The sequence below is a fragment of the Nycticebus coucang genome, chromosome 5 (genome assembly GCF_027406575.1).
Source record: "Nycticebus coucang isolate mNycCou1 chromosome 5, mNycCou1.pri, whole genome shotgun sequence".
Lineage (NCBI taxonomy): Eukaryota > Metazoa > Chordata > Mammalia > Primates > Lorisidae > Nycticebus > Nycticebus coucang.
This window is the reverse complement of record NC_069784.1, coordinates 55,450,199-55,693,039: the sequence shown is the minus strand read 5'-3', so window position 1 is coordinate 55,693,039 and position 242,841 is coordinate 55,450,199. Positions and strand designations below refer to the sequence as shown.

General features: G+C 44.9%; 3 protein-coding genes and 1 pseudogene across 9 annotated transcripts; 1 reads left to right on the top strand and 3 right to left on the bottom strand.

Annotated features, from left to right (window-relative positions):
- Nucleotides 1-4,845: 4,845 nt before the first annotated feature.
- On the bottom strand, nt 4,846-119,290 carry SNX27 (sorting nexin 27). The gene is made up of 12 exons (XM_053591559.1): nt 118,786-119,290; nt 80,495-80,726; nt 42,041-42,233; nt 40,375-40,439; nt 38,789-38,893; nt 36,169-36,247; nt 33,428-33,591; nt 26,016-26,105; nt 10,988-11,137; nt 10,539-10,667; nt 9,887-9,946; nt 4,846-9,032 (listed from the first exon to the last, which is right to left on the bottom strand). The coding sequence occupies exons 1-12, from the start codon at nt 119,100-119,102 to the stop codon at nt 8,985-8,987; spliced, it is 1,632 nt and encodes a 543-aa protein (XP_053447534.1). The 5' UTR covers nt 119,103-119,290; the 3' UTR covers nt 4,846-8,984.
- A 41,645-nt stretch (nt 119,291-160,935) lies between these two features.
- TUFT1 (tuftelin 1) lies at nt 160,936-203,923 on the bottom strand. Of its 6 annotated transcripts, none has more exons than XM_053591810.1 (13): nt 203,768-203,923; nt 184,650-184,724; nt 184,175-184,276; nt 182,889-182,975; nt 182,084-182,173; nt 179,356-179,421; nt 177,136-177,246; nt 172,676-172,804; nt 172,091-172,185; nt 166,979-167,084; nt 165,930-166,013; nt 163,929-164,059; nt 160,938-163,391 (listed from the first exon to the last, which is right to left on the bottom strand). In XM_053591810.1, exons 1-13 carry the CDS (start codon nt 203,825-203,827, stop codon nt 163,325-163,327), a joined length of 1,203 nt encoding a protein of 400 aa, XP_053447785.1. In that variant the 5' UTR covers nt 203,828-203,923; the 3' UTR covers nt 160,938-163,324. The 6 variants fall into 6 exon arrangements, with proteins under 6 accessions (XP_053447786.1, XP_053447789.1, XP_053447785.1 ...); XM_053591815.1 differs by lacking the exon at nt 203,768-203,923 and adding an exon at nt 190,118-190,135; XM_053591811.1 differs by lacking the exon at nt 163,929-164,059 and having other exon boundaries at nt 160,936-163,391.
- A 2,191-nt stretch (nt 203,924-206,114) lies between these two features.
- On the bottom strand, nt 206,115-235,273 carry CGN (cingulin). 2 transcript variants are annotated; one of them, XM_053591973.1, is made up of 21 exons: nt 235,190-235,273; nt 226,673-227,544; nt 225,323-225,423; nt 225,106-225,175; nt 224,905-225,000; nt 222,960-223,087; nt 221,780-221,912; nt 221,222-221,434; nt 220,463-220,611; nt 220,079-220,211; nt 215,573-215,782; nt 215,075-215,281; nt 214,451-214,708; nt 212,754-212,924; nt 212,023-212,184; nt 210,877-210,966; nt 210,168-210,251; nt 209,954-210,072; nt 209,518-209,626; nt 208,999-209,162; nt 206,115-207,686 (listed from the first exon to the last, which is right to left on the bottom strand). In XM_053591973.1, exons 2-21 carry the CDS (start codon nt 227,510-227,512, stop codon nt 207,545-207,547), a joined length of 3,579 nt encoding a protein of 1,192 aa, XP_053447948.1. In that variant the 5' UTR covers nt 227,513-227,544; nt 235,190-235,273; the 3' UTR covers nt 206,115-207,544. The 2 variants fall into 2 exon arrangements, with proteins under 2 accessions (XP_053447948.1, XP_053447947.1); XM_053591972.1 differs by lacking the exon at nt 235,190-235,273 and adding an exon at nt 231,716-231,782.
- On the top strand, nt 230,045-230,218 carry LOC128586839 (uncharacterized; annotated as a pseudogene).
- Nucleotides 235,274-242,841: the final 7,568 nt, after the last annotated feature.

Sequence of the window (242,841 nt, the reverse complement as noted above, 5' to 3'; positions counted from 1 at the left end):
GAGCTGCATCATGAGTGCAGGGCTGCACTCCATGGCAGGCAAGCCATTTGCTTCTGGGCTGCCACCCCACCCTCATTATGTCCTTCTAATACGTTGGCTCAGCTTTCAGTTCACATATGGCTTCCAGACAGAGTTCTGTGTAAATACCCACAATTCATCTCTCACCTCTTGCCCCATACTCCTGCCTTTTCTTAAATGGTCTCAAATTAAGAATAGTTATAAAAAAAAGCAAAAAGCAAAATGTGAAGTACTTTGGAGGCATATCCATGGACATCACTTCGGGGAAAAAAAAAATGTCTCTTGGATTAATAGAGATCAGGAATGGGACCTTATCCAGAAGAACCAGTCAGGACTCTGAGCCAAGTAGACGGCATCTGAAATCTCACTAAAGCAGAGCTGTGGGTGTAGGGGTGTGCTCAGAGACGGAAGAAGGGTGTGCTGGAAGGGGAGCAGCAGCCGTCACATTTCCCTCAAACTGTCCTAACTGCAGAACAGTTCTCAGTCAGGAAAGAAAGATGGAAGGTGGCTTTTAAACCAAAGGGCATCTCCCAGAGTGATTCATGAGCTTGTAGGTTCTCTTCTGGGAAGCCTCCCCTCCCCGGTATCTTCCCAAATCTCAGGAAGCACCTCTGTGTGGCAGCCCCCCCCCCCGCACCATCAAAGCCTGCTTTCATTGTCTGTTTCTTCTAAAATAATCAAGTTATGTTCAAAACTTAATGGCAGCATAAAAAGAAGAGAAGGAAATAACTTTTTTTTTTTTTGAGGCAGAGTCTCACTATGTTGCTCTCAGTAGAGTGCGGTGATGTCACAGCTCACAGCAACTTCAAACTCTTGGGCTTAAGTAATTCTCTTGCCTCAGCCTCCCAAGCAGCTGGGATTACAGGTGCCTGCCACAGTGCCCGGCTAGTGTTGTTTAGCTGGCCGGGGCTGGGTTTGAACCCGCCATCCTCAGTTTATGTGGTCGGCGCCGTAACCACTGTGCTACAGGTGCTGAGCCAGAAAATAACTTCTTAAGGCAGAAGAACAAAGCTGACATGTTAACAGCAGGGATTGGGGGCAGCCTTTCTGTTGTAGAAACAAAAACAGACATTTAGGAAAATGTCATCAATTAGGAGAGAGTTTAGGGAGACTAAGGTGATGAGAACATGGTAGGGAAAAAAACATCCAGAATAATTGCTTCAACATGTTCCCACCCCCCCACCCCCTTTCTATATATATATGTGTGTGTGGGGGGGGGGGATGTATACACACACACATATATAAATGTGTATGTCTATATATGCGTGTATATATATGTATGGGTTTTTTTGAGACAGAATCTCACTCTGTCACCCTGGGTAGAGTGCCATGGCATCACAGCTCACAGCAACCTTAAACTCTTGGGCTCAAGTGATTCTCTTGCCTCAGCCTCCCGAGTAGCTGGAGATTGGAATAGAGATTGGCTCCATTGGCTCAGGCAGGTCTCAAACTCATGAGCTCAAGCAATCCATGCGGCTTGGCCTCCCAGAGTGCTAGAATTATAGGTATGACCCACTGCACCTGGCCTAGTTTTTCTATTTTTAGTAGAGACAAGGGTCTCACTCTTGCTGAGGCTGGTCTCCAACTTCTAAGCTCAAGCAATCCACCCTCCTTGGCCTCCCAGAGTGCTGGGATTACAGGTGTGAGCCACTGTGCCCTGCCCCCTTTCTATATTTTTCAAACTTTGAAATGTACCTTTTCTTTTGGAGTTGGACCCTGCTGGCTTGAAAGCCCCTCTGACATTCAGGGTTTCCTTTGTCTTTTAATTATTCTGCTAAAATTTCAGTCTTTCACAGCCTTGATTTCTAGCATTTGTTACTACTTATAACCACTTATAACCAAACTCCTGGTTCTTATGAGATCCATATCCTCTGGTCCATCTATTTATTTTATTTTATTTATTTTATTTATCAGCTTTCTCTCATCCCCACAGACGGGGTTCAAAACAATACATTGCATCCTCTCACTCAATGAAAACAAGTCCCAGTTGGGCTGGACGAGGTGGCTAATGCCTGGGATCTCAGCACTCTGGGAGGCCAAGGCGGGTGGATTGCTTGAGCTCAGGAGTTCAACACCAGCTTGAGCAAGAACAGGACCCCATCTCTACTAAAAATAGAAAAATCAGGTATTGCCTTTCCACCCTCAGTCTTCATCATTAGTGCCCACTCAAGCCAAAACTGTGACTACACCTCTCAAGTCTCCTACCCCCCTGCAAAGCCCTACCGGGTGCACCCTAATGTGTGGCTGACCTACCAACTCCTCCCTCTCCACTGCTGTCCACCTTTCCCACGTCACAGCAAGCTCGAGGCCTGCGGTGTCCTCCTCCTGTCTCCACATTTCTCCTGCTGTTCTCTAGAGAAGCCCATTATCTTTTAAAAGTTAGTTCACTGATACTCATTGAATATCTACTCTGCCTCTTCCAATGCCATATCCCCATCACCCTAAACAGTGCCCAGAGTATTGGAAGCTTCTTAGAGAATAATAAATGGAAAAAAAAAAAAAAAGAGAGAGAATAATAAATGGCTGCTAATATTTTACTGGATTTCCTACCCACATATAAGGCATAATAGGTCCAAAGCTAAAACATTTTCTCTCCGAAAGTCTTCTTATATATTTCTATAAGATATATAGAACACATCACACAGACATGAAACCTCTGGAGTCTTTTACTCCTTTCATGTTATTAAATCATGAAAGATTTTACTTCCATATCTTCTCATAACCATTCCCCTCTCCTTTTGTTTTTTTTTTTTTTTTTTGGAGACAGCCTCACTTTGTTGCCCTGGGTAGAGTGCCGTAGTGTCACAGCTCACAGCAACCTCAAACTCTTGGGTTTAAGAGATTCTCTTGTCTCAGCCTCCCGAGTAGCTGGGACTACAGGTGTCTGCCACAATACCCAGCTATTTTTAGAGCTGGGGGTCTCACTCTTGCTCAGGCTGGTCTCAAACCCATGAGCTCAGGCGATCCACCCATGTCAGCCTCCCAGAGTGCTGGGATTATAGGATGAGCCACCACACCCAACCTATCCCCCCTTCTTTTAGATTATCATTGCCTTCACTTCTTAACTGAATAATCGTAGCAGTTTCCTAATTGATTCTTCTATATTCTGAAACTTTAATATTTCTAAACTGCAGGTAATAAAAAACAACAAAATTTCTCTGCTGTTGCTGCTGCTTTTTTTAGGCAGAGCACCTCAGCCTGGCACTTAAGGCTCTTCTTGGCCTTACTTTCCACTTCCTGCAGATGCCCAACGAGGGCTGTTCACTGTGCTCAGGACAAGTTGCGTCCTTTTTCTTCTCATGTCTTCTCACTGCCAATCACTACAGTGTCTGGCTCATGAATGGCTCAGTAAACGTTTACGAATGGCCTTCTTGTTGAAGTCCTGCTCATGCTGACCAGTGTACCTTAAACACTATTTTTTCTTCATGAAGATTTCAACTGATCTCATCCACAAGTCTTTCTCCCTCCTTTTTTGGTCCTTATATGACAATTAAACCTTCCACTGCTGTATGTTACTTGTAAATGTTTCATTCCTCAGTGAGAGATGTTTCTTTCTTTGCTTTTATATCTATTATAGTTATCTGATACAATGACCCTCCCTTACAGTAGATATCTAATAAATGTTGATTGACTTCAATCTCTGTAATTATAATTCTAGAATTCCACTTTTTACTTCTGTAAAAAGATTCTTATTAAAGATAACTTTAACCATTAACATAGTAATGCTTACCAGATTCCAAGTACACGGTGGTAATTGGATAGGAAAACACTCTAAATATTAATGTCTCTCCCTAAATCAACCAAAGTGTTAAAATGGTCCTTGCTCTTCTGAATGATCACCAATTAAGGAAGAAAAGCAAGGGGTGAAGGGTTACAAAAATAATACAAAAAGAAGGTTTATAAAAATAATAAAAATGTCTCACCCACTACAAATGATGAGCTTTTCAAAGCAGATTTAGCCCACAAACTACTGCACAGAAACAAGTACCGTTCAGATGAGGCCATTAGGCCTTAGTACTTGCAAAAGCTTCATAGAACTACCCTGATGCTTGGAGGTGTAGGTGGAGGAGGAAATACAACTTCCCAGAGTGCCTCGTATTGTGCTGGGAACTCCCTAGGGGTAATATGTCCTTTTAGTTCATATCCCAAAAGAGAAAAGTATCCTGAGTTACTTGAAAATGAAAAAATGGGGCAGCACCTATGGCTTAGTGAGTAGGGCGCCGGCCCCGTATACTGAGGGTGGTGGGTTCGAACCTGGCCCCGGCTAAATTGCAACAAAAAAATAGCCGGGTGGTCCCAGCTGCTCGGAAGGCTGAGGCAAGAGAATCGCCTAAGCCCAAGAGTTGCAAGTTGGCTGTGAGCTGTGACGCCATGGCACTCTACCGAGGGCAATACAATAAGACTCTGTTTCTAAAAAAAAATGAAAATGAAAAAGTGTGTTCACATTGCTGAGGGTGAGGAGGGGATTTCACAAAGATCTGTCCCCAGGGCTCTGCCAGGCTGTGTCTGCATAAGGCTGGGAGAGAAGTCCTGTGAATCTAACAGGATCTGTGCAGGCAGGAGAGGTAAGCGCTATTGATTCTGGGATAATGGGAGGGAGAAGATGGAATTTTCAAAGGAGCCACTGGGAACAGCAGCCTGGCTTCTTTTCCCACCCTTCCTTATCACATGCCCTCAAAAAATTGCCACGTTAATGACTGGGGAAAGCTGGTTAGATGTCCCCCTCATTTCAGACTGCTCATTCTAACTGAAATCTCAGAGGTCCCTCCTCACTTCTTCCCACACCACTCAAAGGATTTGTAGTCTAAGAAACCAAAGAAGTGTTTCATCAATAAATCAATTTATTTAAAATAATATGTTACAATTAATTACACTAAGTGACATTACCAAACAATTTTAGAGTGGTTAGCTCTGGAACAAGTAATGAAGGAAACGCTGTCAGCCATTATGTGTCTGTGTATTTTCTCTTCACATTTCTTAATCACAAATAAAAAATACAAGATACTGCAGTGAAAATACAATTAGAGTTTCTCTCAAATAAATTAAATGTGTGCATGGCCTGGGAAAAACTGAAGCCCAGCTCACCGGCTTACAAGAAGGACACAATATAAAACGTATCCAAGTTTAGCCCCCACCCCATACATGTATCACTCCCCGCTTTGATTCTGTGCCTTCCTGGAGCCCTAAGCTCTCCACACACCCTCCATGATTGCTGAGGAGCGAGCAAATGCTGCCCTGGTATGAGCAAGGCCTGGCCCGACGTGCTCAGGGTTAGGGGAAGAGGAAGACAAGAGGCAGGCTTGGAAGATGGGCAGCTAAGAAGCACACCCACCGCCTCTACTCTCCTTCCCTATCTGAGTATTGGACCGTATCCCCTCCCTCCAAAAGGAAGCTAATGTAACACAATGAAGCTGGTGAAGAGACAGCACAGTTGCTTCTGCTCAATCCAGCCAGCCAGGCAGCATGACGGAGAGAAGAGAGGACACAACAGTCCCTCCAGGCCAACGGGGACACAATCCCCTTTAGGGACGCTGCCTCCTGTGAGCCCAGACTATACAGTGGCAAATTCTGAGATGAGAGAGAGGTGTTGCCTCCTGTCAGTGCCCAGTTTTGCAGCTCCCAAGTATTGGTTTTGGAGCCATAAGAGGAGATAACTGAAAGCTACTGGCCTGGGTAACTAGATGAAACTAAATGGGCCAGGCTAGAAAAGTTGTCTTTGTCCTCCCTGAGAGCTCCGTCTAGGCCGAGGAGCTGCCCTGAGCACAGACACGTCTGTGCCTGTGCTGAGACCCGGGATGATGGGGGCAGAACAGTGAAGAGTAGAATAAAAGTACACACAAAGCAGAGAGCCCAGAGTGTGGCTGCAGGGAACTTGCTGCAGGGGCAGGTCTCTCAACCTGTATTTTCTCCTGATCCATAAAAACCTCAGAGCTTTTGCCTCAGAGGATAGAAACCGAATGTGGGAGATCAGGATAGTTCTACTGGCTCTGCTGGGGTGAAGGTGATGGCAGGGGCAAACCCCCTTTTCCAGAGACAAAATGCAAAAGAAGACTGGTTTTAAAAGCCTCCCTGGGCAGACATCAGGACTAAGGAGTAAAAAGGATTAGAGAGACGAAGTACACAGGAAGGGGGTGGGGGTGGGGTCACACCAAACACTGCTTCATGCAAAGAAAGGTTTGATCCTATGGGCCTCCACAGCCACAGTGACTTCCGCCTCCATAGCTGCAGGCCCGCTGTAGGTGGCAGAGGAGAAGGCACTGTCCTTCAGGGTCACCCTCCTCCCTGTCTCCTGCTGCAGCTGGGTGCTTTGTTGGTGGGACGGCCAAGAAGGGCCCAAATACAGGCCCTATGGGGCCCCTCACCTGACCTCCAAGCGCCAAGTGAACGCCATATGGCAGGAAAAGGCCCCAGCACCATCCACCCACTCCAAGTCCACCTGCTCCACATCCCCGTGTCTTGTACCCGAAGGTCGACCTTGGGGTTGTCTCAGGAATTCCCACATTTGCTCATTCCTCTCCCATTATGAGGGAGAAGGGCAAATTGCTATTTTTACAGTTTGAACAAAGCTGGTTCCAAAATCTTCTTTAGCATCTTAGAGTGGGAAATCAACACTTCTTCTCAGGGTCCTTGGGCTCATTATTAAATTCATTTATCACCTCCCCCCCCCCCCCCAATAAAGGAGCTAATTCCTGTGTCAAAGCCTCAAATGTGGCACCACTCTCTGGCTCTGAACTCATCATGCTCACACCGTACACTCTGCAACACTACCTGGGTAGGGACGGGGAGGGAGGCTATCTCGCTTGACTCCACACCTCCCAGGGCAAGTGGCTGCCAGGATAACAGAGCCAGAGAGAAAGAAGAGCGGCTTCACAATGATCTGCAAAAACAAGTTACAAAAACAAAACTTCAAACCACCCCATACTCAGTGGGGCTGACTGCTGCCTGTCATGGCTGCCTCCCAGTCAGGCAGAGCAAAGATGTTACCCTACAAGGTTTGTGTTTAGCAGGTAGAGAAGGGAAAAAGAAAAGGCTCCCACATGTGTCTCAGCTGCGCAGAGCCTGACGTGGTGCTCTTCATACATTCTCCACAGAGCCGGGGCTGAGAACACACCCCTGCCCAACCAGCCCTGCCTCTGCTCCTGGCACGTCTCAGCGCTTAGATCTCACAGGGTCTGACTACAAGGTCAAGGGAGGAGCTCTTGGAGGGACAAAAAGGTTTTCCTTCAGTCTCCTTTTCATTAAAAGTTGGAGATTGGGTGGGGCCCGTGGCTCAAAGGAATAGGGCACGGGCCCCATATACCGAAGGTGGTGGGTTCAAACCAGGCCCCGGCCCAAAAAAAACTGCAAAAAAAGAAAAGAAAGTTGGAGATTGACCTAAATCAATCACATTCCTGCTATGCCTTCCTGGGTCCTCAGCTGGCAGATTGCTAATACACTCCCGGTTTCCCCGAGGCCCTGAAAACATCATCAGAGTCCTCCCCAGGCGGCTGTGTGAGGACGCCACAGAGAATGTAATGGTTGCAGGTGGTCATCAGTCAGAGCAGAGCAGCAAACCCTGGGTACACAGGACACTGCTCTCTCCCTCTCCCTTACGTAAGTGCAACCTTTGTTGCCTAAGGGAGCAGTTTTAACTCTGGTCCCTAGGTTTATCCCTGCTGCAGAAAAAGCAGGAAGTGTGAATCACTACCATTAAGTGTTTCAAGTTCCTGCAGCATCAGCCTCCTGAGCCCTCCCTCAACCCCACCAGGGTCAGGTGAGGGAAAGCACACAAGGGCCCTTGGGAAGCAGGACGGAGATGCTGAATGTGGTAGGAAAGCCATGAGGGGGACAGAGGTGGATCAGAAAAATTTCCTGGAATCAAGAGACCACACCAAGTCTTTAGGGTCTTCCTGCAGAACCGCAGCCGGGCTACCCTTAAGAAACCCACAGCTCGGCTTGGTGCCTGTGGCTCAAGCGGCTAAGGTGCCAGCCACATACACCTGAGCTGGCGGGTTCAAATCCAGCCCAGGCCTGCCAAGCAACAATGACGGCTGCAACCAAAAGAACAAAAATAGCTGGGTGTTGTGGCAGGCGCCTGTAGTACTAGTTACTTGGGAGGCAGAGGCAGGAGAATCGCTTGAGCCCAGGAGTTGGAGGTTGCTGTGAGCTGTGATGCCATAGCACTCTACCCAGGGCGACAGCTTGAAGTTCTGTCTCAAAAAAACAAAACAAAAAAAACCCACACAGCTCTTTCTCCTCCCCAGCATCCTCTCAGATGATAAAGAAACTATACTTCTTGCTCCTCAGACTCTGTGGGAACCCAAGAGCTGGAATCTGTACTCAGTACAAAAAGGGGGGGAGGGGGAACCCAAGCAGGTTGTAAACTTTTTGAGTCCTTCATGAGGAGAGGTATTTTCCCTATAAAACGTTTTTTTTTTCTTTTTAAAGTTTGTTTCAAAATAAAGAGAGCAAGAGAGAGAAGTCATGAATTCTAGTGAAAGGTGTGTAAAAACACAAGCTAAAAAAGGTACTGCCATCATTATGAAATTTAAAAAGAAATATATATATGTATATAATACGTGCAGCTAATTTGTGTATATATAATTTTTTACATACATACATATATATGTCTGAACAATGCAAATGGATGAAGTTCATAGTTCCAGTTTTAAAAATATAGTACAAGGAGAAAGAGTCTGTTGTATGAGGCCTAGTGAAAGGACAAAAGACACCTTTGGCAAGTCGGTGGGCTCGTTTCTTTCCTGTCTCAACTCAGCTGACTTCTGGGGCTGACCATTTTATTCTTGCCCAGCTGAATTCCAGAGATGTGAAATGCAGAGGGGCTATTAATAAGATTTAGTTTAGGGCTTTTGAATATAATGACTTTTTTTTTTCTCTTTTTTCGTGTTAATAATTACTCTGTCTGACATGGGAGATGAAAGGGGTAAAGGGATGAGGGTGAAGAGAAGGGAAGGGGACAGGGAAAGCTAGGTGGCCACATCTCTCTGCTGTGACCTCGCCATCTGGAAAATGTTCTGAAATGAAGAAAAGAAAAGAGTTACTGGGAAGCCACATCTCCTCCCATCTGGAGACAACTCCTCAAACAAAAACTAAAAAGGAACAACTGGATGGCTCCCTCTGCCAGGCCTTGTCCCCTGACATAACTTCTCATTAGAATCATGGCCTTATAGAGCCGCAAGGACTTTGCATATTAATTATCTGGCTCAGCCTCCCTGTTTTACAGGAGAGAAGACTGAGACCCAGGGAGGTTGCTTTACCCAGAGTTGCACAGAGGAAAAACCAGGAGAAAACTAGGTAAAATTCCCAGAACAAATATTCTTTCTACTAAATTTTCATGTTTCTGACTTGACCGCCTGATCTTTTGAAAGAGTTTGAGGATAAATAGCTAATTATTCAAAATCTCCCAAACATGCTCCAGCACGGCACACACAGACAGCAAGATGAAGCAGCAGAAAGACTTTCCTCCTGCACACATTCTCAGTTAGCCTAGAAAGACTCTGTCATGTCTCATCCAGTCAGACGACTAAACTGAGGGCAGCTGCCCTTGTGGGTCGGGAACATGGAAGGTGATTTGATTTTAAAAACTGGCAGAGGAGGGTCCATGGAACCATGGGAGATGGAGGAGCCTGTAGCAGCGTCCACCCTCTAGATAAGGGAAGAAGCAGGGCTTTTTTGCACAGCCTGTTCACCATCCAGAGGCCAACCTCGCTGGAAGAATGTCCTGGCTCACATGAGATAATCAGTCTCTAACTAATATTCCTAGAAAGACAGAGATGAAGGTGAGGGTCCCAGGTATTTGGCCACAGGCCTATACATTTTCAACAAACAGAAAAATGAAAAAGTCTGCTTAAGACTTGTTTACAATTACCTCTTTTCTCCACTTGAGCTCGCAGAACACTCTCTCGAAGCACTCGTGCATGTAATTGAACTGAAAAAGAAACAGCAACACTCAGGGACTAACTCCCCAAGGCTGGGCACCACAGGTGCCCCCAGCACCTGCCATCTCCTAAACTCACTCAAGGTAAAGAAAAACCCTGACGGGCGGTGCCTGTGGCTCAGTCGGTATGCCCCATATGTCAAGGGTGACGGGTTCAAACCCGGCCCTGGCCAAACTGCAACCAAAAAATAGCCGGGCGTTGTGGCGGGCGCCTGTAGTCCCAGCTACTCGGGAGGCTGAGGCAAGAGAATCGCTTAAGCCCAGGAGTTGGAGGTTGCTGTGAGCTGTGTGAGGCCATGGCACTCTACCAAGGGCCATAAAGTGAGACTCTGTCTCTACAAAAAAAAAAAAAAAATCCAGGCAGGGCTCGTCTCCTAGTCTCTAGCTCCTTCTAGTGGTAACCATGAGTCAAGCTGGCTGTGAAACTGCCAATCCTAGTCAGTCCCAAAGGAAAGATGGGCCCAAAGGACGGACCTGGGTTATAGGATTCACACAGGTTCAGATCCATCTGCGTCTCTCTCCATTTACGCATTTAGCTTAAAGAAAGCTTTAAGCTCAGTCTGCTTCCCCATCTCCCACTCACGTATGGTGTGAAGATTTTAACCCATCGGGGTTTCTTCTCTCCTCGTGCATATTCGAAACAGAAGGCCATCCCTTCTTCATCTGTGTCCCATCGCTGCATCTCATCCCATTCAAATGCTATCACCTGGTTCTGGACAACCAAGAACGAGAGAGTGAGGTCTATAGCCCGAGTTTGAGAGTGTTGGGGAGCTGAGGTCACATACTGTGAACCAGGCAACAGAAGAGAATAGAGATGTCTTTGTCACCTCAGGGAAAGGTGAACAGACAAAAGAGTAAAAGTCAGAGGGAGTGGCCAGAGAAGTAAAGATCATATAGATTCAGTGCCCATTTATCTGCCCCAATTAAAACACAATTTTGATTGCATTTCCCCCCAGAAAGGAATTATAACAAAGCAAGCTAGTATCAAAGTGTCCCCAGTACATAGCCCAAGCCCCTGTGCAGGATCCTCACCTCTAGCAGGCCCTCCTCGGTGCAGGCGTGCAGTTTAAAGTGCGTGATGCTGATGGCTGTGATAACGTGGCCCTTCCTCCTGGAGTCACAGGCACAGTGGGGGAAGATGATTTCATTGTATCCTTCACAAGTCCTTAGCATGTTGAGGTACTAGGGAAAAAGGAAGGAGAAACAGCATCACTGTGAGACCAAACACAGTGAAGAGCTGCTGAGCCGGCACCAGAGGAGGGAGAACGTTCTCACCCGGCACCCTGAAGGCCTGGCGGGACGGTGCGAGAGGAGGAGCAGGGAGAACGTTCTCACCGGGCACCCTGAAGGCCTGGCTCCTAGTCTCACCCCGCCCTATGTTGAGTCCTGACTTGGAGACAATCCTTTATCCCACTTCCAACTTCTACCTTCACACCCAGAACTCCTCTTTTTCTAAAAGATGCACAGGCCAGGTGTGCTGTAATCCTAGCACTCTGGGAGGCCAATGTGGGTGGATCACCTGAGCTCAGGAGCTCAAGTCTAGCCTGAGCAAAAGAGAGACTCCATCTCTACTAAAAATAGAAAAACTAGTTGGGCATGGTGGTAGCAGGTGCCTGTAGTCCCAGCTACTCAGGAGGCTAAGGCAAAGGAATCACCTGAGCCCAAGAGTTTGAGGTTCCTGTGAGTATGATGCCACAACATTCTACCCAGGGCAACAGAGTGAGACTCTGTTGCAAACAAACAAACAAACAAACAAAAAAGCAAAAACACAAATTAAAAGCAGAAGAAACACTATAACAAGGACTCACAGGGCTAGAAAAAAACTCACAATGCTATTTAGTCCATCTTCTATTTTCTTTGTACCTAAGGGATGGGAATCTAAGCTATCCTTATCATTATAATTAAGAGAATTAATATTTCTATCTCTTCTTCAATCAAAAGTTACAATAACCTCAGTGATAAAGAGTAAGCTATCCCAAATCTCATAATCATAAAATATTAAAAGTGAAACAGAATTTGAGACCTAGTTATTTTACAGGAACTCAGAATAAGATGAGACTAAAGGCACAGGCAGTAAGTGGCCCAACAAGGATCAGAACCCAGGTTTAATTTCTAGGCCTCTGCTCCTTCTATTATCACCAACTAGCCCCCAGATCAGCCCCCCTGACTCCCATGTATGTGCCTCCTTAAAAAGCACCTGGACCAAAATCAAGTGGCACATGTGACTCTCACAGGTACAGTGTCATAGACCAATTCAGATGTCTCTGAAATACTACAGAGGACTCAGCTCCCTACTTTGAGTTGAGAGGAGAAAGGGTGGAAGAAGATAAGTGGAAAGAGAGTAAAAGAGAAACATGGAAAGGCAGATAGAGCAGGGCAGGGTGATGAAGAACCACAGACTGTGCCCTCGTTTCCTCTCAGGGTTTGCCTGGAAACAAGCAAAGAGCCTGAGCGTCCAATTCTAAGTCACACAGATGACGTGCACAGAGTATTAGAGGGAAAACAAAAGCACAGCACCCTCATGTCTCAGTGTCCTAGAATATTAGTGGTCCCCACTGCCTCACCAACAGAGAAAAGAAAGACAGGCAAAGGCACAAATAGGTCACAGGCCACTTACAGCTCTGGTACTGCACCACGGTGTTTAAGACCACCCTACTGCCACTAGGACTGTCCGTGAAGACAAATCACACTACACACTCCCTTCCCTACTTTGTGTTTCCACTTAGGTAAAATAATAGCACCTTTGAAGGTGAAAAATTATAAAAGTGTAACAAGAATACAGTGACAAGGTAAATTTAGAAGTGCCGCAATACTTCCATCACACCACTTTTCATCTCTCATTTCTCCCTCCTATCATCCTACTCCACATCCCCACACTCCCCTCTTATTTTGTTGTTGTCGTTGGTTTGATTTTGGAGACAGAGTCTTGCTCTATTACCCAGGCTAGAGTGCTGTGGCAAATCATTACAGCTGACTGCAGGTTCAAACTCCTGAGCTCAAGAGATCCTCCTGCCTCAGCCTCCTAAGTAGCTGGGATAACAGGAGTCCACCTCAACGCCAGCTAGTTTTTCTGTTTTTTTTTTTTGTAGAGATGAGGTTTTGCTCTTGCTCAGGATGGTCTTCAGCTCCTGACTTCATCCAATCCTGCCTACCGCAGCCCCATTTTTACTATCCTCCCAATACCAACAAGAAACATGGATAATGCTTGATCCTGCTGCTGGCATTATAAACAAAGAAATTCCTGACTGCTGTGCTGTGGTAAACATGGCGGGGCTGGGTGATTGGAATAGGAGAAAACTCTTCTGAGGTTGCACACAGATGTGTGAGTAAGAGGCCCAGACTACCCTGGGCGGGATCCCGGCCACACTGCTTCCTAACTGTGTGACCTGCAGCCAGTCACTTAAACTCAGGCAAACCACTTAATTCTAGAAGCTTTAGCTGCTTCTTCTGCAAGTGAGAAATAATAGCACCTACATTACATGCTATTTGTGAGCATTAAATAGAAAGTATTTGACATAGTACTTGGTACATAGTTAGGCACTTAACCTTTCTTAAGGCTCCATTATCCTTAGCTAGACAATAAGCTATTTTCTCTTTCAAGAATCCTCTGTTTTATATTATCTTTTTTTATTAATATTAAATCATAGCTGTGTACATTAATGTGATCATGGGGCACCATACACTGGTTTTATAAATAGTTTGACACATTTTCATCACACTGGTTAACATAGCCTTCCTGGCATTTTCTTAGTTATTGTATTAAGACAATTATATTCTACATTTACTAAGTTTCACATGTACCCTTATTATCTTCTATTTTTATTTATAAATATTGGTAGCCTATTTTTTGAGACTTTGGAAAAAAAATAAGAAGTTAACTGATGACTCCATAATGAACCTCAGAGTCAAAGCATTCTATGATAGACATACAATCTGAATGTTACTTTTTTCATTATTATTATTGCTCAATATTTCATTGCAGCAATCATCTGATTTCTTTTCTGAATGTATTTATCTTTGTTCGTTCCTTGAGGTTTTAGTTTCTAGTCCTTATCTTAAACATTGTTATTAATAAACTTTAAGCCTTTTTAATTTTTTGAAGGCAAAATGTGGAAACCAAATAAACACATGTATATGTATAGAGAAAAAAAAAGAATCCTCTGTGAAGGCCTCCTGGCTTTTTCTTTGTTGTGACAATGGGGGCTGCTGGCTGCCGATGGTGAACATATCTTGTTCTGAAAGCCTGTACCTTGTCAAGCCTGGTAAGCCTGTACCTCACCGAGCCCTGTAGGCCAAACCTTTCTTTTCCTTGAGAAACTATTTCATAGTTGTCTACTTTGGGGTGTCTGGTCATTTTTCAACTAAGAATGTTCTACGAACTGAGGGCTCAGGCTGCTGCCTGAAACCCCAACATTTTAGAATTCCAAGAAGCAACTGGTACCCCTCAAAGTTGTGTATAGTTAATAAACCTTCCTTTCTTTTCTTGCTAATAAAAAAAAAAGAGAGAGAGAGAGAGAGACAATACTTTGTGAAATGATGTAGCTGGAAATTACTTTTAAAAACTCCTGAGGGAGGGTGGTGCCTGTGGCTCAGCGGGTAGGGCATGGGCCCCATATATCGAGTATGGCAGGTTCAAACCTGGCCCCGACCAAACTACAACAAAAAAATAGCCGGGCGTTGTGGCGGGTGCCTGTAGACCCAGGCTACTCGGGAGGCTGAGGCAAGAGAATCGCCTAAGCCCAGGAGTTGGAGGTTGCTGTGAGCTGTGATGTTGTGGCTCTCTACCAAGGGTGTCAAAGTGAGACTCTGTCTCTACAAAAAAAAAAAAAAAAAAACTCCTGAGGGAAAAAGCACATAAGGTAAATAGGACATGGATGGCAGGCTTGAAGGATGCTGGAGTGGGTAAAGGGAGCGCTGACTGTGCTGCTCTTTCAACTTTTTTATGGACAAGTTACAAACATCTGACCTATGTACAACTCGCTCATGGATGGAGGTTGTTGCAGAAAGTCCCCAAGGTAACATCCGGCTGATATATAACTAACACTTATGAACAGAGCTATTACAAGTAATAGGTAAATGTACCCATTCCAACTCACATACAAATCTAACTTAAAAACAAACCTATAGAACCTATCTCATTCAAAACCCAGGGACTGACTGTATTTGAAAATTTCTTTTTTTGAATCCACCACCTCTGGCATATGGGGTCAGTGCCCTATCCCTTTGAGCCACAGGTACCACCCAACTGTATTTGAAAATTTCTACAAGAAAACGTTAAAAGAAAAACAGTGCCCTGCAGGCCTCAATCCGTGTCATTCTATCATGGTCACAGAAACCTCCACGTGTTCAGTGCACAGCAGCTCTGCTCAGATAGGCTTAAAATCTCTGCAAGCACCAGTGGGTGTCAGAGCCTGAAGAGGAGTTTTATCCCCGGCCTTCGACAAAAAAGGCACATATAACACATTTGTTGAGAGTTCTCTTCTTTGAGAGGTACCACTATTGTTTTGATAAATATTTAATATTTCTGCCAAATTCCCTAATTAGGAGTTTTATTATGCAGACTTTCTTGTTGAGAGTGAAGTGCAGACAAAGCAGGGACTAGAAAAAGAGATGCAAGAAATATGGAGCTCTGCTCATTTGAACTCTGTGACCTGGGGTCAGGCACTCTACTGGGCTCTTCCCTTCTGCCACCTGGAAATGAAGGACATTGCTGCCCCCTCTCTTCCCTGAAGTAGGGGAAAACTTATGTATGGGAGCCTAAAAGAAATAGGTTCAAATTCCATTTTTAAATCCTAGTTCCACTTCTCACAAGCTATATGATCTTGGGTCAGACTCTTAACCCCATGGATTCTGTTTTTTCTCTTAAGTGGGGAGATTACCTGCAAGGTTGTTAAAGTCATATAAAGTACCTAGAACAGAATCAGGGACGTAACACATGCTTCTCTGTCTACTCTCTGAACCAAAAGGCTGATTTATCTCTCCATATTCAAGAGTGTGGTCCTTGAAAGCAAAAGACCTTCAGTGGAGGTCTTCACTTAATAGCACAAATTCTAAAAAATAACTTGAATGAAAACTAAAGGCACCTGTGTCTTTGGTAAGAAGACAGAGGTAAAGTCTCATTGGGAGACAAAGTTTTCAGAGATACCTGGGTAGTATTTATCAGCTTTAAGTGGGCAATCCCAACATTAATAATGGGTTTGTACAAAGGCTAAGAAATATTAGAAATTTTACATAAGTCCAAAACTTGGAGAGGTGATTTTTTCTCGTTGAGACACAGTCTCACTATGTCACCCTCAGTAGAGTACTGTGGTGTTATAGCTCATAGCAACCTCAAACTCTTATGCTCAAGCGATTCTCTTGCCTTAGCCTCCCAAGTACCTGGGACTACAGGCACCCGCCACAACACCTGGCGATTTTTTTTGTTGTAGTTGTCATTATTGTTTATCAGGCCCGGGCCGGGTTCAGACCCACCAGCCCTGGTGTATATGACTGGCACCCTAAGCACTGACCTACAGGCGCTGAGCCTGAGAGGTGAATTTATGCTTTCAAATACACTTATATAAGGATATTGATGTATATTTAAACCCCAAATTATCCTGTCTAATCCCCTTTCATATTAAGTTTTGAATAGCTAAATCTGTACCCTGAATTATCTTCAGGTGAATTCATATAACACATAGATGGCAGCCCATTTAGGCCAGAGAAGAGGAAAGGTATAGTATGGGGCATTTTATAAATATTTGGTATTCAGCAAGACAGTAAATACAGAAAGAGGATCACTTTAATGCAGAAACTTAGAACTACCAGAGCAGAACATGTCAAGTGAAGGGGTCAAGGTCTACTCTGAAGAACTCTGTTCTCCCCAACAACCTAAGAAAGGTCAAACCAGATCTAAACTAGAAATACAGGGCTCGAGAGGAACCTCAGAGTCCATTCTCTCAAAACCCCAGAGCAGTGATTCTGAAGCGCCTAAAGTTTTAGAATCACAGTGTGCTTTTTAAAAACAAAGATCCCTAGGTCCTACTCCCAGAGTTTTTGGCTTAGAAATCTGCTTTTTAAGCAGCTTCAAAAGTTTTCTTCCTGTCAGTAGACTAGGAACCAAGGACTTTCACACATCCTGCCTGTTGTGAAATCACCGTAAATTACATTGAGAAACCCTAACATAGAAACTATCAGTTCAACAGTGGCAAAATCGGGCCATTTCAACATAAGAAAAGTGTAATTTATACATGTCTATTGTTTGTGTAAGGAGAGAGAAAACGACCAGGGGTGTGGGGGTGGGGTGGGGAAGTGGAAAAAAGGAGAATGAGGGGAGGAAGGGAGGAAAGAAAACAGATTCTTTCTTATATATTCTAACCATCCAAATTTGAGATTCAATCTTACTTTGTAAATCAATAGAAAACAAAAATGTTTTTGATCGCACTGGGTATTACAAACTATGGCAAGGATATCAGCTGTCCTCATATTTGGAGATTTGGAAGATAGGGAACTTACATAAAGTTTATTTACCTGCCACAAACCCTGGAGTATTTTGTCAAGATTCTACTTGATAGGTGACAATCTGAATTTCCCCATCTTACAGAAAAGGAACTAAAACTGAGAAGTTTATTGAACTGCTGAAATTCTCATGGTGATTTGGCAACTACTAATTGTGGTGACTGGCTTAATTGTAGCGTATCCAGCAAACTAAGATGCCATGGTTGGTGGCATCAGGGCCTATGGGCTATGACGAGGCCATCTGAGTTGGAAGTCTTCGAATGCTGACACCTGACTACATACTACACTTGAATAAAATTCAAATTTTCCAAGATTTTCTTCAAAATATGGCTGGAATATTACATGGTAAATAACAGTCACATGTTGGCACTAGGTTTTCAAGCAATAGAATTCCATAAATGTTTAACCATATATATATATATTTTTTTTTTTTGTAGAGACAGAGTCTCACTGTACCGCCCTCGGGTAGAGTGCAGTGGCGTCACACGGCTCACAGCAACCTCTAACTCTTGGGCTTACACGATTCTCTTGCCTCAGCCTCCTGAGCAGCTGGGACTACAGGCGCCTGCCACAACGCCCGGCTATTTTTCTGTTAGTTTGGCCGGGGCTGGGTCCGAACCCGCCACCCTCGGCATATGAGGCCGGTGCCCTACTCACTGAGCCACAGGCGCCGCCGTGTTTAACCATATTTTTATACTTGATGCCAATGACCCAAGGGGAAACATAGCTGTGTATCAACTGCATTCAAGTTCTTTTTTTTTTTTTGAGACAGAGTCTCACTTTGTCACCATTGGTAGAGTGCCATGGCATCACGGCCCACAGCAACCTCAAACTCCTGGGCTCATGTGATCCTCTTGTAGTTGGGACTACAGGCATCCACCTAGTTATTTTTAGAGATGGGGTCTTTTTCACGTTGTTGCCCTCGGTAGAGTGCCTTGACGTCATAGCTCACAGCAACCTCAAACTCTTGGGCTGAAGCGATTCTCTTGCCTCAGCCTCCCAAGTAGTTGCCACAATGGCGCCTGCCACAATGCCCAGCTATTTTTTTTTCTTAATTACTTTTTATTAAATCATAACTTTGTACATTGATGCATTTATGGAGTTCAGGGTACTGCTTCGATATACAATGTGAAATGTTTACATTGAACTAAGTAACACATCCATCACAATTATACTCATTTCTTAATAGTTTTGAAATGTACCATTGCATCACGCACATTAGGTGAGGTTCCCCCCCAAATGCCCTCCCTCCTCCTATATCCCCTCACCCTTCTCCTCTCTCTCCTCTTCCCTTCTACTTTCTGGACTATAGTTATGTTTTGCCATTTGTATAAGTGTGTAGGTAGTTATATATTGATTTCATAGTAGTATTGAGTACACTGGATACTTTTTTCCCATTCTTAAGACACTTTACTAAGAAGAATATGTTCCAGCTCCATCCAGGTAAACATAAAAGATGTGAAATCTCCATCTTTTTAAGGCTGCATAGTATTCCATGGTGTACATATACCACAATTTGTTAATCCATTCATGGTTTGATGGGCACTTGGGCTGTTTCCATGTCTTGGCTATTATGAATTGGGCTGCAATAAACATTCTGGTGCAACTGTATTTGTTGTAAAATAATTTTTGATCATCTGCGTATATACCTAGTAGAGGAATTGCAGGATCGAAAGGTAGGTCTACTTTTAGTTCCTTGAGTATTCTCCAAACTTCTTTCCAAAAAGGTTGTATTAGCTTGCATTCCCACCAGCAGTGTAGAAGCATTCCCTTCTCTCCACATCCACGCCAACATCTGTATTTTGGGGATTTTGTGATGTGGGTTAATCTCACTGGAGTTAGATGGTGTCTTAAAGTGGTTTTGATTTGCATTTCTCTGATGATTAAGGATGATGAGCATTTTTTCATGTGTTTGTAGGCCATGCGCCTGTCTTCATCTGTTCAAGTCTCTTGCCCACATACAAATGGGGTTATTTGTTCTTTTCTTATTGATTAGTTTGAGTTCTCTATAGATTCTAGTTATCAGACCTTTGTTGGAAGCATAACCTGCAAAAATTTTCTCCCACTCTGAAGGTTGTCTGTCTGCTTTACTTACTGTGCTCTTGGCTGTGCAAAAGCTTTTTAGTTTGATCAGATCCCAGTAATGGATTTTTGGTGTTGCTTCAATTGCCTCGGGGTGGCGGGGTCTTCCTCATAAAATATTCTCCCAGGCCAATTTCTTCAAGTGTTTTCCCTGCACTCTCTTCTAGTATTTTTATAGTTTCATGTCTTATGTTTAAATCTTTTATCCAGTGAGAATCAGTTTTTGTTAATGGTGAAAGATGGGGGTCCAGTTTCAGTCTTCTACAGGTCGCCAGCCAGTTCACCCAGCACCATTCGTTAAATACGGAGTCTTTCCCCCACTGAATATTTTTGATAGGCTTGTCAAAGATCAAATGACGATAAGTAGCTGGGTTGATCTCTTGGTTCTCTATGCTGTTCCATAAATCTACCACTCTGTTTTTGTGCCAGTACCATGCTGTTTTGATCACTATAGATTTATAGTATAGCCTGAAGTCTGGTAATGTGATACGTCCTGATTTGTTCTTATTTCTGAGTAATGTATTTGCTATTTGAGTTTTTTTCTGATTCCATATAAAACGAAGTACTATTTTTTCAAGTTCTTTAAAGTATGACAATGGTGCTTTAATAGGGATTGCATTAAATCTGTAGATTGCTTTGGGTAGTATGGACATTTTAACCATGTTGATTCTTCCCAGCCATGAGCATGGTATGTTTTTCCCTTTGTTAACATCTTCAGCGATTTCTTTTCTGAGTGTCATAGTTCTCCTTATAGAGATCTTTCACGTCCTTTGTTTGGTAAATTCTCAGATATTTCATCTTCTTTGGCACTATTGTAAAAGGAATAGAGTCCTTGATTCTTTTTTTAGCTTGACTACTGTTAGCGTATATAAAAGCTACTGACTTGTAAGTATTGATTTTGTATCCTGAGACGCTGCTGTATTCCTTGATCACTTCTAAGTTGAGTCTAGTCCCTGGGATTTTCCAGGTACAGGATCCTATCAGTGAAGAGTGAGAATCTGATCTCTTTTGACCCTATTTGGATACCCTTGATGACCTTCTCTTGCCTGACTGCTATGGCTAAGACTTCCATTACTATGTGGAATAGCAATGGAGACAATGGGCATCCTTGCCTAGTTCCTGATCTGAGTGAAAATGTTTTCAATTTTACATCATTCAATATGATATTGGCTGTGGGTTTGCTGCAGCTGGCCTCTATTAGTTTAAGAAATGTCCCTTCTATGCCTATTTTATTTTTATTTTTATTTGGCCAGGGCTGGGTTTGAACCTGCCACCTCCGGCATATTGGACCGGCGCCTTACTCCTTGAGCCACAGGTGCTGCCGATATGCCTATTTTCTTAAGAATTCTGATCATGAAAGGATGCTGGATATTATCAAAGGCTTTTTCTGCATTAATTGAGAGAATCATATGGTCTTTGTTTTTTATTTTATTGATGTGATATAATATATTTATAGATTTGCGTATGTTGAACCAACCCTGTAACCCTGGAATAAAACCAAATTGATCATGGTGTATAATTTTTTTGATGTGTTGTTGAATTCTATTTGCTAAGATCTTATTGAATATTTTTGCATTGATATTCATTAATGATATTGGTCTATAATTTTCTTTCTTTGTTGGATCCTTTCCTGGTTTGGGTATCAGGGTGATATTTGCTTCATGGAATGTGTTGGGAAGTATTCCTTCTTTTTCTATGCTTTGGAAAACGTTGTTTAATATAGGTACTAGTTCCTCTTGAAAGGTTTGACAGAATTCGGATGTGAAGCCATCTGGTCCTGAACTTTTCCTTTTAGGTAGATTTCGTACTGTTGATGGTATTTCAGTGGTTGATATAAGTCTATTCAAGATTTCTAATTCTTTCTGGTTGAGACTAGGAAGGTGGTGTGCTTCCAGGTATTTGTCCATTTCCTTCAGATTTTCATATTTCTGGAAATAGAGATTTTTGTAGTAATCATTGAGGATTTTTTTAATTTCTTAAGTGTCTGTTGTTATTTCCCCTTTATCATCTGTAATAGACAATATTAGAGATTTTACTTTTCTATTTCTGGTTAGGTTGACCAAAGGTTTATCAATTTTGTTAGTCTTTTCAAAAACCCAACTGTTTGTTTTGTTGATCTTCTGAATGATTCTTTTGTTTTCAATTTCATTTAATTCTGCCCTAATTTTGGTTATTTCTTTCTTTCTTTTTTTTGTAGAGACAGAGTCTCACTTCATGGCCCTGGGTAGAGTGCCGTGGCATCATTGGAGCTCACAGCAACCTCCAACTCCTGGGCTTAAGTGATTCTCTTGCCTCAGTCTCCCGAGCAGCTGGGACCACAGGCACCTGCCACAACGCCCGGCTATTTTTTGGTTGCAATTCAGCCGGGGCCAGGTTTGAACCTGCCACCCTCGGTATATGGGGCCGGCGCCTTACCGACTGAGCCACAGGCGCCGCTCGGTTATTTCTTTTCTTCTGCTGGGTTTGGGGTTGCAATCTTCTTCCTTTTTCAGTTGTTTGAGATGATCCATTAAGTTGTTGGCTTCCTCTCTTTCTGTTTTCTTGATAAAAGCTTCCAAAGCTATAAATTTCCCTCTTATGAAAGCCTTTGCAGTATCCCACAGGTTTTGATAATTTGTGTCTTTGTTATCATTTTGTTCCAAAAATTTGGTGATTTCCTTCTTAATCTCGTCTTTGACCCAGCTATCATTCAGCCTAAGATTATTTAGTTTCCATGACTTTGAGTATGAAGATTCCTGTGGAGTTCAACTTTTATTCCATGGTGGTCCAAGAAGATACAAGGAATAATTTCTACACTTTAAATTTGCTGAGGTTAGACTTGTGTCCTAGGACATGATCTATTTTGGAGGATGACCCATGGGTTGATGAGAAGAATGTATATTCAGTTTTATCGGGGTGAAATGTTCTATAGAGGTCTGTAAAGTCCATTTGTTCTAGGGTCAAGTTTAAGTCTAAGATTTCTTCGTTTAGTTTCTTCTTGGAGGATCTATCCAAAACTGTCAAAGGGGTGTTAAAATCTCCAACTATTACAGTGCAGGAAAATATCAAGTTGTTCATATCCATTAGGGTCTACTTTATGAATTGAGGAGCATTCTGGTAGGGTGCATAAATGTTAACTATCGAAATCTCTTCGTGTTAGGTATTTCCCTTGACAAATATGTAGTGACCTTCCTTATCTTTCTTTTTTTTTTTTTTGTAGAGACAGAGTCTCATCCCATGGCCCTCGGTAGAGTGCCGTAGGCGATTCTCTTGCCTCAGCCTCCCGAGCAGCTGGGATTACAGGCGCCCGCCACAACGCCCGGCTATTTTTTGGTTGCAGTTTGGCCGGGGCCAGGTTTGAACCCGCCACCCTCGGTATATGGGGGCCGGCGCCCTACCGACTGAGCCACAGGCGCCGCCCCTTCCTTATCTTTCTTTATCTTTGTTGGTTTAAAGCCAATTGTATCTGCTACTAAAACTGCAACCCCTGCTTTTTTCCAACTGGTCTGGCAAGCAGACTTACTACTTTTCACCATATAAATAATAAAATAACTATCCTAGCTAGAGATAAGATTAGGTGCTTCAAGAGTTTGAGGCATTCCAGGCATTCTTGTAGAGTGCACCATGGCACTCTACCACGGGCAACAGAGTAAGAATCATTCTTCAAAAAAAAAAAAAAAAAGATTATAGGCTAAGTTCAATATCTAACTTTTGCATTCTTATTCCAATCCAATTAATTTTAGATGGATAAACATTCCCTCATGAAAAGTACACAAAAGGTACCAAAGAATTCAAATGACCTATTAGAATCATTACCAATGCAATTATTATCTTTAGACCCTGAAAAGTTATACAATCATAACTGTGGTTAAACTTAATGATTTTTCAACTTTACAAGAGCACAAAAGTGATATATCCACTCACTCAGTTAAAACTGTACTTTGAATTTTGAAATTTAGGTCAAAATTTTTTATTATAAAATAGGCTTTGTATTAGATGATTTTGCTCAACTGTAGGCCAATGTAAGTGTTCTGAGCATGTTTAAGGTAGGCTAGGCTAAGCTATGATGTTTGGCAGAAGGTGTATTAAATGCATTTTTCACTTATGATATTTTCCACTTAAAATCAGTGTTAGGATGTAATTCCATCATTAGTTGAGAACCATCTGTAATTGGGAAAATTTCAACTATGTGTGAATCTGCCAAGAGAGAAATCTTTAAATGATGAAGTAGAAATTGTTTTTATAAGTGTTCTTTATTAATTTATTTTTGTTCTTTATTAATTTTATTTTCTATCCCGGTATTTATGGCAAATACAAAGTGAAAACTAATTTAAGGAATATTCTAGGCAGCCCTGTCCAAAAGAACTTTCTGTGATAAAGAAAATGTTCCATAGGGCAGCGCCTGTGGCTCAAAGGAGTGGGGTGCCGGTCTCATATGCTGGAGGTGGCAGGTTCAAACCCAGCCCTGGCCAAAAATTGCAAAAAAAGAAAATGTTCCATACCTACACTGTTTAGTATGGTTAACTACCAGCCATATGTAGATAGCTACTCAGGACTTGAAATGTGGTTTGGGCAACTAAAGAAATGAATTTTAAATTTTATGTAAGTTAAATGAATTTAAATTTAGATTTAAATAGCCACATGAATGATTGAGCCGGGTGGTGCCTGTGGCTCAGTGAGTAGGGCGCTGGCCCCATATACTGAGAGTGGCGGGTTCAAACCCAGGCCCAGCCAAACTGCAACAACAACAAAAATAGCCAGGCGTTGTGGTGGGCGCCTGTAGTCCCAGCTACTTGGGAGGCTGAGGCAAGAGAATAATCGCCTAAGCCCAAGAGCTGGAGGTTGCTGTGAGCTGTGATGTCACAGCACTCTACCGAGGGCAATAAAGTAAGACTCTGTCTCTAAAAAAAAAAAAGAAAGAAAGAAAGAAAGATTGAGCCCAGAAGTTCCAGGCTGCAGTGCTATGACAGTGCTACTGTACTCCAGCCTGGGTAACAAAGTGAGACCCTGTCTCTATATAAATAATTGCACACGTTGGCCAGACATGGTCGCTCACACCTATAATCCCAGCCCTCTGAGAGGCTGAGGTGGGTGGATGGCTTGAGCTTAGGAGTTCAAGACCAGTCCAAGCAAATCGAGATCCCATCTCTACTAAAAATAGAAAAACTGTCCAGGTGTGGTGGGCACCTATAGTCCCAGGAGGATTGCTTGCGTCCGGGAATTGAGGCCACTGTACTTCAGCCCCGGTCATAGACCAAGACTCTGTCTAAAAATAAATAAATGGCTTTACTCTTGCTAAATCACAATTAAAATGATATTTTTACAGGGGAGATAGTCTCACTCAATTGCCCTGGGTAGAGTGCCATGCCTCACAGCAACATCAAACTCTTGGGCTCAAGTGATCCTCTGGTGAGTAGCTGGGACTACAGACACCTGGTATGATGCCCAGCTGAAAATAATTTCTAATGTAAAAAATTTAAAAATCAGGGGGTGGCGCCTGTGGCTCAAAGGAGTAGGGTGCCAGCCCTGTATGCCAGAGGTGGTGGGTTCAAACCCAGCCCTGGCCATAAAACTGCAACAACAACAACAACAACAACAACAACAAAAATATATATATATAAATCAGGGCGATGCCCATAGCTCAGTATGTAGGGCACTGGCCACATACACCGAAGCTGGTGGGTTCAAACCCAGCCTACGCCAGCTAAAACAATAAGGATAACTGCAACAACAACAAAAAATAGCTGGGCACTGTGGTGGGTGCTTATAGTTCCAGCTACTTGGGAGGCTGAGGCAGGAGAATTGCTTAAGCCCAAGAGTGTGAGGTTGCTGTGAGCTGTGATGCCATGGCACTCTACCCAGGGTGACAGCTTGAGACTCTGTCTCAAAAATAAAAGAAAAAAAAAGAAAGAAAGAAAGAAATAGAAAAATCAGTTCTTACTTAATTGTATCTATATTATATTGTAATGTTTTACACATCTTTTTTTGTAGTACTTTTTATCAAAAAGAATACTATTTATCACTTCTTGGCCTTTTGGCTAAGATCAAGTGAAGAATACTACTTAGTTATTAATAATAAAATTATATTCCAGGGTGGCGCCTGTAGCTCAAAGGAGTAAGGTGCCAGTCCCATATGTTGAAGGTGGCGGGTTCAAGTCCAGCCCTGGAGCAAAACTGGGGAAAAAAAAAATATGGGTGGCACCTGTGGCTCAAGGAGTAGGATGCTGAACCCATACATCAGGGGTGGCAGGTTCAAGCCTGGCCCTGGCCAAAACTGCCCAAAAAAAAAAATAAAATTCTATTCCAATGTCCAGTGACACCAGCTCTTTGTGTGTTCAGTGGAGGAAGACATCGTCTTCAGCATTAAGGTCTACATTCCTCTCCTTTTTTTTACTAGTTAAGCAATTGACCAAGTTGCAAGCCTTTAAAAAATGACTGGAGCAACCGGTTTAAGAAATAAGAGGGGGCATTTTATAAAGGAATTATGAGGACATAAACTTACCATGACCATTTTCCTTTGTTCATACAGCTTCTGCAATTGGTAAGACTTTTCCTCTGCTTTGATGTAACCTTTCTTCACATCATCGACAGCCTGTCAACAAAACAAGTAGGGAAGAGGTGAACATAAAACTCCCTATCAAGTATATTCTTGAAAAAAAGAGACACAGATGTATTTTTAGACAAATGTCTCCACTTGGACCACCATCACCACCAGCAGTGAATTCTGCCACATGGGTACATTTATTGGAATAACTAGCATGTGCTAAGTACATGTGAGGGACCTGGTTTCTTGGGTCAAGACACTTAAATTCCAGTTAATTTATATATAATTAGGGAACCCTGGAAGACAGTGTAGGATAGTTAAAGGTAACAGTGAAGTAGCAGAAATGTTCCATGCCCATAGTGATACACGCAGTCAGAACAGGAGCACTTACTCCCAATTACGATTATCAAGGAAGCCTTGGGTACACCCCCAAAGGACAGGATGATGAGAGAAAGTACAAGCTGAAGTCTGGAAATAGGAATAGGTAGGTTTGAGCTTCAATACATTCAGTAAAATAGATGTGCCTGATTTGAATAAAGGGCACGTGCTGAGAGACAATGAAAGATAAAGCTGGATAGGTAACCTAACAGATTATGAAAGATCCAAAAAGCAGGCACAGGAATTTGGACTTAAGGAAATACACAGTAGGAAGCTAAAATAAATAGTAACAAAATTGTTTCTTTTGCACAGGAAAGGCTGGTTTGTGTCTGAGAATCTAGTGAGTTAAACTGAGGCAGAATTGGGCAGCGCCTGTGGCTCAGTGAGTAGGGCGCTGGACCCATATACCGAGGGTGGCGGGTTCAAAGCCGGCCCCAGCCAAACTGCAACAAAAAAATAGCCAGGCGTTGTGGCGGGCACCTGTGGTCCCAGCTACTCGGGAGGCTGAGGCAGGAGAATCGCCTGGGCCCTGGAGTTGGGAGGTTGCTGTGAGCTGTGTGACGCCATGGCACTCTACCAAGGGCGATAAGGTGAGACTCTGTCTCTACAAAAAAAAAAAAAACAAACAAAACTGAGGCAGAATGAGTAAGGGAGGTGAAAGATGTTGTGACGCTTAAAATAGAAATCATTTCCCAGAGTCCTTTCTTATTTTTTGTTGGACACAGAGTCTTATTTTGTAACCTTCGGTAGAGTGCCACGGCTTTACAGCTCATAGCAACCTCAAACCCGTGGGCTCAAGAGATCCTCCTGCCTTAGCCTCCTGAGTATCAGACTGCAGGTACCTGGCACAACACTGCCTAATTCTTATTTTTCGTAGAGATGGGGTCTTGCTCTTGTTCAGTCATGCTGGTCTCAAACTCCTGAGCTTAAGCAATCTGCCTGCCTTGGCCTCCCAGAGTGCTGGGATTACAGGTGTGAGCCACTGAGCCCAGCCATACCCAGAGTCTTTTGAGGGAAAGTAGTCGGCTAACAGAATGAGTTCAGGATTAAAGTCAAGAGGCTAATTCAACTTTGAACTCTGTCACCTAGCAATGTGAACTTGGGTTAAGTCCTTTAAACCCTCTCAGTCGGGCAGTGCCTGTGGCTCAGCGAGTGGGGCACTGGCCCCATATACCAAGAGTGGTGGGTTTGAACCCAGCCCCGGCCGAACTGCAACAAAAAAATAGCTGGGCGTTGTGGCAGGCACCTGTAGTCCCAGCTACTCAGGAGGCTGAGGCAAGAGAATCAACTAAGCCCAGGAGTTGGAGGGTATTGTGAGCTGAGACGCCACGGCACTCTGCCAAGGGTGATAAAGTGAGACTCTGTCTCTAAAAAAACCCTCTCAGTCTATAAAACTGGAATAATACTCAGCTCATAGATGGACAATAAAATAACAGATATCAAGAGTTTTATAAAACTATTATTATCACTGATATGAGTACATTTAGCTGTTAAATCCTTCTAAGAACCATGCAAGGATCTTAATACCCTACCAGGAACTTTCTCAGTCCTGGCCATACGAGTGAGGGTTCACTTAGACACAGAGGATTACATTCAAGAACTGCCACAAAATGTCAAGGTTCTGAGGAACCTGAACACTTCACTGTCACCAAGAAAAATTCTGCTCCCAGCCAAACTTAAACTCATTATGTCTTAACACAATAACTAAGAAAATGCCAGGAAGGCTATATTAACCAGTGTGATGAAAATGTGTCTAACTATTTATAAAACCAATGTATGGTGCCCCATGATCGCATTAATGTACACAGCTATGATTTAATATTAATAAAAAAAAGGAAAGAAAGAAAGAAAAGTGATGGGAGACATAGAGACAAAAACAAAGAAATACTGGTCTATCCAGTTTCCCACGTAAATTCCGAGTGTTATTCAAGCTAACAGAAAAGGCTTTACAATTCTTTTTCTGATGACCAAACAAAAATACCATATTACAGGTGGCGCCTATAGCTCAGTGGGTAGGGTGCCGGCCACATACACTGAGGCTAGCAGGTTCGAACCCAGCCCAGGCCTTGCTAAACAGCAACAACGGCAATAAAAAAAAAATTGCTGGGTGTTGTTGCAGGCACTTGTGGTCCCAGCTACTCAGGAGGCTGAGGCAAGAGAATCGCTTAAGCCCAAGAGTTTGAGGTTGCTGTGAGCTGTGACGCAACAGCACTCTACCCAGGGCAACAGCACTCTACCCAGGGCAACAGCTTGAGACTCTGTTTCAAAAACAAAACAAACCAAACCAAAACAAACCATATTACTGTTTTGTGTTTATCCCAAATACCTAGAACAGTGTTTGACTCATAATAGTATTTCAATTATTTGATGAACACTTCCCCAGGACAGAGGTGGGTCACAGTGATTATCCGCTCCAGCAATTCTAAATGAACTCTTTTTCATAGGAGGCAGTAAAAATGTTCATTCCTCTTTCATGTCTGCTTGACTAGCCCTGAGTGGAAAACATAAATATCACCATGCTGGGTTTCCTTTTTTCCCTTAATTAAAAAATTTTTTTAAAGTAACAGATGGCTGGGCATAGTGGCTCACTCCAGTAATCCTAGCACTCTGGGAGGCTGAGGCAGGAGGAACCCTTGAGCTCAGGAGTTTGAGGCTACTATGAGCTAGGCTGAGGCCATGGCAATCTAGCCAGGTCAAGAGTCAGACTGTCTCTCACAAACACACACATGCACAGGTAAGAGATGTACATAGTTTAAAAAACAAGTAGTTTTTAATAAAAGTGCCTAATAGGGCGGTGCCTGTGGCTCAAAGGGGTAGGGCGCTGGTCCCATATGCTGGAAGTGGCAGGTTCAAACCTAGCCCCGGCCAAAAACCACACACACACAAAAAAGTGCCTAATAAAACATAACAGCCTCCTGATTCCAGAGCACATTCCACAAAGATAATTACCTTTAAGCACTTTAAACAGTTCTGTGGATACTGCTTCCATAATTCCAAATGTCATGCTTATGCTGAGAAGGCCTGACTTACCAAGTTTAGACAGTGCTGACTTTCTATGTTAAAAATATTTGGTTTTAACTTTCATGTACCACCCGAACACTCCCACCTTCTCTACCCCCACCTACTCATTAAAAAATATTAATCAATACTCAGTAATTACATTGTTATAAGTATATAAACATTACTGTAAATATATTGCTTACAAATAAGCCATATACAGTACTATGACTTCCTTTCTTGTATATAATTTTTCTTTTCTTCTTTTGAGACAGAGCTTCACTATGTCACCCTCAATAGAGTGCTTTGGCGTCACAGCTCACAGCAACCTCAAACTCTTGGGCTTAAGCGATTCTCTTGCTTCAGCCTCCAAAGTAGCTGGGACTACTGGTCCCTGGCCCAACGCCTGGCTACTCTTTGGTTGTAGTTGTCATTGTTATTTGGCAGGCGCAGGCTGGATTCAAACCTGCCAGCTCCCGTGTATGTGGCTGGTGCCCTAGCTGCTGAGCTACAGGTGCCAAGCCTATGATTTTTATTTTCTCTGAGGCTAATTACCTCATTTTTGTTTGTAAGTTTCTATATACCTATCACCAATTCTTCTTCCACAATAACCAAATACCAAAACTTTCCATTTGTTTAAAGATTCATTTTCTAAAGATGCTGACAATTGTCATTGGTGTGGGATCCTCTCCTATTCTCTTTGTCCTTATAGGACAAATTTTCCTTTTAAAACTTCATTAACAAATAGCCGGGCGTTGTGGCGGGCGCCTGTACTCCCAGCTGCTCGGGAGGCTGAGGCAAGAGAATTGCGTAAGCCCAAGAGTTAGAGGTTGCTGTGAGCTGTGTGATGCCACGGCATTCTACCTGAGGGCAGTACAGTGAGACTCTGTCTCTACAAAAAAAAAAAAAAAACTTCATTACCTTGGCTCAGTGCTCGTGGCTTAGTGGTTAGGGTGCTGGCCACATACACTGAGGCTGGTGGGATAGAACCCAGCCTGGGCCTGCTAAAAACAACAATGACAACTACAACAAAAAAACAGCTGGGCGTTGTAGTGGGCGCCTGTAGTCCCAGGTGCTTGGCAGGCTGAGGCAAGAGAATCGCTTAAGCCCAAAAGTTTGAGGTTGCTATAAGCAGTGATGCCACTGCACTCTATCAAGGGATGACATAGTGAGACTGTCTCAAAAAAATTTTTTTCTCATTACCCTTATTTTAGTGAGCTTTCAAGAAAGAGCAGCTTAAGTATATACAATCTGCCAGGGTTAGCCAGAATTTAAATATAAACTATGACAAATTTCTACCTTACTTCTTTTTGAGGAAAAGACTCATTATCATCATTAGTATCTAATATTTCATCAATTCTAATATATACATTATTTCACATTTTCTACATCTTTCAAATCTGAAGGCATCTTACAATCAATAATGTATAAATTTAATTGTCTCTTTCTCAGTAATACATAAAATTATGGTGCATCTAATAATCAACAGTACCTTAGAATTGATGAAAATGCATCAATTCTCACTGATGCATATTCCCACTGTCAAAATATGATCTCAATAAAGCCGAAATTAAGTAAGGAAAAATTTAACATTACTTTCCAAAAGATATACTTATTTACCTAGTCAATCAAAACATCATTTGAGGCTTGGCGCCTGTGACTCAAGAGGCTAACATGCCAGCCACATACACCTGAGCTAGCGGGTTCGAACCCGGCCCCAGCCCGCCAAACAACAATGACGGCTGCAACCAAAAAAATAGCCGGGCATTGTGGCAGGTGTCTGTGGTCCCAGCTACTTGGGAAGCATAGGCAAGAGAACTGCTTGAGCCCAGGAGCTGGAGGTTGCTGTGAGCTGTGATGTCACAGCACTCTACCCAGGGTGACAGCTTGAGGCTCTGTCTCAAAAAAAAAAAAAAAATCATTTGAGTCCTATAAACTGTTGGTGGAAGTATAAAATGGTGTGGTCACTATCAAAAACAGTATTAACATAGAAAAACTCAGCCAGGTATTGTGGTGGGCACCTGTAGTCCCGGCTACTGGGGAGAGTGAGGCAAGAGGATCGATTGAGCCCAAGAAATGGAGGTTGCTGTGAGCTATGACACTACAGCACTTTACCCAGGGGGCAGAGTGAGACTCTGTCTTGAAAACAAACAAAAAACAGTATTAATAGTTCCTCCCAAAATTGAAAATATAATTACCATATGATTTAATAATCAAACTTCCAGCTGAATATACCAGAAAAAGAATCTAGAAAAGATATTTGCATGCCTGTGTTCACGGCAGCATTATCCATAACAACCAAGAGATGGAAGCAACCTGTATTTCCACTCTGGGAGGCCAAGGTAGGCAGGCCACCTGAGCTCACGAGTTCAAGAACAGCCTGCACTAGAGTGAGACCCTGTCTCTAAAAATAGTCAGGCATTGGAGCGGGTGTCTGTCTACTAGGGAGGCTGAGGCATAAGAATCACTTGAGCCCAAATGTTTGAGGTTGCTGTGAGCTGTGATGCCACAGCACTCTACTGAGGGCGACAAGTAAGACTCTGTCTCAAACAAAAGGAAAAGAAAAAGAAAAGAAAGGCTCCACAAGAGACTTCTCCAGAAGGCAGAGATTCATCAAATGCCTGATGGGTCTGAACTGAATGTCTCTAGAAGAGATTTAGACAACTGGTAAAGACTATGGAGCTAAACTATAAGTACACAGAAAATTAAAGTTAATGTAAAAAGAGGGCAATAGTTAGCTGAAGAAGAACAAAATGTTATAAAAGAAGTGAAAAGTAAAGATAGTATTTATCACACATGACTCTTGCTGTCAGTTTTATTTTTTATAGTCATAATAATGTAAACACTGAATGCTGACCTAACAAATAGTATAATTTAATTATGTGAAGAGGATGGAAGAGATGGAAAAACAGTATGAGTGTGTAGTGAGAGTGGGGAAGGAAAGACAGCTAGTATCTCATCTTAAATAGTGGGAAATTAATCTGAATAATGAAAGTAAACACCAAGGGCCAGGGGTGGTGGCTCATGCCTATAATCCTAGTACTCTAGGAGGCCGAGGCAGGTGGACTGCCTGAGCTCAGGCGTTCAAGACCAGCCAGAGCAAAAGCAAGACCCTGTTCTCTAAAAATAGCCAGACGTTGTGATGGGCACCTGTAGTCCCAGTTAACAGGGAGGCTGAGGCAAAAGAATCTCTTGACCCCAAGAGTTTGAGGTTGCTGTGAACTGTGACGCCACAGCAAGAGAAACAAAGTGAGACTCTGTGTCAAAAAAAAAATAAAGAAAAGAAAGAAAAGTGAGCACCAAACCAAACAAAATACAACAAAAAATAAAGTTAAAAGAGCTGAAAGTTGGTGCGTATGAGGGAGATGACAGTAAATAAGGCAATTACATAATCAATTGTGTTGAACTATTTGATGCTTTTAAAGTTTAAACTATGTTTGTAAGGCCAGATACAGCAGCTTGCACTTGTAATCCCAGCACCCTGGGAGGCCAAGGCAGAAGTCTACTTGAGGCCAGGAGCTCAACACCAGCCTGAGCAACATAAGGAGACCCTATCTCTACAAAAAAATTTAAAAATTAGCCAGGTGTGGTGGTGAGGACCTATAATCCCAGCTGAATTCTAGAGGTTGAGGCAGCAGAATTGGTTGAGCCCAGGAGTTGAGGGCTGCACAGGTGACAAAAGGGATACTCTGTCATCAAATTTAAATTTAAATTAAATAAGCATGTATAGTAGTGATATAAAGTTTTGAGCAGGCACATAGTCACAATGCTTATTTTCTATTATTTAAAAACATTAGACTATTTTTAAAACTCCAAGATATCTTTACTTCTAAAGCTTATTTATCTTTTGTGAAATGAGACAGAACAATTTTACAAACGTAACTCACTCCTGGGAACAAAGCTGTTTATCTAAGAATTAACACTGAATTGGCAATTATCCACTATATTCAAACAGAAAAAGAAATCAGGTCTTTCATGGAGATGGATTCACCCACCTGATGAAAGAAGTAGGTAACAGCAAGGTCATTGTCGTTTAAGAGAATTTCTTCTTCTGTTGTAAAAAGCCACTTTCGAATGGTCAAGCAGGTGCCTGGCACAGCGGACGTATAGTTCTGGACGTAGAGTTTATGAGGAAATTCATTAGGAGCCAGCTTACGTACTGAAAAAAAGACAAAACAAAGAAAACTGAAGTAAAAGGATACATAGGAACTTTTCCTAGTATAAACTATGTAAGACAGACGGAGAACCATAGGTTGTCATTAACCAGAGCATCAGGCTCCAGTATACCTACGACCTTGGCCCTGGAAGCATGAAACAGCCACCTGTCTAGCTAGACCTAACCCTTCTATCTACGACTATGGCAAATCAAGTTTCTAGGGGACAGAAACCTCTCACTTGAATGGCAGGTTGCTATGCTTTGGATATTTGTCCCCTCCAAGTCTCATGATGAAATCTGATCCCCCCCAAGTTGTAGGTGGGGCCTAATTGGAGGTATTTGGTCGAGTAGGAAAACCCCTCCTAACTAGATTAATGCCCTCCCGGGGAGGGGGTGAGTAAGCTCTCACTCTATTAGTTCTTAGGAGAGCTGGCTATTAAAGAGCCTGGGACCTTTGTACATGCCACAAATGTAAGCAGCCTCAGGCCCCCCCTAAGATGCCCAATCTTGCACCTTCCGGACAGCAGAATCATGAGCCAAATAAATCTTTTTTCTTTAGAAATCACTCAGCCTCAGGAATTCCTTTGTAGCCCTACAAAACAGACTAAGACACAGATTCTTTAGTTATGATGACTATGCAGACAGTACTAACTCCAAACTCAGTTAAAATATCTGACCCTTAGGTAGTAAGTTACAGACAATGTCCACTGAACATCTTTAAAGCAAGCCTCTCCCCTCTTAACCCAGCTACTGCCATTCAGAGTCTCTCAAGAGGCCATTTTCAATGAAGTGCTTTGATTGTTAAGAGCTGAAAGGCTCTTCCCACCACATCCCCAAAATCTTGAGGCATTCCTCAAAGTGAAAACTGTCTTCTGAACAACACTTCCTCTTCCTAACAGTTGCACAAGCAGAATAAAACACCATCATGTTTAATTTCTATATTGCCTTTCTTTGGAAAAATTGAGTTTTACTTTCTTTCTTTCTTTTTTTTTTTTTGGCTGGGGCTGGGTTTGAACCCACCACCTCTGGCATATGGGACCGGCACCCTACTCCTTGAGCCACAGGCGCCACCCGAGTTTTACTTTCTTAATGTTCACTTAGGTTCCTTCCTTCCTTCCTCCCTCCCTCCCTTTTTTTTGAGGCAGAATCTCACTCTGTGACCCTGGGTAGAGTGTGGTGGCATCATAGCTCACAGCTAACTCTTGGGCTTGAGCAATCCTCTTGCCTCAGCCTCCTGCATGGCTGGAACTATGGGCATGTACCACAACGCCCAACTAGTTTTTCTATTTTTAGTAAAGACAGGGTCTCGCTCTTGTTCGGGCCAGTATCAACCTCCTAAACTCAAGCAATCCACCTACCTTGCCTCCAAAGTGCTAGGATTACAGGCTGAGTCACCACGCCTGGCTTTCCACTTAGCTTTCTTTTTTTTTTTGTAGAGACAGAGTCTCACTTTATGGCCCTCGGTAGAGTGCCGTGGCCTCACACAGCTCACAGCAACCTCCAACTCCTGGGCTTAAGCAATTCTCTTGCCTCAGCCTCCCAAGTAGCTGGGACTACAGGCACCCGCCACAACGCCCGGCTATTTTTTGGTTGCAGTTTGGCCGGGGCAGGGTTTGAACCCGCCACCCTCGGTATATGGGGCCAGCGCCTTACCGACTGAGCCACAGGCACCGCCCTCCACTTAGCTTTCTAACCCTTCAAAGACATTTAATATTTCTCTTCTTACAGAAAACCTAACTAATGCTTAGAAAAGGATCAGAATCCAAGTGTCTTGGTATCTTACCAATCCAATTTGGTTTTTGTTTATTAATCAAGCTTTTGAGAGTTGGGAAGAAAAAGAATAATGAGGTGGCTGCTTTGGGGTAATCAAAGTATTTTCTACCTTGACCCCAAATCTACCAAATCCTTCCCCTTTCTGGGATGAAGAAGGTCTGAACAATCAATATCATATCTATGTTGTTTCTGGGCTTCACCTTGTATAAAAATACATGATGTGGAAGAGACCTATCAACTGTAGGAAACTGACGTCATTCAGAGCAAGCCTCAGTCACCCCCCTTCTGGTCTCAATGCAGCCAATGTGACCATTATCCCTAGGCTTTTATAGATATATGGTGACAAGAGAACTTCTTATCACCATGTAATAAAATTTCCTAGGAAGAGGATATCTGTTTACACAGAAAATTACAACGATTTTTAAGCAGTATATATGTTTAGCTTCTGAAAACAAAAAGCTATTCTAAAAATCTTCCAAAAAGCATAAAGTACACTGAAAGAACATGTGACTCAATAAAATATCTCTCTTTTTCAGGATGTTCATTGGTATAATTAAAAAGAGTCTCTAATTAAAAGAACCTCATGAAAATACCTGATTCAGTACAGGGTGTAACCTGTACCCACAGTGGCCAGACAGCTTCATGACCTGGGCTCACTGGTGCTTGGCTGGTCTGCTGTAGACTCAGACCCAGTGAGGGGGGATCTCCCTTTGTCTTCAAGGACTTTGACAGACAAATAGTTTTAGACTGACAGCGTAAGAATAAAACATCTCTAAACAAAACTGAGTATTAGCCACTGGCACTTACCAAAGGAATGATTGATCACTTCAAATAAGGCAAAGTAATTCACCGTCGTGCTGTCCATGCCGACCTTTGCTGCAATGGCCTAAAGTGTAAACAGGATACACTGGTTTCAAGAAAACTAAATCCGACAATGCTATGAGGAAAGGCAGATGTGTGTACGTGGAGTGAGGAGATATATAAAAATTAAATTCATGTTCCATAACTACCCTTCTTTGTATATATGTGTATATGCAAACACAAGTATGAGAGAAAAGGGGAAAAAAACTCATATTTGACCCAAACAGCTATGATCTGTAAATATGAGTTTCTCCTTTCCAATACAAGCTGATAATGGTCTCTGCTCACATACTGGCTTTACTCTCTGACATACAACTTCATTCCACAAAGATCCTTTTTTAAACAATACTTATAAGAAATATGCTTGATAGGGTAGAAGACAAATTCTTAAATATCCAATTTCACACATTCAGCCTACGTTTAATATAGGCATTAACACACGATATGTGTATCTTTGATTCTTGGGCTTAAAATACTCTTGTCAATTTTATTCAGGCCTCACAAATCATTTTTGTTTATTTTTCACAGGATTCAATGCCCCAAGCTGGATCCTAAGAACTACCATCAACAATATCCACATGAAAATAGCAAATGTGGGGGCAACAGAGGCACAGTAAATAAAGATCAGTCATTCTCTCTAGGAACTAAGATCCTAACATAACATGACAAATAATAAAGAAATTGAAAGACTTCAAGTGCGAATAAGTGAAAATTGAAATTATATACAAACAACAGAGCACAAAGCAAAAACACAAACTGTAACAAAATTCCTTTCCAAAATTAAAAAAAAAAAATTTTTTTTTTTTTTAAGAGACAAGAGTCTCACTATGTCATCGCTCTCAGTAGAGTTGCCATAGCATCTCAGCTCACAGTAACCTCCAGCTCTTGGGACTAGAAGATTCTCTTGCCTCAGCCTCCTGAGTAGATGGGACTACAGGCGCCCGCCACAACACCTGGCTATCTTTTTGTTGCAGTTTGGCCGGGCTGGATTCAAACCCACCATCCTTGGTATATGGGGCTGGTGCCCCACGCACTGAGCCACAGGCGCCACCCAACCTCTCCTTTTTTTTTTTTTGTAGAGACAGAGTCTCACTTTATGGCCCTCTGTAAAGTGCCGTGGCCTCACACAGCTCACAGCAACCTCCAACTCCTGGGCTTAAGCGATTCTCTTGCCTCAGTCTCCCGAGTAGCTGGGACTACAGGCGCCCGCCACAACGCCCAGCTATTTTTTGGTTGCAGTTAGGCCAGGGCCGGGTTTGAACCCGCCACCCTCAGTATATGGGGCTGGCGCCCTACTGACTGAGCCACAGGTGCCGCCCTAACCTCTCCTTTTTTAATTGTAAAATCTTTATAACGTATAGGAAGACAGAATAGTGCAAAGATTTTCCATATATTAAATCACCAGGATTTTGCCATACCAGCACTTGGGCATAGCCAAATCTCTTGCCTCAGCCTCCCTGGTAGCTGGGACTACAGGCACCTGCCACAATGCCCGGCTATTTTTTTGTTGCAGTTTGGCCAGGGCCAGATTCAAACCCGCCACCCTTGGTATTTGAGGCCGGTGAACTATTCACTGAGCCACAGGCACGGCCCGAAAAGAGATTTTTTTTTTTTTTGGTAGTTTTGGCCAGGGCTGGCCAGTATATGGGGCCGGCGCCCTACATCTTGAGCCACAGATGCCACCCAAGAGGTTTTTCTTTATTCAAAAATTGTGCAAAGGTAAAGCAAAGTTCTAGTTTATGCAAGCATGTTGTAGGCATTAGCAGTACAGCTCACACCATATACTCTTCAGATAGTAACACAACCCCAAGAAAAGGATACTTTGTATCCTTGCTTTTTGGTGTAATGAGATGGCCTGGGTCATCTTTATATATTTCCTAGCCTAGAACAAGAGTATTGTCAAGGAATCATGTCCTTTTAGTGAGAAATTGTATTTAAAAATTAGAATGTGGACATTAGAGATAATCATTCCTTTTAGGCCTTTTCATTGGCCTTTAATACTAACTTGATCAGAATTATTAGGGAGACAAGAAGTTTCTGGACAGTAGCACAACCCTGCTGATGCTTATTTCTCCTTTGCAGCAAACAATGAAAAATCTGTCTTCTGGCTCAGCGCCTATGACTCAAGTGGCTAAGGTGCCAGCCACATACACCTGAGCTGGTGGGTTCGAATCCAGTCCGGGCCCGCCAAACAATAATGATTGGCTGCAACCAAAAAATAGCTGGGGGTTGTGGCGGGTGCCTGTAGTCCCAGCTACTTGGGAGGCGGAGACAGGAGACTCGCTTGAGCCCAGGAATTGGAGGTTGCTGTGAGCTGTGATGCCACGGCACTCTACCCAGGGCGACAGCTTGAGGCTGTCTCAAAAAATAAAAAAAATAAAAAAATAAAAAAAAGGAAAAATCTGTCTTCTATCTGCTGATTCATCTGTGCTGTACTATGGCAAAGGGTAAGTGCTAGGATCATAGGCATGAGCCACCACTCCTGGCCTAAAACACTTTATATGTATTAATATTAACTTGTTGAATCTATCTTAGCTTCACACCATCCAATGTCAAGTCTACTTACCTGATATACTTGGTCTGTAGTACTATTCTTTTTAACTCTGACTGTAACGGTTGTTCCATCTGGCATTGCTACTCTCAGCTCTACATCGGACACACCATTGTAGTTCTGGGGAAAAAGACACAGAAAGAATTTATAACACAATATATCCTCACTTTCCCTAAACGTGTCATACTGGGGAAGTGAGTTACAAAGAAAAAGGGCGAAAAGTCAGTATATTTACAGGTCATGAAGCTGACTGCAGACTGCAGCAGAAGTTAACCTTTAAGATGAACAAGGAGAAAACAAACATGTTGAAGCCAAAGTGATCACATTTCAAAACAGAAAATTGGTGTGGAGCAATCTAGGTGAAACACAGGTTAAGATTCTTCACTTATGTCTCTCTCCTCATTCAAAACTCACAAATGAGAAGAGAAAACAACTTATAGCAGTAGTTTCTGATATTAGTAGTAAGGCATACGGATTGGCTCTAGGGTATCCTATGTTCCTTTCTGAACCTTGAAATAATCAGGACATCTTGAAATGAAAAATAGATGAGATAGATCTGAGTAGTCCGATGCCCAATTTTCTTCTAGTAAACAGTAAAAAAATTTTGGCCAGGTGCGGTGGCTCATGCCTGCAACACTAGCACTCTGGGAGGCCAAGGCAGGTGGATTGCTTGAGCTCAGGAGTTTGAGACCAGCCTGAGCAACAGCAAAACCCCATCTCTACTAAAAACAGAAAAACTAGCCATGCATTATGGTGGTTGCCTATAGTCCCAGCTACTTGAGAGGCTGCTGAGGCAAAAGAATCACTTCAGTCCAGGAATTTGAGATTACTGTGAGCTATAATACAGGGCAACAGAGGGAGACACTGTCTCAAAAAAAAAAAAAAAAAGGTAACATATTCTTACTCTTCTTGATTCAAAAGGAATCCTTTTGATGATTAACACATTCCTTTAACAGATTTTTGACCTTGTAACTTTTATTAAGGAGAAACAACTATTTAGGAACAAGTCCATCTTAATTACCACTTTAAAAAAAGTAGTATTCATTGCCTAAAACCATTCGAAGCATTGCTTACTTATAAGCCCTTGTCTGTGAGAAACTTATAATCTAGCTGGAAAAATAAGACATAAACATACCAAATAATTAGTAACTTATTAGCATTAAATGTTAATTCTTTTATCCAATTAGTATTTCTTAAGCACTGATAACATGCTTGACACTGTGGTACTGCAGTAAGGCAGCAAGATTATAAAGATGATCAAGATTAGCTCTCACCTAGTTAGCTCACAATCTCATCTGATTATATGCATAAAAATCAGAGAATGAGACAGCAACAGGTGATAAGTGAATGGTACTGATTGTAAAAGTTCTTGGTGGAATAAAAATTCAATAAGCTGAGTCATGAGAGATGGCTTTGCAGAGAAGTCAGACCTGGCGCCAGGACTGACAGGACAGACGAGCCGGATGCAGAGGGAAAGAAGAGAGAAAAAAAATGTAGTCATCTGGAAAGTCTGGTGGTTCAACCTATGATGAGAACCTTTCATTTACTTTCCTCAACAAGGAGCAAAAAGAAAATACTCACTACAGGGGATTTACACCCACCTCATCAGACTCTGACAGGAATTCCTGCATGATGTCACTCTCACCAATGACTCGTATTGAACACACTGCAGAAAACAAAAATAGAATCTGGGATAAGGCCCTAAAATTAATAATATTAAGTCAAAAATATATCAAGGTTTAAGTTTAAATCATTAGCAGGAGGCATGATGAGATAGCATGCCATGCCAGGCATATAATGTAATTTTAAGGCATGACAAACATTTGTCTAAATATGATAATAGCAAAAAAGTAATAGCAAAAACAAAGATAGAGCTAAAAATAAATGTAGTGGCACGCACCTTTCGTCCCAGCTAAGGTGAGATGACCACTTGAAACTAGGAGCTATAGACTAGCCAAGAGAACACAGTTAAGACTGTCTCTTTAAAAAAAAGTTCAGGAAATTTAACTTTGCAGTCTTGTATGACCTATTAACAAGCTAGAACAACAGAACATGGGGGAAAGAGGCAGTGGTAAGGAAATCTCAATGTGGAATAAACAAAACATAAAATTGAAATACAAAAGGAAAATAGCAATTAGGCTATGAACATTCCATTTGGGGAATCATAAACGTAAAGCCACTTTGGAAAAAAATGGATAAGTAATTAAGTATTAAGCTGAGCATGTCATTTCACCTCACTGACTACCTTCAAACAACAACCAAAAGTAAAGAAGAAAAGCACAGGCAGATAGGACAGCTACTGCCTAAATCTAAGAAAATTAATTTCTTCACACACTCATGAGGAGGATGTGAAATTACACTGATGACTTTACTTTTTTTTATTAAAAAAAAAATTGTACCCTTCCTCATTTCCCAAGGGCTATGTTCAGAAAAAGCTAAAAACAGATGAGGAAGTTCCTCTAATTTCTAGGTGGAGAAATGGGTTTTCTTCAGGGATAAGGTTCCCTACTGAAGTTTTTTTTTTTTTTTTAAACCAACTAGGTCAATTAGTTCTTACACAAGGACACAGAAGGACTTAATATGACATAAGACCATTATTCCATTAAACCAGTAAAGAAAAACCTATTCCACAGCTAGTGAATTTCATAGTTCTGTAACTTAGTATAAAAAGGTCACTCCTTGGAGCGGACCATCTCACTGAGGAGACCTGTGTCATTTCTGCTCTTTTCCAGCTCAGTGTCCACATCCACAGGCTCCTAGTGTATCATCTAGAAGCTCACAAACAAGTCAGTACTTGTGCTTTTCCCCTGCAGAACAATGGCATTTTAGATTACTACAGTTCTGCAAACGCATCTGTGGATACCTAGCAAGGAATAAAGAGTTTTCATGTACGATACACCACTAATCCAAGAATCACTTTCATGAAGTATTGTAAATATTACCTACTTAGTTCCCAATACTCAGTATGTTGATGAGTCTGTCTGTACAAGTTTGCTGCCAAATAATATAACCCTATAAAGGTCTAGAAAGGACCATAAAATGCACCAAAAACCAAATATGCATTTTTCTGTTGTTAAGTACTCCACAAACCAACAAAACAAACTGCTGATTTCTCTCAGGACCTCCCTTCAAAGCTCATTCTGCACTACAGTCAGAAACTTGACTGACTTTCACTATCGAGTTTCAGGAAACAGCCATACAGTTTAGAAGTCACATGTCTAAACCCTATGTCTACTCAGGATGATAGAGTTTAATGGGTTGGCTTACCCTTTTCTAGGTATTCTTCCAAACCCCGACGTCGGGCATCTAATTGTTGTTCTGATAATGAGAATGGCCACTTTCCTGGAAGTCGGGGAAATGTAAAGTTGGCAAACTCTCTCTTCAGGTTCTGGTGTAGGATAGCAAACTCCCGGTACCGCTTAGAACACAGCTGCCTCCCTGCCATGTAAACATTATATACCTGGTGAGGAAGAAGAACAAAGAGGCCAAGAGTTTGAGGTTGCTATGAGCTATGACACCAGGGCACTCTACCAGTAAGACTCTGTCTCAGGAAAAAGAAAAGACTTTTAACAAACATGCCAAAAGTTATAGGCACAAAAACGGGCTGCCTGGGGCCGGGTGCGTTGGCTCACCACTATAATCCTAGCTCTGGGCGGCCCAGGCAGATGGAATGCCTGAGCTTACCAGTTCGAGACCAGCCTGAGCCAGAGGAACACCCCTGTCTCTAAAAATAGCTGGGCATTGTGCCAGGTGCCTGTAGTCCCAGCTACTTGGGAAGTTGAGGCTAGAGAATCACTTGAGCCCAAGAGTTTAAGGTTGCTGTGAGCTGTGATGCCAGAGCACTCTACCCAGAGCAGCAAAGTGAGACTCTGTCTCAAAAAACAAACAAACAAACAAAAACAAGGGCTGCCCTTCAAGGGGAGCATGACCTTATTTTTGCGATTAAATTGACCTCTGACACACTTTGAAAAATCTTCAAAGGCGATAACTAGTTTTCAAGGATAAATTTCATTTTCTGAAATTTAAAAGTCATTTCAAGACAATGTGCTGAATACAGCAATGAACAATCAAGCAAATTTGGAGGGAGATGAAAACCTAGGATTGATTATAAACCAATGTGACTGATACTTGTGTGCGACTCAAACTAGCTCTAAAATTTATTCTAAAGAAAAGAACTAAAAATGGTTTTAGCAATAGTGACATCCTTGTAGCAAACGGGAAAAATAAAAGCCAAGATCTTGATAATAACTTAATTCAAACCACATAGTCTCTGGCTTCTCCATCCATCTCTTTGTTGCCCTAACCCAGAAGGTTATCATACCCAACCGTGTATATCATTCCTCTGCTTTTATCTTGATATATACAGAAGTGGCCAAAAAAAAAAGTATACACATTTTAAGAAAGTAAAAAAACTGTACTAAAGTTGTAATATTTGACTTCTGCATTGATAAGAAGTGTTCAATAAGACTTGGATTCATCTTTTATTATTGGTATATATTGAATATTACAATTTTAACACAATTTATTCCTTTCTTAAAATGTGTATACATTTTTTGGTACCCTCTGCATTTTTGCATTTATATGTAATCCTTAGACTTTTTGTGCTTTAATTTTTTAATATATTTTTAATTAAATCATAAAGAGGTAAATCATGTATGTACACATTAATGCATTTATGGGATACAATGTGCTGATTTCATATAGAATTAGGAATGCTTACATAGTATTGGGTACTATATCCCTCACCTCATTTACTTTTTTTTTTTTTTTTTTGTAGAGACAGAGTCTCACTTTATGGCCCTCGGTAGAGTGCCGTGGCATCACACAGCTCACAGCAACCTCCAACTCCTGGGCTTAAGCGATTCTCTTGCCTCAGCCTCCCGAATAGCTGGGACTACAGGCGCCCGCCACAACGCCCGGCTATTTTTTTTTTTTTTTTTTTTTTTGGTTGCAGTTTGGCCGGGGCTGGGTTTGAACCCACCACCCTCGGTATATGGGGCCGGCACCTTACCGACTGAGCCACAGGCGCCGCCCACCTCATTTACTTAATTATGGTGTTAAGACATTTATACTCTATACTTAAAAGATCCGACATGTACCCTTGCAATATGCACCTTAGTTGTGATCCCACCATTCACCCTCCCTCCATCTGACCTCCCCTCTTCCTTCCCATCCCATCCCCCTTCATCCTGGGCCACAGTTGTGACCTTATTCTTCATATGAAAGTGTGAATGATTGTAAATTGGTTTCATAATAGTACTGAGTACATTGGATGCTATTTCCTCCATTCTTGAGATACTTTACTAAGTAGGGTATGTTCCAGTTCCACCTGTATATGGACTTTATTAAGGATATTTTAAATTTATAAAAATAGGGTATCATGCTGAATGAGACTTTTTAGAACTTCTTCATTTAATATTATATTATTCAGTTTTATCCACAACATTGTATCTTTTTGTGGTTTCTTCTGCTGCATTTAGCTCTTTGTTGTGTGACTGTGACACAGTTGTTTGTTTTAAATCTGTTCTCCTGATGGGTATTGGGTTATTTCTGGGTTTCAGCCATTGTGAACAGCGCCACTATCAACATCTGTCTACATGCCACCTGCCTGTCGTTCAAGCAAAAGAGATTCTTCTGAGTATATGCGCAGAGTGGGCCTGCACGGTTATGAGATACGTGTACATTCAATTTCAGGAGACAACGCTACCATGTAAGCTAAGTGATTACACTAATTTATTCTCCTGTCAGCAATATATAAAAAGATTTTCTTAATTTTTACCAATGGAATGGGTCTGAGAAGATTCTCAAGAACGTATAAAGAATGCGACAAGGCTCAGTGTCTGTAGCTCAGCGGCTAGGGCACCAGCCATTACACCAGGGCTGGTGGTTGGAATCTGGCCCGGAGCCTGCCAAACAAAAATAACAGCTACAACAAAAAAATAGCTGGGATATGGTGCTTGTAGTCCCAGCTACTTGGAAGGCTGAGGCAAGAGAATCACCTGAGCCCAGGAGTTGGAGGTTGCTGTGAGCTCTGACACCATGGCACTCTACCATGGGTGACACAGCAAGACTCTGTCTCAAAAAAAAAAAAAAAAAAAGAAAGAAAGGGCAGCGCCTGTGGCTCAGTGTGTAGGGCACCAGCCCCATATACTGAAGGTGGCAGGTTCACACCCGGCCCTGGCCAAACTGCAATAAAAAAATAGCCGGGCATTGTGGCAGGTGCCTGTAGTCCCAGCTACTTGGGAGGCTGAGACAAGAGAATCGCCTAAGCCCAAGAGTTGGAGGTTGCTGTGAGCTGTGATGCCACAGCACTCTACCGAGGGTGACAAACTAAGACTCTGTCTCTTAAAAAAAAAAAGAAAGAAAAATGCTACAAATCAATGAGAAAAGCATAGTAACTCAATATAAGAGTACGCAAAACACATAAATAGGTGTTTTACAAAAAAGGACACTCACGTCGCCAAAAAGAATATAAAGGTATGTTCAACATCATCAGTAATTAGGGAAATATAAATTAGAACCACAGGAGCTGGAGATCTAGCCAGAGCAAGAGTGAGACACTGTCTCTACTAAAAATAGAAAATTTAGCTGGGTATGATGGTGTGCACCTGTAATCTAAGCTACTTGGGAGGCTGAGTAGGAGGATCACTTGAGCCCAGGGGTTTCAGGCTATAGTGAACAATGATGATGCTGCTATACTCTAGGCCCAGGGATAAAGCAAGACTCTGTCTCAAAAAATAAAAAATAAGGCCGGGCACAATGGCTCACTCCTGGAATACTGGCACTTTGGGAGGCTGAGGCAGGTGAATCACTTGAACTCAGGAGTTCAAGACCAGCCTGAGCAAGAGTGAGACCCCAACTCTACTAAAAACAGAAAAAACTAGCCAGGCATCATGGTGGGTGCCTATGGTCCCACCCACTCAGGAGGCGGAGGCAAGAAGATTACTCAAGCCCAAAAGTTTGAGGTTGCTGTGAGTGATGACACCACATCACTCAACTCAGGGCAACAGAGTGAGACTCTGTCTCCAAAATAAAAATTAAAATTAAAATTAAAAATTAAAAACGAGGGCGGCGCCTGTGGCTCAAGGAGTAGGGCGCTGGTCCCATATGCTGGAGGTGGCAGGTTCAAACCCAGCCCCGGCCAAAAACCACAAAAATAAATAAATAAATAAATAAATAAAAAATAAAAGTATTTAAAAAAAAAAACAAAACAGGCTAAGTCAAAAAAAAAAAAAATTAAAAACGAGGGTGGCACCTTGTGGTTCAGTGGGTAGGGAACTGACCCCATATACCAAGGGTTGGGGTACAAATCCGGCCACGGCCAAACTACAACAACAAAAAAAAAGCCAGGTGTTGTGGTGGGCGCCTGTGGTCCCAACTACTCGGGAGGCTGAGGCAAGAGAATCGCCTATGCCTAGGAACTGGAGGTTGCTGTGAGCTGTGTGACACCACGGCACTCTACTGAGGGCGACAGAGTGAGACTCTGTCTCTACAAAAATAAATAAAATAAAAAACTAAAATAAAGAGCACCTCTACCCCAGACACAAGAAGACTCATGCTAACTTGCAAATCTCCATAGGCCTGTACTATATTCAGAAGAGAGCCCAGGGGCAGAGCAAGAGACTATAGATATTCTCCCTTGGTGGCCTAGGAACAGAAGAGGTGTTTAGCAATTGTTAGGGGACAGATATAATGAATACAGTGCTCACTTACTCTCCCATACCTTCTCTTCTTTCCTTTTTGAGACAGAGTCTCACTTTGTTGCCCTGGGTAAATAGAGTGCCATGGTGTCACAGCTCACAGCAACCTCAAACTCCTGGGCTCAAGTGATTCTCTTGCCTCAGTCTCTCATGTAGCTGGGACTATAGGCACCCGCCAAACACCAGGCTATTTTTAGAGACAAGGTCTCGCTCTGGCTCAAGCTGGTCTCAAACCTGTAAGCTCAGGCAATCAACCCACGATGGCCTTCCAAATGCTAGGATTACAGGCGTGATCCACCACAACTGGCCATAACTTCTCTTCTAAGCAAAACTTTAGGCTGTTTGGGCATAGACAGTGCTATAGTTTGAATGTTCCCTGCAACCCTCAAGTTGAAATTTATTTGCCATTGTGAGGGTATTAAGAGGGACCTTTAGGAGGTGGAGCAAGATGGCCGCCCAGTAACAGCTTCTCTGCAACTGGGCACGGTGACTCTGGGGAGATAAGACTCCAGGCATCTCTGGCTGGTGGGATCTGCCTATAATCATCCCTTTGCGGATACAGGGAGTCAGCAAGGGACTTCTGGACCCCAAGACGAGGACAAAAACAGTGGAAAACTGGCAAGTGGTTGCGTGTGTTCCATTGACCTAATCCCGCCAGCAGCCGTAAGTACAAACAACAGTGAGACTACAAACCAGAAAGGCCTTACCTGTGAACTGTTTCGATGTTTTTGAATTTGGCACACAGTTGAAGTGCCTTGGGGAGAGCTTGAGCAGGAGTGTGGAGAACGTTGGGCATTGTCTAGGGCCCCAAACTGAGCCGCTGAACTGGAGGGAGCTAATAGTGTTTGGCTGTGGGCCACAGGGAGCCATTGTGAGAGAACTGTGCCGGCAAGCTCCGCCCTCAGGGTCGCAGAGCAAGGATGGGGCGGAAGCTAATAACATAGTGACTGAGCAGCCTAAAGGGGGACTGAGCTGCCTTACAGCCTTAACCATCAGGGGCAGAGTGAGACCAGTTTTGGCACACTAGAGCCTCAGGCTGTTGCCCTGGGTAGAGTGCCGTGGCATCACAGCTCATAGCAACCTCAAACTCCTGGGCTTGGCAGCGCCCGGAGCTCCATAAGAGCGGCACTGCGACCCCTGACCCGAAACCCGCACCCGCTGGGCCTCCACATGCCCTGACCAGGAACTGCTGGAGCCACACAACCCTGCATCCGCCCTCCTATAACCTCCCTGCTTCCACACGAGCCCGCTCATCAGGCCAGGGACTCTGGTAGCCACATGCCCTCCGGAACTCTGCCTGCCTCTGCGCAGAGCCTTTCTCCTGGCCAGAGACTGCTGGAGCCTTAGGCTCTCTGTGCCAAAGTCACTGGACGCTAGGAACTCCCAGAACCATGCGCACTACCTCCCGCCCTGTTGCTGGATCCAGGTGTGTCACACTCCAGAGCTGCTTCCACAACCAGAACTCTCCAGCTGGGGCAGCCCCAGAGGAACTACACAGGGTCACTCCCTACAAACATCCAGCAACAATAGAGTGATCCTGCTGAGGTCTAATCCCAGAGAGACACCTCCCCAACTCTGAGGACAGCCAGAGGCAATGGTGAAAAACAATCATGAGGTGAAATCAACAGAAAAACTCGGGCAATATGAATAATCAGAGTAGATCAACTCCCCCAAGGATCAATGGGGCAGACACAGCACAAGATTCCATGCACAAACAAATAGCTGAGATGTCAGAAATCGAATTCGGAATCTGAATAGCAACTAAGATTGAATTAGAATTCCAAGCAGTAACCCAAAAGATATCTCAAGAATTCAATGAATTCAAAGACCAAACGACCAAAGATTTTGACACATTGAGACAGGAAGTTGCATCCCTCAAAGATCTCAGAAACACAGTAGAATCCCTCAGTAACACAATGGAGCAAGCAGAAGAAAGGATTTCTGACACTGAAGACAAAGCTTTCGAACACTCCCAAACTCTCAAAGAGGAAGAGAAATGGAGGGCAAAAACAGATCACTCTCTCAGAGAACTCTGGGATAATTCGAAGAAAACCAATATTCGTCTCATAGGGATCCCAAAAAGCGACAGAGTCTCTTTCCCATAAGATTATGTAGGAGAACTTTCCAGACATGCCAAGAGATTCTGAAATTCAGATAGCAGACAGTTTCAGACCTCCAGCACGACTCAACCCAAATAAGACATCCCCCAGACACAACATAATCAATTTCACTAAAGTTAATATGAAGGACAAAATTCTGAAAGCACCCAGACGAAAGAAAACCATCACTTACAAGGGCAAGAATATTAGGATAACTGCAGATCTCTCTGCTGAAACCTTTCAAGCTAGAAGAGGATGGTCATCGACTTTTAATCTCCTAAAACAAAATAACTTTCAACCCAGGATCCTGTACCCAGCTAAAGTGAGTTTCATGTATGACGGAGAAATTAAATACTTCAATGACATTCACATGGTGAAGAAATTTGCCATAACTAAACCAATGCTCCAGGATATTCTCAAACCTACCCTCCATAAAGACCAGCATAATCCTCCACCCAGAAAATTTTGATCAAACTCCAACTTCCACAGTCACAAAAGGATTAAAAATGTCCACCGGACTCTCGAAAGTCTTATCAATATTCTCAATTAATGTGAATGGTTTAAATTGTCCTCTAAAGAGACACGAGTGGGCTGACTGGATACAAAAACTAAAGCCAGATATCTGATGCACGCCAGATATCTGATGCACACAAGAATCGCATCTTACATTAAAAGACAGATACAGACTCAAGGTGAAGGGATGGTCATCTATATTCCAGCCAAATGGAAGCAGAAAAAAGCAGGCGTCGCAATCCTGTTCGCAGACGCAATAGGCTTTAAACCAACCAAAATAATTAAGGATAAGGATGGTCACTTCATATTTGTTAAATGTAATACTCAATATGATGAGATCTCTATTATTAATATTTATGCACCCTACCACAACACACCTCAACTTATAAGAGCAACTCTAACAGACGTGAGCAACTTGATTTCCTCCACTTCCATAGTAGTTGGAGATTTTAACACCCCCTTAGCAGTGCTTGATAGATCCTCCAAAAAGAAGCTAAGCAAAGAAATCTTAGATTTAAACTCAACCATTCAACATCTGGACTTAACAGACATCTACAGAACATTTCATCCCAACAGAACCGAATACACATTCTTCTCATCAGCCCGCAGAACATACTCCAAAATCGACCACATCCTCGGCTGCAAATCTAACCTCAGCAAATTAAAAAAAATAGAAATTATTCCTTGCATCTTCTCAGACCATTATGGAATAAAAGTTGAACTCAATAACAACAGGAACCTGCATACCCATACAAAAACATGGAAGCTAAACAACCTTATGCTGAAGGATAGATGGATTATAGATGAGATTAAGAAGGAAATCACCAAATTTTTGGAACAAAACAATAATCAAGACACGAATTACCAGAACCTCTGGGATACTGCAGAGGCAGTCCTAAGAGGGAAATTTATTGCACTGCAAGCCTTCCTCAAGAAAACGGAAAGAGAGGAAGTTAATAACTTAATGGGACATTTCAAGCAACTGGAGAAGGAAGAACACTCCAACCCCAAACCCAGCAGAAGAAAAGAAATAACCAAAATCACAGAATTAAATGAAATTGAAAACAAAAGAATTATACAACAGATCAATAAATCCAAAAGTTAGTTTTTTGAAAAGACCAATAAAATAGATAAACCTTTGGCCAACCTAACCAGGAAAAAAAGAGTAAAATCTCTAATTTCATCAATCAGAAATGGTAACGATGAAATAACAACAGACCCCCTCAGAAATTAAAAAAATCCTTAACGAATACTGCGAGAAACTCTACTCTCAGAAATATGAAAATCTGAAAGAAATCGACCAATACCTGGAAGTATGCCACCTACCAAGACTTAGCCAGAATGAAGTGGAAATGTTGAACAGGCCTATATCAAGTCCTGAAATAGCATCCGAACTATGCAAAATCTCCCTAAAAAGAAAAGCCCAGGACCAGATGGCTTTACGTCAGAATTCTACAAAACCTTTAAAGAAGAACTAGTACCTATATTACTAAACATCTTCCAAAATATAGAAAAAGAAGGAATATTACCCAACACATTCTACGAAGCAAACATCACCTGGATCTCCAAACCAGGGAAAGACCCAACAAGAAAAGAAAATTATAGACCAATATCACTAATGAATATGATGCTAAAATACTCAACAAGATCCTAACAAACAGAATCCAACAACACATCAAAAAAATTATACACCACGACCAAGTGGGATTTATCCCAGGGTCTCAAGGCTGGCTCAATATACGTAAATCTATAAATGTAATTCAGCACATAAACAAACTAAAAAATAAGGACCATATGATTCTTTCAATGGATGCAGAAAAAGCTTTTGATAATATCCAGTATACCTTCATGATCAGCACACTTAAGAAAATCGGTATAGAAGGGACATTTCTCTTTTTTTTTTTTTTTATTTGCACCAGAATGTTTATTGCAGCTCAGTTTATAATGGACAAGTCATGGAAGCAGCCCAAGTGCCCAAGGACCCATGAATGGATTAGCAAATTGTGGAATACGTACACCATGGAATACTATGCAGGTACAAAAAAAAAAAAAAGATAGAGACTTTACCTCTTTTATGTTTACATGGATGGAGCTGTATCATATTCTTCCTCATAAAGTAGCTCAAGAAAGGAAAACAAATATGCAATGTACTCAATAAGAAGGCACATTAATTAAACTAACAGAGGCCATCTACAGCAAACCCACAGCCAATATCGTATTCAATGGCGTTAAATTGAAATCATTTCCACGTAGATCAGGAACCAGGCAAGGTTGCCCATTGTCTCCATTGCTCTTTAACATTGTAATGGAAGTTTTAGCCATTGCAATTAGGGAAGAAAAGGCGCTCAAGGGTATCCACATAGGGTCAGAAAAGATCAAACTTTCACTCTTCACAGATGATGTGATCGTACATCTGGAAAACACTCGGGATTATACTACAAAACTTTTAGAAGTGATCAAGGAATACAGCAATGTCTCAGGCTACAAAATCAACACCCATAAATCTGTAGCCTTTATACATAGCAACAATAACCAAGCCGAAAAAACAGTCAAGGACTCTATTCCTTTCACAGTAGTGCCAAAGAAGATGAAATATTTGGGAGTATACCTAACAAAGGACGTGAAAGATCTTGACGAAGAGAACTATGAAACTTTAAGAAAAGAAATAGTGGAAGATGTTAACTAATGGAAAAACATACCATGCTCATGGCTGGGAATAATCAACCTTGTAAAAATGTCTATACCACCCAAAGCAATATATAATTTTAATGCAATTCCTATTAAAGTTCCATTGTCATATTTTAAAGATCTTGAAAAAATAATACTTCGTTTTATATGCAATCAGAAAAAACCACGAACAGCCGAAACATTACTCAGCAATAAAAACACAGCAGGAGGAATCATGCTACTAGACCTGAGACTGTACTATAAATCGATAGTGATCAAAACAGCATGGTATTGGCACAAAAACAGAAGTAGATGTCTGGAACAGAATAGAGAACCAAGAGATGAATCCGGCTACTTACGATCTTTTGATCATTGACAAGCCAATTAAAAACATTCAGTGGGGAAAAGATTCCCTATTTACCAAATGGTGCTGGACGAACTGGCTGGCGACCTGTAGAAGTTTGAAACTGGACCCACACCTTTCACCATTAACTAAGATAGACTCTAACTGGATTAAAGATTTACACTTAAGACATGAAAATATAAAAATACTTGAAGAGAGCGCAGGAAAACTCTTGAAGGAATCGGCCTGGGTGAATAATTTATGAGGAAGCCTCCCCAGGCAATTGAAGTAGCATCAAAAATACACTACTGGGACCTGATCAAACTAAAAAGCTTCTGCACAGCCAAGAACATAGTAAGTAAAGCAAGCAGACAGCCCTCAGAATGGGAGAAAATATTTTCAGGTTATACCTCCGATAAAGGTCTAATAACCAGAATCCACAGAGAACTCAAACGTATTAGCAAGAAAAGAACACGTGATCCCATCTGAGGGTGGGCAAGGGACTTGAAGAGAAAATTCTCTAAAGAAGACAAGACGCAAAGGAGGAAACAAGATGGCTGACTGAAGCCAGCTTTCCACAGAGGCTCCCGTCCAGAAGGAGAGTTAAAGGACAAAAATTTAGCAAATAACCTGGTGGATTTGAGCCACACTAAGAGGGAAGGTTGAAGAACGCATGTCAACCCTGCTGAGGCAAGCTGCAACCACAAGGATACAAACAAAAGGTACAAAATCCATCAGCAAGTGGACGGGAGTCCCACTCCCCCATGAGAACGCCTTGGAGTGCCCCACAAACAATCGGGCAGAGTTCAAAGGTCCTCCCACTACACTCCATGGGAGAGACCCTCTAAAAACTGGACCTACCTCCCCTACTAGGGTGCCACGGTGTCCTCCTGCCAGGCATAAAACTGTATATATTCTCTACCTGGAATACTGAGCTCCCGGCGCTCCCCTCCACTCACCCTGAGGTCTGGAGGCCAGTCTCCTAGGAGTTCAGAGTCTTGGGTGATTTCTCGAGGGGTGTGGACGGTGCCTGGACTGCAGCTGGTTGGCGCAGACTCTGGGGCATGGGAGCGAGGAGAGGACAGTTGGTTGAGAGGAGACCAAACCGGATCAGCAGTTCTCTGAGGCACAGTGTGACAGCCATCTTTTGGCGACAATACGGGCAGGCATAAAACTGTGTGGAACTGTGTGCGTTCTCTGCCCGCAGCCCTGAGTTCCCAGCGTTCCCCTCCGCTCTCGCTCTGAGATCTGGAGGCCTGTTCCCCAGGAGTCCAGACTCTTGGGCGATTGCTTGAGGGGTGTGGACAGCCGGGACTACAGCCGGTGGGTGCAGACTCTGGGGCGCGGGAGCGGAGAGAGGACAGTTGGCTGGAAGGGAGCAGCGGCTCCCTGAGGCATGAAACAGCAGCCCTCTTTTGGTAGCAATACAGCTCACTACCGAATATTCTGAAGGCACACCCCCTGTCTCCCTGGGCAACCAGAGACTGTGAGTATAGAATTTGCCTGAGGCAACACTGACTTGCAAAGTGGGGAACCTCCCAGGGCGGGGCTGACCCAGAGGTCCGCTTTACTGAGCCTAAGACGCACCCAGCCCTCAGGGGATTGTCAGCAATCCAAGAGCAATAAAAGAGCAAAGGCAAGCTGATTTGGAACTCAATTCAGCTTCTCTTCTGCAGGGGAACCGCAAAGTTGTTCTGTTCTGTTCTGTCAGTAACATTGATCAGGGGCGAGACTGGACCTGAGTGAAAACCCCCCAACCTTCATCAAGCACCAGAGGTTGTCAGGCCTCACCTCCTCCGCTAGAGAGAGAAAGAGCGCAGTGGCCTGGCAGACATCCTTGTGATTCAGGCACGTGCAAACTCCTGGAGTATTGGTTCACTACAGGCAACTGGGTCAGCCAACTGCAGGGTTATCAGTGACTGGGTGTGACAGTGGTGCAAGGTAAAGAAGGAGGCACCAGACTGATCTATTGGCTGGGTGGTTCCTCCTGACTCCACGCACCACTGGACCAAGCCACACCAGAGTAGCCACCAGACCCCTGTGATCCAGTTCCCAGAGACCTCTTAAACTCTCTCACCAGAGACAGGTGCAGACTGAGACTTGATTTGGACATTTTTAACTGAAACAATCGCCTGAGGACAAATCAGGTGGTGCCCTGGGTGCACGGTGGTAGGAAGGTTTGATTTTCCTTTTCCAATTGTTTGCCTGTGGGGGGCGTGGTGACTTAATTGTTGATATTTCTCCATAGCTGAGACTTCAATCCATGATATCTGTCTCACTAGGGTGGAATAGAAACCAGCTGAAAACAAGACAGAACCACTCAGCCCCACCACACCAGACAGGGCCCCAGTTTCTCAGGCCACAACACTGTACAGGCCCTCTACAAAGCCCCAGGGGAAAAAAATCAAAGGGAGTAAAACAACCATGGGGTGGAATCAGCGGAAAAACTCTGGTAACATGAATAACGAGAATAGATCAATGCCCCCAAGGAAAGATATGGCAGATGTAATTGAAGATCCCATTCATAAACAACTGGCTGAGATGTCAGAAATCGAATTCAGAATTTGAATTGCAGACAAGATTAATAAAGTGCAATTAGGAATTCGAGGAGAAATTCAAAAGTTATCTCAAGAATTTAACGAATTTACTATGGTACATCTTAGAATGGGTACAGGCGAAACTTACTAAACGCAGAATACAAATGCCTACATACAGTAACTAAGAAAATGCTATGAAGGCTACGACGAACAGTTTGATGAGAATATTTCAGATTGTATATGAAACCCACACATTGTACCCCTTGATTGCACTAATGTACACATCTACGATTTAACAATAAAATAAATAAATTAAAAAAAAAGAATTTAACGAATTTAAAGACAAAACCACCAAAGACTTGACACACTGAAGCAAGAACTTGCAGCCCTCAAAGATATGAAAAATACAGTAGAATCCCTCAGCAACAGAACGGAGCAAGCAGAAGAAAGGTTTCTGACATTGAAGACAAAGCTTTTGAACATTCCCAAACTCTCAAAGAAGAAGAGAAATGGAGAGCAAAAACGAATCATTCTCTCAGAGAGCTCTGGGATAATTCGAAGAAGGTCCATATTCGAATCACTGGAGTACCTGAAACAGATGAAGTGGCCTCGCTGGGCACAGAGGCCCTTCTGCATGAAATTATGAAAGAGGATTTTCCAGACATGCCTAGAGATTCTGAAATTCAGATAGCGGACAGCTTCAGAACCCCAGCACGACTCAACCCCAATAAGACATCCCCCAGGCATATCATAATTAACTTCACTAAAGTTAATATGAAGGAGAAAATTCTCAAAGCTGCCAGGAGAAAGAAAACCATTACCTTCAAAGGGAAGAATATTAGAATGACTGCAGATCTCTCTGCTGAAACTTTTAGTCTCCTAAAGCAAAATAACTTTCAACCCCAGATCTTGTATCCAGCTAAATTCAGTTTCATTTACGATGGAGAAATTAAATACTTTAATGAAATTCAGATGTTGAAGAAATTTGCCATAACCAAACCAGCTCTTCAGGATATTCTCAGACCTATCCTCCATAATGACCAACCCAATCCTATACCACAAAAGTAAACTCACTCAGAAACTGCGGATCACACTCCAATTTCCACACTGGTGAAAGGATTAAAAATGCCCACTGGACTTTTGAAAAACTCGATACCCAAAATTTCACCAGACTTATCAATAATCTCCATTAATGTGAACGGCTTAAACTGTCCTCTAAAGAGGCATAGGTTAGCTGACTGGATACAAAAACTCAGGCCAGATATTTGTTGCACACAAGAGTCACATCTTAACTTAAAAGACAAATACAGGGCACTGCCTGTGGCTCACTGATCAGGGTGGCGGGTTCAAACCCAGGTTGGCGGGTTCATACACCGAGGGTGGTGGGTTCAAACCCAGCCCAAGCCAAACTGCAACAAAAAAATAGCCGGGCGTTGTGGCGGGCGCCTGTAGTCCCAGCTACTCGGGAGGGTGAGGCAAGAGAATTGCCTAAGCCCAGGAGTTGGAGGTTGCTGTGAGCTGTGTGACGCCACAGCACTCTACTGAGGGCCATAAAGTGAAACTCTGTCTCTACAAAAAAAAAAAAAAAAAGACAAATACAGACTCAGGGTAAAAGGATGGTCGTCCATATTTCAGACAAATGGTAATCAGAAAAAAGCAGGTGTTGCAATTTTATTTGCAGATACAACAGGCTTTAAACCAACAAAAGTAAGGAAGGACAAGAATGGTCACTTCATATTTGTTAAGGGTAATACTCAATATGATGAGATTTCAATTATTAATATCTATGCTCCCAACCAGAATGCACCTCAATTTATAAAAGAAACTATAACAGACATGAGCAACTTGATTTCCACCAGCTCCGTAATAATCGGAGATTTTAACACTCCTTTGGCAACGCTGGATCGATCCTCCAAGAAGCTGAGCAAAGAAATTTTAGATTTAAACCTAACCATCCAACATTTGGATTTAGCAGACATCTACAGAACATTTCTTCCCAACAAAACTGAATACACATACTTCTCATCAGCCCATGGAACTTACTCCAAAATCGATCACATCTTAGGTCACAAGTCTAACCTCAGTAAATTTAAAGGAATAGAAATTATTCCATGCATCTTCTCAGACCACCATGGAATAAAACTTGAGCTGAGTAACAACAGGAATCTGCATACTCATACAAAAACACGGAAGTTAAATAACCTCATGCTGAATGATAGCTGGGTCAGAGATGAGATTAAAAAAGAAATCGCTGGAGAGGCGGAGCAAGATGGCAGCCGAGTAACAGCTTTCTTGCATCTGGGCACCATGAGTCTGGGGAGATAGAACTCCAGGCATCTCTGGCTGGTGGGATCTGCCTATCATCACCCCTGCGCGGATACAGGGAGTCAGCGAGAGACTTCTGAACCCCAAGAGGAGGACTAAAACAGTGGAAAACCGGCAAGTGGTCGCGTGTGTTCAATCGGTCTAAACCCGCCCGCAACTGTAAGTTCAGTAGCAGTGAGACGGCAAACCAGAAAGGCCTTAACTGTGAACTGTTTTGGTGTCTTTAGACTTGGCACTGAGTTGAACCGCCTTGGGGAGAGCCTGAACGGGAGTGTGGAGAACTTTGGCCATTGTCTAGGGCCCCAGTCTGAGCCGCTGAGCCAGACGGAGCTAATGGTGTTTGGCGTTCAGTCACAGGGAGCCATTGTGAGCAATCTGCCCCGGCAAGCTCCGCCCTCAGGGTCGCAGAGCTAGAATTGGGTGGGAGCTGGTAACCGAGCAACCAAGTAGCTTAAGGGCGGGGTCTGAGTCGCCTTGCAGCCCTAACCCTCAGGGACAGAATGAGACCAGTTTTGGCACACTGGGTAAGTAGATAGCCACTTCAGCAGTGATTCCAGCGACAAGCACTTTCCTGGGAAAGCTTCTGCTCAGCAAGTCAACAAGTTAAAAGTGCCTTCTAAGTGGGCTGAAGAGAGATTTAGGGTTTCTACCTGCTGGGGTTTGAGAAATCAGAACCCTCCAGTCGTATCAGAACTGTGATTAACATCTCATACCCCAGAAGACCACGTGCTGCCCAGACAATATTCAATAACATATACATACTGCTTTGTTGTTGGTTGTGTTTTTTTCTCTTGGATTGGTTGTTTTTTTTGTTTGTTTATTTTGATGTTGTCGATGTTGTTTTGTTTTATAAGTTCAACGTTTTCCATACAGACCCTTTTTCTTTCTCAATTATTCTAGTTTAATTATAATTTCCCATTGCTGTCTTTTTCAATAATTAGAACTTCATTTTTGCTAGTGTTTCTACTGCTATTATTTGGTTTTTCACCCAATTTTATCCCGTAAAGTTTTCTGTTTGCTTGTTTTGGTTTGATTTATAGCATTTTTGTCTTTCCTCTCTATTTGGTGGAGGTGGGGTACTGTGTCTGATCAGGTTAGCAAAGAGCTGCTGACCTCAAGGGAACCACCCAACTGGGCACCCCCAGAAAGTGGGTTTTTTTTAAGGTTGTGTCAAAGTACCCTACTGTACATCTATATTGTTCTGTCTCCCTCTTTCTGTGCCTCTCTTCTTTTTGTCAATATTCCTTTTACCCACCCCCTCTCCTTTCTCTATTTTTCTTTTTTTTCTTATCACTCGGTCCTCCTTTCTATCATCCCTTTTTTGCTCTTCAACCTTCTCACCCCTCTGGTACTGTAACCCTTAGTCCACAGGCACGAGAACTTAAAGAGCAAGAGGAAGTAAAAGGAAAATTAGGGCAAGGAAATAGATAAAAGAAACCACTCATGAGGAAGAATCAGCAGAAAACTCCAGGCAACATGAAGAACCAGTCCAGAACAACCCCGCAAAGGGACCATGAGGTAGCTACTGCAGAGGATTCCACCTATGAAGAAATGCTAGGAATGACAGAAAGGGAATTTAGAATACACATGTTGAAAACAATGAAAGAAATGATGGAAACAATGAAGGAAACTGCTAATAAAGTGGAAAATAACCAAAAGGAAATCCAAAAACAGAATCAAATAAGAGATGAACGATATGAAGAATATAAAAAGGATATGGCAGAGCTGAAGGAAATGAAACAGTCAATCAGGGAACTTAAAGATGCAATAGAAAGTATCAGACACAGGTTAGACCATGCAGAAGAAAGAATTTCAGAGGTAGAAGACAAAGTTCTTGAGATAACTCAGATAGTAAAAGAGGCAGAAAAGAAGAGAGAGAAAGCAGAACGTTCACTGTCAGAATTATGGGACTTTATGAAGCATTCCAACATACGAGTTATAGGAATTCCAGAAGGGGAAGAAGAATGCCCCAGAGGAATGGAAGCCATACTAGAGAATACTATAAAAGAAAATTTCCCAAATATCACCAAAGATTCTGACACACTGCTTTCAGAGGGATATCGGACCCCAGGTCGCCTCAACTCTAACCGAGCTTCTCCAAGACACATTGTGATGAACCTGTCCAAAGTCAAGACAAAAGAAAAGATTCTGCAAGCTGCCAGGAGTAAGCGCCAGTTGATCTACAGGGGCAAATCCATCAGAGTGACCGCAGACTTCTCTAATAAAACTTTCCAAGCAAGAAGACAATGGTCATCTACCTTTAATCTACTTAAACAGAACAATTTCCAGCCCAGAATTCTGTACCCTGCTAAGTTAAACTTCACAACTGACGGAGAAATCAAATCATTTATGGATATACAAACATTGAGGAAATTCGCCACAACAAGAACAGCTCTACAGTAAATACTTCAACCTGTTCTGCACACTGACCACCACAATGGATCAGCATCAAAGTAAGAACTCAGAAATTAAAGGACAGAACCTAACCTCCACACTGATGCAAAAGATAAAACTAAGCAATGGACTCTCACCAAATAAGACGAATAGAATACTACCACATTTATCAATTATCTCAATAAATGTTAATGGCTTGAATTCCCAACTGAAGAGACATAGATTGGTTGACTGGATTAAAAAACACAAGCCATCTATTTGCTATCTGCAAGAAACACACCTGGCTTCAAAAGACAAATTAAAGCTCTGAGTCAAGGGTTGGAAGACAATTTTTCAGGCAAATGGAATTCAGAAGAAAAGAGGAGTTGCAATCTTATTTTCAGATACATGTGGATTTAAAGCAACTAAAGTCAAAAAAGACAAAGATGGTCACTTTATATTGGTCAAGGGAAAAATACAACAAGAAGACATTTCAATTCTAAATATCTATGCACCCAATTTGAATGCTCCCAGATTCTTGAAACAGACCTTACTCAGTCTGAGCAATATGATATCTGATAATACCATCATAACAGGGGACTTTAACACTCCTCTTACAGAGCTGGACAGATCCTCTAAACAGAAATTAAACAAAGATATAAGAGATTTAAATGAGACCCTAGAACAACTCTGCTTGACAGATGCATATAGAACACTCCATCCCAAAGATAAAGAATATACATTCTTCTCATCACCCCATGGAACATTCTCCAAAATTGATCATATCCTGGGACACAAAACAAATATCAACAGAATCAAAAGAATTGAAATTTTACCTTGTATCTTCTCAGACCATAAGGCACTAAAGGTGGAACTCAACTCTAACAAAAATGCTCGACCCCACCCAAAGGCATGGAAATTAAACAATCTTCTGTTGAATAACAGATGGGTGCAGGAAGAAATAAAACAGGAAATCATTAACTTCCTTGAGCATAACAACAATGAAGACACAAGCTACCAAAACCTGTGGGACACTGCAAAAGCAGTTTTGAGAGGAAAATTCATCGCTTTAGATGCCTACATTCGAAAAACAGAAAGAGAGCACATCAACAATCTCACAAGAGATCTTATGGAATTGGAAAAAGAAGAACAATCTAAGCCTAAACTCAGTAGAAGAAAAGAAATATCCAAAATCAAATCAGAGATCAATGAAACTGAAAACAAAAGAACCATTCAGAAAATTAATGCAACAAAGAGTTGGTTTTTTGAAAAAATAAATAAAATAGATAAACCATTGGCCAGACTAACGAGGAATAGAAAAGTAAAATCTCTAGTAACCTCAATCAGAAATGATAAAGGGGAAATAACAACTGATCCCACAGAGATACAAGAGATCATCTCTGAATACTACCACAAACTCTATGCCCAGAAATTTGACAATGTGAAGGAAATGGATCAATATTTGGAATCACACCCTCTCCCTAGACTTAGCCAGGAAGAAATAGAGCTCCTGAACAGACCAATTTCAAGCACTGAGATCAAAGAAACAATAAAAAATCTTCCAACCAAAAAATGCCCTGGTTCAGATGGCTTCACACCAGAATTCTATCAAACTTTCAAGGAAGAGCTTATTCCTGTACTGCAGAAATTATTCCCAAAAATTGAGGAAGAAGGAATCTTCCCCAACACATTCTATAAAGCAAACATCACCCTGATACCAAAACCAGGAAAAGACCCAAACAAAAAGAATTTCAGACCAATCTCACTCATGAATATAGATGCAAAAATTCTCAATAAAATCCTAGCCAATAGATTACAGCTTATCATAAAAAAAGTCATTCATCATGATCAAGTAGGCTTCATCCCAGGGACGCAAGGCTGGTTTAACATACGCAAGTCCATAAACGTTATCCACCATATTAACAGAGGCAAAAATAAAGATCACATGATCCTCTCAATAGATGCAGAAAAAGCATTTGATAAAATCCAGCATCCTTTTCTAATTAGAACACTGAAGAGTATAGGCATAGGTGGCACATTTCTAAAACTGACTGAAGCTATCTATGACAAACCCACAGCCAATATTTTACCGAAAGGAGTAAAACTGAAAGCTTTTCCTCTTAGAACTGGAACCAGACAAGGTTGTCCTCTCTCACCTTTACTATTCAACGTAGTGCTGGAAGTTCTAGCCAATACAATTAGGCAAGACAAGGAAATAAAGGGAATCCAAATGGGAGCAGAGGAGGTCAAACTCTCCCTCTTTGCTGACGACATGATCTTATACTTAGAGAACCCCAAAGACTCAACCACAAGACTCCTAGAAGTCATCAAAAAATACAGTAATGTTTCAGGATATAAAATCAATGTCCACAAGTCAGTAGCCTTTGTATACACCAATAACAGTCAAGATGAGAAGCTAATTAAGGACACAACTCCCTTCACCATAGTCTCAAAGAAAATGAAATACCTAGGAATATACCTAACGAAGGAGGTGAAGGACCTCTATAAAGAAAACTATGAAATCCTCAGAAAGGAAATAGCAGAGGATATTAACAAATGGAAGAACATACCATGCTCATGGATGGGAAGAATCAACATTGTTAAAATGTCTATACTTCCCAAAGCAATCTACCTATTCAATGCCATTCCTATCAAAATACCAACATCGTACTTTCAAGATTTTGAAAAAATGATTCTGTGTTTTGTATGGAACCGGAAAAAACCCCGTATAGCTAAGGCAGTTCTCAGTAACAAAAATAAAGCTGGGGGCATCAGCATACCTGATTTTAGTCTGTACTACAAAGCCATAGTGCTCAAGACAGCATGGTACTGGCACAAAAAACAGAGACATAGACACTTGGAATCGAATTGAAAACCAAGAAATGAAACTAACATCTTACAACCACCTAATCTTCGATAAACCAAACAAGAACATACCTTGGGGGAAAGACTCCCTATTCAATAAATGGTGTTGGGAGAACTGGATGTCTACATATAAAAGACTGAAACTGGACCTACACCTTTCCCCACTCACAAAAATTGATTCAAGATGGATAAAGGACTTAAATTTAAGGCATGAAACAATAAAAATCCTCCAAGAAAGCATAGGAAAAACACTGGAAGATATTGGCCTGGGGAAAGACTTCATGAAGAAGACTGCCATGGCAATTGCAACAACAACAAAAATAAACAAATGGGACTTCGTTAAACTGAAAAGCTTCTGTACAGCTAAGGAGACAATAACCAAAGCAAAGAGACAACCTACACAATGGGAAAGGATATTTGCATATTTTCAATCAGACAAAAGCTTCATAACTAGGATCTATAGAGAACTCAAATTAATCCACATGAAAAAAGCCAACAATCCCATATATCAATGTGCAAGAGACATGAATAGAACTTTGTCTAAAGACGACAGACGAATGGCTAACAAACACATGAAAAAATGTTCATCATCTCTATATATTAGAGAAATGCAAATCAAAACAACCCTGAGATATCATCTAACCCCAGTGAGAATGGCCCACATCTCAAAATCTCAAAACTGCAGATGCTGGCGTGGATGTGGAGAGAAGGGAACACTTTTACACTGCTGGTGGGACTGCAAACTAGTACAGCCTTTTTGGAAGGAAGTATGGAGAAACCTCAAAGCACTCAACCTAGACCTCCCATTTGATCCTGCAATCCCATTACTGGGCATCTACCCAGAAGGAAAAAAATCCTTTTATCATAAGAACACTTGTACTAGACTGTTTACTGCAGCTCAATTTACAATCGCCAAAATGTGGAAACAGCCTAAATGCCCACCAACCCAGGAATGGATTAACAAGCTGTGGTATATGTATACCATGGAATACTATTCAGCCATTAAAAAAAATGGAGACTTTACATCCTTCGTATTAACCTGGATGGAAGTGGAAGACATTATTCTTAGTAAAGCATCACAAGAATGGAGAAGCATGAATCCTATGTACTCAATTTTGATATGAGGACAATTAATGACAATTAAGGTTATGGGGGGGAAAGCAGAAAGAGGGACGTAGGGAGGGGGGTGAGACCTTGGTGTGTGTCACACTTTATGGGGGCAAGACATGATTGCAAGAGGGACTTTGCCTAACAATTGCAATCAGTGTAACCTGGCTTATTGTACCCTCAATGAATCCCCAACAATAAAGAAAAAAGAAATCGCCAATTTTTTGGAACAAAACGACAGTGAAGGCACGAACTATCAGAACCTCTGGGATACTGCAGAGGCAGTCCTAAGAGGGAAATTTATAGCACTGCAAGCCTTCCTCAAGAGAACGGAAAGAGAGGAAGTTAACAACTTAATGGGACATCTCAAGCAACTGGAAAAAGAAGAACATCCCAACCCCAAACCCAGTAGAAGAAAAGAAATAACCAAAATTAGAGCAGAATTAAATGAAACTGAAAACAAAAGAATAATACAGCAGATCAATAAATCAAAAAGCTGGCTTTTTGAAAAGATCAATAAAATAGGTAAGCCTTTGGCCAACCTAATCAGGAAAAAAAGAGTAAAATCTCTAATCTCATCAATCAGAAATGACAAAGACGAAATAACAACAGACTCCTCAGAAATCCAAAAAATCCTTAATGAATATTACAAAAAACTTTATTCTCAGAAATATGAAAATCTGAAGGAAACTGACCGATACTTGGAAGCACATCACCTTCCAAGACTTAGCCAGAATCAAGTGGAAATGTTGAACAGGCCCATATCAAGTTCAGAAATAGCATCAATTATACAAAACCTCCCTAAAAAGAAAAGCCCGGGACCAGATGGTTTCACGTCAGAATTCTACCAAACCTTTAAAGAGGAATTAGTACCTATATTACTCAACCTGTTCCAAAAGGTAGAAAAAGAAGAAAGACTACCCAACACGTCTTATGAAGCAAACATCACCCTGATCCCCAAACCAGGAAAAGACCCAACAAGAAAAGAAAATTATAGACGGATATCACTAATGAATATAGATGCAAAAATATTCAACAAGATCCTAACAAACAGAATGCAGCAACACATCAAACAAATTATACATCATGACCAAGTCAGTTTTATCTCAGGGTCTCAAGGCTGGTTCAATATACGTAAATCTATAAATGTAATCCAGCACATAAACAAATTAAAAAACAAAGACCATATGATTCTCTCAATCGATGCAGAAAAAGCTTTTGATAATATCCAGCATCGCTTTATGATCAGAATACTTAAGAAAATCAGTATAGAAGGGACATTTCTTAAACTGATAGAGACCATCTACAGCAAACCCACAGCCAATATCACATTGAATAGAGTTAAATTGGAATCATTTCCACTCAGATCAGGAACCAGACAAGGCTGCCCATTGTATCCATTGCTTTTTAACATTGTCATGGAAGTTTTAGACACCGCAATTAGGGAAGAAAAGGCGATCAAGGGTATCCATATAGGGTCAGAAGAGATCAAACTTTCGCTCTTCACAGATGATATGACTGTATATCTGGAAAACACTAGGGACTGTACTACAAAACTCTTAGAAGTGATCAAGGAATACAGCAGCGTCTCAGGTTACAAAATCAACATTCATAAATCGGTAACCTTTATATATACCAACAATAGTCAAGTTGAAAAAACAGTTAAGGACTCTATTCCATTCACAGTAGTGCCAAGGAAGATGAAACATTTGGGAATTTATCTAACAAAGGACGTGAAAGATCTCTATAAAGAGAACTATGAAGGGCGGCGCCTGTGGCTCAGTCGGTAGGACGCCGGCCCCATATACCGAGGGTGGCGGGTTCAAACCCGGCCCCGGCCAAACTGCAACCAAAAAATAGCCGGGCGTTGTGGTGGGCGCCTGTAGTCCCAGCTACTCGGGAGGCTGAGGCAAGAGAATCGCTTAAGCCCAGGAGTTGGAGGTTGCTGTGAGCTGTGTGAGGACCCGGCACTCTACCGAGGGCCATAAAGTGAGACTCTGTCTCTACAAAAAAAAAAAAAAAAAAAGAGAATTATGAAACTCTACGAAAAGAAATAGCTGAAAATGTTAACAAATGGAAAAACATACCATGCTCATGGCTGGGAAGAATCAACATTGTTAAAATGTCCATACTACCCAAAGCAATATATAATTTCAACGCAATCCCTATTAAAGCTCCACTGTCATACTTTAAAGATCTTGAAAAAACAATACTTCTTTTTATATGGAATCAGAAAAAACCTCGAATAGCCAAGACATTACTCAGAAATAAAAACAAAGCAGGAGGAATTACGCTACCAGACCTCAGACTATACTACAAATCGATAGTGATCAAAACAGCATGGTATTGGCACAAAAACAGAGAAGTAGATGTCTGGAACAGAATAGAGAACCAAGAGATGAATCTAGCTACTTACCGTTATTTAATCTTTGACAAGCCAATTAAAACCATTCAGTGGGGAAAAGATTCCCTATTTAACAAATGGTGCAGGGTGAACTGGCTGGCAACCTGCAGAAGACTGAAACTGGAACCACACCTTTCACCATTAAGTAAGATAGACTCTCACTGAATTAAAGATTTAAACTTAAGACATGAAACTATAAAAATACTAGAGGAGAGTGCAGGGAAAACCCTTGAAGAAATTTGTCTGGGCAAGTATTTTATGAGGAGAGTCCTATGAGGAGGACTATAGTCCTCCTATGAGGAGGACTCCCCGGGCAATTGAAGCAGCTTCAAAAATACACTACTGGGACTTGATCAAACTAAAAAGCTTCTGCACAGCCAAGAACACAGTAAGTAAAGCAAGCAAACAGCCCTCAGAATGGGAGAAGATATTTGTAGGTTATGTCTCCGACAAAGGTTTAATAACCAGAATCCACAGAGAACTCAAACGTATTAGCAAGAAAAGAACAAGGGATCCTATCGCAGGCTGGGCAAGGGATTTGAAGAGAAACTTCTCTGAAGAAGACAGGCACGCGGCCTTCAGACATATGAAAAAATGCTCATCATCTTTAATGATCAGAGAAATGCAAATAGAAACTACTTTGAAATACCATCTAACTCCAGTGAGACTAGCCTATATCACAAAATCCCAAGACCAGAGATGTTCGCGCAGATGTGGAGAAAAGGGAACACTTTCGCACTGCTGGTGGGAATGCAAATTAATACATTCCTTTTGGAAAGAGATATGGAGAACACTTAGAGATCTAAAAATAGATCTACCATTCAATCCTGTAATCCCTCTACTGGGCATATACCCAGAAAACCAAAAATCACATCATAACAAAGATATTTGTACCAGAATGTTTATTGCAGCCCTATTCATAATTGCTAAATCATGGAAAAAGCCCAAGTGCCCATCGATCTATGAATGGATTAATAAATTGTGGTACAGTACACCATGGAATATATATATATTTTTTTTGGCCAGGGCTGGGTTTGAACCTGCCACCTCAGGCATATGGCTATTCTTTGTTTGTTTTTGTTTTTTTGGCTGGGGCTGGGTTTGAACCTGCCACCTCTGGCATATGGGACCAGCGCCCTACTCCTTGAGCCACAGGCACTGCCCACCTCAGGCATATGGGACCGGCGCCCTACTCCTTGAGCCACAGGCGCCGCCCTACACCATGGAATATTATGCAGCCTTAAAGAAAGATGGAGACTTTACCTCTTTCCTGTTTACATGGATGGAGCTGGAATATATTCTTCTTAGTAAAGTATCTCAAGAATGGACGAAAAAGTACCCAATGTACTCAGCCCCACTAAGAAACTAATTTAGGGTTTTCACATGAAAGCTATAACCCAGTTACAACCTAAGAATATGAGAAAGGGGGAAAGGGAGGAGAGGGAGGGAAGAGTTGGGTGAAGTGAAGGGGATTGGTGGGATTACACCAGCGGTGCATCTTACAAGGGTATATGTGAAACTTGGTAAATGTGGGTACATTTACCCACATTTGGGTAAATGGGTACAGGCGAAACTTACTAAGTGTCTTGGCATAGTAACTGAGAGAATGCCAGGAAGGCTATGTTAACCAGTGTGATGAAAGTGTGTCAAATGGTGTGTGAAGCTAGTGAATGATGCCCCATGATCATATCAATGTACACAGCTATGATTTAATAAAAAAATAAATAAAAGAAAAAAAAAGGAAGACAGACGCATGATCTACAAACACATGAAAAAAAGCTCATCATCCTTCATCATCACAGAAATGCAAATCAAAACTACTTTGAGATATCACCTAACCCCAGTAAGAGTAGCCCACATGACAAAATCCCAAAACCAGAGATGTTGGGGTGGATGTGGAGAAAAGGGCACACTTCTACACTGCTGGTGGGAATGCACACTAATATGTTCCTTCTGGAAGGATGTTTGGAGAATACGTAGAGACCTAAAAATAGACCTGCCATTCGATCCTATAATTCCTTTACTAGGTTTATACCCAGAAGACCAAAAGTCACAATATAAAAAAGACATCTGTACCAGAATGTTTATTGCAGCCCTATTCATAATTGCTAAGTCATGGAAGAAGCCCAAGTGTCCATCGACCCACGAATGGACTAGCAAATTGTGGTACATGTATACCATGGAATACTATGCAGCCTTAAAGAAAGATGGAGACTTTACCTCTTTCATGTTTACATGGATGGAGCTGGAACATATTCTTCTTAGCAAAGTATCCCAGGAATGGAAGAAAAAGTATCCAATGTACTCAGCTCTACTATGAAGCTAAATTATAGCTTTCACATGAAGGCTATAACCCAACTATAGCACAAGACTATGGGGAAAGGGCCAAGGAAGGGGAAGGGAGGGGGGAGGTTTTGGTGGAGGGAGGATAATGGGTGGGGCCACATCTACAGTGCATCTTAGAATGGGTACAGGCGAAACTTACTAAAGGCAGAATATAAATGCCTGCATACAGTAACTAAGAAAATGCCATGAAGGCCACATTGAACAGTTTGATGAGAATATTTCAGATTGTATATGAAACCAGCACATTATACCCCTTGATTGCACTAACGTACACAGCTATTATTTAACCATAAAAATAAATAAATTGAAAAAAAAAAAAAGAAAAGAAGAGCTAAATCAGAATGGAACCTCCAAAAGCTCCAGGACGACATCAAACATTCTAACAGATAACTGGAATCTCAGGAAGACAGGAAAGAAAAACAGTGCTAAAGAAATATCTGAAGTCATGGGGTGAGAATTTTCCAAAGATCATAAAAGATATCAAACTACAGAGTCCTTAAGTAGAATAAATATTAAGAAACATTCACCTAGATCTGAAAGCCAAAGATAGAGGCAACTTTGAAGGAAGCCAGCAGAGGCTAAAACCTCAGGGGGAGCGCCCATAGGGCCCCTGCCACATGCTCGGGGCTGGTGGGTTTGAACCAGCCCAAGCCTGCTAACCAAAACAAACAAACAAACATAGCCAGGTGTTGTGGCAGGCACCTGTAGTCCCAGCTACTGAGGAAGCTGAAGCAAGAGAATCGCTTGAGCCCAGGAGTTTGAGGTTGCTGTGAGCTAAGACAGCACGGCACTGTGGCACTGTACTGAGGGTGACAAACTGAGGCTCTGTCTCAATAAATAAAAATAAATACAACATTACATAGGGAAGGGAAGACTAAAAACTAAAAGAAGCTGGCTTCTCATCAGAAACTATGCAAACCAGAAGACTAAAGTGGCATTTTTTTAAGCAACGAAAGAAAAACTAAATAAACCCAAAACTCTATACTCTGCAAAAATCTTTTAAATATAAAGGTGAAATGAGGACTTTTCCAAACCAACAAAAGCTTAGAGAATTCATTTCCAGCAGACTTGTACTATAAAAGATATTAATGCAAGTTTTTCTGGCAGACGGAATATGATGGAAATTGGATTTATACAAAGCAGTAAAGCGTACCAGAATTGATAAATATGTGGTCAAATATTAAAAAAAACTATTTTTCTCATTTTTAATCTCTTCAAAAACAAGATGATAAGATTTAACCTAACTATCTATACCAATAATTATACTATAATATACTATACAATTATACAATAATTATACTATAATTATAAGGGCAAACAGCCTACACATTCCAAATAAAAGAGACTGCCAGACTGGATTAAAAGGCAAACCCTGACCACAGCCCTCTATAAAAAACCCACTTTAATTATAAAAATATAAAGAGGTTAAAAGTAAAAGGACAGAAAAGGTATACATTGAAAACAATAACAAAAGAAAGCTGAAGTGCCTATTAGTGGCTGTATGTTAATAGCAGAGAAAAGACTTCAGATTTCATAGCGTTAAAACGGTCAATTCCTCAAGAAGACATAATAGCTTCATTTTACGTGAAGAAAAACCTGATAAAACTGAAGATTCCACTTTAGCTATTGTTACATAAACTCCCTATGGATCTAGCCGGGTGTTGTGGCGGGCACCTGTAGTCCCAGCTACTCGGGAGGCTGAGGCAAGAGAATCGCTTAAGCCCAGGAGTTGAAGGTTGCTGTGAGCTGTGTGAGGCCACGGCACTCTACCGAGGGCCATAAAGTGAGACTCTGTCTCTACAAAAAGACAAAAAAAAAAAAAACTCCCTACGGATCACCCACACACACTGATAACTACAAATTCTGAAAAAAATAAAAATAAAAAAATTACTTGAGGATTCTGAACTGAAACCAGGCAGAATGTGGCAGGGAATCAAAACATGGAACAATGATCTACACAGGGAGGGGTGGGATTCCTTCTTCCAGGGACTTGGCCTTGCTAGTAGGCATCAGGTGCAAAGTAGCACAACTGAAGCAACTACATTCAGAACCACAACATCTTCCTCATGCAAAGATAATAGGGAAAAGATTGTAAGCAACTGTGGCTGCCACCAGAGTAAGTGAAGAATCCTAGACAAGAGAGAGCTGAAGAAGGGACCCCTGAACTCCAGGCATGAACCACACGTACCGCAGGCTACCAGCTCCTTGACTGATGTGGACAGAGTTGAAGCAGCAGTTCAAAGGCTGAAAGGGGGCTCAGTGGGCAGGGCATCTGTGGCTCGGTCGGTAGGGCACAGGACCCATAAACCGAGGGTGGCGGGTTCAAACCCAGCCCTGGCCAAATTGCAACAAAAAAATAGCCAGGCATTGTGCGGGCACCTATTGTCCCAGGCTGAGGCAAGAGAATCGCCTAAGCACAGGAGTTGGAGGTTGCTGTGAGCTGTGTGACACCACGGTACTCTACTGAGGGCAATTAAGTGAGACTCTGTCTCTGCAAACAAAACAAAACAAAGATTGAAAGAGAGGACACAGCTTACAGCTGTGTCAATTCCATATAAAATTCCAAATTATATATGGAACTTATTGCCAGGTAAGAACAAAAACATCAGTAATACTCAGAGAAATGTTACAGAACCCAAAGTCTATACAATATATTGCTAACATTCATAATATCCAGGATACAACCCAATGTTACTACCAGAAGGATACAGCACATTTCCGAGGGAAATTAGAAGCCAACCCCAAATGACATAAATGTTAAAATGTTCAGACATATAATCAATGGAACAGAATAAAAAGGTGAGAAACAGTACCACACTTATATGGTCAAATGATTTTCAATAATGATGCCAAAGTACTTCAAAGGGGAAAGAATATTCTCTTAAATACAGGCTGCTGAAATAAGATGACATCAACATGAAAAGCAAAAAACAAACAAAAATAAAGCTCTGACCCTTATAGCACACAAGATAGAAAATGACAACTCAAAACGGATCCCAGACCTCAACAGTAAAACAGTGAAAAACCATGCTAAAACCCTGGAGAACAGTTTGGCAGTTCCTAGAAAGGATGTAAGAAGTTACCATCTGGCTCAGCGCCTGTAGCTCTGCGGCTGGAGCACAGCCCCATATACTGGAGCTGACGGATTCCAATCCAGACCAGCCTGCCAAATAATAGTGACATCTACAACCCAAAAATAGCCAAGCGTTGGGGGGCACCTGTAGTCCCAGCTACTCAGGAGGCTGAGGCAAGAGAATCGCTTAAGCCCAAGAGTTTGAGGTTGCTGTGAGCTGTGACACCACAGCACTCTACCAAGGGCAACACAGAATTTGTCTCAAAAAAAAAAAAAAAGTGGCATATCCACACAATGGAATGTTCACTTGCCAATAAAAATGAAGTACTGACCCTGCTACAACATAGATGAGCCTTGAAAATGTTAGTGAAAGAAGCGAGTCACAAAATACCACTATGACTCCATCTATATTAAATTTACAGGCAAATCTGTAAAATAGAAACTAGATCCACAGTTACCTAGGGCTGGAATGGATGGAAGATTGGGGAGGATGGCTACAGGGTACTAGGCTATTTTTGAAGTATGAAAATGTTCTAAAATTGATTGTGGTGATGAGTGTACAATTCTATGAACACACTAAAAACAACTAAAATGCACATTTTATGTGGGTGAATTTGTGATACATAAATCATATCACAGTAAAGTAATTATAAAAAAAAGAGCTAAAACTGTAAAACTTCTATAAGAAAACATAAAAGAATTGTGTCCTTGGGTTAGGTAGATTTCTTAGAACACCAAAAAGGCATTATACATAAATTAAAAAATCAATTAACTGAACCTCAGCAAAATTTCCTGGTTAATTTTTTCTTCTATTTTTAGTAGAGATGGGGTCTGGCTCTTGTTTAGGCTGGTGTTGAACTCAAGAGCTCAAGCAATCCACATGCCTTGGTCTCCAAGAGTGCCAGGTTTACAGGCATGAGCCACTGCATCTGGCCTAAAATATTCAATTTCTATTCTTTGAAAGATATATATATATATATATATATATATTTTTTTTTTTTTTGCAGTTTTTGATCTGGCTGGGCTTGAACCCACCACCTCGGGCATATGGGGCCAGCGCCCTAGCCCTTTGAGCCATAGGCACCTCCGCGAAAGATAATTTTTTTAAAAAAAGAAAAAGCAAGTCACAAACTAAGAGAAATATTTATAAAATATCTATCTGATAAAGGACTTATATCAAAAATATGTAAAGAACCCTTAACAACAAAATAAGATAAACAACTCAATTTTTTTAAATGGGCAGAAAGGTTGAAGATACTTCAGCAATGAAGATGAATGAATGGCTACTAATTACACAAAAATCAGCCCATCATAAGTCATTAGGTAAATGCAAATTAAAACCAGAGTGAGATACTACTATCCCCATAAAAACGGTTAAAGTTAAAACAACTGAAAATAGGGCGGTGCCTGTGGTTCCGTCGGTAAGGCGCCGACCCCATATACCGAGGGTGATGGGTTCAAACCCAGCCCCGGCCAAACCGCAACCAAAAAACAGCTGGGCGTTGTGGCAGGCACCTGTAGTCCCAGCTACTCGGGAGGCTGAGGCAAGAGAATCGCTTAAGCCCAGGAGTTGGAGGTTGCTGTGAGCTGTGTGAGGCCACGGCACTCTACCGAGGGCCATAAAGTGAGACTCTGTCTCTACAAAAAAAAAAAAAAAAAAACTGAAAATAACAAGTGTTCAAGAGACTACGGAGTCACTAAAACTCTCTACTGCAGGGCTGTGCCTGTGCCTCAGTCGGTAGGGCACCGGCCCCATATACCGAGGGTGGCGGGTTCAAACCTGGCCCCGGGGCATTGTGGCAGGCACCTGTAATCCCAGCTGCTTGGGAGGCTGAGGCAGGAGAATTGCTTAAGCCCAGGAGTTGGAGGTTGCTGTGAGCTGTGTGAGGCCACGGCACTCTACCGAGGGCCATAAAGTGAGACTCTGTCACTACAAAAAAAAAAAAAAACAACTCTCTACTGCAGATGAAAATGCAGAAACAGTATAGCCGGGCCGGGCTCCCACCTGCAATCCTAGCACTCTGGGAGGCCGAGGCAGGTGGATTGCTGGAGCTCACAGGTTCAAGACCCCATCTTGACCAAAAACAGAAAAACTGAGGTGGAGGGAGGAGCAAGATGGCAGCTGAGTAACAGCTTCCTTGCATCAGGGCACAGGAGTCAATGAGAGACTTCTGCACTCCAAGAGGAGGAGGAGAGCAGTGGAAAAATGGACTCATCGAAACCCTACTCCAGAGGCACAGCAACTTAAAGAGCAAGAGGAAGTGAAAGGAAAATTAAGGCAAGGAAATAGATAAAAGAAATCACTCATGAGGAAGAAATCAGCAGAAAACTCCTGGCAACATAAAAAACCAGTCCAGAGCAACCCCCCACAAGGGACGGTGAGGTAGCTATGGCAGAGGATGCCACCTATAAAGAAATGTTAGAAATGACAGAAAGAGAATTTAGAATACACATGATGAAAACAATGAAGGAAATGATGGAAACAATGAAGGAAACTGTTGAAAAAGTGGAATATCACCAAAAGGAAATCCAAAAACAGAATCAAATAAGAGATGAACGACATGAAGAATATAGAAAGGATATAGCAGAGCTGAAGGAACTGAAGCAGTCAATTAGGGAACTTAAAGATGCAATAGAAAGTATCAACAACAGATTAGACCATGCAGAAGAAAGAATTTCGGAGGTAGAGGACAAAGCTCTTGAGATAACTCAGTTAAAGAGGCAGTAAAGAGGGCGGCGCCTGTGGCTCAGTGAGTAGGGCACTGGCCCCATATACCGAGGGTGGTGGGTTCAAACCCAGCCCCGGCCGAACTGCAACAAAAAAATAGCCGGGCGTTGTGGCGGGCGCCTATAGTCCCAGCTGCTCGGGAGACTGAGGCAAGAGAATCACATAAGCCCAGGAGCTGGAGGTTGCTGTGAGCCGTGTGACGCCACGGCACTCTACCGAGGGCAGTAAAGTGAGACTCTGTCTCTACAAAAAAATAAAAAAAAAAAAGAGAGGCAGTAAAGGAGAGAGAGAAAGCAGAATGTTCACTGACAGAATTATGGGACTTTATGAAGTGTTCAAACATACAAGTTATAGGTATCCCAGAAGGGGAAAAGAATGCCCCAGGGGAATGGAAGCCATACTAGAGAATATTATAAATGAAAATTTCCCAAATATAACTAGATTCTGACACACTCCTTTCAGAGGGATATCGGACCCCAGGTCGCCTCAACTCGATAACAGAGCTTCTCCAAGACACATTGTGATGAACCTGTCCTAAGTCAAGACAAAAGAAAAGATATTGCAAGCTGCCAGGAGTAAGCGCCAGTTGACCTACAGGGGCAAATCCATCAGGGTGACTGCAGACTTCTCTAAAAAAACTTTTCAAGCCAGAAGACAATGGTCATCTACCTTTAATCTACTTAAAAAGAACAATTTCCAGCCCAGAATTCTGTATCCTGCTAAGCTAAACTTTAAAATTGACAGAGAAATCAAATCATTTACTGATATACAAACATTGATGAAATTCGCCACATCAAGACCAGCTCTACAGGAAATATTTCAACCTGTTCTACACACTGACCATCACAATGGATCAGCAGCAAAGTAAGAACTCAGAAACGAAAGGACAGAACCTAACTTCCACAATGATGCAAAAGATAAAACTAAGCAATGGACTCTCACAAAGTAAGACGAATAGAACGCTACCACACTTATCAACTATCTCAATAAATGTTAATGGCTTGAATTCCCCACTGAAGAGGCATAGATTGGCTGACTGGATTAAAAAACACAAGTCATCCATTTTCTGTCTGCAGGAAACACACCTGGCTTCAAAAGACAAATTAAAACTCCAAGTTAAGGGTTAGAAGACAATTTTTCAGGCAAATGGAATTCAGAAGAAAAGAGGAGTTGCAATCTTATTTTCAGATACATGTGGATTTAAAGCAACTAAAGACAAAGATGGTCACTTTATATTGGTCAAGGGAAAAATACAACAAGAAGACATTTCAATTCTAAATATTTATGCACCCAGATTTAAATGCTCCCAGATTCTTGAAACAGACCTTACTCAGTCTGAGCAATATGATATCTGATAAAACCATCATAACAGGAGACTTTAACACTCCTCCTACAGAGCTGGACAGATCCTCTAAACAGAAATTTAACAAAGATATAAAGACTTAAATGAGACCCTAGAACAACTGTGCTTGATAGACGCATATAGAACACTCCATCCCAAAGATAAAGAATATACAGAATATATATTCTTCTCATCACCCCATGGAACATTCTCCAAAATTGATCATATTCTATTGGGCTGGGGAAAGACTTCATGAAGAAGACTGCCATGGCAATTGCAACAACAACAAAAATAAGCAAACGGGACTTAATTAAACTGAAATGCTTCTGTACAGCTACGGAGACAACAACCACAGCAAAGAGACAACCTACACAATGGGAAAGGATATTTGCATATTTTAAATCAGACAAAAGTTTGATAACTAGGATCTATAGAGAACTCAAATTAATCCACATAAAATAAGCCAACAATCCCATATATCAATGGGCAAGAGACATGAATAAAACCTTCTTTCTCTAAAGAAGACAGATGAATGGCAAACAAACATATGAAAAAATGTTCGTCATCCCTACCCAATAGAGAAATGCAAATCAAAACCACCCTGAGATACCATCTAACCCCAGTGAGAATGGCCCACATCACAAAATCTCAAAACTGCAGATGCTGGCGTGGATGTGGAGAGAAGGGAACACTTTTACACTGCTGGTGGGACTGCAAACTAGTACAACCTTTCTGGAAGGAAGTATGGAGAAACCTCAAAGCACTCAAGCTAGACCTCCCATTTGATCCTGCAATCCCATTACTGGGCATCTACCCAGAAGGAAAAAAAATCCTTTTATCATAAGGACACTTGCACTAGACTGTTTATTGCAGCTCAATTTATAATTGCCAAAATGTGGAAACAGCCTAAATGCCCATCAACCCAGGAATGGATTAACAAGCTGTGGTATATGTACACCATGGAATACTATTCAGCCATTAAAAGAAATGGAGACTTTACATCCTTTGTATTAACCTAGATGGAAGCAGAACACATTATTCTTAGTAAAGCATCACAAGAATGGAGAAGCATGAATCCTATGTACTCAATTTTGATATGAGGGCAATTAAGGACAATTAAGGACACGGTGGGGGTGGGAGAAGTGGAGAGCAGAGAAAGAAGGAAGGAGGGGTGGGGAAAGGAAGAGCAGAGAGAGGGAAGGAGGGAGGGAGGTGGGGCTTTGGTGTGTGCCACACCTTTTGGGGGCAAGATATGATTGCAAGAGGGACTTTGCCTAACAAATGCAATCAGTGTAACCTGGTTTCTTTTTTTTTTTTTTTCTTTTGGCCGGGGCTGGGTTTGAACCCGCCACCTTTGGCATACGGGACCGGCACTCTACCCCTTTGAGCCACAGGCGCCGCCTGTAACCTGGTTTCTTATACCCTCAATTAATCCCCGACAATAAAAAAAAAGAAGACAGCAAAAAAAAAAAAAAAAAAATGTGGGAAGCCTATACCAAATTCAAGTGGTAAAAATAAATTGCCACACATTATAAATTTGGGGGAAAAAAAAGAAAAGAAAAGAAAAACTGAGGCAAGAGAACTGCTTGAGCCCAAGAGTTGGAGGTTGCTGTGAGCTATGACACCACAGCACTATATCCAGGGCACCAGCTTGAGACACTGTCTCAAAAAAAAAAAAAAAAAAATAGTATAGCCATTTAGAAGTAGGTTAGCCGTCCTGTATAAGATTAAATTTACACTTACCATAAGACCCTGCAACTCCACTTCTTGGCATTACTCAAAAGAAATGAAAACTCGTCTACATAAAGACCTGTATACAGGCCAGGCGTGTGGCTCACTCCTATAATCCTGGCACTCTAAGAGGCCGAGGAAAGTGGACTGTTTGGGGCGGCGCCTATGGCTCAGTGAGTAGGGCGCCGGCCCCATATGCCGAGGGTGGTGGGTTCAAACTGCAACAACAAAAAAATAGCTGGGCGTTGTGGTGGGCGCCTGTAGTCCCAGCTGCTCTGGAGGCTGAGGCAAGAGAATCACATAAGCCCAAGAGCTGGAGGTTGCTGTGAGCCGTGTGACACCACGGCACTCTACCGAGGGCAGTAAAGTGAGACTCTGTCTCTACAAAAAAAAAAAAAAAAGAAAGTGGACTGTTTGAGCTCAGGAGTTCGAGACCAGCTTGAACAAGAGTGAGACCTCATATCCACCAAAAATAGAAAAACTAGCTGGGTATTGTGGCCAGTGCCTGGAGTCCCAGCTACCAGGGAAGCTGAGGCAAGAAAATCACTTGAGCCTGAGTTGGAGGTTGCTGTGAGCTGTAACGTCACAGCACTCTACCCAAGGCGACAAAGTGAGACTCTGTCTCAAAAGAAAAAAAACACTGTACATTAATATTATTTCATGGCAGCTTTATTAATAATAGCCCCAAACTGGAAACAACTCAAAATGTATTAGTAATAAATAAATTGTAGTAATTGATACAATGGACTACTATTCAGTAATAAAAAGGAACAAATTATTAGCATATGCAACAATGAGTATCAATCTTAAAGGACTGCACCAAGTGAACACAGCCAAACACAAAGTTTATGCTGAATGTGTCCATTTGATTGTCCAGAAAAGGCAAAATACAGTGACAGAAAGTTATTGGTGGTTGGCAAGGGAAGACTAAGGGACATGAAGGGCCTTTTGGGGGTGAAGAGAATGTGGTAGTAGTAGTGGTAAGACTGAACACTTGCTAAAACTCATGAAAGTAGACATTTAACATAGGTGAATGGTGAATGTTAATATGGGTAAATAATACTTAATAAAATTAAAAAAAATTTTTTTGAGACTCATTATGTCACCCTTGGAAGAGTGCTGTGGCATCACAGCTCACAGTAACCTCAAACTCTTGGGCTTAAGTAATGCTCTTGCCTCAGCCTCCCAAGTAGCTGGGACTACAGGCACCTGCCACAAAGCCCAGCTATTTTTTTGCTGCAGTTGTTGAAACCGCCAGCCTCGGTGCATGTGGCCAGTGCCTAACCACTGAGCCATAGGCGCTGCCAAAGTTTATTTTTATTTTTTTCTATTCTTTTTTTTTTTTTGCAGTTTTTGGGCAGGGCTGGGTTTGAGCCCGCCACCTCTGGTATATGGGACTGGTGCCCTACTCCTTGAGCCACAGGCGCCACCCCAAAGTTGATTTTTTTTAAAGGACAACTAATAGTTTCACTCCTTTTCTCAAGTTCCCAAGGTCTTAGATAATTCCTAAAAGGTCTCAACAACCAGTATGCTCTACTTTGAGGACCTGACCTTGATTTTAATTCAAGTGTAAGCCTTATGATTCAAAGAGAACACTTTTGAAGTGTAAAACTCTACACTTTGTGTATGAATTCCAAGGCCATGATGATATAAGACCTATGTGTATCATCTCGGGCTAAATTATAGATGCAGTCACGAATATTTTTTTTTATTTTAATTTTTATTTTTTTAGAGACAGAGTCTCACTTTGTTGCTTTTGGTAGAGTGCCGTGGCATCATAGCTCACAGCAACCTCCAGCTCTTGGGCTTAGGTGATTCTCTTGCCTCAGCCTCCCAAGTAGCTGGGACAACGGCGCCCACCACAACACCCGGCTATTTTTTGTTGCCGTTTGGCTGGGGCCGGGTTTGAACCTGCCACCCTTGGTATATGGGGCTGGTGGCCTACTCACTAAGCCATAGGAGCCACTCGCAAATACTATTTAATCCTTTGCAACTTTTCTAGTTCCCTTGCTTTTCCCATCTTGTCACTAAAAACAATTTATCATAATTGTTTAGTAGCTCACTTGTATACAAGGTGATAAATCCCAGTTTCAAGAGATTACAACTTTAGTCAGCAGGTCAGTTTAAAACACCTATAGTTTTTTTTGCCAACATCTAACGGAACACACTACATTTTCTAATAATAACAAATATGGTAGCACCCATAGCTCAGTGGGTAGGGCGCCGACCATATACACCCAAGCTGGTGGGTTCGAACCCAGCTTGGGCCAACTGAACAACAATGACAACTACAACAATAAAAATAGCCACATATTGTAGCGGGCGCCTGTAGTCCCAGCTACTTGGGAGGGTGAGGCAAGAGAATCGCTTAAGCCCAAGAGTTTGAGGTTGCTATAAGCTGTGATGCTACGGCACTCAACCAACGGTGACATAGTGAGACTAGACTCTGTCTCAAAAAAAGAAAAGAACAACAAACATGTCTCACTGTATCAACACTCCCAAAATAATCAAAAGGAAATAAAACATCCTGCAACCAGGAGAAAAATTAAGTAGATTGGGCTATCTTAACTTTTACTGGCAATTAGGCTTTACAGAATAAACAAAGGCCTTCAGGGAAGGGGTTGGCATGTGAATCTCTTGAAATTCCAGATCGGCTTTCCTGCATCTCTACAGCAGGAGTAGATGAGAAATGTATGAAATAGCTCACGGGAATTGCATACAAAGTATAACTGGAACCTTGGGGAAAAAGCAGGGTTAAGTATTCACACAAATACCTCCAAAGAAAATGAAAAAGAACAAGATGTGGAAAGGAGTGTAGGACATACAGGTTCTGAAATGGATGAACCTCTATATTACCTGAATTAATTTAGAAGACATAATTTGTATTACCCAAAATATTTTAAAATTAATCTTGCTTGGGTTGGCACTCATAGCACAGTGGTTACGGTGCCGGCCACATACACGGAGGGTGGCAGGTTTGATCCCAGCCTGGGCCTTCTAAACAACAATGACAACTGCAACAACAACAACAAAACTTGCCAGGGGTTGTGGCGGGTGCCTGTAGTCCCAGAAACTCAGGAGGCTGAGGCAAGAAAATCACTTAAGCCCAAGAGTTTGACGTTGCTGTGAGCTGTGATGCCACAGCATGCTACCAAGGGCAACATACTGAGACCCCGCACCACCACCCCCAAAAATTAATCTTGCGCTACAGTTTCACAGAATCAGTATGAGAGATTTCTACTAGCAAAGACACATGGCAATTAAAAAAGAACAAACAAAAAAGAAACTGAAACAAAAACTCACACATTTTCAACAGACCAGAATACAATCTTCAAACTGCCTAGAAATAAAATGGAATTACGTTTAAGCAGAAATAGGACTCTTCTTTATTACTGCAGTTCATCTACAATAAAGCAGCATCAGTCTTTTATTTACATCTCAACCCATTTGCCTGCCAGACAAACTGACGAAGGTTGCAGTTTTTTATTCAAGTGCTATATTTTCAGAATGATAAGACTGGGGGAAACAAAAGCTACATGTTTGAGGATTGACTTGGGCTGACACTCACCACAAACTTCTCACCATTCTGCTCCACATGTTTGTATGTGGGGACCGATATGGGCACTGCTTGCTTTTCTGTATAATCATAGAATGACTGCCCCAGCGAGTCGTCACTGGGGTCTAGGTTATCTGCCTCGTGAGGAGGCACAGATAACACTGTCAAGATCAATTCCTTCTCTCCTGCTCGGATCAGGTCCACCACCTGCTTGTGTGTCGCCCCCTCAACATTCACGCCGTTCCTAAGGGGAAAAAGGGAAAAAGACAATCCCATAAACCAGAAGGGTCTGAACACCTTGTATCTCCACCCTCCGGCCCCCACTCCATGGTCACACAGTATGAACATAAAGTCAAAGATTAATCTGGTTCCAGAAAAGCTGCTTATGTTTTTACAGATCCTAATGTGAGTGAGCTTATGGCAAGGGGAAAACATGGAAATAGGTGAGAAGACCTACCCTTTCTCTTCTGGAATCCCACACACAGCTTTAGGAAAGCACATGGGAAAAAGGGGAAAGCTGAGGAGGAAACAAAGCAAAAAGCTAAACAGTCCAATTTCCTCATCCTAAATGAGCATGTATATAATACAATCAAAGTGGCTTTTCACAATCCTGCCACTTGAACTGTACTCTGTCCTTTTTAAACCTCACGGGAAGTCTGTTAAAAGAAACTTCATGGCCAGGCACAGTGGCTCATGCCTGTAATCCTAGCAGTCTGGGAGGCCAAGACAGGTAGATTGCTTGAGCTCATGAGTTCGAGACCAGCCTGAGCCACAGTGAGACCTTGTCTCTAAAAATAGCTGGGCATCGAGGTAGGTGTCTGTAGTCCCAGCTACTTGGGAGGCTGAGGCAAGAAGATCACTTAAGCCCAAGAGTTTAAGGTTGCTGTGAGCTGTGATGTTACAGCACTCTACAGAGGGTGACAAAGTGAGACTGTCTCAAAAAAAAAAAAAAACTTCACAAAATGCATTGGCTTAATTTGCAAATAAAGACTTAAAAAAAGCTGTAACTCAAGATAATTCCTCTATATTTATATCTAATTTCTCCTCATAGCCTCAAATTAGTCAACTTAATTTTCCTTTATACCAAGTTTTATTACTTTGGGAATTAAATGGTATTAATCAAGGCTGGGTGCGGTGGCTCTGGGGGGCACACGGATTGCCTGAGCTCACTGGATTGAGACCAGCCTGAGCAAGAACGACACCCTGTCCCTAAAAGTAGCCAGGTGTTGTGGCGGGCGCCTGTAGTCCTCATTACTCGGGAGGCTGAGGCAAGAGAATCGCCTAAGCCCAGGAGTTGGAGGTTGCTGTGAGCTGTGATGCCACAGCACTCTACCAAGGGCAATAAAGTAAGACTCTGTCTCTACAAAAAATAAATAAATAAATAATAAATGATATTAATCTTTATCCACACTAGTTTCCTCCATCACTTTTTTTTTTTAAAGGCAAGGTGATTACCTCTCTAAAATCTCATTACCTGACCTAACTTCTTCTTTTCTTCCAATCACTTCAATTAACCACTTCAAAATTCTACTTTTTCCTGCTCTGTGCTGCCTCACTTAAAGCCCTATGTGATGAGGTCAATCTAAAACACATAAACCAAAGGTTATATAGTAAATCAACCTACACATTTTCCCTGTTTTACTGTGTATAAAAAGCTGAAATAAGGAAAAGCCCCAATGTTTAGACTGAATGATAATTTTGTCAAGAAAGATGCTGAGTTTCACAAAACTCACTCGGCAAACAGAACCACCGTCCCAAAATGCTGACCCAGCCTGCTGTTTCAGCAAAAACTACTGGGCAGCTGTCCTACCTCCCATGGCCAACTCAAGAGTTAGGACATAAACACCTGGCCACTAATCAATTTAATATTTAAAGTTTATCTATCCTTTAGAGTTAATTTATTTTTCAGTCTTGTTCCAAATCATTAGGGTTTTCCTTCCTGAAAATAATGCTAACTTTACTTGTAAGCCTCCCATAAACTTTTCAGTCACTGAAATTGCCTGTCAGAAACATCATTTATATAAACAGAATAGGCAAGATATCACCCAGCTAGCCTCTTTTCTTAGTTAGGGTTTTTAGGGTTTAACAATCTAGCCAGTAAATTCAGGGCTCTTTCCATTTCGTAACTTAAAAGTCTAACATATACGAAAAAAAATCAATAATTTTACAAGCTAGCTATAGAAGAAAACAAAGAACCCTCTCCACTGGTGGAAATTTAGCCTTTTTATTGAGATTAGTCAGACTGTCTCAAAAACAAACAAAAAAAGGAATATGTAGTCCAACAAGTCTCAGAACTATTGCTTTCAATACACACCTCCACTCACTGAGGGTTTTTTTTGGTTTTTGTTTGTTTGAGACAGCTTCTCACTCTGTTGCCCAGACTAGAATGCCATAATGTCAGGCTAGCTCACAGTAACCTCAAACTCATGGGCTCAAACTGTCCTTCTGCCTCAGCCTCCTGAGTAACTTGGGACTATAGCACTCCATGAAGTCTGGCTAGTTTTTCTACTTTTACTATATAGGTTATTTATCTATTTATTATTTTTTTTGTAGAGACAGAGTCTCACTGTACCGCCCTCGGGTAGAGTGCCATGAAGTCACATGGCTCAGAGCAACCTCTAAGTCTCGGGCTTATGCGATTCTCTTGCCTCAGCCTCCCAAGCAGCTGGGACTACAGGCACCAGCCACAACGCCTGGCTATTTTTTTTTTTGTTGTTGTTGTTGCAGTTTGGCTGGGGCTGGTTTGAACCCGCATATGGGGCCGGTGCCCTACTCAATGAGCCACAGGCGCCGGCCGATTATTTATTTATTTAGACAAGCGTCTCACTCTTTGCCCTGGGTAAAGTGCCATACCTTCATCACAGCTCATAGCAACCTCAAATCCTGGGCTCAAGCAATCCTTCTGCCTCAGTTTTTCTATTTGTAGTAGAGATGGAGTCAAACTCTTGAGCTCCAGCAATCCTCCTGCCTGGCCCTCTCAGAGCAATAGTTATAGGCCTGAGCTACCACGTCTGGCCCATCCAGTTTTCAAATCAATGCTACTTGGGTCACTCTCAAAAATAATCCCTGAAGCTGGCACAGTGGCTCATGCCTGAGCTCACGAGTTCAGGACCAACCTGAGCAAGAGCTAGACCATCTCTAGTAAAAGTAGAAAAACTAGCTGGCAGGTACCTGTAGTCCTAGCTACTTAGGAGGCTGAAGCAAGAGGCTCACTTGAATCCAGGAATGTGAGGTTGCTGTGAGCTATGATGATGTCAGGGTACTCTACCAGAGTGACAGAGTGAGACTCTGTCTCAAAGAAAGAAAGAAAAAAAAAAAGCCTTGAGAATTGCCAGAAGAACTTCAGGGAGGCTTACACCAAGAGCAGCTAGGAAGCAAGGACACTTGCTGAGGTTTCACTTCTTTATTATTATAGTAAGACCAAGTTTCAAATAGGCCATCATCCCAAAAACTTCTTTAAAAAAGAAAGAGGAAAAAACTCCCAGTGTCATATCCTAAACACACTTGCTATTATTTATCTGGTTCAACTACAGAAGGAATGCTATACATTCTACAACTTAATACAAAGCGGGAAATTCCTTCATTCTTCCGAGGATGAAATGAGGTCAGTAAAAATCCCAGGACATCTGATTCGGAAAAAGAGCTCCCCTTCTACAAGAATTAAGAGGTCTTCACTGTCATAAAAATGTTTGCATGATATATTCCTTCCCACAAGAATGCTACTGTACACATACGAGGCTCAAATTAGGGGTAGCTCAATAGTTTGTACAAATCTGACATAAATAAGTGCAAAACACAAATTTGCAACAAAAGGAAAATTTTAGTACAGAGTTTGGGTTCAAAGCATGCCTTTGGGAGTCAAACATGCAAGACCTTACGTAAATTACTCCATCTAAACCTCAATTTTCTAACCCATAAGATGGAGTTACTGGAACACCTATAGTTAATGGAATTGTTGTCAAAACTGAGATAAAGCTCTCGTCTAGAACATGGTAACAAACTCATAAATGATAGCTATTTGTGTTGTAGTGTTTATAACAATTGGGCCAACAGGTTGGTAGTATTTTGGCATCCCTGATGATATAAATCCTTTCTACCACCAATTTCCCTTGCCTTTCTTCTGTCTTTGTGACATAATCTAGTTGGAATTCATTTGAAAGTAAATGATTAGGCCCTCAATGATAATGGGGGTTCACAAGATAGCCACCTTAACAAAACCACTGCATCAGGGAACTGCTAAGTCCCATCACACAAAAAGTACCTACTACCCAGGAGAGCCTACCAATCTATGCTTCCTCCATAAAGAAAGGTCGTAGCTTAAATACATTATTGAAAAAAATTCAACAGAGGCTCGGCGCCTGTAGCTCAGTGAGTAGGGCACCAACCATATAACACTGAGGCTGGCGGGTTCGAGCCTGGCCCGGGCCTACTAAACAACAATGACAACTATGTCAACAATGACAACAATGGCAACCAAAGAATAGCCGGGCATTGTGGTCGGCACCTATAGTCCCAGCTACTTGGGAGGCTGAGGCAAGAGAATCGCTTAAGCCCAAGAGTTTGAGGTTGCTGTGAGCTGTGACACCACAGCACGCTACCAAGGGCAACATAGTGAGACTCTATCTCAAAGAAAAAGAAAACAATTCAACAGATATGTGATTAAGCAAATAAAACAAATGTCAATTATAGAACCTAGGTGGTAGACATATAAATATTCACTGTACAATTGTTTCAACTTTTCTATATGTTTGATATTTTTCATAATGAAGAAAAAATGAAAGCTGCCAAAAAATTCCAGCAACCCACAAATATGACCAAAATTTTGTTTCCTTAGCCAACTAGAGGATACCTAATTTATGTCTTAAGCACTGTAAAGAGACACTTAATAAATTTAATAAAATGTTCAATTTTACATAAGACCAAATTTGGCCCCAATGGAGAAGCCTTAAGCTAGCTTATGGGAGTGGCTTCAAATGAGACTTCCTCTATTCAACCTAAATTAGCCAGCTAGGGTAACTGCAAAGCTAAAACAAACTCTCCCAAGAAGTAGGAGAAAAAGCTCTAGTCAGAATTTGTATGCTGCTTGTGAAGAAAGCTGTACATAAGGAAAACTACATATGCACCACAGCATGGAGCTATTCTACTTGTAAACAGAATACTGTTTTAACTCCCCTGTGATAGGCAACAAAGTAATTCAAGGGTAATTAGTCCCTCTGAAGCAGCCCATTAAAAATAAACAATGAATTCCTATAACTGCAAGCAATAAGACAGATATTTCAATTTTACGCAAATTAAAACACAACAGCTACACACACACAAGAATGGCTAAAATTCTAAAAAAGTTTTGCCCTGGATGTGGAACAATTACAATTTCATACCTTGCTAATAAGTGCATAAAACAAAGGAATAAATAAAAATCTAACAGGGGTCCTCAAACTATGGCCCATGGGCCACATGCGGTGGTGTGATTGTATTTGTTCCTGTTTTGTTTTTTACTTCAAAATAAGATATGTGCAGTGTGCATAGGAATTTGTTCATAGATTTTTTTTTTTTTTAACTATAGTCCAGCCCTCCAATGGTCTGAGGAACAGTGAACTGGCCCCTGTTTAAAAAGTTTGAGGACCCCTGATAGAAGTTTCTTAAAATGTTAACGTACATTTACTACAGGATCCAGCGTCCACTGCTGGGTATTTATCCAAAAGAAATAAACACACATCCACACAAACATCTATAGTTGAATGCTCATTGCTGCCTCACTCCTAATAGTTTAAAACTGAAAACGGCCCAAACGTCTATCAAAAGGTAAACAGATAAAGAAAAGAGAGAAAAGAATCTTATTAATTCCATTTACTTGAAGTTCCAGAATAGGCAAAACTACTCCATAGTGGTGGAAATCAGATCAGTGGTTGTCTGGAGGAAGGGTAAGTACCGAATGCAGTGGGCACAAGGGAAGTGATGGGAGAGTTCTAGATCTTGATTGAGGTGGTGGTTAAACAGTGTATACTTTTGTCAAAACGCCAACTCTACCCTTACTCAATATGTGTGCATTTGATTGTATGTACATTAAGCCTCAGTAAAGTTTTCTTTTTGTTTTTGTTTTGAGACAGTCTCACTATGTCACCCTGGGTAGCGTGCCGTGGCATCACAGCTCACAGCAACCTCAAACTCTTGGGCTTGAGTGATTCTCTTGCCTTAGCCTCCCAAGTAGCTGGGACTACAGGCGCCTGCCACAACACTCGGCTATTTTTTTGTTCCAGTTGTTGTTTAGCCAGCCCAGGCCGGGTTCAAAAACCTTTCAGCCTCGGTGTATGTGGCTGGCGCCATAACCACTGTACTACAGATGCCAAGCCAAGCCTCAGTAAAGTTGCTTTAAAAATAAAAATTATGGTCAGAGAGAGCAAGAGTGAGGCCCCTTTTCTACTAAAAATAGAAAAATGAGCTGGGTGTTGTGGCAGTGCCTGTAGTCCCAGCTACTTGGGAGGTTGAGGCAGGGGGATCATCTGAGTCCAGGGCTTTGGGGTTGCTATAAACTAGGCTGACACCATGGCACTCTATCCCAGGCGAAAGTGAGATTTTGTCTCAAAAAAAAAAAAAAATGTGACACTCTCATCTGTAAGTGTGAAATAGTAGCCCATCACGTGGATGAAACATAATCTCTATTCCACTTTTAGATCACTCTGAGGTATTTTTTGGGTTGTCTTTGCTGGTATAAACAATATTATGAAGATCCTAGTAAATGAATCTATACATATCTACAACATAAAAGTATTCAAAGAATAAAATACGTGCTTTTTCTTTCACCTTCCACATCTGTGTGGAAAACATGCTAAACTTTGGATACTTCCAAGTCTTACAAGCATATTTCATGGAAGTGATAAAGTGAAGGGAAATCAAGCCAGAGCTAGTTTTACTCGTCCTGTTGCTTTGGCTTTCGTCCTAATCTCTTATAAGCAAAAGGACACATATTTCAAGCCTAGGAGACTTAAGAACCTCAGCAACAGATGATTATGAATTCAAGGCAGATAGCAGCAACATCTCTCTCAAGTATGTCAAAGCCATAATATTAGGACCAAGAGTCAATCAAGTTCATCAAACCCTACATTAATGCCATTATATTGCCTTACAAATATAATTCAGATTGTTTCATGGGAGGCCTAGAATCCATTCGTTAGATTTTTTAGTATTCAAGACCATAAAGCATTTTCTTGTAAAAGACTATTTGAAAAAAAAATTTGTGCAGCCAAATATCTAACATTTACAGACACCGAAGTACATCAAACATATGGACTGTAAAACATCTTTTAAAATACTTATGGGCAGCTGGGCGCATTGGCCCACACTGTAGTAATTCCAGTACTCTGGGAAGCCGAGGTGGATGAATTGCCTGAGTTCATAGGTTTGAGACCAGCCTGAGCCAGAGCGAGATCCCCACCTCTAAAAATAGCCAGGCGCTGTGGCAGGCACCTGTAATCCCAGCTACTGGGGGGGCTGAGGCAAGAGAATAGCTTGAGCCCAAGAGTTAGAGGTTGCTGTGAGCTACACACTACCAGGGGTGACAAAGTGAGACTCTGTCTCAAAAAAAAAAAAAAAAAAAACAGTTATGGCCAGGCACAGGGGCTTATACCTATAATCCTAGTACTTTGGGAGGCTGTGTGACAGGATCACTTGAGCCTAGGATATCGAGATCAGCCTGGATAATAGTGACACCTGTACCCCATCAAAAGTAGAAAAATGAGCCAAATTTGGTGGTGGCACCTGTCGTCTCGGCTACTGGGAGGCCGAGGCATGAGGATCCCTTGAGCGCAGGAGTTTGTGGGTTTGAGAGTTTGAGGGTTTGAGGTTGCTGTGAGCTGTGATGCAATAGCACTGTAGCCTGGGCAACAGAGTAAGACTCTGTATCAAAAAAAAAAAAAATAAAAATGAAGACTATAATGCAAACACAGGAAAGATTTTGTATTGTTACAATGCAAAAACGTATTATAAATTGTTTTTTTCTCACTTAAAATAAAACATGTTATCCATTTTGATACTAAACATAGAAAATATTTTTGCCCTTCAGTGCCCTTAGAGCAGTGGTTACAGCGCCAGCCACATGCACAGAGGCTGGCAGGTTCCAACCCGGCCTGGGACCAGCTAAACAACAACTGCAACAACACCACCAACAACAAAATCCAGGCATTGTGGCAGGTGCCTGTAGTCCCAGCTAGGAAGCTGAGGCAAGAGAATCGCTTAAGCCCAAGAGTTTGAGGTTGGAGGTTGCTGTGAGCTGTGACGCCATAGCACTGTCTCAAAAAAAAAAAAACGCCACAACGCCTGGCTATTTTTTGTTGCAGTTTGGCCGGGGCCAGGTTCAAACCCACACACCTTCAGTATGTGAGGCTGGCACCCTACTCACTGAGCCACAGGTGCTGCCCAGTAATGAAATTTCATATGCAACACCAAAAAGCACTAATCTACAAAAGAAAAAATTGCTACCCTTAACTTTATTAAAATTTAAATTTCTGCTCTGTGGAAGACATTATTCTTAGTAAAGCATCACAAAAATGGAGAAGCATGAATCCTATGTACGCAATCTTGATATGAGGACAATTAATGACAATTAAGTTTATGGGGGGGGAAGCAGAAAGAGGGATGGAGGGAGGAGGGTGGGGCCTTAGTGTGAGTCACACTTTATGGGGGCAAGACATGATTGCAAGAGGGACTTTACCTAACAATTGCAATCAGTGTAACTGGCTTATTGTACCCTCAATGAATCCCCAACAATAAAAAAAAAAAAAAGGAAAAAAAAAAAAAAAGATAATGTTTAGAGGATAAAAAAACAGGTGGATTTCTTCCTGGTTGGAAATCTTGACCTACCTGCATCCAGGTGGAATAAAGCCATTGTTTTTTTTGTTGTTGTTGTTGAGACAGGGTCCCACCCTATGCCTCTGAGCAGAGTGCAGTGGGCGTGGTAGCTCACCACAACCTCAGACTCCGCTGCCTCAGCCTCCGGAAGCCGCTGGGATTACAGGGGCTCGCCGGGGCGCCCAGCTGGGTTTTTCCATTTTTTTCATGAGTCGGGGTCTCACTGTAGCTCAGGCGAATAAAGCCATTTTAATTGCACAAAACCGGGCCTCCATTTTCCTTTCGTCTTGCGCCTCAGAATAATCTTTCATCTTTGGCTCCACAACCTTTCACTTGATACTGAACCCAGTACAGGGAGAAGCCCCTTTGAGGGTCCTAAGTATACTCCATCAGACCCTGCTAAAATGGACCCTTCTTCCGGTGAGAGGAAAGAAAATGGGATACCTCTCTGACCCTGACTAAACTTCATCCATCTAACCATGAGTTTTTTCATCTAGAACTCCTTTTCTAAACTTCTTTAAACTTCTCTTCCCATCCCCTACTTTTTTTCTTTTTTAAAGCAAACTATTTTTTTGAGTCAGAGTCTCACTTTGTCACCCTCAGTAGAGGTAGCATCACAGCTCACAGCAACCTCCACCTCTTGGGCTTAGGCGATTCTCTTGCCTCAGCCTCCCAAGTAGCTGGGACCACAGGTGCCTGCCACAACGCCCAGCTATTTTTTGTTGCAGTTTGGCCAGGGCTGGGTTTGAACCTGCCACCCTTGGTATATGGGGCCGGCACCCTACCCACTGAGCCACAGGCGCCACCCCCCATCCTCTACTCTTAACTTCCTATTTCCTTTCTCTTCCTCCTCTCATTTTTTTTTTCTGCTGGTTTCACACATAGAGGCCTTACTTCCCTGATCTCTCAGCCCCAGCCACCTCACGGATCCAGGCTTGCCCACCCTCCCAGTGCCTCATGTTCATTCAGGAATGCCCTCTTGTAGGCCTGAGCTCCAGCTGGTTCCCTAGTCTTGCTCCTCTAGTGCCCTACTGTGGGCCTAAAAGCCTCGGACTGGTTAAGGTCACATGCAGAGACCAGGCCCTCTTTTAACCAAAGTCATAAGCACAGAGTCCCAGTAATCTCCTGACACCAGGCTTGTCCTCAGTCCATTGCCATACTATGGGCTGGACCATTTTTGGTAGTTCTGTGAGGCAAGCTCACTCATCCAGTGCCCTTCTGGAGGCCTGGATCACCATTTTTTCCGGCTGGTCTTTCTTCTTCCTCCTCCTATGTTCTCCCTTTAATCTCATTTCTTTACCTACCTCCAGTTTTTGATACGGGTACCGCTCAGTCACAGATTTCCCCTTGCTCACCTCTAAGCTGCCTTTTACCTCCAGAATCAACGGATTCCCCCTTCTTCACCTCTAAACTGCCTTTTGACTAATCTCAATCCTCTAAAGCTCTATCCTGACCTCAAAACATCTTTTTTTTTTCTGTAATACTGCTTGGCCTATGTACAAGCTTGACAGTGGCCTCAATGTGGCACCTTGGGTCTCTCAACTCTCACTAATAATTACTGTCAAAAATTAGGCAAATGGTCAGAGATCTCTTATATCCAGTCATTTCTGATACTCCAAAACATTCCTTCCCTGTGTTCATCCTGTGAACCCTCTCACATCCTCCTGGCTCAGGTAACACCAGCTTCTCCTGATACCCTTCCACAACCCCTACTGCTCCTTTCCAACCCCCTTCCTACAAACCCTCCATTCTCTCAATCAGAACACCCGGAAAGTTTCTCTGTGTAGGATACCTCTCTTCTGTCTATAACCTCCCATCAGTCACCCATTTTGATTGCCCTCCAACCCCTACCCACCCTCTGTTGCACATGGTAGGGAAAAATGGGTAATTTCCCCCAGGGCCCACAGACCTCCCAGGCAGATCTCATTGATCTGGCCTTCAAGGTGAGGCAGTGCCTCTCAGAGCTCCAGTATTGGCTTCCACCATTAATCAAAACTGGGCTACTGCTTAAAACTCCATGAGGTGTTCCAAAAAAACCAAAATCTTCCACAGGATCATGGTTTAAGTGCAGCAAACCAGGCTTCTAGGCAAAAGCAGTGCCCCAAATCCAACCCTCCCTCTGTGTCCAGCACGCAGAGATTTGGCTGCCTGGGTCTTTCTGAAGATTTAATGCAGACACCCTCAGAACATGGCTGAAATTCCCTAGCTGCAAAAAACCAATGACCCCCGGAAAATCAGAATGCCTCTTGGACACTGTCCTGGAAAATTGAATTCTAGGTATTTTTGCTTAAAGAAGGTAAGCTGACCTTTTCTCTTTTCTAACAAACACAGGAGCAACTTGATCCACACTGCCACCTTGTAAAACTCCTAAAAACAGGCAGAGATCTCAGTAATGCGTATTAGATGTCCACTAATACTGCCAGGATTGCAGGCAGCCCTGGCAACTCCAACTGGTTCCCGCCTCTCACTGTCCATCTTCCTCTTTGGTTATTGTCTCATAACGTCACTAATTGTGACTTTTTTCTCATTTTCAGTTACGAACCAATAACCCTCCGCCTCATGTCTCAATTTATTAACCAGTCACCCCAAAACAACTCCTTCTATCCTTACCTTACTGGGTACCAACCAGCTGAGACTGAAAAAGCCAGAGTTCCTGTAGACACCATTCCTTACCCCTCTCCCTCCCATTCTCTTTACAGGCCAGCCCATACAGCCCCTCTCTGAAGGAATAGTCAAAGAGATACCACACCCATTATCCCGCCTCCTTATAATAGACAAAGAAACTGGGATGATAGGATCAAACCCCGCCCAAGAAGGGAGGACCCGCCTAAAAGAATCGACCCCCTACCCTCTCCCACCAGATGTCCCACCTAAGAAAGGTGAATGGGTCAACCCCCTACCCTACCCCACCAGATGTCCCACCTGGGAAAGGTAAATGGGTCAACCCTCACCCTTACAACAGATGTCCAACCCAGGAAAGGGAATGTCCCAACATCCACCTTCCTGACCTTTAAACCCCCCATTTGTCATTACCCACATGTGGATTTCTTCCTGGTTGGAAATCTCACCCCACCTGCACCCAGATGGAATAAAGCCATTTTAATTGCAATAAAAAAAAGGATGAAAAAACAAGCCAGACAAGGAAAAAGTATTGGCAAAACACATACCAAATAAAGGGTTTGTAACAGACATATACAGTAATTATTAAAACTTATTGGTTTTTTTTTTTTTTTGGCTGGGGCTGGGTTTGAACCCACCACCTCTGGCATATGGGACTGGTGCTCTACTCCTTGAGCCACAGGCGCCACCCAAAAACTTATTAACCCACATCTAACTCAAAGGAAAAAAACAAATGCCCTCAACGATAAGAAAACATAGGCTCGGCACCTGTAGCTCAAGCTGCTAAGGCGCCAGCCACATACACCAGAGCTGACAGGTTGGAATCTGGCCCAGGGCCTGCCAAACAATGACAACTACAACCAAAAAACAGCCAGGCACTGGGGCAGGCGCCTGTAGTCCCAGCTACTCAGGAGGCTGAAGCAAGAGAATCTCTTAAGCCCAGGAGTTAGAGGTTATTGTTAGCTGTGATGCCACAGCACCCTACCCAAGGCGGCAGCTTGAGGCTCTGTCTCAAAAAAAAAAAAAAAACACCAATAAGAAAACATACCAAAAAAAATAGTATTTAAAAATGGGCAAAATGTCGGGCAGCCCCTGTGGCTCAAGGAGTAGGGCGCCGGTCTCATATGCCGGAGGTGGCGGGTTCAAACCTAGCCCTGGCCAAAAATCACAAAAAAAAAAAAAAAATGGGCAAAATGTCTGGATAGATACCTCATCAAAGATATACAGATGGCAAATAAACATATGAAAAGATGCTCAAGGCTGGGCAAGGTGGCTAATGCCTGTAATGCCAGCACTCTGAGAGGCTGAGGCAGGTGGTTTGCCTGCACCCCCAGGTTCGAGACCAGCCTGGGCCAGAGAGAGACCTCGCCTCTAAAAATAGCCAGGTGTTGTAGTGGGTGCCTGTAGTCCCAGCTACTCAGGAAGCTGAAGCAGGAAGATCGCTTGAGCCCAGGAGTTTGAGGTTGCTGTGAGCTATGATGCCACAGTACTCTACCGAGGACAATACAGTGAGAAGAAAAAAAAAAGATACTCGGCTTGACGCCCAGAGCTCAGTGGCTAGGGCACCAGCCACATACACCAGGGCAGGCGGATTCAAACCCACCCTGGGCCTGCCAAACAACGACAACTACAACAAAAAAATAGCCAGGTGTTATGGCAGGTACCTGTAGTCCCAGCTACTCAGGAGACTGAGGCAAGAGAATCACTTAAGCCCAAGAGTTAGAGGTTGCTGTGAGCTGTGACACCACTGCACTCTACCAAGGGTGACATAATGAGACTCGGTCTACAAAAAAAAAAAAGCCAGGCTTTGTGGCAGGTGCATGTAGTAGTCCCAGCTACTTGGGAGGCTGAGGCAAGAGAATCACTTAAACCCAAGAGTCTGAGGTTGCTGTGAGCTGTGGTGACAAGGCACTCTACCAAGGGTGACAAAATGAGACTGTCTCAAAAAATAAAAAAGGTGAATAACAAACTGTGCACTCTCCATACAATTATTCAGCTATAAGAAGAAATGAGTTACCAAGCCATGAAAAAACATGAAGGAACCTTAGTCCACACTGCTACTATGAAAGAAGCTAGTCTCGAAAGGCGCCAGCATGTTAGTCTAGTCTCAAAAGGCCTCCATACAGGTTATATGATTCCAAGTATGTGATACTCTAGAAAATGTAAAGAGCAGTGACCATAGTTACAGAAGCTTAAGGAGAAGGGAAAGATGAATAGTTGAAGCAGACAGAATTTTCAGTGCAGTGAAATTATTCTGTATGATACATAACAGTGCACACAAGGCTGTGCAGTTGTTAAAACCCATAAAACTTTATAATACAGAGTGAACCTTAATGTATGCAAATTTTTAAAATCAGGTTAAAAGAATCTCAGAATGTGATAAGAGAATCTTAACTGTATTTCAAATGTATTTTAAATCAACCTCACTAAAGGGGTTGAAGAAAAAAGTATGGAACTAAGTAACTGGAAACAGTGTCTTTTAAGACTAAAGGCAAAAGGGACCACACATGCATACTATACTCTAGCCCAGGGGTCCTCAAACTACAGCCCACCAAGGACATTTATCCGGCCCGCAGGGTGTATTTCCCACGGCTGCCTGTCCTGCTTAGCAACCGACTTGTCCAGGCCACAATGTGCATGTGTGGAATGTGTGCCAACTCTCCAACTTTGCTCTTTCTCTCTGTCTCTCCCCACCCCTCCTTCTGTCTCTCCCCACCGGGTGTTTTTGCTGTTCTGCTTTGCAGCCCACTCATCCTGGGCTGCAGTGCACATGTGTGGAATGTGCCCCAAACTCTCCGACTCCCCTCCTTCTGTCTGTCTCTCAACTCCTCCTCTCAGTCTCTGGTGTAATTGGAGGAGTCATCAGGTTGCCTGTGCAAAGCCTGCTGCTGCCTAAGGACCGAGGTAAGAACAAGTTAGGATGTATTTATTTATTTTTTTTGATGTTAGGAGGTCTATTTTTTTTTTTTTTTGCAGTTAGTAGGGCCTTTTTCTTTTTTTACAGTTAAGGGGGGCCTTTTTTTCTGAAGTTAGGAGGTCTTTTTTTTGCAGTAGGGGGCACCTTTTTTTTTGAAGTTAGAAGAGCTTTTTGTTTTTAAGTTGGTTAGTTGGTTGGGAGTGGTTTCTAGGGGAGTTGCATCACAGTAATAACGCAAATAGCGCTCAGTGCTAATGCGAATTGTCAGTGCTCAGAGGTAATGCAAATGGTCATAGCTCAGAGCTAAGGATAATTATAAGCGCTCAGTGTTAATGCAAATTGTTAGCACTCAGTATTAATGCAAATTGTCAGCAGTCAGTGTTATTGCAAATGGTCAGTGCTCAGTATTATCGCATGGGGGCCCCAAACTGGCAATCTGCCTAGGGCCCATGGGAACTTAATCCAGCTCTGCAGACAGCTGAGGAGTAGGAAACCCAATTTAATTGACAGTAAGAGCATTTATATTCTGATTGCTATTCAGTTGTGTATGATGTTGTATGTTGTGTGCTGTGTAAGCCCCGGTTCACACTGTTGCGATCTCTGAGCAGTGCGAGTTCAGCTATGGCTGTACTCGCACTGCTCAGAGATGGGTGAGAAGACCCACATGATCAGATTCCACTGCAGGAAAAGGGAAGGCACATATGCCTTTTTTCTTCCGAAAAAAAGGAAGTCTTCTCACCCATGCGATCAGATTCCTGTGAGAGTTCACAGATCGCAGTGTAGTTCTCACAGGGTAGTGTGAACTGGAAAGGTGGTGGAGGAACCGGCTCTGTAATCGTGCCTGTTCCCACACCGCACCAGTGTGACCCTGAGGTAAAAGCGGACTTCCACCATATGGGCACTGGTGAGGCTGAAATGATGTGCACTGGCAAGGCTGCATTGATGGACACTGATCAGACTGCACTGATGGGCAGTGTGGGCAAAGTTATTGCTGGTATATTGTTTTTGGAGCGCTGTATATATATATTGGTATTTTACTAATAGCAATTTGGAATCCCTAGAAAACAATGATATCAAGAAAGAGAAAAACTGACTCGGAGTATAGGATATTCAGAGAACAGTGGACTTATAATAATTACTTTTTCATGCAGTACAAGGAAAGAGTTGTGTTTGAAGTGCCAGAATCTAGTGTCTGTGTTCAAAGAATACAATTTGCGTCGACACTATCAAACTCAACATAAAGATAAATATGATTGTTTGCTCAGAGAAGTGAGAAAAGATAAAATATTAAACTGAAATATATATTGACAACTCAGCAAAACACTTTTGTGAAGCAGAAACGGCTAAATATTTCAACACTGCGAGCAAGTTTTCAAGTTGCCACACTAATAGCATGCACTGGCAGATCATTCGTGGAGAGAGAATTTGTTAAAGAATGCCTTCTTTCTGTTGCCAAAGAGATGTGTGCACAGAAGACCGATTTATTTAGTACAGTGAGTCTTTCAGGACCCTCAATTACACAAAGGATTGAAGAAATGGGAGACAATTTGCATCAGCATTTGCAAAACTCCACAAAAATACTTTCCTATTTTTCCTTGGTACTCAATGAAAGTAATGATGTTTGTGATTCTGCATAACTTCTAATTTTTATTCGTGGGACGAATGACTATTTCGAAGACACAGAAGAGCTTGCAGCACTGCAAAGCATCAAAGGAACAACTACAGGAGAGGATATTTATGAAAAGGTTTGCCAAACTGTGAATAGTTTGGAGCTGGACTGGGCAAAACTAGCCAGTGTGACAACTGATGGTGCTCCTAGCATGGTGGGGGTCTAAGAAAGGAGTAACTGCTCGCATTAACCAAGAGATGGACAAACATAACCATTCTCATCCAATAGCCATACACTGCCTCATCCACCAACAAGCTCTGTGTAGTAAATTACTGAAGTGGGATTCTGTTATGAAAACTATGGTATCTTGTGTTAACCTCATTAGAGGTAATGCACTAAACCACAGACAATTTCAGGAATTTCTGTCTGAGCTAAATGTTGCCTATGAAGATGTCCCGTACCACACAGAAGTCTGTTGGCTGAGTTGAGAGAGAGTTTTGAAACATTTCTATGACTTACTTCTACAGATTACAGTTTTTCTGCTTTCAAAAAACAAAGAAGTACCAGAGCTCAATAATGCAGAATGGAAATGGCACCTTGCCTTTCTGACAGAGGTAACAGAGCTACTCAACAGTTTCAATGTGCAACTTCAAGGAAAGGGGAAGCTCATCTATGATATGCAATCACATGTGAAAGCATTTGAAGTAAAATTAGGCCTCCTCATCAAACAAGTGAAGGAGGAAAATTTCTGCCATCTCCCCACAACTCAAAATCTGTTAGCAGAAAATCCATTGGTTGCGTTCCCAAATAAAATGTGTGGATTCACTGGAAAAGTTGCAAAAGGAGTTCCAATTTAGATTTAAAGAGCTTCATCTCCATGAACAGGATATACAGCTTGTCCATAACCCATTTTCTATTGACATTGAAAATGTGGATATGATTTACCAAATGGAACTGGCTGAACTGTAGAATTATGACTCTCTGAAAGACGCATTCAAGTCAAGCAGCCTTCCTAATTTCTATGCATCTCTGCTCTCTGAGACATATCCTAATCTCAGGAACCAGGCACTCAAAATGGCAACCATCTTTGGCAGCACTTATGTCTGTGAACAGACTTTTTCCAGAATGAAACATCTGAAATCTCTAAACAGATCTAGACTAACTGATGCACACTTGCATCACTTGTTAACGACTAGCAGTGACAAATATGGAACCGGACATTGACCATCTCATTAGCCAAAAGCAGGCCCATAGTTCCCATTGAAATACTGGTAAGTTTGTCGATTTAACTTGTTCTTCATTTTAAATATTGTATTTGCTCCTGTTTTTTTTTTTTTACTTCAAAATAAGATATGTGCAGTGTGCATAGGAATTTGTTCATAGTTTTTTTTTTTAAACTATAGTCCGGCTCTCCAACGGTCTGAGGGACAGTGAACTGGCCCCCTGTTTAAAAAGTTTGAGGACCCCTGCTCTAGCCCATAAAGTTGTTTTCCACAGGGATACAAACTAACCATTTTGATACTGCTCTGGAATTGAACAATTAAGTAAGTGAATGGGGGAGAACCAATCTTCTCACTGTTGGAATGGAAATTTACAGATCAGCAGGGGGAGGAGGCTAGAATGATTCATGTGGTAATGGAGTAGAGATGAGAGTCAATAAGAACTCAACAGTGTAACTTAATATAAATACGGAAGTTTACATAAAGAAGTATATATAGATATGTACTTATACAAGGGCTAATATGCTCACATAGACCATTCTCCAAAAAAAGAAACTAAGGCCCTTTGGAGAAATGGGGCGGTGGGGTGGGAGGGACAGGAAATATACAAGATGAGCTTGGAGTATCTTACAGCACCAGAAAACACAACGAAAATAAACAAAAACAAGGTGTTTCATGCCTGTAATCCCAGCACTCAGGAGGCCAAGGCGGGTGGATCGCCTGAGGTCACAGGTTCCAGACCAGCCTAAGCCGGAGAAAGACCTAGTCTCTAAAAATAGCCACGTGTTGTGGTGGGGACCTGTAGTCCCAGCTACTCTGGAGGCTGAGGCAAGAGAATAGTTTAAGCCCAAGAGTATCAGGTTGTCTTGAGCTGTGACAGCAGAGCACCCTACCAAGGGTAACAGAGTGAGACTCTGCTGCAAAAAAAAAAAAAAGTCTCAAACAACAGATGCTGGCCTGGAGGCAGAAAAAGGAACTCTCCTACACTGTTGGTAGGACTGCAAACTAATGCAACCTCTCTAGATAATCGTCTGGGGATACCTCAAAGAACTTAAAGTAGACCAACCCTTTGACTCAGTGATCCCACTGCTGGATATATACCCAAGGGAAAAAAGGTCATTTTATAAAAAGGACATCTGTACTTTAATGTTTATAGCAGCACAATTCACAATCACAAAGATGTGGAAACAATCCGAGTGGCCCCCAACACATGAATGGATTAACAAAATGTTGTATATGCATACTATAGAGTGCTACTCAGCCATTTTATACACACACACATACGTATACATATAAATATGTGTGTGTGTGTGTGTGTGTGTGTGTGTGTGTGTGTGTGTGTGTGTGTGTAGCATTCTAGTATCTTTTTGGACAAGCTGAAGGCAACTGGAAACTATGCTTCTAAGTCAGTGGTTCTCAACCTTCCTAATGCAGCGACCCTTTAATACAATTCCTCATGTTGTGGTGACCCCCAACCATAAAATTATTTTTGTTGCTACTTCATAACTATAATTTTGCTACTGTTATGAATCATAGCATAAATATCTGATATGCAGGATGTATTTTCATTGTTACAAAGGGGTCCCAACCCACAGGTTGAGAACCGCTGTTCTAAGTGAAACATCCCAAGAATAGAGAAACGAACACATAGAACTGATAGATCAGCACTTAAGTGCACTCATGGAAGTAAATCTCAATGAAAATTGAGCTGGGGAAAGGGGAGGGAGAAGGGTAAATTCACATCTATTGAATACGGTGCAAAGTAGATGGGCCAGCTTCCCAGTATACCTTTGACTCAACTCTGCACCAAAACAAAGAATGTAAACAAAACATGTGTATCCCCAATATATATTTTTTTTTTTTGTAGAGACAGAGCCTCACTTTATGGCCCTCGGTAGAGTGCCGTGGCCTCACACAGCTCACAGCAACCTCCAACTCCTGGGCTTAAGCGATTCTCTTGCCTCAGCCTCCCGACTAGCTGGGACTACAGGCGCCCACCACAACACCCGGCTATTTTTTGGTTGCAGTTTGGCCGGGGCTGGGTTTGAACCCACCACCCTCGGTATGTGGGGCCGGCGCCTTACCGACTGAGCCACAGGAGCCGCCCTCCCCAATATTCTTAAAAACAAAAACTATCGGGCGGCGCCTGTGGCTCAGTGAGTAGGGCGCCGGACCCATATGCCGAGGGTGGCGGGTTCAAACCCAGCCCCGGCCAAACTGCAACAACAACAACAACAACTAAATAGCCGGGCATTCTGGCGGGCGCCTGTAGTCCCAGTCGCTCTGGAGGCTGAGGCAAGAGAATCGCCTAAGCCCAAGAGTTAGAGGTTGCTGTGAGCCTGTGATGCCACGGCACTCTACCCGAGGGCTGTACAGTGAGACTCTGTCTCTACAAAAAAAAAAAAAAAAAAAACTATCTCGCCTCTGTTCAGCCATGATTTAGTGTAACCCTGTCCAGTCTTGCCAACTGCCTATATCCAAGTGAGCAGAAAGCAACTTAATTAAAGAAAACAACTTAATCCCCAAATTATAATCAATTTTTGCTTTTTTTTTTTGCAGTTTTTGGCCAGGGCCGGGTTTGAACTCACCACCTCTGGTATATGGAGCCGGCGCCCCACTCCTTTGAGCCACAGGCACCACCCTACAATTTTGTCCCCCCCGCCCCAGACACAGCCTCAAGCTGTCACCCTGGGTAGAGTGCCATGGCATCACAGCTCACAGCAACCTCCAACTCCTGGGCTCAAGCGATTCTCCTGCCTCTGCCTCCCAAGTAGCTGGGACTACAGGCGCCCGCCACAACGCCTGGCTATTTTTTGATTGCAGCCATCATTGTTGTTTGATGGGGCCGGGCTGGATTTGAACCTGCCAGCTCAGGTATATGTGGCTGGTGCCTTAGCCACTTGAGCCACAGGCATCAAGCCACTGTTTTTTTTTTTTTTGTAGAGACAGAGTCTCACTTTATCGCCCTCGGTAGAGTGCCATGGCATCACACAGCTCACAGCAACCTCCAACTCCTGGGCTGAAGTGAGCCTCCCGAGTAGCTGGGACTACAGGCGCCCGCCACAATGCCCAGCTATTTTTTGGTTTGCAGTTCAGCCGGGGCCGGGTTTGAACCCGCCACCCTCGGTATATGGGGCCGGCGCCTTACCGACTGAGCCACAGGTACCGCCCAATTTTTGTTTTTTTCTTATTGATTTTTAAGATTGCTGTTAAAAAACATTCTTTTAATACAATAATCCTGACAGATTATTCTTTGCTAGGAAAAGAGAATTTTTTTTTTTTTTTTTTTGAGATAGAGCCTCAAGCTGTCGCCCTGGGTAGAGGGCCATGGGATCACAGCTCACAGCAACCTCCAACTCCTGGGCTCAAGCGATTCTCTTGCCTCTGCATGCCAAGTAGCTGGGATTAGAGGCACCCACCACAATGCCGAGTTATTTTTTGGTTACAGCCATCGTTATTGTTTGGCAGGCCAGGGTTGGATTCAAACCCACCAGCTCAGGTGTATGTGGCTGGCGCCTTAGCTGCTTGAGCCACAAGCACCAAGCCAGGAAAAGATAATTTAAGAGTGTCTTGACTCTAAACTATAACCAAAAACAAAAACCAAAAAAACCTTCATCTTATTCTAACTAGGTCTCATCTTTAATAGGTGTGGTGGGAAAACAAATGTCAACTACCTGCAGATCAAATTCAACAACTTTTCAGCATTCTATGGAGAGCCCTACTGCACAAATCCTTTGCTGCTTTTTAAGTAAGATTTACTTAACCTTACATGAAGTAAGATTTAATCCATATATCACTATCTTTTTCTTTTTTTGAGATGGAGTCTCACTTTGTCACCCTTGGTAGAGTGCCATGGCGTCACAGCTCAAACTCCTGGGCTTAAGGGATTCTCCTCCCCAGTAGCTGGGACTACAGGTGCCCACTACAATGCCTAGCAATTTTTAGAGATGGAGTCTAACTGGATCAGGCTGGTCTCAAACCTGTGAGCTCAGGCAGTCCACCCCTTTGGCCTCCCAAGTGCTGGGATTACAGGCATGAGCCACCACGCCCATCCATATATCACTATTTTTTGTTTTTTTTGTAGAGAGAGTCTCACTGTACGGCCCTCGGGAAGAGTGCCGTGGCGTCACACGGCTCACAGCAACCTCTAACTCTTGGGCTCACGTGATTCTGCTGCCTCAGCCTCCCAAGCACCTGGGACTACAGGCGCCTCCACAACGCCCGGCCATTTTTCCGTTACAGTTTGGCCGGGGCTGGGTCCCAACCCGCCACCCTCAGCATATGGGGCCTGCGCCCTACTCACTGAGCCACAGGCGCCGCCCCATATATCACTATTTTTAAAGCAGAAATTTTAATCCAGAAATTGAACACTGTGCAAAAGAATGACAATAACAAAGTTTGGTCCTGGCAAAACTGGGAAACTAAGAAGTGTATCCATCAGCATCTGTCCCTCCAGAAAGAGGGAAAAAGATAACATGTCAAATAACCTGCTTACCATCACATTTCTATCTTTGTCTGGGTGTTCTATTCACAAAGAATACTGCCCAAGGCAAGAAAAGTATAAATAAGGCTCATTGTTCTTCAACCTTAATACCTCTAGCCAGAAGTAACAAGGGTTTATCAATTGGGAAGGAGTTATAGATTGCTCAAATCCTCTAATTCCAAGGCAATCAATACACAAATAATAATGTTACTCAGGCAGATTTCTGAATAAATGAACCATTTTGTCATTTAGGGGAAAATATATAAGGTTTATGGCTTTAAGATATTTTAAAATAAATATAAAAATATAATCAGGTTATTCAGAAAAAAGTTATCTGATAGTTTAGTTATCTGATAATTTTTTTTTTAATAAATGTGTTGTTGTGGGCAGCACCTGTGGCTCAGTCGGTAAGGCGCCGACCCCATATACCAAGGGTGGTGGGTTCAAACCCGGCCCCGGCCAAACTGCGACAAAAAAATAGCCGGGTGTTGTGGCGGGCGCATAGTCCCAGCTACTCAGGAGGCTGAGGCAAGAGAATCGCTTAAGCCCAGGAGTTGGAGGTTGCTGTGTGATGCCATGGCACTCTACCGAGGGCCATAAAGTGAAACTCTGTCTCTACAAAAAAAAAATAAATAAATAAAATAAATGTGTTGTTGTTGTTGTCATCATTGTTGTTTGGCAGGCCCAGGGCAGGTTCAAACTCGCCAGCTCTGGCTCAGCGCCTGTGGCTCAAGCGGCTAAGGTGCCAGCCACATACACCTGAGCTGGTGGGTTCAAATCCAGACTAGGCCCACCAAACAACGATGGCTGCAACCAAAAAATAGCCAGGCGCTGTGGTGGGTTCCTGTCGTCCCAGCTACTTGGAAGGTGGAGGCAGGAGAATTGCTTGAGCCCAGGAGTTGGAGGTTGCTGTGAGCTATGATGTCACAGCACTCTACCCAGGGTGACAACTTGAGGCTCTGTCTCAAAAAACAAACTCACCAGCTCTGGTGTATGTGGCTGCCACCCTAGCCGCTGAGCTATAGGCGCCAAGCCTAGTTATCTGATAATTAACTACAAAGCCAACACAATCTCGTTACCAACAATAAAAACAAACTTATTTATTTCTTGCCTACTAGAATGTAAAATTCCAGTCTTAAAATTTTAAAGCAGGCTCAGTGGCAAAGGGCACTGGCCACATACACCAGAGCTGGTAGGTTCGAGTTCAGTCCAGGCCTGCCAAACAACGATAACTGCAACTAAAAAATAGCTGGGCGTTGTGGCAGGTGCCTGTAGTTCTAGCTACTTGGGAGGCTGAGGCAAGAGAATTGCTTATGCCTAAGAATTTGAGGTTGCTGTGAGCTGTGACACCACAGCACTCCACCCAGGGCGACAAAGAAAGACTCTGTTTCAAAAAAAATTATTTCTAAAGTAACCTCCTATATTAAAATTATTAAGGCTATAAACCTGTGTTCCAGATTCCTGGGACACACCTAGTTTATACCTGATGTCTCAGCATAATTAAAAGGGCCCCTTTCATTCTCTGAACTGCTTGGTTCAGGTGATCAACTGCACAGTCCTAGTCTTGGTGCATTTTGTCTCTGGAGACACCTGTTAAGATGCACATGCTACCTGGGCACTCGCACTCATGAGTTTAGGTAACTAAGGGCAGAAAAGTACTTAGAGAAACTGCTCTAGATTCATTCAGTGGAGGGGAGGAGCAAAGAGAGACTTCAAGTCAAGTGGGCTTTAGAAAAAACCTGAGGTTTCTATCCTCACCTCTGCCAACTAGTCAGGTACCATCTTCTGTCTTTTTACCTTCCATGGGTTTACTCCAGGAATGCTATTGTTTGTATCTACTGGATTCCCCCCGCCCAAATAGTATATTTCCTAAGGATAAGGACTACATGTTGTTCAGTTGTTTAACCCCACGTTTGTCACATACTGAGTACTCATAAGGAAAATGTTTTTCTGAATGGAAAAAAAAATTATTGAGGTTAGCACACAAACACAAAGTGTTTTTCTTTGTGCATTTCTACAATTCCATTTCTTTTTTTTTGCAGTTTTTGGCCAGGGGTGGGTTTGAACCTACCACCTCCGGCATATGGGGCCAGCGCCTAGCCCTTTGAGCCACAGGCGTGGCCACCCCTCCATTCCTTATTTTTAACTTTTACACTGGGTTCTCTGTAAGAAGAAAAGTACTAAAAATACTGTACATGCTGGGCATTTTTTAAACATTAATACCAGTGGTTGTTTTGCTTGCCTTATAGGAGGCAGCAGAAATAATACTTAAGATTAGAATATTCACTTGTGTAAGCAATTTCAAAATGAGGCTTCCTTCTACTAAGATGTACTGAAAATAAAAGGAACTAAATTGTTTTAATTTTTTTTTTTTGGAGACAAAAGTCTTACTTTGTTGTCCTCAGTAGAGTGCCATAGCATCATAGCTCGTAGCAACCTCAAACTCTTGGGCTCAAGCAATTCTTGCCTCAGCCTCCCAAGTAGCTGGGACTACAGGTGCCCACCACAACGCATGGCTATTTTAGAGATGGGGTCTCACTCTTGCTCAGGCAACACACCCGCCTCAGCCTCTCAGAGTGCTAGGATTACAGGTGTGAGCCATCATGCTCGGCCTGTTTTATTAATTTTTAAATATAAACATTAATTCTAAGGATAGCAAAGATAAAGACATTGATATTTTAAAAGCAAGCCTTTATTTCATATAAATTCTGGGCATAATCTGTTGTAATTACATCGTTTCATCTCATGAATACTAAATACACCATACTTAGTACAAAAAAAATTCTAAGCAAAATGACTTTACTCACATTTGAGAAACTAAAGAATTACTAGTGAGGTCTTTAAGAAAGTTCTCATAGTAAAACTCCAAAAATACAAAAAACATTGATTGATTTTGCTTTGATAGAATGTTTTGTTTTTTCAATTTTTGTCCTTAAAAACTTTATCAGAATTTCACCAGTCATTGTGGCGGGTGACTGTAGTCCCAGCTAGTTGGGAGGCTGAGGCAAGAGAATCGCCTAAGCCCAGGAGTTGGAGGTTGCTGTGAGCTGTGATGCTACAGCACTCTACTGAGGGTGACAAAGTGAGACTCTGTCTCTACAAAAAGAAAATAAAACTTTATCAGAATACAGCAACTCTATGGTTGTATTCAAAAGCAAGGCTGGATATGACAGTGTGTTACTTCTTCATACTGAAGGGCAGTGTTGGAGACTGGAGTAAGTCACTATCAGTCCTGATGGTTTTCCTAATCTCATTTCCCTCCTATGTACACCATCTGAGGACTCCTCCCACACACAGATTCAGAAACAAAACAAAACAAATATAACCAGTCCTACATCATTTCCCCACACCAACTCAGAGTTTGAGATCTGCTACATTTTGAATCACTGCCTGATGGCCAACTGAAATGCAACCTCTAAATGTTTTTAATTCACTATAATGACCACAGTGAAAGTTAATTAAATATTAAAATCTACTTTCTTTATCAATAATCTTAGTCTGCAAATCAGGTAAATTACCAGAAAAGAAATCTTAATTTTTTTTTTTTTTTCTGAGACAGAGCCTCAAGCTGTCACCCTGGGTAGAGTGCTGTGGCATCACAGCTCACAGCAACCTCCAACTCCTGGGCTCAAGCGATTCTCCTGCCTCCGCCTCCCAAGTAGCTGGGACTACAGGCACCCACCCCAATGCCCGCCTATTTTCTGGCTGTTTTTTGGTTGCAGCCATCATTGCTGTTTGGCAGGCCCAGGCTGGATTCGAACCTGCCAGCTCAGGTGTTATGTGGCTAGCGCCTTAGCCACTTGAGCCACAGGCGCCGAGCCATTTTTTTTTTTTTTTTTTTTGAGACGGAGCCTTACTTTATCATCCTCAGCAGAGTGCCGTAGCATCACAGCCCACAGCAGCCTCCAGCTCCTGGGCTCAGGCGACTCTCCTGCCCCAGACTCCCTAGCAGCTGGGACCACAGGCATCTGCCACAACACCCGGCCATTTTTTGTTGCAGTTTGGCCGGGGTGGGTTCAAACCCGCCACCGTGGGCACATGGGGCCAGTGTCCCACCCACTGAGCCACAGGCACCACCTGACATCTTAATTTTTTTAAGTTCTACTTCACTGCTATTATAAATTACTATACAATGTAATTAAAAGTACGATTCCTCACATGATCTGGTAAGTTTGTTCTGGGCCACAGTATGTACCCTGTACCCTAGACAGACACTCAGATATAAAATTACTACAGGACAAGGCATGGTGGCTCGTGCCTATAATCCTAGCACTTGGGAGGCCAAGGCAGGTGTACTGCCTGAGCTCACAGGCCTCTGTCAGAGCAAGAACTTGGGTGTTGTGGAGGGCACCTATAGTCCCAGCTACTTGGGAGGCTGAGGCAAAAGAATCGCCTGAGCTCAAGAATTTGAGGTTGCTGTGAGCTGTGACACCAGAGCACTCTACCAAGGGTGATAAAGTGAGACTCTGACTCAAAAATAAAAAGTACCGTAGTATGAGGGTGGCGGGAGAGATGACTTCCTAGTTAATCTTACTGCATAGTCTGTAAGAGTAATTGACCTCTTGAAAGCAGCTGGGAGAATACCCACCCACAGCTGACTCTCTGCAGACTGCTCTGTACTTTTCCAAAGAAAAGTAAGCTAAATACGTGTGTATTAAATCCGGAGAATTTACAGACCTGTCATTCAATCTTGTTCTAATGTCTGACACAAAAATTTTTTTAAGTTTCAGACAGCTTAACAAAAACAAATTTTTTTTTTTTTAATTTTTTTTGAGACGGAGCCTCAAGCTGTTGCCCTCGGTAGAGTGCTGTGGAGTCACAGCTCACAGCAACCTCTAACTCCTGGGCTTACGGGATTCTTTTGCCTCAGCCTCCCAAGTAGCTGAAACTACAGGTGCCCGCCACAATGCCCGGCTATTTTTTGGTTGTAGTTGTCATTGATGTTTGGCAGGACTGGGCTGGATTCAAACCCACCAGCTCTGGAATATATGGCTGGCACCTTAGCAGCTTGAGCTACAGGCGCTAAGCCAAAAAATATAATAATAATTTTTTAAAATATGTTTTCATAACAATGGAAGTTCATTTGAGGAAGCAAACATAAGGGTCTCAAATAGAGCTCCTTACTCAGCAATTCAAATACCTTGTACATAGGTGCATTTTTCAACTATTTTAAGAACCTTATTTAATTGGCAGGGAGTAGTAAGTAATAAATAAGAGAAATCTATGTATAAACTACCTAGCATTTGCCTAATACCATATCATAAAATTTAATCCTAGAGTACTACTCACATTATAAAACAAAGCAAAAATGCACTTTGTGGTCACCGCCGGTTCTTAAACTTACTTAAAGGATCTTCATATAAATTTTCCTTTTGAAAGTAGACTTTGGGTATAAATTTTGATACTGAGACTCAGATCACTTACTGTATCCAGACCCTTCAACTCTCAACATACCGTATGCCCAAATAAAGGATTTAAATTTAAAGAGGCATTTTCAAATCAGAGGAACAGACTTGGAGAACAGTACAACTAAAACAAAATGTCATACGTAGGGGAAAGCACACGTGGACTGCAGTATGTGAGGATGAAATGCAACGGGAAAGAAAAGTGGACCATCTGAGAAGTTGGACTGGATTGTGAAATAAAATACATTTACAAATTAAAGGCGACCTCACCAGCTGCTGCCAGCTCCCCATGTTAGAGCTTAGTTGTTCCAAGAAACTAAATGCTCTGAAATTCTAATCCTGAGAATGATTCTCCTATTTGGCCTTGGAAAATTAATTCAACCTCTTCTGGCAAATAATTAAATAAAAACAAAATTCACAGTCAGTCCTGTATACACACACAGCTACATTTTGAGCTCATAAATCCAAACTTCTTAGCACTCCAAAGCCAGTTTTGATCTCATTTCAACCTTCCTTTAAGATTTCTGCAAAGTCGGGGCGGTGCCTGTGGCTCAGTGAGTAGGGCGCCAGCCCCATATGCCAAATGGCGGGTTCAAACCCAGCCCCGGCCAAACTGCAACAAAAAAAAAAGATTTCTGCAAAGTTGTCTACAGATAAATATCAACTTTAGGCCTCTTGCTATTTTAGGAACTTTTTTTTTTTTTTTTTGTAGAGACAGAGTCTCACTTTATGGCCCTCGGTAGAGTGCTGTGGCATCACACAGCTCACAGCAACCTCCAACTCCTGGGCTTAAGCGATTCTCTTGCCTCAGCCTCCCGAGTAGCTGGGACCACAGGCGCCCGCCACAGCACCCGGCTAAATTTGAGGAACTTTTTACATCATCCTCCCTTTAGTCACACAGTTTCCTCAGCCTAGAAAATCTTTTGCCCTTCTCTGCCACTAAAATTACCCTTGTCCTCCAATCAGTTTAAAAACCTATTAACGTTATCTCCCCACCATCTTCTTTTTTTTTTTTTTTCATCTTCTTACTGCAGTGTCACTATTTTCTCTAAATTCCCACTGGGTTTTTCATCCATCTCATTACTTTGTTTCCATGCACCTGCCCTGCTACATGTGAGCTTCTCAAAGGCAAGGATGCAGAGACACTGCCACTCCGACAAGCCTAGCAGTGCTTTACACATAGTGTGTGCTTAATTGTGGAACCAGACTGAAGATGAGGTAGTATTAATGGGCCAATATCAGGAAAAGTGATGCCTTAAATCACTGTTTTTCACAATGGATCACAACCTAAAGAGTCAGGAAGAAATTAATGTAGTGGGCTGCCACCAGCATTCAAAAAACAAAAAACATACTACAAAATACCAGAATGCAAGATACCAATAAATAGTCTTTCTAAACTTGTTTCAGGCAGCTTATTGTCTGTAAATTCAATCGTAACATACAATGTATCTCTCAGTATGACTTGCAATTTTTTTTTTTGAGACAGAGTCTCACTATGTCACCCTCGGTACAGTGCTATGGCATCACAGCTCACAGCAACCTCAAACTCTTGAGTTTAAGCGATTCTCTTGCCTCAGCCTCCCAAGTAACTGGGATTACAGGCGCCCACGACAACGCCTGGCTGTTCTTTTGTTGCAGTTGTCATGGGTGTTTTAGGCCAGGCCAGGTTTGAATCCGCCAGCCTCAGTGTATATGGCCAGCACCCTACCCACTGAGCAACGGGCGCCACCTGCAATTTTTTTTCTCATTTTTTTTTTTTATTCAGAGTCTTGCTCTGTCGCCCTGAGCAAAGTGCAGTAGGATAATAGTTCACGGCAACCTCCAACTCTTGGGCTCAAGTGATCCTCTTGCTTCAGCTTTCCAAGTACCTGGGACTACAGGCATCCACCGTCACACCAGGCTAGTTTTTCTATTTTCAGTAAAGATGGGTCTTGCTGTTGCTCAGGCTGGTCTAGAACTTCTAGCCATCCAGATGTCTCGGCTTCCCAGAGTGCTGGGATTACAGGCCACTGTGCCTAAGTTCCAACTTTTTAAAAAAATATTTAAAAACTGGGCCAGGTGTGGTGACTCGAGCTTGTAATCCTAGTACTTTGGTAGGCCAAGTTGGGTGGACTGCTTGAGCTCAGGACTTCAAGATCAACCTGAGCAAGAGCGGTAGACCCATCTTTACTAAAAACAGAAAAAACTAGCCAGGTGTGGCAGATGCCTATAGTTCCAGCTACACAGGAGACTGAGTGAGGCAAGGAGGATCACTTGAGCCAGAAAGTTTGAGATGGCTGCTGAGAGATACAACACCATGGCACTCCAGCCTGAAGCAATAGAGTGAGACTGTCCTCCGCCTCAAAAAAAACAAAAATAAAAACAAAATAAACAAACAACAAAAAAAAAACAATGGCCAGGTGAATGAGGCTCACACCCATAATCCTAGCACCTGGGAAGGCTGAGGCAGGAATACTGCTTGAGCCCAGGAGTTTGAGGATGATGCCACTGCACTCTAGCCCCAGGGAGAGAGCAAGACTCCATGTCTAAAATATTTGTATTGAGCTTGAGCTTGAGCTTTATACATTTACATATATATATATATATATATATAACGCAGTTTGAATATTTTATTTATATATATATTTAATATATGTATTTATATATTTATATATGTATTTATAAATATTCAAACTGCCTAAAGATTTTTTCCAAATGTGGACTGGGACTGTACCACCCATACACAGGCTCTTATTGGATTGCTGAAATAATACACAGGAAACATCTATATAGCTGACAACTGGAGAACAGACTGAACCTAACTGGCTCTAACCTAAAGCACCACAATATCCTTTGTTAGTAATGCCATAACCTAATGAATGAACTCGCCACAGATCAGGCTTACAAAGCACTCTGCAGCCCTAATAAATTGTTAAGTGTACACTTGTCAATTAAATCTCTTTGCTTATCTACCAAATCATAAGAATTATTCCCAGGGGGATTTATCTTAAAAAAAATAATTATCCGGCTCGGCTCCTGTAGCTCAAGTGGCTAAAGCACCAGCCACATACACGGGAACTGGCAGGTTCGAATCCAGCCCGAGTCTGCCAAACAACGACAACTATAACCAAAAAAAATAGCCGGGGGTTGTGGTGGGCGCCTGTAGTCCCAGCTACTTGGGAGGCTGAGGCAAGAGGGTCGCTTAAGCCCAAGAGTTTGAGGTTGCTGTGAGCTGTGACACCACAGCACTCTACCCAGGGCAACAGCTTGAGACTCTGTCTCAAAAAATAATAATTATTATTATTATTATCCTTGAGAGCATGGTAACAAGCCCTCTTCACCTAAAACAAACTAGTCAGTGGTAGCTGAAAGGAGAACTATTCTCCACATAACTTATAAGACCCAGCCAAATCTTTATGCTACTAATAAAATATCTTTTCCTGGAAACAGCAATCTGTGGAAGTGATTTCTGAGGGGAAGGCAATGCTTTTTCAAATTTAGTTTATTTGTTTGCAACTTCAACTACCTGTGAAATTAAAAGTTATTTTTGAAGTTACAATTATGATTGTCACGTTCTCTTCACTGATAACCAACAAAGTTAAAACAGGAACAAAAGGGCAAACAATGCCTACTTTAGTCCTCTGTCTCCCACCCAATTTAACACTGGACAATAGTGAGTAAATAAACATCTAAGATAGTTAACATTTCACAATAATAGAACCAAAATTCAGCAGCTAGCCAAGATTATAAGACTGTAACTGAATTTTAAGAATTTCAAATAACTAGTCACAGTCAAGAATAGCTGGTTACTGGGCGATGCTTGAGGCTCAAGAAGTAGGGTGCCAGCCTCATATACTGAAGGTGGCAGGTTCAAACCCGGCCTCGGCCAAAAACTGCAAAAAAAAAGAAGAAGAAGAAGAGTTGGTTATTGTTGAGAAGCCAGGCACAGTGGTGGTGCATGCCTGTAGTCAGGCCAAAAAGGGAGGATCACTTGAGCACAGTTCAACTACAGCCTGGGCAACACAGCAAGACCCTGTCTCTGTATTTAAAAAGAAAAAAAAAGCTGAAAAAAATTTTTAAAAACAGAGAATACACCAGATTTAGAATCCAAAGACCTGGGTTTAACTTTGGCTGCCACTCACAGGTGCGACACTTAGCTTCCTCTCTTATCAAACAGGGATAATTATACTCAGATTCATTCTGCAATTATTTATTAATGAGTAACCAGTTATTGGACTAGGGATACACAGTATTTGATGCAGTCCCTGCCCTCAAAGAGCTTATAATTTCCCTATCTCAAAGGGCTATTGTGAAGATCAAATATGAAAACAATGCAAATTGTAACACACTATACACATTACAAAGTGGTATGATTATTATTAGTAGTAACATGTTCTACCTCTTAGCCATCTACCTTTATTGTAAGAGCTTAGCAAGATCTAATAAATAAAGTATAGATGATCAGATAGAATAGTTAGTACTTAGAGAAAAACACAACTGCATCCAAATGGGGGAGGAGGTAGGGGGAGGGAGGGGAGAGGGAGAAGGATTGGTGTGCCATCACCTGACACAATGTAAGGGTCTATGGCACATCTCCTGGGTAAAGGGCTCAACTACAACTTGGACTCTACCAAACAAGTGCAGACAGTGTAACCTAATTGTTTATGCCCTTACATCTATCGAAAATTTAAAAAAAGAATAGTATTTAACTGAGTTTCCACTTAGACTAGAATTCAGTAGCCTAAAAAAGTCTCTATTTGTTAGTATAGTCTTAGCTCCTCTCTATATAACCAGGAAAATAAAATGAACTGAGAATACAAGACTGATAACCCATAGTGTTACTCTGGGCTGTGACTGAGTATGCGGGTTGCATTACTGACTGCTAGCAAAGGAGAAAAAAATAAAGACTTCTAGGCTCCATGAAAGACTTACTAAATCATAATCCTTAAAAGATAAGCCTGAAAATCCACACTTTTGACCCAAGTTATTTCTATGCACACTAAAGCTTGAGAACCACTGTCATAAAATTTCCTTTGATCAATACCAATGATTTTATTATGACCAAAATCTACCTGGAAAATCTGTACCAAACAGAATTCAGCTACAACAGATAAAGCAGCTCTTGAGAAGGTTATCAGTATTACATGATTCACACTTAAATTGTGAAAGTACTTCTTGTACTATGGCCTCCTTTTATTCAATGATTTTCAACTTTCACACAAAATGAAGAAAAAAAACCTGACTCACAATAAAAAATTGATATATATATATAATTTCAATTTATCTTATGGCTTAACTTTAATATGAAAAAATTGATGGATCTTTTTTTTTTGGTAGAGACAAAGACTCACTGTACCGCACTCGGGTAGAGTGCTGTGGCGTGACACGGCTCACACCTCTAACTCTCCGGCTTACGCGATTCTCTTGCCTCAGCCTCCCGAGCAGCTGGGACTACAGGCGCTCACCACAACGCCCGGCTATTTTTTTGTTGCAGTTTGGCCGGGGCTGGGTTTGAACCGGCCACCCTCGGCATATGGGGCCGGCGCCTTACTCACTGAGCCACAGGCGTTGCCCTGATGGATCTTTTATTCGGTAGCTGTAAGGAAGAAAACCTACACTCTTTGACTAACATAAATGTATCAAGATTTTGAATGCTGGGGCGGCGCCTGTGACTCAGTGAGTAGGGCGCCAGCCCCATATGCCGAGGGTGGCGGGTTCAAACCCAGCCCCGGCCAAACTGCAACAAAAAAATAGCCGGGCGTTGTGGCGGGCGCCTGTAGTCCCAGCTGCTTGGGAGGCTGAGGCAAGAGAATCGCATAAGCCCGAGAGTTAGAGGTTGCTGTGAGCCGTGTGACGCCACGGCACTCTACCCGAGGGTGGTACAGTGAGACTCTGTCTCTACAAAAAAAAAAAAAAAAAAGATTTTGAATGCTTGCAAACCAACCTTAGCCATGCTTAAAGACCACTCTACCAAAATACCAAAGAAACAAAACAAATAGCGAAATTTAGAGAAACCTAATCCCTCAAAAATACATAGGCCAGGCGTGGTACATAGGCCAGGTGTGGTGGCCCACGCAGGTGGACTACTTGAGCTTAGGAGTTCAAGACCAGCCTGAGCAAAACTGAGACCCCATCTCTACTAAAAACAGAAAAACTGAGGCAACAGGATCTCTTGAGCCCAAGATTTTGAGGTTGCCATGAGCTATGACTTCATAGTACTCTACTCAGGATGAAAAAAAAAACAAAAAACAGCCCCATATCCTTACCCACTATAAACTAAAATCTCCTTAAAGATCTCTCTCAAGAAATCAATCAAGCACCCTTGGAACTACTTTCAAATGTTACCTCACATACTATGTAATTAGCACAAACACATATTTATTTGGTTCTGTTTGTTGAAAGCATTCTTCACTCATTAGCCTCCAGGTACATACACATCCAAGAGAAGAAAGGTACTCAGCCTATGTTACACTGGGAAGAATTACAAGGTGGAAACTAACATTGCTAGTCAAGAAAACTTCCCATCTGCAGTAAAACTTATAGCCCAGAGGGCTTGTTCATACTGCAGGGCCAAGCCCTACAACAGGTCTCTTTCCCCAAACAGTTAGAACCTAGTTGAGTTCTGAAAGGAGAAAGGACAAACAGAACCATACTGGCTCCAATTTAGTGTAACTATTGTTCCAATATTTAATGAGAACAGAGCCTTGGTAAGCAGACTTTAAAAGAAATACAATACTAGTGTCCTCAATTGTATCCCTTTAAATCTCAAAGTTACTCTGTTCTTTCACACCTATCAGCTGTCCAAACAACTGCAATTTATGAGAACTGTAATAAAAACTTGTATATAGGAGAAAAGAGTATAAAATAAGAAAAAGTCTTAATTGGGTGGCGCCTGTGGCTCAGTCGGTAAGGCGCTGGCCCCATATACCGAGGGTGGCGGGTTCAAACCCGGCCCTGGCCAAACTACAACCAAAAAATAGCCGGGCGTTGTGGCGGGCGCCTGTAGTCCCAGCTACTCGGGAGGCTGAGGCAAGAGAATCGCTTGGGCCCAGGAGTTGGAGGTTGCTGTGAGCTGTGTGAGGCCACGGCACTCTACCAAGGGCCATAAAGTGAGACTCTGTCTCTACAAAATAAAAAAAAAAAAAAAGAAAGAATTCTTAATTAAAACAGCAATTATCAAGGTTCAGACATCCATCCATGACTTGATACAAACCACATTCACACAATGATAATCTACCTGTCCAGTCCCCGATTCTGACTCTACTTGGCACTTGATAAACATGAAAAGCTTTCCTGGGACAACAGAGGGTAACTTAAATAACCTAGATGAGAGACAAAAGAAAGCTCTAAGGAATGTTACCCAAAAATGCTTTGGGTAAAGGAGCATCAACCTTACTGAGATGACAAGAAGTAATCTCTCAAGAGTCACATCTACTGATTGCTGATTTCCACCTCACACTTAAAAACATGAAGATGTAGACTTCGGAAGAGAGGAGAGAAAGAGACACTATAGAGTTGAAGTCTCAGAGGATTCACCAACTAACTTGGCTTCGCGTTGCGGCTATCAGTACTTCCACTACAGTACCAGAGAGGTTTGAAAGAATTTGAAAATCACGATACATACAGTTGGGAGAGTGAGAAACCAGTGCCAGGAAGACTTCTGATCATCGAAACCTTCTAGAGCAGTGATCTTCAACCAGTGTGCCTCAAAAATTTTTAAAGATCATTCATTTAATTATTTTCAAAAGAAGTTCAAAGCAAAGTATATTCTTTTTTTTTTTTTTTGTAGAGACAGAGTTTCACTTTATGGCCCTTGGTAGAGTGCCATGGCATCACACAGCTCACAGCAACCTCCAACTCCTGGGCTTAAGCGATTCTCCTGCCTCAGCCTCCCTAGTAGCTGAGACTACAGGCGCCCGCCACAACACCCGGCTATTTTTTGGTTGCAGTTTGGCCGGGGCCGGGTTTGAACCCACCACCCTCGGTATATGGGGCCGGCGCCTTACCGACTGAGCCACAGGTGCCGCCCCAGTATATTCTTTTTTTTAACTTTTTTTTTATCAACCTAATGTAAGTGTGCAGCAGAAGTTCAGCTACAGGTTCCAGTATGCCATGAGATAAAGAAGTTGAAAAACACTGTTCCAGAGAGCAGTCTTTAAGGCAGTGTTCTTTTCTCCTGCCCACTATGAGAGACAAAGTTTTCTCCTCACCACAAAGGATGTGCCAAAAAGTACTATCTCTTCACTAGAAGGCAGACTTTCTAGTTCCTAGACTAGAACCTCAGCCTGAGGCAACTCCTTTTACCTGTCCTATTTAGGAATTATCTGAGGTCTCCTTTAAAATATGTATCTTGGCTGTGCTGCAGAATCCACAGTAAAGGCCAGAAGCCGCCTACCATAACTGTTGTGCCTATTTATCTATGTGTGTTTGCAAAGGTAGACCACATTAGCTGCAGTCTCTCACAGAACTGTTTCTTTTAGTTTAGTTCCTTTAGATCCTATAAAGAGTAAATAATTTTGAACTATATGATACATTTATAATATCAAATGCATTAATTTTAAATTTAAAAATAACCATCTGGGTCCAAAGTTAACTTCCAAAGGGAAAAAAAAAGTGACAATTCCAAGAGTTTTTTTTTTTAAAGTTTTTTTTGTTTGTTTGTTTTTTTTTTGTAGAGACAGAATCTCACTTTATGGCCCTAGGTAGAGTGCCGTGGCCTCACACAGCTCACAGCAACCTCCAGCTCCTGGGCTTAAGTGATTCTCTCGCCTCAGCCTCCTGAGTAACTGGGACTACAGGCGCCCGCCACAATGCCCGGCTATAATTCCAAGAGTTTTTATCAGAAGGAAACAGTCAGATTTTGAGTTACCTAGAAAGAAAATAAAACAGTGCTCAGGTATAAGAAATCTGAAGGTCATTACTGCATTCCATCTATGAATGCCCTGCCCCCCAAAAGATTAAGACTTTATTACCAGAAAATACTAGAAAATAGTATGCAGGACATCAAAGGAAAAAAAAGCATCTATTTGTGGAAGGACAGAGGAAAGATATAATACCTCCAAACACTTGCATAGGTAAGCAACTATTTCTTTTTTTTGAGACAGAGCCTCAAGCTGTCGCCCTGGGTAGAGTGCTGTGACATCACAGCTCACAGCAATCTCCAACTCCTGAGCTCAAGCGATTCTCCTGCCTCTGCCTCCCAAGTAGCTGGGACTACAGGCGCCAGCCACAACGCCTGGCTATTTTTTTGGTTGCAGCTGTCATTGTTGTTTGGCGGCCCAAGCAAGATTCGAACCCACCAGCTCAGGTGTATGTGGCTGGCACCTTCGCCACTTGAGCCACAGGTACCAAGCTAGCAACTATTTCTTGAGGTGAAAAGGATGAGGAAACAAAATGAGTGGACACAGAATGTTGAGGAGAAAGGCAGGGGGCACAAGATGAATAAGAAGGCCTGGACTCCCTTATAAGGCCAAGCTTGCAAGATACCACCCGGTTTTCAAACCTCAAACTTACTGTTCCATGAGGAAAGTGAAGGTTGTAGAAATTACAATTAAAATAGAATTTATAGTACTCAGTACTACTGTGAAACCAATTTATAATAACTCACACTTGCATATGAAAAATGAAACACAACTTTAGTCTATGATGAAGGAGGGAAGGGTAGGGAGAGGGTTGAGGAGGGGGTAGGAGGGATAGTAGGGGGACCACAACTATGGAGCACATTGCAAGTACAAGTTGGTTCTATCACGTGTAGAACACAAATGTCCTACTACTAATTGGGTAAATGAGATGAAAGCTATGCTGATTAGTATGATGTAAGCACTCCAATTTGTACAAATAATCAACACACTGAAATGGGCATAAATGTATTTATGATCTACGTACAAAAGACAATTAAAAAAATAAAATTTATATAAAAGGAAAAAGGCTTCGTGTAGGCAAATCCCAACATGGACGGAGAGAGCAAAACTATGAAAAAGAATATACAAACTAGATTAAGGAGGAGAGAAATTCGGAAGGGAAGACTGCTGAGAATAGAGACAATGAGGGCGTACACCATCTACACGTCAACCACCACTCAATACACGGATTTCAATATAAAATACAAAAATGCAAAAATAACACCTAGATGAGGGTAGTAGAGGAAGTGTGCACAGAAACTGCAAGACAATTCAGCATCCTGCAAGAGCTTGAAGGGACGCGGTGGGGCAGTGGCGATGAAGGAGGGGAGGGACCACAGCAGGGGAAGAGGGTGGGTTGCAGCAGCAGAAGTCGCCTTAAAAAGTGAAGGACCAGAAAGCAATCTAGTGGAAAGAAAGACCAGGGTAAGTCAAGGGCGGGATCACAGAAGAATAAAGTAGAAGAGAGAATGGCGGTAGGCATGCCCTAAAAAAGTGAACCGGTCAAAGACCCAACAGAGCCCCATCGTTGGGCAGGGAGGGGAGTTGTAGGAGCCAGCAGAGCTCAGTCACAAACCTGACGCGAGAGAAGTGTGAGTACAGGACAGGAGTGAAGACCCTCTACTCAAAATCAGGGTGTAATGTCGGTACAATTGAGTAGAAAAACTATGTCGAACCCCGCGCGCCCTCCCCCAAAAAGCATGCAAGGGTCAGAAAAGGTATATTCTCGGAGTATGAATACTAAAAGGAGGAGAGAAAAGGAGCGCACGAAAGGATGACAAAATTTAGGGGGTGCTTAACCATAAGGAAAGGGTAACTAAGGGAAGAAAAAGGGAGGAATGGAGAGGGATGATGTTTCCCGAAAAAAGACAGGCGCAGACCAGAGGTCCGGCTTACTTGGTGTAGAGGGCAGAAAAGACAAGTCCACCCGGGCGGCGCGAGGTGGTGGGGAACAAGCAACTGATGCTAAAGACGAGAACTTGGGAGGACATGAAACTGGCTGATCAGGGCAGAAGAGATTCGCCAGGACTAAGGCGAGGGGAGTGGGGAGCAAATAGCAGCATGCCAGAAGGAAAGCGGAGGGGCGGAGAGAACCCACAGGAACCCGGGCAGGGGTAAACGCAACGGGGGCAGGCGGGAGGAGCACAAAGTCGGGATGGGGAGAGAAGGGTGAGCCCCCCGGAGGTGCCCGGGGGCCGCGGCCTGAAGGGGCTGGGGTCCCGAAAGCCGGCTCGGGGTGGGGGAGGTGCGCCCTGGGGATGACAGGAGCAGAGGGGAAATGCAGGGACCGGCGGAGAGGGTGGGACGGCGGCCGCCCCTATACTCACACCTCCAGGATGCGGTCTCCCTTGCGCACCCCGGCGCGATCGGCCGCCCCCCCGGGCAGCACGGCGCTCACATGCTGCAGCGGCGCGTACAGCTCCCCGTTGATGCTCCGCAGCTGCCCGCCCTCGCTCACTTGGCCCCGCACGTTGAAGCCGTAGCCGGACTCAGACTTGACTATGCGCACAACCCGCGGGCCGCCGCCTCCCCCGCCGCCGTTCCCGGCGCAGTGGAGCCCAGACCCCCCGCCGCCGCCGCCGCCGCCGCCTCCGTTCCTGTGAGGGGCCGAGGGGTGAATCCCTTCGCCGTCCTCGTCCGCCATCTTGCGAGCAGGCGAGTCGTGCCCCCGCCCCCCTACGCCTCCACTCCCTCCCAGAGCGCGCTCGCCCTTCTCGGCAGTCGCGCGACCCCCAACGCGCGCGCCCGCTCCGCCGGCCACGGGACAGAGTTGGCCACAGAGCTGCTGGCGGCAGTGAAAGTGGAGGCAGGGAGCGGGAGAAAGCGGGCGGGAGAAAGCGGGCGCGCGGGCGCCGCGGGGCCTCCTGGGAGATGTAGTTTCTGCGCCGAGGGGGCGGGGCGAGGGCTGGGCCTGGGAGCGGAGGTTGTGTCGTGCAGTGCGGGAGCAGGGCCTGCTGGGAGTTGTAGTTTCCGTTTACTGCTCGGTTAGGAACTGAGTCTTCTGTTGGTTGGCCAGTGTCTAACCCAGCAAGCCAGAGTGTTAAAATGATTCAGCTGCTGATGAGGGCAAGGTTTTTATTCTCGTTAACGTCAAACCTCTAAAAACAATCATGTTAGGATAAGTTGACTTCTGTGAATCTACACAGTATTAAATTATGTTAATTCATTTGCTCAGTAACTTCTGTTCCCAAGGCCCCCGACAATCCCTGAGACAACTAGAACATGAATTAGCTTCCATATTTCACGTGTTAGTGAGTAGGGCACCGGCCCCATATGCCGAGGGTGGCGGGTTCAAACCCGGCCCCGGCCAAACTGCAACAACAACAACAACAAATAGCCAGGAGTTGTGGCGGGCGCCTGTAGTCCCAGCTGCTTGGGAGGCTGAGGCAAGAGAATAGTAAGCCCAAGAGTTAGGGATTGCTGTGAGCCGTGTGAAGTCATGGCACTCTACCCGAGGATGGTACAGTGAGACTCTGTCTCTACAAAAAAAAAAAAAAAAATGCTAAGAAAACTAAACCTTAGAGTACCCAAAGCTATCCAGCTATTAACTATCAGGAACTAAGGCCCAGTTATATTTGCACAACTTTCTTGGCCTTTATCGCAACTATAATCACAAACTGGATAACGGCATGTTGGTCTACAGTGAACTGCAAATGGCCTGCTGGGCTCATAAGAGTATAATGGAGCTGAAAAATTCTATCATGGTGACATTATAATCATCACATCATAGTGCACACATTACTCACATGGATGCTAGTAATATAAAAGTATAACACTCAGTACGTAATACCTTATAATAACTATGTTCCTGATTTATATATTCACTATACTTTATATTGTTATTTTAGAGTGCTCTTCTACTTATTAAAAAAAAAGTTATGGGGCGGCGCCTGTGGCTCAGTGGGTAGGGCTCCAGCCCCATGTACGGAGGGTGGCGGGTTCAAACCCGACCCCGGCCAAACTGCAACAAAAAATATCTGGGCATGGGCGGCGCCTGTGGCTCAAGGAGTAGGGCGCCGGTCCCATATGCCAGAGGTGGTGGGTTCAAACCCAGCCCCGGCCAAAAACGAAAAAAATATATATATATCTGGGCATTGTGGTGGGCGCCTGTAGTCCCAGCTACTCGGGAGGCTGAAGCAAGAGAATCGCTTAAGACCAGGAGTTTGAGGTTGCTGTGGGCTGACGCCACAGCCCTCTACCCAGGGCAATGTAGTAAGACTCTGTCTTAACAAAATAAAATAAAATAATAAATAAAAAGTTAACTGTACAACAGTCTCAGGCAAGTCCTTCAAGAGGTTTTCCAGAAGGCATAGTTATCACAGGAGATTTCAGCTTCATGTATGTTACTGCCCCTGAAGACCTGTCAATGGGACAAGATGTGGGGGTAGAAGACAGTGATATTGACGATCCTAATTCTGTGTAGACCTAAGCTAATACTTGTGTTTGTGCCTTAGTTTTTTACAAAAATATTTTAAAAGGAAATTTAAAAAATAGAAGAAAGCTTATACAATAAAGATATAAAGAAAGAAAATGGTTTTGTACAGTTGTAGAATGTGTGTTTTAAGCTAAGTGCTACTGCAAAGAAGTCAAAAGTTAAAAAAAAATTAAAAAGTGGCTAGGCACAGTGGCTCATGCCTACAGTCTTAGCACTCTAGAAGCCAAGGTGAGTGGATTGCTTAAGCTCAGGAGTTGGAGACCAGCCTAAGCAAGAGTAAGACCCCATCTCTACTAAAAATAGAAAATCTAACCAGCCATTGTGGTGGATGCTTGTAGTCCCAGCCACTCAGGGGCTGAGGCAAGAGGATAGCTTGAGCCCAAGAGTTTGAGGTTGCTATGAGCTATGACACCATAGCACTCTACCCAAGGTAACAAAGTGAGACTATCTCAAAAAAAAAAAAGAAAGAAAAAGAATTAAAAAGCTTATAAGGTGGGCAGCGCCTGTGGCTCAGTCGGTAAGGCGCCGGCCCCATATACCAAGGGTGGCGGGTTCAAACCCGGCCCCGGCCAAACTGCAACCAAAAAATAGCCGAGCGTTGTGGCGGCCGCCTGTAGTCCCAGCTACTCGGGAGGCTGAGGCAAGAGAATCGCTTAAGCCCAGGAGTTGGAGGTTGCTGTGAGCTGTGTGAGGCCACGGCATTCTACCGAGGGCCATAAAGTGAGACTCTGTCTCTACAAAAAAAAAAAAAAAAAAGCTTATAAGGTAAAAAAAGTCATAGTAATTTAAGTTTAATTTATTGTTCATGAAAGAAAAATTTTTATAAATTTAGTATAGGCTAAATATACAGTGTTTGTGAAGTCTACTTAGCATACAGTAATGCCTTAGGCCTTCTAATTTGCTAAGCACTCTTCCTGACTCACCCAGAGCAAGTTCCAGTCCTTCATGGTAAATGCCCTATACAAATGTTTCATATTTATCTTTTATACTGTAGTTTTAGTAAATCTTTTTTATGTTCACTCATATAGCTCTCCTTGTGTTATAGTTGCCTATAATATTCAGCACAGTAACATGTTGTACAGGTCTGTAGCCTTGAAGCAATAGGCTATACCATATAGCCAAAGTGTGTAATATCCTGTACCCTCTAGGTTTGTGTAAGCATACTGTATGATGTTTGCACAACAAAATTGCCTAACAGTGCATCTCTCAAAACATACTCTCATCATTAAGCAATACATGATTGTACAAAAAGTATATGTAGTTTACAGCAGTGGCTCACATCTATAATCCCAGCACTTTGGGAGGTCAAATCACAAGGATCATTTGAAGCTAGGAGTTGGAGACCAGCCTGAGCAACATAGCAAGACCCCATCTCTATAAAAACATAAGAAATTAGCTAGGTCTAGTGGTGAACACCTACAGTTCCAGTTATTCAGGAGGCTGAAAAGGGAGGATCACTTGAGCCCCAGAGTTTGAGGCTACAGAGAGCTATAATTGCACCATCACACTCCAGCCCAAGTAACAGAGCAAGACCCTGTCTCTTTAAAAAAAAAAGAAAATGAAAGCATATGTAGAGAGGACACTATGGTATCAGTGATTTAAAACTGGATATTAGAGTGGCTATGTAATAATTTGAATTTGGTAATAATTTTCTTTTTTTATCAAAACCTTTTAAAAATGCTTTATTGTAAAAAGTTAAAATGCAGCTAGGCGCAATGGCTCATGCTGAGGGAGGTGGATTGCCTGAGCTCAGGAGTTCAAGACCAGCCTGAGCAAGAGCAAGACCCCATCTATAAAAATAGCCAAGCATTGTGGTGGGCACCTGTTGTCCCAGCTACTCGGGAGGTGAGGCAAGAGAAACACTTGAGCCCAAGAGTTTGAAGTTGCTGTGAGCTATGATACTGCAGCACTCTTATCAAGGGTGACAGAGTAAAACTCTGTCCCCACCCCCCACCCCCAAAAAATTCATTTCACTGAATGAATTTGGTTTGGTTTCCTGCACAAAATATTGCCTTATTTCCCCATTCATTGCTGGCCACCTGAAGCTGTCAGTGAGGTCTGTTGTGGATGCAGCTTCCTGGTCTTAGAGCAGAAATTAAGCAAAACATGTGCTGTAACTGTAAAAATATGATTCAGACCTTTGCATCATTCAGACCTTTGCATGGGATAACCCCCATCAGGGTTATCCTTATCTTTCAAAACCAACAGAAATTAAAGTTTCTTTGAGCTCAAATGTGAAATGAAGAAACTTGAGGTAAGAGGTTCCACCCAGATTTCTGATTCCACTTAAATTAGTGAATTCTCTAGAAACAGGCAGCTCCAAAGCTTTAGTTTTTAATTTCTTCCCTTTTCCATACTGATTATTTGACACATTGGAATAATCCTCTTCAAATAAGTAGGTTCCCAAACATTGTGAACCTAATACTACCTGCCTAAAGCCCAGAGCCCTGTCCCAGCCAAAATGGGGAGCAGATGAACCCACCCCAACTGAGTGCAGCCATGTTGACGAAGAGAAGTTACCTTTATTTCAGATTCACTTTGTTTTCCCCAGCAGTACAATAGAGTTCTTTGCAAACAGCAGTGATTGAGTTTTTTAGCTGCCTACCAAAACACAAACTTGTGGATGTTGTACAGCATGCCCAGTGAAGGCAAGTGAAATAATGAAAATAGCTTACTTAAGTAATTACTACTGAAGACTGGCATTTGATTTTACCCAACTGATAGGGTAATACATTAGTCTGTTACTGTTTCACAGATACTACAGATGCAAGATTCCTGCAAGATTCCTGGGTCAGAGACAAAGGATTATTACTCAGGACACAGGAAGCAACATGAACCTTTTCATGTTTGTGTCAGTTCTTCCTGTCCCCACAGGCTGGGGAAACATTCAAGGAACAACCCCCAAACTGCTTCTCCTCCTTGAACAACAACATTCTTTTAGAACAACAGCATGCTTTTCTCCTCTGCCAAAGTCACCTAGCCCCTGCATACTCTTCCTTTTATCTTTTGCTGGAAAGCACAGTAGCTTCTCCTCCCTAAAGTTAATCTTTACCCTATGTGCTAGATTCATGTCAAACAAAACCTTGTAAAGACACAATTTCACACCCAGTAAGCAGCTTTACTGAGATAGGTGACTTTGTTTAGACCTTTATTTATAATAAAGCTGTTTTTAAGATTCAGTGCTGGCTGCAGTTGCAAGCTGCACCAGTCCTCCTGATCCCATCTCTTTGTCTCTTCTGTAATTTATCTTCGTCTCTTGTGTGATTTATTTCCTCACTTTCCCACCATTCCCACTCTGGTTCTTTTCCTCTCGAGCTGGCTGGTGAAAGTCCCTCAAATACTACCAGGATGAAACAGATACATGCTGTGCACTTACTAAAGCCACATCTCGTCTGAGGAGGAGTTTGGGGAACCTGTCATTTTATAGGAAGCAGTAAGAAAACCCATTCTTTGTCCTGGAAGAAGATATTACTTCATCTCTCAAGGTTGCTCCCTATAAACACAAACATAAGAAACTACCCTGGTAAGGAGCAGTCAGAATCTTCCATTCTTGGCAGACCCAGGAAGATGGGTACAAGCATGAAAGACCCATGAAGGACTGTCTCTCCCAACACTGCTATGTGCCAAACAATATTCTAAGAACGTTATATCTATACTCTCATTTAATCTCCACAACTATATATTGTCCCCTATTTTAAAGGGGAGGTCACACAGCTAATGAGCAATGAATCGAGGAAAAGCAGAGATCTAATGACTTACTAAACCAACAATCAACTCTTTGAAATAATTTATGGGCTGGGTGCAATGTGTCACACCTATAATCCTAACACTCGGGGAGACTGAGGTAGGTGGATTGCCTGAGCTCAGGAGTTCAAGAGTAGCCTGAGCAAGAGCAAGACCACGTCTCTACTAAGAAAAACTAGCTGGGCACAGGTGTCATGGTGGGTGCCTCGCAGCTACTTGAGAGGCTGAGGCAAGAGGATTGCTTGAGCTGAAGAGACTGAGGTTGCTGCAAGCTATGATGCCACAGCACTCTACCCAGGGTGATAAAATAAGACTCTGTCTCAAAAAATATATAAATAGGCTCCACGCCTGTGGCTCAAGCAGCTAAGGCACTAGCCATATACACCAGAGCTGGCAGGTTCGAATCCAGCCCAGGATGCCAAACAACAATGACAACTGCAACCAAGAAATGACCGGGCATTGTGGCAGGCACCTGTAGTTCCAGCTTCTTGGGAGGCAGAGGCAGGAGAATCACTTAAGCCCAGGAGTTTGAGGTTGCTGTGAGCTATGATGCCATAGCACTCTACCCTGGGGGACAGCTTGAGGCTCTGTCTCAAAAAAAAATAAATAAAATAAAATTAAAATTAAAAAATAAAAAGAATGGGCGGCGCCTGTGGCTCAGTGAGTAGGGCGCCAGCCCCATATGCCGAGGGTGGCGGGTTCAAACCCAGCCCCGGCCAAACTGCAACCAAAAAATAGCCGGGCGTTGTGGCGGGCGCCTGTAGTCCCAGCTGCTCGGGAGGCTGAGGCAAGAGAATCGCGTAAGCCCAAGAGTTAAGAGGTTGCTGTGAGCCGTGTGACGCCACGGCACTCTACCTGAGGGCAGTACAGTGAGACTCAGTCTCTACAAAAAATAAAAAATAAAAAGAATTTATGGGCTGTGTAAGGGTTTCCAGGGATTGCTCAGGGGGAAAAATAGTAAAAAAATTAAAGAAATCTCTCAAAATATGGGATGAGGACTTAAAATCATTATAATTTGAACATAAAATTAATGTGACCTTATTTTACAACCAAGCTAATGAAGAAAGTTGAAATAAGAATTTTCGTTCCTTGGCTTAGTGCCAGTAACTCAGCAGTTAGGGCACCGGCCACATACACATGGGTCTGGACCTGCTAAACAGTGACAACTACAATGACAATCACACACACACAAAATACCTGGGCATTGTGGCAGATGCCTATAGTCCCAGCTACTTGGGAGGCTGAGGCAAGAGAATCTCTCTAGTCCAAGAGTTTGAGGTTGCTGTGAGCTGTGATGCCACAACACTCTACTGAGGGTGACACAGTGAGACTCTGTCTCAAAAAAAGAAAAGAAAAAAAAAAAGAATTTTGTTCCAAAATAATAGGTCATTTGGATTAAACATGAATCATTTAATTTCAACTGAGTGTTGGATGGGATGGAACTCATCTAAAGCAAAGTATCAGAGAAAGGAAAAAGAAGGGATCTCCACGAAAAGAGTTTTTTTCTCTCATTTATTTATTACATAAAAATATACAGAATGCCCACTCTGTGAAGGTGGCTAGGACTGCGCAGATCAATAGGATGATATCTCTACTAAATTTCGTGAAGGACAGTAGGACATGATCAAACTCACAAATGTGCACACTTGAGTTAGCAGTTCCATTTCTAGGAGTTCATTCTACTGTTACACTTACACACATATGAAATGAAACATTTATGAAGTTAAGTCATTGCAGTATTGTTTGTATTCACAAAAGTTTGGAAACAACTTGTTGTTTGTTAAATTATGATCCATCCATGATGGGAAACAGAACCATTGTAAATAAAGAATAAGGAAGCTCTTACTGCACTAATGTGGAATGATTTCACAGATACCGTACAGGTTAAAGCAAGGTTCAGCACAGGCTATGGAACTTGATACCATTTGTGTATGAAAGAGAACAATGACCAGGCGCAGTGGCTCACGCCCATAATCCCAGCACTCTGGGAAGCCAAGCCAGGAAGATCCCTTGAGTTCAGGAGTTCAAGACCAGCCTGAGCAAGAGTGAGACCCCTGTCCTCAATAAAAATAGAAACAGTGAGGCGCCGCCTATGCCTCAACAGGTAGGGTGCTGGCCCCATATACCTAGGGTGGCAGGTTCAAACCCAGCCCTGGCCAAACTGCAACAAAAAAATAGCCGCACCTTGTGGCAGGCGCCCATAGGCACCCAGCTACTCGAGAGGCTGAGGCAAGAGAATCGCCTACGCCTAAGAGCTGGAGGTTGCTGTGAGCTGTGAGCCACAGTACTCTACCAAGGGCAACAAAGTGAGACTCTGTCTCTAAAAAAAACAAAAACGGGCGGTGCCTGTGGCTCAGTGGATAGGGTGCCAGCCCCATATACCAAAGGTGGCAGGTTCAAACCCGGCCCCAGCCAAACTGCAACAAAAAAAAAATAGCCTGGCGTTGTGGCAGGAGCCTGAGCCAGAAGAATAGCCTAATTAGGCCCAGGAATTGGAGGTAGTTGTGAGCTGTGTGTTGCCACCACACTGTACTGAGGGCGATACAGTGAGACTCTGTCTCTACGAAAAATAAATAAATAAATAATAGAAAAACTAGCCAGGCATTGTTGTGGGCACCTGTAGTCCCAGTTACTCAAGAGACTGAGGCAAGATCACTTGAGCCCAGGAGTTTGAGGATGTTGTAAGCTGGACTAATGCCTGGGCACTCTAGCCTGGGGCAACAGAGCGAGACTCTGTCTCAAAAAAAGAAAGAGAACCATGTATATATCTCTGGAAGTATTCACAAAACTGATAGCACATGGATTGCCATTGGGGAGAGAGACTGGACAGTGGGGTGTCAGAGTTGAGGGTGGGGATGGGATAAAAAAGAAGACTTTTCACCTTATACTTTTTTTTTCTTTGAGATAGGATCTCATTCTCTTGTTGAGGCTAGAGTATAGTCACCTCATCATAGGTCACCACAACCTCAAACTCCTAGGCTCAAGCAATCCTCCTGCTTCAGCTTTCTGAGTAGATAGGACAACAAGCACATGCCTGGCTAACTTCTTTTTAAATTTTTGATAGAGATGGGGTCTTGCTATGTTATTTAGGTTGTTCTCAAACTTCTGGCCTCAAGTTATCCTCCCACCTTGTCCTTCCAAAGTGCTAGGATTACACTAGTATGAGCCACTGCAACCAGCCTCACCTTACACCAGCGGGTTGCAACCCCTTTGGGGGTCAAATGACCCTTTCACAGGGGTCAATTCATATGATTCATACGATTCATAACAGTAGCAAAATTACAGTTATGAAGTAACAATGAAAATAATTTTATGATTTGGGGTCACCACAACATGAGGAACTGTATTAAGGGGTCGCAGCATTAGGAAGGTTGAGAACCACTGCCTTACACCTTTTTGTAACTTCTGAATTCTCAGTCTAATGAGTGTGTTGCCTATTCAAAAATAAATTTGGGGCGGCACCCGTGGCTCAGCGGGTAGGGCTCCAGCCCCATACACCGAGGGTAGCAGGTTCGAACCCAGGCCCGGCCAAACTGCAACAACAACAACACAACAAAAATAGCCGGGCGTTGTGGCGGGAGCCTGTAGTCCCAGCTACTTGGGAGCCTGAGGCAAGAGAATCGCCTAAGCCCAGGAGTTGTAGGTTGTTGTGAGCTGTGTGACGCCATGGCACTCTACCGAGGGTGAAAAAGTAAGACTTTGTCTCTACAAAAAAAAATAAATAAATAAATAAATAAATTTTAAAAAATATTCAGAAAGGATCAGATTGGAAGAAAAGCTGATCAGAGCATCAAAATAAGAAAATAAAATGGGGCAGTGCCTGTGGCTTAGTGAGCAGGGCACTGGCCCCATATACTGAGGGTAGCAGGTTCAAATACGGCCCCAGCCAAACTGCAACAACAACAAAAAAATAGCCGGGCATTGTGGTGGGGAATGGCCTAAACCCAAGAGCTGGAGGTCGTTGTGATCCACGTAACGCCACGGCACTCTACTGAGGGCAGTAAAGTGAGACTCTGTCTCTACAAAAAATAATAATAATAATAATAATAATAAAATAAAATGATACACCATGGGGCAGCACCTGTGGCTCAGAGGAGTAGGACACCAGCCCCATGTATCGCAGGTGGCGGGTTCAAACCCAGCCCCGGCCAAAAACCACAAAAAAAAAAAATAGAAAAAATAGCCAGGTGTTGCAGCGGGTGTGTACAGTCCCAACTACTCGGCAGGCTGAGGCAAAAGGATTGCTTGAGCCCAAGAGTTTGAGGTTGCTGTGCACTATGACACGTCACAGCACTCTACTGAAAGCAACAAAGTAAGACTCTGTCTTACAAGATTAAAAAAAAATTTTTTTTGAGACAGTCTCACAGTGTCACCCTTAGTAGAGTACTGTGGGGTCATAGCTCACAGCAACCTCCAACTCCTAAGCTTAAGTGATTCTCTTGCCTCAGCCTCCCAAGTAGCTAGGACTGCAGTTGCTTGCCACAATGCCCAGCTATTTTGTTGTTGTTGTTGTTGTCATTGTTGTTTTAATTGGCCCACCAGGCTGGGTTTGAACCCACCAACCTTGGTGTATGTGGCTGGCACCCTACCTGCTGAGCTACAGGTGCCACCTCTGTCTCATACACACAAAGATACCAAATATTGTGCCCAGGAATTTGGATTTCACTCCTAAGTATTAAGGGACTCCAAATGCTTTTTTTTTTTTTTTCGTGGTTTTTGGCCAGGGGTGGGTTTGAACCCACCACCTCCGGCATATGGGACCGGCGCCCTACTCCTTGAGCCACAGGTGCCACCTGACTCCAAATGCTTTTAAGCAGAGCAGCAGCATTAATAAATTTGTGGGGCCCAGTACAGTGGCTCATGCCTGTAATCCTAGCACTCTGGGAGGCCGAGGCAGGTGGATTGCCTGAGTTCAGGAGTTTGAGACCAACCTGAGCTAGAGCAAGATCCCATTTCTAAAAAAATAGCCAGGCATTGTGGTGGGCACCTGTAGTCTCAGCTACTTGGGACTGAGACTACAGGTGCCCTGGGTAGGTTGCTGTGAGCTAGGATGGCATTCAACCCCAGGGAGAATGAGTAAGACATTCTCAAAAAAAAAAACAAAAACCCAAACACAAGAAATTTGTGCTTCAGAAAGCTCTTGCTGCAGAATTTGTGGAGAATGAATTGAGGTAGAAAGATCAGTCAAGGAACAATTAAAGTGATTCAGGTAAATGAGATTCCAATTAGGGCAGCCATGGTGGGAATACAAGGAGGGGAGTGCACAGGAGCAAAGGACTTGGTGACCACTGGGGTCTCAGGTGCAAAGGCAAAGGAATGACATAAGATTCCAGCTTCAAGGGGTGGTTCCCCAAGACAGGCATGAAAAGGAAGAAGGCAGCGCCTGTGGCTCAGTGGGTGGGGCATCGGCTAAAACAGCAGTGGCAACTGCAACAAAAAATAGCTGGGCATTGTGGCGGGCACTGTAGTCCCAGCTCTTCAGGAGGCTGAGGCAAGAGACTGGCTTAAGCCCAAGAGGTTACTGTGAGCTGTGACACCACAGCACTCTCCCAAGGGTGGCAAAGTGAGACTCTGTCTCAAAAAAAAAAAAAAAAAAAAAGGAAGGGTGGCGCCTGTGGCTCAGTCGGTAAGGTGCAGGCCCCATATACTGAGGGTGGCGGGTTCAAACCCAGCCCCAGCCAAACTGCAACCAAAAAACATCCGGGCGTTGTGGCGGGCACCTGTAGTCCCAGCTACTCGGGAAGCTGAGGCAAGAGAATCGCTTAAGCCCAGGAGTTGGAGGTTGCTGTGAGCTGTGTGAGGCCACGGCACTCTACCGAGGGCCGTAAAGTAAGATTCTGTCTCTACAAAAAAAAAAAAAAAAAAAAGAAAAAGGTTTCCAGGGAAGGTAATGATTTTAATCTGGAGCCTATTTGATTTGAGGAGCCTGAGGAAGATCCAAGAGGAATTGTCCAGTAATTGGTTGCACACATGAGTATGGCATTGGGGAAAAGGGTTACAGTCAAACCATACATTTGAGAGCCACTGGCTCGGTGGTGGTGAGTGATGTCCCCTAGAGATAGCATATAGTGAAATGAGAGGAGTGCCAAGGCCAGAACCGGGAGAATCTCCTGCCCCCACCATATTCAGGAGACTCAAAGAGGAAGAGGGTCTAGGGAAAGGCTAAGAAAAAAGTGTCAAAGCCTGGGGACCTAGAGAGAGGTGGCTCTTGAAAGCTATTTTTTTTTTTTTTTTTTGTAGAGACAGAGTCTCACCTTACCGCCTTCAGTAGAGTGCCATGATGTACACAGGACTCACAGCAACCTCTAGCTCTTGGGCTTCCGCGATTCTCCTGCCTCAGCCTCCCAAGCAGCTGGGACTACAGACACCCGCCATAACGCCCGGCTATTTTTTGGTTGCAGTTCAGCCGGGGCTGGGTTTGAACCCGCCACCCTCGGTATATGGGGCTGGCGCCCTACTCACTGAGCCACAGGCACCACCCTCTTGAAAGCTATTTTAAGAGGCTTCAGCACCTATAGCTCAGTGGCTAGGGCACTAGCCACATGCACTGGAGCTGGCAGGTTTGAATCCAGCCCGGGCCTGCCAAACAACAGTGACAACCACCACCACCACCACAACAACAACAAATAGCTGGGCATCGTGGCGGGCACCTCTAGTCCCAGCTACTTGGAAGGCTGAGGTAAGAGAATCGCTTACAACTAAGAGTTTGAGGTTGCTGAGAGCTATGACGCCACGGCACTCTACCCAGGGTGACATAGTAAGACTCTGTCTCAAAAAGAAGAAAGCTAATAGCCGGGCGTTGTGGCAGGCGCCTGTAGTCCCAGCTACTCGGGAGGCTGAGGCAAGAGAATCGCTTAAGCCCAGGAGTTGGAGATTGCTGTGAGCTGTGTGATGGCCACGGCACTCTACCGAGGGCCATAAAGTGAGACTCTGTCTCTACAAAAAAGAAAAAAAAGAAGAAGAAAGCTATTTTGAGGAAGCTGTTTCAGAAACTGGACCTGAACCATTTGTCGAGTCCTTCCCATCCAAGAGCTTGCTTCCCCCTCACAGTAACAACACCAATAGAGGCATCCTCAAGAAACTTGGCTCAGGGAACCAGCATGCCCCAGTCACACGGCTAGTCAATATCAGAACTGAACCTTGAACCCAAATTTTCTGATACCAAGGCCAAGATACTCTCTTCCCACTGTCCAGCTTCCTCTTGATTAAATAAGAATAAGCTCCTCCCACCTAGGTGGCCAGCTGTCAGCAGACCTCAGTTACCTTTCTGTGTAGGAAGTACCCACTTTTGCTCACAGAGTCCTTTGGTTTTTAATGTTCTGCCTCTTCTGTTTCCCTCTGTGCTGATCTAATTCTATTTATCATTCCAGCCCTGGCTGAAGTCCCTCCAAAAAGCCTCCCATGAGGGTGGGCCCCAGTCTCTCTCACATCTCTCTTCTTCTGAATTCCTGAAGCAAATAGGCCTCCCCCTATGAGTGAGTCATGCTCTTGTGTAATCCCTCCTCTTGAGTGTGGGTGGGACCTGTGACTCTCTTCTAGGCAATAAAATAAGGCAAAGGTAAAGATGTGTCACTCCCATGATTATGTTGCATTAGGTAACACTCCTTCTTAGCAGACTAGAACCAGAGTCTCCTGTAGGCGTCAGGGAAGCAAGCTGCCATGTTGTGAACCCCTATGGAAAGGGCCATGTGGCAGGGAACTGTAGGGCCCTCTGGGAGCTGAGAGCAGCTCCCAGCTGACCATTAGTAAGAAAATGAGGCCCTCAAAACTACACCCTCGAAAAATTCTGCCAACAACCTCATAAACTTGGGAGAGGATACTGAACTTCACAAAGAAACAGCCCAGCCAGCACCCTGATTTCAGTCTTGTGAAACTGCAAGTAGAGGACCCAGTTAAGCTGAGCCCAGACTCCTGACCCTAAAAGAAACTGTGAGATAATAAAATACATGTTGTTTTAAGCTGCTAAAAGTGTGGTAATTTTTGGTTGGATCTGGTGGCTTACACCTATAATCTTAGCACTGTGAGGCCAAGGCAGGAGGATTGCTTCAACTCAGGAATTTGAGACCAGCCTGAGCAAGAAAGAACAAGACCCCCAGGCATGGTGGTACCGTTAGTCCCAGCTTCTCTGGAGGCCGAGGCAGAAGAGTTGCTCAAGTCCAGGAGTTTGAGGTTGTGGTGAGCTAGCTGGGGTGACAAAGTGAGACTATATCTTAAAAAAAAAAAAGGGGTGGTAATTAGTTATACAGTAATAGATAACTAATGTGATCCCTATTGCATTTATGCCAGTGCCAATCTGTCTAGACTAGGGGTCCTCAAACTACGGCCCGTGGGCCACATGTGGCAGGGTGATTGTATTTGTTCCCATTTTGTGTTTTCACTTCAAAATAAGATATGTGCAGGGTGCATAGGAATTTGTTCATAGTTTTTTTTTAAACTATAGTCTGGCCCTCCAATGGTGTGAGGGACAGTGAACTGGCCTTCTGTTTAAAAAGTTTGAGGACCCCGGTAGACCATAACAATTTAATATCTAGTTTAGCTTAACCTTTTCAAACTGAACATAAGCTTCCTGGAAACAAGGAGCTGATCACATATGACTTGTGCCATGTCCTGACAGTGCATGAGAGTGAGAAGCACAGAGGAAGTGTGTTTGTTTTGTTTTGTTTTTTTGAGACAGAGTCTCACTTTGTCACCCTGGGTAAAGTGCTGTGGCATCATAGCTCACAGCAACCTCAAGCTCTTGAGCTGAAGCAATCTTACCGCAGTTTTTCATTTTTTTTTTTTTTTTTGTAGAGACCGAGTTTCACTTTATGGCCCTAGGTAGAGTGCCATGGCATAACACAGCTCACAGCAACCTCCAACTCCTGGGCTTAAGCGATTCTCTTGCCTCAGCCTCCCAAGCAGCTGGGACTACAGGAGCCCGCCACAACGCCCGGCTATTTTTTTGTTGCAGTTTGGTCGGGGCCGGGTTTGAACCCGCCACCCTCGGTATATGGAGCCGGCACCCTACTGACTGAGCCACAGGTGCCGCCCTTTTTTTTTTTTTTTTTTGTCACAGGGGAATTTTTCCCTTCTTTTTTTTTTTTTTTTGTAGAGACAGAGTCTCACTTTATGGCCCTCTAGAGTGCCATGACATCACACAGCTCACAGCAACCTCCAACTCCTGGGCTTAAGTGATTCTCTTGCCTCAGCCTCCTGAGTAGCTGGGACTACAGCACCCGCCACAACGCCCGGCTATTTTTTGGTTGCAGTTTAGCCGGGGCCGGGTTTGAACCCGCCACCCTCGGTATATGGGGCCGGCGCCTTACCGACTGAGCCACAGGCACCGCCCCGCAGTTTTTCATTTTTAGTAGAGACGGGGTCTCACTCTTGCTCAGGCTGGTCTTGAACTCCTAAACTCAAGCAGTCGACCTGCCTCAGCCTCCCACACTGTTAGGATTTACAGGCATGAGCCACTGCACCTGTCTAACCTCAAACTGTTGGGCTCAAGCCTCAGCCACCCAAGTAGCTGGGACTACAGGTGCTCACCACCATGCCCGGCCTCCACAATCGTTTATAGAATGTTAGTCCAGGAAAGGACGCAAAGTCGCTGGTAACATCTGCTGCACAGGGCGTGGTTGGAATCAAATGCGTAGTGTGTAGAAATGTCTAACATAATACAGTGCATGGCTATTAATAAACTAGTACGTATAAAAAAAAAAGAAAGAAAGAAAAAAACATACCCAGCAAGGAAGGTATAGCAACTTATCAAAGGTCATTCAGCAGATCATTAGCCAGAACTCAACCCCAAGAAGAAAAACAGTGGTTTAAAAGAGGTGATGACGGGCGGCACCTGTGGCTCAGCGGGTAGGGCACCGGCCCCATATGCCGAGGGTGGCGGGTTCAAACCCAGCCCCAGCCAAACTGCAACAAAAAAATAGCCAGGCATTGTGGCTGGCGCCTGTAGTCCCAGCTACTTGGGAGGCTGAGTCAAGAGAATCGCCTAAGCCCAAGGATTTGGAGGTTGCTGTGAGATGTGTGATGCCACGGCACTCTACCGAGGGCGATCAGGTGAAACTCTGTCTCTACAAAAAAAAAAAAAAAAAGAGGTGATGAGACATCTCATTACTGGTGGATTCATGAATTGAAGAAAACAATTCTCTTTCATTTCCTTCTTTCCTCTGACTCCCTATCATTTTTCTATGATGGACACATGAAAAAATTACTTTTTTGGCAAACTGAGTAACTCATTCACAGAGAACGGGGAGGCTGAATTCATCAGGATTCCTTTAGTTGCAAGTGACAGAAACTCAATTCAAACTAACTCAAGCAAAGAAGATTATTTGCTGGCTCACACAGCTAAAGGGGATCACTGGATATTCCAATTAACTGCAGCTGCATGAAAAAACATGCCAAAACTTAGGGGCATAAAGTCATCATTTTACCAAGCTCATAACTCCGTGGGTCAGGGATTCAGAAAGGACACAGTGGAGATAGTTTGTTCTCATCCTTGACGGCTAGAGCTTCACTTGAGAAGACTCAAAGTCTTCGGGTGACCTAATAGCTAGAGTTTGGCATCATCCGGAAACATCTCAGGCCTGGTGCCTGAGACTGGCTATCAGCTGGGATCTCAACTAGGGCTGTTGGCCTGACCCTCACCCGTGGCCTCTTCATGTGGCTACTCAGCTATTTCAAGTTGTGGCTAGGTTCCAAGAGAATAAAGCAGGAATACATGACACTTTCATGACAAAGTCACATAGCATCACTTCCACCACACTGTTTTGGTCCGAGTGGTCACAGAGTTCTGCCCAGGTACAAAAGGAAAGAGCACAGACACCACTATTCAAAAGGAAGAGTGTTGAGGCAGCATTGTAACTAGAGCACGTGGGATGGGTATGTCACGGCAGTCATCCTTGGAAAATGCAATCTGGGATCATTCCTAGATTCAAAGCAAGCACTGTAGGAACCAAGGCCTTAGGTCCAACACAGAGAACTCAGGGTTACTCTCTCTTTTCCATACACCTCCCCTGCTTCTCTCTTTCCATCAGCAAAACTCACCTCATTTTTCTCAGCACCTGCATAGAGCTTCCCAGTGAAGGACTGTGATTTGCCGTTCCTTGAGACATGTGCCCCCCCACCGCCCCCCAACCAATAAAAGCTGTGAGGAGCACTCTGATTATCCACACCAGGATCACAGCCAGGTTGTATGCCTCCGCAGAGCTCACTGGGTAGTGTTGAGAGCAGCTAGTGCGGTCACCACAGGTCTGATGTCAGGGAGCGTTTTGGTCAGCCTGGTGTGTGATTGTCATTACGTTAGTAATGTGTAGTCATGCGTCTCAAAGCCCTTTACCTGTCGTCTTCATTTCAGGCCCTTGTCTTCCACACTGCTGCACACCACCTCTCCGAGGTTCGCTGGATTTCCCATTGTAGAGGAAAGGTCCCGGCTTTTACAGCCACACTGGCTGGCTTTCTTCCATCACCTCCACTCATCTTACCTGTCATGTTTCAGAGGGCCACCATCATTTTTCGCCATCCTTCCAGCTGCACTCCCTAGGCAACATCACTCTATTAGTTGTGTTTCTCTTTATTCTTTCCAGCTGTTCCCCCCCTGCTTTTTCCCCTCAAAATCAAACTAAATTTTCCTGGGAGGGCCAAGCACAGTGGCTCACGCCTGTAATCCCAGCACTCACGGAGGCCGACGTGGGTGGATTGCTTGAGCTCATGAGTTCAAGACCAGCTTGAGCAAGAATGAGACCCCCATCTCTAAAAAATAGCCAGGCATTGTGATGGGCACCTGTACTCCCAGCTACTCAGGAGGCTGAGGCAAGAGGACCACTTGAGCACAAGAGTCTGAGGTTGCTGTGAGCTGTGACACCACAGCACTCTACCCAGGGCAACAAAATCAGACTCTGTCTCATTAAAAAAATAAAAAATGAGGCATCTGCTACAACATGGATGAAGCTTGAACACACTAAATGGAAAAGCCAGTCACAAAGAACAAATACTGTGTGATTCCTTTTATATGAGGTTAATAGAGTAGTCAATTTGTAAAGACAGAAAACAGAACTAGGGGTGGAGGGATGAGGAATCAGGGAGTCGATGTTTAATAGGTAAGAGTTTCAGGTGGAGAAGATGGAAAGTGGTGGCTGCACAGCTGCAGGTATTTAATGCCAGGGAACTGCATGCTTAGAAATGGTGATAATGGTGAATTTTATGTTATGTATTTGTACTACAATAAAAAGGTTTCTTTAATTTTTATTTTTACTTATTTATTTATTTATTTTTTTGAGACAGAGCCTCAAGCTGTCACCCTGGATGGAGTGCTGTGGCATCACAGCTCACAGCAACCTACAGCTTTTGGGCTTAGGTGATTCTCTTGCCTCAGCCTCCCAAGTAGCTGGGACTACAGGCACCCGCCACAACACCTGGCTGTTTTTTGTTGCAGTTTGGCTGGGGCTAGGTTTGAACCGGCCACCTTCAGTATATGAGACCAGCGGCCTACTCACTGAGCCACAGGCGCTGCCCTGTTTTAAAACTTTTTATTGTATGGGCGGTGCCTGTGGCTCAGTGAGTAGGGCACCAGCCCCATATACGGGGCTTCAAACCCAGCCCCGGCCAAACTGCAACAACAACCAAAAAAATAGCTGGGCACTGTGGCAGGGGCCTGTAGTCCCAGCTATTCTGTAGGCTGAGGCAAGAGAATCGCCTAAACCCGGGAGTTGGAGATTGCTGTGAGCTGTGATGCCACAGTACTCTACCGAGGGTGATAAACTGAGACTCTGTCTCTAAAAAAAAAAAAAGTTTTAAAACAGTGAGGCTACTCAAATACAGAGCAAAGAAATTGTGCTAAACTTGAAAAAATCTATAAATTCATGGTTTTCTTCAGTAACCATAATGTTGAACTTTTGCCTATTTTACTTCCTGCATGATAACCATTTCCCAGGCTCGTTTATCTCTCCTTTCCCAGTAATGAGTCATCCTCCTCTTTTCTCAGACCTTTGGTCGTTCTGACTGAAGTATAAGTCAAGAAATTCCAGCCCCCAAAAAGTGTCCTGCAAGGGAGTCCCTTGCACAGAACAGAATCGCCCATGGTGCCCTCTTACTTTCCTCTCAGAGGTTATCTGCACCCCTTCTCCCTTGTCTTCTAGTCTCTCGGGACAGCTGCTCTCCCCATATCCACACCAAGAGCCTGTGGGCAAAGAGGCAGAGGAAGACTGGGACCAGGGGGAAGCACAGCACGGAGCACCAGCGGTGTTGGCAGCTCTTAGAAAACCCATTTACTGATGACACATAGGTACTAATACTCATTGATCTCTCAGTTGTTTGCAAATGAGGTAAAGTTGTAAGGAGCGGTGCAGAGAATTGGCAGCCAAGTGTCCAGACCAATACCCATTCACAGAGGGCCAGGTCATTCACCTGAAGCTTCCAAAGCCCCTCACCATCTCTAAGACTCAGAGCTGAGCAAGAGGCCTACCCAATTCCGTTGAATAGCTTTGAAATCCAAGGTCACTATTCATATTTAACCTACTCCAGACAGTCTTTTCTGAAAAATAACATTGGTTGTAAGGACCTTCAATGTGGAACACTCACAGTACCCTTGAACTCACACCCCAGAACTGTCAGAAAGTTTCTCCTTCCTCTGTGATCCTCTGTGATTAAAATAGATTCTAAACAGCCTCCACCAGGTTCTGACTGATGTGCACCCTCCATGGTACAAACATAAATGTTAGCACTCAGTTCCCTGCACTGCACCTGTCACCAGGCCAGTGCCCTGGGGCCCCTCCAAGAGAGATCAGCTTTTGTTCAGTGACCCTGGTCAGCCACCTGAAAGGACGCCCTGCTGGTTCAGGCAAGAAAATCCTCTTCAGTTCTGCTAGGACAACCTGAGCAGGCACGGGGCCAGGGCTGGTGATACAGAGATAAATAACCAGTCCTTGCCCCTTAGGAATTCTCAGGTCTTGGGGGAGATGCAGACATGGAAGCAAACAAGCACTTTTGGGTGGCAAGGGTTTTGTTTTTTGAGACAGAGTCTCACTTTGTCGCCGTCAGTAGAGTGCCATGGTGTCATAGCTCAAAGCAACCTCAAACTCTTGGGCTCAAGCAATTCTCTTGCATCAGCCTCACAATTAGCTGGGACTACAGGTGCCCGCCACAATGCCTGGCTATTTCTAGAAACGGGGTCTCACTCTGGCTGAGGCTGGTCTTGAGTGAGCTCAGGCCATCTGCAAGCCTTGGCCTCCCAGAGTGCTAGGATTACAGGTATGAGCCACCTTGGCTGTCTTTCCCCCCACCCTGTACCCCCACCACCACCACCTGGTGGCAAGCTGCTGCCTAAGGGAGCACTGAAGACACCTTTAACTCCTTCTGGGGCGTTTTGGGGCATCAAGAAAGACTTCACCAAACAGGTGTCATTCGAATGGGGTTTTGAAGGATGGCCATTTTCCAGAAGGATAAGGTAGGGAAAAGAATTTAGGTAGAAGAAACCACATATACAAAGGCAGAGAGGTGGACATGGTATGACTTCATGACCAGTGTAACTGGATGAGGGGGTCCGGCTGCCTATCTCTGTCTGCCAATATGCAGAGATGGGGATCTTTGGGCAGTTATGATGATGAAATGTGATTATTCTGATTAGAACTCTGGGGCGGCGCCTGTGGCTCAGTGAGTAGGGCGCCGGCCCCATATGCCGAGGGTTCAAACCCAGCCCCGGCCAAACTGCAACAAAAAAATAGCCGGGTGCTGTGGCGGGCACCTGTAGTCCCAGCTACTCGGGAGGCTGAGGCAAGAGAATCGCTTAAGCCCAGGAGCTGGAGGTTGCTGTGAGCTGTGTGAGGCCACGGCACTCTACTAAGGGCCGTAAAGTGAGACTCTGTCTCTACAAAAAAAAAAAGAACTCTGAAGAAACTGATATTTGACCAAGGAGAAAACCAGGGATCAGAGAGGTGAAGGGACCCCCGACATTATCATGGTAGGTTAAGCCAAGCTCCCCACCGCCACCATCTGCACTGAGCTTCCCGTCCTTCCTCTTGTTCCCTTAAGGTGCCCAGCCTTGTGCTCTTCATTCAGGGCATATGTGATAGTTCCAGTTATTTCATCCTTTCCAGAAAGGCAACAACAACAAAAATTTAGTGTGTGGTTTGGCTGGGCTTTGTGGAAATTTCCAGAACTGATTTTTTTCCTGAGTAAGGGCTTATTAGACACGAGCAAAACGAACTTAAACTTCTCAAGGAACTCTAAGAAAGCTGCTCTTATGAGTTTTTTAAGTCACCTATCAGTCTACCAAAATTATTTATCAGCCTATAAAATTCTCCCAGTTCTTCTCAAAACTCTACCTCTGATGATATGAGATAGACAAATTTTCAATTTTTCATGAAAGATTTACTTTCTCAGCTGAGTGCTATGGCTCACGCCTATAATCCTAGCACTCTGGGAGGCCAAGGCAGGTGGATTGACTGAGCTCACAAGTTCGAGACCAGCCTCAGCCACAGAGAGACCTCATCTCTAAAAAAAAAAAAAAAAAAAGTAGTGGGGCATTGTGGTAGGCACCTGTAGTCCTACCTACTTGGGAGGCTGAGGCAAGAGAATTGTTTAACAAGCCCATGAGTTTGAGGATGCTGTGAGCTATGACACCACAGCACTCTACAAAGGGCAACAAAGTAAGACTCTTGTCTCAAAAAAAAAACAACAAAAAAGTTTACTTTCCTAGAATCCAATACCCAGTTTCTTCCCTCCCTTCCTCCCTCCCTGCCTTTTCTAGGTAGAGTGCTGTGGCATCAAACTGAAAGCAACCTCAAACTCTTGGGCTCAAGTGATCCTCCTTCCTCAGCCTCCCCAGTAGCTGGCACTATGGGCACCCATCATAAGCCCGCTAGTTTTTCTATTTTAAGAGGAGACAGGGTCTTGCTCTTGCTCAGGCTTAATTTTTTAGGCCTTGTCTTTAATCTTCCTTGTGTTAGACCTTTTGTAAAACTGCTGCCTCATCTCACCCTAGCTTGGCTGGCTGTTCTTTGCTAAAGAACTGAGCGTAGAATTTACACCGTGAACACTTCAGGGACCTGGGCAGGTGTAGAGGCAGCAGCTTGTCCTCCTACGGAGGCCCCCACCACCGCCTGCCCAGAGCTGGAGGGATTGCTGCCCTCTAGAGGCTGGAGCCTGGGGCAGCGGTAGTACCTCCACTGGGGCAAAAGCTCAAAATCCTCTTTTGGGTTCCCCTTTGACTAAACCTATTCCAAAGCATTGTCTTCCCCACAAAGACCCAAGTAATTTTAAAGCTAAAAAGGACCTTAGTCCAGCTCCATTTTTTTGACTTGTTTTTTAAAGAACAGGAGTCTGGGATGGAAACCCTGTCCTCACTTAGAAGACAGGGAAGGGACAGAAAGTAGCCATTTGAAATCTAGAAAGGCACAAAGATGCTGAACAGTTGCAGACTCTGGTGAGCCAGGTGAGATCCCAGAGGGCCATCCACTACTCCGTGAATCCTATCCCCACCCGGTCCTGTCACTTGTCCCACACCCCCAACCCTTCTTACCTGAGTCTTACCCTAAAAAGCTACGGCATAAGTGCACACAGGCCTGGGACAGGAGAACACAGCACATCAGTGCAGATCAGATTCTTGCCCGAACTTCAACCTAAACTAACTCACTTTCTTACCACCATGTCTGGGGCTCCATTTCCTCATCTTACTAAAATGAGTTGGATTGGATGTTTTCTCAGGCTCCCTGGAGCATTGATAGTTTATGATTGTCTGTTTGCCTCTTGGCATACAAATACCTGCTGGTACCATCAGACTGGTGGCAACTGGAGGGCCCAATCTAATTTTTTTCTTCGCATCCTCAAAGCCCAGTCCTAAACTTTTGACATATTTAATGCTCAAGGATATTTATTAACAATAATAATTAACATATTCAGTGTCTGCTACGGGCCAGATATGCTACATGAGCCCCTCATGTAAGGTTTCGTGTTGACCACCGCTATCCCTGAGATGCTGATGTTCTTGTAAAGAACAGCATTAAGCACAGAGCTCTGGGGCCAGATTGCCTGTGACCCAGAACTGGCTCTACACTTCCCACCTGTACTTCCTCGGACAAGTGAATTACTCTGTGTCTCAATTTCCTCATCTATAAAATGGGAATTATGTGACAGTGTCTAGTGAATTATTGGCTGGGCAAAAAGGATGTGATTTTCAGTCAACTTGTTCATAAAACCAGACTGTTGGTGGTTTTACCACCAAGCAAGGTGGCTCATACCTGTAATGCTAGCACTTTGCAAAGCTGAGATGAGAAGCTTGAGGCCAGGAGTAAGGGTGAGATCCTAGCTCTACAAAAAATAGAAAACATAGCTAAGTGTGGTGACACACTCCTGTATCCCAGCTACTCAGGAGGCTGAGGCAGGAGGATCAATTGAGCCCAGGAGTTTGAGGTTGCAGTGAGCTATGATCAAAAAAAGAAAAAGGAAAAAAAAAACACAAGGTGGTGATATGTGATTATTTTCAAAAAAGTAAACAACTTTTCATAATCATTGTAATGGATCACTGTCTTTGAGCAATTGTGGTGGGTGGTTACTATGTAACATCAAATGCGTATTGATATTAGAGTTCATTTGCTCATGACATCTTTCTTTTAAGAAATATATCCTGTGGCTCAAGGAGTAGAGCACTAGCCCCATATACCAGAGGTGGTGGGTTCAAACCCGGCCCTGGCCAAAAACTGCAAATAAGTAAATAAATAAATAAAATTGGAAAAAAATATATAAAAAAAAAAAAAGAAAGAAATATATCCACAGGCTCGGCACCTATGGCCCAAGCAGCTAAGGCGCCAGCCACATACACCAGAGCTGGTAGGTTCAAATCCAGCCCAGGACCCCCAAACAATGACGGTTGCAACCAAAAAACAGTCGGGCATTGTGGTGGGCACCTGTAGTCCTAGCTACTTTGGAGGCAGATGCAGAAGAATCGCTTGAGCCCAGGAGTTGGAGGTTGCTGTGAGCTGTGATGCCCCCGTATTCTACCCAGGGCAACAGCTTGAGGCTCTGTCTCAAAAAAAAAAAGAGGGTGGCGCCTGTGGCTCAAAGGAGTAGGGCGCTGGCCCCATATGCCAAGGGTGGCAGGTTCCCCGGCCAAACTACAACAACAACCATAACAAAAAAGAAATATATCCACAGACAAAAGAAGTTTTGAAATCAGGAAAAACAATAAAATAATAACTGATTATAAACATTAGAAACAACAGTAGACTTTCAGATAGCAGGTTAGGTTCAGGTTACAAGTAGTTGCCAGTATAATTGCAACTCCACATTTTTTTTCCTTAAGGTAATATATTGGAATGTCAGTAAGTGATTTTAGAGAAAACTTTGAATTAACCAGTCTGTTTAAATTAATGACATATTACTTCTGCCATTTCACAACTGATTATGTATGACCTATCACTTGTGTTATGAAAAGATGGTGTGGTACCTAAAGCTCAGTGGCTAGTGCGCTGGGCACATATACCCAGGCTGGTGGGTTCCAACCTGGCCAGAGCCTGCCAAACAACAATAACAACTACAACCAAAAAATAGCCAGGCATTGTGTAGTCTCAGCTACTTGGGAGGCTGAGGCAAGTGACTCACTTCAGCCCAAAAGTTTGAGGTTGCTGTGAGCTGTGACGTCATAGCACTCTACCGAGGGCGACATAGTGAGACTCTGTCTCAAAAAAAAAAAAGAAAGAAAAGGTGTAAACTTCTTTCAGGATCTGTTGCAGGGCTATTGCAATGGCATTTTTTTTTTTTTTATTAATAATTGAGTTAAAATAGGGCGGCACCTGTGGCTCAGTCCGTAAGGCGCCAGCCCCATATACTGAGGGTGGTGGGTTCAAACCCGGCCCCGGCTGAATTGAAACCAAAAAAATAGCCGGGCGTTGTGGCAGGCGCCTGTAGTCCCAGCTACTCGGGAGACTGAGGCAAGAGAATTGCTTAAGCCCAGGAGTTGGAGGTTGCTGTCAGCTGTGTGATGCCATGGCACTCTACCCAGGGCCATAAAGTGAGACTCTGTCTCTACAAAAAAAAAAATAATAAAATAATTGAGTTAAAATAAATAATAAAGACTTTAGGGTCAGACACCATGGCTCACACTTGTAATCCTAGCACTCTGGGAGACCAAGGCAGGAGGATTGCTTGAACTCAGGAGTTTGAGAGTAGCTTGAGCAAGAGCGAGACCCTGTCTCTACTAAGAAGAATTAGCCAGGTATGGTGGCACATTCTTGTAGCCCCAACTACTCAGGAGGCTGAGGCAGGCGGATCGCTTGAGCACAGGAGTTTGAGGTGGCTGTGAGCTGTGATGACACCATGGTTTGCCATGGACTGTGACTGTTGGAGTCAGTGAAAGACCCCAAGATGGCTGGGGGAAAACTTGCTCTAAAAGCCATTTACTGGGTAGCTTTTGGAGAGATCATACCCTCAAATCAAAAGGCTATTGCTAATTCCCTGGAATCCTGGAATGACACCCCCCCCTCCAAGTGGGCTGCTCTCCCTGAGAATCCACCCACTGTTGGCTGGGCTCACTACTAGGCCGAGGTGGCCACGGCAGGCTTGGTGGGTGACTCGGAGAAGAAGTGAAACGTCTTGCAGTTTCCTGGACCAGAGGGTAAATGCACTGCCCTAGTGGATGCCAAAGAAAAAAGAAGCAAAAACTGGTGCCGAGTCTGTGTCTCTCGGGAAGGCCAGGATTCCAGAACCTGAGAAAATGCAGAAGAGGAACATGACTCCATCTGATCAGGTGACCACTGAGGCTCTGAATGAAGGCTTCCCAGAGCCACATTACACAAGAAGATGTATCCATATTTGACCTCATGAGCCAATCCAGAGTTTGTAAAACAGAGTCTGAAATGAAGTTCTAGCCCTTATATTACACGCTTTAGGTCAGTGGTTCTCAACCTTCCTAATGCCACGACACTTTATTTATTTTTTATTGTTTGCCACGACCCTTTAATACAGTTCCTCATGTTATGGTGACCCCCAACCATAAAATTATTTTCGTTGCTACAGTAGCTTTTCTTTTATAGTAGCAATGAAAATAATTTTATGGTTGGGGGTCACCACAACATGAGGAACTGTACTAAAGGGTCGCCACATGAGGAACTGTATTAAAGGGTCACCGCATTAGGAAGGTTGAGAACCACTGCTCTAGACATAAAAAACACTTACATAATAAAAAAAGGCTTTAGAGAAAAAAAAGCAGTGTGTGACAAATTCTAAGTACTCAGTGAATGTTTTTATTAGGTAGATGTTATTGTCTTGGTTTTACAGAAGAGGAAATTAAAGCTTAAAGAGTTTAAGTAACTTATCCAAACCACCAAGGCCAGTAATTAACAGATTTAAGTTACAAGCAGGATCCAAAGCCCCATCCTAACTCTATAATTCTATGCTACACTGCACCTCTACTGTTGAAGGCAATGCTAATAGTTGACGTTTGACTCTTCTGTGAGGAGAATATTGGTATCTTTTTCTTCATTCCCTGGGACTAACTACAAGAGAAGATAAAAACAATTCAAAAAAGAACTAATAAGTGCTGCCTTCTTTATGGAGAAGACTTTGTACAGGTTTCTTCTGAATCAATGCACACTTGCTCACCTCCTGCTCTGTGGCAGGACTAGCGCTGGGCACTGTGGAGATTAAACATCTCTCCACATTTAAATACTTGCAATTTTGCGGGGGGGAAACAACAGTGAACTAAAATAAAGTTATAAGCCTCCCACCGATCCCAGCAATCGATTGACTAGATCCTCTCGGCCAAGAGGACTCCTAAAACTAAGTTGCTAGCCATGAGAAAGACCAGACGTGCCTCATCACACCCCTCCCTCTCAGAGAGGTCCTTTCTGACTCACCAGCAGGCCTAAGGCTATGCAAGACACACCTGTAGGTCCCACACAGCAGACCACTTGAGTCTGTCAGGTACTGTCTCTAATTAGCAGACCCTTTATCTTTTTTTTTTTGGTTTTTGGCCGGGGCTAGGTTTGAACCCGCCACCTTCCAGCCAACTGTCAGCTAAAGAATCTTTAAAACCACCGATACTCTGTAAACTCCCTCTTCCAGCTGTCCCATCTTTTTGGGCCAAACCAATGTATGTTTTCCACATGTCAATTTATGACATCACCTATAATCCCTGTCTCCCTAAAATGTATAAAACCAAACATAACCTCACCACCTCCACTTGCTCAAGGCTTCTTGGGTGTGGCTCTGGGTCATAGTCCTCAAATTTGGCTCAGAATAAACCTCATTAAATTATTTTGCAGGGTATGGCTTCTTTTCAAAGAGCAAACAAAAACTCCTGTTGCTCTGAAGATTAGAGGGAGGGAGTGGGCCCACTTAATTGTCTCTCCCCTGCCTTCTCTCCACCAGAGGACTCCTCTGCGGGCCCCACACATGCTGCCTCCATTTTCTTTTTCTTTCTTTTTTTTTCTGCTTCCATTTTCAATTCAAGCTTTTCTCCTGTCCTTTTTCTTGGGATCTCAGGGCCTAGGTCTAGCACAACGTCCTCCCAACTCTGCTCCCATATCAGCACTTCACATGTGCCAGGACTATTCACCGATTCCACATGTTGTTTTTCCCCTACTAAACTTCTGAAGGGCACAACTCTCTTCCATCTTGATTCCATCCTGATTCCATCTTGACCTCCCCTATTGTACCTGGCTCAATATTGTGCAAATAATAGGTTCTTTTTCTTCCTCCTCCTTCCCCCCTCCTAACAATAACAATTAACATCTATAAAACACTTTATTTTTATTTTTTTTATTAAATCATAGCTGTGTACATTAATGCAATCATGGGGCACCATACACTGGTTTTATAGTGAAGGAAAGTACCACCAAATCCAAAGGGGGGCGGACCAGATATGTAGCAGCACCCCTCGCCCCCTACCATAAGAATGTGACCTTTTGTAACTGTCTAGGAAATAGCCCCGAGCTGAAGCAGATAACCGGTAACTGGTTCTGAAAGGAAAAAACTAAGCAAATGTTTGACTGCTGATCTTGTCTTAAGATAGATGAGTAATGAACCAGAGTTCTTCTTATCTGGAAAAGCCCCTATATCTGCTACCCCTCCCTAAAGCCCCTGCTATGTCTGCTGCCCCTCCCTACTTTATGGTTTTTGCCTTTATAAGCTTGTAAAAACTGCTGTTCAGGGCTTGACTTCTCGGCTCCTAAAAGAGTTGTGAGTCAAGTCCCAGCATGCTGGAATAAAATCCTCTTGCGTTTTGCATCAAGCGCCGTCTCTTGCGGTTGATTGGGGGGGTCGTCAGAGCTCAGGGCAGAGTGGGGGGTTCTGCCCCAAGTCTTTCATTTGGGGGCTCGTCCGGGATTTGACGACCACCCTTCACCTGCAGAGTCAACCTTGGAGGTAAGAAAGGGGTACCCTGAAAACTGTCTGGTCTGTGTCTTCAGTCTTTTGTTTGACTTTCTGTGTGCGCTTTCGGTTTTGCAGCCGTCCGGCACCTCATGAGAGTGGCCAGACAGTGGTCGGTAGACGTGTCCGGAGGACCACAGGCTGAAATCCCGGGGGACGCCCCAGGAACTGAGGAGAACCAGGGACGCCTGGTTGTCTCCTGCTGTAAGGGCGCTGATCGAGTGCAGTTGTTCGATCAAAAATTATGGGAAACGCGCCCGTCTGATTCTGTTGTAGGCTTGTGAGGGACCAAGTGTGGTAGGTAGGTCCTTGTATCTGTAATATTTCTGTTATTCCTGTTATTTGTGTTTCTGACATATCTACTGATGATGGGACAGACTGTAACAACCCCTCTGAGTTTGACTCTAGATCATTGGACTGAAGTAAAGAGAAGAGGTCGTGACCTGTCAGTAGAAGTTAAAAAAAAAAAAAAAAGGCCCATGGCAGACTTTCTGCTCCTCGGAGTGGCCCACTTTTAACGTCGGCTGGCCCTCAGGAGGAACCTTTGACTTATCTCTTATTTTTACTATCAAAGAGATTGTTTTTCAGAGAGGACCGGGAGCCCATCAGGATCAACAACCTTACATCATAGTCTGGCAGGACCTGGTGCAGAATCCGCCCTCCTGGGTTCAGCCGTGGACTGCCACATCCAGGCCCCCGTCTAATCATCGGGTGCTCACTGTCCAATCTTCCGGTTCCAGAAAAGGGGGCGACAGCTTGGACCCCCCTAAGAAGATCTACCCAGAAATTCATACTGATCATCTTCTCCTCGACCCTCCGCCCCCTCCTCCCCCATACCCTCCCGCCTTGGCTCCTGTCGGGGGGCAGGAGGACCAGCATCGCCGGATCCGGCGATTGCCCCCTCTGCACCTCCGGGGGAACCTTCACTGGGGCCCGCACAAGGTACCAGGAGTCACCGGCGGGGAGGAATGTCTCCCGACACTACTGTTGCCCTGCCCCTGAGGGCATACGGCCCCCTGCCGGTGGCAACAGATGAGGGACCACCTCCTCTCCAGCCCCTCCAGTACTGGCCATTTTCTTCCGCAGACCTGTATAACTGGAAAACTAATCACCCCCCTTTTTCAGAAAACCCCCAACGCCTGACTGGGCTGGTAGAGTCCCTGATGTTCTCTCATCAGCCCACATGGGATGACTGCCAGCAGCTCATACAGACTCTCTTCACTACTGAAGAGAGGGAGAGGATTTTACTAGAAGCTAGGAAGAATGTACTCGGGGCGGACAGGCGTCCTACCCAGCTCCCCAACATCATCGAGGCTGCCTTTCCCCTCTCCAGACCTGACTGGGACTTCAACACGGCAGAAGGTAGGGAGCGACTGACAGTCTATCGCCAGGCTCTAGTGGCTGGCCTCCGTGGGGCGGCAAGGCGCCCCACTAATTTGGGCTAAGGTAAGAGAAGTAATACAGGGGGCCACGGAACCCCCCTCAGTGTTTCTTGAGCGCCTAATGGAAGCTTTTAGGCGCTACACCCCATTTGACCCTGCCTCTGAAGGACAGAGGGCTTCCGTGGCTATGACTTTCATAGGGCAGTCAGCTGTAGACATTAAAAGAAAGCTGCAGAGGATTGAAGGATTGCAGGACTATACCTTGCAGGATTTAGTTAAGGAAGCTGAGAAAGTATACCATAAAAGAGAAACTGAGGAAGAAAAAGAGCAGAGAAAGGAGAAAGAGAGAGAGGAAAGGGAAAATAAGAGAGACCGAAGACAGGAGAAAAACTTAACACGGATTTTGGCCGCAGTAGTAGGGGAGAAGAGCCAAGAACAGACTCAAGGTAGAACTAAGAAGTCAGGTAGCCTGGGCAACCGCGTCCCGTTAGATAAGGATCAATGTGCCTACTGTAAGGAGAAGGGGCACTGGGCCAGGGAATGTCCTAAAAAAGGAAGAAAGTACTGGCCTTAGAGGAAGAAGATTAGCGGGGACGGGGCTCGGAACCCCTCCCCGAGCCTAGGGTAATACTTAAGGTGGAGGGGAAGCCAGTTGAGTTCCTAGTAGACACCGGAGCTCAACACTCAGTCCTACTAGAACCATCAGGACCCGTCTCCAAGAAAAAATCTTGGGGCCACAGGGCATCAGCAGTACTCATGGACTACCCGAAGATCAGTAGATCTGGGAGTGGGACGGGTAACCCACTCATTCTTAATTATCCCTGAGTGCCCTGCGCCCCTCCTTGGGAGAGATTTACTCACCAAAATGGAAGCCCAGATCACTTTCACTCCTGATGGCCCAGAGGTAACCCAGAATAAGAGAGTAACAGCCCTGACCATGCGTTTGGAGGATGAACATAGACTCTTTGAAAAGCAATGGGAGAAAGGGACTAGTCTCATACATGACTGGCTAGAAAAATATCCCGGGGCGTGGGCCGAAACTGCCGGAATTGGACTGGCCGCAAAAAGGCCACCTATAGTCATAGAACTCAAAACTACTTCCACTCCTGTGGCAGTGCGCCAGTATCCTATGACTAGGGAAGCTCGGGAAGGAATTAGGCCTCACATTCAGCATCTCCTACAGCTGAGCATACTAGTAAAGTGCCAGTCACCATAGAACACCCCCTTATTACCGGTCAAGAAACCCGGCACAGGAGACTATCGCCCTGTGCAGGACTTGAGAGAAGTAAACAAGCGGGCGCAAGACATCCACCCCACTGTGCCTAACCCTTATAATCTGTTAAGCTCTCTCCCTCTGGACCATATCTGGTACACTGTCCTGGATTTGAAGGATGCCTTCTTCTGCCTCCGACTACACTCCTCTAACCAGAACATCTTCTCATTTGAATGGAGAGACCCGGACTCTGGAATGACGGGGCAATTGACATGGACCCGACTTCCACAGGGGTTCAAGAACTCCCCAACCATCTTTGATGAAGCCCTCCACCAAGACCTAGCTCACTTTCGTGCCAGCCACCCTCAGGTAACGCTCCTACAATATGTAGATGACTTACTACTAGCTGGAACGACAAAGGAAGAGTGCCATCGGGGCACAGAACTGTTACTGGAAGAGCTAGCCCGCTTAGGACATCGAGCCTCCGCCAAGAAAGCCCAGATCTGCCAGAAAGAGGTAACGTACCTGGGTTACACCCTAAGAGGAGGGAGAGATGGTTAACAGAAGCCAGGAAGCATACTGTGACTCAGATTCCAGTTCCCCGCTCGCCCCGCCAGGTGCGAAAATTCTTAGGAACTGCGGGGTTCTGCCGCTTATGGATACCGGGGTTTGCTACTCTGGCAGCCCCCCTCTACCCTTTGACCAAGGAAAGCACTCCCTTTGAGTGGGGTGCCAGCCAACAGCGGGCCTTTGACAACATTAAAAAGGCATTATTATCAGCCCCGGCCCTGGCTCTACCAGATGTAACAAAGCCCTTTGTCCTATACCTAGATGAGAAGAGAGGAGTGGCCCGAGGGGTGCTGACGCAGCCTTTAGGGCCATGGAAAAGACCGGTAGCATACCTCTCCAAGAAATTAAACCCCGTCGCTGGTGGTTGGCCAGCCTATCTGAGGTCTGTGGCGGCAGTGGCGGTACTGGTAAAAGATGCAGACAAATTGACTATGGGGCAGAAGTTGACAGTCATTGCCCCCATGCCTTAGAAAGCATCATCAGACAGCCCCCTGACCGGTGGCTGTCCAATGCCCACATGACACACTACCAGAGTCTCCTATTAAATGGAGACAGAGTCCAGTTTGGCCCGCCTGTCATCCTCAACCTGGCTACCCTACTACCTGATACCTCTGTCCAGGAGGATGTATTACACACATGCCAAGAAGTACTGGCTGAGGAGACTGGAACTCAGAGGGACCTCTGTGATCAGCCCCTGCCGGATGCCCAATTAACCTGGTTCACTGATGGGAGCAGCTCCATAATAGAAGGTAAAAGGGTGGCCGGGGCGGCGGTGGTGGACGATAAGCAGACCATCTGGGCAAGCAGTCTGCCTGAAGGGACGTCGGCCCAGAAGGCCGAGCTGGTCACCTTGACCCAGGCCTTACGTTTGGCAGAAGGAAAAAAAGTTAACATATACACCGATAGCAGGTATGCTTTTGCTACAGCCCATGTCCATGGGGCCATTTACAGACAGCGAGGACTGTTAACTTCAGCAGGAAAAGAAATTAAACACAGGGAAGAAATCCTAAGTCTACTGGAGGCTGTTCACCTCCCTAAGAGAGTGGCCATAATCCACTGCCCTGGACATCAGAAAGGGGAGTCCAGAGTTGCCGAGAGAAACCAAAGAGCCTACCGAGAAGCTAAGCTAGCAGCCCAAGGGCTCAACATCCTACCGCTATATGAAAACACTTTAAGGCCTAGCCTTAAAGAAATAACACCCCCCCTTATCAAAAACTTTAAATATGCAGCTGTAAAAGAGTGCAGACCTTGCCAATTAGTACCTCAGGGCAAACGACTCGGAGGGGACCGCCCTGAAAGCTACTGGGAAACAGATTTTACTGAGATTAAGCCAGCTAAGTACGGATACAAGTACTTGCTAGTGTTCATAGACACTTTCTCAGGATGGGTCGAAGCTTTTCCTACAAAGAGGGAGACTACTCAAGTTGTGGCCAAAATAATATTAAAAGAGATTTTTCCAAGATTTAGGCTACCCAAAGTAATCGGATCCAACAACGGTCCCGCTTTCGTTGCCCAAGTTAGTCAGGGTTTGGCCAAAATCTTGGGGCTTGAATGAAAATTACATTGTGCTTATCGGCCCCAGAGCTCAGGGCAGGTAGAGAGGACGAATAGAACCCTAAAAGAGGCCATGACTAAATTACCCTTAGAGACTGGCATTACTGACTGGACAGTCCTCCTTCCCTTTACCCTGTTCTGTGTGCGCAACACCCCTAGTATATGGAGCTAACCCCCCGCTCGTTGCCATGCAGCACCTCCCTTCCCCAGAATCTTACTCCTCTCAATCTCTATACACCAGATTAAAAGCCCTTGAAACTGTGCAAAAGAAAGTGTGGAGCTGGCTGATCGAAGCCTACAAGCCCGGAGATCTGCAAATACCTCACCAGTTCCAGGTTGGAGATTCGGTGTACATCCGGCACCACCGGACAGCCAACCTTGAACCACGGTGGAAAGGACCATAGCCAGAAGTTCCATGATTAGAACTTCCCAAAAAACAAATGGGGGAATGAAGGAAAGTACTACCAAATCCAAAGGGGGGGGGACCAGATATGTAGCAGCACCCCTCGCCCCCTACCATAAGAATGTGACCTTTTGTAACTGTCTAGGAAATAGCCCCGAGCTGAAGCAGATAACCGGTAACTGGTTCTGAAAGGAAAAAACTAAGCAAATGTTTGACTGTTGATCTTGTCTTAAGATAGATGAGTAATGAACCAGAGTTCTTCTTATCTGGAAAAGCCCCTATATCTGCTACCCCTCCCTAAAGCCCCTGCTACGTCTCCTACCCCTCCCTAAAGCCCCTGCTATGTCTGCTGCCCCTCCCTACTTTATGGTTTTTGCCTTTATAAGCTTGTAAAAACTGCTGTTCAGGGCTTGACTTCTCGGCTCCTAAAAGAGTTGTGAGTCAAGTCCCAGCATGCTGGAATAAAATCCTCTTGCGTTTTGCATCAAGCGCCGTCTCTTGCGGTTGATTGGGGGGTCATCAGAGCTCAGGGCAGAGTGGGGGGTCCTGCCCCAAGTCTTTCAATAGACTGTTTTGACACGTTCTCATCACACTGATTAACATAGCCTTCCCGGCATTTTATAAAGCACTTCACATGTTTTCATATACATTACCTTCCATAAGCTACACAAAATCCTTGTATCAATTATCAAAAAATATTTAATAGATTAATAGGTCAAAAGAGGAAGGCATTACAGGTTAAAGAACTAGCAAATGTACAAAGGCAGGAATGATCCCAGCATGTGAAGAAAGCAATGAGAATACGGGGAGCCCAGCTGGAGAGTGAACACTCTAGAAAATTTGGAAGCTGAAGAATAAAGATAACGAAAAACAAAGGCACACCTACCCCACTACCTGGTTAGCATTTAGATGTATTTATTTCTAGTCTTTTCAGAAAGATTTTTTTTTCTTTTGCATAGCTGAAATAAGTGTTCATAAAATTTTGTGTCCTACTTTTTTTCACTTAACATTCTATTTTTTTTTGTGTGTGTGTGCTTTTTGGCCGGGGCTGGGTTTGAACTTGCCACCTCCGGCATATGGGACCGGTGCCCTACTCCTTGAGCCACAGGCGCCACCCTCACTTAACATTCTTGTTTTTTTTTTTTTGTAGAGACAGAGTCTCACTGTACTGCCCTCGAGTAGAGTGCCGTGGCGTCACACAGCTCACAGCAACCTCTAACTCTTGGGCTTACACGATTCTCTTGCCTCAGCCTCCCAAGCAGCTGGGACTACAGGCGCCCGCCACAACGCCCGGCTATTTTTTTTTTTGTTGCAGTTTGGCCGGGGCTGGGCCTGAACTCGCCACCCTCGGCATATGGGGCCGGCGCCCTACTCACTGAGCCACAGGCGCCACCCTCACTTAACATTCTAAACACTATTCCCCGATGCGATGTAAGTCCTTCATAACAGCTATTTGTAGTGAATGCATAATATCCCAGAGCAGCTACATCCTAATTTATTACCCATTTCTCTGTGGTTGGACATGTCGTTCCCCATTTTATACTATTATAATAAGCCCTGCAACAAGCCTCTCGTGAAGACAGAAGAAATGGAAAGAAATCGGGTCTTTGGTGAGACCTAGTGCTATGCCATTGTAACAGAGGTGAAGGTCTTAACAGGGTAAAATGTTTTATGATTTGTCTCTTTAAAACCCCTCACCCTTTCTTGGAATTAAAACTTACATTCCTAAGGCCAGTAATCAAAGAGGCAGGAAAATGTTCTTTGCTGTTTATTTCCAAGCATCTTGAACCACAGGAGACCAAATTGTAGAGACAAAAACTTCTCTTTCTTTCCTTTTCCACAAAGCACTAGTCCTCCTCCTTCATTCTCACTGAGAGTGCCCCTCAGGGTCAAATACCAAACTTTTGGTCACCCTGAGAAGGCTCACCTGAGCCTCAAATACGTCTGGTCTTCTCTGTTACCTACGCTGCTAAGACTGATCCTCTGTTACTTCGATTAACTGCAGCCCATGTCACCCTCCCTGACACAAGGTCACTTGGGACAGTGTCATTATTGTCATCCTCCCTGCTTTAACCCTTCCTGAGTCCTTGGTCCAAGGCGTGGTGGCTTGCAGAGAGTAAGAACTTAATAAATATATGTAGAAGAAGAATATGAACTCTCTTACTATCCATTCTGATCCTGACCATTGCTTATAATAAAAATGTTGCCTACTTACCATTATTAACTCTTCACTCTTTGGCCTTCTTTAGTTTTTAATTCAGAAATTTCACATTTTTGTGAACTAAAATACTTTCCTTCCTTCCTTTGATACTAAAACTCTAGATCAGGTGTGGTGGCTCATGCCTGTAATTCTAAACCTCAGGGAGGCCGAGATAGGTGGATCGCTTGAGCTCAGGAGTTTGAGACCAGCCTGAGAAAGAGCAAGACCCTGTCTCTACTAAAAATAGAAAAACTAGCCGGGCGCGGGTGTCATGCAGGGAGCCTGTAGTCCCAGCTACTCAGGAGGCTGAGGCAAAAGGATCCGCTTGAGCCCAAGAGTGTGAGGTTGCTGTGACCTGTGACCAGTAGCACTCTACCCATGGTGACAGAGTGAAACTCTGTCTCAAAAATAAAAAAAACACTTTAAATATATTTCCTTTCCGATTTGGTACTCATTTCTACTTTCTCCAAGTTCTTCCATAGTTAATTTGTAATCTTTAACTAATTTATATAAAATGTATTTAGGTGGACCAGGCATGGTGGCTCACACCTATAATCCCAGCACTCTAGGAAGCCAAGGCGGGTGGACTGCCTGAGCTTACAGGTTCAAGACCAGCCTCAGCCAGAGTGAGACCCCATCCCTAAAAGTAGCCAGGCATTGTAGCGGGCACCTGTAGTCCCAGCTACTTGGGAGGCTGAGGCTAGAGAATCACTTGAGCCCAAGAGTTTGAGGTTGCTGTGAGCTGTGATGCCACGCACTCTACTGAGGGTGACAAAACGAAACCCTGTCTCAAATAAAAAAAAATTTTATTTAGGTATACTATTTAAGGTTAGAGTTGTTTTCTTTCCCCCAATTTTAACCAACTGCTTGAATGTCTTTTTCCTCATTGAGTCGCAGTGCTTATTTTACCCTTTTTTTTTTTTTTTTTTTTTTGTAGAGACAGAGTCTCACTTTATCGCCCTTGGTAGAGTGCCGTGGCATCACACAGCTCACAGCAACCTCCAACTCCTAGGCTTAGGCGATTCTCTTGCCTCAGCCTCCCAAGTAGCTGGGATTACAGGCGCCCGCCACAACACCCAGCTATTTTTTTTTTTTTTTTTTTTAATTTGGCCGGGGCTGGGTTTGAACCCGCCACCTCCGGCATATGGGACCGGCGCCCTACCCGCTGAGCCACAGGCGCCGCCCCCAGCTATTTTTTTTTGTTGTTGCAGTTTGGCCGGGGCCGGGTTTGAACCCACCACCCTCGGCATGTGGGGCCGGCGCCCTACCCGCTGAGCCACAGGCGCCGCCCTATTTTACCCTTTTTAACTACTTATATTGTATAATTGGGCCTACTTCTGCTTACTCTGTTAAACTGATATATGAGCTATATAATGTTTTGCTATTTATCAAGGCTAATAATCTTCCCAATTAAGCTCTGCCTTTAAAAATTTTTTTAAATTTTCTTTGCCATTTTCCCATTTTTTCTTCCAAATAAATTTTAAAATAATTGTATCCAGTTCTAAAAAGACTCTATTGAATTATAACACAATTCACTATAATTACATAAAGCCAAAAAATGAATTAAGGAAAATCTACATTTTTACAATTTTAATTTCTCCATCTAGAAAAAAATTTCCTTCATTAAGTTTCTCACTATTTATCAATTATGGGGAATTTCCTCATACATCTGGTCATTTTCTTCACATAGTTTATCTAATTGACATTTCTTTTTTCTTTTTTATTTTGAGACAGAGTCTCACTTTGTGGCCCTCAGCAGAGTGCTGTGGCATCATAGCTTGATCATAGAATCAAGTGATTCTCTTGCCTCAGCCTTCCAAGTAGCTGGGACTATAGGCTCCTGCCGAAATGCCCAGCTATTTTTAGAGACGGGGTCTGGCTCTTGCTCAGGTTGTTCTTTTTTTTTTTTTGTAGAGACAGAGTCTCACTTTATGGCCCTCGGTAGAGTGCCGTGGCCTCACACAGCTCGCAGCAACCTCCAACTCCTGGGCTTAAGCAATTCTCTTGCCTCAGTCTCCCGAGTAGCTGGGACTACAGGCACCCGCCACAACGCCCAGCTATTTTTTTGATTGCAGTTCAGCCGGGGCCGGGTTTGAACTCGCCACCCTTGGTATATGGGGCTGGCGTCCTACCGACTGAGCCACAGGCGCCACCCACCCAGGTTGTTCTTGAACTCCTGAGCTCAGGTAATCCCCCCACCTCCACCTCCCAGAGTGACAGAATTACAGGTGTGAGCCACCATGCCCAGCAGATGATTGACATTTCAAACAAAGGTTACTCCTAGGTATATTCTATGTCACTATTATTATTATTACTATTTTGAGACAGTCTCACTCTGTCAGCCTGGGTAGAGTGCTGTGACATCATAGCTCACAGCAACCTCAAACTCTTGGGCTCAAGCGATTTTCTTGCCTCAGCCTCCAGAGTAGCTGGGATTACAGGTGCCTGCCGCAACACCCAGCTAGCTTGTCTATTTTTAGTAGAGATGGGGGTCTCACTCTTGCTCAAGCTGGTCTCAAACTCCAGAGCTCAAGCAATCCACCTGCTTTGGCCTTCTAGAGTGCTAGGATTATAGGCTAGCATTACGTTCTTTTGTTTCTTAGCTGTCACTCGGTAACTACCACCCATAGATCCAGATCTTTCCTCTGGAGCTAGATGCAAAAAAACTGCTGCTGCTTTTCCAAAGGGACAGACTTTGTGCTTTTTCTAGAGGTTGTCTGCTTTCTCATCAGTCTCCTTTTTTCCTAGCTACATAGCTCCAATTAATAAAATAAAAACAGCCTCTGGGGAAAATTCAAATGACAGTGGTGGAGAGAATGGAGGTGGGGCAGGTAAGAGCCTAAAGGTGGGGGACTGGCAAGGACTAGCTTCAGTGGTGACCCAGATTCAAGACATAGGTTAAGTCGAGGCTGTGAACATGGGAAGGGGCATGTCTGAGAGACATTTCAAAGGAGGAAGAAACATTAGGACATGGAGACAAACTGAATATAAGGGGTAAAGGAACAGAGAGAGGAGTCACATGTGGCTTAAACATGTCTAGCTGGAATCACTGAAGGGCTCTGCTTCTACCGAGAGAAAGTGCAAGAGGTTGAAAAGCAGAGAAATTTGTGGGCAGCGCCTGTGGCTCAAGGAGTAGGGTGCCGGTCCCATATACCGGAGGTGGCGGGTTCAAACCCAGCCCTGGCCAAAAAAAAACCACAAAAAAAAAAAAAAGAAAGAAAAGCAGAGAAATTTGAAAGGAAGTCAAATTTGGACCTCCTGACCCTGAGATTACAGCACGCTGAGGACAGATGTCGGTCCTGACCCTTAGATCACAGCACGCCAAGGACAGACGTCTGTCCTGATCCTGAGATTACAGCATGCCGAGGACAGATGTTTACCCCGCAGACCAGTGCTCTTCATGTCTGCTATAGTAAGAAAGACTGTATCTTACATGGCAGGTCAGTTCAAACACAAACACAGACAGACAAATATAAAACAGACAGAAAAGGATCACAGAACTCCCACAACCATATGCAAGTGTGGGGCTAGAATCCTGGTGGGAGGGATGAAAGGGCTGGGCGTTGTGGTCAGCCCTGAATTAAGTTGTGAGGACTAAAGGCTTCCTTTCCTTCAACTGAGGGTCTATGGTCTAAAACTTGGAGATCAACCCGTTGTCAGAAAATTAATTATCCTCCTACCATCTACCTTCAATCCCATGTCGGGAGGATCCAGGGAGGAGGGGCTCCAGCAGAAAGGTCACACACATTTTAGAGTTCAAAAGAGGTCTTCCTGCCAACCCAGGGGGACGCACTGTGCTAGAAATTACTCACCTTTAAGAAACATCTTTATCCTCAGCCTGGAGAAGGTTTTTCCTTGGAGACAGACAGACCAGACAGAATATTTACGTCTCCAATATATGAATTTCTTCCCTGGGACAGGGAAGATAGGAAATAATTTCTCATTGTGAAGCTGGAGTCCTAAATCCAAGCATGGAAAAGAGGCCAAGGGCTCTAGGCTAACATCTACTGCTGGGAGAGAGCCTGAGTGAGCTCAGGCCCCAGCTCCCCAATGCCTGGCTCTGAGGAATGAGGGTGCTGGTGGGGTGGTTATTAGAGGCCTCCACAGAAAACAGCATAACATAAGGAAAAGCTGGTAAAAGAGGGAACGTTGCTTTTCCAATACAAAGGACATGCCTGGGTGGTTCAGTGGTAGAATTTTCGCCTGCCAATACAAAGGACATTACCCTCCTGGGTTGAATGAAGTTGTCACGTCAGAGCATCTTTCCAAAGTGGAACATTCCACAGTGAAAGTATTTTTAAATAGAGACAAAAATGAGCCAATGGCGGCCTCAGAAACTTAGTTTTATAGAAGTTGCAATCAAGGTGGGTGACTGCTTGAGCTTGGGAGTTTAAGTCCAGTCTGAGCAAGGGCAAGACCCCGTCTCTACTAAAAATAGAAAAACTAGCTAGATGTTGGTAGTCCCAGCTACCTGGGAAGCTAAGGCAGGAGGATCTCTTGAGCCCAAGAGTTTGAGGTTGCTGTGAGCTATGATGACACACGGCAATGTATTCAGGACTGAAACTGTCTCAAAAAAAACAGAGGAAGACTGTGCAATGCACCATTTGCTTGAAATGCCATGTCATTGCCCGGCTTGCTTTCTGTTTCTTCTCAGGGAAAGGAACAAATGGAAAGAGAGAAGAGAGGGTAGTTGTTGGGAGGCAAAGGGTGCTCCTCGGAGCTGCTTTCCCATGTCGGGACTGACGCTTCAGGTTTACAGGAGACTGCTGATGGCTGCACGCTTGGACAGCTCTCAGCCCAGCTCAAAGACAAGCCTTTGTGGCAAAGGTCCCAGGGAGCTAGGCTCCATCCTTCCTCCACCAAATATTAAAGAAGCACAGAGGAGGTAGCTTCAAAATGACAAACACAGGCAATAAATGAGCTGTTGAAGCCAGGAGCAGCTTACTCACCACACCCTTTCACAGGCCCTAAGTGCTAACCTCATTCTCACTGGGTCCCCCACTGCCCATCTCTAACTGAATCAATCTTTGCCTAACAACCCCCTCAACGAGGGGATGGCCCTGCTCCTTTTGGCAGTGTTAGCTCAACTCTGGGAAATACACACCAGAGACACTTTTCTGTCCAAGCAATCCATTTGAGCCCGGTTCTAGTCTCCAGAAGGCCTCCAGACCACTTCATTATCCAACCCAAGTCTCTGCTCCTCCTATCCAGCCAGAAGGGCCCACTGGTTGGAGGCTGGTCGGTTGGATGGCCTCCCTTTCCTGTGAGCACAGGCTCACTCCTGTGTTGTCAGCCTTGCAAATCTTCTTGGCACTGCAGGCAACCACACCCTGCTTCCACCCTGCTAATCTTCTGAGAACAAGCACAGTCGAGAAACACTCATACCAAGCAAGACTGCCAGAGAAAGCAGAGAACCATGGGTACTGGAACACAAATCCCAGCCCACAGAGCAAGGAAGCTGCCAACGCACTTTGAAGCCTAAAGTATAAACTGGCTGGGAAGCAGGAGAAGGGAGAAGAAAATTAATAAGAGGAAAATGCACACGTTTTCAATTGCAAGAAAGGGGAGCGAGGAAGGAAATAGGCCAGGGATGGGGAAGGGTTGTGTTTCCAGTTTCTTTACCCGAGAGGAGACTATGTCCCCAATTGGCCCTGCAGCCCCAACTGCCTTCTTGGCAGAAAAAAGAAATCATGGGACTAATTGAATGATGCCCAGAGATAGCCAGGAGCTACACCCTTAACAGCTACAGTCAACACTCCCAGAGTGTCTTCATTTTTGCAAAGGATACGGGGCTACTCACCCACCTCCAGAGCTGATTGGTGTATCTCTGCGGGGTCCAACAATAAAGTTCACAAACCCATCCCAGAAAAACTGCTGCATACCTCGTTGCTGAATATCACTATGGTCACCTTTGAGGTACTTCCCTTGACCATCTGGTGACCATAGTGATACATTCAGCAATGAGGTATGTAGCAAGTTTTCTAGAATGAGTTTGTGAACTTAATTGTCTGACCTCGTACATAATCCCAGGGCCTCTACCTTTGAGCAACTCTTTTCTAAATGAGGAAGACAAAAGTGGCCCTGCTTAGAGCTCCCACCAGGCCACTGCCCCAGAGAGTCCAAGGCAAAGGAGGGGCTGCCACCTACACCAGGCACTCAGACCACAGAACCGAGCTGCTGCCTAGTGTCGCCAGGTCCTCATATCATAATATTTAGGACACTTGGACGATGCCTCTCAGTTGGGGACAACAGCATGTCCATCTTTAAGAGGCACTAATGTTGCCAGGCGCAGTGGCTCACACCTATAATTCTAGCACTCTGGGAGGCTGAGACAGGTGGATCACTTGAGGTCAGGTTTTCAAGACCAGCCTGAGCAAGAGTGAGACCTTGTCTCTAAAAAAGAAAAAAGAAAAAGCTGGGCATGTGGCTGGTGCCTGTAATCCCAGCTACTTGGGGAGGCTGAGGCAGAAGGACTGCTTGAGCCCAAGAGTTTGAGTTGTTGAGCTATGACACCATAGCACTCTACCCAGGGTGAAGAGACTTTATCTCAAAAAAAAAAAGGCTCGGTGCCTGTGACTCAAGCGGCTAAGGCGCCAGCCACATACATCTGAGCTGGCGGGTTCGAATCCAGCCCGGGTCATGAAACAACAATGATGGCTGCAACCAAAACATAGCCTGGCATTGTAGCAGGCGCCTGTAGTCCCAGCTACCTAGGAGGCGGAGGCAGGAGAATGGCTTGAGCCCAGGAGTTGGAGGTTGCTGTGAGCTGTGATGCCACAATGCCACGGCACTCTATCCAGGGGGACAGCTTGAGGCTCTGTCTAAAAAAAAAATAGAGGCACTAATATTATGTTCTTTCATTCCCACCACCCCAAAAGTGAAAGGAAACCAGGCCAGGGAGGTCAAAGAGACACATTAACATAATTTATTAAATTCACCATAAAAAGAATGAATATGCTACAGGAAAAAAATGTCAGAACTAGAAAGGACATGGAGTCTGACCCCTCATTTGTAAAACTGCCTCAGTCCCAAAACACCATTAGGGACAAACCCAGAACGTAAGCCCAGCCCTGATACACAGAAACACACACACTGAAGGCTTTTGGCTGCGAGCCAGAGCCTAGGACCTAATCTATACTTAGTTTTAATCTTTCTGTTTTCTATAGCACCATACTCTGATACTTATCTACTTCTTGAGGCTGTAAGAAAAGCACTAAAGAAAACCATGATGAGCTGCAAGTCCGTTCAGAGCCAGTATAAAAGACCAATTATGGAGTACAGGGGTTCAGAAGGGCAGAAGGGTCAGGGAAAGAACTGGTTCTAGCCCCAGAAGAGTCTTGATCATCCCTTTCCCCCAAACCACACACATTCAGACCCCAATGCCTTAGGGAAAGTATACTTGCCTTCCTGATGTGCAGATTCAGTGGGGGATGGGGGGGTCAGAGAACCAGGTAGAAGAAAGGGAGAGTAAGAGTTATAATAATGTCATTCTGGGATGGGTGTGGTGGCTCACACCTGTAATCTAGCACTTTTGGAGTCCTAGGTGGAAAGATTGCTTGAGTCCAGGAATCTGAGACCATTCTGGGCAACACAGAGAGACCTAATCTTTACAAAAATAAAGAAGAGTGAGTTCAGCACCTGTCGCTCAGTGGTTAGGGAACCGGCCACATGCACCAGGGCTGATGGGTTCGAAGTTGGCCCAGGCCTGCTAAACAACAAAAAACAAACAACAAGAAAAAAACAGCCGGGCGCCTGCAGTCCCAGCTACTTGGGAGGCTGAGGCAAGAGAATCGCTTAAGCCCAAGAGTTGGAGGTTGCTGTGACACCACAGTACTCTACTAAGGGCAGCAAAGTGAGGCTCTGTCTCCAAAAAAAATAGAAAAAAGAAAATCAGGTAGGAGCAGTGGCAGGAGGAATCACTTCAACCCAAGGGTTTGAAGTTGCAGTGAACTATGATGACACCACTACACTCTAGCATGGGCAACAGAACAAGACATTATTTTAAAAAGGAAGGAAGGGAGGGAGAAAGGAAGGGAAGGAGGAAGAAAGAAAAGAATGGAAGGAGGGAGGGAGGGGAGAAAAATAACAATGTCATTTGGAGATTAAAAAGTCCAATGGGAACTCCTGTCCAATTTCAAGCAAATCTAAACACTGCAAGAGAAGACTATAGAACTTTGGTATTAAGTCAATTATGAGATATAAGCAAAAATACCAATAACTTAGCAAAATAAATACAATGAAGACTTTGCTGGGACTGATATAACCCAGTGAAGACAGTTTCTAGGCTCTGGGTCAAGAAGACCAAGGCATACCTCATGGCACACCTTAGGGGAAAACTCTAGGACAGTCTGGGAGTTTTCACAGCAGAGGGAAATCACAAGGAACTGTCCGTGGCCTTAGAGAGTCTTTCTGCAAAAAAACTACTCCCTGAAGTTACATTTTTTCTTCCCCAAGAAGACAAGACCATGTAGTCAAAGTTCAAGTTCACTGACTCTGACCAGGCCTTGCCCAGTTAGTCCCACTGTTTGCAGGAGGCCCAGCATGGGCTGGGGGTGGAACAAGTAGAAAAACAGTTTGTTGCTAAGAACCAAGCTGTGTTTGCAGAAGAACTTCATTCCCCAGGACATTCTCCAATCACTCTGGACATACATGCCTCTACCATCAATTGAGGGCTGAAGCAAATCTTGTCACCTCTCCTGACCAGATGAAGGCGTGGCTTCTTGGGCAGCTGGACTTCAGTCTACAATAGAAGGGAGACTGCAGAGAAAAACAGTAACTACAGGACTAAAGATACCGCCTGCTGGCAGGGTAACATCTTCCCAAGGGCTGCAGCGTCCAGAGGAGGCGCTCATGCTCTGTCTGCCCGTACTGAGGTCAGGAGCTTGGGAATGTGGGACACACAAGCCCAAGCCCTGGGAGCAGCCGGGGACCCGCCGGGAAGTCAAAGTCAGTGCCAACAGCCAACGGGGTGGTGGGCTTCTGGCAGGCAGGAGACAGCGCCCATTTCCTGGTGGCTCATGTTTCCACCACTCGGATGAGAGGCATGGGCTTCGGGCTGGGAGGTGGCTTGGATATCCTGACACTGAAAAGCAAGTGGATGACACTGAGCAGGGTCAAAAACAGCTGTGTGGCTGCCCACCCTCCTCATCTGCCTCTGGAATCTTACACTTCCATGATGGCTGATCTCAGGGGCTACACCTGCTGTGATTATCAGTGACATCCAAGACTGAGAACGTGACATGTAGAGAGAGGGCAAGTTCAACAACTGAGAAGTGGCTATGCTGTGAGTCTTGATATTTTTAAGGTCTCGGCCCTTTTTGTAAATCTCCTGAAAGCAAAAGACCCCCTCTCTAGAAATATGCAAATATTACTAATAAATGTTGCAGACAATTTTGGGGGTCCTATACCCCTAGAAGCCATGGACCTCCTTGGGTTTGCGACACCAGGCTCTATTCTAACTAGATCAGAATAGTCCTGGTGGGGAATGGGTTGGATTAGAGACTCAAGGAGGAGCTGGACTTAAAAGGGCCTTGTCCTGGCCTTAGCACTCATGCTTTGCGTGGCTGTCTCTTTCCTTTCCTTCCTACCTGGGCCCTTCTGTCTACATGCACTTACTCACCTGCCTGGGCTCTCTGTCTTGGCCCGAGCCTGGGTGCTGAAGTTGCCATGGCTGACTTGTTTCTCTATCAAGTTGCTGTGACTGATTTGTTTTTCTATCAGGTGCTCCATCCGATCATGCATCTCTAAATTCTGTAATATACGCCATAGGGTTAGCATTGGCCCTTTTCTTTCTTTTTTAGGGACAAAGTCACACTTTGTCACCCTCAGTAGAGTGCTGTTGCATCACAGCTCACAGCAACCTCAAACTCTTGGGCTTAAGTGATTCTCCTGCCTCAGCCTCCCGAGTAGCTGGGACTACAGGCGCCCACCACAACGCCTGGCTGTTTTTTTGTTGCAGTTTGGCCAGGGCTGGGTTTGAACCCACTACCCTCAGTATATGGGGACAGTGCCCTACTCACTGAGCCACAGGTGCCGCCCCAGCATTGGCCCTTTTCTGGCACATTCTGGCCTGTACACCTCTGTGTCTGTGCTGCTCTTGCCCGGCCCCCACCTCACCTGCACCCTCATCTCATCACCACAGACTGCGCTCTTCCTCTAACACTTGGTCTGCACTGGCTCTGTGTAACACATATAATTTCTTCTCCTCAACTGAGATATTCACTTGCTTGTGTTGATATGCTGTTCTACAAACCTTTCTTTGGTCTTTTTATTTTATTTATTTTTATATATTTATATATTTTTTTGAGGCAGAGTCTCACTATGTCACCCTTGGTAGAGCCATGATGTCACAGCTCACAGCAACCTCAAACTCTTGGGTTTAAGCGATTCTCTTGCCTCAGCCTCCCAGCTGGGAACACAGGTGCCCGCCACAATACCTGGCAATTCTTTTGTTGTAATTGTCACTATTGTTGGGCAGGCCCAGGCTGAGTTTGAACCTGCCAGCTCCAGTGCATGTGGCCAGTGCCCTGGTCTTTTTTTTTTTGTAGAGACAGAGTCTCACTGTACCGCCCTCGGGTAGACTGCTGTGGCCTCACACAGCTCACAGCAACCTCTAACTCTTGGGCTTACGCGATTCTCTTGCCTCAGCCTCCCGAGCAGCTGGGACTACAGGCGCCCGCCACAATTTTTTTTGTTGTTGTTGCAGTTTGGCCAGGGCTGGGTTTGAACCCGCCACCCTCGGCATATGGGGCCGGTGCCCTACTCACTGAGCCACAGGTGCCACCCGGTCTTTTTAAAGAATGCACTTTATCTCTAACTCTAGATAGCAGATTCTCTTAACGATAAACAATGCATTCTTACATCTATCTCCCCGACCACAAGGTATCTTTCCACAGTGGCTACAATGTAATCTTTAGGTAGTTAACAGACAGGAAGGAAGGGCGTTGCAGCAACACAGAGGCTAGACTAGGAAGACATGGAAAAAACTCCAACTACAGGACAGGCACAGTGGCTCATGCCTGTAAACCCAACATTCTAGAAGGCTAAGGCAGGTGGATCGTTTGAGTTCAGGAGTTCAAGACCAGCTCTGAGCAAGAGCAAGACCCCCCCATCTCTACTAAAAATAGAAAAACTAGCTGGGTGTTGTGGCAGGAGCCTGTAGTCCCACCTACTGGGGAGGCTGAAACAAGAGGATCGAGGATCGCTCGAGCCCAAGAGACTGAGGCTCCTGTGCGCTATGATGCCACAGCACTCAACCCAGGGTGACACAGTGAGACTCTGTCTCAAATTAAAAAAAAAGAAAAGAAAAGACTCCAACTACAGAATGCTTCCTCCTCCTTCAAAGCCCAGCCACCTTGTCATCGCCTCTGCAAAGCCCACATGATCAGAATTCAGGGCTCCCCTCTAGGCAGCCAGGCATGCGGCACTGTAATATGTCCCTGGAGAGCAGAGCCAGGTTTCACCATCATTAGCAACTCTCTGAAGGTTCTCAGAAAACATTCACTCAGATGACTCGCCAGATACCAAGCAGCAGTCAGGTAGTAGGAGACCCCCACCGCCTCTCCTCCTTCACATCTGTCTTTTCTTCAAGAGCCCTGCCAGGGCTGCCCAGCATACACACCTCTGCCTCCAGGTAGGCGACCTTCTCCTTGAGCTCTTGGATGGTGGAGTCCTTTGACTGGATTACAGCTTTTGAATTCTGGAGCTGCAAAGACGTGGGAGACACAGGAGCTTATTTGAGGATGACTCATGACACTCGCCAAAGTTTAGCCTGCTGTTGGGGAAGCTCCAAAACTCTCACAACTTAATTAACTTCTCTACAGAGGCTTCCTTTCAGTTAATATTAAACTGTTCACTATTCCAGGGGTGGGAGTGAAGGGTGAGTGAGGGGAACACTACCCTGATAATGGATGATTCAAAACCCAATCCACCTGGCTTTGAAAATTTACCAATTATTTTTTCATTCAAGAAATATTTAAAGGCCAGGCACGGTAGCTCACGTCTGTAATCCCAGCAATCTGGGAGGCTGAGGCAAGTGAATTGCTTAAGCTCAGGAGTTTGAGACTAGCCTGAGCATGAGTAAGACCCCCGTCCCTAAAAATAGCTGGGCTGGCTTGGTGCCTATAGACCCAGCTACTCAGGAAACTGAGGCCAGAGTATCACTTGAACCCAGGGGTTTCAGGATGCTGGGAGCTATGACACCATAGCACTCTACCCAGAGTCTTACCCAGTAAGACTCTGTCTCAAAAAAAAAGGAAAGAAAAGAAACATTTAAGGCTTGGAGCCTGAGGCTCAGTGGTTAGGGTGCCAGCCACATACACCAAGGCTGGCGGGTTTGCCTGCTAACCAACAACTGCAACAAAAAACAAAATAGCTGGTGTTGTGGCAGGCGCCTGTGGTCCCAGCTACTTGGGAGTCTGAGACAAGAGAATAGCTTGAGTCTAAGAGTTTGAGGTTGCTGGGAGCTGTGATGCCACAGCACTTTACCCCAGGGCAATGGAGACTCTGTCTCGAAAAAAAAGATGCAAGAAAAGCAAGTCCCAATAACCTAAACTTATAAATGTTTCACGGGAAACACAAGAATGCAAGTGAAGCTCCCTTGGAGAATAAATAAATAAAAGCATGAACTCGGGTGACACCCGGGGCGGGTGAAGACCCAGCCCTCCATACCTGCTCTATCATCTGTCGTACTTTCCGCTGCTGACTCTTAAGCATGTCGTCCAGGTGGTGGATCTTCTCTCGCAACCCAGTCACTTCCTTTTCCAGGGTAGCAGCCCTGGGGATAAAGACCAGGAGACTGAAGCAAAGGAAAAACATACCTTCTCTACCCAGTATAAGAAGGGCCTTGGGCCCGGGAGGTTCTCATAGGAGTGATTCCCGACACCTGAGGACATCACTTTGGAAGCATCACCAAAATCATCCTATCCAAGTGAGGGAACTGAGGCTCCAAAAGTTAGAAGGGGCTAGTCATTCTGGACAGCTTTAGAGGGTCCAACTAGAACCAACAGGTAGATGTTCTAGGTAAGCTGTTTTTATATTAACACAAGGACAGTCTCAGTATCAAGCCATCAGAAAGTGGGCTGCCTCCCAGGGAGTGGGCTCCTCCAGCAGGAGCTAGGGTCATTATACCCAATACCAAAGCTGTCGGCAGGAATTTTTTCTTTTCTTCTTCTTCTTTTTTTTTTTTTTTGTGGCAACAAGAGTCTCACCTTATCATCCTTGGTAGAGTGCCATGGCATCGCAGCTCACAGCAACCTCAAACTCTTGGGCTTACGTGATTCTCTTGCTTCAGCCTCCCAAGCAGCTGGGACTACAGGCACTGGCCACAATGTCTGGCTATTTTTAGAGACAGGGTCTAGCTCTTTGCTCAGGCTGGTCTCGAACTTGTTGAGTTCAAGCAATCTACCCGCCTCAGACTCCCAGAATGCTGGGGTCATAGGGTGTGAGCCACCGATCCCAGCTTTTTTCTTTTTTTTTTGAGACAGAGTCTCACTTTGTCACCCTTATTAGAGTGCTATGTAGTCATCATAGCTCACAGCAACCTCAAACTCCTGGGCTCAAGCGATCCCCTTGCCTCAGCCTCCCAAGTAGCTGGAACTACAGGCACCTGCCACAATGCCCAGCTAGTTTTTCTGTTGTTAGTAGAGATAGTTCTTATTCTTGCTCAGGCTGGTCTTGACCTCCTAAGCTCAAGCAATCCCCCTGCCTCAGCCTCCCAGAGTGCTGGGATCACAGGCATGAACCACTGTGCCTGGCTATTTTTATTTTTTTGAGAGAGTCTCACTATGTTGCCCTTGGTAGAGCGTTGTGGCATCACAGCTCACAGCAACCTCAAATTCTTGGGCTTAAGTGATTCTCTTGCCTCATCCTCCCAAGTAGCTGGGATTACAGGCACCCGCCACAAAGCCCAGCTATTTTTTTGTTGTTGTTGCAGTTGTCATTGTTGTTTAGCTGGCCCAGGCAAGGCTTGAACCCCCCAGCCTTGTGCATGTGGCTGGCGCTATAATCATTATGCTATGGGCGTCGAGCTTTTTTTTTTTTTTTGAGACAGAGTTTCACTATGTTGCCCTCAGTAGAGTGCTATGGTGTCACAGCTCACAGCAACCTCAAACTCTTGGGCTTAAGTGGTTCTCTTGCCTCAGCCTCCCAAGTAGCTGGGACTACATGTGCCCGCCACAAAACCCAGGTATATTTTTGTTGCAGTTTTCATTGTTGTTTAGCAGGCCTGGGCCAGGTTTGAACCTGCCAGCCCCGGTGTATATGGCCAGTGCCCTAACCACTGAGCGATGGGCACCGAACCCTGGCTGTTTTTTTTTTTTTTTTAGAGACCATGGATATCGTCCCATTGTCCCCTGCTGGTCTCAAACTCATGCCCTCAAGCAATCCTCCTGCCTTGCCCTCCCAAAGGACTTTTATGTCAGGAAGCAGATAAGGTTTGAGGATCCTTAAAGTCACTTCATACAATTCTGTTTCTAAGTCTTCTAATTCCCAAACCACTGTGGTTTCCTTTGCATCTTCTAAGCAAACTGAGCCAAGAACCCAAAGGTCAGTGTGACATAAAAAGAAATATTCGTATATATCTGGTTTCTGCACCTGACTCCTGAGAGCGAGCATCTCAACCTGAGATCCCTGAGTGCAGGAGCAACAGGGGCATGTTCTGGTGTGTGTCAGCCCTGAGACCACACTTGTTCTGAGTGTCTGGTTCCTAACAGCAAGACACTCGGAATCTCGGGGAACGATGAGTGTCTTTTTGTCCACTAATGAGCTGCCTGGTGGTTCGGATCTCTGGATAAAGCTAGGATGGGGGTTAGGCAAAGACTGAGGCATGATTAAAGGGCTGGCACTTTCAGCACCACTGCCGCCAACTTCTGAGGAAGGGAGAGGGGCTGGAGGCTGAGCTTCACTGGTGGCCAGTGTTTTAATCCTTCATGCCCATGTCATGGGACCTCCCTAAAGAACATAAACAAAAGGGCTCCGTGAGCTTCCCATCTGATGGGCCCCTGTGTGTGCCGAGAGGGGGCACACCCCAACTTTATGGGGGCAGAAGCTCTCGAACTCTTCCCAAACTGCCCTGATGGACCTCATCTGTCTGTTCATTTGAATCTCTTATATTGTCCTTTATAATAAATGAGTAATAGTAAGTACAATGTTTCCCTGAGTTCTACGAGCCATTACAGCAAGTTGCCAAGCCTGAGCACTGCGAGAACCCTGACTTTACAGTTGGGCTGGATAGAAGGGTGGGTGCCCCTGGACTTCTGACCAGCATCTGAGGTGGGGGCAGTCTCATGAACAGTCCTTATCTGTGGGGCCTGCACTCACTCTGGGCAGTCTCAGGACTGAATTTAACTGTAGGACACCCAGTTGGCTTCAACTGAGAATTGGAAAATGGTCAGTGTTGAAAATCCGCACATTTGGTGTCAGAAGTACGGAGCAAAGGAACAGTTTCTTCCTTCAGTGAGGCCACTTGGGAGAGCGTCCAGGGGGTGGACCCCTGAAAGAATCCATTACTGCTCTGTGCTGCCCAAGGAAGGTGAGGGGCCTGCTGTCAGAGGTGGGCAGTGTTTGGGAAGAGGGAGACAGCACAATCAGAGCCGCCCATGTTCTCCTCGGACTGGGTGTTCTAAGTCCCCACCCTCAGTTCTCCAATGCCACATGTCTCAGTCTCTTCTCATTTGGAAAATCAGCACTTATGATCCACAGCTATTGAGTGCCACTTTCAAGCTTGGTCTTAGATTATCTAGTCTTCTTTGTTGCTCTATTCCTCCCTTCAGGAGCACCTCCACCACAGAGGAAGGTGGAGTACTGAGTAAGGAGCATCTCCACCACAGAGGAAGGTGGAGTACTGAGTAAGGAGCATCTCCACCACAGAGGAAGGTGGGAGTACTGAGTAAGGAGCACCTCCACCACAGAGGAAGGTGGGTACTGAGTAAGGAGCACCTCCACCACAAAGGAAGGTGGGGTACTGAGTAAGGAGCACCTCCACCACAGAAGAAGGTGGGGTACTGAGTAAGGAGCACCTCCACCACAGAGGAAGGTGGGGTACTGATAAGGAGCACCTCCACCACAGAGGAAGGTGGGAGTACTGAGTAAGGAGCACCTCCACCAAGAGGAAGGTGGGACTACTGACTAAGGAGCACCTCCACCACAGAGGAAGGTGGGGTACTGAGTAGGGAGCACCTCCACCACAGAGGAAGGTGGGGTACTGAGTAAGGAGCACCTCCACCACAGAGAAAGATGGAGTACTGAGGAATTTAATGTTAACGTAATTCTGATGTGGAGTCAAGTCACAAGAGACTGTAACAATAGGTGTGCGTTTCCCATGCCAGGAAGGTCAAATCTAGGTTATCCTAAAGGAGAGAAAACACCTCCCAAAGACTCAGGGGTTTTGAAAGCAAACAATTGTACCTGTTAGTCTGGGAATACTGGCTTGGTGCCCACTGCACAGTGATTATGGTGCTGGCCACATACACCAAGGCTGGCAGGTTCAAGTCCGGCCCTAGCCTGCTGAACAACAATGACAACTGCAACAGAAAAATAGCTGGGCATTGTGGTGGGCACCTGTAGTCCCAACTACTTGGGAGGCTGAGGCAAGAGAATTGCTTAAGCCCAAGAGGTCGATTTTGCTGTGAGTTGTCACCTACCAAGGGTGACACAGTGACACTCTGTCTCAAAAAAAAAAAAAAAAAAAAAAATCTTGGAATACCTTAGAAGCCCCTCCAGATAAATGTCTTGTTGAACTAAAAAAACTTCAACGTATACAATGGAGATAGGACCCAATATCCTGATATTAAAATTGATTTACCATTTGAGGCCTATTTACTAATTGCTAACAGCATAAAGGACTGCATTACTGATGATCCAGAGGGCACATGCTTTGCTCTGCAGGTTTCATTAGTCTGGGGCTTCTGATACCATCTGATGACAAAGAATTTGCAAAACCCTACAACTTTGGTGGCAGGAAGAATCTCAGCAATTGCCTACATGCTGCTGTTGACCGGTTCCCAGTTTCTATCTGTATTACTTCAAGTGACAGAAGTTCAGTATCTCCACACAAAGCAGCTCATCCTATTTTTCACCAGCATAACTTTGAGGAAATTATCTGATTTTATCCTCAATAGTTTATAGTCAGGCTGGGCACAGTGGCTCACGCCTGTATCCTATAACTCCGGGAGGCCAAGATGGGTAGATTCCTTCAGCTCAGGAGTTCAAGACTGGCCTGAGCAAATTGAGACCCCATCTCTACTAAAAACAGAAAAACTGGCCAGGCTTGGTGGCCAGTGCCTACAGCCCCAGCTACTCAGGAGGCTGAGGCAGGAGGATCGCTTGAATCCAGGAGTTTGCGTTTGCTGTGATCTACGATACCAGGGTACTCTACCAAGGGCTACAGAGTGAGATTCTGACTTAAAAAACAAAAGTTTCCAGTCAGTGTCTGTTTCAGCGGGAGGACACTGTGGCACGAAGCGCAGTGTAACAACCTGTGGGATGATGTACTGTGACAGCAGATGTTCTCCCAGCTTTCATTCAACCTTGGCCCTAAAACTGTCAGAGCCCTTTCTTTAGATTATTGCCCCACAGAAAATGAACTCCCTGGAGATGGCAGCCTTCCAAACTGCATCTCCCTAGCCGGGGCTCCACCCTAAGCCAGCTCACTGGGAGTCAGAACTGGAAGATCTGACATTAGCACTAGCTTCCTCCCAGACCTGGCCAGCACGGGAGCTATGGGCTGCCTGGCCTGCCTTCCCCTCCGTGCACCTCAATTTCACAGTGAATAAGGGCCCTTACTTTTCTCGTTCTGCTTGGCAGTCAGCAGTCTTGCTCTGAAGTTCCTCTAGGGCCACCTCCCCTTCCCGGACTTTTGCCAGTAAGACCTGACGCTCCTGGGTGGAAAAAACAAAGAAAATCTACAATGAGAATGGGGCACTGGCTTCTGTATTTGAGGTGAGATGGGCACTAGGATTGGGATTCAGCCTCTCCTGGGCATGGGACAGCTGCCACAAAGCAGCAAGACAAGCTGGTTTGACGGTGTGCTTCCACCTCAGCACACAGAAATTTCCCAACCTCACCCACCTGCCCAAAGAGAGTTCGGCCCTGCAGGGCACAGCCTGCCCGCCAGCTGGGATTGCCCCTCTCTGAGACCAGGCTACATGACTTCTTAGGAACAATCTTCAAAAGCCAAAAAAAGGCATTTGTGTAAGAATCCAAATAAAGTGGAAATGGGCTCAACTCTACTTAGAAAGATTTTCTCATTGAAGTGTGCTTTTCTGGAGCTGCTTGGAAAAGCAGAGTCTCAAAGGACTGTTTCAATCAACCCTGGAGCTCCTGCTCCAGTCCAGGAGCCCAGCAATAAGCAGCAAGACCCTCACTGACCGTCTCCATGCCTGACAGGCGCCTCTGCAGCTCCCCAACTTCTGCCTCTTTCTGCTCCACTCTGCCCTCCTCTCTCTGAAGTGCGGCATGGCTCTGTGCTGCTTCTCTCTGGTACTGGCTGAGTGTGACCTACAGCACAAGGATGGGCATGTGATAAATTAGCACAGAAAGACAGACCACATTTGGTCAAATTCTTAGAAAAGAACCCAGGAAGCTGGGGCCACTCTGGCCCCAAGATGGGAGAAAGGTGATTCTGATGAGCGAGCGTACTCCTAGTCACTCTCAGGACCACTTCAGAGGACTCTCACAGATAATTCTATTCCGAGGGTTAACTGACATGCAATTGACTGAGTTTCACTTTAAAGTGACACCCAGGGGCCGGTGCCTGTGGCTCAAGGAGTAGGGCGCCGGCCCCGTATACCGGGGGTGGTGGGTTCAAGCCCGGCCCCAGCCAAAACTGCAAAATAAATTAATTAAAATAAAATAAAATAAAATTGTAAAGTTAAAAAATATTAAAAAAAAAATAAAGTGACACTCAGGCTGGGCACAGTAGCTCATGCCTATTATTCTAGCATTTTGGAAGCCCAAAGCAGGCGGATCACTTGAGTTCAAAAGTTTAAGACCAGCCTGGGCAACGTAGTTGAGACCCCCAACTCTATAAATTTTCTTTCTTTCTTTTTTTTTGAGACTGAGTCTCACTATGTTGCCCTCAGTAGAGTGCCATGGAGTCACAGCTCACAGCAACCTCAAACTCTTGGACTTAAGTGATTCTCTTGCCTCACCCTCAGAAGTAGATGGGACTATAGGCGCCTGCCACAATGCCCAGCAATTTTTTTTTTTTCATCTTGCAGTTGTTTAGCTGGCCCCAGCAGGGTTCGAACCTGCCACCTTCAGTGTATGTGGCTGGTGCCGTAACCACTGCGCTACAAGTGGCTGAGCCTACAAAATAGTTTTGAAAAAATTAGCTGGGTGTGGTGGCACATGCTTATAGTTCCAGCTACTCAAGAAGTGGGAGGATCACTTGAGCCCAGGAGTTCCAGGTTGTAATGACTATGAGCACGCCCCTGCACTCCAGCCTGGGTTGGATGATACAGCAAAACTGTTTCTAGAAAAAAAAATTAAAAATAATAAAATAAAATAAAGTGACAGTGACACCAGAACTCAGAAACTATATTTTTCAGCTGGCTGACTTCTTCGACATCCCCATGAAACCCCCAATGCCACCCAGGCTTAACCTCATGTTATGGCTTTCCTACTGATTGAGAAGCAAGTAATCCCAGGAAGAACGTATCTCCAGGCCTTTGCTTCTGCTCCTTCACCTCTTTCTTGCCCTTGAATCAGCAATATTTCAGAGCCACATACAAAGGCCAAACAAGCTTCTGAAGGCTACTACGCACCAGGAAGAATTTGTCTTTTCTCAAAGGATTCTGAGTTATTCAAAGACAAGAAGCCAATTTATGAAAAATAAAAGGAGAGTGTCAGAGTAAGAAACAAAAGTTAAAACTTGCTTCTATTTCTTCCATCTGCATTTTGCCAAATCCCACTCACTCTTCAGGTCTCATTTAGACTCCACTTCTTCCAGGAACTTTCCAAGCTGGGGAAGGAGCCCTTCCTTTGTGTGCTCATGGGAGACGCGCAGCCCTTTCCCCTCAAAGCACCGAGCAGATTTTGCCCGGTTACTTGTGTACACCCCTGAGTAGATGGGTCAGCTTCCTGATGCCACAGACCCAAGCACCATTACATTTCCAGAGAGTCTGTGGTACCCTACATGCAATAACTGATCAATAAAGTCAGGAATGGAATTGATGTTCATCTAATCCAACCCACTCCTTTCCCAAGTAAAGATCAACTGACCTCTTGACCTGTGTGAGGTCATGCAGCTAGCTAACCACAGCCAGTGCTTGAACCCATCTTGCCAGCACTTCCCAGCTACCCTGTACCGACTCTTCATTATTTACTACAAAAGGATCCAGGCAACGTCTGAAAAGCCGAGCCAGAATGGGAAAACAATACCAACAGCTAGTCTGTCCGGCTCCTCCTGAGGTCAGAATCAGGGAGGAGAAAGCTCAGCACAGGGATGTGTCCATGCTATGTACTAGCCCTTCTGGAGCAGACTCACTCTCACTGCACACCCTTCCTGACAGCCAGCAGCTTGCAGAATAGGAAACCCAGGCTCAGCAGCAGGTTACTGTCATGATAATTGATGGTCTTGCCCTTGATGTCCCCAGGTTCAGAGCAGTAGACTAAGCAAGTCTAATCACCAGGAAAGACCACAGGAAGCTCTCAGATGACCCACATTAGCCTGAAATAGGCCAGACCCACAGGCAGACACTTGAGAATAAGGCCTTTCACTTCTGCGCATAAGCCCTGCACCCAGGACAGTGTGGGCACAGGACGGTGAGCACAGAGCTCAGAGCACGGGAGCCATGGTCCTTCTGTCCATTGCAGAATCTCAAATGTTAGACAAGAACACAACAGACTACCATTCCACATCTGTTCCCATAGCTCCAGCCAGTCTAGCCCCAAAGGAGCTTCTTAGTTATAAAAGGGTGCACCTACCTACCCCACCAGCGGGAATGGCATGGGGCACCCTCCCTACTGTGGATGGTGCTGTGAGTTGGGGGCAGCTCTTATCAACTGCCACAGTGCTCTATGGGGGAACCACAAAAGTGAGACCCTGTCTAAAAAAAAAAAGTTTGAAAGACCTTAGTTTTAATAGTGGGGGCCTTTCACTATCCATTTATAAACTTCTGGGCTTTTAAAAGAATCTTCTGTGACAATCTAGTATTATTCTAAAAAATTTACTATTACTTTTTATTTATTTTCTTGAGACAGAGTCTCACTTTTGTTGCCCTCAGTAGAGTGCTGTGGTGTCACAGCTCACAGCAACCTCAAACTCTTGGGCTTAAGGGATTCTCTTGCTTCAGCCTCCCAAGTAGCTAGGACTACAGGCACCTGCCACAACGCTCCCCTATTTTTAGAGACAAGGTCTCGCTCTGGCTCAGGCTGGTCTCAAACCTGTGAGCTTAGGGCAATCCACCTGCCTCAGCCTCCCAGAGTGCTAGGATTACAGGCATGAGACACCTACTATTACCTTTTATAACAATGATTAAGATACTTATTTCAGATTACGAAGCTCTGCATAGTAAAGCCAAAACTAGAGCTCAAGTTCTCTGACTCCTGCAGGTGAGGGGAGGTCACTCCTGTAATCCCAGCACTTGGGAGGCAGGTAGATGGCTTGAGCTCAGGAATTTGAGACCAGCCTAAGCAAGAGGGAGGCCGTGTCTCTACTAAAAATAGAAAAAATAGCTAGGTGTTGTGGCGGACAACTGTAGTCCCAGCTACTCAGGAGGCTGAGGCAGGAAGAACACTTGAGCCCAAGAGTTTGAGGTTACTGTGAGCTATGGTATCACAGCACTCTACCCAGGGTTATAGGGTGAGACTCTGTCTCAAAAAAAAAAAAAAAAAAAAAAGTCTGGCTCAGTGGCTAGGGTGCCAGCCATATACACCGGAGTTGGCAGGTTCAAACCCAGCCCAGCCCTGCCAAACAATAATGACAACTACAACCAAAAAATAGCCAGGCATTGTGACAGGCACCTGTTGTCCCAGCTCTTTGGGAGGCTGAGGCAAGAGACTCACTTAAGCCCAAGAGTTTGAGGTTGCTGTGAGCTGTGATGCCACAGCACTCTACCAAAGGCAACAAAGTGAGATTCTGTCTCAAAAAAAAAAAAAAAGTCCTCTGACTCCCTGGTCACAGTTCTATGACAACATAGATGACACTGCTCATCAGTCCATATTGACAAGCACCCACCTTTAAAATTTTTTTTTCATAGTTCACAGCAACTTCAAACTCCTGGGCTCAACTGATCCTCCTGTCTCAGTCTCCTGAGTAGCTGGGACTAGAGGTGCCCCCACAACACCCAGTTTTTCTATTTTTAATAGAGATGGTATCCCCGTCTTGCTCAGGCTGGTCTTAAACACCTGAGCTCAAACAATCCACCTGCCTTGGCCTCCCAGAGTGCTGGGATTACGGGCGTGAGCCACCAAGCCTGGCACAAAACACCCACCTATGCCAGGTGCCATGCCGGACACTGGGAGGGACTCAGTGGTAACACTGACAGCAGCAGTTCCTGCCTGTCAGGAGCTGGAGAAGCCAGTGACTCTCAACATGGTACACATAGAAATGACTTCTGAATCGCCTGCTGTCCCACACTAGTATCACTGCTCAGTGTCACCTGAGCAGAGAACCAAGAGCTGACCTTTGAACTGTGTTCAGCCATGGCCAATAAACACCATTAATGTCCAGGGAAGGGCGAAGCAGGCAGCAAGTGCCCTGGCTCCAAGGCTTACCTTTCCTTTTGGTGGCACCCAGCCAGAGAGACGTGAAGTCCAAGCTGTCATTGGCATGCCCATCAGTAGCCTGCCCATCAGGGAACCTTCTCCCAAATACCAAATCTCACCTCAAAAGCCACACGGTCTGACTGGTGTTGACGCTCAGTTTCCTGCAGCTTGGCAAGCAAGTCCTGCATGGCCTTCCTCCAGTTCTCGACATCATTTGTACAGGTGTCCACCTGCAGCCAGAGCAGGGAAGGGAAGGTTATTTGGTAGCACTGGTTGGGACCACCCTGTCCAGACCATGCTCACAGAAAAAGTAACATCGCACAGGGGAAAGTTAATCTTAGGCACCCAAGAATTCTGAGTTTTTCAATGAAACATTCTCCCTTCACACTCCAATTCAGCCAGACTAACATCAACCAATTATTTCAAGACACACCTTTAATCCCAACACTCTGGGAGGCCAAGGGCGGGTAGACAGCCTGAGCTCACAGGTTCCACACCAGCCCGAGCAAGTGCAAGATCCTGTCTCTAAAAAATAGCCAGGCGTTGTGGCAGGTGCCTGTAGTCCCAGCTACATGGGAGGCTGAGACAAGAGAATTGCTGGAGCCCAAGAGTTTGAGGTTGCTGTGAGCTATGACACTACGGCACTCTACCAAGTAGAGCCATACATAATATTTTGTGTGTATGTCAACTAATAATTTCTTGGCAGGTATGGGTATGCTATCTTTACGTGTGTGTCTTGCTTCCAACGCCATCACACTAGACCCTTCTGAGAGAAGGCTTCATGCCCCATTTGGGACTTATCTCAAGGGCAGGCACCCAAAGGCACACCTTTACCATCTTTGGCACCTGACACCTAGGTCGGTATATGAAGAGTTACTGCTGGATGGGCAGGTTAAAGGCAAAAGCACCCAATTGAGTCCAGGAATCTGATTCAAGGTAGGAAAAGGTGTCTCATCAAGGTTATTGCTTGGTCTCTCTCTCAGACACACCCAGCTGTGGGCTGGTGGTTGGGGCTGAGCTGACATGCAGGGTCTCGCCTCCATTTCTGCTGCACAGGCACCAGAGGCTTCAAATAGGAGCTCCCTGTGGGTCTGAGAAGATTTCTCCCTGCATGGTGAGAAGCAGCCATATCTTCCAACCAGAGCGCAGAGATCTCAGCTGGGAGGAGGGAGACAGGGTCCCAGTCACCGCAGTATTATGAGGTCCTGTGCCTCCCTCTCTTTATCTGGGAAGCAGTGAGAAGACTGTTTACAACACCCTACCTTATAGGCTGCCTTAAAGACAGCTAAGATAATATTTGGCAGGGCTTTGAGCTTGTCTGAAGAAAGGCTAAACAGATATTGCCAGGTATTATAATTTGTTGCCAACAATGTATTTGCCAAACATGGTGATTCAAAGGAAGGGGAAAATCCAAACTGCACATCTGAAGGGGCTAGAATCACAACATCCTACACACAGGCATTAGTAATTAGCTGGTCAATCCCCCCGGAACCTTGCCTAAGCCACTGGGCAAGTGAAAGTTTGTTAAAAGCCTCCTGGAATGAATGATGTTCTTATAAGACTATTATCAAGCATTGAATGATGTTCTTATAAGACTATTTAACGACACATAAAACTTTCATGAAAATGTTATTTCATCCTAAGACATAATATAAAATGGAAAAAGTAAGATAAAAGTACACGAGGGAGGTAGAAACAAAATTAGGCTTTAATACAACAATGTATTAATTACACCACTAAAAATACATTGCTGGGTTAAAAAAGGAAAAAGCAGAAAAAAGATCTAGCACAAGCCCATCTTATAAATTGAAAACATCTTATGAGGGTGGTGCCTGTGGCTTGGTGGTTACAGCGCCAGCCACGTACACTCAGGCTAGTGGGTTCGAACCAGGCCCGGGCCAGTTAACAACAATGACGACTGCAACAACAACAAAAAAAAATACTCAGGCATTGCGGTGGGCACTTGTGGTCCCAGCTACTTGGGAGGCTGATGCAGGAGAATCGCTTAAGCCCAAGAGTTGGAGGTTGCTGTGAGCTGTGACGCCACTGCACTCTACTGAGGGCAGCATAGTGAGACTCTGTCTCAAAAAAAAAAAAAAAGAAAAGGAAAATCACAACTCCGGAAGGATTCGCCCATTTCAGTATGTTAATAGCAGATACTTTCTGGGACTGGGATTGGAGATGGGGAATTTCCACTTTTCATATTTCTCTATTGTTTGAATTTTTACATCAAGTATTGCTCATAGAGAGAGAGAGAGAGCTCAATAATCAGAGGGGTCTGCCAAGAGGAGCCCTGGCCCGGCCAAGCAGAGCTACCACTGGGTCCCCTCGTTACCTACCTCAGCTGGGCTGCTGTACACGGTTGTGGGACTCTGATGAAACCCATTTGGCTTTTCTAGAATCACCTGTTCAAAGAAAAGTAAAACTGGTCGTTAAAACAGTCCCAAGCAACTGGCTTCAAAACACTAAGACTCAAATCTTAGAAAAAGGGAGAAGGAAGAGGAGGAAAGAAGAGAGGGGAAGGAGAGAAAAGGAAAAAAAAAAAGGAAGGGAGGAAAGAGAAGAGTGAGAGGGAAGGGAGAAAGGAGGGAAGAAGGAAGGGAAGGAAAGAGGAAGAAAAGGCTGAGAAGGGAAGAGCAAGGGGGAAAGACCTCCAGTGCTCCATGGGAGAACAGAACAGGATGGGTGGAGCAAGGTTTGAAACCCTGAAAAGGAGAAATACCCTAACCTTGCAAGGATGAAAGAAACCGGTCTGGGCGCAGTAGCTCACACCTGTAATCATAGCACTCTGGAAGGCCGAGGTGGGTGGATTGCCTGAGTTCATGGGTTCAAGACCAGCCTGACCAGCTCAGTGGTTAGGGAGCTGGCCACATACCCTGGGACTGGTGGGTTTGAACCCCACCCAGGCCAGCCAAACAACCACAACTACAGCAAAAAAAAAAAAAAAAAAAAGAGAAATAGCCAGGCATTGTGGTGGGCACATGTAGTCCCAGCTACTTGGGAGGCTGAGGCAAGAGAATCACTTAAGCCCAAGAGTTTGAGTTGCTGTGAGCTGTGACGCTACAGCACTCTACCATGGGTGACATAGTGAGACTCTGTCTCAAAAAATAAACAAGACCAGCCTCAGTCAGAGCAAGACCTCATCTCTAAAAATAGCCAGTTTTGGTGGGTGCCTGTAGTCCCAGCTACTTGGTAGGCTGAGGCAAGAGAATTGCTTGAGCCCAAGAGTTTGAGGTTGCTGTGAGCTGTGACACCATGGCACTCTACCAAGGGTGACAAAGTAAGACTCCGTCTAGAAGAAAAAAAAAGTAAGGATGAAAGAAACCGCTGGCTAAAATCTTTCAGCAGATTGGAAAATGTGCGGATCCCTTCCTTTTCACCCCAGGGGAAGACAAGCAGCTGCCTGCCACAAACCAGCTTCCTTTGCCTCCAGGGATCCTAACAAGGTTTGACAAAGCACAATCTCAGGGAACCAGCTTTTGTCACAACTCTTTCCAAACCAAAGTCCGATTATTCATTACGTGAAGGCTGATTGTGTAGACACAGGGCCTGGGCTCTGGGGCCACCTCTGAGCCCTGTAGGCTCTACTGACTCTCAAAGCACCTCCCACCAACCTGATGTGAGCTCAGGCACTCAGAGTCCTACCTTCAGCCGAAGACATGTAAGTAAAGAAATGCCAGACACACAGCCAAGTGCATGCCCAACAAAGAACTTCCCTGGCACCAGCTGCTAGGCCACTATTCCCTCCAGGGGAGTAAGGGCAGTTATCTGGTAGTTAAAACAGGACACTGGAGAAAGACACTCTGCCCAAACCCAAATGCAACCGAAGGGAATACAGCTCAGCAAATAAAGGAGGGTGAGGGTGAAGTCACAGCTCTATTCTCCTGAGGACATTTCTATCCTCAAATTTTGGAAAAGCTGAAAAGCACAATGCCAGGATTATCCATCCCAGGAAGGATGCATCCAATTTGCTCAGTCTTCCAAACACTTACCAATACTGTCTGTGTCCCAGACTGGGGAGGGGAGTGAATCCCTTACCCCAAAGACCTTTCCATCCCGTAACAGGCCGGGAAGAAGCAGGATGAAGACCTCCACTTACACCATGGTGTCACCCACATTAACCAAGATCAACTTATGGGAAGTTTGGATTTAGGAATTAATTGTCTGCTTTAAAAACTCTGCACTAGGGCGGCGCCTATGGCTCAGTCGGTAAGGCGCCGGCCCCATATACCGAGGGTGGCGGGTTCAAACCTGGTCCCGGCCAAACTGCAACCAAAAAATAGCTGGGCGTTGTGGCGGGCGCCTGTAGTCCCAGCTACTCGGGAGGCTGAGGCAAGAGAATTGCTTAAGCCCAGGAGTTGGAGGTTGCTGTGAGCTGTGTGAGGCCACGGCACTCTACCGAGGGCCATAAAGTGAGAACTTTGTCTCTACAAAAAAAAAAAACAAAAAAACTCTGAACTACAAGAAGACTGATCATAGAACCCTTATAGAAAAGAGGCTTTGCCAATAACTGACGATCATTTAATTTATAAAGTTCCATTTTGGACAGTGTGTTAGGATTGGGTATACACATACGCAGGCTAATATGTGTAAATCCAAGTGTCCATCTACTGGGCACCCTGATGAGGTGGTGAGTGTTCAGAGGAGTGTTCACCTATCCTGCCTCCATTTAAGGCAGTGGGGCCAGATAATCAGAAGATGGGACCCCCTGGCGTAACCTTGCCTGCTCAGTGGGGATCACTGGTATTTCTTTTTTTGTTGTTGTTGAAACAGGGTCTCACCCTATGCCCCTGAGTAGAGTGCAGTGGGCCTGGTAGCTCACCACAAACTCAGACTCGGGCTGAGGGCACCTTGCTGCCTCAGCCTCCAGAAGCCGCTGGGATTACAGGTGCTCGCCCGCAGCGCCCAGCTGGGTTTTTCCATTTTTTTCATGAGTCGGGGTCTCACTGTTGCTCAGGCAAGTCTCAAACTACTGAGTTCAAGCGATTCTCCCTCCTCAGCCTCCCACAGTGCTGGGATTACAGGTGTGAGCCACCGCGCCCAGCAATCACTGGTATTTCCTAGTACCTGTATCTCCTGTTGACGGAGAGACTCTCCTGGATCCCTGTCAAGCTTGTTGCTTATATCCTCTCGGAGTTTCTGCAGGCAGTTCCTGGCCTGGGAGGGGAGGGCAAGAAACTTCAGTTTTAGGGGAGGGAAAGAGAGTACATCAACTCACCCACATTTGTGCCTGTCCCCAACCCACACTACTGAGTCAGGTGCTGTTCTAAGTGCTGGCTATGGGAAGGAAGGAGGGACCCTGGTCAAATGCAGCTATGGTAAATGTTCTAGTTGGGGATAAGCATGAGCAAAAGATGTCGCTGCTACTGAAAACAGAAAAACTAGCTGGATGTGGTGGGTGCCTGTAGTCCCAGCTACTTGGGAGGCTAAAGCAAGAAAATCTCTTGAGCCCAACAATTTGAGGTTGCTGTGAGCTGTGACACCACAGCACTCACCCAGGGAAACAGAGTAAGACTCCATCTAAAAACAAAACAAAACACAACAACAACAAAAAATTCTAGTTAGGGAGACACAACACAAAAGACCCACAGGTAAAATGTGTAATATGTTACATGTAACACGTGCCAAGGCTATTTTAGATAATATGGCTGGGGGATAGTGCTGGCCCCAAGGTACCACATAAACATCTGTGGATTAACAGATTGGGCACAAAGGGTCAAAAATGACATTTGACACATGGAAGGCATGGTGGCACTTCGGAGTTCAGAGACATAAAGGGACTAGAAGGAAAAAAAAAGAACCCTTAAAAAAAGAAAGCTAAAACGTGAGGTTTAGAAGAATGACCCAGGCACGCCACAGAGGGCAGGCCCACCTCCTGGATGTACTGAACCTCACTCTTCAGCTGGCTGATATTCTTCTCGTGGGTCATCGTCTCTCCAGACCTCCCCTTCAAGTACACCTGCAAAAACCAAGTAATACTATTTAGTTAAGAAACTTCTAATTCATTCCACAAAAAAAGGCAGCTTCATACAATGCTGGCAGGAGGCTAAATTGTCACCATCCACATACACCAAGGCTGGCGGGCTCGAACCCAGCCTGGACCAGCTAAACAACAACGACAACTACAACAATCACAACAGAAAATAGCCAGGCGTTGTGGTAGACGCCTGGGACTCCAGCTACTTGGGAGGCTGAGGCAAGAGAATCGTTTCAGCCCAAGAGTTTGAGGTTGGTGTGAGCTGTGATGCCACAACACTCTATCAAGAGTAACAGAATGATACTCTGTCTCAAAAAAATAAAAAGAGTCTCATTCTGTCACCCTGGGTAGAGTGCTATGGTGTCATCATAACTTACAGCAACCTCAAACTCTTGGGCCCAAGTTATCCACCTGCCTCAGGCTACTCCCACCTGAGTAGCTGGGACTACAGGTGCCTGCCATAGCACCTGGCTACTTTTTTCTATTACAGGCAGGTGCATTGCTTGAGCTCAGGCGTTCAAGACCAGCCTGCGCAAAAGTGATACCCCATCTCTATTAAAAATAGAAAAAAAAAATCAAAAAACAAAAAACTAGCCAGGCATTGTGGTGGGCACCTGTAGTCCCAGTTACATGGGAGGCTGAGGCAAAAGAATTTTTTGAGCCCAAGAGTTTGAAGTTGCTGTGAGCTAGGACATGACAGCAGTCTACCAAGGGTGAGATTCTATCTCAAAAAAAATTTTCTTTAAATAAATAAAAAATAAGCTGGGCGGTGCCTGTGGCTCAAAGTAGTAGGGCGCCGGCCCCATATACCAGAGGTGGTGGGTTCAAACCCAGCGCCGACCAAAAAAAAAACTGCCAAAAAAAAATAATAATAAAATAAGCTCCATAAACATACCTCCCACCTGTGTCTACAATCTCCAGCAGCAAAACACGGACAGTGGACAGGCACCTAGTAATGTCATCCGACCCAGCCCCTTGGCTAGGGCCAGACTGTACCAAAGTCACTACAAGCAGACTGTAGTCTCCTGGGAAGTCTTAAGATCTCCCAAGAGACGGTCAAAAACTAGTATCTCAGTCTGGCTCGTTCCACTCAAACCACAAGATTCCTTTGGCTATGGCAGCTGCTCCTTCTCACGTACCTGCAGGGAGAGGGAAGGCGAATGGTGGTGAAGTAAGCTTACCTTAATGATCTCCTCATGTCCATCACTGGACTCCACCAGTTCTGAGGCCAGAGAATGACTGGTTGAGCGGCTGGAGACCATGGCATAGGTCTTCTTGCCCGCCTACCAGAGAGACACAGGGAGAGATGGCTCAGAAGCCATATGACCAACCCAGAACTCCAGCCCTCAACCCAGGCAGAAGACCTGCTTCTCAAAAGACGTTAAGAGTTAGTTTGGTTTTCCCTCCAAAACTTCATTTCAGAACCTCCAACAAAAGCCACACAGCAGCATGAACACCAGACAAGGAAAATTAGTAGAGATCGCAGGTTAGTTTCAATTTTAGTGGGATCTCCCCACCCTCAAAGCAGTGCACAGCGCTGAGGTCAGCTGCATGTGCCTACAGGAGACGCTCCCAAGCTCCAGTAGCAGACGGTTCCAGGCAGGAAGGCAGAACTGGAGCACCGAGGGGGCCTCGCCCCACCAGAAACCTCAGTACCTTCTGGGCTATGTGTTCAAGTTCATCTCCTGTCAGTTCACTCTGGAGAGTCAGCCTGAAAATGTCCACGCTGCCCTAATAACAACAATGACAGCAACAAAAAGCCTTTACCTTTACAGTGGGCACGCTGTGCACAGGCATGCTTCTGCTGACTGGTGGAGTGGGTTGTACCATCGCTACATCAGACAAGGAAAACTGAGGTCCACAGAGATGTCCCTGGCGTTGGGATATCCCTGGGGCCACCTGACAGTCCTCCTTTCACCCCACCAGAGACCGCACAGTTCACTGCTCCTTACGGCTGCAGTTGGGCTACCCTGTTCTCAAATTACAGGGAGCACATGAATGCCTCTTCCCTGCAACCAGGGAGAGATCACCCCTAGACTGGTCATCCCCAGTCTAGAATTTCTGTTCCTGATAACCACCCAAGAAATTTGTTATTTATTTTTTGAGACAGAGTCCCACTTTGTCACCCCTGGTAGAGTGCTATGGTATCACAGCTCACAGCAACCTCAAACTCTTGGGCTGAAGCAATTCTCTTGCCTGACTCCCAAGTAGCTGAGAATACAGGTGCCTGCCACAATGCCTGGCTAGACACCACCAGTAGACTATGAAATATGTATAGGAACCTTGGCTCAAGCGGCTAAGGCACCAGCCACATATACCAGAGCTGGCGGGTTCAAATCCAGCCCGGGCCTGCCAAATGATAATGACATCTACAACCAAAAAATAGCCAGGCATTGTGGTGGGCGCCTGTAGTCCCACCTACTTGGGAGGCTAAGGCTGGAGAATCTCTCGAGCCCAGGAGTTGGAGGTTGCTGTGAGCTGTGATGCCATGGCACTGTACCCAGGGGGACAGCTTGAGGCTCTGTCTCAAAAAAAAAAAATTAAAAATATGTACAGGAACCGTTCAAAAGGCTAATATACAAAGAGATAACACTCAAAAACACTATAAATGAATTAAAATGGAATCCAAAATGTTGTCAACCAACATTCATAGAACACTCCAACCAACAACAGCAAATCCTTTTCAGGCACCTATACTAAGCCTGTAATTCTAGCACTTTGGGATGTCGAGGCAGGCAGATCGCCTGAGCTCAGGAGTTTGAGACCAACCTGAGCAAGAGTGACACCCTGTCTCTAAAAGTAGCCAGGCATTGTGGCAGATGTCGTAGTCCCAGTTACTTGGGAGGCTGAGGCATCCCAGTTACTTGGGATGTATGTGGTCCCAGTTACTTGGGAGGCTCAGTTGTTTGAGGTTGCTGTAAGCTGTGATGCCCTACTGGGGCAAGAAAATGAGACTCTGTCTCAAATAAATAAATAAGTAAAAACCCAAAGCAAGGAGGAGAAAGAGAATAATAAATATAATAGCAGGAATGAATGGTATTTAACACCAAAAAAATAAACAAAAATCAATGAAACAAAGATCTTGGGAAAAATTAATAAAATTGATAAACCTCTAGCAAGACTGACATAATAAAAAAGAAACACATAAATTACCAATAAGAGAAATAAAATGAGTTTTTTTGTTTTTTAGACAGAGTCTCATTGTCTCACCCTCGGTAGAGTGCTGTGACATCACAGCTCTCTTGGGCTTAAGTGATTCTCTTGCCTCAGCCTCCCAAGTAGCTGGGATATAGGTGCCCACCACAAGGCCTGGCTACTTTTTTGTTGAAGTTGTCACTGTTGTTTAGCAGGCCCAGGCCGGATTCGAATCCTGCCTCCATGATTGTGGCCAGTGCCCTACCCATTGAGCAATGGGTGCTGCCCTAAAATGAGACATTTTATAGACCCTGCAGACATCAAAAAATAAGGTAACACTATGAACACTATCAATTTAAATTAAATGGACTTATTACTTGAAAAACACAAACTACCATAATTCACCAATAAAATAGACAATCCGAATAATCTTATAACTAGTAAGAAAATTAAATTCATAATTTAAAAGATTTAAAAATAAGAAAAAAAATTCTCTAGGCCCAGATGGTTCCACTGTAGACTTCTACCTAATGTTTAAAGAACTGGCACCAATTCTACATAATATCATCAAGGAAACAGAAGACAAGAGAACAGGCCCAGCACAGTGGCTCACACCTATAATCCCATCACTCTGGGAGGCTGAGGCAGGTGGATAGCTTGAGCTCAGGAGTTCAAGACCAACCTGAGCGAATGTGAGACCCCATCTCTACTAAAAATAGAAAAACTACCTGGGCGTGGGTGGCGCCTGTGGCTCAAGGGGTAGGGTGCCGGTCCCATATGCCAGAGGTGGTGGGTTCAAACCCAGCCCTGGCCAAAAAAAAAAAAACTACCTGGGCGTTATGACAGGTGCCTATAGTCCCAGCTACTTGGGAGGCTGTGGCAAGAGGATCACTTGAATCCAAGAGTTTCATGTTGCTGTGAGTATGACGACACCATAGCACTCTACTGAGTGTGACTAAATGAGATTCTGTCTCAAAAGAAAAAAAGAAAAGAAGAAGCCAAGGGAACACTTCCCAATTCATTTTAGGAAGCTAATCTAACCCTGGGAGGAAGGGAAGGAGAGGAAAAAAAGGAAAGAAACCTATATATATCTATATGTCTCTCAGGAATATAGAGATTCTATTCCCTAATATTTTATTACAACATGGGCAAAAGACACAAAGAGGCATTTCAGTGAAGAAGACACAGAGATGGCAAATAGACACATAAAAACATGTTCAACATCAGTCATTAGGGACACAGAAATTAAACCACAGTCAAATACTACTAAACACTTAGGAGAACAGCAAAAATAAAAACACCAAATGCTGGTGAGAATGCAGAGAAACTGGATCGCTCACACACTGCTGACGGGAAGGTAAGATGACACACTTTCCTCAGAAACTCAGCATGCAATTACCATACAACCTAGCAACTGGACTCCTGAGGATTTTTTTCCAGAGAAATGAAGACTTATATTCGCACAAAAGCCATACCAATACCTGTACATGAATGTTCACAGTAGCTTTATTTGTGATCTCTCAAACCTAGAAACAACCCTTCAATAGGTAAATGGTTAAACTGTGGTACATCCATTATTGTGGAATGTTACTTGGCAAAAATAAGAAACAAACTATTGATACATATAACAGCAATCTCCAGAGAATTGTGATGAGTAAAATACCCTTCTTTTTTTTTAAAAGAAATTAATATTCTTTGAAGTATTTTCAGGGACAAAAACTGAAGAATATAATGAAGAGAACAAGCATTTATAATCCTAGTACCCAGAAATAGCCAATTAAAATTGTGTATTTCTTATAATTTTTTATGCATATTTTTACTTTCTTCTATGCATATTTAAAAAGTATACTATTATACACAGTTATATTTTTGTTTTTTCCTTTTTAATATTTTATGATTAACTTCCCTCACACTAAATATTCTTCAAGGCCAGTGCCTGTGGCTCAGTGGGTAGGGCGCCAGCCCCATATACTGAGGGTGGCAGGTTCTAACCCGGCCCTGAGCAAACTGCAACAAAAAATAGCCGGGCGTTGTGGTGGGCGCCTGTAGTCGCAGCTACTCAGGAGGCTGCGGCAAGAGAATCGCCTAAGCCCAAGAGCTGGAGGTTGCTGTGAGCTGTGACACCATGGCACTCTACCAAGGGTGACATAATGAGACTCTGTCTCCAAAATAAATAAATAAATAAATAAATAAAACTATGATCAAATAAATTTGTATATCTTTTCTGTCACTAATCTGCCTTCAGTCAAGTGATTTTAAGTGAACTTTCAGAACGTAAAGGGAAGCTTTTCCTTCTCCTCCCAACACATTCAAATGTTTTCCATTAAAACATATACTAGGAAGTTCATAGCCACATATTTCATAAGCACCAAACTAGACAGCTGGAAACAGTGGCTCATGCCTGTAATCCTACTACTCTGGGAGGCTGAGGTGGGTGGATCACTTGAGCTCATGAGTTCAAGACTAGCCTGAGCAAAAACAAGACCCAGTCTCTAAAATACCCAGCCACTATGGCACCTGTAGTATCAGCTACTTGGGAGGCTGAGGCAAGAGGATCACGCAGGCCCAAGAGTTTGAGGTTGCTGTGAGCTATGACACCACAGCAGTCTACCAAGGGCGACAGAGAGAGACTCTATCTCAAAAAAAAAAAAAAAAAAAAACCCAAGCTAGAAATTACCAAACTATTCATCAAGAGCAGAGTGAATAAGCACTCTGGGAGGCTGAGGGGGATAGAGCACTTGACCTCAGGAGTTTGAGACCAGCCTGAGCAAGAGTGAGACCATATCTCTTAAAACTACCCAGGCATTGTAGCAGGCACCTGTATTCCCAGCTACTTGGAAGACTGAGGCAAGAGGATCACTTCAGCCCGGAGTTTGAGGTTGCTGTGAGCTACATCATGGCACTCTACCCAGGAAGACAAAGTGAGACTGTCTCCAAAAAAAAGCAGATAAATTCAGAAAAAAACTGATATATTCACACAATCGAACATGAAACTTCGGTGAACCTCACAAAAATGTTATGCAAAAGAATTCAGATATAAAAGTATGCTGTATGATTCCACTTATATAAAAAGCACAAAAGTAAGCAAAACTAACTTACACGTTAGAAGTCAGGATAGTGGTCATCCTCGAGCGTGGAGGATAGGTAGTAACAAGAAGGGGGGATAGAAAGGACCTTCTGTAGTACTTGCTTCTTTCTTTCTTTTTTTGAGACAGAGCCTGACTCTGTCACCTGGCTAGAGCACAGTGGCATCATCCTATCGCAGAACAATCTCAAACTCCTGGATTCAAACAATCCTCCTGCCACAGCCCCCTGAGTAACTGGGACTACGGCATCTACCATGATACCCAGCTAGTTTTTCTATTTTTAGTAGAGACAGGGTTTCACTCTTGCTCAAGCTGCTCTCAAACTCCAGCGCTCAAGCTATCCTCCTGCCTTGGCCTCCCAGAGTGGTAGGCTTACAGGTGTGAGCCACCACGCCCGGCAATGATTTGTTTCTGTATCTGGGTGCTGGTTACAGGAGAATGTGTGCAGTTTGTGCAAATTACCTGACTGTAATTTCAAATTACAAATGGCCACTACTACTCAACTTTATGGATTAAATTCATTTATTCAACCTAATTCCTATATATGTTATTGTCAGCTGCTGCTTCTTTTTTTTGTTTTTTTGTTTTTTTGAGAGTCTCAAGCTGTCATCCTGGGTAGAGTGCCATGGGGTCATAGCTCATAGACACCTCCAACTCAGGCTCAAGAGATCCTCTTGCCTCAGTTTTTCTATTTTTAGTAGAGACAGTGTCTCACTTTTGCTCAAGCTGGTCTTGAACTCGTGAGATCAAGCAATCCACCCATCTCGTCCTCCCAGACTGCTGGGATTACAGGTGTGAGCCACCACACGTTGGCCAGCTTCTTTTTTTTTGTTTAAAAGGCACTTTTGATAGTTAGAATGAGATGATATACAACAGCACTTAGATCATAACCACATTTATTACCTGGTCTGTTGCCCTCCAGTTCAGTCTGACTTTCTCCTTTGCAGAAAAAGAACAGCATTTGGAACAGTTAGAAGTTGGCTTAAACACTGGCCTCAGTTTTCATTTGCTGTGTATACTGATGTGGCATCCACTTATGGTATATGCTCTTTTCTGTATGCATGTTACTACTGAATAAAATGCTTTTAAAAACAAAAATAAAAAACTACAAGTCAAGGCATTAATGTCTGCTCATAATCAGGCCTGTCAGTATCTATACTATACAACATCTTGACTCCCACCATTATCCCAGTGTGTTCCACACTAATTGTCCCAAACTTTCCTGATCCACTTGCAGGAAGGCATTGGAATCCCAATCTGTTCCCACTGATTAGTCTTCTTTTTTTTTTTGTAGAGACAGAGTTTCACTTTATGGCCCTCGGTAGAGTGCCATGGCATCACACAGCTCACAGCAATCTCCAACTTCTGGGCTTAAGTGATTCTCTTGCCTCAGCCTCCCAAGTAGCTGGGACTACAGGCACCCGCCACAACGCCCGGCTATTTTTTTGTTGCAGTTCGGCCGGGGCTGGGATTGAACCCGCCACCCTCGGTATATGGGGCGGGCGCCCTACCGACTGAGCCACAGGTGCCGCCCTGATGAGTCTTCTTGCTGCCATCTAGCTTTCCCCTTCCAGGATACCCTCTCCTATCTTGCTTGCTTGGATTACTCCCACTCAGCCTTCAAGGGTAGTGGAGCCCCTCCCTCACCCCAGGGTCCTATCCCAGCATTCCTCCCTCAGTCAGAGCCTGCTATTCGTACCTGCCACGCCTACACACCCCACACGAGACATCTGACATCAACCCCCTTCTTTTGTAAACACTTATTCATGCATGTCCCCCCCAAAATCATAAGCTCCTTAAAAATATGGACCTATATTAAGTTCTAAAAAAATCTGTGTTGTGTAAATTACAGGTGACAGATTCAAGGATCTTCCCAATTCTCTTTCTTTTGAGAAACTTGGGCTCTTTGGTTCAGAGAAGCTGTGTGGAACACTGGAAAAAGTAGACAAGCAAAGTGGCAGGGGTGGAGTTGAGAGAAACCTGAGCGAAGGCAACTCTAAAAAGAAACAGAAGTGTCTAATGGGCACATGAAAGTGGCTCACCCTCCACAGTAACTGGGAAAATGCAAAGGAGAATGACAGTACGTTACCATTTGGGCTTACGTTACCAAGACAAGACCTGGCTTGGCACCTGTAGGTCAGGGGCTAGGGCGCCAGCCACATACACAGGAGGTGGCGGGTTCAAACCCAGCCTGGGCCTGCCAAACAACAATGACAACGACAAACAGAAAACGGCCGGGTGTTGTGACAGGCACCTGTAGTCCCAGCTACTTAGGAGGCTGAGGCAACAGAATCGCTTAAGCCCAGGAGTCTGAGGTTGCTGTGAGCTGTGACGCCACAGCACTCTACCGAGGGCGACACAGTGAGACTCTGTCTCAAAATAATAAATAAATAACCTGTAGAAATATGTTCACAGCAACATTGTGTGCCAGACTGACAAGAAAATTAATTAGGCCAGGCACAGTGCTCACGCCTGTAATCCTAACACTCCGGGAGGCTGAGGCGGGTGGATTACCTGAGCTTAGAAGTTTGAGACTAGCTTGAGCAACAGTGAGACCCCATATCTACTAAGGCAAGAGGATAGCTTGACCCCAAGAGTTAGAGGTTGCTGTGAGCTATGACGCTACAGCACTCTACCCATGGGGACAGCCTGAGATTACATCTCAAAAAAACAAAACAAGGGCGGCGCCTATGGCTCAAGGAGTAGGGCACCAGTCCCATATGCCGGAGGTGGCAGGTTCAAACCCAGCCCTGGCCAAAAAAAAAAAAAAGAATTAAATCTGACATATTAATACAATAAATGACTATGCAACTGTGAAAATAAATGTACTACAGCAACACGCATGGACATGAATCAATCTCAAAATTAATGTGAAGAAAAAACAGCAACTATAGAATATAAATGATACATATCTAGAGTACAAAACATGTCAAACCAGGAAACATTTGAGCATGTTGTAGAAAGTATAATAAGCAAGAAAATAAACACATAATTCAAGACAGAGATTACTTCTCAGCAAAAGAGCAAGGAAGCAGGGATTACTAAGGAACCCCAGGGCTTCAAAACTATTGGCAATGTTCTGTTTCTAAAGGTGAGTGTTCAGAATATAGGTATCCACTTTATTACTATGCTCTAAAACATCCCATATATCCAAGTCTTCTCTCTTGCTTTTTATTGCCATGTAAATCTCTTCTCTCATAACTTCTCTCATGCGTTTTTTTGTCATGTAAATCCTGCAGAGAGGCTAGATGCAGTGGCTCATGCCTGTAATCCCAGCACCCTGGGAGGCCAAGGCTAGTGAATCACCTTAGCTCAGGAGTTCAAGACCACCCTAAGCAAGAGCAAGACCCCATCTCTCCTGAAAATAGAAAAACTAGCCAGGCATCATGGAGGGTGCCTATAATCCCAGCTACTTGGGGAGGCTGAGGCAAGTAGCTTGAGCCCAAGAGTTTGGGGTTGCTGTGAGCTGTGACGGCACAGTACTCTACTACCCAGGGCAACAGCGTGAGACTCTGTCTCAAAAAAAAAAAAAAAGTCCTGTAGAGATATCATCTTTAGAGCAACTAAATGGCAAATATTAAAGATACTAACAATATCTGTATAGATGCAGGGGAAAAGACTAATCTGATATATTGATGGAGAAGGTGTAAATTTATAAAAGCACTTTTGGAAGTTGATCTGGCAATATTAATAAAAAAGGTGTGTGTATTTTATAAACCCTTTGGACTTAGTAACTCTTTCAGAACTATGCCCTTTGAAAATCCACATACACTTGCTCAAGGGTATATATGAAACTGTTGACTGTAATACTATTCACAATAGCTTAAGACTGGAAACAAGTTCAAACAAGACGGGAAACAAAACATACTCAGTGAATAGAGTAACATATGGATGGTAACGGTGAAATATTACACTGCTGATAATATGAATACAAAGGAAAAAAATCTCTAAGATATATTAAATGGGGAAAAACCCAAATCAGACATTAATTTATAAAGTAGAACTTCTCATTTATTTATTTTATTACTTTTTTTAGACAGAGTCTTGCTCTATTGCCCAGAATGGAGTGCAGTGGTGTGATCACAGCTCGCTGTAACCTCAAACTTCTGGCCTCAAGTGATCCTCCCACCTCAGCCTCCAAACATGCTGGGACCCAGATGTGATGGGCCTTCCCCAGCCCTTCCTGTTTACTGAAGAATATATACACATATTGATAGTCTTGTGCAGGCAGTCCATGGGTTATGAGTGAGAAAGGTTCTGTAGGTTTGTTCTTAAGTTGAATTTGTATGTAAGTTGCAACAAGTACATTTACCTATTACCTGTAATAGCTTCCATTTGTAAATGCAAGTCAAACATCAGTTTGTGTTTGTAACTCGGGGACGCCTGTAATTGTCAACTCCTGTGCCTTGCAGTGACTGTGCAGGGCCCTCTCGGGCACTACATGCAGTACCAACTCATTTAATCCTCACAACAATACTTTACAGTAGGGTTTATTGTCAACACCCCCATTTTATACAAGGAAAAACTGAAGCACAGAAGTTAACTACCTCCAAGGTCACACAACTAGTAAAGTGCCAAACCCAGATTCAAACTCAAGCCTTTGTGGCTCTAGTCTAGGCTCCTAAGTATCACAGCACACAGCACTTCTGAACTAATACACACTAAAGCAAAGAAGGGCAGGTAAGTGAGGGGATTCCTATACCATATACTTCTAATATTTTAAACTTTTTAACTATATTTATGTAATTTCCTATAATAACATACTATGCACAGGGTGTCCCAAAGTTGCCCCTGAAGTTGCCATACACAGAGGAAATGGGAAATTACAGCTAAATGTCCCTATAGTTGCAAAACATTCATTATAAAATTTTACAAAATATTTACAGAATATTCTCTGCATGTTGGCCACCTTTGTACAATTTTGTAATGAATATTTTGTAAATACAGGTTCGTTTAGCTACAACTCCTCAAAGAGAAGCAAAGCAAAAGGACGAAACTTGGAGTCAGAGGCAGGACGTTTGAGTCCTGAAAGACTCCTATTAATCCTTGAGCAAACTACTGAATGTCTCTGAGACTTGATTTTCTACCTGTAAAGTGGGGGTGACAGTGTCGACCCTGCTGACATTTTAGGCAGTGCAGAGAGATGTGCAGGAACAAGGTGAAAGTGCTTTGCAATCAGTAAATCACTTCCCAAAGGCCAGGCCGCTCTAGAAAGCCTGTAAGGGGAAAGGAGTGGATGAAGCGGATTCTCTAAACAGGGCTCTTTCTGGCATCACAGCCTCCGGAACCAAAGAAAGCAGCCAAGGCAACAAGCCCCAGATCTTCCCCACAGTGCCAACCATGAGCTGAGCCGCAGAGAAAAGCTGGGGCTCCCCGACACTGGGTGATTTTAGCTGCTGTCCTGAGCTCTGCTGAAGTGACCTCAGGGCTAGAAGCAGGCTTCAGGGAGCTTCAGGAATGCCCCAAAAATGTCTGGCAGGGTGGTCTCTACTGGGGATTCTAACAGGCAAGGTGAGAAGTGACACCTTCTCTACAGAACAAGGAGCCCTGCTAATCACCAGGTAAGCAAGCAGCCTCTAACCTCATAAACATTCTTGGAGAGAAGCCCAGCCACCTCCAATTACAGGCAGCCTCTTCTGGCTCTTCAAACAAACCTCCAGCTCTGACTCACTCCTCACAGCAGGGAGGGAGTAAACACGTATCTGAGAGGTTAGAGATCCGGACACCAGTGATAGGAGATCAAGAGGAGGCCCCAGAGGTTCTCACACCAGCGGCTACTGCGAGGAGGGGAAGCTCAGCATACTTCCCAAGCTTCTACAGCGGCCGCAGGACTGGGTGCAGGGCCGGAGCCAAGTGCAGATTCTTTCTCAGAGGAAGTGAGGGAAGTGAGGATTGCTCCCGAGGGCAAACCAGCAACCTGATTCACCTTCTTCCTGGGTCCCTCCTCCCCTGCTTTACCCCTCGCGCCATCCTCACTCCTATCCCAAATGCACTTGGGCTCTCAGGCTCTGCCCCTCATCCCATCCTAGCTCCTACCCCAAATGCACTTGGGCTCTCAGGCTACTGTAGGAGCACCCACTTCACTGCTCCCAGCCTGAGATATGGAAACAGACAGCCCCTTGTGACAATGGTTCCTAAGAGATCAGGATGAGGAAAGCCCCATAAAGTCAAAAAGAGCCAGATGGCACTAGGTGATCGGCCTCCCCTCCCCTTGGGGAGACTCCCAGCCAGCTCACAGGTTTCAGGCACTTGCCCATGCCTTCCAGGTGCTCTCTGGGCCAGAGATGACCTTTTGTGAGTATGACAGCAGATTAGCCAACAAAACAGATAGTTGTGTGTTATCTGGCTACCTATCCAGAGGCATGGGCTGGACAAGCTCTGTGCAGAGGGCTGAGCGGGTGATGGGAAGGTGAACAAGAAAAAAGGGATTTGGGTGGTACCCTAAGTAGGGCAGCCCTTCTCACTACCTGGACCCCAGCAAAGGAAAACACTGGGGGCTGGCAGTGAGAGTGCGACCGTAGAAGGGAGGAGGCTCCTGAACCTCAGCTCCGAAGGAGACACCCTTTTGCTAAGCTAGTCTCTCTGTCAGACACCTGCCAGGCAACCAGTCGGCCTGGAATGAAGGGCAGGTTCCTCAGTGCCTTCCCCTCACTTTAGTCTCTGACTAACCTGCTTTGTGATTTTTGCTTTTGTGTCCTAGACCTCAGAAGACTATTTCCTTTTTCTTCCTTCATCAATCCATCTTCATTCTACCGTATATTCTCTTTTCCTCTTCCTGACTCTATTGGCCAGGTTTAAATCAGGGGCACCAGCCTTCCTGGCACACACCTATTCCTACACCTAAACCTTCCCAACCCCTAGGATACAAAGATATTTCACAAGACTATGCACTATGACCCAAAGATGCACATATCATAATTAATAGCAGGCTGGGAAGCTAGTCCCACCTGCTCTGAGCACACAAATCTGGAACCGAAACCATCTGGGTGTATACTCCCCTCCACCTTAGAGAAGTGCAGCCACATGTCAGTGCCCAGTGCCTGGTGATTAGGTAACGCTTCTCTCTCAGATCCTCCCTGCTCCTTCCTCCCCTGGCAAAACCCAGCATTCCCCAAAGTCCTGGCAGCTTGGAGACATCAGCTGTAGGCCTCTTCAGAGTAAGAACCTGGCAATAAACAAGAGAAATGGAATGGTGTGAGGAGGAATTTATGGGCTGAGTTTAAGGCAAGTATCATGAGTGAACAGAATAAGCAGTCACGAAACTTGAAAGGTTCCTCTGTCTAAGACTTTCTTCCCCACCCAAGTGTCACAGAGCCAGGACATCCGACATTTTAGAATTCATTCATTCCTTCGGAATAGGCATCAATGACTCCTGATGAATTGTCTCTTAAAATGCAAATATTCTGGGCGGCGCCTGTGGCTCAGTGAGTAGGGCACCAGCCCCATATACCGAGGGTGGCGGGTTCAAACCCAGCCCCAGACAAACTGCAACAAAAAAATAGCCAGGCGCTGTGGTGGGCGCCTGTAGTCCCAGCTGCTCGGGAGGCTGAGGCAAGAGAATCGCATAAGCCCAAGAGTTAGAGGTTGCTGTGAGCCGTGTGACGCCATGGCACTCTACCGGAGGGCAGTACAATGAGACTCTGTCTCTACAAAAAAAAAAAAAGGCAAATATTCTGACCCAACAATTCCACTCCTAGGTTTTTCTCTCCAAGAAAAATGAGAACATATGTTGACACAAAAGCTTGGATACCAAAGTTCATCGTAATTTTTTTTTTTTTTTTGTAGAGACAGAGTCTCACTTTATGGCCCTCGGCAGAGTGCCGTGGCCTCACACAGCTCACAGCAACCTCCAACTCCTGGGCTTAAGCGATTCTCCTGCCTCAGCCTCCCGAGCAGCTGGGACCACAGGCGCCCGCCACAACGCCCGGCTATTTTTTGGTTGCAGTTTGGCCGGGGCCGGGTTTGAACCCGCCACCCTCGGCATATGGGGCCGGCGCCCTACCGACTGAGCCACAGGCGCCGCCCTCATCGTAATATTTTTAATAATAGCTAAAAGTGTAACAGAAACAACCTAAATGTCTACCAACATTTATCCATTGTACTAGTCAGCCATAAAAAGGAATAAAGTAGTGATTCATATTACCACGTGGATGAACCTTACAAACACTGTGCTAATAAAAGAAGCCAGTCACGAAAGATCACATACTGTATGATCACATGTACACGGGATGTCCAGAAAGGTGGACCCACAGAGAAAGTAGACCAGTGGCTGCCCAGGGCTAGGGAGACTGGGGGGAAATGGGGAGTGACTGTTAATGGTCTGGGATTTCTTTATAAGGTAATGAAAATGTTCTAAAATTGATTTATTGACGACTGCACAACTTCATGAATATACTAAAACTCAATTATATACTTTAAATGGGTGAATCTTACAATATAAGAATTATATCTCAATAAAGCTGTTATAAAGATTATATGATCCTCATGGTGAGCCTTTAATAAATCATAGCTCTAGTTTAAACAAACAAACAAAAAAAAAATAAGAATGGGGCTCAGGAAAGTCTTAGTATTTAACTACTTCAGCTTCTAAAATCTTAAAGGAATATCACTGTGGCTGATGAAAAAAATTCCAAATCCACCCAGCTGTTGAGAGAACCTCTCCAGCCAAGACAAATCGAAAAGAAAAAAAAAAAAAAAAACGTAAAAAGGATTAAAAAATGCAGATATTCTAAGGAAAGGTAACGCTGATAGATTGCATAGAGAAAAGCACTTTATCAAAGCGCCTGGAATTAGCAGAGGACCCCAGCTGCCTTAGCCAGGACGTTAGAGAAAGGAAAGAAGGGCAGGTCCCAGACAGGATGCCACACCATCCACCCTGACCATCCCCTGCCCACACATGACCAGTCCCGGCTGACTTAAGACGAGCAAAAGCTGCCCCAGCCTTCACCCAGTGTCCATCTACAGGCCCCTCTCGCTCTTAGGACCCACACTGGCACAAGGACCTGGATCACGAGGAAAAGGAAAGAACAGACAGGAATAAACAAATGTCAGCATAAAGAGAGGAAGCAAACCTTGACCAAACCAGAGAGTTTCCAAGACTCTTCCTCCACCCTTGGCTGGGTGCTGAGAAGTTGGAATGGCCTAGTCTAAGCCAGTAGCTGAGCCAGAAGCAAAATAATAGCACTTACTACATCCAGGCGCAGTACTTAATGTTTCACACACCTATTCAATCCTCACTACAACCTTATGAGAAGGGTACAATTATCATCCATGTTTTACAGATAAGGAAACTGAGAATGAAGAAAAAAATACCTTTTTTTTTTTGAGACAGTCTCACTTAGTGGCCCTGGGGTTGAATGTGTGGTGTCACAGCTCACAACAACCTCAACCTCTTGGGCTCAAGCAATCCTCTTGCCTCAGCCTCCTGAGTAGCTGGGACTATAGGCATCTGCCACAACACCCAGCTATTTTTAGAGATGAAGTCTCACTCTTGCTCAGGCTGGTCTCAAACTCCTGAGCTCAGGCAATCCACCCGCCTCAGCCTCCCAGAGTGGTAGGATAACAGGCATGAGCCATAGTGCCTCGCCTCAGAATGAAGAAATTCAGTAACTTACCAAAGTGATCGTAGGCAAAGCAGACATGAAAACCCTGCCCGAGTGGAGAGAAGGGAACACTTTTACACTGCTGGTGGGACTGCAAACTAGTACAACCTTTCTGGAAGGAAGTATGGAGAAACTTCAAAGCACTCAAGCTAGACCTCCCATTTGATCCTGAAATCCCATTACTGGGCATCTACCCAGAAGGAAAAAAATCCTTTTATCATAAGGACACTTGTACTAGACTGTTTATTGCAGCTCAATTTACAATCGCCAAAATGTGGAAACAGCCTAAATGCCCACCAACCCAGGAATGGATTAACAAGCTGTGGTATATGTATACCATGGAATACTATTCAGCTATTAAAAAAAAATGGAGACTTTACATCCTTCGTATTAACCTGGATGGAAGTGGAAGACATTATTCTTAGTAAAGCATCACAAGAATGAAGAAGCATGAATCCTATGGACTCAATTTTGATATGAGGACAATTAATGACAATTAAGGTTATGGGGGGGGAAGCAGAAAGAGGGACGGAGGGAGGGGGGTGGGGCCTTGGTGTGTGTCACACTTTATGGGGGCAAGACATGATTGCAAGAGGGACTTTACCCAACAATTGCAATCAGTGTAACCTGGCTTATTGTACCCTCAATGAATCCCCAACAATAAAAAAAAAAAAAAGAAAACCCTGCCCGAGCCCACCTTAGTCGGCTTCTCAGAGCCATGCTCTTAGCCACAATGCTATTAGCAAAGATCAGGCTTAGCCAGAAACTGACACACAATCACATGTGTGGGAGGGAAGCATGTAAAAGGTAGGACTATAAATCTTCCTATAATTCCTGCAACAGGAAGCCAATAGATGTTTAAAACTGATAAACCAAGAAATATCACTATGAACATATTATTTAGAAATGTAGAGGTAAACACCAGACAAAACAGCCAAAAGGGTTGCAAGTGGTTACTTCCATGGACCAGAACTTGGAGTAGGGAACCATTTTCTTTTAAAGGCCTTTTGATATTATTAGATCAACTTAAAATCATGAACGTACATGCTCATTCACTTCAGCAGTACATATACTAAAATTGGAATGATACAGAGAACATGGCCATATTTAAAAATTTTTGATAGGGTGGTGCCTGTGGCTCAGGGAGTAGGGCACCAGTCCCATATACCAAGGGTGGCAGGTTCGAACCCGACCCTGGCCAAAACTGCAACAAAAAAAAATTAATTTAAAAATTTTTGATAAAAAGTGATTTAAGAAGAGAGGGAAGGAAGAGAAAGAAAGAGGGAAAGAGAGAGAGGGAGGGAATGGAAGAGAGAAGAGAAGGAAGAAAGGAAATTAGGAAGGAGGGAGGCAGGGAAGGAAGAAAGAAGAGAAAGAGGGAGTGAGGGAGGGAAGAAGGAAGATCCTCAATGCCAAAGTCCAATGTCATGGACATCTTTTGCCACAGAATTTCCATTCCCTTCCACTGGTGATACACGAGTCTTGCCAGAAATCACTTGCTTTAGAGACTCTCCTTACTGGTCATCTTGCAGGCCTTTCTTTTTTTTTTTTTTTTTGAGACAGAGTTTCAGTTTGTCACCCTTGGTAGAGTGCCATGAGTGCCATGACGGTGTAATAGCTCACATCAACCTCAAACTCTTGGGCTCAGGCGATTCTCTTGCCTCAGCCTCCTAAGTAGCTGGGACTACAGGCACCTGCCACAACGCCTGGCTATTTTTTTAGAGACAGGGGTCTCGCTCTTGCTCAGGGTGGTCTCAAACTCCTGAGCTCAAGCAATCCATCTGCCTCAGCCTCCCAAGTGCTGGGATTACAGGTGTGAGCCACCAAGCCTGGCTCTTGCAGGCCTTTCTATCAAGGAACCCTGCCCTGGCCAAGCAGGGGGCAAGGGGCAATGGCACAGTGAGACCCTGTATCTAAAAACAAAATGTAAAAATAATGTTTAAAAAACACAGACAGCGTTATTAGCTGTATTTCCTCATCTGTATGTGCTGCTCTAAAGCATGGCCTGCCTAGTGGGGAAACAGAATCCGAGGCTCCTCACTCCCACTAAGATACTTCAATCGGTTCAACTCTCTTGCTGACTCTAGAAGAAACATCTGTCCATGTATTGTTCACTTACTCATTTTGCACATGCACTGAGCACACTTCAGTGTATTCACTGTATGACAGGTTCCTGGGGACTGTCCAGAGCCATAAATTCTACCAGCAAGCTGGCTCAGAGGAAAGGAATCCAGGACAAAGCCCATCACCTGACTGATTGATTGTTTACCATCTCCTCCCACTGCTTAAGGGCCCAGGAATGTCTCCAAGATTAGATTGGGGCAGTGATTACTTCATTCCCAGGTATGGTTTTTTCTTTTTTTGGCCGGGGCTGGGTTTGAACCCGCCACCTCCGGCATATGGGACTGGCGCCCTACTCCTTGAGCCACAGGCATGGAATAAAATAAATCTTAAACTCTACATAAAAAAAAAAAAAGGAATAAAAGGGAATTTCTGTCTTCCCCTTGCTCCAGAGGTCTCTGGTTAAGCTTCAAACTAAACTATGGCTGGAGAGGCTCTGAATTCCTTGCTCACTATTTTCCTACTGACTCTTTCTGCCCCACCAGACAAGCAGTAAAATATCAAGAAATGGCAGAGGGTGACGATTCATTCTCAACATTGCCAATGCCTGGTCTGGTCTTGTACTTCGTTCTGGATCTCTTTGCCACAGCAAGCAAAATAAAGCGTAAAGATCCTCTGTTTTATTTATTTCACACGTAGAATCATTTTCTCTCAACCACTCCAAAGCAGTGAGCAAGAACATGGAGTAGGAAGCCCATATGGCCAGAACCTGTAGTCCCAGCTATTCGGGAGGCTGAAGGATAGTTTGAGGCCAAGATTTGATGCCATAATGCACTGTGATGGTGCCTGCGAACAGCCACTGCACTCCAGCCTAAGCAGCAGTGAGACCCAAGAAGGGAAGGAAAGAAAAAGTATGGAGTAGGACTTGGGGCTGACACAATAGGGGACGGATTTTTTCTTTTTCTTTTTTTTTGTTTATAATTAAATCATAGCTGTGTACATTAATGCGATCATGGGGCACCATACACTGGTTTTATAGATCGTTTGACACATTTTCATCACACTAGTTAACATAGCCTTTCTGGCATTTTCTTAGTTATTGCGTTAAGACATTTATATTCTACGTTTACTAAGTTTCAGATGTACCCTTGTAAGATGCACGGCAGGTGTAATCCCACCAATCACCCTCCCTCTGCCCATCCTCTTCCCTCCCTCCCCCCTTCCCTGGGTCGGATTTTTTCATCTCTTGGGTGTCCCATAGCTGGGAGAGCGGCAGGCTACAGAAGACTGAGGTCGGGTCAGTAGCAAGATCTGGACTGCAATGTGGCAGAAACACTGATAGCTTGGGCAGAATGGAAAGGGGGCTGTGAGCAGAATTAAATGATCATGTGTATTTTAAACTTGTAATAAGCACCTATTGCACAAAATACTCTTTGAAGAGCCATAATCCAGCTGCAGCTGGGTTAACTCTACCTCACATGCTGAGACAGGCAGAGAGAAAGAGAATCAGAAGGGGTGGGAGATGGGGGGCAATACAACTCCCCATCACTGTGGCTCCCATCTCACTCACCCACAATAGCCTGGAAATCCATAAAGTAGTACCCTCCTGTGTGGGTAAGCTCCCCAGCAGAGCCTAAGAAGAACATTCAGCCACAAATTACACACACACACACACACACACACACACCGCCTCTGGAGAGGAGAAATTATTGGTGAGCTGGGGTGGGTAGAGGGACAGGGACGAGAGGCAGGGAGTAAGGGAAGCAGACCAGGTTGCACTGGCAGGACGCCCTTCTCTCCCCATGCCTCCTTCGAAATTGTCCAGAAGCCCTCGCGTGGGTCACGTCCATTCCACTCTCAGCCCAGGGAGTGCATCCCCTTCATCCACTGTGCCCTGGGCTGGGCAGCTGGAGACGGAAGCAAAACCAACAAACAGACCCCGGAAGCTACCAGCGGGCCGAAATGGGGGAGGGCAACCAGAGAACTGCAATGGGGGAAGGAGGAGAAAACGGAGACGAGCCGAGATCCCGCAGGCGGAAAGGCCCATCCCTCCAACAGTCCCTGGCCAGTCTGGCCAAAGTTAGACCCACCGCCCGCTCCCCTCCCCCAACCTCCAGTCCGAGTCCTAGGATTTCAACCTCCACCCTTTTTCTTGTTACCGTCCACCTAAAGCATCATGAAATTCTTTGGCCTCTGAGGTCACAGGACCCCCGGGAAAGCATAATCCGCGCACAGCCAGGGGACTGTGTGATCCCAAGACAGCCCAGGGATCCCGTCTATGGAGCTCACTCTTCCACCACCCGTCTAGCAGCCCATTAGACGCCGAGAAGCGTGCTCAGAGACCCGCGGCCCGAGCAAGGGCTCCCAGGCGGCAGCGACAGCCTCCTCCTGAAGGGCAGGGACGCCCCGACACCGCGAGCCTCAAGAGTCTCCATCGCGGGCGGCGCCTGTGGCTCAGTGGGTAGGGCGCCGGCCCCGTATACCGAGGGTGGCGGGTTCAAACCCGGCCCCGGCCAAACTGCAACCAAAAAATAGCCGGGCGTTGTGGCGGGCGCCTGTGGTCCCAGCTACTCGGGAGGCTGAAGCAGGAGAATCGCTTAAGCCCAGGAGTTGGAGGTTGCTGTGAGCTGGGTGAGGCCATGGCACTCTACGGAGGGCCATAAAGTGAGACTCTGTCTCTACAAAAAAAAAAAAAAAAAAGAGTCTCCATCGCTTGACTTCCCGGGGCTGCCACTGCCGGTCTCCGGCAATAGAAATGAGAGAGCAGCGCGGTGAAGCGCTGACCGCACGGAGCCAGACACCAGGTGACGCGGGGCCGACAAGGGACGGGCTCAGAAATGGAGCATACCTGAGGGGGGGGGGGGAAGGCGGGGTGGACGCTTTTTCTTACCGCAGCGCGGTCCTCCGGGTGCACGTCCACCAGGGTACACCAATTCCGCGTCCCGTTCATTTTCCCCCTCGCTGGACTCGCGACACACCACTCGACCCTCCGCCCCGCCGCGCGGTGCCTCCCAGGCGGGTGCGCTCGGACCCGCCCCCCGCACGGACGCTTCAAGGGCCGGGGCTGCAGGTTCGCCAACTAGAGACTGCGTGAGGTGGGCAGGGCCAAGAGGTTTTTGAGACACGCCCCATCTGCGCTCTCTTAGATTTGCGTAGAGGTGGGGCTTGGGAGCGACTTGGGACTGCCTGGTTGTACAGAGCCAGCTGAGACACCTTCACATTCTTCATTATTGGTTCAAGTCTCCAAGATCAGTGTTGGTCAAAGGAAATAAGTCTGTCCTTAGAGGGTGAGGAGTTGAAGCGTGCAAAAGCTCCTGTACATTTTCGTTTGTGTACATGCAGGCCTGTAGGACTTGCAGAGCTGAGTAAACCTTTCTTCCAACACAGAAAGGCGGGCACCAAGGGCCAGCTCACTCATACCAGCCTAAGCCAGTCTGGCAGGTGCCCTTCCCTGGCAAGAGGCCCAGGCCAAAGTCAAAGCCAGCTAGGTGGGGCTTGTTTTGTACAAACTATTATACTAAAAGTGCTCTTATATGGTTGGGAGAGGCAGGACACATTGCCTTAAAAGGAATTTGTATTCTTGGACAGCCCCTGTGGCTCTGTGGGTAGAGAGGCGGCCCCATATACCCAGGGTGGCGGGTTCAAACCCAACCCTGGTCAAACTGCAACAAAAAGTAGCCAGGTGTTGTGGCGGGCACCTGTAGTCCCAGCTACTTGGGAGGCTAAGGCAAGAGAATCGCCTAAGTCCAGGAGTTGGAGGTTGCTGTGAGCTGTGACACCACAGCACTCTACGAGGGCTATAGAGTGAGACTTTGTCTCAAAAAAAAAAGGAATTTGTATTCTTGAGAAAGGATGAGGCTCCACTTCTCCAATGGCATTTACCCCCAAGCCTAGGCCAGCATCTTGAGGGCCTGCAAGAGGATTGGCCAAACAGGACTATGGAGGCTCCTCCCAGCTCAGCTGCTCTGAGCAGATGGCTATGGTCCACATGAACAAAAAACAGAATAGGTGAGGTCTGATCTACTCTGGAGTGGGCAGTGCCCGGACACTTGGCAATGGCTGTGGTGAAGGGTTAGCTCCCTTTTTTTTTTTTGTAGAGACAGAGTTTCACTTTATGGCCCTAGGTAGAGTGCCATGGCATCACATAGCTCACAGCAACCTCCAACTCTTGGGCTTAAGCGATTCTCTTGCCTCAGCCTCCCAAGCAGCTGGGACTACAGGTGCCCGCCACAACACCCGGCTATTTTTTTGTTGCAGTTCGGCCGGGGCCGGGTTTGAACCCGCCACCCTCGGCACATGGGGCCAGCACCCTACCGACTGAGCCACAGGTGCCGCCCAAGGTTAGCTCCCTTTTCAAGGCAGCATAGGGGCAGGGATAACAGAAACTTCCCTACCTTCCAGGTAGGGGTTGGGTCTATGCTAGTTAGAAATGGAAGGATCAATAGCCGGGCGTTGTGGCGGGCGCCTGTAGTCCCAGCTACTCGGGAGGCTGAGGCAAGAGAATCACTTAAGCCCAGGAGCTGGAGGTTGCTGTGAGCTGTTGATGCCACGGCACTCTACCAAGGGCCATAAAGTGGGACTCTGTCTCTACAAAAAAAAAAAAAAAAGAAAGAAATGGAAGGATCGGCTGGGCACGGTGGCTCCTGCCTGTAATCCTGGCACTCTGGGAGGCCGAGGCGGGTAGATTGCTTGAGCTCAAGAGTTTGAGACCAGCCTGAGCAAAAATCAAGACCCTGTCTCCACTAAAAAAAAATAAATAAATAAAATAAATAAAAAACTGAGGCAAGAGGATCGCTTGACGTTACTGTGAGCTATGATACCCTGTAATTCTACCCAGGGTGACGGCTTGAGACTCTGTCTCAAAAAAAAAAAAAAAAAGAAAGGAAGAAATGGAGGGATCTTTGCACCTGGGAGGTGATGCTGGTGTTATCCCTGTGACCCAGGGGAATAAACCAGTTCTGGTCTGTTCTACTCAACCCTTGGCCTTACTCTTCTCAGAAAGTTGTTCAGGAGAGAATGGGGCTGCTATAAACTTTTCCAGGTTTTCTAGATCACATCTGATCTGTTGGGAAGGGCATCTGAAAAGTGAGATAAAGAAAACTCAAAAAGAAAAAAAAAAAAGAAAGAAAGCAAGTTCCAGCTTCAGCCTTCAAGCTGTGAAGTTAATATGACTTTTTAAAAAACTTGGCCATCTAAATAAGCCAGGAAAGAATGAGAAGACGGGCCAATGATTTCAATATAGATATATAATATTTAATTTAAAATAAAACCAAGGCTGGATTGGATTGGGACAGAACAATTTGCAGAGAAGTATGGGAATTTTTTTTTAATCAATGAAATTACAAGTCATTGGTGAGAACAGCCTTCTTCTTCTCACAAGTTCCCTTTAGAAGCTGCTTAGGAAATGAGAGGTGAAGCCCTTCCCCACCAGGGCTTGGCTCTCCTCAAAATCCAAAGGAGAAATAAATCTTCTATTGCTTCTTCCCAATTCTACCAACAGTCAGCTTCTACGTCCAGGCAAAGCTCTGAATCACAGACAAGCTCCTGAAAAAATAAGGATCCCTTGGTTCTCTATTGAAGTTGTGCACATCTGGTCAGAAAAGCCACAAAGAAGACCAGAGGGACTGAGACCTTTACTTTGGAGAGCTGTATAGACAGGTGTCAAGGTTCCTAAATACAACTACCTTACAACCACATCTGTAGTCAAGAAGAAGAGGAGGAAGGACGGAAACCCTGAGCAGAACCAGGCCCCCACCTTATTTATCATGGCTCTACCAAAGTCCCTCTCATAGGGGTTTGTTGGTGAAGAAGCCAGCAAACAGCTCTCTTGACCAGTCACTGGAGCAGCAGGGAAGGCTGAGAGCCATTGGTGGGCAAAGGCAGGTCTTTGGAGAGGTATGAATGTGCAGATAAAAGTGGCAAGAAGAGCACCCTTATCTCCTCCCTCTGGCTAAGGCACTGAGAAGAAAACAGCAAGGTGGGTATGGTGAAGATGGTAAAGGATGAAGGATTCCTTACCAGCAGTCCTCAACCTGTGGGTTGTAACCCCTTTTAACTGTATTAAAGGGTCACAGCATTAGGAAGGTTGAGAACCACTGCCTTAGACCCACTTGCCTGGAGAAGACAAAAATAAAGAAACTGGAGGGACATGGGGACCACCCCATGGGGCCCATGATTGTGCTAAGAGAAGCATTTGAGAAGTGGGTAGAGCCACGTCTGCGTGTTCATTACCCATAACATTCCCTTCACCCTGTCCCAGAGTGGGAGGAAACTGGGCTGCAGAAATCCAGGGAGCAGACTAGCTTAAGGTATTTCCTGAGCCTTAGGGTTAAGGGATAAAGAAATAAAGCTTTATACACATGGCAATTCCTATCCCTTCCTACCCTGCTCAGTCCTCTCAGAATACATGCTGACCATCCTTCCACTATAAGAGAGATAAAGAAGGCATCGGCACTCAAGGGAAAGGCTCAGTTGGCCTAAAATATCCACTCCTCCAGTGGAAAGAAAGTCCATCTATCAGCTTACTACCAATGTCTTTCTTTTACACCCTCACTCAGACCCCTCCCTGTCTTAGGTCTGAATAACTGGGTCACCCACAGGCATGAAGAATGTAAGGCAGGCAGGGCAGAGCAGGGCTGACTGGAATAGGACTGATTTCTGAGCCCTCCTAACAGGAGCTGGTCTGCAAGTTGCTCTCGGTAAGCAGTGATGCGATAGATGAGGGATCGTAGACACTGTCGAATTCCTCGTCTGAGCTCAGCCCTTCATGTTTGAGGGCTGACTCAGCAGTTGAGCGGGAAGCTTTGCGCCTAAGTCAGAGAGAGAATATTGGTAAGGTAGGGAGAATAGAAAATTTGAGACAGCCATCCTTTTCATGCTAAACTCTGATTTTTTTCTAAGGTAGTGGTTTTAACCTTCCTAATGCTATAACCCTTTAATACAGTTCCTTATGTTGTGGTGACCCCCAACCATAAAATGATTTTCTTTTTTTTTTGAGACAGAGCCGCAAGCTGTCGCCCTGGGTAGAGTGCCGTGGCATCACAGCCCACAGCAACCACCAACTCCTGGGCTCAAGCGATTCTCCTGCCTCCACCTCCCAAGTAGCTGGGACTACAGGCGCCCATCACAACGCCTGGCTATTTTTTGTTTGCAGCCGTCATTGTTGTCTGGCGAGCCGGGGCTGGATTCAAACCCACCAGCTCAGGTGTATGTGACTGGCGCCTTAGCCACTTGAGCCACAGGCTCTTGAGCCCATAAGCTGTGGCTCAGTTGGTAAGGCGCCAGCCCCATATACGGAGGGTGGCGGGTTCAAACCCGGCCCCGGCCAAACTGCAACCAAAAAAGTAGCTGGGCGTTGTGGCGGGCGCCTGTAGTCCCAGCTACTCAGGAGGCTGAGGCAAGAGAATCGCTTAAGCCCAGGAGTTGGAGGTTGCTGTGAGCTGTGTGAGGCCACGGCACTCTACTGAGGGCCATAAACTGAGACTCTGTCTCTACAAAAAAAAAAAAAAAAAATTATTTTTGTTGCTACTTTACAACTGTAATTTTGCTACTGTTGTGAATCTTCATGTAAATATCTGATATGCAGGATATATTTTCATTGTTACAAAGGGGTCGCGACCCACAGGTTAAGAACCACTGTTCAAAGGCCTAAAGTCGCTCACAAGATTTCCCACTAATCTGAGATTTAAGGAGATAGGGTACAGGATGGTGGCTGAGACAGAAAATCATGGCTGAGCAAGGTGGCTCACCCCTTTAACCCTAGTGCTCTAGGAGGTCAAGGCAGGAGGATCCCTTAAGCAAGAGCAAGACCCCCTCTCTACTAAAAATAGAAAAACTAGCTGGCATTATGGTGGGTGCCTATAGGTCCCAGCTACTTGGGAGGCTGGGGCAGGAGGGTTGCTTGAGCCCAAGAATTTGAGGTTGCTGGGAGCTATGATGATGCCATGGCACTCTACGCAGGATGACAGAGTGAAACTCTTATCTCAAAAAAAAAATAATAATAATACTGGCTTCCAGCCAGGAATAAGTGACTACATAGTCCTATGTTAGAGGTTCTCCTCCTTAGCCAGTGCCCTTCTAGCTCTGCAGTCCCTATGAAGCAGATGGCAGAACAGTCCATACCAGGAGTCCTTCTCCAGGGATTTGATCCGGGCCTGGAGCTGTTCATTGACCTCATGCTGCTCCTCCAGCTCCCGCTGGGCCTTCTTCCTCAGGCCATCCAGTCGCTCGATTTCCTCTTCTGCTTCATCCACCTGCCGCTTCAAAGCCTTCACCCTCAGGCTCAGCTGGGCAGGATACCAAGTCCCATTAGGAGAATATCTGCTACCATGGCCCAGGACCCTCTCCTATCTTGACAAGGGATAATTTCTCTGGAAAAATGTGACTATGGGCAAGTACTCTACCCTCTCAGGGTTGTCTTGGGGATTAAATGGATGAATACATGTAGGACACCCAGAACCCCGCAAGCGCTCAATACTTGCAATGACTGCTCTAGTCTAGGTCTTTCAATCTAATCTCCCTGCCTTCATACAGGAAAGTCCAAGTTTATAAGAAATACTGGAAAGGGGCCTCCCTGGCCTTCAAACAAACACGTAATATATATTTGCCCCATAGCTAAGGGCCCCGGTGCCAAGTCCTCACCTGGTCTTTCTGGTTATTGACATGCTGCCGCTCATCATCAATCTGGATGGACAGCTCTTTAACCCTCCGCTCCAGTTTTCGGTTGGTAGACTGCAGAACTGTCTTCTCCCTGAGGTTGAGGTAGAAGGATGTCTCTGGGTGTCGCCATTCCTGAGAGATCCTGAACTTAGCCCTCTCCTGCCTCCAGGAACTTCTCCCAGCCATGAGCCCACCTCAAACTAGGGAGGAGCCAGGGAAGACCCAAAGAACCAGGAAGATTGGGGTCATCACATTCCAGAGTTCCTGCAACTCTCCCTGCTCTTTATCAGGAGAAAAGAGCCAGGTTGGCAAAGTCTGAGGCAGAAAATAGTGGAAGCCTCAGAGAAGAAAAGCCCAGAGAGGGAAGAAGGAAAGGAACGGCGGCAGGAGGGGAGGAGCAAGGACAGGCTCATGTCACCTTTCTTCAGCCTGTAGCTGCTCCTGCAACAACTGATTCTGGGACTCAAGCTGAGAGAGGCTGGCACTGGGCTTCTGGAAGCCTTCTGAGTTGGCCAACCGGGCCTTCAAGTCCTTATTCTGAAAGGAACAGAAAGCTTCCATGGTTAGCACTCTACTAGTCATTCTACCCACTCCCTGGGCCCTATCCCAGGACTCCCCACCCTGACCCTCACCTGTCTCTCCAAAGAGATTTTGTCACACTCCAGGTCCTGCCGAGCAGACCTCTCCTGCATGAGCTCTGTCCTCAGCTGATCCACCTGGTGTGGATGGGTGAGGGGAACCAGACACGAGGAGAGCTAAGGACAAGCTAGCAAGCTGAACCGAGGCAGAGTAACTGCAGGATGGTCTTTGAACTGTCAATCCCCCAAATTCCTAGGCAACTAATCACAGCTTATTCAAATGTAAGGAGATACAGAATGTAAACAGGGCCTCCTCAGTCCCACCAGGAACTAGCATCCCTTCTGAACCAAAGATGCCCCAGTTAGGAGACAGAGCAGCCCAGACCACTAGGAATCCTTCCCCAACTCAAATTTTTTTTTTTTCAGAAAGTACCATTTTAGTATTTATTTATTTATTTATTTTGCAGTTTTCCGCCAGGGCTGAGTTTGAACCCGCCACCTCTGGCATATGGAGCCGGCGCCCTACTCCTTTGAGCCACAGAAGCTGCTCCCCAGCCCAACTCAAATTCTTGGCTTCTCTCCACCTAAGGAAACTTGCCAACCCTCCCCAAAGCAAACGAAACCCTGAAGTAGACCAACCATGCACAAAGTCTGCAGCCAGAACTCTCCAGATTATAAAAGATGGGAGGGCAGAGTTGTCTTTGAGAGGTCTGAGGGGTTATGCGGTCAGGGGTGGACACGGATGAGAGGTGAGGGGGGCTACCTGGTCCCGGCCACGAGTCATGCGGTCTGTCAGCAGCTCCACAGTGTTCTTCTCCTCATCTAGCTCTGCTTCCAGCCGCGAGACTTTTTCCTGCAGCAAAAGGACAAGGTTAACTCTGCCCCCAAAGGCTAGACACTAGAATGCCAAACTCAGACCAGCACCCTCTGGAACTCCATCCTCCACAGACTTCTCTTGCACATCCACCACAGTTAACCTTGTCCCTGCCCACAGCCTCCAGGAAGCCAGTGCCCTCTGCTGACCAGGTGTGGCAGCATGGTTGGGGTGGTGAGGCATGCTCTCTCGAGCAGGAAGGCAAACCCCAGAATCCATTCCTCACTGGAGAAACCTGTCTCTGATGGGGAAAATGAGCGAGAAACCCAAGTACTTGGCCCAAAGCTGAGAGGAAGAGAGGTAGAAACTGAAGCACCAGAATACAGACTGCAGGAACAAAGTCAAGCCAGGCTATGCCATGCAAAAGCTGAGAACATGGGGCAGCGCCTGTGGCTCAATGAGTAGGGCTCTGGCCCCATATACCGAAGGTGGTGGGTTCTAACCTGGCACCAGCCAAAAACTGCCCAAAAAAAAAAAAAAAAAAAGCTAAGAGTATGTATGTGGGCTAGCCTTGCTTGGGTTTGAAAATCAGATCTACCACTTCCTGGCAGAAGAACCATGGACAAATTCCTAAATATCTCTGTGCCTCATTTTTCTTCATCTGTAAAATGAAGAAAATAAGACTATTTACCCCACAGGGTTATTCTTAGAATTAAATGAGTCTAAGTGCCTGCCACACAGCGCAATATGTTTGTTGCTGTTGCTGCTATTGTTATTATTCTCAAATACAGCACGTTGAAGAAAATCGTTCACTCTAGAGGGGGAAAGCTCCTACCATGCACACTTGGGACCAGAGCTCAATGATACCACATCCTCCAAACACAAAAAAAGCCAGAAATCTAAGTTTTTATGTGATACCAATAAATTTCTAAACACTGGCGATTAATTCAAAGTTGTTTGAAAGACTGCAGCCAAACGAACCCATCACAGGAGGCTGCCAGTTTCCATCTCTAGTATCTAAAGAGGATTTTGAAGTCCCACCTATGCCAGGACCCAGAATGCCTGGCCCCCACAGGACACCCCCAGCGTCCCCACCTCCAGGCTCTTCAGCTGCCTGGCCCTGTCGTCCTGGGAGCGCTTCTTGCTCTCCGCCTCCTGCTCCAGCCCCTGCAGTCGCTGGGCCAGCAGCTCTTTGTCCAGCCAGGCTGTATCCCGCTCAGCCTGAGCTGCCTGCAGGGCCTGCCGCAGCCTCTGGATCTGAGCAGATAGAAAAAAATGCAACAGTTTGGAGTAGTGAGAAGGTTGGGGGAGAGGGATGGGAGCCACCCCTGCCGAGAGGAACATTTCATCACTGCATTGTTTAGACTCACCAGTACATGGTGACAGTAAAAAGCAGATTGACCTTTAGTCCATGTTCATTGTTTCAAAATTCCCTACACAAATTGGAATCACCTGAGGAGTTTTCAGAAATACTGATCCTGGGTCACACACACAGAGATTATGGTTTAAGTGATGTAGGATACAGCTTGGACATTAGAATTTTCTTTAATCTCCCCAGGTGACTCTAATGTGCAATGTGCAACAGAGTTTGAAAATCATTCTTCTACGACAATGCCTGTACCTAGGGTGGACATCTCTCTCTACTTCTGTACCCAAGGTGGGCAACTCCCTCTACTCTACCCTACCCTAGCATGTCACTACAGACATTAGACTAAACCTGGGACCCAAAACTCTTGGCCTCAGGTTCAGGTAACAGGCAATGACCTTTAAATCCAATCCAATTGACCATAGGACAATTCACACCCTCCTGTCATTTAGTCTCCTACCTCATCCTGAAGCCGGTTCAGCCCCCCAGAGCTCTTCTCAGCCTCACTAGCCCAATCCTTGGCCTGGCGCTGGGCGTCAGCTACCTCCCGCCGGGCCTTCTCCTTGTAGTCCTCCAGCTGGGTCTGCAGCTGCTGTAGGGCTTGCTTAGAGTCTTCTCCAATCTGCCCCAGCTAAAACAGAGAAAAACATTGTCCTCTCCAGGCACAGACTCCTAGGACCCTCCCAAGAGCCTTCTTCCTGCCAAGGCAGCCCTCTCCTGCTGCTCTTTCCTGAGCCTAGGTTCCTAGTATGGCTAGTAGTTTCATATAGGCAGATGCCTGCGCCCAAACCCTAGCTCTACCACTTACTAGAGAACACAGGCAAGTTACTTATCCTCTGTGAGTCTCAGTTTCTCCTCCATAAAATGGGATAATAAGGGCGGCGCCTGTGGCTCAGTGAGTAGGGCGCCGGCCCCATATGCCGAGGGTGGCGGGTTCAAACTCAGCCCCAGCCAAACTGCAACAAAAAAAAAAATAGCTGGGCGTTGTGGCGGGCGCCTATAGTCCCAGCTGCTTGGGAGGCTGAGGCAAGAGAATCGCGTAAGCCCAAGAGTTAGAGGTTGCTGTGAGCCGTGTGACGCCACGGCACTCTACCTGAGGGCGGTACAGTGAGACTCTGTCTCTACAAAAAAAAAAAAGGGATAATAATACTACCTACATCATAAGATTGTTGTGAGAATTATGTGAGTTAATTACATAAAGTTCTAAACTTACAATAGTGCCTGATACAAAGTAAACCTTAAATGACTATATTTCAGCAAACTCAACATGTTAATTATTATAAGATGTACCACTAAAAAAGAAAAATCTGCCAAATGAAACATGACGTATTATCAATTATAAGATACAATACAATTTCAGAGATGATTAAATGAGCCCTTTTTTCAGTGACAAATGATAAAATGTGCATTTTAGAACTAATATATTACATGTTTGCTCTTTTTTATAAAGTAAGAAATTGGGAAGAGAACCTTATCAGCAAAAAGCCATTAATTCCATGACCAGCCTGACCAAGTGAGAGACTCTGTCTCTACTAAAAATAGAAAAACTAGCCAGGCATTGTGGTAGCCACCTGTCGTCCCAGCTGCTTGGGGAGCTGAGGCAAGAGGATCCCTTGGGCCCAGGAGTTTGAGATTGCTGTTAGTTATGATATCATGGCACTCTACCCAGGGTGACAGAGTGAGATTCCGCCTCAAAAAAAACCCAAAAAGCCATTTTTTCCCTTTGTTACCTCTTCCCCTCCCCAAATTTAAAATTCTACCAATCTCCATGGGGTACATGAGGACAGAAAAAAGGAAAAAAATTTTTTAAAAGAATAAAATGCTACCAATGAAGATTCTTGTGTTTAGGTTTTACTGACTTCTAAGGTAGACTCCCCCGAGATATTCTCCAAGAATGAAGACCACAAAGGAATGGGATGTGGGGGAAGGGCAGAAACACAGAAGGGAGGTAGGAAGGATGCCACTTTCAGAAGAGCTGACCTTGGCCTTCCCAGAAGTGTACTTGAGGAAAGCAAATGTCACATGTCCTCACCTCCACCCCTGCTCCCAGTTCAGCTTCTGTGTATGTCCCATGTTCTCATTTCCGCCCCAGCCCCCAGGTCAGCTTCTGTGCCAGCTAGGCCTCTTCCTAAGGGCCCAGGTCACCCCGTGCCCCACCTCCTTGTTCAGTCGGTCCACAGTCCTGTCCAGCAAATGCTTTTGTTCCTCCAGCTCAGCCTTGCTCCGCCAAAGCACCTCCCGCTGCTTCCCTTCCTCCTCTAGGGCCCGGCTCAGCGCCTGTTGCTCCTGTGCCAGGCGTGCCAGCCCCCGCTGGGACTCCTCCAACCTCGCCTCCAGTGCCTGCTTGGCCGCTGTCAGGCTCCCCTGCTCTTCCTGGGCTACATTCAGGGCCTCCTCCAGCCGCTGTTTCTCTGCCTGGGGGGATGAAAGAGGGTTGGACTGGGAGAAGGCAAAGCCTGGGCTCAAGTCATTCAGATAAGTAGATGAGAGGGGGAAAGGAGGCATTTATGAAAAATGTGGGCAATGAAAAAATGCTCAGAGAACCAGAAAAGAAATCAAGATATAAGAGCAAGCAAAGGATGGGAGATAGACAAAAATACCAGCTCAAAGTCTAGAACATTCACACCTAAGGAAATAAACTGAAGGTTAACACAGGGTCTGGGAGGCAACACAAAAAGACACTAAAGGCAGAATAAAACTGAGCATTCATTGTGGGAGTATTTGCCAGAGCTGAGCAGAGAGGACCAGGAGGAAGCCAACGCTGGGAGCCGAAATACTGACCTCCAGCCGCTGCACCTTGTCCAGAAGCCGTGCCTCCACCGCCTCTCCACCCTCCGCCCTGCCTCGAGCCTCCTTCAGCTGCTGCTCCAGACCCAGGATGCACCGGCGGAATTCGTCATTTTCCTCCTGGGTCTCTCGAAGCGTCGTTTCCACTGCAATCCGCCTCTGCCCCAGCACTGCTGTCTCTGCCTCGGCCACCATCTTAGCCTACGGACCGCCCACAGAGTGGTGGCTCAGACCCCAGGGTTCAAAGCCATTGACAATGCCCAGGAAAGCCATCCCAAAGAGAGCCCAGAAGAACAAAATTTAAAGAGGGGTGCGACAGCCGGCCAGAAGTGTCCTTGGTAATCCTGCCCCCTACAGAGATGCAGCAGTTGCCAAGGCCTAGTTGCCTTTAACCTCACACCTAGGAGCAAGAAGCTGATGAGTACATACCCATGACAGGTAACAGCCATACCCTCAGCCTCCACCTCTGAGTCCTGTGCCCACTCCCCTTGCCTTGGAAGCCTCTTCACAGTCCTGTCTTAGTTGCTGAAGGGTCTTTTGCAACTGGATGTTCTGCTGTTCCAGCTCCTGGACTCGATCAGCCTCAACCCTCAGGACTGCCAGCTGCTTCTCCAACTCACGGTCCCGGTGTCGCCCAGCCATCTCCTGGCTCTGCCGCTCTGCCTGTAGCTCCTTCAGCTTCTCCTGTGTCTGGCGCAGCTCCTAGAAGGGAAGGAGAAGGTGATGAGGCACAAAAGCCACACTGAGTTACCAGAATGTAGAAGAATTAAAAGTCTCGTACATTGCCAGAGGGAATATAAAATGATGCCATCACTTTGGAAAGCAGTTTGGCAGTTTCTCAAAAAGTGAAACAACTAAAAGAGTGCAAATGGAATGTAACACAAAGACATGATAAAAGGCCAGAGCTGATGGACATCCGATTACTTTGATTTGATTAATACACATTGTATGCCTGTATCAAAACATCACATGTATGTTAGAAATATATGCAACTATTACATACATACAATAATTAAAAATAAAAATAAATTTTTAAAAGTGAAACAAAGAGTTACCATATGACCTACCGATTCCGCTCTTAGGCATATATACCAAAGAAAACAGAAATATATGTTCACACAAAAAACTTGTACATGAATTTGTTCATGCAGTATTTATTCGTTATAGCCTAAATAAAGAACTATCCAATATTCATGAATTGATAAATGGACAAAATGTGGTATGCCCATAGAGTGGAATGTTACTTGTCTATACAAAGGAAAGAAGTACTGACAATCGCTACCACCTTAAATATTATGCAGGTGAAAGAAGTAGGCACTTGAGGCTACATATTACAGAATTCCAATTATGTGAAATATCCAGACTAGGCAAATCCAGAGATACAGAAAGTCACCAGAGAAGAATGGGCACATTTTGGGATAAAGGAAATGTTCTGTAATTAGATAGTGGTAATGGTTGTACAACTTTGTGAATATACTAAAAACCATTAAACTGTATCCTTTTAAGAAAGGGATGAGTTTTTTGTTGTTGTTGTTGTTTTGAGACAGACTTTTACTATGTTGCCCGGGGTAAAGTGCTGTAGCATTATAGCTCACAGCACCTTCAAACTCTTAGGCTTAAGCGATTCTTTTGCCTCAACCTCCTAAGTACCTGAGACTACAAGCACCCGGCACAACACCTGGCTATTTTTTTGTTACAGTTGTCATTATTGTTTAGCTGGCCTGGGCTCGAATCCGCCAGCCTCAGTGCATGTGGCTGGTGCCATAACCACTGTGGTACAGGCGTTGAGCCTTAAAGGATGAGTTTTATGGTAAGTAAAATGTAACTCCAAAAAATACATTTTGTGAGGGGAAAGTGAATGCAGGTATGGACAAAACAAGCCTGGCTATTTAAAAATATATATATTAAAAACCAGCTCGGCACCCATAGCACAGTAGTTATGGTGCCAGCCACATACACCAAGGCTGATGGGTTCAAACCGGGCCCGGGCCAGCTAAGCAACAATGACAACTGCAATAGAAAATAGCCAGGCATTGTGGCAGGTGCCTGTAGTCCCAGCTACTTGGGAAGCTGAGGCAAGAGAATCACTTAAGCCCAAGAGTTGGAGGGTGTTGTGAGCTGTGATACCACGGCACTGTACCAAGGGTGACATAATGAGACTGTCAAAAAAAAGGGGAGGGTGGCGCCTGTGGCTCAAAGGAGTAGGGTGCCAGCCCCATATGCCGGAGGTGGCAGGTTCAAACCCAGCCCCGGCCAAAAAACTGCAAAAAAAAAAATATATATATATAACCAAAATATTTGACACAATAAATACTGGTGCAGCTCTGATTTCTTTTTCTTTGTGTGTGTGTGGTTTTGGCAGGGCTGGGCTTGAACTCGCCACCTCTGGCATATGGGACAGGCGCCCTACCCCGTTGAGCCACAGGCACCACCCAGCTCTGATTTCTTTAAAAATTAAATTTAAATATGAGTTCTGGTTATAATTCTTCAGCTACTAGCTACTTCTGAAATTCAGAAAGAGTCAAAATTAGGCTAAAGGGTTATATAATCCATAGTGAATCTACTAGACATTTTTAGTCTTTTTTCTAATATATATTTTGTTTGTTGATTAAATGCTTCATAAAATATATTCAATATATGAAATAGATTGGCCGGGTATGGTGGCTCACACTTGTAATCCTAATACTTTGGGAGGCCAAAGCAGGTGGACTGCTTGAGCTCACAAGTTTAAGACCAGCCTGAGCAAGAGAGAACTGAGGCAAGATGATCGTTTGAGCCCAAGAGCTTGAGGTTGCTGTGAGCTATGATGCCACAGCACCCTACCCAGGATGCCAGAGTGAGACTCTGTATCAAAAAACAAGAAAAAAGAAAAATAAATATATGAAATACTAGTTGTTTTTTTTTTTAACACAGAAAAAGAAATCAATTGAGATTGTCCACTGGACTGTCCAAGTTTACTAGGTCCGTTAATGCATGTTAATCATTCCTAATCTGAAAATTTGAAAACCAAAATGCTCCAAATTCCAAAGATGTTTGAGCACCAACAAAATGCTCAAAGATTGTGGTCAAAGGAAATGCTCATTGGAGTACTCTGGATTCCATATTTTCAGATTAGGGATGCTCACCCAATATGCATGCTGCAAATAATTATTCTAAAAAAAAACTTTTTTTTTTTTTTTTCGTAGAGACAGAGTCTCACATACCACCCTCAGGTAGAGTGCCGTGGCATCACACAGCTCACAGCAACCTCTAATTCTTGGGCTTACGCGATTCTCTTGCCTCAGCCTCCCGAGCAGCTGGGACTACAGGCGCCTGCCACAACGCCCGGCTATTTTTTTGTTGCAATTTGGCCGGGGCTGGGTTTGAACCCGCCACCCTCGGCATATGGGGCCGGCGCCCTACTCACTGAGCCACAGGCGCCGCCCAAAACTTTTTTTTTTTTTGAGAAAGAATCTCACTCCTTTACCCTGGGTACAGTGCCAGGATACCATAGCTCCCAGGAACCTCAAGCTCTTGGGCTCAAGCAATTGTCTTGCCTACCTCCCAAGTAGCTGGGACTACAGGCACCTGCCACAACACCTGGCTAGTTTTTCTATTTTTAGTAAAGACTGGGGTCCCCTTCTTGCTCAGGCTGGTCTATAAACTCCTGAGCTCAAGCAATCTACCCTCCTCAGCACCCCAGAGTGCTAGGATTATAGGTGTGAGGCATTAAGCCCAGCCAATTATTCTGAAATTTTAAAAAATCTACAATGGCCAGGTGAGGTGGCTGACACCTATAATCACACTCTGGGAAGCTGAGGCAGGTGTACTGCTTGAGTTCAGGAGTTGGAGACTAGCCTAAGCAAGAGTGAGACCTTAATCTCCTAAAAATAGAGAAACTAGCTGAGCACTATTGTGGGTGCCTGTAGTCCTAGCTACTCGGGAGGCTGAGGTAAGAGGATAACTTAAGCCCAGCAGTTTGATGTTGCTGTGAGCTATGACGCCGTGGCACTCTACCCAGGGCAACAAAGTGAGACTCTGTCTCAAAAAATAAATAAAAATTTGAAAAAACAAAACACAGAGCTAGAAGAATCTTCAGGAGGCCATAAATGCCAGTTCCCTGTAACTAATGAAAACATTTTCTAAGTTATCTAAATCATCCAAAAGAAGTAATTGCCTTATCCTTCATAAACTAAAACATCAGGAATATGAACAAAGTACTTGTGTGTTCAATGTTACGACCTTATCATGTATGACATTTTTAAAAATGTCATCAATGCCTGACAGAAAGAGGATTAATTAATAAAAAAGAAGAAAAGGAGGGCGGCACCTGTGGCTCAAAGGAGTAGGGCGCTGGCCCCATAAGCCAGAGGTGGCAGGTTCAAACCCAGCACCAGCCAAAAATTACAAAAAAAAAAAAAAAGAAGAAGAAAAAGAAAAATAACAGGGAGGGAATCTTACCATGAACTTGAGTGTTAAAGCCCCCACCAGCAAGGCTGTGCCTTGGACTCTGGGTAGATGGACACATTAAATACTGGTATCCTTCAGTTACCCATGTCCAGATTCTGTAGTTTCTAAACACCTTTCAGATGTGTTTGGCTTCCCATGTAGATCGGATGGCTATGCCAACACAAGTATTCCAGTCCATGTGATGATATTTCTCACTGTAAGTTAGTATACTAGCATTTGTTTCATAAATGTAATTAATGAGTCCCCCGTGAAAGAAAGAGCAGCCTTTACTATGGTAACCAAATTAGGTTTCTGAGCCTGCCAAAATGACCCGGGAGTCTCACAAATCCACCTAAATGCTCCTACCCATGATGTCTCTTGGGAGGCAGCCAGCAGCCTCTGGCTATGCCCCAACCTGGCCACTGATAGCCCTTTCCATAAGGCTGACCAGGCAGGAAGGGGCCAGAAAATCAAGCATGACCTGCCCCACTAGGTGGAGGCCATCACAGATAGGCATAGCATGTGCTCATCAGCCCCACCTGCCATTCTGCCCCCACAACTCCCAATTACCTTCTTGAGCTCCTCAACCTGGCAAGTATCTCTAGCACCAGCTCGGGCCTGCTCTAAATCCCTCTGCAAGACCTCTATTTTTTCTCCAAGCTCCTCTTCCATCTCCTCCTTCTCCATCCGCAGCTGCAGGAGTCTGAGCCCAGCAAGGTACAATAAAGTAAAGAAGAAAAGGTACAGGTCAGGCCACCTGCCTGGAAGAGCAGGACAACAAAAACCACATCTCTGGAGGCCAACACACTGGGCACCTTCTCTCAAGAGAGACAACAGTGAATATGGACCAGAGCAGCTTGAGAAATGGGGGAATAAGAGCACAGCAGGGCCAGAAAAGAAGTGGGCCCTAAGAATCATGGGTAAGTATTTCCAGAACAGGGGCAAGGCCCTTACTCCTGTTTGGTGGCTCTGAGCTCCTCTTTGTTCTTCTGGAACATGCTCTGCCAATGCCCTGTCTCCTCTGAGGTCTCTTCCAGCTCCCTCTGCAGGCCCCGTACCAGTGCTGACATCTTCTGCCTCTCAGCCTCCAGGGCTGCGTGGTCCTAGAGAAGGGGAGAATTTGGCACCAGAAAGCTCATGAGAAGAGGTCACTTCAGACCAAAGTGTGACTGTGTAGAGGGAAGGCTTAGATCCAAAGGGCACTATGCCAGCTGCCCCCCTACTATCCTAATGGCAGCTGGTACCAGGCCAGCAGAAGATTCTCTCCCCAAGGCACAGTGCACCCTTTTGTTATCCACAAGAAGCCTTCCCTAGTAATTTCCCCATGGGACTTCACTCACACAACCTCATAGTATCTTTGGCCTGCCCCTGGTAGGTTTCCTGGCCAAGGTTTTCACTACATCACACATGTGTCCTTTAGGGGGAGCTCCCAGTTGCAACCAGGAAAAGTCCAAAAATACACGATTCCCTAGCAGGGCCCTCCTCTCCCACCGGCCCCTGGTCCCCTCACATGCCTGGGTCACGTCTTGGATTCCCCAGCAGCGCCCTCCTGTCCCACCGGCCCCCGGTCTCCTCACATGCCTGGTCACGTTTTGGATTCCCCAGCAGCGCCCTCCTCTCCCACCGGCCCCCGGTCCCCTCACATGCCTGGGTCACGTCTTGGATTCCCCAGCAGCGCCCTCCTGTCCCACCAGCCCCGGTCTCCTCACATGCCTGGGTCACATCTTGCATGCTCCGGCGAAGCTGTTCTGTGTCTCGCTGGTACTGCTGCCGGACATGCTCCACTTCCTGGTCACGGGAGGCCACCTCCTCCTTCAGGGCCCCCTTCAGAGCTGTCAACTCCCGCTCCCGAAGTCTCAACTGTTCCTCTACCCGCTGTTTCCCCTCTAAGACCTCTTCCAGAAGTTCCCGGGTCTCTAACAGGTCCTAGGGAAAGTGAAGATGGAAGTACAGAGGTGACCATATTAGGATCCATCTGTCTACTAATTAATTCACTCATTCGGTCAAAATATAATTATTGAGTACCTTGTGTTAGACACAGTACCAGGTGTCTGACCTCACGCTACTTAGAATGAAAGAAATCTGCCAGCCTGAGCCCTAGCCCTGCCCTGCCATTGAGTCTGCCCAAAGACTTTGGAGTCTACTCCAAAGCACCCTATGGAGTACCCAGAAGCAGATCCCTGCTCCCCATACTTTGGGGAGACTGCGGATAAGCAGACTAGAGGCTGCTTCTGCAGAAAGGAAGCAGAGGTACACAACCCTGTTTCTCACCTTCAGCAGCACCTCTTTGGCAGGGTCCGGTCCCTGGACCTGCTTCAGCTTGCTCTGCAGCTCCACCACCTGGGTCTCCAGCCCACGTCGTAAACTCTCACCCTGGTCCAAGAGGAGCTTCATGTTCTGGAGCCTGATAAGAGATAACATTGGGGCGGCGCCTGTGGCTCAGTCGGTAAGGCGCCAGCCCCATATACCGAGGGTGACGGGTTCAAACCCGGCCCCGGCCAAACTGCAGCCAAAAAATAGCCGGACGTTGTGGCGGGCGCCTGTAGTCCCAGCTACTCGGGAGGCTGAGGCAGGAGAATCACTTAAGCCCAGGAGTTGGAGGTTGCTGTGAGCTGTGTGAGGCCACGGCACTCTACCGAGGGCCATAAAAGTGAGACCCTGTCTCTACAAAAAAAAAAAAAAAAAAAAGAGATAACATTGAACACTATGTGTCAGGCAGTTTTTGAAACACTTTACATACATTAATTCATTTAAACCTCCTTTCTCTACAAAAAAAAATTATAAAATTAGCTGGGCGGGATGGTTTGAGCCCAGGAGTTAGAGGCTGCAGTGAGCTATGATCTTGCCACTAAACTCCAGCCTTGGTGAGAGAGCAAGACTCTGTCTCTGAAACAATTATAAATAAATAAATATAAATAAGACCTCCTTCATTCAGCTCTTGATGAGGTCTGCCCTGCGACCTGCTCCCTTCCTCATCCCTCTCGATCTGCCCTACCCTGCTCTACTCACTCTTCCTAATGTGTTACAAATTTACTCATGTAATATGTTTGTTTCTAGTCTGTTCCTTCTCACCAGAAACCAACCTTCATCTGTAGGGCTCACTGATGTGCCCCAGGAACCTAGATTAGTGCCTGCCACACAGCACTCGCAGGGAACATCTGCTGAATGGATGAATGAATCCTGACAATAATTCCATGAGGTAGGTGCTACCTAAACCCATTTTACAGATCAAAACCCTGAGGCACAGAGGCAAATCCAGGTATCCTAACTGCAAATCATGCACTATCACCATTATTGATAAAGAGGGTAAAGAGAAAGGGCCTGTCCTAAGCATCCTGCCCCTTTCAGCCCCTGGGGAATTTCCTTCTGCCTCCTTTACCCCTGGGGAGTGGGGCTCTAGGTCTAGCCAAGCCTCCCAAACAGCCCCACATGCGCCATCAGTTGCACTCACTCCTTGGTGCTCTGCTGGGCCTCCTCTTTCCTCCTCTCCAGCAGTTCCTGCAGTTGGCTGCACTCTTCCACCTTCTCCTCCAGCTGCCGCTGTAGCCCAACTCTGGATGTCTCTAGTTTCTGACGCTTCTGGAAAAGGGTATGAGAACATAGCAGATGGAGGGTAGAAAAGGCCTCTTAGAAGGACTCATAATAATGGGGACATCTAAAATTCACTGGACACTCACTACATGACTGACACTATAGTTGGGACCTTATATGTATCACCTCCATGTAATCCTTATACAAGCCTTGGTACTTATGATGGCTTAAAATATGTCCACAAATTCTTTGACATTCCTTTCAAAAGGTGAAGCCTAATTCTTCCCCCTTTGAGGATGGGCTGGATTTATAGATTCCACTTCTAACAAACAGAGAAAAGAAGAAGTTAGCTGGCAGGCACCTATAGTCCCAGTTACTGGGGAGGCTGAGGCAAGAGAATCGCTTAAGCCCATGAGTTTGAGGTTGCTGTGAGCTGTAACACCATAGCACTCTACCAAGGGTGACATAATGGGCGACTCTGTCTCAAAAAAAAAGGTCAAGTCTAAGATTAGGGCATAAAAAAGCATTGGAGCTTCCTCCTTATCTCTTCTCTTGGCTCCCTCCTTCCCTCAAGAAAAGTAGCTGCCATGTTGTGAGGATACTCAAAAGCAGCTCTATGAAGAGGTCTAGACAGCCAGAAACAGATGCCTCTAACCAACCGTCATTTGAGTAAGCCATTTTAGAAGCAGAGCCTCCAACCTACTCAAATCTTCCAAAGACAACAGCCACAGCCAAAAGCTTAACTGGACCCTCATGAGGGACTGGGAGCCAGTATTACCTAGCTAAGCTGATCCCAGATTCTTGGTCTTCCAACACTGGGAAATATTTGTTTTAAGCTATTAAGTTTGGGGGTTATTTGTTACACAACAATAGGTAACTCATGCAATTATTACCCCATTTTACAGTTAAGGAAACCAAGGTTTAAAACATTTAGGGCAGCACCTGTGGCTCAAAGGAGTAGGGCACTGGCCCCATATGCCAGAGGTGGCGGGTTCAAACCCAGCTCTGGCCAAAAACTGCAAAAAAAAAAAAAAAAAAAAAAAAACCTTTAAAGAATTTGCACCCCAGCTGCTCGGGAGGCTAAGGCAAGAGAATTGTGTAAGCCCAAGAGTTAGAGGTTGCTGTGAGCCGTGTGACGCCACGGCACTCTACCCGAGGACGGTACAGTGAGACTCTGTCTCTACAAAAAAAAAGAAGAATTTGCCCAAAGTCAGTTATAAACCCAACAAGTAACAGTACCAGGGTGTGAACCCAGTTAGTTAGCTCCACAGCCCACCCCTTAACAGTGACACTCCACTGCTTTCTAGGAAACAAGGGGAGTTACAATCCAACACACATCAAACGCCAACTACGGACAGGCCACACCGTGAGAGGAAGCACTATTTTTAAAAAGACTAACCCCAATATTTTTCCTTCCTCTCTGTAACTTACTACCCTAGGCAATTTACTTAACCTCTCAAATCTTCAGTTTTCTCATCAGAAAAGATCCAGAATGCCTACTTTTCAGGGGGCACTATCGTGATTACATATTATCCAGGATAGTACCTACTACAAAAACTATGCTCAATGAACAACAGCTATGGAGGCATAGAGAATGTAAGTAGTTTTCTCAAGGTTTACACAGCCAGTAAGTGGCAAAATCAGGATGGGAACTCCCAAGGGAATGGAATGGAAGGTATTTGGATTCCTAACGTGCTCTGCCTCCCTTAACTCTGGAGAACCCCAGAAGTACTTGCTGGAACTAATGCTTGTCTCTTGTACCACAGGATACAAGCATGGTCATTCCACTGCTAGCCCAGCCCATCTCCAGGCCAGGGTTTTCTCCCTGTGGACCTGCATGTCCCTGGCACCTAACAATTCCTCACCTTCACCTCTTCATTGAGCTTTTGCTGCAGCTCTTCCACTTTTCGAGTAAGTTCTCTCTGCCCAGCCATGGCCCTAGTAGAACCAGGAGAAACCATCTGCCAGAGATCCAGGGGAGAGAGGAAGGGAATGAGTCCAGATACTCTGAGGCCCTGAAAGCCCTAACCTTGCCCCTTGCTCCCACCCAGATTAAGTCCACTCACCACCAGAGGCTGCATCTGCTCCAGCACCAAACTAACCTTCCTCCTCACAGAGGTCTCACTTTCTGAGCTTCTGGAGGATAAAAGTACAGAAGCAAGGCTTAGGAGAGGAAAGGGGTAGCAGAGATAAGCCAAGGGTAAAATCAGGTGAGATGGGGAACAAAGCTGGAAGGAAAAGAAGGGAGGTGTGTGTTTCCGCTGCTGGGTGGCCCCCACTCACCCCTCCCTCAGGATGCCATAGATGGCAGCTTTCACATGGTCCACAGTGCCTGGTGCAGCAGCCTCCTGCTGGTCTCGGAGAAGGTCTGGAGTTGATTTGAACTGTAAAAAAATAAAAACAAAGAAATAGGAAGACCAGGCCAGAAGCACATATGAGGTTCGGATGGAGCAGAAGTGGAGTTAGGAGACAAGGCCCCTGGAGTACGATGAACAGCCTAAAGTATGGCAAAGAGGACAGGCTGCAGAGGCCTGAGATACAGGCCAGGGACAGGGCTAAGCAGGACACACCCCTGCCCTGCTGCTGCAAACCACATTTTCCTCTACAGATCTCAACCAGCTGTGAGCTGTGTCACAAGTAATTTGTCACTTATGATAGCTAGCATACTTGTTTATAAATTATTTATTTATTTATTTTTCTTTTTGAGACAGAGTCTCAAGCTATTGCCCTGGGTATAGTGCTATGGCATCATCATAGCTCACAGAAATCTCCAACTCTTGGGCTCAAGTGATCCTCTTTTCTATTTTTTTTTTTGTAGAGACAGAGTCTCACTTTATGGCCCTCGGTAGAGTGCCGTGGCATCACACAGTTCACAGCAACCTCCAACTCCTAGGCTTAAGCGATTCTCTTGCCTCAGCCTCCTGAGTAGCTGCGACTACAGGTGCCCGCCACAAGGCCCGGCTATTTTTTTTTTTTTTTGGTTGCAGTTCAGCCGGGGCCGGGTTTGAACCCGCACCCTCGGTATATGGGGCCGGTGCCTTACTGACTGAGCCACAGGCGCCGTCCTCCCCTTTTCTATTTTTAGTAGAAAGCCTCAGTTTTTCTATTTTTACTAGAGATGGGGTCTTGCTCTTCCTCAGGCTGGTCTCAAACTCCTGAGCTCAAGCAATCCATCTGCCTCGGCCTCCCAGAGTGCTAGGATTACAGGTGTTTACTTTTAGAACAGACTTTTCTTTGTCTCACAGTAAAGTCATTCCCCTATCTACTTGTATTCCCGAGTGGGAGAGAAACGTATGGAATTTTGACAAGGGCACCAGGGAAACTACTCCTATCCTCTCAGTCTACTCTGCAGACTTAGCAAATGCTGGTGACTGACACATGGTTACTGGTTGCGGCAATGGCAAGTAACTATACGCTAGTGATGATTTCATAGTTCCATTGTCATTAGAATTTTACCCATGGAAGTATCTTGTGCATGTGATTATCACTTATTTTGTGGATGGATATAAAGTAGAGAACAAAAAGTAGAGACTTTCCACCCTGGGTTAGTTGAAGCAGCAAGACGGCCTAGGCTGCCGGGGAGAAGGCTGGTGAGAAGGGCTTGGGGTGGAGGGTGGGGGGCTGGGATCTGACCTGCAGCATGGTGGGTTCCTGTGCTTTCCCCTGTGGCTCCTCAAAACTCTGAAGGACCCAGTCCTGAGTGTGACAGGAATGGCTAACGCCGCTGCTCTGGCTCAGGACTGGCTGTTTGCAGCTCCCTACATGGCTATCATGTTTTGTGCTGGAGGTCCAATGGTTTGAGGACTGGCACTCCTGTTCCAGGGTGTCCCGTGGGAGACGGCTGTCTAGGCTCTTGCTCCGTTTGCGCTGTTCAGGGGGTAGCGTCCGCATTCGACGGCCAGTCCGGCCCCGGACCTGGCCCCCAAGTTTACTGTCAAACTTATTGATGAGTGAGTCCACTGAAGACAGGGGAGCAGTGTCAATAGTGCTAGCTGGGGAAGCCTCTCTTGGGGCCAGCTCCAGCAAACTGGTGCTCCTGTTACTGGGACCCACAGAGGCAGGGCCTGCCAGTGAGGCCTGGGACTGGGAACGGAGTAGCCTTCCATTCCAGGGGGCCCCAGGCTCCTCATCAGACGTACTGCCCTGGGAAGGAGCAGGAAACCCCCTGACCTGAGAGTAGGGGTTCTCAGGGAGTTCTGAATCAGAGCTCAGAGCCCCTGGAGCCCCTCGGTTGTTGGCCCCCTTGATTTGGACCCCAAAGGAGTCACCACCTTTGTCTCCACTGTTGAGCACCACAAAGGGCTGCCCAGCGATGCCCTGCACGCGTACAGCAACCCCATAGGAACTGGCTCTCGCATCCTTAGCTGGGTGTCGCCTGCCACGACGCAGGGTACCCATCTCTGCACCACCTGCTGGCTCTGTGATGAAGCGAATCTGGACTCCATGGTCTACAGGGCCCCGGGGCTCAGCCATGGTGAGTGCCTGCTCCGTGGGTAGGGAGAGTCCTAGAAGATGAAGAAAAGAGTTTAAACTGAGAGGCTAGAAGTAGTACCCAAAAACCTCCCCCTGCCCAGCTCTGGAGGGGTAAGTGCCTGGTAGATAAAGAGCACTGGTTCTCACGCTCTCTCAGAACAAGAAAACAACAGGAACCTGGGAGGGCCTATTAAAATGCAGATTTCTGGGGGTGGCGCCTGTGGCTCAACGGGGTAGGGCACCGGTCCCATAGGCCAGAGGTGGTGGGTTCAAACCACCAAAATGCAGATTTCTGGATTCCACCCCCAGTTTCTAGTTCAGTCTGGGTGGGGACCTGAGAATCTGCATTTCTTTGTTTTTTGTTTTGAAACAGTCTCACTTTGTCATAGCTCACAGCAACCTCAAACTCTCAGGCTCAAGCAATCCTTTTTTTTTTAAATCAGAGTCTCAAGCTGTTACCCTGGGTAGAGTGCTGTAGCATCACAGCTCACAGCAACCTCAAACTCTTGGGCTGAAGCGATCCTCTTGCCTCAGCCTTCCAAGTAGCTGGGACTGTTACAGGCACCTGCCACACCACTTGGCTATTTTTTGGTTATATCTGTCAATGTTTGGAGGGCCTAGGCTGGATTTGAAGCCGCCAGCTCCAGTGTATGTGGCTGGCACCTCAGCCACTGGAGGTACAGGCACCGAGCCTCTTTTTTTTTTTTAATACAAAGAAAACAGTCTTTTCTGGCTTGGCGCCTGTGGCTCAAGCGGCTAAGGCACCAGCCACATACACTTGAGCTCGCAGGTTTGAATCCAGCCCAGGCCTGTCAAACAACAATGATGGCTGCAACCAAAAAAAATAGCCGGGTGTATGGCAAGCGCCTGTAGTCCCAGCTACTTGGGAGGCAGAGGCAAGAAAATCGCTTGAGCCCAGGAGTTGGAAGTTGCTGTGAGCTGTGATGCTAAGGCACTCTATCCAGGGTTACAGCTTGAGGCTCTGTCTCAATAAAAAAATAAATAAATAAATAAATAAAAAATAGTCTTTTCTTTCTTTTACTTATTTGTTTATTTATTTATTGAGACAGTCTCACTTTGTTGCCCTCTGTAGAGTGCTGTAGAGTCATAGCTCACAGCAACCCCAAACTCTTGTGCTCAAGTGATTCTCTTGCCTCAGCCTCCCTAGTAGCTGAGACTACAGGCTATTTTCTTTGTTTAGCAGGCCCAGGCTGGTTCAAACCCACCAGCCCTGGTGCATGTAGCCAGCGCCCTAACCACTGAGCTACGGGCGTCTGGCCTCAAGCAATCCTCTTGCCTCAGCCTTCCAAGTAGCTATGTCTATAGATACCTGCCACCACGCCAGGCTAGTTTTTCTATTTTTAGTAGAGACGAGAGTCTTGCTTTTGCTCAGACTAGTCTTGAACTCCTGAGCGCAGGTGATCCACCCACCTGCCTCAGCCTCCCAGAGTGCTGGAATTATGTGTGTGAGCCACCATGACTGGCCCAGAATCAGCATTTCTAACCAAGTTCCCAGGTGACGCTGAAGCTGCTGGTCCAGGCACCAACCATACTTTGAGACCCACTGACTTAAGATAATCCCTTTCCTATGACATAGCCCAGGGGAGCATGGCTTTGTTAAGACTTTGAAGATTTTCTTGATTTGCACACATACACACACCGTGTGCTCCCTCCTGCCCCAGAGAAGGCAGAACCCAATCCCTGCCAAACAGACGCTCATCCCCCTGAGGGGAAGGCTCCTTCCCAAAGCTCATTTATTCATTTAAAACATAGAAGATCTCAAAGTGTTATCATCCCACTTCTGGGAAAAGACTCAAAAGAACTGATAACCCCAAAGTCTCTGGAGTGGAGGAACTGAGGGTGAAGGGCAGGAAGGGAGGAGTTTCTACTCTCTGGAAGAGTAGAAAGGGGTGGGCTTTCTACTGTGTATTGTTCTGTCCCTTTTGAATTGGAACCGTGTAGATATATTACCTACTCAATAAAAGACTTAAATATCGGTGTCCATAGCAGTGGTTACAGCACCAGACACATATACTGAGGGTGACAGGTTCGAACCCAGCCAGGCCAGCTAAACAATGACAACAACAAAAAATAGCCAGGCGTTGTGGTGGGTGTCTGTAGTCTCAGGTACTTGGGAGGTTGAGGCAAGAGAATCACTTAAGCCCAGGAGTTGGAGGTTGCTGTGAGCTGTGATGTCACAGCACTCTACCCAGGGTGACAGCTTGAGGCAGCCGTCTCAAACAAAAAAAAAAAAAAAAAATTTGGCTCAGTGCCCGTAGCTAAGTGGTTAGGGCGCCAGCCACACACATCAAGGCTGGTGGGTTCAAACCTGGCCCTCGGCCTGCTAAACAACTACAACAAAAAAATAGCCAGGTGTTGTGGTAGGCACCTATAGTCCCAGCTATTTGGGAGGCTGACGCAAGATAATTGCGTAAGCCCAAGAGTTTGAGGTTGCTGTGAGCTGTGATGCCACGGCACATAGTAAGATTCTGTCTCAAAAACAATAAATCAAATAAATAAGATTTAAATAATATCGCTTCTCGGCCTTTTGGCTAAGATCAAGTGTAATAAGATTTAAATAAAGTTTTGTTTTTTTTTTTACGAAATGAATGATTTATTAAGGGACAGCAGCCTAAATAAAGTTTTAATTGTGCCAGTCCCTAGGGTCCTAAGATAGGTATATGTCCCAGCTGAGGGCCACAGCCATGGCCATCCACAGGTCCACACTGCCCATCCTCAGAGTCAGCAAATGGAAAGTGTTCCAAGTATGCTCTGGCTCCAGAAGCTGGGAGAAGAGACTCTCCTCCAAATAAATAAAAAATCCAGTCCCCACCAGAGCCTAGCAGCAAACTGGAGGAGGAGCCTCTAATGTGCCAGACAGAAACACAAACATTCCCAACTCAACCTCCCTGTGGAGTTCTGGGCCAAGGAAACTTGGCGAGACTCCTTGCCAGGGATTGTAGAGTACTAGGAAGCCAGCAAGCCAGGGTGAGGTGAGAAGGGAAGGTCAGCGCTCCAGGTGAGAAAGGGCTTGGTGGGGGAAACAGTCTCTATCTAAGGAAGAGCATTCTCTGGACTCCAGCCCTCCCACTTAGAGTAAGGAATGGGAAAGGAGGACCATTTATTGGAAATGGTTCTTCATCTTTTTGGCTCTGAGATTTCAGGAGAAAACGGTGAAAGCAAAGCTTCCTTCCCCCCCGTGAGACAGTCCACAAACTTTTACCACAGGATCTTAAGGAGTTTATGTAGGCAGAGGAGTAAACTAGTTCTCCAAACCACTCATCCAAAGACACCGGAATAGAGTCAGCACCTGGCCTGGAATCCTAGCTCTGCTATGCACTTGACATTTATAACCTCAGTCAAATCACAAATTTCCAAGCTCAGTTTTCTCATCTATGAAATGAGTATGATGACAATACTTCACAAGGTGATTAGCTGTGAGAATTAGTTAAAAAGGAATAAAAATAATTACAGGGATGGCTCAGTGCCCATAGCTCAGTGGTTCACATGCACTAGGCCTGGTTCAAACCCAGCCCAGGCCTGCTAAACAACAATGACAACAATAACGAAAAAATAGCCAGGCATTGTGGCGGGCACCTATAGTCCCAGCTACTTGGGAGGCTGAGGCAAGAGAATCACTTAAGCCCAAGAGTTTGATGTTGCTGTAAGCTGTGACACCATAGCACTCTACCCAGGATGACATAGTGAGACTGTCTCAAAAAAAAAAAAAAAAAGTACAGGGAGGCCGGGCACGGTGGCTCACACCTATAACCCTAGTATTCTGGGAGGCCAAGGTGGGTGGGTTGCCTGAGCTCACAGGTTCGAGACCAGCCTGAGCAAGAGCAAGACCTTGCCTCTAAAAATAGCCAGGCGTTGTGGCGGGCGTCTATAGTCCCAACTACTTGGGAGGCTGAGGCAGGAGAATCGCTTGAGCCTGAGAATTTGAGTTTGCTGTGAGCTGTGATGCCACAGCACTCTACCAAGGGCAACATAGTAAGATTCTGTCTCAAAAAAATAATAATAATAATAGGGTGGTGCCTGTGGCTCAAAGGAGTAGGGCGCTGGCCCCATATGCCAGAGGTGGCAGGTTCAAGTCCAGCCCTGGCCAAAAACTGCAAAAAAACCCAAAATAATAATAATAATTACAGGGGTATACACAACTATAAAAAATTATCAAGTCATACACTTAAAATTTTTGTATACCTGGGCAGCGCCTGTGGCTCAAGGAGTAGGGCGCCGGTCCCATATGCCGGAGGTGGCGGGTTCAAACCTAGCCCCGGCCAAAAAAAAAAGAAAAGTAAAACTTTTTGTATACTTTATCGCACTTAGGTTCTACTTTAATAGAGGGGGAAAAAATGACAAGATATTAAATATGAAAGCACCTTGGAGAGTATGCCTGTCGCAAGGCTGACAATAAATATTACCTTTCACACTTGCTACTCTATCCAACAGGCACTTTCTGTATTTACCTGGTTCATAGAACTATGTCACTTCCTCAGAAAAGCCCTCATGACCACCCCTCCCATAAAGCAGGTCAGAACCTGCATTATATGCGCTGTAGTTGTCCTACAGTGGGTTTTTACCTTTATACATTCATTGGAGCGATTATTTCTTTCCTGTCTCTCCCACTAGATTATAAGCTCCTGGAGGGCAAAGTCCATGGCTATCAACTGACCGCTCTGTCCCCAGATGCTTGGCATGGTGGATATTTGTTAAAAGTTATATAGTGAACCGAGGGGACGTACACAGCGAGAGATTTGCCCAAAGCAAATATAGTCTGCCTCAGCCACAGAACCTCTTCCTGGTCTGGACGGCTGCGCTGTGCAGGGTGATCTCACAGCCAGATGTGCCTGGTCTGCCAGCCCTCACAAGTCTCATGATTTATTCATGGTGCAGCTTTACCCTGTTAGGGCATACTGATCTTCCAGATCCAGATCAAGGAGTTCCCAGCCTCGGCCTGGCAGAGCACACAGCCCCTTGGGCAAGAGGGACATATTGTTCAGAGGCGGTATCAAGTGTTCCTCCTGGTCCCAGGTTAGGCTGATTCCCTGCCTTCTGTCATCTTCAGTCCCTGCACATGTGGATCAGGGGCCAGAGGGCTGAAGGGATCTTTGGGGTGGGTCAGAAAGCAGAGCTCTAAATGATTCAACATGGAAAACTCAAAATCTACCGGCCTTCAGTTACAGAGGACAGCGGGGCGGGACCAAGGCAGCAGGGCAGCTCCCAGGCCTTGCGCAAGCCCCAAAGGCAGGTAAACAGTGATCCAGTGCCAGGCAACATGGAGTCCGAGAGCTGTGCTCTCCCAGATGCCTGGCCCTGCTTTTCCCTGGCCTGGTACATGTCCAGGATTCTCCTCACTATCTGTACTCTGGGAAGACTACAGACTACAGTTAATTCAACTTCATCTGTCTGCCCCTGCCACTTCTGCCTACAAGGGTGGTGGGGTCATTCTACACCTGCACCAGGTAGCCACTGCTCCCTGAGTTACTCATTAGCCTGCCCTGCCCCACTTCCATCATCTCTGGCCCAGCCATATGCATCTGGCATCCAACTAGGAGTGACAAAGTCTCTGGACTTCTGGCAGAAACTGGAGACTGGATGGTTTCGGGTGTGCAAAAAGACAGATACACACAGGGCCAGTCAATATGCTAGATGCTAAATAAACAGATTTAGAAAATGGGAGAACTAGAGGTGTAGAGATTAGAACTCCCTCAGAGATCATAAGGAAAGCAAATGGTCAAAACAGAAAAGGACAGCACAGTGACCTTGATCACTTGACTCCACTTTCTCATAGTTAAAGAGATAAGAAGGTCCCCGTGGATCTATAAAGAACCCCTCCCCCCAAGTGCACTCCTGGGTAAGTCCACTGAAAAAGCAGAAATTTGAGAGCCAGGCTAGAGCTGCTAGACCAGTGCTAGACACACAGTGAGGAACTGGGCCCCTGCAAACTGGCTGGACTGGTTTGAGAGGTGAGTGGAGGGGAGAGCCAGGGAGACTATACTGGCAGCTTATAAAACAGCCCAGATAAAGTCCATACCGCAGAGGAGGCAAAGGGGCTAGACCAGGGGCAGGGGCTCTGTCCAGCCTGATGTCAAGGCTCTGAGGAGACAGGTAGGAAGGGAACAAGCGAGAGGTGAAGATACGCAAGAACCTGGTGACAGGCCAGTATGTGACAGGAAGACTCTGTCTTCCCCCAGCCCTCCCTCTCAAGTTCCCAAAGTTACATTCCTGTCCCACAGTAGCCTTGGGCACCTCCCTGGTCCTAAGTTCTCCCTTGCCTGGTGTGAAGAGAAGCAGCCCTACCCCTTCCTCACCTCCCACAAGGGGAATGGCATGTGGGCCAGCCTGGGAAACAGGCAGGGTTCTAGGAAGCCAGAATCCTCTTAGAATCAGGCAAATCTCTGGATTAACAGTCCCCCAGAACCAGCCCCTCAACCCCAAATATCCAGGATGAAAAAAGAGGTGCAGAGGCATGTGTAGGCAGGCCATCTACAAACATAGCGGTTACTAATTATTTCCCAATTACAATAACCTTCCTCAGGCAGGGCTTCAAAGGGGCCTCGCTAAGGTTGGCTCCAGTTCCCTTACCTGCCTGAGGCAAGGAAATTTGCCTCAGAAGTCTTGTCTGTGCCCCAAGGTGCACCTTTCATCTGGGCTGGGATTTGGAGGTGTAATTCCCCTATCTGTAGTCTCCTGGGGAGTCCTGCCTATTTCCCTCACCACTAGTGCCTACTGATAGTCTGACAGTCAGCATGGTTCAAGAGTCAGGGGTGCCTGGTGAAATTTCAGAGAGTAATGGGGATTCTGGGAGACAGCAAGGAAATCCGTTAGTCTACCAATCGGATTGGTTCTAGATCGGTTCTAGCCCCCATCTAGAACCACAGGAAAAAAGTACTTGTGCTTTGGAGGGTTTGGCATCAGCCCCCAGAAAAGCCTCATTAGAGAAAGTATTTCTAGACATTTTGTAGGCTCAGGAACCTATGCTTCCTCATAGCCTCTGTTGGAAAGCCTTCTCTCAAAAGGAAAAAGGAAAAATTCTCCCTGGCATGAAAGCAAAGAAGGACAGAAACTTAAAGCCTTGAATAGTTTTACAGGTAGCAAAAAGAAACAGGTGTCTCTTATTTGCAAAAAAATTCTTCACCTATAGGTGAAAAATTAGAGAAAGACCCCACACTTCAGAGTCATTTCAGAGCCATCTCAAAGCCAGAAGGGAGGTGTGAGTGGCAGCTCAGACTGGCAGGCTCAGGAAGAAACCTCAGGAAAGCAGCACCTGCAAATACCCTCCCCTTACGTCTCTGAACCTCAGGCAGCGAGTTCCACTTGCCCAACTGGGACTAACTCCTTCCCCCTCACCACTTTCGTCTCCAAGAGAAATTCTGCCCCTGAGGCTGGCGCCTGACCTCCGGAGATATTCTGGCCCTGAAATGTTCTCATGCCCTAGGAATAACCTTAGCCTGACCTGGCACCTTCCCAGCCACCTGCTTCTGGCACCTTAGAATAGGGGCCAGCTCCTGACCAGCACCGCCACTGGACCTGATCTCCACTCCTTCCCTCTCCAACTCAGCGCCTGTGCCCTAGAGGTGGGTATTTCTGATCGCCTGAACCGCCACCCCTCTGGGATACACCTGAGGGCCCGCTTGCCTCTCAGGTGCCCGGGCCCCCACCCAATTCACTCACCAAGCCAGGCTCGGCGCACCCAGGCTCGCGCTCCAGGCTCGGGCAGAGCAGCACGCGCGGTTGCCGGCCCTCCCCCTGCGTCCTCTGGCTCTCTCTCCTCCTTTCTCCCCCTCCCATCAACCTGTTACACCCCTCCGGAGCTCCACCCTCTTGTCGTCACCACCCGCTCCGCCTTACCCTCCTCCGGTTGGTCCGCTTCCCGCGAGAGGCGGGGCCTCTGCCGCGGGGACCCAGACTTGGGGTCGCGAGCCGGGTGGGCGGGAGGGGCAAGCTGGGTCACGTGGGCTGCGGGCAGGGGAGCGCGGGGGCGGGGCGGCCAGGGGGCGGCGGAGGCCATTTTTGGGGTGTCGTGGTTGGCGCCGGTGGCTGCCTCAGTCCCCAGTTGGGGAGCGGACCGCCAGAGCATCTTCTCGGCGGTGTTGGGCACTGGCCTCCTGCCTCCGATTCGCTCAGTGGCGCTCTTTGTGCCGGTCCCTACCTTCACCGACACCGGAATACTCTCCAGTCACGGCTCTGCAGAAGACACCTCCGTGGGCGCTCGACGCCAGAGCCTCTGCCGCGGCTCGCTCCGGTTTCCCCAAACCGAACCAGAACCCCGGTCTTGGATTGTTTTCTGTATCTCCTGGCCTCCACAATCATTTCCCAGCCTGACACCTTTTTCTGTGTAATATTCATCACCTTCTGACTTATAATACTGTATAAATAATCACCGTCCTCGTTTGTCTCTCATCCTATGATAAGCTCCACTAGGGCAAGGCTCTTGTCTTGTTCGCCTACAGCAGGCACTGGCACGTATTAGGCGCTTAAATATTTGTAGAATGCATAAATGAGAACTGAGGACACATTTACGTGAATAGGTATAACCATTTTTTTTTTTTTTTTTTGTAGAGACAAGAGTCTCACTTTATGGCCCTCGGTAGAGTGCCGCGGCATCACACAGCTCACAGCAACCTCCAGCTCCTGGGCTCCAGCGATTCTCCTGCCTCAGCCTCCCGAGTAGCTGGGACTACAGGCAGGTATAACCATTTTAAATGGAAGGGGACTCAATCCCAAACTGTAAATTCACCTTAGAATTAGCCTTTCGGGCGGGGCCTGTGGCTCAGTGAGTAGGGCGCCGGCCCCATATGCTGAGGGTGGCGGGTTCAAACCCAGCCCGGCCAAACTGCAACAAAAAAAAAAAAAAAAGAATTAGCCTTTCAAGAAGTTGGGATATTGGGTGGCGCCTGTGGCTCAAGGAGTAGGGTGCCAGTCCCGTATGCCGGAGGTGGCGGGTTCAAACCCAGCCCGGCCAAACTGCAACAAAAAAAAAAAAAAAAAAAGAATTAGCCTTTCAAGAAGTTGGGATATTGGGTGGCTCCTGTGGCTCAAGGAGTAGGGTGCCAGTCCCGTATGCCGGAGGTGGCGGGTTCAAACCCAGCCCCGGCCAAAAACCACAAAAAAAAAAAAAAGAAGAAGTTGGGATATTGGCCCGGCGCTGTGGCTCAGGCCAGTAATCCCAGCACTCTGGGAGGCCAAGGCGAGTGTATTGCTTGAGCTCACAAGTTGGAAACCAGCCTGAGCAAAAAGAGAAAACCCCCACCTCCCTTCTCCTTAAAAATAGGAAAACTGAGGCAAGAGGATTGCTTGAGCCCAAGAGTTGGAGGTTGCTGTGAGCTATGACGCGACGGCACTACCCAAGGTGACAACTTGAGACTCTGTCTTAAAAAAAAATAGGAATATTGATTCCAGTTTCTAGGAAAGAGTAAAGTCCTGGGTGCTTTGCAAACTACAGGAGCTATGCTAATACCAGCTTCCGATGAACAACATTAACTGTGGCTTCTTAGATGTTAACCATTGAGATATATAAAAAAGAGACTGACTTAGCTTACGTTGCTGGGCTCTGGTATGGTTTTCATGTCGTTGCTCAACAAGTATTTACGGTGTCCCAAAGGGTTGAAGGGGAATCTTCAGTGCAGCTGGGGGTTCTCTGGAGCCACTTCCTCCTCCTCGTTGTTTTCAGAAACGAGGTGTGGATCGTAGAGGGTAAAGTCCACCTACCAGTTCCTCAGCTGGGATGCAAAGTGTCTGCATTCCAAAGGAAGGTTTAGGATTAGAGCCATCAATCAAATCGTCCTGTGCCCTGGGGAGGGACAGCAAAAAGGGTGTGGTGGAGGCCAGGATGGGGAAAGGAATTTTTGCTCCAGGATCACACCTCCAGACCACCTCCAGATTAAAGAGATTTCTTTTTTTTTTTTTTTGTAGAGACAGAGTCTCACTGTACCGCCCTCGGGTAGAGTGCCGTGGCGTCACACGGCTCACAGCAACCTCTTAACTCTTGGGCTTACGCGATTCTCTTGCCTCAGCCTCCCGAGCAGCTGGGACTACAGGCGCCCGCCACAACGCCCGGCTATTTTTTGGTTGCAGTTTGGCCGGGGCTGGGTTTGAACCCGCCACCCTCGGCATATGGGGCTGGCGCCCTACTCACTGAGCCACAGGCGCCGCCCAAGAGATTTCTTTTAAAAAAAAAAAAAATGTAGGATTGGATTGAACTGACACAGATATTGGAAAAGTGGAAGCACCCAAACTCTTCCAGGTAATACTTTAACAATTAGGATTCCTTAGCCAGGCGTAGGCGTTGTGGCGGGTGCCTGTAGTCCCAGCTACTTGGGAGGCTGAGGCAAGAGAATCACCTAAGCCCAGGAGTTGGAGGTTACTGTGAGCTGTGACGCCATGGCACTCTACTAAGGGTGATAAAGACTCTGTCTCTAAATAAAAAAAAAAAAAATTAGGATTCTGGGCCTATTTATAGTAAATGCAAACAAGGGTGGTTACCAAGTACAATGAATACAGATTACAAGGAAAAACTGGAAGTCTGAGTCACAATCTTCCTCATCTGTTTCTCAAAGAAGCATTGAATCCAGGCCATCATCAGGCACAGGTGACAAAGGTGACAGGGAGGTCTTTTTCTTTTTTTTTTTATTATTAAATCATAGCTGTGTACATTAATGCGATCATGGGGTACCATACACTGGTTTTCTAGACCATTTGACATATTTTCATCACACTGGTTAACATAGCCTTCCTGGCATTTTCTTAGTTATTGTGTTAAGACATTTATATTCTACATTTACTAAATTTCACATGTACCCTTGTAAGATGCACTGTAGTAGTGATCCCACCAATCACCCTCCCTTTGCCCATTTTCCCCTCTCCCTCCCCTCCCTGTCCCCCTTTCCCATATTCTTAGGTTATAACTGGGTAATAGCTTTCATATGAAAGCCATAAATTAGTTTCATAGTAGGGCTGAGTACATTGGATAATTTTTCTTCCATTTTTGAGATACTTTACTAAGAAGAATATGTTCCAGGGCGGTGCCTGTGGCTCAGTGAGCAGGGCGCCGGCCCCATATACCGAGGGTGGCGGGTTCAAACCCGGCCCCGGCCAAACTGCAACAAAAAAATAGCTGGGCGTTGTGGCAGGTGCCTGTAGTCCCAGCTACTCGGGAGGCTGAGGCAGGAGAATCGCCTAAGCCCAGGAGTTGGAGGTTACTGTGAGCTGTGTGACGCCACGGCACTCTACCAAGGGCGATAAAGTAAAACTCTGTCTCTACAAAAAAAAAAAAAAAAAAAGAATATGTTCCAGCTCCATCCATGTAAACATGAAAGAGGTAAAGTCTCCATCTTTCTTTAAGGCTGCATAATATCCCATGGTGTAACTATGGTCTTTTTCCAGTGTTTCAAAGAGAAGTGGTCCCACGTCTTAAGAAATGTTATAATTTGGCAAGATCGGTCAGTTTGTAAATATGGCAAAAGCAGAACATTAGGGCGGCGCCTGTGGCTCAGTGAGTAGAGCACCGGACCCATATACCGAGGGTGGCGGGTTCAAACCTGGCCCCGGCCAAACTGCAACAAAAAAATAGCCGGGCGTTGTGGCAGGCGCCTGTGGTCCCAGCTACTCGGGAGGCTGAGGTAGGAGAATCGCCTGGGCCCTGGAGTTGGAGGTTGCTGTGAGCTGTGTGACGCCATGGCACTCTACCAAGGGCGATAAGGTGAGATTCTCTCTCTACAAAAAAAAAAAGCAGAACATTAAAGCTGATATAATATCAAGAAATAAATAACATTGATATATATTCAAGAGGAGTTTTATTCTGTAAAATGGGATATAAGAGAAAGTTCTAGGTAAATCAGAAACGGTTTCATTAAAGAATTGGATTTGGAGCCAAATTCTTTTTTTTTTTTTGTAGAGACAGAGTTTCACTTTATGGCCCTAGGTAGAGTGCTGTGGCATCACACAGCTCACAGCAACCTCCAACTCCTGGGCTTAAGCGATTCTCTTGCCTCAGCCTCCCAAGTAGCTGGGACTACAGGCGCCCGCCACAACACCCGGCTATTTTTTTGTTGCAGTTTGGCAGGGGCCAGGTTTGAACCCGCCACCCTCGGTATATGGGGCCAGCGCCTTACCGACTGAGCCACAGGCGCCGCCCTGGAGCCAAATTCTTGTTCTGAGTTCTCTAAGACTCACTGCTACCACTAACAACTGCACTAAATGTTCCCTCAAAGATCGCCTATTAAAAAAATAGGGCACGCCTGTGGCTCAAGGAGTAGGGCACTGGTCCCATATGCCGGAGGTGGCGGGTTCAAACCCAGCCCCGGCCACAAACCACAAAATAATAATAATAATGAAAAAATGATGATATCAGCTGAGATGGAAAGGATAAGAGACAGGAAGGATTTGGGGAGGACCTAGAAAAGGAAGTATATGGTAAGTTAACGTCGTAACTCACCATTTTGAAGAGTATGTGGGACATCCACCAAAAAAGTGTGGCAAACAACTGTAAGTGAAGCCTGGAAGAGAAGTCAGTACTAGAGACAGAACTAAGAATCATCCTCATCGATGTAAAAATTTGTGAAGAGAGGGGTGGCGCCTGTGGCTCAAGGAGTAGGGCAACAGCCCCATATACCAGGGTGGCAGGTTCAAGCCTGGCCCCGACCAAAACTGCAAAAAAAAAAAAAAAAAAATTTGTGAAGAGGACCAAAGAACAAACTGTGAGAAATATGTTACAGATGGCTCGGCGCCTGTGGCTCAAGTGGTTAAGGTGCCAGCCACATACACCTGAGCTGGCGGGGTCGAATCCAGCCTGGGCCCGCCAAACAACAATGACAGCTGCAACCAAAAAATAGCCAGCCGTTGTGGTGGGCACCTGTAGTCCCAGTACTTGGGAGGCGGAGGCAGAAGACTCACTTGACCCCAGGAGTTGGAGGTTGCTGTGAGCTGTGATGCCATAGCACTATACCCAGGGTGACAGCTTGAAGCTCTATCTCAAGGAAAAAAAAGAAAGAAAGAAATATGTTACAGATGTGAAGAAAAAAGGGGATAGTGTTGAAGTATTCAGAGAGGTGAAAAAGTCCATGAAAGAGAGATCTCCAAGTAGGAGAAGAGACTGGAATTTGCCATTTAGAAGTTATGGTTGATCTAAGAGTCATTTTTAGCAGAGTGATAGGCTCTCCACTCTCAATGTAAGAAGAATATTATCTTCAGGCACTTTGGGAAACTGAGCAGGCAGGAGGATCACTTGAGCTCAGGAATTTGAGACCAGCCTGAGCAACAGACAAGACCCTGTCACCACAGAAACCTCAAAAAATTAGCCAGGTATGGTATCCTACGCTCGTAATCCCAGCTACTCAGGAGGCTGAGGTAGGAGGATTACTTAAGCCCAGGAGTCTGTGGTTGCAGTGAGCAATGATGATGTTACTGTACTCTAGCTGGGGAACAAAGAACCTGTCTCTCACCCCCCCAACAAATAAAAGTACATAATTATATCAATAAAGGGGAAGGCGAGACGATACCTTTCCTTAAAGGAAAATGGGGTAAAAGAAAGGGAAAGTTTTCTGTTTGTTAGTTTTTTGTTGTTGTTTTTTTTTAAGTTTTTTTTTTTTTTTTTTTGGAGACAGAGTCTCACTTTATTGCCCTCAGTAGAGTGCCGTGGCATCACACAGCTCACAGCAACCTCCAACTCCTGGGCTTAAGCGATTCTCTTGCCTCAGCCTCCCAAGCAGCTGGGACTACAGGCGCCCGCCACAACGCCCGGCTATTTTTTGGTTGCAATTTGGCCGGGGCTGGGTTTGAACCCACCACCCTCGTTATATGGGGCCGGCACCCTACTCACCGAGCCACAGGCGCCACCCAGTTTTGTTTTGTTTTTAAGAGTCTTGGTTATCAGGCGGCGCCTGTGTTTTGTTTTTAAGAGTCTTGGTTATCAGGCGGCGCCTGTGTTTTGTTTTTAAGAGTCTTGGTTATCAGGCGGCGCCTGTGGCTCGGTGAGTAGGGTGCCGGCCCCATATACCGAGGGTGGTGGGTTCAAACCCAGCCCCGGCCAAATTGCAACCAAAAAATAGCCGGGCGTTGTGGCGGGCGCCTGTAGTCCCAGCTGCTTGGGAGGCTGAGGCAAGAGAATCGCTTAAGCCCAGGAGTTGGAGGTTGCTGTGAGCTGTGTGATGCCACGGCACTCTACCGAGGGCAATAAAGTGAGACTCTGTCTCCAAAAAAAAAAAAAAAAACAAGAGTCAGTTATATTTTCAGAAGAAACCTGAAGAGTGGATAAGATTCAAAAAATAGAATGCAAGGGAGATGGAGAAAGAGATAAGTCAAATAGTCAAAACCTCAAACTTAGAGGAGGTAAGGTCTGGAACTTAAATTGGAAGAACAGATGTGAGAGAGTTGAGAGCTGAAAAAGTTAAGTCCGATGGGTGGCGGCTGTGGCTCAAAGGAGTAGGGCGCTGGCCCCATATGCCAGAGGTGGTGGGTTCAAACCCAGCCCCGGCCAAAAACTGCAAAAAAAAAGAAACAAGTTGAGTCAGATAACTTTAGTTCACCAGATGGCTGGACCTGCTGAAAAGAAAAGTGATGCTCTGGCTGGAGAATTTGTATACAAATTCAGTTGGAATTATCAGCAAGCCATAGGAAGGGTATATATGGCACAAATGAAATGTTCCTGAAAAGTCTCTCTTTCAAAACTAGAATAGGGAAACAAACTGGGCCTTATAAAAAGCAGGTGGGTGGTATGGCCAGGCACAGTGTCTCATACCTGTAATCCCAGTACTATGGGAAGCCGAGGCATGTAGATTACTTGAGCTCAAGAGTTTGAGACCAGCCTGAGCAAGAGCGAGACCCCATCTCTAATAATAGCTGGCATTATGGCGGGCACCTATAGTCCCAGCTACTGGGGACGCTGAGGCAAAAGGATCACTGGGGCCCAAGAGACTGAGGTTATGTGAGCTATGATACCACAGCATTCTACCCAGGTGACAGAGTGAGACTTTGTCTCAAAAACAAAACAAAACAAAAACAGGTGGGTGAAGGGAAAGGAAAAAAGAGAACAAGAAATATGCAAAGACCCTGGGAGTGGAGAAACATATAAAGTTTGTAGAGTGAAATAGGAGAGCATAGACTGAGCAAAGGGATGAGGGGTAGTGGGAAGTAAGATGAAAGGTAAATTCTGGGCTAGATTTTACAAAGCCTTGACCATCGGGGAAAGAAATGTGGGCTTTATTGGTTGTGGAGAGCTACTGAAAGCTCTTGAGCAAGAGAGTGGCGGTACTTCAGGAACTTAATCTGTATGAAAAAGGTAAGGCAAGGCTTGAAGGGAAAGGTAAGCCCTGGGTGGCACCTGTGGC

Bases quoted from the DNA above. Each gene is read 5' to 3' on its own strand.
- SNX27 (XM_053591559.1), bottom strand. From the start codon at position 119,102: ATGGCGGACGAGGACGGCGAAGGGATTCACCCCTCGGCCCCTCACAGG. The intron at 42,234-80,494 runs GTGAGTGTCAGC...CTTCCTCACCAG, and splicing joins AGAATGGTGAGAAGTTTGTG to GTATATAATGTTTACATGGC. The intron at 26,106-33,427 runs GTGGGTGAATCC...TTTTGTTGACAG, and splicing joins TTACCTACTTCTTTCATCAG to GCTGTCGATGATGTGAAGAA.
- TUFT1 (XM_053591810.1), bottom strand. From the start codon at position 203,827: ATGAACGGGACGCGGAATTGGTGTACCCTGGTGGACGTGCACCCGGAG. The intron at 172,186-172,675 runs GTCAGTGAGGGT...TTTTCCACCCAG, and splicing joins GCCTGTCAGGCATGGAGACG to GAGCGTCAGGTCTTACTGGC. The intron at 166,014-166,978 runs GTATGGAGGGCT...ACGTCTTTGCAG, and splicing joins TACGACAGATGATAGAGCAG to CTCCAGAATTCAAAAGCTGT.
- CGN (XM_053591972.1), bottom strand. From the start codon at position 231,758: ATGGGACCGGCGCCCTACTCCTTGAGCCACAGGCGCTGCCCAG. The intron at 220,212-220,462 runs GTAAGGGCCTTG...TGCTGGGCTCAG, and splicing joins CTCAGAGCCACCAAACAGGA to ACTCCTGCAGCTGCGGATGG. The intron at 210,252-210,876 runs GTAGCCCCCCTC...CATCCACACCAG, and splicing joins TGACTCGTGGCCGGGACCAG to GTGGATCAGCTGAGGACAGA.